Source organism: Chelmon rostratus, chromosome 19 (assembly GCF_017976325.1).
Source record: "Chelmon rostratus isolate fCheRos1 chromosome 19, fCheRos1.pri, whole genome shotgun sequence".
In the NCBI taxonomy this organism is placed as follows: Eukaryota; Metazoa; Chordata; class Actinopteri; order Chaetodontiformes; family Chaetodontidae; genus Chelmon; species Chelmon rostratus.
The window spans coordinates 13,000,782-13,251,756 of record NC_055676.1 but is presented as its reverse complement, the minus strand read 5'-3'; the positions used below and the strand labels follow the sequence as shown (position 1 = coordinate 13,251,756).

General features: G+C 43.8%; 3 protein-coding genes across 3 annotated transcripts; 1 reads left to right on the top strand and 2 right to left on the bottom strand.

Annotated features, from left to right (window-relative positions):
• Positions 1-53,918: 53,918 nt before the first annotated feature.
• On the top strand, positions 53,919-163,863 carry unc5c (unc-5 netrin receptor C). Its single transcript, XM_041959809.1, has 17 exons — positions 53,919-54,432; positions 115,764-115,994; positions 123,910-124,053; positions 129,035-129,138; positions 140,306-140,486; positions 142,031-142,198; positions 142,463-142,627; positions 146,416-146,472; positions 149,091-149,282; positions 150,876-151,238; positions 153,775-153,862; positions 154,005-154,176; positions 158,632-158,865; positions 159,488-159,637; positions 159,736-159,900; positions 160,552-160,730; positions 162,012-163,863. Exons 1-17 carry the CDS (start codon positions 54,315-54,317, stop codon positions 162,169-162,171), a joined length of 2,871 nt encoding a protein of 956 aa, XP_041815743.1. The 5' UTR covers positions 53,919-54,314; the 3' UTR covers positions 162,172-163,863.
• Positions 163,864-164,709: 846 nt separating this feature from the next.
• On the bottom strand, positions 164,710-179,114 carry bmpr1bb (bone morphogenetic protein receptor, type IBb). The gene is made up of 11 exons (XM_041959611.1): positions 179,027-179,114; positions 169,976-170,135; positions 168,972-169,074; positions 168,546-168,648; positions 166,977-167,073; positions 166,750-166,894; positions 166,400-166,592; positions 165,989-166,286; positions 165,708-165,883; positions 165,487-165,617; positions 164,710-165,111 (listed from the first exon to the last, which is right to left on the bottom strand). Exons 1-11 carry the CDS (start codon positions 179,112-179,114, stop codon positions 164,986-164,988), a joined length of 1,620 nt encoding a protein of 539 aa, XP_041815545.1. The 3' UTR covers positions 164,710-164,985.
• A 35,311-nt stretch (positions 179,115-214,425) lies between these two features.
• pdlim5b (PDZ and LIM domain 5b) lies at positions 214,426-250,760 on the bottom strand. Its single transcript, XM_041959883.1, has 13 exons — positions 250,630-250,760; positions 245,643-245,748; positions 235,489-235,640; positions 226,603-226,636; positions 225,732-226,255; positions 223,039-223,193; positions 222,208-222,235; positions 218,892-219,055; positions 216,717-216,897; positions 216,385-216,565; positions 215,951-216,071; positions 215,746-215,861; positions 214,426-215,624 (listed from the first exon to the last, which is right to left on the bottom strand). Exons 2-13 carry the CDS (start codon positions 245,739-245,741, stop codon positions 215,535-215,537), a joined length of 1,845 nt encoding a protein of 614 aa, XP_041815817.1. The 5' UTR covers positions 245,742-245,748; positions 250,630-250,760; the 3' UTR covers positions 214,426-215,534.
• Between the last annotated feature and the right edge of the window lie 215 nt (positions 250,761-250,975).

Below are 250,975 nucleotides of genomic sequence, written 5' to 3'. Positions count from 1 at the left end.
TCAATGACCAAGCATAAGGCATAACAATGACTCAACTTGATATAATGCTTGCAGAGTAGCGCTTTTATCTACATGTTGAACATTTATGCTCCAGACCTGGAACCTCTCATGTGGCCGTGGAAGAGTTGACCCTATTAATGATCAGATAACAGCCAAACATCTGAAGTAGCCATAGAATGTCAGTGCTACTCGCTATGTTTTTCTAGATTGTTGATGCATGACATGCTACCTGACACGACATTATCTGTCTCATTAGCGCCAGTAGTCTAAGACAAAGCCTGTCAAACATCCAGCATAGAACATTTAGACGAATTTCCCTGACTAGCGTACTGTCCAAAGTGCTGGAACAAATTCTTCTGGACAGGCTTCAAGAATATATAATAACTACTGACAATCAATTTGGCTTTTAAAATAAACATGGCACAGATTTGTGTACATGTGCACTGAGGGAAGTTGTTCAATTTTTGACCAAGCTAATCCTGGTAAATTGTTTTTTAAACTACAAGAGAGATGTCATATGAATGTATATATCATATCTGACAGGAATCTGGCACTTTTAGTGTTCGAACCATGCAAGCTGAGAGTGTATCTGCACCCCTGCTGCTGACCAGTGGGGCCTGACAAGGTGGAATACTCTCGTCTTTTCTCTTCAGTCTGTATATAAACAACCTTTCTAAACAGTTAAGAATGTAGGACTGGATATATGTTGGTGCATAGTCTTATTCACCATCTAATGCATGCTGATGACTTTGTCGTCCTCCTTATAGTGCTGGCTTACAGCAACAGCTCGGAGTCTGCTCAAGTTATGGCGTGCAGCGTGACATTAAATTTAACTCTAAAAAGAGTGCTGTCTAAAACCAAGGAGGATCAGAATGAAATCTTTCCTTCATTCTTTACAGCTTTATAGCTTTTCTTTATACATTCTTGACATTAAAACAGGTCTTTTCAGAGGCTCTGCTCTGTACAGCCCACTTGTTGTGCAGTTACAGCGAAGCAAAAATGAAAAGGCTCCTGTTGGCATTTCGCGATGCATTTAGACGCATGCTGAAGATGGACGAGTGCAAGTCACGTGTTTGTGTACAAATGTATCGATTAATTCATTCAAAAATGTAATCATAATGGCCTTAACTTCTCCCAAGAGATGTCTGTATGTGTGTTAATCACTGTGGACTTGTGAGCTTCATAATTTTTATATTGATGTGGACCTATGAGTCTGAAATAAAGTGAAATTGAATCAAGCTTATGATAAGTTTCAGTACTGTAGCTCCTCCTGTAGCCAATTTGCATCTTAGACTAATAGACAAAATTTTCAGGATGCATGACGCATTTCTTATTTGTGCTTGAGAGTGAAAATATGGATGAACTCATTTATTGTACTGCACTCGTTCGCTCTTGAATGCGCCTCATGCTTCACTATAACAGTTTTTGTATTTTGTCAAACAGTGAGCGAGCTTGACTACACTCATATGTGGCTCAGGGTGAATTTCTCCCACGACTGCAGTTATCAGTTAAGTGGTACAGCACATGCTCATGGGGTGTGTGTGAGTAGTTCGATAGCAGCGGTGCAGCTTCAGGAGGCCTGTTTGAATTTCTTGGTGCCAGCGTGGTGGTGAGGGCAGACAGGGCACGTAAGACAACCTAGAAGGTCCAGACATAAGAGGGTGTGTCATTAGACCCCTGCCTGTAGCCCCCTGGTCAGATCCTCCCAACATCCGTCTTCATTAAAAAGGTTGCTCTCTGAGCAGATGGTCATTAAGAGCACCCCCGACCCCCCTTCCTTTTAGTCCAGGCACCCTCTATGCACTAGGACACTACCTAGAGGACACCCATCGTCCCTCAGGAATCCAACAAAATCTCACCAAAGAAGAAGTGGTGCCTGACAAGGCCACCTGGTAATGATCACTCTGGGGTCTTCATAAATCTCTTTTTGAAATCTTTCAGACTAACAGCATGAAGTATGGAGATGGTCCATGTAGCAGTGTAATCAATATGTCATCCCTGTGGCACAAATAGAGGTGGTCAGAGTGACACAACTGATACAAATGGCTCCCAAAAAGTGAATAATATCATCAGTGCTTTCCTGCTCTGTTTCCTTTTCCAGTTAAGTGTTTTTGCCCCTGTGTCTTTTATGTGACTGGCATATCAATGTTGTTTGAGACTGCACTGTTGTTCAGACCAACGCCGGGGATATATGAGGACGTGGCCAGGTTTTTCAGGAAAATCTGGGGTTGATAAACACAGGATGTCAAAGTCATTTCGGTCCTGTTGCTTCACTGTGGCCATGGTGGAATCTATCCATGTATAATTGCTGAAGTACTGTACTTGAGTACAAATTTAAGGTACTTGTAGTTATTTTTTTCCATTTTATGTAATTTGAAGTATTGCACTTTTTACTCTATTTTGTCTGACAGCTTAAGTTACTTTGAATGCAGCACTTTTATTTCCAGTAAAGTATTTTCATGGTGTGGTATTGATGGTTTTACTAGGGTAAAACGGATCAAGACTTTATAAGGGAGGGGTCTGTCTAATGTGATGCTTTGTGAACCTGAACCAATCACATCTCAACCCAGTGTCTGCAAACACATCGCTCCTTTTGCTACATGCATAAAGATTCTTACACCGACACAAATTGTGTTGGGAGTGAAACTCCAGTAAAACCGAAAAAAAAGAGGTCACAGGTTGTCAGCGGTGATTTGTGAAGTTGTAACTCCTGGGTCCAATATGAGTAATGTCAATGTTATCTACATTTTAGTCAAGGCAGCCTCATCATCAGTATCTCCAGCGGCAGCCACCATGGATCCCAATTACCACAGTAATCACTCCCTAGCTGAGAGCACGGTTTCAGACAGGGTAAAGTATTATCCATCTTCATCATATTCATTATCAGGCAGCAGACGCAGGTGTCCTGGCCTCCCACTGCTCCACACCATTAGTGACTGATAGACAGTGGCAATATAGCGCCTTTGCTCTGCAGAACACGCCCACATACCATTTTTCGAAAAGAAAAAGTCTTAATTTAAACAAGTTGCTGAAATATGCAGAGGATTTTCTGACTGCGCCGTCTTCCTCTCACCTATACAGTAATTGTTGCGTGTCACAGGCATCATGTGGACAGGCTACCACGTCTACAGTAGGTGCGTGGTCAAAGGTCACACAGCGGGGGGTTCGCAGCACATCATTTGTTCTCTCCTGATTATCCCCTGCTGTCTCTCTAACAAGGAGGGTCAGTGTGACAGACATAGAGCATCTCTGCTTCAGACCGCGACGGGACAAAAAGGTGACATGGAACGGTGGCAGATAGCTGTGGCATGTTTGTCACCCATCCATCCACCTCATACTGACACAGACATGGGTGAAAAGGGCAGATTGCTCCCTGCTGGAGGCACCTGTATATGGGCGCCTTATGCAGACTGTGCCACACATGTGCAAGGCGTAGACTGCGGTGGGTGCTGTGCGGTATTCTCAGCGATACTCAAATAAATCACCTCATTAGCCTGTTCTCTAATGGGTTATTGTAGCACCAGGCTGACACCCTGTTCTAGTAAAAGCTCATGAGATTTCAAAATTCAGAAACGCTTTTGGGTGGGATCGTTTTCCTATCCTCTGGCACCTGGTCGAGGTCATTCTATTAGGTGGATTGATTTACATATAAATTGAACATGTGGTATTACGCACCTCCTTAAACTCATCTGTTTCACCACTGTATCCCATTATCTGCCTTGCATACTTCAACAAGCATTTAATTTCGTCTTTCATATTGTCTTATGTTTCATTATGTTTCAGTGTTATTTATTAAAATTCATTTAGCTAATAACGCCCACACGCACTGCCCCTTTTCCTGCAACACACCTATTCTAATGTGTTCTGAGCGACTGTGTGTCCTGAGGTAAAATGGGAAATGTTGAAAATTCACTGGAATATGAAAAGCAATCATATTTTCTGTATCAGTAAGCAGGTTTGCGGTAGCTGGGGGTCATTCTTGCTCTCTGCTGTTGCTTGGGGAGGCATTTTGTAAGAGCCCCCAAGGCTCACCTAGTTAATTAAGTTTTTCTGCTATTAGAACGATGTAACTTGTGATTTTACCGCTCCACAAAGCTAATTCTCTGCTACCGATCAAGGTTTGATAGACATTACTTCTCCTCTGCACGATGCCTTGTTTCACCAATGGAAATGTATTATGCCGTGACACGATGCACATCAATGATATTTTTGAAATGACTCACACTTAGTTGAAAATTATGAGATGATTTGCGAATACATGAAAAGTAACTGGTCCTTCTACCGGAAATTAGAATGTCAGTGAAGTAGAAAAAAAGGAAAAAGTGTCTTAAGATAGTGAAAATAAAGTTGATGAGCATGTGAACTATGCTGCGGAGTTGTCTTGGTGATGTGGAGTTTGAAAGCTATGAAGAGAAAAAAGATCCAGATATAGAAACGTGTGGGTGTATGTGACTTTAGCCGCTGCAAAGAAAAAAATTAAGCAATAACATTGGCTAGGTGAGGCACTTATAAAGAGTGAAAATACAAATTGATTCAAACCTTTATGGGAAAATGGAGCTGAATGGGTTTCTGCTGCAACAGTGCTAATACTGCACTATTTCTGCACTCCCTGTGCAGAATCATCTGGGATTTTTTTTTAACATTGCTCAATATTTAGACTCCACAAGGTGAAAAGCTCGACCTTGCAAAAGAAGTGTTTTCAAGGCATTTAGGACTCACAAATCAGCAGCTGCTTGTGCTTCTCTTAGGTGAAATGGATTAAATAGACAGAATGAGAACTAGAATTACATTCATTGTCATTTCATGAAAGAAGCCCTGCAAATTCACATGGAACTTTTTCTCTTTTAAACCCTTCTGGGGGGCGAATGCATGCATGTCTGTGAAAGGTGCATGCAACAGTGGGCTCTTAAAATAGAGATGGAAACAGTGGCTGGCATGGTGGGCCATCAGGGTAATTTCGTCTAAATTAAATTCAGCCCATGGAAATCATAAACAGAATAGCTGATAAGGCCTAACCTAGAATTCAGACACAGACAGAGCTCATTCCTTAAGCTCTTTACAGAGACCAAATCAATGCAACCATGGCCATACAGGTGACATAGTCATAAGCTCCCAAAATATATGCACCATACATTGGATGGGTAAACTGCCATAGACCCTAAAGTATTCCTACACAAGAAGAAATGCTTAAACATGCTTCAAAACTCAGACTTATGTGAACAAAGCGACACCGGTTTGGTGACTTTCACTCAGGACAACCCATTAAAAGAGAGACATCTTTGTAGCAGAGGTTGTTTTTGGGATATTCTTAGAGAAATCCATGGATTGCTCTCATCTGGCCCCTCACCTCAGAGCAAGGGTAGCCAACACGCTTCAAGAGCCACCAAACAAATGTTTTTTCTTCCAGAGTGGTTTGATGTGGATTTGGCTTCAGGCCTTTGTTGAGTGTGAAAGTGTGGCAGCTGCAATTTCAGATGCAAGTGTGTAATCAAAACATTATGTGACTCGCATTTTGTAATTAACCAATAATGCATGAGACCATCCAAATGAGTGTACAAGGTCTGAATCTGAATGCGGACTGTGTGTAACATGAACATTCTCTGCAATTTGGTCCTATATTTTTCCTGTCTAATAATTACATAACTTGCCATGAGATACATTAGGAAGCCATGCATAAAATGACAAGTGGCCTGTAAAGTGTATAATTGCACGCAGGAATGCCTGACTTACCTGGTTCACCCTCGCTGGCTCCATCCTTTTTCAGCTCCGTGCCTTCTTTTCTCTGCTGAAAATCACTGATGAAGCAGTTTCCACTTATACTGCAGAAGGCAGACGCTTGTCAAGGAGACTGAGATCGGTGTCTCTTGACCTCCGCAAGTTATACCCATGCCTTGTCAGCGTGCACCAACACACTTTGTAGCGCTGACTTAACGTCAGACAAACCGCCATAGAATGAAAATCTTGTAGTTGCCCCAGTCCTTTGAACAAATAATTATTTGGCCCATTTAGCCTTGAGTTCTACAAATGAATGCCCAGCACTCAGTAATGTCTCCCCTTGTTGAATTTCTGGCCCAATAACTGCACAACAAGTACATTTTTAACCAAATATTGGGAGTTGCAATATTCATTTAGTGTGGAATCTGCACCCAGGTTTACAAATGAGGCTGTGGGTCTACACTAGATTTCTTATCTTAAACAAAACAACTAAGGCCTACAGAGGACCTTCCACCACACAGGCAGCGCTTCAAGGAAGTGAGGCAGCTCCAAACTGATTTCCTTTTTTGGCTCAGAAAGGCTTTGGCAGTGACGCTGTACTAACAGTGGCTTGATGTTATTCATTGTAATTTTCTACTGTCCCAGTTCGGTTTGTCACATTAGCAGGAGCAAGTGCAGTTTTTCCTTCTTGCTGCTTAGTGTAGTGGGAAATGATATTCCCTCAATGCATGAATTGTGGGAATGTGACATGACACACACTGTATGTATTAGAAAATGAGCCTCAGAACAATGATCATTATGTCATTCTTAAAAGATTCAGAGCACATTTGCATTGAAAAGTCTGACAGCAGGCAGTTAAGTTTTTCTCATGTGTGTTATTAATGAGTCAAACATGGATTCTGGCCTATAATAAATACTTAACAGACCCCAGAGAGGGACCTCAGACCTCAAGTTTCAAAGGAAGCTACACATTATACATATACAATACAGTCTGCTACATAATATTGCCTCTTTGATCTTTGTGGCGCACACCAGATCCTGTGAACTGCGAACGTTAATGTAGGCTGTGTCATATGTCCAAGGTGTTGACATACTCCTCCACAGGAGGATGTCTCTCATCATCCCAGCTATCTCTAACAGAGGAAAGATCCACAAAGCTCTGTCAGCAGAATAATAGCAGGAGCCACAGCTACAAGGTAGTTTCCTCCCCCTGCAGCGAGGCGGATTTAAACACCTCCAGGAAGCGTCTCTAATGTCCGCCTTAAATGGAAGACGCAACCTGAAGCCTATGCGAAGTGTCTGAAAACAAACGTGATGACCGACAGACATCCAGTCCCACTATCATGTTTTTTTCTGCGAAAGCCAATAACGTGGAGCACTATCAGGCTTCACAGGGAGAAAACTCCCCTGTGCTTTATGAAACTCATATATCAGAGATAATAGATTGTGAAGCTTGCCTGGGTTAGCTTGTCCTTTGTTTACACAATGAAATTAATAAAACAGTAGGAAACACAAAAACCTGCCTTGATGTCCTTGGGAAATACGCAGGCCGATGGGGTTTCTGAGCATTAGTTAGACGCTTTGCTAATCTATAACCCACTTAATGGAGGGACAGACTTGCACCCACAGATATAGGTGCAACCGCACACACACATTTATAGTGTTAGAGAAGTGGCAGGTAGAGCTGTTGATCAGTAGCATGGATGAGAGTAATAGATCCGTTTAGCGTTAATCAATGTCGCTCACAGGCTCATTGAGCAGTGCACTCAGCATCCTGCTTTTGTGTCAGAGAGCCTTTTAATCTAATTGGACATTAAACTCCTGTCATTATTCCTCATGCAGTGAGACTTATTTATGGCTCTCCTGCTTGCTTGTCTTTACCTTTTCATTACAGCATGCCAGTCTACATCAGCAAACTCATTAAAGGAAATGAATCAAAGGAGAAAGCTGGTGTGCGGCTGAAAAGTGTAATTTAATAAATGTGTGTTAGGCTGCAGTGCTCAGCACATCATTCATGTTGTTTACGGGCTGTAATGTGTAAGCAGGTGAGGGCACTTTAATAATAAAGGCCTTTCACAAAGGCAAACATCAGCGCTGCATTTTAATACATGGACCTGTGGGCAGTGGCAGGACTGCCAATGCCGAATGCAGTCAGCAGGAATTTTGTGGTGAATGTGGCTCAGAATTAGCAAGTTCTTGCTCAGATTTCATGTTTCTGGCCAATCAAATGTCATCAAGTGTTTTATTTCAATGCGATATGTTAACGTGAAATTGTAAAAGTGTCATTGATGTTGTTTGTGTATTTTTTTTAATTAAAGTGAGACTAATTAACTTAATATTTTAGAAAGACAGCACAGGATATCAATCACTCAAAAGACATTTCAATACACTCAGAGCATTAGGACGACTCTTCTTTTCTCTCTTTGTGCTGCTACAGTATGTTTTAGCGTTAACCATGATCCCATGATTGCAAGACATCCTCACAGTTTGCCTAGGTTTATGGGCTAAAATACTTGGTTATCTTAAGAAAAAGATCATGGGTTAGTTAAAATAGGTCAACCTCGACCTCTGGTTTCACTTGGGACACAAACAGCCGTGTCCTGGGTGAAGGTCCTGTGTTTGTTTGTTCCTCCATTTGTGGACTTTCTTGCTGTTTATACTACACCATCTAACTTCCTCCTTTGCTCCAACCATAATAACAATGGCCACGAGAGGTGGTAAACAAACATTAAATGTAAATATGGGTCGTCGCAATAACCTGCTTGCACAGATGCCCATTTTTCTTCTGATGAACAGCTGTGTTATTGTCACTTGTGGCCCCAGTGGCTGCTGCTTAACTAGCCTACTTTATCTTGCTTTAAAGCTGCATTGCTTAATAGTCAAGGATAAACAATGGATCAGAATGACAGTAAAAGTGATATGAAAGGGCTTGCTTGTGTAAATATATTATTAGATAATAATTATCACATCATTTTGAGCTCTACGGGGCCTTTTAGGTTTTTCACTGCATTGTTTTGGTTGCATGGCCCGCACCTTTTCTGTGCTATGTTTACTCTTAGCACTCTTATCAGCATTGCTTTCACTAAAAAAGCTTTATAATCCCACTGTGTGCTTCCTGCACTGCAGACTAACAAAGCTAGTGAGTAGCTGGTAGTGCATAGTGGAGCATTTAGCAGCTAAAGAGCAACAGATTGTCTTCCTCAGGAACCAGTGGAGACCAAAACAGAGATAGAAGGAGAGTGAATATTGAACTTAAATTTGCCAGGTGACTAGACGCGCAACTTGAAAGCTAATGTTGCTCCGTGTCTGCTGGATGTGTAACTTTAACAATATAAGGTGATAATATGCCTGCGATGTGTTTACAGCCGCTGCCTTCAAGTGGAAAAAAAAAGAAACAATGCTGCTTTAGAGTGACTGTTTGCTTCATTTTAAGTGATTATAAAATCTTGTAAGTTATTCTGATGTAATCCTGGTGGATATCAGCACAGCCTCTGTTGCTTTCAGCCCATTTATTTCTGTGTCCTCAGGTAGTGGCTGCATTGGTGTGCACCAAATTGTTGTTGTAAATGTTCAAATTGTACACATATTAACTTTGAGGTGGCATCATTTCTAGGGGGCATCTGGCCCCTGGTTGTTGGTCTGTTACAGACCAAGTGCATTCTTTTAACACTGAGGCAGATGAGGCAATAAGATGAGGAAGAAAGTGACAATTGTGTGGCTTGAGGGTCTTAGGAGACTCCCCAGTCATTATTGTGCGCACAGCAGCCGGAGAACACCTCTTCATGGGTGTTTAAGCAAGCACTTTAAATGGAAATGTACTTGACACCTTAAGAGATGTAATCATTGGGTATTTGAATTCGACTCAGTTCTCCCCTAAATGTCTCTATGTAACTCCCTCTTTCCCACTTCTTGTCATTCTCGGATGCCTTCTCACCTTCTCCGTGCTGCTCTCCTGTTCACTTTATTTCCCTCTCTCTCTCACCACCCACTCATTCCCATTTTGAATTACTCGTGTTCCTCGCCGCATCCTTGCATTTTATGATCTGTTGGTGTTGTTCTTGATCTGTGTTCATTTCTGAGCTGCCGAATTGTCAGAGGATGATGTGAGGGTGGCGCCTCTTACAGTGTGAAGGATTGAGGTCAGTTATTGGAAATTACAAGACTGTAGCCCAGACATGCTAAATGTGGCTATTTTCCTCTTTCATGGGCAGAAATATGGAGTGTTTTTGTTTTCAAAGCAAGGCTATTTCTTGCTTTCATAAAATACCCAGAGCATGTTCAGAAATTGTAGATGAATAGAAAATAAAGAGAATTTGAGAATTTGAGAATCCCTGCATTTCAGTGTTATTTAAGTGATGCAAAATCCTATTAGCAGATAATGACACGACACTGTTATCTAATTGAGCTGAAAAATTACATTTAAGATATTTTCACCTCAGATCATAATTACCTTTCACGATGTTCGTCACTCTCTGCTTTCATCTCCACAGTCCTTGATTTCTGCTGCATCTCTCGCGTCCTTCCTCACAATCTGACCACTCATTACAACAATTACAGCCAGTGAACATTTCATTAACCTAATATGTCTTGGCTGAGACTTACAGTATTATTGTGCTGAGCCTACTGTTTTCACCACACTCTCATTGCGCTGACCCTTCCCTTCCTGCCAACCTCACCCCTTACTGTCAACTGAAAAGCAGCTAAATTAATTGTGTTTTTGTCCGCTGCTTGCTTCACAAATTAATTTATGAGAGTTTCCTAGCATGGCTATTAAAGATGGCATTGATTTAGATTTCTTCTGCATATTATCAGTGTTCAGTCTTTGCACTACTGTACACATTTTGTGTTTAACCAAAGCACATAAGGTTTCCTTGCGTATTAGCATTTCTTTTCTCATATTTTGGGCATTGTTGGGCTGCTGTCTTTTATGCAGTTAAATTTGCAAGAAAATAAGCACTGAAACAGGAGGACACAGTTATAGGACAAGTGTTTTGTAATCAAAATGTGGGTGGGAGACAAAGCTATGCAAAGAGTCTTGAATACAGAAATCAGCATGGGACAAGCTTCCTGTCTGCATTAGAAATCCGCTTCTGAAGCTGGACACACACTTCCTTTTACTCCCTGCCTTCATAAAACAGAGCCTTGCAGCGAAGAATGGCGTTCTTGTGAAAGCTCCTCCTTTGTTCTTTTCCTCTGATGGCCTATCATTTGGACATGGCTTGCCAGGAACAGTCTGTTCCACATTAACTGCTTGAGAGGTCAAAACCAGCTTGATCATTAGCCTTCACAAGGAGCTCAGTCTCCCTCCCACATCTTTTACATTTATTTTAAAGGGTTTTTCATATTTCTGCGCCTTTTCCCCCAACTTATCCCTCCGTTTTGGTTTCTTTTTCATTTTTCTCCTCCCAAAGTTCATAGCTGTGGTACTGTGTTGTGTTCCCTGTTATAAAATACTGTCTGATTGCTGACTATGGTTGTTAATTAATCGCCCAAAAATGTGCATTTTGTTGACAAGAAAAATCCTTCCATTCCATTCAAATTGCAGAATTTTTTCGTCATGCACTAGTAAAGCAATTACATGCAACATGCATTACATACAGTGTAATTTCAATTATTAACCATCTTCAATAATACTATTATCATTATTTTTTGTCATGAATCCATAAATCTAACAATATGGCGAACAGCCTGATATTTTCTCAGCCTCTATGGAACTGGAGCCTGCTCCCTCTGCTCCCTGTGCATGGTCAATCATATACACTTTGCATGGGAAATTAATTCCATTATTAAACATGCTGCACTTCAGAAATTTCAATTACCGACGGCGGCATGAGGAGAAAAAAGAAAGTAATGCAAGCCTACTCTAATGCATGAATATTGTATTAGGCCAAGAGAGTAATCACGGCCGATAGCTACAGAAGTCAAGTGTCTAGAGGTCCATTTATATACATGACTTCTGGCCAGATGGCCACTGCAGACAACAGGTTCATTTATGAAGTCTACTTATGCAGCCATCAGGAATTGAAATATATTAAAGTGGTCAAGAGTGTGACAACTGAGAGCTCCAAAAACAAAATGGCCACTCTACTTAATGGGGTTAAGAGGTATAATGGCAAATGCTGCACGAGTGGGCAGCTCCGTTGCACCTGAATTAACACTGCTGACCTGTCTGCTTGTTATAGCAAGAATTTGCGATACAGAGCAACATTTTGTTTTCACAATCGCACCGTCTGTTATCATAAGCAAATTCAATTTTCTTTTGGAGCACAAAGTGTTGAAATAAATGCTCAAGGTTTTTTAGATGTCTTTTGGGAAATTGGCAAAGCATGAACACAGGGGAACAAAGTGGTGTGTTTTGACCCCGTAGAGGACAAACACTTACCACCGTTAATTTCCTCGCTTGCCATTTCCTCATGTTTTGCGGACTTGAGCACTCTTTCCAGTTGGGTAAAATGTCCCTCGTTGCCGTCGAGCCATGAGTCTGGTAGGGAAAAAGGTCAAAGCAATTTATATGTGACACATAGAGTTTGATCGCTTTGTCATCGCCTCGGGGGCCAAACCTGCCGCTCTCAAAAGTACGCCCCATACACACACACACACACACACACACACACACACACACAGACACACACACACAGAGGCATGCACACACATTCTGACGTGCATGCACAACACACACACGCACAACTGCCATCTGCATGAGAATGTGACAAAACGATTTTGCTTTAGCCTGGTTGCACGCCTTTGGTGTGTCTTTGTGTTGTGTGTGAAATGAGGCAACAGCATCATGCTGCGGAGGTTAAATAAAAGACCGAGATCAGTTTTAAGGTTATGCAGCCTATAGATTTTTCTCCAGTGATCAATTTATTTTGTAAAATGCCTCATTGCTTCAGGCAGTTGTCGACAGTGAAATAAGCCAAATGTTTTTTGCTCGCAATGTCGAGTTTAACATCAGCATGCATTGCCAGAAATGCATCATCCCCCTGGGTTTTGTCAAAGTCAAACCAGTAGTGTAGCAGCAGCACTTGAAAATTGTAATATTTCAACCTTTATTTACTCAGTTGGATCCCGTAACACCAATTAGTCCGTTAATTCACTTTAAAGAAATACTCCTTGTACACGCATTAAAATGAGGTTTGGTTGGGCTTGATGTAAAATTTCCAATGTTGAATTTTAGTGTTTCCATCAGGTCCATCAACACAGTCTTTAAGATCCAGGGACACCAAACTGTCAGTCCTCTAATATCTAATGACTCCCCAGAGATAACCGAAGGAAGAAATTTGACAGACAGACAACTAGAAAACTAATGACATCAGTTCTAAATTATTACATCATACTACTATATATAAGAATTAAGCATGTGAGATCATTTTATGAATTAAATGAAATTGAACGGCATTGTGTTTATGGTATGAAAAATTGTTTAGATTTGGGCAGAGGCTAATTTAAGAGGTTTTAATATTATTGTAATGTTTAAGTGAGCATCAAACTATTTAGCTTTTGGTCACTTTTAATAGACTTAAAACACTAGAAAATCTGCTATCTCTTGGTGTTAAATGTAAATGTCTAGATGCTGGAAGGCAGAAAAAAAAATGAAGACCTCAGGTGGGATGATGGTGATGGTGTGTCTGCTGCAAGCGCGCTGTAATAGATGAAATTGTGCAGATGTGTCATTATTTATTGTACACATCTGCTTGGGTTACAGGCAACAAGGAGAAGATGGGTGAGGGAAAGTCCGGGAGGCAGTAGCTGCCTCCATGAATACGCATCATGCCAATTCCACAGTGATTTATGGAGAGTCTTGCCAAAGCAGGGGGACAAATGACCTTCACACATAGCTATCAGAGGAAGATATCAGCGGACAGGGATTTCCGTATCACAACCCTATTCGCCTCCAGGACCTCCGTCCAGGCTGTGTGTTTGTCTGTGTGCAGGTGTGTGTGTGTGTGTGTGTGTTTGTGTGTGTTGCTGAGTAAAACTGACACTGAGCTGGTCCTCGGGGCAGAGGAGCACTGCTGGTTGCATTCCATGTGTGTGAGTCTGTCTTTGTGAGAGTGCCAGACCAAGTGTTTATGTTGTGTCAAATGCAGACAAGAGTCTCTGCATGGCCAGCACGTTGTGGAGGTCTGACCTGCCTTTGCAAAATAGTTGTGATGTCCCCTGCACTGAAAAATAATAATAAATCACCATCAGATGGTCTGTTCTCTATCAGAGTGTTAAAATGAAATTACTGCGGGGTGTCTGGACACAGAGCTAAGGTTTGACATAGTTTGCAATACTACTAAAGCACAAAAAGTGCTTTAATGCCGTCGCACAGTCACCCATTTATTAAAGGATCAGTTCACCCAAATCACATTTTCTCACTGCAGCCTGGTGGTTTCTAGCCATGCAGACAGTTTTATCTGCTAAAATTTTAAGATAGCTGGAGATTTTTGTTGCCATCCAAACACAATGGAGGTGAATGGAATGCTATGTGGTGCTGAAAGCATTAAAAAAAATACACAGAAAAATGCGTGTTTTTCCAGAAATGTCCCCTCTATGGAGGTCTGTGAAGCTGGTACCATTTATTGAGGTACCGTATATACTATACTATACTTTGTGTTTGTCTCAAACTCCTAATGGAAGTAGCAAAAATGAGATTCGAATGACTTCTGTAAGTTTTTGTCATAACTTCTATGTGTGATTGAACTGACCTTTTATTGTGCTGCCAGCTGTGTGTGACGGGCTGCAGGTGCAGGCTGCTGGTGTCTTCTTGGGCAGCCGCTCTGGTTTGTGTGTCAGTCTGTTGCTTAGTGATCCTGCTGGTTCTGGGCGTTGGAGTGCATGCTGTTTCCCTCATGACTCCAGATGTTGTGTGTCATCATGCCTTTGATTGTTCTCCTGCTGGCCACTCCAGACACTCTGACTTTTTCAAACGTGTTTTCATTCCCTTTCTTCTCTGAGAATGCCAGAGCACTTTCATTCAAACCAAGACATGCAGTGAATTTTTTTTTTCTCAAAGGTGGGCACTAGTCAAGGCTAAGATGGTGACATTGTATAAATATAATCTATAGCCTGCCCAAAGGTCAGCCTGTGATTAAACATTGTGAACATTTTATGCATTCTCAGCAAGAGCTAACACTCTGTTTCTCTCATTGTAGAGTCAGTTTGGACAATTTTACAGATGATCACATATGCTATTTAAACAAAACACATGTAATTTGACCCAAAATAATAAAAAACAGTGCATTTTTCTCACTGTATCAAATCACATTTCAAAGGATGTAAAGTCAATTCTGGGTACCCCACTTTTACCTGCATAAACATCATTGGGTGAAATTTTATGCAGATGACATCACTTTATCTACCTTTAAGTCCTCAGTAGAACAATCTGTAAACTAATGCATTATCTGCAACAGTCTTATGGCAAGCATGCAAATATAAGCATGACAAGCCTCTCACAGGCTATGCAATCAATGAACCTGACTGAGGCAGTTCATCAGCTCTTCTCTTCAGCACTTACATCAAAGTAAGTATTTTCTGGAATAATAATAATGAAGTTTTTCTAAAATATTGCAGAGTTTTAGCCTTTCGGGCCCCTAAAGCTGGCAAGCCTGCAAATAAACATGCACGACTAAACATCAGCTACTAACTTTTTCACAGGCTATGCAATCAATGAAACTATAGAAACTATAGGAGAGATTGGAATGTTTAAATATACCTAAATTACTTGTTTACATTCAGGGAAAATCACCAAAATCCATTGTACTGTATGTAGCTTTTGAAAAACATTCAGTAAACATTCCTTGCATCCATGTTTACTTGCTACTAGTCTTCTTCTTCTCTGGCTTTGATGGTGCATTGCTGCATTTCTTTGCACATCACTGCCACTCAGTGGAATAGTGTGAAACCATTGGCAGGAACGTTAATCACATCACATTGTGTGCATGCATTGCCCCATAGCGCTACACTAGTGGTCAAAAAAACCCACACGGGACCTTTAAATTAGATTGAAACTCAAAACGCAGAACTACTTCACTACAGAATATATTGTAAAAAGTCAATAAAGTATTCAAGTGTACGTACTTTAAAAGTAAAAGATGAGCTGAGGAGCTGAAAACGTGTCTTGTTATGCATGCCCGCTGGCTACAAACCTGCACTTCGCTCACAGCTAAACAGAACGGAGCCAGCAATATGACTGTGCATGGCTTGTTGAGGAGATCAAGCTGTATCACTGCAAACCATCATTGCAGTGCTGGTCTCTCACCAAGATCTCTAGCTGCTTGTTGTATGTAGCTAATCGGAATACAAACACTTGGACAGTGTATGAAAGTGCCCATGTGTTCATACTGAATGAAAGGCACCATATGTTCACAGAAAAGGCATAATGGTTGTGTTTCGCTTAGAAATTCCTACAAGGATTATTGGCACCACAACATCCATACTTGCTTTATGTTAAGCAGCCAACCAAATTTGAAACATATGGACTGACTATGTTAATTAGAATATGTAGCAAAGATTTACAGTAATTATATTTTCCTGGTCCACAGTTCTTTAGCATGAACCAGAGTATTCCAGGTAAGGCCTGCCTGGTCTTCCCCAGTCAGGTGACACAAAGCCTGGCACTACCTCCACCTCTGTCTACAGACATCTCCAGTATTTTTTTCAATCTTTATAACTGCATTAAACGGTGCTGGAAATCTGTGTGTCCCATTTGTCTGGCCTTTTTACTGGAGGCTCCTGACACTCCAGTCCACAGATCACGAACCCAATTAAAGCAGGCAATTTGTGTTAAATTTATTATGCCAAGGCTGCACTGCCATTGGCTCAGAGCTCATCAGGCCCCACCTTTATCACCCTTACAAGTGCAGCCTGGTGCTTGAGAGGTCTGTGGTCATTTTTGTTATTGTTCCTTTGATTTATTTCCCTCATAGCACAGAAACTGGCCAGAGACTGCCTCCACTGCCCACAGAGAGTAAAATAAACTACTGTTCCATTATGAGCTATCTTATCCTCTGATGACAGTATTATGAAGGAGGAAGATATACTGACTCATTCAACTGTAGAAACTTGCTTTATGCTCATCTGATAGCCAAATTTATCATTTAAAAAAGCCAGTGGAAGAGGAAACATGATACACTGTAAATTTTTACCTGTTTCTATAAAGTATAAGATACTGTCATTAATATCTGTGCCATTAAATATTTATTCCATCTTAACTTTACCATGTATTTTCACAAAGTACACATTAATCACACTGCATGTGTCTGTATTTATTTTACTCATAACTTCACATGTAATGGGCCAGTGTTCTGCCCTGATGTGGACACTTTAACTGCAATTTTTCACACTCCCTTTGATTGTCATAGGATAGCTTTAGAGGCAGTGCATGGAAGCAATCTCATGAATACAAGAGTTATTTAACAAACACTAAGCCAGTCTGCAGCCCAGGAGGGGAGGAGACTATGGTATTGTTCCATTTCAAGCCTGTCAGTCTGACTGATGACTTCTGGGCCTCACATCGTTTCTCTTTCTTTTCATTGTATTTATGATTTGAAGTAGAGGAATTACAACACAGACAGTCTGCAGAGTCTCCTGCATTTATTTTAAATCCTCCTTTGACTGTCAGCTGTAGGTAGTTCCTTGTTTCTCTGAAGGACATATGCATTCAAGAAATATGAAAACAGATAAAGGAACGACGCGAGTACTGGTGTGTTTTAATCAATTTTTGCATTTATGTATGCTTTCTACAACTTCCAAACATTTTCCAAAGCGCACCACATTGTTTGAGTTCTGTTCCTTGCCCTTCAGGCAGCTGTTCACGCTTTTAATGCATTTCAGTAAAGGTACTGGATGAAAATCAAAGACTCGAAACTGGCTTGAGATCACTAAATCCATCACAATTAACTTAATTTTTGGTTTTGTTTTCCTCAAAGCTCCATTATCTTGGCGTAACACGCGCTGATTTAAAAAGTTTGCAAGTCCGGTGAACTCACATTTTTGCAAGTTCGGATATATCAGAACTGGCTGCTGAACAGCATTGTAGTATGCTGAGAATGACAAAACTAATGGCTTTGGTGTCTTCAAAGAGGATTTTAAAGGTATGATAAAGATGGTATGATAGTGAATAAACAGTAATGATGACGCATTGTGGTGACAGACCTGTCAAACCAATATTTCATCTGCATTTCCCTCTTTATATAAACAGAGAAAGTACATTGTCCACTACGATGGATTACCAAAGCAAGTTTCAGCAAGTCAGTTTTCTTACTTTAAAGAAATTAATTGCTGATAAGGGCTGCCTCAAATGTTGGAATTGGAGATTGCATATGTAATTCATTATAAATGTGCTTAAACACGGGTCGTTCTTATCCTTAGAATAACATGCTGAAAATAATTTTATTCATTTAGTCATTGCCTTTTATCAGCACTTATCATCAGTCACACCTACTCTCTCCCCAAAGTCAGTCTGTCCCATGACAGGAACATGGCACATTTTGCTGTTCTCTTTAATTCATCCCCAGACAGCATTAATGGGATGTGATGGTCCATCAGGTTCTTGTCCTTCTAGTTGTCACCTCTCTGGTCCCTCCTTCTTCGAGCCAAACTGTAATTTATTGTTTTGAGGGGGAAGCCTGGAGGAATCCATTCAAGAAGTGATTAATTGGTCTCAGGTAAAGAACTTTGTCTGCTGCACTAATGCAAATTCACAGCATAACGAAAATAAGCCACCAAATAGATAAAACTCTGCAGGCCGCAGTGCTGATGATTTTCATATTTTTCTCTCATACAAGAGTAAGTTTGCAGCCACAGAAATGTATTCACCAAACAAAAACAGAACAATCCCCAAAGTCACAAGGGAGGCATGTATTCTACACAGAGCTGTCAAATGAATGATCACACATGAGCACACGCATTTACTTTTTTATTGGCAAAATAAATAGAGGATGTTAAGTCATTTTTACATACGCAAACACACACGCATGTACGCGCATTCGCACCAACATGTGTGTGCACCCAGCCGTTCACACACACGCACAAGTAGACTGAGGCATTGCATTAAGGGAGAGTCCCATCTGGTTGCTTGGGCAAGTGTAGCACTCAGCGGACCCTGATTTCATTATCTCAGCGTGTTCTCCGTGACCCGGAGAAAAGTGACATCTGATTTACCTCAAGATCAATTTGTATGTAAATCAGTGAGAAACTGGAGGGCAATAGAGGGGTGGCATAACAAAAGCTGTTTTTGAGTCTGTGAGCAGGTTTGTGAGTTTGGTCGATGCAGCGGTCCCCACAGAGACACTAATAGAGCTCATTTAAGTAATAGGACCCTTTGGTCCACAGGGCAGAGTCTCTGAAGGGAACCCTGCACAAACCATACTGTCACATTGCATTGCAGACCAGCATGTTAGTTTAAATTCATGTTATTTGCCGTTTAATGCTCATGTAATGGACCCCTTGCAAGGACTCTGCATGTCACTACATTACTAAAAGCCACGGCGGCACATCTCAAAGTGCAATGTTATGACGTTCTTATAAAAAAGGCATCCAAGAGAGGTCACATGCTAATCGCTCCACTGTCCTGACAACCGGTCGTTGCGGCAGCGCTACTGTGAATTAGACTTAGTCGACACTAAAGCCCCCCCTCGTGTGGTGCTGTAAAATATAACAGCCATATTGAGAGAGCACATTTTTATCTACAGATGATGAATGCCTCTGCCTCACAGATATTTTGGTCACTTTCGTCCTCCTTGATTTGAGACCCAAGCAGGCTCCTCCTGAACCTTAATGGATCACATAGAGGTGTCGGTCACCGCCTGGAGCCTTTTCCTCTTCTGCAGATGGAGCTGCATTAAGTTTGTATTTTCATTACTGGTTTATGCTGATGCGATGCTGTCGAGTAAAAGCATCTTTCTACGACATTTCAATACTCTGGCATGAAATCTATGACAGATTTAACTCTCTTGACGGAGTGAATGCTTGGATGTTTGTTTCCCCTTATTCTCCATTACTGCTAAGACCAGAAAGAACTCATAATGTTATATTCTCTGAAATCTGTTACTTTACGCTGGTTGAAGTTGTGTTTAGGTAATGTTTGTCTTTCGTGGATGATCATGCTGGGATGTGAGTCTTAGAACGGTCAGTGTCCTGCACTAATTTGTGCAGGTGAGCGATGGTTAACTTTAAGTGACACAATAGGAGAACAACAAGGGGAATTATTTTGACTGTGTATGACTCCCACTCTAGTGTGAAAATATCATTATTATTGGTGTTCAGAGAGGTCATATGAGGTTCAACCTGCTCAGTTTCTTACAGATCAAACAGACTTTCAAAAAATCGTACAAATTACGACTGGTTTAAAATCTAATTTCTGTGTTTATTGGGCTTTTATACATTGACACGTGCACACGCGTGCACACACACACATCCACCTTCAAATTGTCATATCAAATATGAGCTCAGGACTGTCCCACAAAATTGCATCTATAAATTATGTTGAAGGTAGTTTCATTTTATCTGCAAAGCGAAATGGTCTTGCAAGCCAATCAAAGCCTGCCAATCCCAGGGACACAGTCATATAAAAGCTCTTTCTATTATTAAATGGGTATATCATCCCTGCATGACACTGACAGTTTAGATGACAATGGCTGCATTACTCACAAAACACTGTTAATTTCTAAGCGAAGAAGAGTTGACTTGCTGATGCAGAATGGGCCTCGGCTGGCTTTAGTAACCGAGTCGCTCGTGGTTTTAAGTAATAGTAATCGTAAATGAGCTTTATTCTCTGACTTAGTCTGAGCATCAGTTATATCTATCATTCAACAAATAATCAAACTGTTTCATGCTGTGGAATGGAGCCAACATACAGCACAGCAGCTGTGAGCGAGGAGAATGTAACAGAGGATAAAGAGCCTGTTTAGTGAATGAAGTTTAGGTTGGGTGATTTTTTCCAACATCTCCTTTTTTCATCTCAAAGCTTTCTGATGCACAGCTGCCTTATTTGAATATCTACTATATTCTATATGTATAAATGTATATTTATATACGCTGTACGCCTCCACTGTCAGCATATGACTATAGCTGCACTACACACATTTTCAGGCCATAAATGAAGCACAGCCTTTCCCCTTCCACTATAATAGGCTGTTCTGTAGAGCTTTACAGAATACAGGCATGGTGGACCGTGTCCTCCTCAGGCCATTTAACTCCTCAGGTACCACTCACTCTCTGCGGCCCAGGGGATGTACCGGCGCTCCATGGCTGCCCTCAGCCGTAAGGAGTGCCGCAGCACACACACATATACACACACGCACTAACAATGAAAGGGCTAAAAGCTGATGATGACCTATTTTACTTTATATCTTCCATAAATTACTCCATTAACATCTCCATAACAGCACCAGGAGAGGCAGAGGATTCGATGTCTGCTTCCCAGGACTGACGGAGCGCACAGGTTTTGGCCCATCACACAAGAGCGAGCGGGTCTACCTGGCGTAGGCTCTCTCTCCAGTTTATTATCTGCTCCCCGGCTGAGAGAATGGACTCTGCGCGGTGGCTGTGTGTGTGATGAACTGAAGTTGCTTCAGAGAGAAATGAAATGATTCTCCATCTGAAATGGATGGGCATTATTAACACAAACCAAATAGAAGCTAGTTCAGAAGAGAGGGGTTTTGTCTGGTTTGTGCCATAAAAGTCACACGCTGTACTTATGTAAAAGTAATTTACTGAGAGACAGGTTCATAGTGAGATGAAATAGGTTTAGAAGTGAAGCGAAATGTGATGATCAATATCAATATACAAGACAAAGGTTGCTGTGTAGGGGAAATATTTGAAAATCCAATTATGGGATTTGTTTGACTCCCAAAGATTGACAAAAAAACATAAACATACTTTCAGAAATCATTTTAAATGAGGCACAGAGGGGAAAATGAGCATTTCCAGAGCTCTGCATCTCGATGTTCACAGAGAGGGAGTTCAGTCTTGAGTTTTATTCATTATTTTGTCAATCATAACCCGAAGATATGTACCATGCATTCACTCTGTGAGAACATGGAGAGCTTTGCTGTAAAAAAATGCTTTGTGTGTTTCATTTTAGTGGAAAACTGTAGAACAAAGAACAAAGGAAAGAAACAAAAGTAGAGCCCAGCCATACATTTTTCTTCTCGACACTCCAAAGAATTAATCTCTCAAACTGTTTTGACAAGTGACCCTGTGGGGGACTGCTAATGTTATGGCAAGGGACCCTTTTTAAGCATAGCCCACATCTCCGCTTTTTTTTTCCCTCTCCAAAGTGAGTGATCTAATTATTGCATGTTAAATGGGCATCTGGTAAATGGTGCATATAATGATGCGCTTCCACAGAATTAAGTGCCTGCCTGCCCTGCTGCTGGGGCTAACACACAAATTGGCCTTCTTCTGTTCTCTCCTCCTTTTTTCCTCCTCCTATCCCTCATGTGAGTTCTGGGGGTAACCTCTCGCAGAGACATGCCTCAGGTTCTCCCTGGATTGATGACGGCAGACTGAGGTGAGTTTTGGTCTTCAGTCTCCTGTCACTAAGACTCGGGCAGAGGGGGAAAAAGTGTACGCGAGAGATGAGCGAATTAAATCCAGTATAAAGGTAAATTTATCAATATTAACAATTAGGTCATTATGTAAGCCAGATGAAGCAGGATTTCATATTGTAAGATCTCTTGGATCACCTTCGTTGACATAGGAGGAGGCTATTTTGTTTGTTTCTGCTTTCAAAGTCCATTGCTGGACAAGAATTACCGTGACAGCCGATTTTGTCAGCAGGCCATGTCTTCCCCCATCCTTCAGATTTGGCTCTGCTGTGTAAATATCAGCAGCGAGCATCATGTCTGCTCTGTTTCAGTAAAGCCTCAGCTACGTTGCTGACATTTATCTATATCTGCTGCCGGAGAATAACCTTTCTGAGTTATGAGAGGCTGTCCAGGCCTGCCTGTTTAAATGTCGTGACACATAAGTTCATTATCAGAACTCTGGGGACGAGGCTTAAGGGCCCGGTCTCTGATTCAAACGTAAATAAAAGGCACAGCGCTGGAATCTACTATCGCTGCCAAACAGATTGGACAGCAACAATATTTATGTTGTTAAAGGATCCATTCAGCAAAATCACAAAGAATATGTTTTCACACTTACCCCTAGTGGTAATTTTGGCACCAGATAAATGGGCACACAGCTGTTTGAGCTCATAATACTCAGCGAGTGGGTGTGCTGTGGCTTTGTGTGGAGACATGCTTTGTCTTTTTGATGTGGATCCATAATTCATCTTTGTGCCTTCAGGAGGTGCTGTTCCACACATGGTACTGGGCACAACAGCACATCTATGGCTTTACTCCTCTCCACATACAAGCAAGAAGCGGCTGATAGTCAGACACAACGTTCAGATGTCTATTAATAAATGTATATTAAGTTCCTTCCTAAGAGAAAGCTCCACTCTTTCTCTCCTCGCTGGATTACTGTGCTGTGAAATTGCAGTGCTTCCTCTCGCCTGCACGTCCTGTCTCTCAGTTTATTACAAGGAAACCAAATCACATGACCTTGGTCTTTGTGATTGATGACAGACTCTGAGGGATATTGCGTATGCTTATTGTCTCATTAATGGACACGGCCATTTGTCGTAAGTCACACGCTCAAATTAGACATCATTAGCTCTGACAAGATTAGAGGATAAAGAGGTTTTTGTGAGAGCATTTATTAACATGCCTAAAACACATACAGTACGTGTTTTCTGCAAAGATTATACGAGGTGCATAGATGACAGCTGCATGCATATTTTTGAAAGTTACTGTATTTGATCTTCAGGACAATTAAATACAAAAGAGGAGCAATTAATTTACATTTCAATAAGAGTTTCACACATATCAGTAAATTCAAGCACTTACAACTGTGCCCACGGCAGATGGGCAATAAAACCTCCCATAAAACACTATGCATACTATAAATGTTACACAGTTGTGTTTCTTAACCCCCGGTATGTGTGGTTAGCATAGCTTGGTGGTCTCAGTTCCACGGTAAGTTCCAAACTTCATTGAGTATTTTTTTTAGTTTGACCCAGCAGCCTAAAACCAACTCCTCAATCATTTATTTCACCACAAAACCATTAAAATACCAATTAATAGATTTATTTTGAAGCAAAAGCAAGAACAGATCTAGTTTTTGAACAAAAGCAAGAGCCGGGTGACCAAGCCTGTGTCGTGCGGTGCTCGTCCACTGTCCTGTGCCATGTCTAGGCCGGTTGGCGGGCCCGGGAGCGACTGGGAAACGGGTGAGGCCGAGGAGCAGCAGACTGGAGCTGTACACTCGAGTGCTTCTGCATGCTGAGGACAGCTGACACACGCTGATATTAAGACAGACACATCAACGGTCCAAAGTTACAGAGAGGTGAGGCTGCTCCAAAAACCTGCCCGTCCCCTCTACACGTCTCACCTGTCCCCCCGTGCGCGCAGCCAAGTCTCCTGGCAGCATGCGGTGTACGAACATGCATTGGTGCACAAAGACAAAAGGCGAGACAGCCAGAAAAAAAAACATGCGAGGACACAATATTGCTACAGACAAGCAGGCGGGGAGGCAGACAAACACAGGCACACGCTTCAAGAAAAAGAGAGCCTATCACACACTCTGTTAGTCATGGTCCAATAGAACTGTTGTCCTGACCACATGTTCTGACCACATGTATTGACCATATCTGTTGACCTGAAGTGCTGCTTGCATGGGGTTCACCGACTGTGCTGCCACACTGGAATGGATTAGCAGACAGCAGGCCTAACAGCTTGGTTGGTGCTATCCTGCATGGCTGCCATCCTGCCTTGAGCGCTGCAGATGCCACCTCACTAGTGGGCACTAGGAATGTGTTGTGAAAGGTGATGATACTTCACTGCAAGCCCGCCCCAGCTTTAAAAATAAAATTTAACTGTTCACAATAGCCTTTTATGTTGACTGTAAAGTTTTTTTTTTTATCATATCAGTCTGATACTGGACAGTTAAGGTTAAAAAGGAGCAGAAATCTTTTACACAGCACAAAGTGGACAACACAAAGGTTCTGTGATGCCTGTCACAGTTCAAGTATGTCTCATGCAAAAAGCCAGTGAACAATGTTTTTACTGGTCCAATAGATATTGCAGAGGCATTATGGCCCACCGGGGAATGTCTTATGGAGGAATTTGCAGCTCAAGGTCGCTCAGGTTTACAGCATACACAACAATAACCCACAACAAACAAACAAGTCTGACATGGAAACCAATGCTCCACTCCCTCCTTTGATAGTTCCTCATGGGAGTCAGTATATTTGCACGCACGGCCGGTAAAGATGCCTTAGCTGTGAAGGTCACCTTCAGTGGCTTCCCCAGGTTTTTACCTGCACTCCACTAGCGAACATGAAATCCATCACCTGGCACCACCATGGTAATAGACTCATTTTTTTCTGGCGGCTGGTTGTCGGGGAGATTCACGAGGGACACAGGTGTAGTTCCCGTGCAGTGAATAATTGACCCTATGCCAAGGGGGGAACGTGGAGGTCATCGCTGCCAATGACAAAGAGGACGCCCCTGAGCCTGGACCCACAACGTCTTTGTGAATGGGAGAGACAAGAGGGCACGGGGCAATGAGACTGAAGGAGACAGATGGATCATTAAAGTTAGTGAGGAGGGAGACAGAGAGGTGGAGGAGCTGCCCAGCGAAAGCGATGCTTATTTGGAGAAAAACAGGAAAGGGAATGGGCAGATTTCATCAAACAGGCCGAGTAGGAGAGAAGAGAAAAGAGGCAGGAATGCTCTGGCAGGTTATTATGGTCACCATGATTTTTTATTTGACTGCTATTACAGTCAACTGACTGAGAAGTCCCAGGTCTGTTGAATTTGTGGTTATTTTGGGTAGTTACACTTGCCAGCGTGTTTAAAGACAGAAGGTAGAATCAGTTGCCAAGCAGTGTTAATTTATAGCTGCCAAAAAAACAAATAAAAAAAAAAAACCTCATCCATCATTTCGTTTATTTAGCACATTATACAAAATTGAGAGAATTATGTCTTTGGTTAGAGTCTGCAACATGAAAACCTTTATCAGTTCAATTTAGCCAACCAGTGATTAACCATCAAGATTATGAAATCTAATTTTGTGGCGCGATTTTTTTTAAACAAGCTTCTAACAGGACAAAGCACAAAAATTCATACGGTAAAGAGGAGGGAAAAAAGTGCAAATTCACTGCCAGTTGGAAAGTGAAGGGTTCACAGTTGAGCGGATATTACTGGATGTGTTGTGGATATTAACGTGCAGTCTGGTCATACAGCGCATTTACCCACAGGGCACAGGGTCCTTGCATCTACACATGTGATGTTTGCGCTCCAGGGCCAGGCAAAAATCTGTGCATGGCAGGAAAGCTGGCACACCATCTGAAAATGATGTCAGAGCCATGGTGCTGTCCTGCTGTTCACATACCATGCAGCCATACCTGCTCTCTGCTCTTCTTCCCTTTCTGTCTTTCTTTCATTGTTTCCCTCTCTCGAAAAACAGGGCCCCCATTTTCCTCTAGAAGGTCGTGTGACTTTCATGCAGAAAAAAACTGGTCATGTTGGAGAAAACGCAAATGCTAAACTAATAACTCATGATGTACACAAAACACCTGTGACGGTATGACTTTGCAGAGGCAAAGGTCATCAGAGAGCAAAGTGTAATGACGAGAACATTCTGTAGTTATTTTCATTGTCTTTGAGGATATTTGTTAAAGCATCTCCTTATCTAAGTCAGCAGGCACCTTCTGCCCTTTCCTTGAATGCAGCACCTGAGCTGCTTTAACCTGCACTCCAGCTACTATAAGTATGTAACTGTTCTCTACAAAAGGGCTTTGGGGAAAAATAGGAACTGTTCAAAAATAATGATAGCAATATTCTAAAAATTACTTGAGCCCAGAATTGCCCCTCTTGATTTAAGACCCACAATAAAACCTGTGATTAACTGCGCTCCTAAACCAGTCCAGATTTTAAGTATTCTGCGACTATTAATCAGTCTAAGAGCCAAATAAAGAGCTTCTCTTCTATGTTGATCTACACCTTCTGCTGCTCTTCCCAGAGGTGTTATAAACTAATTTGTTTTCCTGGGTCCTGTTTTTTTTTGTAATACGCTGCTGCTGGAGGGAAGTTTTTTTGTTATCAGAAGTTCTGTCTTAAATTAAAATATCAGGTACATCCCTGCAGTGGCTTATTCTCTCACAGCCTTATATAACATGTTGCCCTGTGTGACTGAACCATCCCAGGTACATAATTGCCTTTGATAAGAAAATTGTCTCGTCAGGGCAGGTGTTGGACGTGATAATGAAGAGTTGTTAGAGAATCACTCCTGAGGCTCAGAGGGAGATCATGCTGCTCATGTTGATGTGCAGGAAAAGCCTGGTTAATCCTGCATCCGAAGTCTTTTGTTGCAGACGGTGAGTCAGCCATAGTTTGGACATTTTCTTATCAAAGCAGTGTTTTTCTATAGCTGAGACCAAGGTCTTTCAGTGCAGAGGCTTCGTAATGTAATGTTCGAGGTGTGCGGCTGTGCTAGGACTGCTCGTCTCTGTCTAATTTGAAGGTCAGAACTTGAGACTTGAACTCATGCCGTATTTGCTCTGACAGATGCATCCGGTGCCCTGGTACCGGATGCATCTGTCAGAGCCGGTGGGTTTGATACGAAACAACCAAGATGGCTGCAAGAGGGAGGTCAGGCATCAGCGAGGCAGCGGGGAAGAACACTGTGTAGAGCCAGAATACTGTCACATCTGACTCTGTGAATTTGGGATTTATTCCAACCAAACCAGAGTTGGTGATCATTGGAACAATGGAAAGACGAGCCAAGTTGGTTTTGGTGAGTTTTCTTTTGCTTTTGTTGAGTTTGAAAGAAGTGTGTTTTACAATGATCTGAGAGTTAAAAATTTTGTCAATGGAGTCTGGTGGCTTTGAGGTGAGCGATGTAATGGCTTTCTGCAGTTCAATAAAATGGATTTTACCCTTTAACAAAAAGGTCTCTCTTTAGGGATCCTTTCCATGTGTCAGGAAGGTGGGGACTTAGGGGGATCTATGAGGGGAAACTAAAGGTTGAACCCAGGTGCAGACAAACAAAGGGGACGTAGACTATGGTAAAGACAAGACTAGATAACATGAAACGTGGCAAGGACATGAACAGAGACAAGACTAGGAAAACCACTCACGACATGAACACAGACAAACCAAGGGATGCACTAGATTTAAATTAATAAATTTATTAATCACAACTAAAGACACAACTACGGGAACGATAATTACACACTCTAAGGGCTAAACACACAACAAAGGCAACACAGGGAAACATTGAATACACACAGATCACGCAAACTTTGGAGCAGGAGAAAGACTAAGACAACATAAGCAACTGGCTAACACATAACGGGACAGAACTGAAGCCAAAAACAAGACTATGAACAAATTGTCAATGAGTAGAATAATAAACAGAGAACGCTCCCGTAGGAGGAAGAAACTAAGCACTTGGACTTAACAAAAGGCAGAAACAAAATTCACTCCTGAAAACGAGGAGGAAAATAACACTACTATTAAATAAAACACAACCAAGGAACAAACATAGAACTGAAAATCGGCTATATCTAGCGAAAAACAACAACAAAACTAGACCACAGATATAACAACTAAACGAACACTAACCGGGAACAATGCACAGACAATCTAAAGGAAAAGCACAGACATGAACTGAGGCACAGACATGGACAAGGAGGACACAACGAAACACTCTATGAAAACTATGGCTTTGACTATGGGAAGGGAAATGCAAACATCTAGGTGACGCAATCACAAAAGACGGAGGATCACTTACATTAAGCAGGGCATGGACATGAACAAAGACAAGAACAAGACAAGAAACAAACTTACAGGAACTGTGGCAATGAAAGACAAAGACATACCAAGAAGACAATTACCTGAAGCACGACACTGACAAGACAAAGAAATCACACGACAAACACTTACTATGGACTATGGCTAGAATTGTAACAAGAACACGGACTATGACTTAGACTAAGGTTTCTCAGACAACGAACCGACAAGGACAAAGGGAAGACACGGACTTAAATACACTAGGGAGGAACACTAATGAGACACAGGTGGAAACAATCTGACAATCACACGGGAGGGAAAACACAGGAAGTAAAGCAACCCAAAGACACATGACATGAACCTTCAAAATAAAACAGGAAGTAACCAAAACCAGGCAAAGACAAGACACAATGGGAAGCTTAACAAAATACAAACAAGACATGGCAAGGATAGAGACTAATACAAAACATGGCATGACCGAGACAAAAGTAACTAAATGAGGCAATGGCAAGAATCAACAAGAGAAACTAAACAAAACCGCCGTGCATGGCACGGGTCATGACACCATGATGCTGTAGCCACTGGAGACAGTTTTACAGCTGCCAGCTGAGGTGATCTACTGGATCTCAGAAGTTCTAATTAGCATTGCATCTCCTGGAACTCTGACATTCCACAGATCTGCTCATAAAATGTGTTACAGGCACAGTGCTGAGAATACAGACCAACTGAATGGCAGGAAATCTTCTCAGCAACCTATAAGCTGAGAAGAAAGACGTCAGTCGGCAGTAAAGTTGCAAAAAATATGATTTATTCGGATAGAGAAAGGTCTTTTCCATAAAGTCAATACCAACCATGTAAAATCGAAGATGGTGCAGGAACTATCCCTGACTCACTGACTCATGAGAGAAAGCTCAGTGCAAATAAATGCATCAGTATTCTTTAGATTTTTATGCACACGAAAGTAAATTCTAGCTGCCACTTAACTTTATAGTTTCCTGGTGCTTTTAGATTGATTATCAAAGCAAAAATAATGGTTCAAAGCATGCCGAGCAGTTTTATACGAATGTTTATTAGATACAATACACCACCTCATGTCCTCAGCTGTCTGTGTGCTGATCAGCCACCATCTGCACACATGTGTTGTAACAGGCACATTTGGCTCTTCTTCTGTGCAGAGCTGCTGGAGGGACCCCACACCGAGCCAGCGTACGAAGAGCAGCGTCTTAGCTCGTCGCTTCCACTGAGCCGCCAGCTGTAGAAATGACTGAGGCAGGCTCTTCACAATGGGGTTATTCCACAAGATTCTGCCAATGCCGGCCTGATAGCACTGAAAGCTTTTTTTTTTTTTTTTTTTTAAAGAGGAGGATGCTGAGCTGCTGCTCTGTGGATATGCAGCTCACACGGGACGGACAGAACTGGCGCACTGTAAATTGGCCTGATCCTGGCTGCGGCTTTATCACATTTGGCCACAAAAGCCGATTAGTGGATTTCGCCCCAGTCTGGTAGAGCAGGGACGGCGTGGCTGTCTTAGCCCCACTTCCCCAAAGAACTTCCCAAAGGGGCCCAGAGACCCAGCACTCTGAAGGAATGGGAACATGCGTAGTATCAGGGAGAAACGATGAGTGAGGGAAATGAATCATTCCAGCCAAACGGATGAGTCCTTTAAAGAGTTCGCACTGAACTGCCACAGCTGACGGCTGACAAAGAATCCGGTTTTAATAAAACTTAAAGGATGTTGACAAAGGAGATGAATGTCTATGTGTCTCTATCCTCAGTAACATGTTTGCTACATTCACTACAGATCAAAGCTTGAAATATTGTTAATTTTTAAGCATTCCTCTCCAGAATTATTTTTATTGTCATAATTATAATGAGTTGCATTGCCATGTAATTCTAACAACAGCAAACAGGGCTACTGTGTGTACGATATTCCCCGAGATGCATTCCCTGAACAAGTTTCATGTATCTAGAGGCTGTTTTTAAATTTCTATTGTAAACCAATGGTAAATAATGTAAACTATAGTTGCCTGCAGGGGAGAAAATACTACAGCGTCTGTGGAAAATGGCCAACAATAATGTGAAGCATGTAAAGTACTATATGCATTCATATTAAATGAGCTGCATCATGCAAAAACACCACCATAGTCCTTTAAGGTGCTGAGCCATTTCCTCATCATTAGCACATAGACCACACACGCACTTGCTTCCCACTGGTGCCTCAACACTTGTTTAAAACCATACTTAATGGAAAAGGAAATTATATAATTCATTCGTAAACTCTGTGAAATAGAGGTCAGGAAACACTGTCATTAAATCACGATTGATTTGCATCTTGTGTGATAACAGCTTGTGTCCATTTGTAACCTGTCTCCAAATACACAGGCCTTTATGGCTCCTCCCTGGCTCCAAACTGTTAAATAATGCTGCGTCTGCATGCAGTTTCTGCCCATGCATTGTAATTACACCTTATAATGAAATTGTGTGTTGTGTGTTACTGATTATCTGCGGGCTTAAATGGTCTTTTCCTTGTTCTAAATTTTAATGGGGCAAGCGGGCAGCCTGAATAGCCTTTGAGCCATCCCTCAGTAATGGAGCAGCCTTATCTTGGGTGTGACTCAGACTAGCATGGCGCGTCTCTCTGCATGAACACGATAGTCAAAACAACTGAAAAGACACCACTAATCAGCTGCTGAAATGCATACCCGGAGAGAAAATTGTGCTCTTTCAGAGAAAGGACAGATAGATAGATACACAGCTCTCTCATCCATATTGTGTATATTCTGAGAAACAATGAAAATGACACAGTGATTAGACTTAGTTTTGGGTGGTCTTATGGGCTGTGTACATCACAAGACTTGTGTCTGCCCTGCAGATTTTAATAGTAATTAAAAAGATAATTTTCTCCCTTTATACAGCTGTATTCCCATCTGCTTGTGCTCCCCAAAGAGGGGCTTTAATTGATAAATGCAATGAACATATTGGCTCTTCAGACAGCAACAGCCCAGCTCATCTGCATAAAAAAGCAATGGGGATGTACTTTATTTACCTTTTTGTTACTTTGTTTGTTTTTTAATTTGATTGATTTTTCAAATGTCCGGACGAATGTCAAAATCACATAAACGTCACATCCTTAGTAGCCAATCACATCAATGAGGAAAGATCGCTTTCATTGACTGTCCTACACAAATTCCCCAGACTGACACTGTTCTTTGTGATATTACAGGAGCTTCTATTCTTTACTTTATAAGCTTCTTGCATATTATTGCCAAGGCTTAAGTGCATGACAGAGCAGCTGCTGTATTCAAAATCCCTTGAGCAGTGGCGTGCACAGTGGGGGGGCAGGGGGGGCACGCGTTTTGGTGCCCTCTTGGACACCAAAACGCGTGCTAAAGTGCCCCCTGGGAGCCAAAACGCATGCTAAAGTGCCCCCTGGGAGCCAAAACGTGCATTAAAGTGCCCTCTTGGGGCCAAAATGTGCATTAAAGTGCCCTCTTGGACGCCAAAACGCGTGCTAAAGTGCCCTTTTAGACACCAAAACGCGTGCTAAAGTGCCCCCTGGGAGCCAAAACGCGTGCTAAAGTGCCCCCTGGGAGCCAAAATGCGCATTAAAGTGCCCCCTTGGTGCCAAAACGCGTGCTAAAGTGCCCTCTTGGACGCAACGCATCCTAAAGTGCCCTCTTGGACGCCAAAAACGCATGCTAAAGTGCCCTCTTGGACGCCAAAAGTCCTTTTCGCCCCTGCCCTTGAAAAAGTCTGTGCACGCCACTGCCCTTGAGGATAACTTCTCAATATCTCACCAGCTTCTAAATGGATGAGCATATCCAACATACCGACCTTTTGCAAAATAAGTTGTTCATACCGCTTGCTGTTATAGCAAGAAACACATCCAGCCCAAGCTTAAAGTGTGTGTAATGTGCTGAGTGTGTTTGGATGCAGAAGGAGCACATAATTTTTACAACTGAAGAAATATACACCGTGCTTTATCGTCAATTTATCTTCCATAAAGTTACAAACAGGCCTGTAGCTTTTAAAGCTTTTATCTGTTAATGAATCATTTGTGTTCAGTAAATAAACAGAGCTATGGACTTTTCATACAATCGCATGTGAATGTGTGTGTGGTTGGCAGGTGCTCCCTAATTTGTATTTGTTTTAGTATTGATTTTCCCCCACTTTTTCATCTATTAAAGAGATTTACTGAGCAGTAAATGCTTTTATAGACCGTCGGTGGGCAGCACATAACAATGCATCATATGACGGGCATTCAGCATTTTGTCATTAACTGGAAGTAAACAGTTGCACTTTTTTTAAATTCACATACAGTTAGGCGAGTGAAATATTCCCAATGCTAATGCAGAGAGAATCACAGAGGTGACTGAGCGTGGTTTGTCTTATCATTCTACCAGTTTCTCAGCGCCAAAGTTAAACCTGTTGAGGTTTTCCAGATCACAGAGCAGGCCGAGCGATAGGACATTTTTGCCATGATGACATCTTATGGGACTTTGTTTTTAAAACATCTGTTTTATTTGAAATGAGAAAAGGTTCTTAACGTAACAAGATATGTTTTAGCATGAAAAGCTTCTTAATACAAAATGAGTTGGTTGGTTGGTTCATCATCATCCATCTGTTGTGTTTTTTACTCTCATTTTATATAATGTTAGTTAACGATTATAATAGAAACATCATCACTACATCCTCAATGGCTTATGAGTCCAATGTCACACTGCTGCCAGTTTCTGCCGTGTCACCTTCACTGAATCCTTTCATCACTGCAGAATTAGCTTTTCGTGCTGAGTACAGCTACTTGTTGTGCACTGTGGCAGTGTGTGTGTGTTACAGGCGCACGTGCACATGTTAAAGATTCTTTACATTGATTGGACAGGAGATAAAACTCCATCTGATCGACTTTATTTTTGCTCCACTGACAATTTCCAGAGAAAATCCCAATCCCTCCTGTCCACGTCTGCTCCATCCCTGCCGCCATTCAAATGCATGGGCCACTAATTGATTCTCTCTTGCTTGCTGGTTCCCATATCAGGCTGACAGTCAGCATGGGAGATGGGAAGCATTGAGATGTACACTGCTGCTTCAGCAGATCTGATGGATAGCACAAATTGCATCATCTTCTCCCACGCAGACGTGTAGGGGAGGAGAGTGTCTCTGTCAAGGAACTTTTTTTCTCACACTTTGCAATATTGTGTTACTCACTGAATGGTTCATTGGATCTACTATTTCAGTCTACGCCGTCCTGCGTTCGTGTTGTCCCATATGTACTGTAGCCTGCAGTTGATGCCATCTCGGTATGTTGACACAGACGCACACAATGTTTACTGTGGAGAGGAAAGAGCAGCATTGCAATATTAATCACACAGATCTGTAGGCTATTTATGTGGCTGCGTGACTTTTCTGACCATATTACTGTGCAGAAAAAGAAATCATTAAAGCAATTTCTAGCTTTAGTTTAGGCTGATTTCTAGTTTTATTTTCAAGTTCAGTTCAATTGTTTTCTCCTTTAGTTTTGTTTGAATTTTAACTGGGATCAATACATCTTCCAACATCTAATAAAATAAGTGAGGTTTGTATGTTACCGAGCATTTTGAATGGTTAGGCATCATTGACATGCACTGAAAATTTGCCTCTGTGTTATATCCATAAAGCATTTAAATCATCTATTTGATGTGCGCTTTTTTGCCATGCTTATTAAATGGAGTTTTGCAGATGCATTTATGTTTTGTTTATATGTTTAGGCAGCTGATTTGACTCATTTAATTATATTAAGACACGTCAACATGGAAAAACAACTGCCATAACTCTGAAACTGCGTTCTGCCTCCATCTCAGTAATAACTTCTGAATTTCAAGGATTTGGGGTCCATAAGCATGTATGATTAATGAGTGAGTAATGAGCAGGAAGGAAAGCTGCTGCAGAACACTAACAGACAGTCAGTTAGGCATCGCTTTCTCCACCCTGAAGTTATTGCAGTATCACCTCCAACATTTCGTATCTCCTTAAATTTTTGTGAACAGGTTATCCACAGAAACTCAGGCTAGTGCCAGCTCCTCCTTGTCACACACTTTCCGAAGCTTCACACTGTAGCTGATGCACTGCAGACTTCATCAGAGTCTGCAGATATAAAACTACAGCAAGAAACAATACAGTAAAGTTTCTACGCAGTGAGCCAAATGTATTCTCATCCTTTCTGTGAGCTATAGAGCAATAAGCATCTTCAGAAGGCTTTACTGTACAGCCCTGTTGGCAGTACATAAATTAGCAGGAGAACGCAGTGTTCACTTTAGGATATTATGCAGAGAAGGCGTCATGGGCTGTCTCTACCGCCACTGCAGCAACATTACTGTGATTAATGCCGCGTTTCACCCATCCCGAAGAAGAAAAGTCCTGAAACTGCCTCTTGTCCTTCTGCTAATGCACCAGCTAGTTTGACCTAATTGTGGCTCGTCTCATGCTAGAAAGCAGCTCACTGAGACAGTTATTAACTATCCCATTCCCCTGTCATGAAATCGCAATTGCATCAGAGCATTTAATGTTTAATACTTCTATAAATTTGCCAGCATGTGTCCTATTCGGTTGGAGGCAGAGGCGCTGATGCTTTTCCACTGTCTCTAACTGTGACATACAACCAGCCCTCTCCCATCAGCCCTCACTGTGTCTGGTACAGACGAGGCTGCAGTACATCCATAGTGCATGATGCAGGGGGTTCTCTCTGCCTTCTTAGGGTCAGAACCATAATGAGCAAAGTCACTGAGTTATTAAAGTTGGGAATATACACTGACCCTTCCAGAGGCTGTAGCATTTAAAGGTTCCTCTATAGTTTACCCTTATTTTTATCCACCTAAATCTAGTGTTTACTATCAAACTGTACTCCGAATATGGGCAAATGTAATGTCGAACAAATGTGTTGAAATGCATTCTATTATGTCACAAATCAAAATGATTTGGCACACAAGGTGAACCTTTGTCTGTTTTCTAGGCGTCTCCTCCATCTTCTGATGTCTTACACTTCATCATATGTGACAAAATAAATTTAAATACACCTGTAAACCTCAAGGTGGCAGCCCAGCCACTGCCTTACTTCCCACTGAGCACATCTCATAAACAGTCAAATCTCTATTTGCCAACACATGCTGAATCACTGCTCTTAACTTGACAGTTTGGTCGAGTACATGTGTACGTCCTGACCAAGTCTGTTTGGCTTTCCGGTTTGGAACAACACCGTGTCCATAAGCATCAATTAGATGAGCTGCTGCATGATGCAGTCTCCAGCGCTCTTCACTGGGAATCGGTGGTCAAGTTAAGTGGCAAGTGTTTTATTTTTGGACGCTTCCCTCTCCGCATCCGAGTTCTCTTCAGCGCCACACTCCCGGCCAAACACATGGCCGGTCCCCGTCTGTGGCCAAATGCGATCCAGCTGCCTGTTGTCTCCTGCGCTGTTCTGAGAGGTTAATGAAAGGGTCCAGAGCTCATGATGAAAAGATGCAACCTGAGCTGAAAATCTGCATTTAACATAGTTTAAGAAAAACCTTAATTAGGGTTCCAGGCTGAGTGATTGTCGTGGTCCATGTGTTCCAACAGAGGAACCGGAAATGGTCTCTTTAAGCACAAAATCATTTTTATTGTTTGACTGATGCTTGTGTACACACTGAACAAAAAGTGAATCTCATAACGACCTGCAGGTCAGCGAATCATGTTTAGATAGACATAAAGCAGAATTACACATAAAGAGAATCCTTTGAATGTGCTTACGTAACCATCAAATTACCTCTTACAAGTGAGTGTCTGAATGATGTCATTGTTTCTTACTGACAACACCAGAATCACAGCTTCATGATAACATCACGATGTCTGCTGCACATCCAGTCCAATACAGAAGCCGACAGATAGGCAATGCACTCACTCCAAGAAATTTCACACTTTTTTTTTTTTTTTTCTCTCCAGAAAATCCAAGCTGGTCTCTCATCTCAATATTCAGTAGGGTCAGACTGCCAAAAAAAGAAGAACACACAATGCGCCATCTGGTAAATCATAGTCCTCTCATCAACTCTGTCCAATCTGGAGTCTCTCAAAAAATGACATCAATGAGCTACTTTGACCAGAGGGGAAGATCTTAAAGTGATATCGAACAGACTGTGAAATAAATAAATAAACAGAACAGAGGAATGGTACAATATTTTTTAAAATTATTAATTAATTGCAAGCTTTTTGTTTTGTTGTCATTTGTGAAAATACAAGGAAAACACTCTATTAAATACTCTCTCAGGAAAAAAAAACCCTGAATATTTGAAATTAGCGACAGAACACGGAGGCAGTGTTCATGCAGGAGACATGGCGTTTGCCGATGTGTGAAAAGGGCCGATCGGAGCCATGCTTGGCTTCACTCCAACGCTCAGATATCCAAACAGGGCCTGTGTCTGTCAATCTGTCTGCATTAGCTGGCCACCATCCTGGATTCCTCGTTCTTGTTTCGTTTGGGAAATTTAAACATAACCCGTAATTGAATGCAAAGGGTGCAGGAACTCAAGCCAGTCCCTGATGACTGAGCAGGAAGACTGGACAAACGAGGGGAGGGGGGTCCCCTCAGTTCACCGCCATGCACAAGATGGAAAATGTGGGAGTGCGGCGGATTCAGCTGATTTACATTTAGAGCTGTTAATTGCCTACTTTTGAGTCCTATTACTGGAGTTTTGTACCTGTTTATGTTGCCAGCCCCGTATGTTCCTCTAGGATTTGAAATTCATGTACCGTCTCAATCGTCAATCATACTGACAGCTCGAGAGAGGGCTCCAGCTGCCATCGAGGCCAAATGCTTTTCATCATAACTCTAAATATTGCTTAAATTATAATTAATGGTAAGGTTATAAAGATGAGTTAATGGCCAATGCAAAAAACAGAAAATAAACAGAGGAAGAAGAAAAAATACTGAATTTTGTGCAATTATTTCAGTTGTATTCACAGCATCAGGACAGGATAGGATTTCCTAAACAAGATCAAACATAAATAAAATATGCTCACCTGATCCCAGACCTGTGTAGCTGTGCCACTAAGTGTTTATTGTCACTCCTTGATGGCCCCAGATTTACCTTAAATCTCAACTGGTGGTCTGAACTTGATCTAGCATGAAATTTGTATTCAGGGCTCATGATTAAAAAAACACCCCACTCACATCCACATGCCTCTTCAGCACAGAAGAACAGTCGCTTTCTGCATTTTTTCTTCTTTCTTACCGAGATTCACCAGAGCGAGGTGCGCTGTGTTTAGCTTCAACAGGTGATGTTCCGTATCTGTCGCCGTTTCATGTTAAACGCTCAATCTGTGATAAAAGCAAAAGACAATAATAGACTGTGGGGCACTTACTAAATGATCCTGTGAACGTTTCAATGCTTTTGATCAAAGACCTAACTATACAACATTAATATAATATTCAAAACAACACCCTTTAATGCAGAATGCCTTCATCTAATTTTGTCCAGGAAGCCAATAAGATCCCACTGCAGCTATATTCTTAAGCCATTAAATATACTTCATTAAATTTGTTACTATGAATTTCCATAACCAGGCTGCTGAGCTGCCTGGTGGTTCCTCTGAGGATTTTTGGCTCAGAAACACTGGGTGTGTCATGGCCTCAAGTGACATCACTTGAGGCAGCTTGTAGCACCAGTGTAAGCCTCAGCGTCGGTTGGGGTTGAAGACTGCATGTTTAAAAATGAAAAACATCTGTTGGCGTGGAGTCAGAGAAGGGATCTTGCCAGACCTCTGCAGCCTGCTCGTCATCACTGCTCGAGGCTAGCAACTCGAGGACGCATTAGCCACTACTAGGATAACACATCTGAAGCTCGCTGTGAACCGTTGGTGGTGGAGTTGCATTGTAGGCGATCTGGGCACAAGGTTTTAAGAAAGAAGAAGAATCAGAATGAGCGCCTATCCGCGACATACCCAAAGCAAATTGAAAGCTGCTGTTCTGGAACCGTTTGGAGTACATGCATGGTTTTGGTCTCTTTTGAAATGTAATACTCTGAAGTTGTATCCCCAGCAGTCAGAATCACTGCAAGTACTACTGGCACTGAGTAATGGAAGTTTGAACACACTGAAGAATAAGGTTTTTATTTCCGCATGCAAACTTTTTTTTACTTTTTTTGCAAATAGATGCCTGCAGATGTCTGTATCTGGGCCTTATTAGCTGGAAACACAATGGGACCACAGCCTGAAGGCCTGCCCTAGTCCAAGTTCAATATGAATTGATAGCAATGCCACAGAAAATGAATATTTTACGTGTGTTTTTCTAACGGTATGTCTAGGTGTTAGGTGTGGATGGCATATATGGTATAGAAAGCACACTGGTGAATTTTATAGACTTCATAGTTCCCTGATGACCACAGTGGAGAACAGATAGCTCAAGGCTTGAATGAAGGTCTGGAATCATGGGGACTTAAAGAAGTGTTAGTTCAGTATAGTTTTGAGGTACTTGTACTTTGCTTAAGTATAATCATTTTATGCTACTTTACACTTCTACGGCACTACATTCCAGAGGAAAATATTGTACTTTTTACTCCACTAAATGTGTCTGACAGTTTTATTTGCTTTGCAGATTGAAATTGTTAAGACAAAGTATAAATCAGCCAATAAATGATGATGGGTTAAGATCAATTAAACTACCCAGCAGTATATTAAGTAATTAAAATGAGCTTCAGCATTAAAGTGATGATGAACACATTAGTGCATTCATAATTAGAATCCTATAATATGTTTTGTTCTGAAATGGGCCATTCTGCATAATGAGTGCTTTACTTTTCGTACTTTATACATTGATGATAACATGCACACTGAGAGGCTGCAAAGAGAAGTTATTTTGGACTATGCAAAACAACCACGCCAATTCCTGCAGTTCTGTAAGTGAAGAAGAGTTACTTTGAACTCATTTCGCATTTTGAGAGTTTCATTGTGTTTGAGCTGGATGGGGGAAAGAAAGCTCCTCTGCTGCTGTACCTGAAGTCAGTTTCTATTTTCACTTTGTGCAGCTTGATTTTAATGTAATTCATGAGAAAGTGTTTTCCAGAGATGGAAGTTACTTGAGAAAAAGTTTTGTATTTCTTAATTATTTATTATTGCAGTTTTGCACAATAAATGTTCTTAAAATGCACATGTAGTCTGTGAAATATGTCCTCATAAAACAGCTAAGATTGGACTTATAAGATGTTAAGAAAAACAAGTATGCCGTTACCATTCGTGTTTCAAATTATTCCTTATGAATTTTAGGCCAATCTGCTCAGACCTACTAGGCGTTCTCCAAAATTGGCCATTTACAATATAACTAAATATTAATATCATTTTTAGGAAATTTATGTTTGGGCTATTTATATTCGTGTTTTGGGTATCTATACTATATATCTTTATAATGAGGCCATTTACTATATTTATCATTTCAAACCCTGGGTGATATCCCTCTTTGCACAGTATTCTTTGATTTGGCTGTAAATTACCCACTGAAGCAGAATATCTGTATTTTCAGAATTTCATTGGCTGTACAAAACGCCAGTCTTCTGCACAATCGGTTGCAACTGGCCTGATATTTACACGTAAGGAGAGAACAAGGCCCTTCCCTTCAACAAGGACTCTTGTTGGCCAGATGACACAGAAGCTCCTAACTGGTCAAGCAAAGTGTCAGTCAAAAAGTCTGAGTGCAGCTGTCATCCTGAGACCAACATGTCGGCTATGGGTGCATGCTTACTGGGGTTATAGCGAACCGTGAATTACTTTGAGATTTTATAGGTGAGTTGCCTCAATTTTATAAATGGCTGTTTGTTTTACTCTGTCGTGTGCTCCAGTTCTGCTTTCTGTATGTCAGCGGTGTGACTACCAGTGACATTCACACACACAATTCCTGTGTTTCAGTAAAGCTCCTTGTGCTTTCTGACCCAAAACAAAACAGGGAAAAAAATCCCCCCCAACCTTTTTCACCAAGTCGAGGTCAAACTTATGGGCTGCTCTTACAACATCGCTGATGTCTCTGGCATCAGGCAGCGAGCAGCATGAAGGGCTTGGTGACTTTGGAGGTGGCTGTACACGTTGAATGACATACAGCAGATGAAGGGAAAATGTGACTGAACAGCGTTTCCCCCAGGACTTAACATCAAAGCCTCACCAACAGGAAACATAGTTAATCTCCCTCGTCTTCCTCCCCAGTGGGGTACTCGCAGCACAATGAGGAAAAATGGGCCAAGTGCACGAGCCCTACAGAAGGATAAACACACGTGCACAAACAAAAGTGCACACTCGTGAATCCGAGCGCTCACACACAGACCAAAACACAGTAGTCCTTAAATACATGGATTGTGTTTACAGTGACGACAGCTGCGGACCGAGCCTTTCATATCGCTGCCTACTTTTTCTTTTGAAATTTCGACTTCAAAAATGCTCGTCCCAATCCTTCGGGATTGTGGATCTCAGCTTGTGGAGTGTTTACTGGCACGCCGAGGAGGGAGAATAAATTTCACCTTTCCATATATCAGAGCTCTATCCAGCCATGACACAGTGCTCTACACTGCACAGAGAAAAGAGAATGAAGGGCCCAACCCAGCTTAATGGCCTTCCTCCCCTGAAAGGAAGCTATAATTAAAGTTAAGTGAGCAGATGCTGAAAGAAAAGCTTTTTTTGTGATAATAAATGTGGTTTTGAATTTAACACCTCAGGGTAGAGGAACCCTATCTAAATGACCCTGAGGCCCCTGCCACTTCTACAGTACGCCATAATGCTGTAAAGTGCGGTGACAACACCCTCCTCCACTTCCACTCAGCACTCCTCCCCTCCCAGCCCGCTGGCTAAGGTTGAAACCCTTCTGTTTCAGAAGGGATTAGGTTACTGCACTTAAGTGTAGCAACATTGTCGATGAAATTGAGACCAGTGGTGTTTGCATTGTACCTACAAGACGGCTAACCCCAACAGTAGAAAGAGGTGTGGGAAGAAAAACGAGGGATAAAAACTGCAACGTGGTCACTGGAGCTTTGTCGCAATCATTTCTTTGCAGACAACTCTGCAAGTGCCAGGCTGTCAGAATGCAAATTGTTTACTTGGAATACTTGCAAGCAAGCATATATTTGCATTTTTTTGCCAAGAAATGGCACATTTTCTGAATTTGTGCTTTCAAATGGAAATAACAAATCTCTAAAAGAAAGTGATGGAGAAAGAGTGGTTGTGAGATTATGTCCACGGTTATTGTTACAGTACGACAACTGCCATCGAAGCGCAGGAATTTTGTAGAAAGATGGATAAATAGATTTAATTCTCTTATCAGCGGATTCGGCAGGATTCATGTAGTGCACAATTTGGATGATTTGGATCCAGATTTTCAAACAGCTCCTTTCTCTCAGTTCATCTTCGCCGTTTGTCTGGTTGATGAGATGAAGAACCTTTTTTTTTTTAAATTGAGGTTCATCCACAGGGTGAGGAGACCCTTCAGGGACTGGCGGGGAGGACCCCCCGCTATAGCTGCCGTAACCCGGAGCAGAAACAGAGCAGGGGTCCTGGGATATCACCCGCCCCCTGCCCAAAAGGGACCCCACCAGATCCTGTCTCCCCTGCTTTCTGAGCCTGAAGTCTGCCTGAAAGCCGGGGCTCTCCCGCCACAGCCCATCTCAGCAGGGGTCCGGTGGAAACCTCTCTGGGCTCCAATCTGGTGCAGAGAAACAGCAAGAAAAATGGAATTACAGCCCTCTTTTATTTTTCCATCAACACCCCCTCAGTGTCTGCTGTATACTACTAAGGCACTCGGATCAATAACATGATCCTCTGTAGTAGCTCTTCATTTTTATACCACTGGTTTCTGCTCAATAGACACAGCAGCGACGGTCCAGGAGCAGCATTTTTAAACATGCTGTTCCAAAACGTTCTGCCTAATTGTTTTAGGCGAATGGGATTTAGGAACATTTCCTTTTTCCTTTTTATGGTGTTTTTTGATTTGTTAATTCCCCCAGTGAACATAAGCGTAGTGTTCACTCATTGCTGTGTATTAAAGCTTAGTACTAAAACAGATTTGTGGAACAATATACTGTATGTACAAGGTAGGAAAATAAATCCCTGCCTTGTACACAAAATCTTCCATTAGCGGTTACTTAGTTTTACATGAATGGAGCTGCACAAACAGCTTATATGCCAAAGAAATATGATTAAGTGAGTCTTGTCTCTCTGTTTGTGGCACACGTTTATTTACAAATTAAAATCCTTACCTATCAGGGCTGTAAGTGCTTTATGGGCTGAATAATTGAATGCACTGTGATGGTGTGTGTGTGTGTTGCTGTGTGTTATGTCAGTGAGTGTGTGTGACCATGGAAGGGGGCGGCAGAGAAAATATTTTGATTTACATTTTCCCTGCTTGGTTTGCATATTGTTCCCCTCCGGCAACAAGCTATTAATGAGACAAGCAGGTCATTCCCAGAAAAGGATGCTTACCATGCGACTACACATGAAGAGACACATGCTTTTCGCACTCTTTTGTATTGAGTGCACCCACACACACACACACACACGTGCGCGCACTCGCACACAACTGGACGAAGAGACACACGTTTACCACATATGCAGAGACACACCTAAACTTTCTCTCCTTGCGTCTCTTAGCTCGTTCACGACCCCTAGAGAGTCCAGAGTAAATCAGCTGCACTTCGATTGATCTGACCTTGTGCTGACGGCTTGCTTCGATGCCTACGCCCCAGCAGTCAGGTGCAGTAATGGCTTGCACTTCATGCAACAACCATGTCGAACCCAGCTCTCCATGTCCACCCCCTTCTCCCTGAGTTTCATGGTCTTTGTGTTTACACGCCCGCCCCCTCCCCTCCTGCTCTGCAGCTGTGCAGATCCGACGGCTGATGCATTAATTGGGACCTGTGCTGAGTAATGGGGCTGGATTGGAGTTTGACACACTGACCCCACCCATCAGTGCTGCTCGCCACCAGGAACCCCACAGGATGCTCTCTGGGAAATGTCTCTGCTGCTTATTGGAATTTCTTTGATGAGCCCGAGTTTCGGGTTACAAGAGAACATGATCCCGGTCGTCCAGCAGTCTGTCGTGTCGGTCTGAGCATCACGAGAGTTGACGCAGATTTCAAATTTTCCTCCAGCATCATTGTCTTGATCATCCAGATAATTGAGCCGTGTTGGCCCTTTGTTCCCCCCGGAATGAGACGGTTTCTCATGCAATATCATAAGAGTGGAATGTGAAAAGGTGTAATGGATTCCTGTGTGAGCCTTCATTAGGTGTGTTTACAGTAGCTTTATCAGTCTGACTGCATTACCGCAACCCGGCGTTGCCCCCCCCCCCCCTCGAGCGTTCATAAATCATTGTTAACAGACAGACCTGTCATCCCGCTCATACATCACCACGCGGGCCTTTACTCCTCAGTAATCCAAGCGCTGGATGTACAAACATCTCTGGCTGTGTCATGTCAGTTCAAAACAGAGCTGAAACTCACACCTTAACAAAGGACAACAGGCCCGACTTCCAGACGAGCGAGATGAAAGCAGCTCACAGAAAGTGGAGAGCCTTTATGCCTCAGAATATCATGCTGCCCTGTCTTCTCTCATCTACTAGGAATTTAGATTTTTTGCGTGATCCTGCCAAACTATGGATCTGCCAAATGAGAGCGATTCAGACTGCTATGAAACAGTCAATTAGATGGTGGTTAAATAGGAAGAGGCAACGAAAAAGAATGCTCACAAAAAAAGAACCCAAAATTTCTCTTTGTGGAAATGGTGAAAACCATTTCTTTAATTATTCATGTAGCACTTAATACTGTAATTCTATACAATCATACAAGTCTGTGCTCCTGTGCCTTACTTCTAAAATGACTTTTGTTCTGCGTAAACATTAGAGGCATTTGAAAAGCCGGAAACATAAAATGTTGAAAATGTTTGACAGCTTTGTGGAGCTTTAGGTTATTAAAGACATGAAAGATAAATTTAAGTATGAAATCTGCTCTTCCCCTCCTTCCCAGTTCCACCCAAACACTGTTTGGCAGCCATCTGGCTGACTGGAATCGGAGGGTTGCTCCTGCTTTGCCAAGACTCCAGTTGTTGCCCAACTGTCACTTTCCTGAAAGCAAAGGACCTTTAATGCTGCTTATTTCCACAGTGATTTCATGGCAAAACAAATACTGCGATATGTGATATTAATGGCATGTTATACTCATTTCTGACGAGGTCTATATATAGCAACACAAGTGAAGTGCGTTATGAGGCTGGATCATTTGAATCAGTTTGAAATGTGTCCAACAGCACTTGTACTGAGGACATTTGGGCTCTTCCAGAGTTTCCATCAATACAGTTGATTATTGACCACCATACTGCCATCATGACGCAAACAGACGGAGAAGTCTCCTCATTGATCACTTACTAGCTGCTTTTAAACCATCAATACGTTTTAAAGCACCACTTAACATGAGGAACTTCTGTCTCCCTGCTGTCTGACTGAGTGCTACGGCCGTGACAAGCTGAAGAAAAGCAGCGGCCGCAATGGCTATAAGACATGCTACAGACTGAAAATTCACAAAACGTAACAAACGATGCATGATGTTAATGACATTTAAAGCATAGGCTCGAGTTTCTGTCTTAAAACAACACTCAAAATACTGCTTTTGGTGAGATCATTTCTTAATGCTATTCTCATGTAGGAGACTGCAGTGCTCCTCCAGCCCAAAAACATATTCTAGAGAGTAACTGAAGCTACTGCGAGGCTTTGGCGGTCAGGGCTGGAAAATGAAGTGGGCACCCTCCAAAGTTACAGTCTTTTTACCATGAAATTCCCTGTTTGTGTTACTGTACTTCCACCGCAGCTCAGTGAGGAAACACACCAACATGCACGAAGAAGGAATTTCACACTATAATTTCAGCAACTATAATTTGGGAAGACGCCATCATTATTTGTCTATCCAGACTACTGAAGCAATGTAAGATGTGCTGTGACCAAAGACTGTTACAATGTACGTATACGTGTATGTTGATGCACTTGTAAAAATGAGAGTTCCAGGTGATTCTGACCCTCATTGATGGCATGATCAGAAAAAAAAGCATCCGCCATGTGTGCCAGTGGGCTTCAGACAACAGTGTACTTATGTGACTTCAGATCGATCGTAGTCGCCAATCAATCATGATGTTGAGATATTTTGCTAGTGGTGCAGCAGGAAACATCAGGGGATCATCATGGTCAGTAGGATTGATCCACTGGTGACCATGACTGTCTGTAAAAAAAGAAGTCAACCCTTCCACTAGCTGTTGAGATATTTCAGTCTGGACCAAACTGGATGACCGACTGACCAACATTGTCTCCACGAAGGCTAAACCTGGGCTGCGTAAAGGGAAATCTTTATTTCAGAAAAGTGGGATAAAATAATGTCTCATTTCTAAATGTTTATTAGTCTTTGGGAGATGAGACCATTTGTTCAGCAAGAGAGTTAAACTAATTTACTAAGAAGCACTCTAGCCATAATTTGAAGATAATTTAAAAAGAATTTAAAAAAAACATTGTTTTGCGTAATTCTATCAGGATTTATGAAGCAGTGCTTATTTTTAATTATTCAAATGGCCTTCTCTATAAACACAGGCAACATCAATGATGGTAAGAAATGGAAAGAAAGGAAATTGCTGTGGTATTTTTGCACCATGGTACTTCTCGCTGAAAAATCAGCCACTCTCATCTGTAGCATGACATGTTTTTCTCTGGACTGTTGATTAAGCTTGGATTTCTGTTGACAAAAGCCTTTTCTTTGCCATTAAAAATGCCACTCTAGACCTCCGTGGATAATTCCCACAAAGCCATCTTTGGACTGGATAATACTGGGTTGCACACGGCACATCTTGGTTGACAAACACTGCGGATTCTAATTAAATAGCAGATGATCAGGATGAATGACACTGGTCTGTGGTCATTTAGATGCAGCTTTATGCCTCCATGCATCATAAAACACATCATGAGTGTACTAGAACTAATTAGCTGAGATCGCTAATGTCATTGATATCTGGTCGGTGTCAGAATATACTTGACTTTGTTAACCCAAACCCGTATTTTCCAATGGAGAGAGGATGACATGCATGAAATGCAATACGTTTGAGTACGGTGTACAAATGAAAACACAAATGTTGTGAGCAATAACATATTGTTTTTTTTGCTCATAAAAAGTATGTATAGTATAAAAAGTCTTTAAAGTAAAAAAAAAGTTAATCTAAATTAGCAGTGAACAATATCCTCAGTTTTTCACCCATTTGAAATATCACATTTTACATTATTCATCAAGAACTATGAAGACACACTTTTAACATGGTCAGTCGAGAAGAACAAGTAATTATGATTCAAATTGTACTTGCCATTCATGGTTCATAAACTGTGTTAGATTGTGTTTGTATCTGTCTCAGAGCTACCGATGAGCACAGCACATCAACAACTAAGGACTCCTAAATATGCGTCCTCATTTTCTTAAATGGAGGCGCATGAGGGGTTGCATTGTTTTCAAGCTATAGCCATAAACATTTTGCTAAAAGTCAATTTTATGGTAAATATCAGAGTTTTGAAATGTCAGAGAATACAAAATAATACCGCATCCCCTTCTTAATTTTGGAGGCAGCAGTGAAAGTAAACAGTGGATCTTTTTCTGACATTTACCAGCGAGAGTGTGTGATTTTTTTTCTCTCTCTCTCTCATATTCATGACAGATCACTCATTAATTTATGCTTATCCACATGTGTGAACTCTTTGTATTCTTGTGAAAAAGGGGGAAAAAAGAGAAGCCGAAGATGAAACAAAGAATTTGCTGTCAGCCCGCTGCTCTAGTTTACAGCCATGTATTTCACCCAGAGCCAAAGTCCCACCTCCGCCTCTCACTGTCCTTGACACACTTACCCAAGGTGGACACGCTGACCCCATCAGCTGGTGCTGTACGCTTCCCATAGGGGGCCATAACACCCGGCACCCCTACAGCATCTATCTCCTGGTCCCATGCGCCTCTGTGTGGCCCCCTTCAAATGCCTTGGGCTGTCCCCCCGACAATTCTCTCTCAAGGAGTGATTAATGCCTGTTTACTTCAGAAAGGCCAAACCATTTCCCCGGATGGGAGGTGGGGACCGTAGAGAAGGAAAAAGAACAAGGAGGGAAGAGGAAACGGAGGGGGATGAAACAGATGTATGGACGGCCGACTGTGAGACGCTGCAGCGCTGTGCGAGCCGAGATGAGCAGGAGATAATCAGAAACTATTATACAGTTAGCAAAGGCCATGCAGGAACCTCTGCGGACCTGAGTCAGAGCATGCCGTGGAAAGAGAGTAAATACTTTTCTTCGAGGATGTACTCAGTGTTTATTAAACAATGAATCACAGGCGTCCCGTGACTGCCTTGTGGATATTGTTGTGCTGTTGAAATGCCGCCGGTCCAGGCTGTTATCTAAGTGTTGACGTCTTTTGAGTGAAAGAAATTGCAGGAACTTAATGAGCTTCAGTTTCTTGGCAAAACTCACAATATGATCAGAAAAATGAACGCATCCTACTGTATCTGACACTTAGTTGCAAGAAAAAGGGAGGAAACAGCGGACAAACAACTAATTTATTTTTATTTCTCCGGGGATGAACTTTGCACCAGCATTTTTTCCTAGCATGCTATCTAGAATCAGTAAATTGGCAGTGCATATGGATGAGCAGTTGGCTTGTGTGTGACCCGCTTGTGTTTGGCACTGCGTCTTGCGTTGCTTTTGATGTTTATGTGATAAAGAACTGTGCCTGAAAGGGATTAATGAACTACCACTACTACTTCTGCAACAACTGGGCTTACTGCTAACAGTAGCTGTGAATCTTTGGTCATATTTCTGCTCAGATTGTGATGTCTACTTGGCTCAGATCTGATCTAGGACGGTTTGGACAGATACTAAACAGAGTGGAGCTTAAAGCTTTGATCCAGAGGCACACGGCACAGCCAGGCCTGGGCAGTGGAGAAGATATAAGATGTGTTGTTGGGGAGATATCTGGTCTGTGGCGCAGCGGGTTTCTCACCTTCCTCCAGGCTGAGTGTTCAGATGAGAAGTCTGAACTATCAGTGGCTGGTGCACAGGGTCAAAGTCTGGCTTGCTTCAGCAGTCACACTGGAGCAGCCCTGGTGGTCTGCAGCGCACCAATATAATCAAAGCCAGCGCTGTCTATGCGGTAAGTACAAGCAACATTAACAAACCTTTTCAGGCTAGGAGCTCAGCAGAAATTTAATTTCTGTTCAACATTCAGGTGTATTGGTGTATTGTATTTCATTTCCATTTTCTGCCTAGAGCCATTCTCTCAGTAGCACATGCCCCATGTAAAATATTGAAAACCCTGTGCCTCACTCTGCTGAAACACTATCTGAAACAAGAAAATAATGATTAAATGAAACATTCCCCATGTTGACATGCTCACCGGTTGTGTAAAGTTCATTAATTTTATAAGGCCAACAAATTACTTCAGAAAGATTCTTTTAAACCAAGAAATGATTTTGAGCCTGCATGACACAAAAATTAAGAAGAATTAATTCCACGCGCACACACACACCACCAAAAAAAACAAAAACAAGCTTGTGCAGCAATTGTGTAACTGTCATGTTGAAGCACACTCCTGGTGGCAGCAGCGTCTTTGGCGGTGTGTGTTTTACAGGGTGACTCACAGTCGTGACGGACAGGCAAATCGATATTTTGACTTTGGCCACTGGTTTCTCTCTTACGGGAGGAGCAACGGTAATGGAAGAGGACTGTAAATAAGTGGAAGGTTCTTGACAAATGAATCCATTAACATTTGCCTGTGTCGCCTGGTGAGCAGATTTGCTGTTTTATGGAGCAGGAAAAAAGAGCTAGTAAATCTGAGGGCGCTGTAAGGGTGAGGAGCTGAGAGCAGGCTGGGGAACACATCTCCCATGATGCAGCACTTTATCTCTCTCCCAAATGGCATCTTTATCTGCCTAAATTAAGTTTTGATTCCTTGCCACATACGGAGCTGCAAATCACTTTTAATACTGATATCAAGAGCAGCAGTAAAGTGTGCCCAAAGCGATGGAAAGCAGCTTTATTGTGTGGCACACACTGCCGACACCACCATTCACTGTGTCTCTGTGGCTCACAGTAAAAAAGAAAAAAAAAATCCCAGCCCCAAACCAATGCTTTGTGTGCAAATCATATTATTCCATTTGTCATCATTCACATTCCTCTCTATCCCACAGCTCTGCACACACAGTAACTTGAGCTATCTACCTGTAACTCTGCGGATGAGGAAGAAGGATACCCCTAAAGGTGACTTAATTTATAGCTGTGATTAATTTCCAATTCCATTTTCACACAGCGATGTTTATCTTTAAAATTAGAAAGAAGCTGAGGCCTATTTGTGTGTGTGTGTGTGTGTGTGTGTGTGTGTGTGTGTGTGTGTGTGTGTGTGTGTGTGCGGTGGTTGGAAGGGGGATGGGTTGAGGAGTGAGCACGACATACAAACTGCATTAAATTGCTTCTGCATTATCATCAGTCTGCCCACATATCTCTCTGTTTGTTTGTCTGCCTGTCAATCTGTCCGACTGTCTGTCGCTCGCTCTAATTGATCAACGGCCTGGCGGGAGAGACGGCGGTCTTGTGAGCGCTCGGCAGGAATACAGGATGTCTGACATGTGCAGTGCTGAGAAACGTATCTCTCAACAGAGGATGAAGAGTGCACGCAGCAACGAGACTGAGAGTCTACAGCCTGAGTGAGGCTGCACTTAGGCACAGCGGTGCATTGAGCTACATGCTAACTCCGGCATGCTAACAAGCTCACAATAACAAAAGCAAATTTTGTGGCAGGTATAATATTGAGGGTTGCAATCTTAGTTGACCATGCTGGCATACTTACACTTGCTAATTAGATACAAAGTACAACTGAGGCTGATGGGAATGTCAATTTACAATTGACAATTTAGGATTAAGACCTTTTTCATTCAGTTTCATGGGTTGTTCTCAAGGTGGTCGAGACATTTCAAAAATGAGAAATGTCAACCTCTGTGAGATAATTCACAGGTTAAGTGACTGTTAGTGGCCTGAGATGAAAACTACAGGAACACCAAAGCCTCTTTCCCATTCAAACTAACAGCCACTGGTAACATATAATCCACACTTCTACACTGTTCCCAAAAAGGCGCTGAATCTGACACTTCACACATGATATAATTCAAATTGGGTATGCTTCTCCCTTTTTGGAGGCAATAAAGAGGAAAAACATAGACTCGGTATCCATCTTCTTCCAGTGCAAGCAAACAGCTGAGTGACTCAGACTGTGAGTCACGTGTAAATAAAGCATAACGCATGCAGATGAAGGTCAGGGGTTCGGTCGCTCTTGAACTGAAAGCTAAAGTGGACAAGATGTTTGATTCAAGTGACTTTTAGCCTGCTGGGGTTGTTCGCTCCAGACGCTCCACTTTCCAGCGTCTCAGACACGGCTGCCCTCCTGGGGTTGTCCTGCACTACAGTGTCAAGTTTCCTGCGAGACTAAAACATCCATCTAGCGGCAAGCCTGTGGGCAAAAATGCTTCTGTATTTGCTGAGAGGGGCATGTTAACAATCTGGGGGGCATTTACGCCTCAGTATTTCCGTGATATCCAGGCTTTTCACTCCTCGCACACACGCCATATCCTCTCTCAAAAGCTTACACAGGTCAGCAGTGAGTGTTTTTAGGTTACATGAATGTTTGAAAGACATCGCCTCTCTTTCTCTTATTCATTCTGTGCAGAAAACATAGCTATCACTCCTTCTGACTAGATACAGTCATTTTCAAATATGATGCCGCTCAGCTGCACAGAGAGACAGTTAATAAGAAATGTAAACACAGTTTTAAACCTTGACTCGGCCACTTTGGACCCAAACAAAAGACAACATAGAATATGTGACTGTTTTGCTAAATAAAGCATTTTGATTGGGTTCTGCGAGGTAAATTTGTCAGGTTTTGAAATTACATATTGCAATTTAGCTCTTTTTATGTTTCATATCAGTGAGAGGTAAAATGAATTTAAAGAGCGCATCATAACTAACCTGAAATTAGTTCGAATTCACACCCTTTAAAGATGATTCCACAGTGTTTATGCTTTGTTGAACTGCTCACAACAGAAGGAGACGGAAACAATGGAGGGGATGTGATAACTTAAGCAGGCTGAGAGCTCAGGGTGTCACTGCTTTCAGAACCGGCACCACGGACAAGTCAGAGGAGAATGGCAAAACTTGTTCAAGTTAACAAGCCACGAATAAATGACAGCTCAGTGCAACAGCAGTGTGCAGAAGGACATTTCAGAAAGCACACATCATTTAACCTTGAATTGGATGGGCTGCAGCAGCAGAGGGTTACGCCACTTTCCACTCCAGTCAGCAAAGAACAAGAAAATGAGGCTACATGAGCCGTCGGCAGAACTGCAAGCCTGAAGAGGAGAAAATAAAGCGTGATCTGACTAATCCTGGTGCGCAGCGTGACATGCTGGTGTCAGTGTCAGGATGTGGCCTTCGTAGCCCCGGTGCTCTATTCAAATGGATACATGCAGGAAGATAAGATGTCACTTCACATGCTGCAAGATTGTTTTAGGAACATGACAGTGACCTCAGTTTTCCTCCCATAGCTTGTGCACTCTTCATATCTCTACCAAACAGAGCACCTTTGGGATGATGTGGAATGTGTTGATAGCAGAATGAAAGCATCACTGTGGAGTCAGCATGGACCGAACCTCCCCGAGGAGCGTTTACAGCACCTTGTTGAATCCATGCTTCAATGAAATGGCAAAAGGAGCTCCTCATTTAACTCATACTGTTCGTTATGTAGCCATACAATGTGCAGTATATTTTTGGGGACCAAAAAGCACAGCTATCTCTTCCATCCCAGTCAAGAATAAAAGCAATTTCCTTGCATATCCTGCCTAAAATTGAAATGCCAGCAAGATGACAGCTGCCCATTGACATGACCATACATTAAAAAAATGGTGGTGAGGGGAGGAGAATACCAGGCTTCTTAAATTAGATTCATATTTTAAAAGTTATCATGTTTCATTTTGTGGCAGAGATAGTGTCAAGCTCATATTTCACATTAATCATAAAGTATCGGGGGCATTGCCGAGACATCTGTCATGCATATGTAATTACTCATCAGCCTTTTATCAGAATCACTGGAACAAGTTTCCCCCAGCAAAGCAAAAGTGTGTGCGTGTGTGTGTGTGTGTGTGTGTTCAAGAGTATGCCTGTAAGGCTGAGATCATTATTGATCAGGCTTTGTGACATGCTATTACTACTGCTAAATAACAATTAGAGTGGCAGAAACAAGGGCGAGTGCAGGGCCCAGTCAGATAAATTATTGCTTCCTGTTGCAGTGCCTGCGCTAAATTAATGAGGATTTATGTTCTCAAAATACACAGAGAGGCCAGAAAACGGAAGCACCTGTTTGCAATACACACGGGTGGAATGCAGGTACATTTACTCCAGTACTGTACGTATAATCACGAGTATTTCCATTTTCTGCTGCTTCTACTGCGCTACATTACTCATTACTGATTACTTTGTCTTGAGGCTCCTTATAAGCACAACCTAGTTTGGGCCCCATGAGTTCAAAGCAGTTTCACCAAAGAGACATTTCTAAACTTCTCAAATTGTTTCACTTGAATATTCGAGAGAGATCAAGTGATCCCATATTTCATAGTGTACCCATTGGAGGGAACAAAACCCCTTGGTTGGAAACCACTGGGCTAAACAAGCCAGTGAAAACAGCAAATCAACCAGCTAAAATAATACGGTTTAACTGAATAAAATGAATGCATCAGTATGCATAATGTAATAACGTTATACCTAATAATATATCAGTCACAGTGCAGAAGGAGTCCATATTTTTACATTGTAGTATTAGTAGGATCCTTCCTTCATCACTTGCAATGCAGTAGCCCTGCAATAAATACTACATTACTTAAAATATTATTTTATGTTTATTGTTAATTTATTCTATTTTTTCAGGCTGTGGCTCATGAATGGTTTCAGAAATGCTCTTCAGTTAAGGTAGAATAGAGGAACCAAATGCAATAAAATGCGAAATTATTATTTTTTCTTTAAGCCACAGAGGACAGAGAGAAAAGCTGCTTTATGGCTTCAATGATTGGCATGTACGCTCAACCCAAGGCATTCCATCAATCACGGATTTAATAGCCGGCATCCATTCCCCGCCGCTGTCCGGGCCAGGTTTTGGTACAGCGCCGCCACTCGCCGGAGCACTTGGATTGGCTGAAGGAGCAAGGTAGCCCGCAGAGACTGCTCCTTCCCCCGGCTCAGTCCCGTCAGTGGAGCGCGAGGCGCGGCGCGCACACACACGGCTTCACACACACCGCATGCACGCGTGAAAGGTGCGACAGGGAGACGCTCACCGGACGACTTTTGGTTTTGGTGTGGGACTAAGCGGAGCATGAATCTGCCGTCAAGACATCGATCCGCATCTGTAGACAAACCAAGCGAACGTTTGAGGGGGGGAGCAAACGGAGACAGATTTTAATGCAACATCCTTCCTGGCGGAGGGCGATGCACACGCCTCTAGTTCCGTGAACTGTCACAGTTTTGTATGACCGCAAAAAACACAGCGCTGGATCTATTTCCCGCAGAGCCTTTCCTTTTGCGCTCGGGGCTGTGAGGGGTGAGATCTCGACCGCGGCGCGCAACGACGAGCGACGACAGCGCGTGTTTGAGCGCATTTTCTCAGTGACTCGGACTTGCCTCAGAGCGGAGTTTGACTCCTCATCATGGGGTACGGTGCGCAAACTGACAGAGAAGGAGGAAGAGTGCCGAGATCCTCTCCGGAGATGCTGACCGTGTCCTGGCTTTTGCTTTTTCTCCTGGTGGATGTCGGCGTGGCGCAAGGTAAAGTTAAAAGCCTATTTCTGACCCGTGAACTTTGCTTTGCTCTCGGTAAAAGTTCTTTATACTCCTAAAGGCTGCAGCACGGGTGTAGAGAGCAGGAGGATCCACCTGAATCGAGTTTACTCACACTTTCAAAGTGAATAACCACAGTTCATCCACCTTCTGGCGTTATTTGTAAGATTAAAGCACAGATCCAGCTTGTATCCAAGCAAGCAGGCCTGCAGCCATCCACTCCATTTAATGTGGGCTAAATATGAAGACATGGCAAACCACCAGCGCTTCTCTGGATAAACATGGTGAAAAAGCAGCACACTTTCACTCAGGAGACTGAATCATGCTTATTTCAGTAGTGGCAACCACAGCTGGCATTTCTAAATAGAATCAGTCGCACTATCGCATCTGTTTCTCCAAGAAAAGAAAACGAGAAGTGCTGATGTGCTCCCAGCAGAGCTTCCATTGAGATGCCATCAAAAATGAAATGGAGCTCGCATTCAGGCTGCTGTTCTGCATCTCCCCAAACTGATCCTTAAAGATTGTCATACACAAAATTAAAAACGGTCTTGCACATGAAAAACATGAGAAAAATTGGATTTAACCCAGTCTGAATCATAGTTAAAGTGGAACATGCAGACCATTCTTTACTGTAATTATTATGAACCAAACTGGATTTAAATTCTGCCCAGTTTTGCCTGGACATCGCTCGCACTGTGAAAACCTTTGAGATGAGAGTGCTCGTTCTGTTTCCAGAGCTGTTTGATTTCCAGGTTTAAAGAGTAATTTGAAAGAAATATGAAATATTGGGTAATCTTGTTCTGGCACGAATAGTTTCCTTCCAAAATAAGATGTCCTGTCTTTAAAAAAAGGCAGACTCTAATGATGATCGGTCTAAAGCAGCTACTAAAAGCTATTAAATTGTGTTGACCTTTGCTATTGAATAATCTGTATGTTTGAAATACAGAGTGGTGTGATTTGGGGAGGCAAATTTTCATTTTCAACAGAACACCTCACATATAATGACTATATTTAACTTTAACCAGTGAGCACATTTTAAACCTTCAGCGTGTCGTCAGCCTTTTTCCTTCGAGTCGAGTCTGCTGAGAGATGTTTTCTGCAAACCGTAGTAGCTGTCACTTACGGAGAGCATTGAGTGAGCGCCACAAACACCTGAAGCCACTTACTTGATCTGCTCTCTCCTGAGTGGGATTGTCTGTCAAACAAAGCGGGCCATAGGAGGAGTGTCCGCGTGTGTGTGAATGTTCAGTATGTGTTTGTGCATGTGTGTCAGATGCCGTGAAGCGTGCGCGCCTCTGGAATTAAGGTAGGTGGTCTGCCTGCTCTTTCTGGAATGAACCGTGGCTGAATACTGTCACGAAACGGGAGGGGGAGCGAGCAGACAGACCTCCGCGAGGGAAGACCTGCAGTAGCACATTTAGCAGACGTTTATTTTTTGGTTGTTTTTTTTCCAAAAGTTAAGGCTTTGCTGCTCGCGCGAGAGCAACACAAGCCCAAATCGGAGGTCCAAGCAACATACAGTAGACGGGGAGGAGGGTCTGTGAGCAACCTTATCTAGCTGCTCCAGACCTTCATCTCACTGCTACATAGTTAATGAGCGAAGGAGCGAGAGGAAGAATGAAAAACAGCTCAGGTCCGGTTTCTGAAGGGCAGGGTGAGATGACATAATACCCATTCCAAACCCCCGGAGGGCCTTGTGTCATTGACTAAATGGGAATACGAACAAGGTCCTTCTCTGTCCATTAAGAAGTCGATACACCAGGAGAACATTGTTTGAGACTAATTAATGGGCCCCGCTATTTTTGGGCACTGATGAGCTCTACACGTTTCCAAATCGCTGGAGAGTCACTTCTTCAGCGCAAAACTACTGGTGATTAAAGTGGCTCACTTACCCGGGCACTCCTCGTAACGCCACCCCCTCTCCTGCGGGTTTTGTTTTGAACACATCCCAAATAGTTGTGTACTTAGGTGCATTTCGTCTGACTGTTGCAGTTTATTTTTACTTCCCGACTTTGCCTTTTGAGAGGGCTCGCTCTCATCCCATCCTACAGGCAGGAGTGAGCTCTGGGAAATGAGAGTGCTCATTAACCTGCTGAACTCTTGACAAAGGAGACAGGTTGAGACAGATATAAGCTGGGAGCTGCCAGAAAGGTAGCCGAGAGCTGTGTGACAGTAGCTTGATTGGAAACCCTTGGTGCAAGAACAGATGTACTTCTGGTATTTCCAGCACGGCGCGGCACTCTGTGTGCAGGGTCCGTATCTGTGTGCGTGCTGTTTTAAAAAAAGTTGATGGAGGATGTCAAGTTGTTGTGGGAATACAGGGAAAACTTCCTCGTGATAATGTGAGGAGGAAGAAAAAACTGTTTAAAACAGTTCTTCCTCTTCGGGGGAAGTGGATTTAAACGTTTGGTGCTAATGGGTGAATCTGAAATGTTAGAATTTTTTTATCCATGAAACAGACCAATTAATTAAATAGAGAGCTACATTTGCTTTATTGATCCCACGTATTACATTTGCACACATGTTGGAGCTTCTCTTCAGGATTGAAAAAATATTCCAAAGCTTTGTATGTCAAATGTAAGATGAGAGTTTTCTTTATTGGTTTCTTTTTTTTATTTCTAAGGCTGGCCCACAGTATACCTCCACACTGACATTTATATAGTGTGTCTCTGTTGGGCAGTGGACAGTTTGGATATAAAGTCCAGCCCAGGGTGCTGGCCTTCCTGGGATTACTTCAGTTTTTCCACAATGCTGCTCTTATGTCTCTCTCTTCCTCTTTTACTCTCCCTCCATGTTCCTGTCTCTGCCGTTTCTCCACTTTCCGATGATGTGCCCTCTGAGGATTGTACCCGGAGTGAAAAGTTAAAGGATCCTTATTATATATGGTTACAGAAATATCATGACTCGCTGCACAGTAGGACGTTTTTCTCCTACTTTTCGCGTAGCGCAGTCCCTTTCAGACCGACCTGAGCGCCGCTTTAAGAATGCAGGTATAAGCGAATGTTATTTCTATCATTATTATGCTAACAAGCTTCCCTGTGGCCTGACAGCTGGCTCCTCGGGGGCCACTAACACTACAGCCATTGCGGTCATTCTATAAACAGGGCCTGTATGCACAATGAGCACATTGTGCGCAAGGAGCAGAACTTACACATTACCTCCTATCATAGCTCCTCGCCGGCGCCCATGAGCTGGCAATATGACACAGTTGCACTCGGCAATTTTATGTAATTGAAAGGAATTAAGATTCAGAAACACGCTCCCCTCGGCGCAGGTGAAGGAAGAGGGCAAAGTAAACAGTGTGTACAGTATGGTCTGACAGTGCTGAGAGGGGTCAGAGGTGTGTGCTGGTCGCTCGCTGAGCCACAGAGGGAGCGTGGTAGTGAGTGATAATTACTGTGAAAAGTGGCTGCTGAGCTCGCTTCCCAGCTCCACTTGATGTCATATACTATTGTTGGGAGGGCAAAAAATATACATGGGACTATTTTGGGGCCGGGAACGGTTCTGCGGTCATCTGGCGGATGACATCTTTTGTTGTGCCAGTGCAGGCGAGTCCTGTTACTGTCACTGTAGCCATGCAGGATTTCAGAAATACTGAGGTCACAGGTTCAAATTCCCCTTCGGTGCAACTGAGTTCACATCAGAAATGTTTGACTAGCCACCAAACACGCCTTTGAAATGTTTGGATTATTTCAGATTTTAACTTTGCTAATTTATTCAACTAATTCATCTCCTTTAGTAATGGTTTGAATGCCATTTCAGAAAGCCCCCCCACACTGTGTGGCTATAACACTGATGGAGAAATTCTCAAATCTTTTATTGTGTTTGAGTCTCATTTAGCCGAAAACCAGTCAAATTTGAAGATAATCAAGCCTAATCAGCTTTGAAAACCCACAATGTTTAATTTGTGTACAGTAACAAAATGTGAACAGCTCCCCAGGTTGTTAAAACCAACCAAATTCCTGGGAACAATACAGAGAACATAACCTCAGTATCAACAATGCTCCTGATGTTTAGGTGCCTTGCTGCCAAGCATGCACCAGATGTGAGTGGTTCGTCCAAACAATTTTAGTGTTTATTCAGCGTATTTATGCTCTCTGACCAGCCTTGTGGAAGGATGCCTCTTCCAGGAAATAGTTTGGCTCACCAGATGCAGTCTGTGGGTATAAGCCTGCCATTGGTCGCCTCTTTCAGGCAGCCAATGGCAGGCCATTTTTAAAATCCTTGTCGCTACAAGCTAGCAATCTACAGGCTGAAAATGGCAAGTTACCCCAACTCTAAATACGAATGTAAAGAAGCCAGCAACCTTTTGTTTTGCACAAATGTTCCACCAAAATAAGCCCCCCCCCACGACACTATTTTGCCAGGGCGCCATCGCTGCATCCTGGTTTGCACTGCCGAGACAGTTTTAATTGGTCTGAATGGCAAACCAGATAGATGTGGCTGTGCAGGACTACCAGTAAAGTAAACCTAAAAGCTTTTCTTTTCCTAATGAGGTTTCTATTGGAGGTTTCCTTTCCATTTTTATTTGTTGCTCTCATATTAGAGGTATTGCAAATCCATTTCAAACTAGAGCTTTGCAAAATAAACTTGCCTGTTGGGGAGCGTACAGTAACATTGACTTCAGATTCCTGTGTCATCTCCATCGTCTCCCTTCCTTCCAGAGATGCAGACAGGTAAAGAGGTGCAGTGGTAAGACTGAGAAAGGGGGTGATCGCAAGGACACAAAGGAGGCGAGCGGGACAGAAAGATTAGTGGTGAGGAGTGGAGATGAGAGGGAGCTGGAGGCAGAAGTGGAGAGAGAGACGGGTGAAAGCGAGATATGGAGCGAGGACAGGGACGGACAGGGGAGGAGAGGAGTGTGTCATTAATCACCCTGTGTGACACTCTCAACTACAGGGGAGCTTCACAGTGCAACATTCACTTCTATTAGCAGTCCATTAGCAGAGCTCGGCACAAGTAGCAGCACTTGACAGGCAGGCCTGTGCCAGAAAGTCTGACCTGTGTCTCGACACACTGTGTTCCGCGCCACCTAGACGGTGCACGCGTGTGAGAGGTTTTGTGAGAGCAGGGTGAGTCAAAGTGCACCACAGGGCGTACGGTTCTCTGACACATTGCAGCAAGTTTTGCTTTTTAGGGCTGTGGACAGCAAATGAAAATAATTGTGTAAAAGGTTCCACTTTCAATTACGCTCCCGGATGAGACAGGGCGTAATGATTGTAAAGATGAGGATGATGGTTGTGGTGGTGACCTGATTTTTCCACCTGTGATATCCCCTCTGCCAGAAAATGGCTCTTCAAAGTTGAGATGGCTGATGCATTAGAGGTACAGTCATTTCTCATTCAAAGGCTTGTTGGCCTCTTACTAGCCAAGAGCCCTGTGATTACAGGATCTCAGCCAAGGGGGGAAGGGGGTGTGGACCACTGTCCCTGCTCTTGATCTACAGTTCATTTATGATTCGGGATCAGAGCCGACAGTCAGAGAATCAGGGGTTGAGGTGGGGGAGGACAGAGCCAAAGGGGGAGAGAGAAGTGATTACGAGTTAAGTGGCCCTTCTCATGCCATTATAAGCAGCAGGGCTGACAGAGCACATCATGAGTGAGTGTAAGTACACACTCCACTCCTGCCCTTTAATTTGGCACCATGCCCCCCCCCCAGTGCTCAACCACTAATGTCCTTCTGCATTTTTGTGTTCATAACAGGAAATAAGTCAAGGACATGTCATTACAAACGCAGGTAAATGGGAGTCGCTAAAAAAATAGTAGATGGAAGGAACTTTAATCCTGATAGTCCTCACTGTGTTTTTGTTCTATAGTTATGATCTTTTACATTTCCTCATCCTGATCATTTAGTAAGATCCTATCCATATGTTACATGGCGTGATAATTGTCAGCATTTCAGAATAATTTAGCTGATGTAATCATCTGTGCACACAGCAAAAACTAAATATCCTGTACTGTTGCCATACATGCTATTCTACCTAGCAAAGAGGATTAAGGCACAAAATAGATGGAGTTAGGGGGGATTTGGGAGAGGAATGCCGGTACTCTTATGTATGCACACACACTATAAAACGCTCAAAGTGCTGATGAGCAGTAAAAGGCAGAGTCGGTGGGAGTGCTGTTATTTCCCCAATGTCCTTTACAGTGTTCCCTGCAGTCTTGGTTCCCCGGCCCAGCGTGGTGCAGGGAACAGCCTTGGTGACTGCACAGCGAGCGCAGTCCTAACACGGCACGGCGAGATGAGAGGCGCTCCGACGGTAGGCCGAGAATTTAGGCCAAGCATGCCCTGCATGCAGGTGGGAGATAATCCTATCGTAGCTCAGTTGTTGCATGTCCATGGGGCCGAGAAGCAGCACTGCTCAAAGTCAGGGAAGTAAATGTTCCTCCAAAAATTGAGGGCTGGTCTTAAAGGAGAAGTTCAACATTTCGGGAGAAGCGCTTATTTGCTCTCTTCCTGAGAGCTAGATGAGACAGTTGATACCACTCTCGAACATGAAGCTTCAGCAAGCAGTAGTTGGCAAAATATGCCTCATCAGTGAGGCGTTGGAGGGTGGATTTAGTGCTTCTAGGGGGTTTTGCCAGAATTTCATATGTAATTGTGAAAGCAATGGTGAAGAAAACGTTTTGAGGAAAGTGTAACATGTTTCCGTACCTTCAACCAAAGCTACTGTTGATCCCATAGACATCCAGTAATTGAGTGAAGCTCAGCTAATCTCACCTACCTCCCTGCATATTTACGGTACGTAAGTATAGTTCATTCGTTAAATAGCAGAAATTCCAATGAAATGAACAATTACTTTAAATGGTTTTAAAGGAATCACATTGTCGCTTCAACAGCTAATGGGATAATTCAAAAAACAGCATTCTTAAAACCGTCTGCGGTGCGGATATCGTCATCGCAAGGTGCTCTCAGTCCTCTGCTCTGTCGCCGGCGGGACACCTTTGATATTAAAGCCAGGCTATATGTTCAGGTCTGATGAGAACGGCCAATGTACCACTGAGGCGGTAATGAGTGAGATGATATCAGTGGTGACTCATAACACCTGAGTCATACACGCAGTGTGGAGGCTTTGGCAATCACCTGAATTTCTCTATGGAAATCCAGCCCACTCTCCAGAATGGAAATACAGCTGCTACCCCCCCGGTTCCGACTCTGATTGACAAAGCTAAACCCTTAATCCTGGCTTTGCCCTGTCTTGTGCTCAGAGCCGGAGCCTCACGAGTGGAACGGGACTAAAGCAAATATATAAAAGCCCTCCTGAAGAATGGGAACAGTATTTATCTGTAATAAGTCATTTTGTAAGCCGGCGTATATGTTGTGAAGTGGAGACATCCACATTCGCGTTTTATGTACCTGCAGGCTGAAACGTTTGCTTCATTTTTGCTGTTGTCACATCTCTGCATTGTGAAGAGGGGTGGTGGTTTCCAGACGCTGCACTAATGTCTGGTTGGGGAGGGTTGTGGTCTATGTATGTCAGCAGAACAGAGAGAGGGGTGAGGAGGGGAAGGGGGGCAGGTATGGGACCACTGAAACATGAGAGCAGGAGACCCACGCTCCCCATTTCCTGTCTCCACTTTATCAGCATCTTGCTCTCTGTTTTTTTTTGGCGCTCTTAAAGCATCCGATGAAAGCCTTGCCACAGATAAATGTTTGTGCCTCCTTGTTTTTTATGGGCCTCAAATGAGGGACTTCATCCGCCCGCCCCGCCCCCACCCCCCCCACCCTCGGCTCCTTCATTCCCTCTTTTGCTCCATTCCTGTGTCTGCTTTGAGATGCCACAAGAGAAGTTACAGCCTCTGGTTTACATTACGGTTCCTTAGAGATGGGCTAAAAGGACAATGCTTGTGCTTGTTCTTCTAGAGGAATACATTTTTACAAGACATTAGGGAGAGGGCGCAAGAGGCGGTGGATTATTCCACCATGTTGCATTTGTTTTCACTTTGTAAGAAATAATTATGTCCCTGTATAGATGAATTCAGTTAGATCTGGGGAATGTGAGGCGATTTTGAAAAGAAAACTCATAGCTGTGTCCTCAACAGTCTGCACTCTTTCACCTCTTATCACCTCGTGCAATGTTTTTCTTCTGACTCACAGAATTCGCCGGGCTTCTGTTTTCTTAGCTTTAGTGTTGTGTATGTGTGCGTCCTTGTGTTTGTCTGCATATGGTGGCAGAGCGTGCTTATGCGCGCGCGTGTTTATTCAATAATAACAGAGTCCGAGAAAGTCTGTTTCAGATAAATCTGTGTGAATACCAGACCATTCATCCCCAGGAAATCAATCTTTCTCATAATTCCCCTCATTTTTCTTCCATCTGTTATCTACAGAGCTGCCAAACAGACTTTTAAACAGAGCAGACCATTACCAGAGGGCAGAATTAAATGTGTGTCAGAATGCCAGCCTGTAAAGTTGTTGTTTTTACTGAGTTAAATGAGGTGCTAAATTAAAGCTTCACAATTGGTATGCGCTGTGTGATTAATCCCTCTCCTCCACCCTCCGTGCACTCCTGTCGACAAGAGCGGAGAAGAGTCAAAATTTGTGTTAAGAGTCAGGGATGTTTGAAAAAAAATTACGCCGCTGAAATCACCCTCGACTGTCGAAGGCGCGTGATGAATGGGTGTTTTTGTCTGTTTTTGTGTAATTACTCCGCGCAAGTCCCAGCAAACACCGTGGAATTCATCGGCAGCATCTTGAAAAACATTTTGTTTCCACAGTCAAAGCAAAAGAAGAGTTAACCGCCCAGCCCCACCATTATCACTCCTACCAACCCAACACCCTACTGCGTGACCTCTTTTCTTCATTTTGGGCTTTGTTACTGTGAGTCCAGTAATGGCTTGCAACTCGAGATTGCTGTCGGGTGTCAGCACTTTCCTGTGTTTGTACAGCGTGTGTTTGTGAGCCTCTGTGTGTGTGTGTGTGTGTGTGTGTGTGTGTGCCATATCTCCATGATCAGTCCCCGGTGACCTAAGTAATAGCAGACAGTGTTTAACTGGGGCAAGCTCAATGGGTCTCATTTAAATGGGGCCCAGACAGAAGCCCCACAGTGAAGGGTTACTTTATGACTCCGAACATGTAAAGCACGCTGTCCTAGCCGCTACAATTTGTGTGCTTGCTAGAGAAGGCGAACTGTACTGGTTTCTTCTTCTCCAGGAATCTGTCAGGAAACCAAAAAGCACTGCTAACATTCAAAAATCTGCCAAATTAGAGGGTTCCACATGGAGAATAAGTGGCTGTGTTGTCTTTGATTTGTAAGCATTCTTCAGTTAATGAGTACTATGGAGATGAGGTTGATTATGACAGAAAGCAGTCTGCGCAACTCCGAAAGTTCACCGCTGTAAATGTCAGAATTATTAATGAGCTCCAAGTGTCAGTCCCTGCGTGTCCTACATGATGTCCTAACATGAAAGGATTGAACACAGTCAAGTGTAGCCGCCCTCCAATTCACAATATTCCTGCAGTGCAGTGCATGCATGTCATCATCAGCTGAAAGAGCGCTTGCTTTAATTCACTCGGAATTATGTATTGCACAATAAAAGCACGTCTTCGAGTTGTGTAAGGGATTGGCAGGAGAGGAGCGCTTCCAGCTGTGCATTTGCCCCTTTTCAAGGAGCTAACCAAACAGTAGGCAGAAGGTGAATAATGGATGTTGTTGTGATGATTGCTCTGAAATGCAGAGAGAGCGAGAGAAAGGGAAAAAAAAATGCAGGTTTTCCTAAACCAGGTCAAATGTCTGAATTGGCCCTACTTTGTACACAGATGAGCATCTTCGCTCAAGAATTCCCGCTGTAAACACAGGTCCTGTTGGCTGTTTAACATCCGCAAGCCCCCAATCTGTTCAGGCGTGGAACCCAAAACACTGGGACAGACATTTACTGTGGTGTGTGCTGCCATCGGACCTCCCTGAGCCGCATGCAGTTCTGCCGCGACATGGAGGATCAGTTCCTGCATTTACAAATACCTGGTGCACGGCGAGTATTACTCCTACTATCATTAATAGGGATCAGAATGAATGATTCGTATTTGCGCATAAATATTTTTATTGGTAGTGTCAGGAGTTTACTGGGGTTGTGCCGACCTACCCGTGAGTCTGATGGGGAGTGTTGCTCACTGGAAGGTTTTAGCAGAACTGCTCTCCCTTAAGTCAAGTTGATGGAGAAATGAGACCTCCATTTGGAAAAAATGACCGAGCCTAAGATGACAGGCTTGTTTCTCTAATTCCAGACCTCTATAAACTATGACCCCATACAGTACACCAGCTGCACTGGAGTCAGCACACCAACTGTAAACTGATACACCATAATGGCTTGCTGCAGATATGCTGGAGCATGTGCAGCGGAAACCGATAATTCAGCGGTGACACACCACGCATAGGGGTTCCCATGGTTTTTAGGCTGACGTGAGGTAAGCTGATCTGTCAGGTAAAAGCAGGAGGGGTGGGGGTTACATCGGAGAGACATGGAGGGGGAGGGCAACGCAGAGTGACCTCTGTTGTGTAAAGGAAGGAGCAGTGCGCCGGTAAATCATGGCTCCCGATGAGTTTCCTTCAGTAGCTGCTTGTTTAAATTCTGCCGTACGCGTTCTGCACGTCTCACATTGAGAAAGCTGCACATTACTAAAACATGGTATTTTACTTCTTACAAGTCTGCAATGTCTTACTGCCGTTCTGCAAACCGCTTTTTTTCTTTTTTTTGTTATCACTGTTTCTCCATGCCAAATGTTTTATTTAGCAGCCTGCTCCAGCACAAGACCCCGCCAACCAAAGCAGTGATACCGGCCAAAGGAAGAGGAGGTGGAGACAGGGAGCGGAATGACACAGAGATAGTACAGCCGCTCTTAAGCTGCGTGGCTTTCACCCGCAGGATGAACAGCCCGGGAGCATCCAGGATTCAGGCACATTAACCCGCGGCTATTCTGGGCTGCTTTGTGTGGCTTTTTGTTTATGGAAAAGAGGCAAAAAATCTGGTAAACAAATGCAGCGGTGTTGAACAAACAAACGTGCTGTAAGGATTGGGCAGCTTTGAGAATTACCAACTCAGATATACGCATATTTCCACCCCCCCTTGCAATTTCTTGGGAAATTTGACCGGGTAATCTGAACCTTATTGTGTTGCTTTTCTGTGAAACACCAGATACCGGCACAACCTGGTTTCGGTTTTGACTGCCATTTTTTCTCGTTGGCAGCCGTTTCCACCTTGATTGAATTTGAGGGCGAAGGCATGAGAAACTCAAGCTGGAATATTTACACTGTAGCTTCCATTTTGGTTCGTTTGCCGTTGTTTGTTTTAATAAGAACTTGACAGAATGCAGCAGACTGTCGGAGGAATTTCGACGGGGCATGTCAAATCCAAGGAGTGTCGGCGGTCACTCCGTCGACACGCTCGCCGCCTGGAGTCAGCGGTCATGGAGTCAAATGGATTGGTCAAAGTGGTTCTGACGCGCACAGGCGCGTAACGCGGGCCGGACGAGTGGGAGGACAAAAGTGATCAGGGCTTTGATGGATGTGTCACAATGAGGGGATGTAGCTGTCTAACATCTATCAGTGGTTAAAGATTTTCCCTGCTCGGCCTGTCACATCCAACTCCACTCTTCATTTCTATTCTTCTCTCCCTTTGGCTCTCTTCTCTTACTCTATTAGAAGAAGCTGGGTGTCAAATGGAAAAGAAAAAAAAACTATCAGAGCCTACAAAGAGAGTTTTTGTAAAGTCGTGCAAAATTATTTGTGACTATGTGCCCCCCTCTCCCATTACATGCAGACAGTGTGTATCCTTTGTATCCGGGTGGTCTCTTTGGAGTGAAGCAGACTTTATAATTCAATAAGCTGCAAACAGAAATAGAGCCCCCCCCCCCTCTTAAAACTCACTCATCTCACTTCAGTGATACAATTACCAGCCAGGCTGCACTGGCCATCTTGTTGTGATTTTATGTGTTTACATGGGAGGGAGGTGTTTACTGTGGAAACTGTGCCCCCCTCCTGCTGCCCATTTAGCTACTGGAGAAAAAGAGCTGCTGTGAGATTTAATTTATTTAGTGTCTCTGGGAGAGAGTTATAATGATTCTCTAACTAGCATTACGACTGTGTCTTCCTGAGTCCTGTTCCCTTGGGACGAGTGGCTCCAGCTTCGGTGAAAAACAGCCATAATGTCTCTACATGGGCACAAGGACACATGGATGAACGTGTTTGTACGTGAGGGGGATATATAGCATGTTCTCTCCAGTAATAACTGAAACACGGTGCGTGAAATACTTGAAATATAGGCCATATGCAGATTTGTGTTTGAGCCACAGTATGTTGAAAATTTCAAACTTACCACAGCTTTCTTATTCTTCAAAATGCTTTAAAATATATGTGATCGTGAATTATTTATCTACTTTTATATAATACGCGCTATTACCACGGTGAAGTTTAGCAACAGACATAAAGTCTGATCTCTATAAGAGGTTCTGAATTCATGAAAGGAAAAGATTTAAAAATATGACCAAAGTAAAGTACTTTAAAAATACATACTGTAACATCATCGAGTATCAATAAATTATATGGACTTATTTGTAAAATTTCCTTTTTTATGTAGCACCATGCAGTCCATAAAGAGAAAAGGGGGGTAAGTATTTTCTGAGTGATTGCATCCACCATCAGTCTCTTCAATTGACTTTTCAAAAGAGCAAAATCCAATCATTTGTTTTCCATTTCATATTTTTGAGTACTCCTCCACCGCCGGCCTTGTGTCATCTCGTTGCGGCGGCATCCTTGTGATAACATTGCCCGACTAATCTCGCTGATGGTCACATTGTCTTTTCAGGCCCCAGCACTCTGTTTTATTGGTGTAGCATTATGCACAGTGTTTTGACCATTGTTTACTCCACAACATGCCACTTGTTATCTCCTGCAGCAAACGGCCGTGTCTTTACCAATCTCATCTGGCTTTTGTCTACTTCCCGTTTTTCCACTGGATGTGCAGCCATTTAGTGCAAGGGTCAGGGTTGTAATTGACAGCCACCACTAAACAAATCTGCCCGGCTCGGCGGTAGACCAGCCCCACCTCCCGTCCCCTCCCGCTACTCTAATCTAACTAATGCACCCATGTGTGTGCTGGAAAGTGAATTAAGCATAGAAAACTCAATACCTGATCCATATGACAGAGCTGCCTGCGTGCACATTAGCAGTTTCTCTGCAGCCTCTGTAATTGTATTACACAAGTTGGCCGCTCTAACGATCAGGCCTTACACACACTTACACACTTACACACACTCTCCCTGTTGTCGTTAATCGCTGCCTTCGCTGGCCCCGGAGGCGTGCAGCGGGCCAAGAACAGAGCGATCGAGAAGGGGGATGATGAGGCGAGTAGTTCAGCCCTCCCTCAAGGCTGACATGAAATGAAATCATAGTCTGTGTCTCTCTCTGCGTGTGTGTGCATGTGTGCTCTGAAGTTGTTATATTGTGCTGCATCTTTTGTTTTTGTCAGACTCTCTGTGCATGCCTCTTTGCCTTCTAATCAGTGCCTTTCTGCCCCCCCCCTCCCGCTGTGGGCCCTGTCTGTGTTTCTGCCTTTCGCGTATCCCCACCGCCTGCTTTCTGTGTACTGTCAGCAGTCCAGCCTCTTGCCAGAGACCACAGGGTGATAAGATGAATTTACACTCTGCTCTCCTCCCTACTAATCTCCCTTGACCTATAGAGACCTATGCAAGGTTACAGAAATATATCTGAGCGAAGTACAATTTGTGCAGCAGATAAGGGGTGGAGTAGATGTAATAAGCAATATATATGATCACATGATGCAGTAAACACATACCTGGGATGATCTTCCTCCTTAAAGACTTTTTTTTTTATTGGACTTTATCACTGAGAGCCCAGAGAGAGGAGGAAGATAGTGAGGAGAACAAAAGGACAGAGAGGGTGATTGAAGGGGTTGTTGTGTTGATTTGCTATGTGTTGCCATGCAGGCAACCATTTGCTCTGGCCTCACTAATGGAGACTTCAGTTTGAATCCAGGGAGAAGCTCTTTAAAATTTTATTCCTTCTAACAGGCTGATTTATAATGATGAGCCCCAGACTCTTTCCACCGCAGCAGGACATCACAAAGAACCCTGGGAAGCGAGGGAACTATATATAGCGAGACCATGAAGGGACTTGCTACAGGCATGGGAGAATGCAGCAGATAGATGGTGAAAGATGACCTCCCCGCACAGCCCAGCTCAAGGCTGACAATGTATAGATGCACTGTGTTGTCCAAGAGACCTCTATATAGCCACTAAGGTCAGCCCCCCATATTCCCAGCACCCGGGGTCCATTGATACCCTACCTGCCAGATGACACCCCATGATCCTGCGCCTGAGAAGAGGACAAGTTTGTGTGCATGTGTGTGTGTGTGTGCATGTCTGAAAATCCCTCGGGGAGGACTTGTCAGAGAGCAGGTCATCAGATATGCCCGTGCGTGTGCTCACCTCCTTGTGCGTGCGCACTCACGTTTGGTTGTGTGTGTGTGTGTGTGTGTGTCTGCGCACATAACAGGGGAGGAAAGGGGGTAAAGAGCCGGGACGGGCAGCTTTATCATGCTTATCTGAAAGGTCACTCCGTCATTGTCGGACTGCACTTTACAGATCCTCCCTGTGGCCACCGCACGGCAAACTGATCCTGGGGAGACAGTAGTAGGAAAGGGTCGAAGGAGATCAGGTCAGCTTTGAAATCTTGCACCAGTCTGAAGGAAATTTTCACAAGTTGGCAGAGGAAAATGCAAATGAAAGCGCGTTTCCAGCAGCTTTGATTTGCAACAAGGTTACGTAGCACTTGTAACTCATCTGTGCCTCGCCGCTGACTCTTATTTCATGATATTCCAGGATTTCTTTCCCTCCTAATAAGGCATTTTATGCACAACCTCTATACATGTATATATGGGTGGTAGGAATATACCGCTCCCTTCCCACTCATCTATATGTATGCAAACATTTAACGAGAAACAGAAGCAGAAGCATGTAGTTGGTTTTTAATATTTTTTTAGATTTAGTTTTTATGTTCACATTTCATGCAAAGACAGCAGAAAACCCACCTGTTCTGTGAAACTGAGGAAAAAAGATGGAGCAACATCAAAAAAAAATAAGTGTGAGCCCATGAAGGGTTTAATTAGGTTTGGAAGCACAATTATCACTGGAGTGAAAAAGGTGTGGAGGTAGGGATTGGCCCTCCTGTGTCTACTGTGCACAAGCCAAATCTCTGAGCGACACTAATCCTACTGGTTCTGCTGGTTATCCCTCCTCCTCCCGTCATCCCTCGGCAGGTATCCCTCCCCTGCCAAAGGTCTTTCTCTGACATCCATCCCCTGTTTTTCCCATTCATCCCACCTCATCCCCTCCTCGCCCGCCTCTCCTCTGGCACTGTTTGTTTTTACTGTTGTGTCTCAGTGACATTAGCCGCAGTAATCCAATTGAAAGCTCCTCAGACCCGGAGCCGGGTTCTGTGGGGTTGTGGCGTTTCCATGGGGATCGCATGGATTCCTAATTAAGCTCATTAAAGCTTGTTATTAAAGCTCGTTAAATCTCATCCTGACACTGTGGCGCAGCTCCTGGTGTCTAACTTTACTAATTCATACACTAATGCCCCCGTGCACACATACGCACACTTCCAGGCGTGCACGCTCACACACAGAAGTCACCAATATAATGCACTTTGGTGGGTGTAATTAAAGCGCTCAATAAGCCCTGGGGTTTTCCCTACTCCTTATTTGAACGGAAGGTGACGCATAAGGTTTTTTGTGATCGACCAAACTCCAGTGTTTGTACTCACACAGAGTTGATGCGAGCGAATAAAAACGTAGAACACTTCCACGGCATCAGCAGAGACAACATGAATGAGGTCAGGGGAATAAGGAATACCTCACTTTGCTTTTCGCTCTCACACACACACACTCAAGCGTGTTACCGTGCGCCCCTTGACCTCACTCCGAGTTTGCACGTCAATTCCAAATATTGTTCTTTGGCTGTGAGGGGAAACAGTGAACCATGATGTTTTTGGGGTCTTCAGGGGGCTGAGCGGAACAGTGTGTGAGTGTGTGTGGAGAGAGGGAGAGTGAAGGGGGGGTGTGAGAGAGACGCCTTTCACAACCTGAATCATGCCTTTGATGCTGACTGGCCTTGACATCAACAATGTGGCCTTTCACAGCCCTCACCCACCTCTGAGGAGCTTACCAAGAACACACACACATGCAGTCTTTCTCTCTTTGTCACTCTCTCTTTAGTTTTCTGTGTTTATTTATTTTTTTTGTAGCTGTTTGTGCCCGTTCACAGAGACACAGCACTTTACCCGGAAATTGAAGTGAAAAAAAAATCTAAAAGGAAGAGGAGGAAGTTGTTACAAGGAAGGAGCGAAAAATAGCGCCAGATTCTACGAGAGATGATCGTTCTGCATTTTCTCAGCGGAACCAATGAGGCTCAAAGATCTTGTTAAGTCCTTTGTAGAAATTACACTCGAAACACCAGAGAAATGAAAAGATATTGGGATGAACATAGTGGAGAGTGGAGTCGGTCAGAGCCGGAGGGACGTACGAGACAGTGGATTTCTGAAGTGCCCCCTCACAATGCTTTGTTTTTAATTCCAGTCAAGTCGCTCTACCGCTCTTGTCATTCCTTTGACATGAAAAGGACTTCAACCCTCGGAGTCTTTTAAATGTATCCTGTGTCACAATGACTGCGGTTAAACAGTCGGCCTGTAAATGAAGTCCATACCAGATGGATGCTGAAACGCCCGGGTCCTCTGAAGGGAGGCTCTGAAGTATGGCTTACAGAGGGACATCCATCATTGACATCATTGCTAATTTTGGTGACACATTCAGCAAAACATGCCCAGCTGTGTGTGAAAGAAATACATGAAGTCAGTGTTTCCGTGCAATTTTTTTCTCTCTCCATGCTTTTCAACAGCTTACAAAAGCGGACGCTTATATCAAACATGTGTTTCTTGAACGCTCGCTGTGTGAAAAGAATCAACTCTGATTACGCTGACAAACGATGTTTCCAGATGTACGTCAGGCCGGGGGAACACCAATTCTCCGGACTTAATCTTTGCTTACTCTGGGCACGCTTTGATGGACCTGTTCGCATTAATTAGCATTAGCACGCCAATAATGTGCACACATTATGGCGCGTGGTGCAGAGAGACATTTACGGAGGTCGACACAACTTGACAGAGGTGAAGATCTGTCCCCAGGGCTGTGGCCTTGTGCGCGCTGTAATGAGATAATATGAGAGTGCAAAGATGACACTGACCTGGGGATTGTGCTTCCCAATCACACAGCAGTCCAGTAAGTGGAGATACTTATAAAGATGCATGCTGTAAAAAAAAAAAAAAAAAAAAAAAAAGAGAGAGAGAGAGACTCTTTCCAGTTTTTTTGTTTCCACTGACTTCTCTGCAAAACCAACAAGAGGCTAGCGGTTAGGACATTAGCTCTGTCTCCTCTGACGCTCTCAAGTTAAACACTCCTCACAGAGCATGCTATTTCCTGAAGATGAATAGTACTCTGTGATGAGGGGAGCTAAATGCATCCAGTCATTTCCCCTGGAGCACGAGTCTGTGTTTAGGTGATGGGTCGAGCTAAGGATGTGGGCAGTCGCAGTACGGCCGCTTTGGTGCCTTGCTGCCTGCTTCCTCGGCCTCTTCGCCACGTGGACGCTGGGCCATTAAAGAAGTTGTTTGTCCCCCCCTCAGTGAATGACTTGTGTGGTCAAGCCCCAGCCAAATGACTAACCTGAAGAGTGACTGGAGCCAGATGAAGAGTTGCGCCTATTGAGCTGGAGTTTAGAGAGGAAGCTCCTCTCCTGATGCATCAGCTCTTTTACTTTTTTAATAACCCTGCTGCGCCACCCTACCTGCCTTTTGTGAGATCCAGCTCTTGCCAATCATCCTGATTTTGTTTTGTTAAGCAGATTGAAACTTGAGTGTTTTTTTTTTTTTTTTTTAACCAGGATAGGAAGCGAGTCAGAGATAGATTCTGCCTGTATCACTTCCTTGATATGGTAAGAGGCTCCACACACATTTTGTAACTCTTGGGACCATTTTACAATACGTTCAACACGTAGGGGAGTGAGTCTGAGCAGGTTTGCACAAAACAAAAACAAAACAGAATGTCCTTAAATTCTGTTCTTTCTACTGTTGCAGATTCATAAAATATGTATCACATTTATAAAAGATATGTGGCCAAAATACAGAGAAAGAAAACATTTTTTTCTTTTACAGAATTTGTAGAAAAATTCCCAATGTATAATCAATTAGTGCCAGGGTGATTATTAAGCTAGTTACCGCTTTAAGTATAGTGATTACAGTAATGGCTGCCCACGGATGATGTAGGGAATCTTGTTTTCTCAGCCTGTGAAGCGCTAGGTCAAATCAGCCGCTGTCAGGGAGCCTTTGAGCTCTGCCCAGCTGCTGACTGCCTGCCTGCCTGCCTACCTGCACCCACAGTGGTCAGAGGCTCATATTCCAGTCTTTCTGACCGGGGTGGTTTGCTTTGATAGTCAGGCCTGTTTACCGCTCCATGTCCTGGGGGCCAACTGGGCTCAGATCACCCTCAAATGAACTGAGGAGTGAGGGAAATATTCAACACAGCTGTGCTTACTCTGAGGGCCGGGGCCAGGAGAGACATGCTGCTACGCTTTCAGGTACAGGGCAGGTCTCTGCCTCTGAAGCCGTCTTCAGAGGGCCTGTTTGCATTTATAAAAATGTTTGCTCGGATACGAAAATAAAGATCTCCCCAATGGTGAGGGGTGGGAACGTAAAGAGAGAGAGTGAGCTGGATGGAGATAAAAGATTTTTTTAACAGGTAGGAAAGCAGCAAACCCAGCGGCTGCTGGGGAATATAGCAGCACCACCACAGCAAATCAAAGGTAGTGGTAGTCTGAAGACTTTGGCAGGCAAACCATCCTTGAGTAAATCTAACCAGTCTCTCCCTAGAAGCTTAGATTAAGAAAAATGGTGTTGTGAATGTCGATACTGTACTTTTTTCTTTTTTTTTGCCTCAGCCATATGTCTTTTGCAGGCTTGATGCACAGTCCCAGTTGAATAACATTGCCTCTTCCTGGATGTCTTCCTCTTTCACTTCAGGATTCATGTGCGACGGGGAAACATTCAGCTTCTGCTCTTTTCTCCCTCTGTCGAGATTTTTCTCAGCCAGCTTTGTTGCTTTGACCAATTTACCATCTCTGTGTGTCTGCACAACAGACCCAAGGCTGGCAGCGGCTATGTGAGTGGCACAGGGAGACTGCTGTGTAATGAATAGAGGGCATGGCTAGCTATTTGGCAGGGGTGGATAGGAGGGGATCACGTATGCTGTTAGCATGGGCAGGGTCAAGAATTATGACAGGTAGTATGGAAACGACTTTGGTCTGCCAATGATCAACGCTCATCATGTTTCCTGAGTAGTTCTGGTTTAGTATTAAGCTGCCAGCTGTGGAGCAGTTGTCACTCACACGTGTTTGTTGACCATGTGTTGGCTGCTCTAATTATCAACCTATTCTGAATTCATGAGCGTGGCCTTGCAGATTAATGCATATGCGTGCATGCCCAATGTTTGTTTGCCCAATTAAGGATTCATAATGTGGCTTCATAGCGTGCCTCCTCTCCTCTTGCCCTCTTTTCCCCGGTTCTGTCTTACACGCACATGCACAAACCTAAACTTGTCACACCAAATGCAAAAATATAATATACTCTCTGTAATTTATGCACCTACAGTACTATGTGAGAGGCTTATATCAGCTTTTGGTGTACAGCATGCTCCTTAGTTGCCACCATGACACATTTACAAGATTTACATTTTGTCTAATTAATGCAAAGCACATTGTACAAATGCAAATTGTCTGAATTGGATTTCCTCCATTTTTTTCGGAGCTTTCCAAATGCTACCAAGCCAACGCACCGCCTAGCAGAATATGGAACAACTGTTGTCAAGAGAAGTGGAAAGTCATGAGCAAGCAGTGAGCAAAAACATGTTGTGAGTGTATCCATGCTGCCCACTGTGTTGCTGGCGCCCGGTCTGGCCCCCTGTTTGCGTGTGCATCCTGTACCCCTCTGCTTCACCGGCCCTCCCCACGTTTCTCCATATTTCCACTAGTTCTTTCTGTCCAAGCTTTGCCTAGTGTGAGTTCTGGCATGCCGGCACTGCCCTGCCCCTCTCCGCTCTGTTCCACTTCCTCCCCCTGGCTTGGTGGCCTGGCTGCCCGGCGGGGGCAGCCTGCTCACCTCCGGGGCAGCTGGCATGCCTGATGGCCCCATTCATCAGACCTGAGGGTGGGAGTTGGGGGCCCACAGTGGAAAAGGGGGCTTGCATCGTGGGCCTTGTTGTTGACTTTATTGGGATAGTTATTAAATAAGCCATGATGACAGGGGAGGCAGAGGAATGCTTTCAACTCCCTCTGCAGGAGATGTCCTACACAAACCCCGGGACTGGATGGATGTCGGCAAGGACGGAAGGAGGGAGTGACAGAGGAAGGCAAACAGTAATTTTGTGAGCCTGAGACACAGAAGGGTGGGGGGTGGGGGGACTAGGCAGAAAGATATATTTAACAAGACAGTGACTTTCCGAAAATGAAGCAGGGACTTGAAGAAAAATGGTGCATTAAGGAAATAAGCAGAGCTTTTAGGGCGGAGGGAGGGATCGCTGTTTGTCTTTAAAAGACAGATGACTCGCCCTGGGCGCAGGGCTGGCGGCCCGCAATGTTGAGGCTGGTGGCTGAATGGCTGATGACTGAATGACAGAACCCCTCCTGAGATTGGCCATTAACACACACACACACACACACACACACACACACACACACGCACACAGAGTCCATTGAGTGTCCCAGCAGGGGAGAGGACACAGCCTCTGGGCCAAGGGCCAGGGGCCAGGGGAGGGATCCAAAGGGCAGTGGAGGTCTCCCCACAGTTTCAAATACAGCCAGCAGTTAACTATTGGCATGGGAAAATCCAGCCCTGCGCCTCCACACCCTCAGCTGCATTCAAGCCTAACAGTAGCACATCGCTCCGTGTGTGTGTGTGTGTGTGTGTGTGTGTGTGTGTGTGTGTGTGTGTGTGTGTGAGTGAGATTCCCTTGACCCTAACCCTGCTCCACAGCTGTTCAACAAGGGAGGAAGAAAGCCGTAGCACCAGAAAGAAAGAGAGACACAGAGAGAGAATGGACACCAGAGATGAGAAAGCTTGAATGTAGTCCCAGGGGGCACAATGAATGACTCACTGACATCCTCTTGGCTAGGCTCTGAAGTCTGGTTGTTCCGAACAATGCTTGAAAAAAAGTTTCATTCCGCCGCATTTATTGCCACATTTATCATTCAGTTCTTTGTACCAGACTTTTATGCTAATTCTCCGAGGACCCTCTTGTGTACAACATTACCTGAGCTTTACAGTAATATCTCAGGGTATTTTTAAGGACCACCGAGTATGTGTTATGCATAAGATAAACACCACTTATCTTTGAAATGCAGAACAGGGCCTCCGACTCTTTTTTTTAAAGGCTGCACCAACCATAAAAATCATGTTAGAATTTCTGAAATGAGGTTGACTAAAGAGAGAATCTCAATCTCAAGTGTTGCCATGGAAAAATATTCAATTAAGCTCACACTCCCATCACCATCCCTGTTATTTACTTGTCGCCTGTCAGCCAATCGCTGGGCCTGTGACTGCCAGTCGGCGTAAAGTAAATCACAGCAATTAAACCGCAAGTCATGGAAGTGACGCTACCTGTCAGGTGCCAAAAATGTTGAGGAATCAAAGAAAGAAGGATGCACAAGCTCTAATTAAAGTTTATCTAATATTATAGTGCTGAAGGAGACAAATACAGTGTGTTTGAAACTGCATAATTTGATCATTTTACAGGCTTCTTTCTTATGGCATTGGCACTGTGCACAAACTAGCAACTTGACATTTGTTTCTGGTCTTGTCATCTGATTATGTTCTCACAATGTTTTTTGCGAAACGATTTGGCTAGCCGGGCCGCCGTGTTAGAGACTGCTGGCGTGTTTGTTGGGGAAATGTAGCCTGGTTGGAGCCAAGTTTCCTCATGAAAAAAAATTACCCATGTAGTTGCTCATTACCAATAAACAAACACAGCTGCCAGCATAATGAATTGCACTTTAAAACATGTTCAAGAGCTCGTCTACCCTTGCACTTACAGGCATGCATGCGCCCCCGACTGTCGGTTTTCTTCCTGCCTGAGTTTCGCGATCCTCTTCTCAATTAACCTGCAGGTGGAAGGAAAAATGGCGCACTCGTCTCCCTCGCCACTCGCACTGATGCCCCCCCCCCCCCCCCCGTTTGCCTCTGGTCTCAAATCAATGCACAGTTGAGTGAGGAGAGAAGGAGACCGATGTTGTATGTTTTGAAAATCAGCAGGTATTTAAATTTGACTTTGCTGATAATGCCAAGGTTGCTCTTCCCCACCGAGCTGTCTGCTTCTCTTTGATTCTTTCATGATGTGCTGTTGCTCTTTTTGCTTGATGTGAAACCTCAGATTTTCCACATCTTAGCAGAAAAGAAAGAGTTTTAAGCAAATAGTTCCTTTTTGTGAGCTTTTTTCTTCAATGTTCGTTTTATTTCATTTCTAAAATACTGGATATGTCCCCTCGCTGGTCGACCTTTTGCTCATCTCATGTTTTACACCTTGATGAACCAAAATGCTTGTCTCATCCAATTCAGGGAATCAGCCAAATGAATATAGACTTTTCACCCTCATTTACTGTAAGTTATGTTTGCTTTGTGCTAGATCTGCAGCAGTCCGTGTCACATCTGCATAGGCTCAGCAGTGTAGACTGAGTAAATGAGTCCGTCTGTGCGTCATTGTATTCGGGGGGAAGAGGGACAGTATGCAGTCACATCTGAGCAAGCAAACCGTGGCGATTGTTGGACCCGCGCAGGATCCGACTCTGTGTAGTTTTACTCTGCAGAATTCCTAACCTCAGCAACAATGACAACCTTCTTATTGAAAACCCAGAAAAAGTGTGACAAGAGATGAAAAACTGAACAGTCTTTTTCATTTTTAACAACACACGTGAAATGAAATGGCATACAGCATACAGGGAATTGGAAAAAAAAAAGAAGCTCGGATGGAGCTTTGAATGATGAATGCCACATTTTATGCACCTGCGTCCAAGACATCAAGAAATCTGGAATTTGGAAAATTTCCACATGTACCCCAAGGACATCCTGAATGCACCTAAAACTTGAATACAAACGTTTCAAGTGTGGCCGCATTTACTTTCTCTTGTAGTGCAGAACTCACAAACATGCTTTTTGAGATTTTCTTCAGAGCTCATCTTATATTTACTAACTGTTTCGAAAAGAAGTCTTTGAATTGAGCCACAAAAGTTCCTGTATGGTCAGCGGAGGCAGATAGTCGATAAGGGAAGATGGGCTTGGCAGCTTGCTTCTCCACCCCCCCCACCCTGCTAACTGACTCATTATTCTGTATCAACTCATTGGATCTCTGCTGTCAAAACATGTTTGTTTACAGACGAGCCACTGCTGACAGATGCGAGAGGCATTTAATAAGCAATCTAGTCGTCAAAGTTATTCCATCAAGGATCAAGCAAGGAGTACAATGAAATATTTAACATGTATTTATGGTTTTAAAATGACATAAACTGCAGGGTATGTTGTTGAACGGGTGAACTAATGCCAGTGTCTTGGTGTTGGTTACTTTGTTAGGATACTGAGCTGGTTAGGCCCAGGGACATAATTTCCGTTTAAAAACATAGAATAGATAAAAATAGATTTACATATGCATCTATTTTTTTCACCTCCTTGTATTGACACAGTGACTATGTTTACCTGCACAAAACATTACGACAAAAAAAGACAATATTCCTTCTGAGCCGTTTCCACAGATGATGAAAATCAATATTCCACTAATATTCTTGGTTACATTGACCCGTGCATACACGCATCATCAAAAACACAGCTTCCCTATTTCATTTGTACACACACTTACTTAAAAGGTCTGTTTTGCGATGTTTGCGCATATCCAAAAACCTGTGTATAACCAAGCCATTCGTGATGTTTAAAAGTGAGTGTGTTCCTCCATCTGACCAGAAATGTGGGCTTTTCTTTTGTGCAAGCCTTGCAAAATGCTGGCGAGCTGACGGTAAGCAGGCAAGAGGCTGTGTGTCGCAAACTGCCGTAAAAACCCCAACTGACACGTGCATTCTAAATTTGCTGTATGTATTTGGAGTAAGGCCTAGTGCAGAATATCCGAATGGAAACTGCTTTTTGCATGACCTGTATGAAATTCTGAATGTTGTCATGTTTGGAATAATAATGGAATATCACTGTGCATGTCAATGTAGTCACTAAGAGCAAGATATCAGAGTCAGATTTCGTGTTTTGCATGAACACACCTGCTCAATAAAGTTGATTCTGAGAGGGGATATGTCCCCCTCACTTTCCAAAACCCTACTTTTTATCATGGCATGAAAGCCAATCTCATCACAGTGTGTGTGTGTACATAATGCAGGAAATAGCTTTTATTTTTATGGAAGAACCGCTGACATCAGGGGCTCACCCCTCCATCTGAAACCGAACCTCTGCCGGTGATGCACAGAAGACGCTTCGTAATTGGCATTCTAACACTTCAGAGATGAAGTGCAGACGCCTTGCCCCTATGACCCGGCGTTTAAACACCCGACGTATACCTCACACTTCACTAAGCACAACCGCCGCTGGACATGTGTGCGTGTGCGGATGGAGACGGGGAGAAAAAGAAAGAAAAACAGAGCGAGAGATATGATCTGTCCATCAGCGGCGTTGTCGGTGCATCTGCCCTGCTGGTGTGTGTCTGCAGCTGTTCACTCGGACGAGCGCTCAATCACTGGGAATGGTTTGTGTGAATTTTTGTGTCTGACTTTGAGCAGGAGGAATAAGAGTGTGTCTGTCAATACGTGTGTTGCAGGGTTACCCAAGTGGAAGCTGATCAACACGGCGAGTGCATTAACACCAGCGCTGTGTGTGTGTGTGTGTTTGCAACGCGCGCCCCTTCCACGCTGCACTCTTTTCACAAATCCTCCAGGTCATGCCACTTGTGCTCGGAGTGAAGCTTTCGTGAGCTCGAGCTTTTAATTTTTCAGGAGCTCGTATGCCTGTTAACTTAACCTCCGAGCGACCTCGCTGATGTCAGTATTCCCGAGCCGCCGGGCCCCGCCCCTTATTTTCTTCCTCTTCCTCTCAACCAGCCCACAAAATGTCTCAGTGATGAATTCAGTGATAGGAATGGGACTTAATTAGAGAAGCAACATGAAAGCTTTCAGTCTTTGCATAGCACGAGAGTCCCGGCAGGGCGGATTAATGTGATAGGGATGGTTTGGATAATGCACTGGATTGTGCTGCGTATGCTATCTTGGTCTCTAAGGACACCTTTTAGCATGTTAACAAGCTTGTAAATATTTTTTAATTTCAAACAATATTCTTCCTATAATGAACAGTTATTAGGCTGCGGTTTGTTGAAATTAATGGTAACATTTGAAGGTCTGCAGCACATCCCACCGCTATCCTCCCTCTCTTCTTTTTTTGGTCCCTTTTGTTGGATATTGCAAATGCATAGATGGATGGAGAGCGACAGGGAAGGAGAGAGGAGGAACAGCAGGAGCCGCTAATGTAAATGCAGATGAAAAGGGCTGTGTATTCGTCTAAACAGAGAACACACGCTGGTGCTGTGGCGTCTGGATCTCATCTCTGTGGACAGCCAGCTACAGCATCGCCCTGAACTCCTCATGTCATACCGGATCAGAGCAAAAAGGAGAGGAAGGGAGAGGGAAGGAGGAGTGGAGGGATTGCATTTGACATTCAGTCCCCCTCTTCTCCCCTCCCAGTCATCCATTTAACCCTGCCACCGCGGCTGGTGCAATATTAATGCCCTTAAACGCAGATGAGGTGAAAATGTGTCTGAAGGAGCGAATCCCTGTAGGGAGGGCAGCTGGATGCATGCATGGGGTTATGAACACGCGCACATACACACACACCCACACACACACACACACACACTCAGATACTGCACACGTGGGACGCTGGATATTCCAACACACTGTCCACATGCACAAGCAATACTAATTCATTTAAAGACATTTACATTCAGATGGCCTTTTCAGCCAGATGTATGGAAGTGTAGAGTCTCTATACTATACATGATCTATTCAGCAGCTTGCCTACCTAAGTGTTTGAGCAGGCTCTTTTTCTGCTGTTTGAAACTGAAACAGGCTTAGCTGAGATTTAGGGATCAAGGTGTGTTTATGTGAAATCCTAAACCAGCTCAAACGTGGGCTATTCCGCCAAATAGCCCCGAATGCTCACTTGTGCGGCCGGGCCCTTTGCACTCGGTGGGGAATGTTGATCTGAGAGGAAGAGGAGGCAGGTGAGAGGTGAGGGGTGAGGGCAGGAAATCGATTTTGTCCCATGTTACCTGAATAATGAATAAGGGGCTCTGTCCGGAGATTGGAGGGCTGTAGCTGGACGGTGCAGATGGAGACATGGTTGGAGAGATGAGTGTTTCGGGTCGACTGTGCCATTGAGTTTTTGTCGTTTTGTGTCTTTTCAGTTTGTGGATTAAAAAAACCCTGAGTCGTGTTGGTGAGGCTGCACTAAGGCACAGTGGTGCTTTGAGCTAAAGGCTAACATCAGCATGCTATAATGCTTATAGTCAGAATGCTAACATGCTAACATGTTCTCCATCTTAGTTTAGCATGCTAGCATGCTAACTTTTGCTAAATAATACAAACACAAAGTGCAGTTGAGGTTTATCGAAATGGCATTAATTTTGTAACTTAAGTATATTAAATGTTGTAAGTTATCTGATGTGGGCCTACTGTACTGCCACTCTCCTTCCACTCTCTCTTCTAGTGCTATAATTCGGAGCACGTTCTGCTGCAATGTCACAGTCTATTACGGAGATTTTTGTGTTTCAAATCTAGAACAATAAAGTCTAAATCTTGAGTAATTTTGACAGATGCATTTACAAATTCAACAGTGAAATGCCATGATCAGAGTCACAACTGCTCTTATTAATTGTGCAATTTTGTGACATCCTTGTGAATGTGTTCACATACAGCTGTTGATGGAAACACACTTATTCTTAATTTAAGTTTCTGATATTTGCTTAATTGCCTAGCAACAGTTAAATGGAAGCAGAACTGTAATAAGTATGACATGACCTCTCTAGCGCCGTACTTCAGGGAGCAGCATAACACTGTGCTTCTGCCGAAGTGGGCCACACCTTTCAGTGCCAGCCCTTAACATTTACCTCATCCCACCCTGAGCAAGAGCACAAGTCCCACATTGCTTTTGAACCTGGACAAAGTGGTCGCAAAACTGCCCTCCGGATGAGCTCTCTGTGTTTACCAAACCCACTTCGGCTGCTCCAGTAACAGAGAGCGCTCCCAGTGATTTAATATTCAGTTTTATTCTGTGAAAAAGTGTTCGAGGCGTCTCGGGGATTGATGGAAGTGGTTGTGGTGGTGGTGAGGGGGGGAGAGGGGAAGTGCCAAACAAGAGAGGAGGGCTTTGGGGAGGGTGAGCTTGAGACAACTCCGCAACGCTCTGCAACCTTAGCTGTCGCTGCAGAAAGAGCAAGAAGTTATTCTGTACCCCAGTTACTTACCATTAAGATCCTACTGAACCTCTGGGAGCATGGCTCTGTGGCCGCCGCCCTCGGCTGGCTTTTAGGGGGTGTTTTGCTTGGATGTTTTATTGACATGTGGGTTAAAAAAAAAAAAAAAAAAAGTAGCAGGTTCAAATGTGTGAACTGAAAAGTAACAGATTTGAACTTGTGACACTTCTGCAGTGTGAAGGGAGAGTATGGAAAGACTTTCAGATGGGTGGGGTCACCAGATTTGGTCATGCCACTGCACTGGATGAGGTCAGCCTCTTAGGCTTGGTGCTGCCCACGCTGCCTCTCCCACGCTGAGAGCTGAAACCACGCAGTGCAAATATTCACTTTCAAAACTCTTTTTCAACGCCGGCTTAAAGAAAAACCGGCAAAATGAGGGAGTGCCTTTTTCGGGCCGTGCCCCGCGAGTGACCTCTTCCTCTTCACGGCTACTGTACCCACATGCGCCGCTGTCACAATTACTTTCACACCGCAAGGCACACAAAAACACATGCATGCACACACACACACATGTGCTCTCCTGAGGATGTTTCCCGCACCGGCGACGGTGATGGGGTGACAAAGACAGGGCTAATATTGGCTCTTAATATTTGATGTGCTGAGAGGAGCTTAGTGTGTGTATTTCATCAGGATGTTCCTCACTGTCTCTCTTTCGCCGCCTGGCTCGCTGTGTCTCAGGTCAGAGACTGCAAAGAGACTTTAGATTGCTTAAAGAAATAGACGGTGCCGCGTAATCCACTTATATCATTGATTCATCTTTTTATCCAATTGCGTTTCCTTTTGTAACCTTACTCCAGGCTATATCTCTTCATCCAAAGAAAAAGCAGCCTCTTAAATGTTTATCGACAGAGTCTCTGCATATTCAATTAACAGTCAGCGGGTATCGTGAGACAGGTATCACAAGGAATTTCTTTGCTTGCTACGTTTGAATTTGCAGCTAGCTCCCCCCCCTTCATGGAAAGTTGTCAAAAATCCACAGATTTTTTTTCTTTCTTTCAAAGATCCCGGAAGACACAGTATTTGATGTCACTGTTTGTTGCAGGAAGGAAAGCGGCGTGTGCTGTAGCCCAAATAATTGGTGGAGGATTCTCAGCAGGGGGAAGGTAAACTGAAAGTGACACCAGGGTGGAAAGCTCGGCATGATGCCGTCTTCCTTTCAGCACTTCAGCTGAAACTACAGACCCTCTGCAGTTACACAGGAGCGCAAGTGAGAGCTCCCTGACTGGAGGAGCCTTTGGCTGACCCGAATGCTGACCCCCCCCCCCTCCTTCTTCCCATTAATCTTTTATATCCAGGGCTAAATATGAGCCGAGTTGATGTGACGCTGCGTCTGTGTCGGGGGCAGACTGAGTATAGGGGGCAGGCCTGTTGAGGTTAAGTGCTCTGGTGTCTGCGACTCAGGGGACGTGGGGAGAAGAAAGAAGGAGGTGTGTGTGTGTGTGCTCTGGGAGAAATTGAGGGCGGGAGAAGAGGACAAGTGAAAGATCATCCCACGAGGGGAGACCTTAAAGCCGGGGTAAGGTTTCATGAGATTGGCCTCAGTGCCACACGTGTGCATGCTCACGCAGATACATGCGCAGGCACATGCTGTACAGTTGGTGAGCCTCAAACAAAAGCTCTCCTAATCCAGACAGCTCTCACGTTTCTGACTGTAAAGATCCCCGGGCTCCTCTCAGATAGGGGTGCAGGAGTAATATTCTATCATAATCCGAGGGAAGTTTGCATGTTTTTTAAAATTCTCGCAGCAGAGGCTTTGAATTTTAGTGTTGCTGCACATCTTGGCGGGGCGCTTCTACAGCGCTGCAGCCTTTTCAAAACCCCTCAATGATTCTGCTGCGGGTGGAATTCGAAGGCAGTGCCGGGGATCCACTGGAGTGTACAGTAATTCTCGCTGTCTCTTACTTTGTCTCCGGCTCTGCACCTCTGCACACAAAAGTCCCTGCTGCGATGCTAGATTATGTGTTACCAGATGCAAAATTGAAGCCCTGTGTGTGTGTGTCTGTGTGTGCGTGGGGGTGGGCGCACATAAAACAGAACACAACGGCAGCACAACGCACGCGCACCCTGATCATCATATCAAAATAATAATGAGAAGGAAAGTCAACATTGTTCTCCGCCACGCTCCATTAACGACGGCAGAATCCAGAATCGCAGTCATTTTCAAGCAGCTTTATTTAATAAAGCAGAGTAGGCCTGGTACCTCCATTACCATAATGCTACTTAACATTAATCTCGGTCATTAAAGAAGACTGACACAATCCCCAGGCATCCGAGTCGCAGGAATTAGGGACGAACAAAGGGAAGAGAAGTGCTTATGACTGTACTAATGTGCTCGCCCCTGTTTTTTTAAATGGGGACTTGCTGCAAAAACCTGACGATTCTTAATGTATCTGGAACTATCGATGCTGCCAGCCGTGACTTGGAGGTGAGGTTTTGATCCGCTGCCACGGATGTAAACAACTCATTAGGAAGAGATCAGGGTGCGTGCTGACTGGCAGGGACAGCAGGGGTCCCAAGGATGGCTGGGAACATGTTAACTATCTCACTATCACTAACTCTCTCGCTTGCTCCTCCACTCCGCTTTCATCCGCTCATCAGCCACCAGAGGCTTACTTAGGAGATGTGTGGGTATAACTGTGTCTTGCTCACAATACCCACTTGTTCCATCCCTCTCCTCTTTACCTGCTGATTGAGTCTGAACCTGCTTTCAACTCCCCTTGTTGCACTTCCTCTCACCGTTTTAGTCATCCTTTTCATCCCACCTTCTTACCTCTACCTTTTTCCTCCCTTGCTGGGCTGCCTCCTCTCACACATTCTTGCTCTCTTAATCAATAACCCCCCCCCCACAGCTCCTTCTCAGCATTCTGCATTTCCTCCCGCTCTCCGTGTCTCACTTCTCCTTTGAAGAGGATGTCAGACGGTGTTTCCTCACACGCAGCCATTTTCATTCGGCTCCATCACTCTGGAGACGTGACCCCTCCACGTATCTCTTTTTCTCCTCTCCATCTACGGTATCTCTTCATCGCTCTCGTGCCTCCAGTTCCCAATTGAGTCACACCTCCTTCTTACGAGCTTAATAACAAAGAAATTGCGTGGTCATCCAGTTCGCTCGGATCACCCAGAGATCAGTAAACACGCTGTTGTTTGAGGACTTTGATTACTGTGACATCTTTAACTAGAAAGGTTATGAATTTTTTGAGTTGTGGTTTAGTGGGTGCTGTATCTAACATCTGAGGCAGTCCTAGAGAAAATGAATTTAAGCTTACGCCAGAGGAACGTGGTCTATTTATGATTAATTCCTGCAGTTCTCACATTTGTGCCCACTCAAAGCAGAGTTTTGAGTAACACGGAGCTTCGGCCGAGGAGCAGAAAAATCCAGCAAATCCATATTAATTTTCACTGTGATCAATAATTAGGCAAGGCAAGGCAGCTTCTTTTATGTAATTCATTTCAAACACAGGGCAATTCAAAGCGCTTCGTATGGGCAAAAAAAAAAAAAAAAGAGACTAGAATGACATTCAGGAATGATAAGCAATAAAAAAGCAAAATAAAGTCGGTTGAGATAGAATAAAATGAGATTTAAAATAGATGAAATCAAATAAAGTACATCAAATGAAATAAAATAAACATAATACACATGATAATAAATGAGCAGAAATACAGAATGGTACAGTTGCAGAGCAGTTATAACTTGGAGTTTTTCAGTTAGATTTGAAAGGATTGGCCACTTTTGGACTTCTTCAGCCTGTGAAGCTCTCAGGGCCCTTCTGGCTTTAGATTCTATTAGGAGATCAGAAATGTTTTTGGGCCCCAGATTGCTGAGTGATTCATAAATCACTGTAGCAGCTGCACTTAAAAATCTATCTATTCGTAACTGGAAGCCAGTTTAAAGATTTAAGAACAAGAGTGATGTACTGAGTTCTCTTGGTTCTCATTAGAACTTGTCCAAATGTTGCCTAACAGTCTTTTTTTTTAACAAGATAAAGGCATGAATGAATTTCTCTAAATTGTCTTGCCATGAGACCTCTGATTCGTGCTCTTTGTTTGAAATGATAAAATCCTCATTTGGTTATTGCCTTGATATGGCTGCTGTAGCTCAGATCTGGGTCTATTAAAACACACAGGTTTCTAAGTCAGGTTTTGTCTTTATGGCTCTGGAATCAAGCTAAGGAGTAACTTGCACTCTTTCCTCTTTGTTGCCAAATATAATACAATTTCCCTCTTGTCTTTATTTAATTGCAGGAAATTGAATTACATCCAGTTGCTCACTTGTTTTGCATTGATAGAGTCTGGGACCATAGTCACTTTGTGAGAGACTTAAGTAAATCTTAGTGTTTTCTGCGTAGCTGTCATAAATAACATTATGGCCGTGTATGATTTGACCCAGAGGGAACATGTACAAGTTGAATAATAGTGCTGAGTAATCGAAATCTGGGGGTCTCCACGTTGTCGTTGACACTGATGGAACTGATGTTTTACCTGAATCAGTAGTCAGACATGTCATTGAACTCCTTTATCAGTGCAGCGTCAGTGCTGTGATGTTTGAAATCTGTCCAAAAGGCCATTTACAGTTAAAAATTTGCTGAGTTGAGTGAAAACGGCTTTCTAAATAGCTTTTCCAATAAAGGGAAAATTAGAGATGGGCCTGTAATTATTTAATAGTGAAGGATACAGGTTGCTCTTCTTCAGAAGGGGTTTAACAGCTGCAGTTTTCAGTGATTTGGGGAAAGTGCCTGATAGTTAGTGCTCTCACCAAGCAGCAAGAGTTGCCATTGGTGATATATTGATTGGAAGTAATAGTTCATGCATACTGATGAGCGCTCTGATCCATAAAAGAGGAGCTTTAAAATGCAAGTTTTACAATGATGTCAATACTGATATCTGAGCTGCCCGAGGAAAACCCGATCAATGGATTTTAAGCTTACTTTTTGTGTTTTTCAGGAAGGGTGTATCATAACGTGTGTCATTCATCTTTGCTAATCTTAGCTTTGAAGTGTTAATTAGACTGGAGTTAACGCTGACTTTCACTGTGCTTTTTCATTCTAATTTTTTTTTTCACTTTGATGTATCTTTTTTTTTTCAGCCCTCTAGATCCTCTTTTCATTCATCAGTATGTTTCGTCAAGTTGTCGCCTGTCCCCACTACTTCCAGCCAGTCAGTTAAACTGGGATTAGTGTCTCTTTGTCCCCCTGACTGGCAGTGCAGAGTCTGTGACAGACCTGAGAGGCACCGGAGTCCCATCAGATCAACCGCACTAATTAACTTTGTTTAAACAAGCTGGGAGCGAGAGTCAGGAGAAAAGCTTTCAGGCCCCTTCAAAAAGCCATTAAAAAGGAACAGGGAGGGGGATCTAAGTGACACAAGAGGGCTGGCGTGCAGTTTTATCGATGGCCTGGAACCTGAGTCTTTTGTCTATGTTCGCATGCATGTGTGTTTATGTGGCGGGGAGAGAAGATTGCGGGGCCACGCGTTGGCGGTGCAGGCCGGTCAGGAATGAGGAGCTTCCTGAAGCAGCGCAGGCGTGACCTTTGACCTCTGTGTGCTGAGCTCAATCAGAGACAGCAAACACAGATTCTAGAAAGAAAGAATAAAGAGAGCACGGGGAGGATCAGGCAGACAACTAAACATACCTAAGGGAAAGACCTGGACCACAGTTTGATGGGTGATTGACCTTCATTCTGCTCCCAGACCACTGAATGAATTTGCTTCTTGAGGCTGTGCACACAGTGATATAATATGATTGTCACATACCAATCTATTTGAAGTGCAGCCACTGGTTTTTAGTAGTGATTGGCTCTGCAAATGTGACTGAAGCGTCTACATCTACATTGTCCCAGCCTGCACTAATGATCCCAGCTCACCACGCCTACAGCAAACTCAAACATAGACCTCCACCAAGTTATCTGCATGATGTGTGCTACCTTTCCCTTCCTCATTCTTCTCTGTGCAGTGCATATGTGTGTGTGTGTGTGTGTATGATTGCTAGCATTGTAATTAGAGGAAAGGCCATTATCCAGTAAAGATGTTTTCCCTCACAGACCAGCGGAACTTGTGCCTTGAGGATTTTGCGGCGCTGAGAGTTAATAATAGAAACGTTCAGGTTGACTAGAGGCAGCATTTCCACAGGGCTTCGTTTGGTAATAAAAAGCCTCCGTCGGTGTGTAGTGGACGGTGACACACACACATACTGGCTCACACAGAGAGAACATTGCATGGCCTGTCAGAATACTGCAGATTCTGAGTCTTCTAGTCCCATCTACTCGTAAAGTCCTCCATCCTTATTTCTTTACAAAATTCCTCTGACACCAAATTATATTATACATCATATACTAGCCTTTAAATGACCATATGGTATTATTACTGCATAGCTAGTAGACATAGACATAAACAGATGCACAGACACTGAGCAGAGACAAAGCCGTGTTAGAGTCGCAGGGATGCAGTGTGAGTGTGATGTCGATCTTCACCCCCCCCCCACATCGCCCTCCTCGTGAGCCATCTCCTGCTCAGCATCAGCCATGAGACAGACAGAGGAAATGAACGCTGGGGAATTTATCTCCCATGCTGCCATTGTTTCTGCCTTGTGAGCTCTGAATTAACACATTTATTAAAGTGCTGGGTTGAGACCTCCACTTATTATTACAGGGCAGAACTGCTGAGCAGGGATTGCGTGTTATGTGTTTTGTTAAAGCACAAATTGAAATGAGAGCTGTAGATTAGCGAATTAAAAGATTGGGAAAATTAAAAGGAGGCTATCATCGCTCTTACGTATTTGCGCAGAGGGCCAGAGAGACCACTGAAATTCACCTAGGAATCTTACTTTTGGTGCGAATTTGTACAAATGTTTTGACTCATATTGATATCATTTGCATGTGATGCAACTCTCAACAACTCTCAACATGCAGATATGTGATTTGGAAAAACATTTGACCATTTCTCTATATTCTCTGTCTATTTGCAAAGTCACACAGGAAGTCACTGCTGTCAACATTTGTCACTTCAAAGAAAGTCGCACTAAAAGACACATGCTAGAGGGGGCAGGACAGGTCTTAGCACACAGGATTGTGTATGCACGGAGCACTTTGTGTCAGTTTCTGTCTTTTATGCACCAGCTTTTGTTTCCCAGCTACATGATGGTTTAGTCAAGCTCCATTTGAAACTGACACATCCTTGTAAATTTGAGCAGAATTTGGCACAAAGGGGGAATAATAAGTAGTCCAGTTTGCGCTGTTTGAATGCATTATATAATCCCATTGCTGGCTGGTGTGTATTTGTTAGATTTAAATCGTAACTCTTGCACAGAAAGTTTGCACAAAAGAAGGATGAACACGGCTGAACACATGGGCGCAGGTTTAAACCCTGGGGCACCCTGGCCAATCACAGCCACCCTCGCACCCAGGCAGCTAATTTAGGGCCCCTGACAGAACGCTAAGTAAGTGCTAACAGTCAACTTTATAAACATTCATTCTTTCGTTGGATTGGAGGATCCCTCGGTAGCTCCCGACCAAACAAATGTCAACATGCAGTCAAAGTTTAGAGAGGGAGCAGAGCAGGAAATATCCCTGATTAATGATTGGACCGGCTCATAAACTCAGACGGCAGATTTTGTCAGCAGTTGGATGCCAACTGCACTGATTCTTGATCAGACTCAGATGTGCAGACTGCGAAGCTGTGTCGGCCCGGTGGTATGAAACCCTTTCTTGGTCTCTCTCTCATTTCCTGTGGCGTTTCCTGCTCTTTTTCCTAGCGACTGCGCTGCTCCTGTCTTGAGGCTGGAAGGTAACGCAGCAGCTTTGATTTGATGCCTGAGCAGCGGTCTTCAACTTCACCCTCCAGCCCTTCCTTCTCCTCTGCCGTGGACTGATGTCTCAGGGGCACTTCATCTTCTGTCTCTCTCACTCCTTCACTCACCCTGCCTCCACCTCTACCCCTACGGCTGCTGTAGTCAGCCGGGCTAATGGAGCCACTTACTGCCCCTTTAAATCTTAACGGTGCTGGTTAACCCTTTATTGATGTTCCTAGACCCCTCAGCTGCCTGCAGGCTGACCAGACTGTAAATCTACTACCTGGGCTTGATCAGCTGCTCGCGGGGAGGCTTTGACTGAAGGCAGGCTTGGTCATTAGACAGAAAGAAAAAAAAAACGTAACTCTAACCATTTGTCAAAAACTGAACGGTGATGTGTTTTTTTTCTGCGAGCCCTTTGTTCTGCTTTGAGGCCGCAGCCTTCTGGTGCCTGCTGCCTGCCGGAGATGGGACATACTGAGCATTTTGTGGTTTGCCAATTTGCACAATGACACAAAAGTTCAAAGGAGTAAAAGCACGTGACTCCGCTGCTGTGCCCTTATATCTGTATCTAATTTGTTTTAGCCCGAGGCGCGTTTTTGTTTGTTTTTTTGCGAAGACACTTTCCAGGACAGGCTGGCAGTGATACGTTACAGCTGAATTCAGCCCGTGTGTCTCTACATCAAATGGATCAGCCTCAGCGGCAATGGGTAATCTGATCGCAAAACTACGATGTATACACATTAGCTGTAATCTTATGAGTCCCATTCAGTGCAATATGAGTGAGAGCTAAATGGGGAAAAATGAGAAAAAGAGGGAGAAAAGTGTGTAAGAGCGGCCATTGCGAGTGAACAATGACAGGCATCTAGATCACACTTCTTGGATCATTTCCTCTTCCATATTGGAGTTTATGGTTTGTAGATTCTACTGCAGTAAAGAACGCATTTTCAGAGGCAGATGTTAGCTTTTGATTGATTTCTTCTTCGCCATAGAATAGCTCACAGATGCTCACAGATGCTCACTCTGTGTTCCTTGACTGTTTGTAATACAGAGACAGACTTAAGCCTTAAAACCATCCGCAGATATCCCCCGAGGCACGTAGAGCTTTATGTAGTCTGGAGTGCTTGTCCAAATATCTAATAACCCATCTTTGGTCTTTAGGCTACATCCCGCCCTCATCCTACTCAGCTCTGCTTTCCCCCTGAGGCCTTCTGTGGCAGGAAATGTGTTTACCCAAAGGAAAATACGGTGGGTCACAAGCAATATTGCAGCTGACCACCTCCACTGGTATTCGCGTACCCCGCAAGTATATCCACACGACAGGTGGCCTCAACGGCAGCCCAGTAAACTCCACAAGACTGCTTCTCTTCCTTTTCTCTCCCGCTTCCAAGCCTCCGTTCCAAAAGCCAGCCGTATCCTTTTACCTCAGGCGAAGTTTGCCTGATGGGTCTGGGACATGTTAGCCAGCTGCCAAATGAAAGGGGATAAATCACGCAAATGAAAACAAATAGAACCAGGTCTGCTTAACTCTAATTAAAGCCGGTTCCCCTGCTCTGTAAACTCTGCTGTGTTCTACATACTTGATGGTGTACCCGGAAACATGTGTTCCTCCTGAATTACTCCGTCTCTGAAGCAGAGCCATGTGTGGCTGCACAGGGGGTGGGGGTATGACTTTCAGGGGCACTTTTATTTTTTATTTTTTTGTCCCTCATCAAATGTTCTGCTGTGTTCATGTTGTGTAGAAACATTCGCCCCAGTACACAATAAAGGTACCGGTGCAGTGTAGACTGAATACATACTGTAAAGTTTGAATGTGCTGCAGCCTATTTGTATGCAATTTTAAAAAAATTATACTAGTGCTAATTTATATCTCTTTCTCTCTTCACATTTTCCTGCACCTGGTGGCTCCACTGCGTATAGGTAAGCATATTCTTAAATCAGTATTCTTGCTACTTTATTCCATATCAGTGTAGTTAGAGTCATCTGTTACAAATCAAGTTCTCTGGTGTGAATTATACATGCATGCACCAAAAGGCATCGCTTTGGTGGTTGAACTTACATAACCGGAGAGACAGACTAATGAGCACTGGCTGGCTACTAACTTAATGAGATGTAGGGATCGGCCTACGACCTCGATTCCGAAAAAAGTTGGGCTGCTGTGCAAAACATGAATAAAACAGCATGTGATAATTTTTACTCAATTGAAAACAGTACAAAGACAATATATTTAGTGTTTCACCCCACCAACTTAATTGCTTTTTGTAAATATTTGCTTAATCTGAATATGATGCCAGCACCATGTTTCAAACAAGTTGGGAAAGTTGTGGAATGATCCAAAAACACCTGTTTGGAAAATCCCACAGGTAAACAGGTTGATTGGTAACAGGTGATAGTAGCATGATTGGGTATGAAAGAAGCATCCTGGAAAGGCTCAGTCCCTCACAAGCGAGGATGGAGCGAGGTTCACCTCTTTTTGAACACATGATTGTTCAGGAAGACCATTGTTAGTCGTCTTTTACACAGCGTCCCAACGTTTTTGGAATCAAGGTTGTACATTGACCTGTCCCTGCATGGCACGTCTCACTCTGCATCACTCTCATTTTCTCATTTATGTTATAATGTCTGTGGCGGGGACGAGTGAATGGGTCTATTCGGGGAAATGGGAATGTTTGCTGTGACTTGTTTATGTGTGTGTGTGCGTTTGGAGGAGGAATAGATCGAGGATTTTTTTCGATTTCCCTGTATTTGCCCTGTGTGAATGAGACATAAATGAAGCTATGTGGATCTAGGGATATATATATAGAGATATCTGCTCACCAGCACATCCTTATCGTATCCCACTGGTTAGCGGAAAGAAAATAACAAGTTGCCACTCATCCCTTTCCCAATCCTCCTCATCGCAGGGCTCAGAGGTTCTTCTCCAGTTTACTGTACAGCCTAAGAGTAGCTCAGTTGTCATACAGTGGGAGGCAGGAGTGCCCTCCAGCAATGACGATATCTTCTCTGCCAGAATGTATCTGTACACTTCTGCACAGGGAAAACAGGAAGGCTCACTGACCCATGGACTAGTTCAATTAGCATTCGCCAACGACACCTGCTCTCACCAGCAACACACAGTGCTACTGTGTGCATGCATGTGTGTGTATGTGTGTGTGTTTTGCCGGTGTTACTGCACATCTCCATTAAATATTAAAACATAAGGCTGGGAGTGCACTGGGGTAGACCTCCTGTTCCCCTCTCTCATCAAAAATAAAAGGACAGCAACTGTAAAGTATTTGGGAGAAGGAAAAAGGAGAGGGGAGGTAAGAGAAAGGATTTTACAATAGCTACAGGAAAGCAGCAGGGGGACTGTGGGCAAAACCCCAGCAAACCAATTGAATTATTAAAATAAAAGATTAAAGGAATTATTGAAGTGGAAAGATTGTAGAGAAATTCTGCAAAATCGGCTTTGTGCTGCATCTTCGCTTGTGTTTAAGCACAAGAGCGGCAGACTTTATAACACCTGCCGCCAAACCAGGTCAGTCTTAACTTGAAGTGTTGTGGAGAGAAGACAGATAGGGTGAAGTGAAGTGAGGGTCAAAGGTCAGAAAGTGGAGCCACCCAGCTCGTAATGGCTTTAACCTCTGACTCTCAGCCGTGTCCTGAGTCGTCTCTTAATGCAGCATGACTGACAGCCGGCCAGCGCTTCACATTCTTGCGTCCGTGTCTCTAGCAGAGAGGAGAAACACAGATTGATGTCAGTTTAAACTCCAGATTAAAACAGCGAAACACTGAGAATTGCTCCATAGGACGCTTGCATACTAACTTTGTGCCTTTTCCCATAATCTCATGATGCAAAATGCATTGTCACCATGATGCAAAATGCTGAAAGTTTATTTCCACGAAGCCCGCTACTGTAGTTTGGCATTTGTGCTTCCTTGGAGCCAACAGTCCCAGCTTTCTCTCTAATGGAGCAGAGGACTTCAAACGTGACTAATTGTTATCTGTTTGTTTGTTAATATGCCTCTTGTTTGGTGCTGTTGGGAACAGATGTGCCTGATGAGCTTTGTGAAGTGGCGGAGATATGCAGTGGGACGAGCCTAATCAGTAGCGCAATTATAAGTTGCCGAGTACATCATCTGCATGAGCTGAGGAGGAAAATAAAGTTGTTGTTGTTGTTTTTGATTTGCTGTACACGCTGCATCCTGAGCGTGCCTCCTTCGCAGCCAGGGACCTGCCAAGTTTTCAACAGGGGGAGATGAAGAGGAGACCGGGTTTCTCCAGAGGAAACATTAAGAATAACTGATGTGAGTGTGTGAAAGAACATCTGGCCTGCAGCCTGGCCAGCCTGTAAAAAAAAAAAAAAAAAAAAAAAACTGACAGGAGAGGAAGAGGGAGAGGTGTGTGCAGTTAGATGCAATTGAAATGAGGATGGATCTGTTGTTGAGGGGTGAAGGGAGGTGCACACTCCCTGACCTCATACCTGACCCTGCGTGGTGATGCCTGAAGACGTGTATGAAGGCAACGACCTCAGAACTCAACGTGATCGATGCCTCAGGCTTCACCAGGATGGTCTGTGAACTCTGGGTACTCATACTGGGTGTATGTAGTGCAGTGTGGGTGTTTCAATCATGCTTTTTCTTAAATTCCAAAATAAATGTGTTAGGGAGTAAGTAAGTAAGTAATTACACATGGATGCAAGCCTTTTCTTGCATTTGTCACCCTGTGTGACCTCACATTAGCCCCTTAGCAAATTGTATTGTCATGGTTCAACATGAATTCAGTTTCCGTTAAAAAGATGTTTTTCGTGTTTGCAGCAGATTGCAGACGTGATGGTGCTCAGGGGAAACGTGTGTGAGTTTAAACTCGGATCATGCTGATATTTTTCCTCTGCGTGCCGTGGCCTTTGGCAAACCGCGGTCTGGCAGCGGGTCCTGGATGGCACCCGAAAGGCGCAGGGTCTTGAGGTTATGTTGGAGTGGCACACAGCCTGGCAGTAGAGGACACAGGCTCCTCTGTCACTGCTGCAGCATACAAACAGATTCAACTGTGTGGTCTCAAACATCATGCTTCATCATCCCAATTAACACAATCAACAGTATTTGTTAAGTATATCTCCAAAGAAGCATTGTTGCACTGGAATATTTGGGTGGAGCTGCATTGGTAACATAATATGAGATGCATGTTCTTTGCTCAGCTCATTCCCCTGTGAACGCTTGCGTCTATTCCTGCAAAGAGTAAACTCACCATTTTGTACCTGAGTTGCTGTGTGGTTAAGTGAATGCTTATTTGCTTTTTCCGTCCTCTCCCCTTGCACATGTAATTCTAAACGGAAAAAAACAGCCAGGATTTATGTGGATTTGTTTGCCACTGTGTCCTGAGAATCCGTCTTTTGCCTTCCTCCTCCTCCACCTTCCCTCGCTTTAGCTTACGTTTTGTTACGTCAACCCTCCATTCTTACGTCCTCATCCCCTATTAACCTCGTGAAAGGGTGATTCACACTTTTGTGTTGAGGCATACCTTCACTGTAACTGTCTGCAATGCCTGCTTCCATTAAACTTTGCATTGTACAATAAGTTTTAATTGGTCTTCCAGGCCTTTATTATATTTCCTCACAATATAGAGAGGTCATCATTTTCCCCTTTCAGTTTTTCTAGCTAGATCCACTTGTGCTCTTCTATAAAAGTAATTTCCAGAGTAAACCTTACCACTCTGTCTCACAAAGTGAATATGAAAGAATGTAAATGCTATTACTTTGAGCTTTCTCAACAATTGAGCCCTTCAATTTATTTTTTTTTTACTTGGAATTTTGACAATAAAAGGATAAATGATACTCAGAACTATCAGTCATTTGCTCCTCTTTTTGCACCCACCACATCGCTATGGTGACACCTCTGCACAGGGGAGTAACTCAGCCTTAAAATGAGGCTTTCCATATGTAAGGAGACGGTGCATGCTCTTCCTCTCCCTTCTGTGATTAGAGCAATGGAAAACCCAAACTGAACCTCAACAGCGCCCAAGTCCAGATTCCCCCAGTGTGAAAGAAGCAGGCTGTCTGGAAAGACCACACGTCTAAATTGCAATTTTACCGCACGACACACCGGAGCTCAACACACTTCACACCACTTTTGTGCTCTGAATGCAGAAAGGACCCTCCGCGGTGGAGATTTCAATGCGTGTGTTCCTCTCACGTCCGTGCAGATGCGCGGCCAGCGTGTGCCTGCTTTTGTGTGCGTAGTGTGCAAAGCTCTCCTCGTGGAATGCAATATGCTGAGTGTGTCCCCAGCAGTGTGTAGGAGATAATGGCAGCAGACAGAGGCTAATGTACAGTCCTATAAACAGTAATGGATCCTGTGGGGATACAGAGCTGATATGAAACTTGTAGGCCACTCTCATGGTATATTGCCTTTAATATGGCACTGTTGACACACTGCACAGCACATGATAGGCAAGAATGTTTAGAAGAACAGCGGGAATATGACGTTACTATATTAAAAAGACATCAGGAAAATATGACCCGGGAGCTGGGAGAGGCTCAGTGCTGAGCTGCAGTCCCCTCGTGAGTGCGTGGAATATCATGTTTGGATTTTAATAGTTTTAGATTATTCCAGCGTGGAGGAGATAGGATGTGATGCTGATTTTATCACCAGAACTGCGTGCACATTCTTCTTTTCCCTCCTGTTATTAACAAAATGACAGACAAATAGACAAAATACAATGCTTCTAGTAGGAACATTAGTTTTCTGTGTTTCATGGAGGACACTAGTCTCAGTGATTATAGCAAAAAAATAAAAAGAAAGAAAGAAAAAGTTATGATAATATTTAGTGTAGTCAGGGACAGTGGTGCTCGCATGACCAGATACACCATTAATCATTCTGTCAAGAGTGGAGGGAGGCAGGGCTGGAGCGGGGGGATGGTTCGGAGGGGGAGTGGCATAGGGGCCAGTGACAGTTTGGCAAGGTGATGTGAGCTGAACTACTAGCCTGTGGCGAAGTCCTCCACCCCCCACCCCCCACCCCCCAACATATCACGCCATCTCCCCGGCTGTAGCTACCACTCTCTTTCTCTCTGTAACCTTCTTCTCTCATACCAGCCATGATTTCATCTCCTCTATTTAGGCGCTGTCTTTACCCCCTGGTATGTATTTCTGGGGCCTGGCTGTCACTCACACTGCTGAATATCAGACCGCACATGTCAAGTGGAGATAGGGTTATATTGAATTCTGAGATGTGTGTGTGTAACAATTCATATGTGGGTATAGTATACACACACGTTATATATAACTGTGGGAAGGGCAGTCATCCAAATGTATTGAATTACAGGCGTTTTTGATCTGTCACCTAAATGTACTCAGATAGCGACTTTAATAAATGTCTATACACTGTCCCTACAACCAATCAGTCAACAGCCCAGTGCCTCTGAATGGTCATACTGTACGAGTATAAAACATGACTCAGTGTGCAGCGGTGTCATGCAAGCCAAAATTCTTTAGAGTGGGGAGCTCTGGGGTCCTTTACCAGGAAAATAATGATGCAATTTTCTGCAATTTGACATATATATTCAAAACTCACTTATTCTTCTCTGCTAGCTTCTACACTGCTGCCACTTTTCTTTAAAAAAAAAAAAAAAAAGCTAAATCTTGTCTGCTTCACCCCAACCTTTTAAGGGGCATAAATTCAAATGAACAGACATATTGAAATTTGTACCTGCCAATAAAAAGCCCGGCCTCCCTGAAAAATCCATTGTCACTACTATCCCCAAATTTTCTAATTACTTTAGCTGGTATTAGCCAACTATGTTGCAGAATAAGCTATGCCTATATTTCTCAAATGCAATTAAGTCTGTATATCCAATTGCATTTCATTCTAGGAAAAGGGGATGTGTGACTTTCGCTGCTGTATGTGTTGTAAACAATGGCATCATTACAAGAATACATTCACTCATAATAGCGAATGATCACAGCAGCATATTATGAAATCAACAGTAATAAAATATGAATAAAAAATATATAAAATCCCCCAGCTTGAATGGGCATGATGCCAGAATCTACAGCTGGGGCTGCACTGAGGCACAGCTGTGCGTTAAGCTGAATGCTAACATCAGCATGCTAATGTGCTCACATTGGCAATGCTAACATGCTGATTTTCAGCAGGTAATTCTTAACCTTTTTGCAAATGAAGACTAAATTAGTTAGTTTTAGGCATTTCAGACAATTCCATCCTATTTGAGCCGCTTGAGTTGCTAAAAATTATTATTGTTATATCAATTTTTTGTGGTAAATTGTGATCTTGTTACTTATTTTAGGTCACATCATCCAGAATTATATATGTCTGTCCATGTATTTGTATGCAGACAGACTGCAGTAGGCAGACTTTGTGCTGTTTTTGTTACTACTGACTAATATGATCCGACAGTTAATGTCACTGTAGCAACTCTTCGTCGTCACTGTCGAGTGAAAACCTTTCATGTTTTAAATTCGGTTCAAGGATTACATGCTCTCTAATGGGATGAGAAAAACGTACACACCCTTGATTCATGAAGCCATGTCAAAACCGCTTAGATAAATGCAAAAACACATGGTCATCAAACTAAAAATGACTCAAAAGCAAGTGTAAAGTGCAACTCACGCCTTGCATGATAAGTAGTCATGTAATTACTTGCACCTTCTGACAGCTGAAAACAATAAAAGTGTATTTTTGAAAGGATTTCTTTCTTCGGTAAAGCTGCTTTCTCTGTCAACCGCGTGTAGCTCACATGAGCCTGGAAAAAAAAAACCCACTATGATCTGTGGAATCCTGATATGAACTGGAAACAGCAGTGGTCATTCCTTAACACAACCGCAGGGATAATTGGTTTTTAGGAAAACATCCTTTGGTAGATTTTCAAACGTTCTGAAAGGTTCATCCCTGTATGCGTCCTCTTTGATCTGTCAGCGTGATTTCCCTGTGAAGTTTCTTAGTGTATCTGTGTGTCTGCATTCATCTGAGCCATTGAATACAGGCTCCTGGATGGGCATGCCTGTGCGGTATGCATGTGTGTTTGCGTGTGCATTATTTCATGACTGAAGGCCATGTGTGTAGGAGTGTGTGAACAGTGACATCAAGGGCTCGCCATAGACAGGAACCCCATGGAGTTGCATCAGCATGACGGCTAGACACGCCATTATCTCATGTGGTTGTCATGTCTAATTTAACCTTTGAGCCTAGCCTGATTTATATAATTAAATGTATTAAATGCCCAGCATACAGTATGGAAGTCATATTTGAAAAATTACAAGCATTTTAAAACATTTCTTTTTTCATTTTTTTTCTCTTTCCATCACTCTCTCTCTGTCTTCCTCTTGCTCTGGTTTACTGGCGAGGCTTCTGTGTCGGTTGTGTTTTAAACACCTGCTTTGAGAACAGAGATCAGTCGTGTGGAAAAGCCCAACAGAAGCCTTCAAGGGCTACGGATCACATGCAAAGTCAAATATTTGGGTATGAAACGGCGGGGAGGTGTGGGGAAGAAATCTTTTCATCCCTCCTCCCCCAGATGAGGATTTCTGCAGCTGTCAGAATGCGTCTTAGGGTTTTGGGGAATGACTCCCAGCAGGTGACAGGGTGAGACATGTACACCAAAGAAGCTGATTACAATATCCCTCAGTTAGGCCAAGCAACTCACCGTTGTTGTCATACAGGGAAATATCACTGAATTTTAAGCTTCAGTGATGATATTCTTTCTGTATATCCCTCTGTAAGATCCTTTAGTTTGTATCTGCTTCTCTATACTTTGTTACCTTTAATTGTCTTCAGTGCAGACATTTTAAAAGCAGCACAGGTGGAAGATACAATACCTGAGCACCGAACGTGACACTGTAGAGGAATAACAAGAATATCTTCTGCTGAAGGCAGCACTTTTAACCGCACTTTAACCCACGTGCTGGTGCCTGAGGTAGGAGTCTTGAAGTCTTATTGATTGGTGAGAGTGAGAAACATTGTGAGATTGGTGCAGTGGCAGCAAAAATGAGGCAACCGTATCAGATTGTTGCGGCGAAGAGAGAGCTAAACTTTCAACCGGTCTTGAGCTGTAGGTAGTGGCTCAAAGTTGACCACAGATACAAGAAGCCAAGATGCTGCCTATGAGCTCTGCCTCATCAGATTTACGGAGGTCCTGACAACAGATTTGGCTTGAAAAAGGCTGGAAACAGAGAGGGCTTTTGTAACTAATGAAATTACATTGTGAAGGACTTCAGAACTAATCACCGGTTCCACTTCCAAATGTACAGCCAGGATTTACAAGATCACTCTGTCTCAGTTTTTTTTACCTCCCTGAACTTGACAAGACGGAGCTTTTGCCAAGAGAGCACTTTGAGGATCTTTCAGGAAGAGCCGCATAGATATGCTGGGAAAAGGACATCAGGGCGGCTTGAAAAATGGCGGATGGATGCATTTTACAGTAGCTCTCATTACCATAGTATATGTTAAATGCTGACAAATAGAAGGTATGAAAGAGAACAATCTGCATCACTCGCCCATGGAGGAATCTCATTTCAGCTGCTTGTATCTGCAGTGAGGTTCGGTGTGACACCAGGATAATTGGCTGAGTTTCTTTATGACTGTTGCCTGCTGTCATCTCTCTGCTTTAGTATTTTAGATATCTGCCACTGGGGAGTGTCAGAGAGATGAATGCGGTGGAGATGAGAAGGGGCAGCCTCCACTTTTTAGACTGCGGCGCTATCGCTATCTGTGGCTATTTATCTGCATTTCCCTGTGGGTGACAGGGAATGTGGCTGAGCTCGGCTCTGGCTGAGCTCCGTCCTTGGAAGTGGGTGAGCAGCGGACAGGCTGGGAGTCAGACAGATGCCCTCAGCTTACCACAGATCATTAATGCATGAGGAAGATGGAGATGGGCAGTATCCTGTTCCACTGGAGAAAAGGTCACAGCCAGTGGAGACTGCAGAGGAAAGACGACATGAGTTGAGAATGCAGGCAGATGCAAAGGATAGAAGTAAGAGGGACAGAAGAGAGGGAGGATAAAAAAAAGCAGATTATGAAGAAGAGTTTTGAACTTGATGCGATGCGTGGCACACTTTTGTGGGTGGATGTATACATGTGCATATGTGAACGTGAAGTTTTAGCATTTCACATAAGCAAAGGGGATAACAGAATATCTGATTTACCTTTTTAATCAATAACCAAGTTTTCATGGACTGCAGAAACCAACCTATTCTTTTCATTCTGAACAAGGCACGTTTTTAAATAAAGCTGTTTACATGGGTTGTTAATAGAACTGTGCCATTCATATGCCCATTCACATGCGATGGAACAGAGCCAAATCAAGGATGACAGATGGTCTCTCCATTTCAGTATTCATCCTCAAACCTTAAATTCCTATTGTGTTGCTGCTTTGGTTTATCCTTGTAGGCATCTTCATGCAAACCTGGAAAAAAAACCCTGATGCTTTGAGTACTTCTTTTTAAGGGTATGCTGTACATGAGAGTAGATTTTGATGGTGGAGCATCACAGGGGTGATTCCCCTGGGAAGAACACCAATGACACGCAGGGAGTTTCTCCTTAAGACTGCTCATAAACGAGGAAACGATGAAAGAGACAGAATGGCATGTCTTACCTGGAGATATTCTTTGGCATGCATCAGGATAAAGCATCTTGTCTTGTCTACATGGCTTGATAAGTGAAGTAGTTAGTGCAGCATTGCACTTCCATAAAGTTGCAAAAGACTGAAAAAGGATCAAAATGAATGCAACTTGTTCTGACTTTGCTTCAATATCACTGGAACCTACACTTCCCATAATGCAACTCAGTAGTGTATTTATTTAGACCCTCCCTGCCTGTGAATTTAGGCTCTAGCCTGCAAGTAGTAGTTGAGCTAGCTTGGTGATGTCACCTTTCTCTGGATAACCCTTTAATGTTGCAGCATTGCAGCACATTTCGCTAACCTCCTCCTCCATCTCCTGCTCCCTCGGTGAGTGACAGTGATGAACCATTTTGCGATTGCAAACAGTTCCACACAATACACACAATATCCATTATTAATTTTTTCCAATTTGTCCCCTTCTTGTTTAATTTTGCAGAGATGAGCATTTTCAGCCGCTGGTGCGAATTTGTCTTGTGAGGGTGCGCATTCCATACGAGACGCTGGAATCCGCTCTGCTCAAGCGTGGCTGTGTAAATGGCTGTTGTGGCTGGGAGGTCGGGATGTTGTGGCTGGTCTTGCCTGTCCCTCCACAGCCAGCCTCTGCATGTCCGTGGGGGGGCCGTAGCTTGCTTTCTGTTGCCGGACGGTGGAGGTGGTGGGTGGGGGAGTGTGGAGGGAGAGGGCACGGGGAGGGGGGTGAGGGCACATACTTGCTCCTCATTGCCCCTGCATTATATGTGGTTGACCTATTTCAGCAGTGAGCGGCAGAGGAGAGGAGAGAGCTGGGAGGGGCACAGGGCAAAATCACAGGCTGACAGAAGCCCCCTGGTGAGCTGAGCTGGGTGTGTGATTCCCTAATGCAGTCACCCCCCCTCCTCACACACACACACACACACACACACACACACACACACACACACACACACACACACACAAAACAAACACACACACACTAACTGCTCTCCATCCCTCCAAGTGTTTTTGCCTCTTAACACATCCATTAACAGGTGTGAGGTTTGTGCGTGCTTCATTCGTGCTTTATTCATGTGTGTTTGCATGTATGCGCATGTGAAACGTATGTCAGAGAGTTTGTGTGTGTGTGTGTCTGTTTGGGCAACGGATCAACATTGCAATACTGTTTCTACACAGCAAGTTCTTCCAAAAGGGACCATTCGGTGTTTTTAATGTCCAAAACCTCCCATGGGTGTTGAACCGAAAGCCTTTGCAAATGAACAACATTTTCACATTCATCAAACACTCCAGTGAGCTCTTGTATGGAAATCATTTGCGTTTTCCGCACATTTGTTCAGGTTTTTCCTTTGGCACTTATTTGTATGTGTGACTGTGTTTGAGCGTGTGGGTCTGCGACCCTGGGCACACGGAGACATCTGCAAAGCACGAACGCGAGCGCGCCCAAAACTGCAATGAGAACATGTCAGATGCGATGTGATCACTCAGGCCTAATTCTGACGTGGTTTGCGGACGCACGGGACCACATGTAAAGAACGGCCTCATTGTTGCTGTATTTGGCAAGACAAAGCTCCCAAACACAACAACAAAAGCCTTCACCAGAGGCAACTTTCCATCTTCTTTCTTGTTTCTCCCTCTCTCTGATTTATAACAGCATACTGCACTTAAGTTTTTCAACTTTTTCTTGTGGTTTTGGGTGCTTTTTTTTTGGGGGGGGGGGGGGGGGGGGGGGGTATAACCAGTACTGTAACCAGTATACAGATTTTCACTCCACAGAAGAAAATTAAAATGTGAGCCGGGCAGCAGAATCTTATCCAAAGTGGTCACTCACTCAAGAAATATTTGACTCAGGGTCCAGGTGTAAACTGCCTTCTATCTCAGCCGGATATATAAAAAAAAAAAAGTCCGGATATATCTGATGCACTGATACCACGTTTGAACAGCGTCACATTGACAATATCTTTGTTTATGTGTGTGTAGACATGGCTTTGTATGTCCACTTTTGCCAGTGTTTATTATACCATAAAGAAGCAGCACAATTACTGTACATTTATCCATACGGCTCTTTTTTGGAATAAGCCCCCCTCCCATCCACATAACCACGCACGGAAGCCACGGGCAGGCAGGCAGGGCAGTGACACCAGTGAGAAGCGGCCATTTGGCTTAGCAAGGCTGCAATCGATCATCCAAGATGGGTATGCTGTAGTGCACTGTATAAGAGCCAATGTGAATATGATACCCTATCCAAAGTGTAATAGCGGCTATGTTGTCATTCCTCTGCAAGCCAATATTACAAGGGATAGGAACCATGTGAAATGGGCTGAGACAACAGCTTTTTTCTTGTTCCCACTGAAGCCGGTATAACAAGCCTGACATGTTGGTTCGCCAAATCCAGCACACGTACAGTATTTGAGGTGCAGGATTTGCGGTTTTGTTGAGGAGTCTCTACTCTATGAAATGAAAAAGGGCTTTGCACATAAGGGAGGCCCCCAAATTAATCAAGTGCGTGCAAGCTCCCTCGTCAAGTCCCGAGTTAGCAGCCACTACCCTGCTGGAATCGTACATGTACCTACTGTGGCCTGTGTGCAGCAAACAGCATGTTGCAATTCCCCTGAATGCTTACAAAGCCCTTTTCATTTTAGGCACAAGCCCATTAAGCATTCTGGTACCGTTGAATAAACATGCAGGATGAAACAGAAGCGGTATGGAAATACAAGGGGAAAATTCCGCACCACAAAAACTATTGTGAAGCAGCCAAACATGTTGCAATTCCTGCTAAATTCCAGCCTTGCTCATTTCAGTGAGCTCAGCAAATGCGCCACATGTACAGTGTCGAGAGACGAGAGTATCCTCATACAAGGGAGAAATTCTTTAGTGCACGTCGAAGAACAAGTATGTCACAATTACAAGGATGCAAGGCCAAAGAAACTTTTTTTTTTTTTTTAGTTCTGAATGCGAGCTGACTATGAAGTGTTCTCAGGATTGCAGATTCAGTATGAGGAGCTGCATTAATGATTGTTTTAATTCATGGGAAAATATGTCTGCAGCTGAACCAGTTTAGCCTACTGCATGTGTGCAAGTGTGATGACTCCTGCTCCTCACTGAGACGAAGGCATGATAATATGTTGGGCGCACCAAAATCCATGAGAATCCAGAGAAAGAATTATAATGAAGCAACCTGTTGGAAAAAAAGAATAAAGGAAGTCTATTATGTAGATCAGCTACACTTAAGGACAATAACAGTGCTGCACTGACTCTGGCCATGCCTCCTCCATCCTTTTATGACAAACAAGATGTTCATCTTTTACAGTCACAGAATGAACAATCATGTTTAGAACCAACAGTGAGGTCTGTAGAGCACAATAAAAAACCCAAACGCTGCATTAGTGGAGTATTTACAGTAAAAGACCATCTGAGTTGATAGGAACAGCTGTCAGAGTTTCCCGAGCAGTCTGCTGAGAAAATCTGACTGCTGATCTGCTGATCGGGGGGTTTTGATAGCGAGACTTGTTAGAACTCACGCTAACATTAGCCAGCTTCATCTGCGTCTTTGCTGCACCATTCTCAACAGAAACACCATCATGTTTTTTTTTTTCCAGAGCTCCGTCCAACACAGTAAGCAAAGAGCTGTTGTAAAGCGGCGAGCTTGTGTAACAGTATTAAGATTTTAACAGCATTACAGCCATATCTAACACTTAAGCTGTTGGGCTCAAAGCAGCATAATAAATTGCTGGTAAAGGGGATAGAGTTTGTGTTTTGTGTGCATTTGTGTGTCTGCGGTGCCATGTGCATGTGTGTTTATACATATATATATATATATGTGTGTGTGTGTGTGTGTGTGTGTGTGTGTGTGTGTGTGTGTGTGCGCGCGCATGTGTGTGCATGTATTTACCCTCAGGGCCAGATATAGAGTCATGTCTATTAGCTGGCTATTGCGGCTGGGGTCTTGTTTTTATTATCAGCATCATAATGGTGGTGTGTGTGTGTGTGCGTGTGTGTGTGTGTGTGTGTGTGTGTGTGTGTGTGTGCCCTTTAATATATCACCTCCTGCTCTCCCTCTGCTGATCCCGGGGCTAAGATTTATGATTCTGCATTACATCTGCCTTGTCACATTAATTCATCCATCACACACAGACACATGTACACGCACGCAACCCCCCACTCCACTCCAGCACACCACCCCAACCTGCGCATACACACACACACACACACACACACACACACACACACACACACACACAGTTACACCATCAAAGCCTGCATTAGGGCATACACCCATGTTTGGTGTATTACAGCATACAGTAAATCCTGATCTTTCCATTTCCCATCCCATCTGAGGTCTTTAGTAGATGGCTGCAGGTACCTTTATTCAGCTCAGCAGCAGGGCTGGGGACACAGGAGAGGATGCAGTTCCACAGAGAGAGCATTTGAAGAAAAAAGAGAACTTCTCAAACACACCTTTTCCAGGTTTCTCACCTTGCGATTTGATTGACGAGATGGACGAGAATGCGATGGAAGAGGTTGATGTGTTATGGGGGGTGTGTATGTACGTGAGTGTGTGTGTGTGTCACATGGGAATAAGCAGGCAACCAGATTCAGCGACAGACTGCGCTCTGGGGACTAAGTCTCACACATTCTGACACACTTCCAGTCTGTAGTGTCCTTCAGATAAAGTGTTGCCAGGGATCTTTTGTGTGAGGAGGGTTGGATATTTGAGTGCTTCAGGATATGTGTGAGGTGTGTGTGCGTATGTGGGGGGTGGGACACACTCTTCTGCATCGTTTCATTCTTGCATTGTGAACACATGTTAAAGAATGACTGATGACTATCTTTTGTCGCTGTCGTTTGGACTGAGTGTTATTATTGTCATTATGCGTTCACGTTTGCGCGTTAATGTCTCTTCTAACCTTGTCTTGGTGTTTAAAATTGGTAATTCAAACACACGGATGTCTGCCTCTGCTGGCGTCACTGCTTTGTGCATCAAGAAAAAGAAATCTCTTAAAAATATGTCCATATAAACTTTAACATCAGTATCAGTATTGTAGAATAATGGTGCATTAAATTTTAAAGTCCTTTGAGTAAAGAACGATGACTACTGTAAAGGATAGGTTCACATTTTTTCAAGTCTAGCTTAAAACAACACAGAAAGACGCATCTAAATGACCAATTTATGTGGCAAGGGAAGGCTAGAGGAGACATAAATATAAAGATCATTAAAAATGTGATCCTATCCTTTAACTTTTCAACTGCTGTTTAATTTTACATGAGCATTCATATGTTTTGCACGCTATTAATTTGCCGCAAACCTATTTTGCAACCTAGTTAGTCAGCCATTACAGTAACGTTGTTGAGTGTAAGGAATAATATATAGAGTTGGTTATACACAATAGAACACTTAACACTTAAGGAAAGCACTCTCAACTTGTACTGTACACGTCTGCAACTTTGTCTAAGTAAGACTGATGAGCAGGTTGCCAGGTTGTCTTTTCAGGGTTGTAATTCGACTCAGAAAATGAATAATTTACTGTTCATTTTCTTGGATATCTTAGTTAGCAAAGTGCTCGCAATGGTGGTGAATGGCATAGTGACTGCTGAGAGATTTTTTTCCTGCTGTCTCTTTGAATCTATTTCTTTGTCTCCTTCAGCGTTGCTTCCAATCAGACGCTGTAATATAAAACATTTTCCAATGTAGCTCTCGTATTAGGCTGGATGTGCCGGTACACTGTGGCACTGGAACAGTGACTTTAAATTGTGGCACTAAAAATAAAAATCTGTCACTGAAAAACCTGAAACATGAACAAAAAAATCTGAAGATTGTCAATATGTCTCAGTTCAGGTTATATTTTTGAAGTCACTATCGTAGCTCTATGGTAAATCATGTTGATTTTTTCTTTTCCCCCTTTTTGATGTGATGTTGTTGTAGATGTGAGATGTTGAATTTGTGGGAACTTTTCTCAGGCAGTGTCTTTATTGGGATGTTACAAGTTCGTAGTTATTATGCAGACACTTCTTTACATCCACAATGACTTTTCTAGGGTTTATTCTGTTGCTAAAAGAGTGATGTAGCCTATTGTGATATTATTTTGTGATGATACTGTCCTCTTCTGCTTGTATGTTTTGCATTCTGATCCTTTGGCCTTTCACTGGTGGCAGCCCGCTGCTCTGGGCCAATTAGCCGAAGTAGAGGCATCACATCAAGCTATTGGGCACAGTGAGGGGTCAGAGAGTGCGACACGTCTCCTCTGACAAGAACCGCCTCACTCCACAGCCCACCGGTCGGTATGGGGTAGGGTGATGGCCCTGTCTGGCTTTGGGCACCCAGGGGTGTGACATGTGACAAGCGAATGGGCATGCCAGTTTGTGCTAAAAGGACCAGTCGTTATGACTGCAAGTGAAGTGAAGCAAGAGGCTCTTGTATGCATTGGCTTCTTTAAAACTGTATTTAAGTGTTTGTGCATCAGTGAGTGTGCACGTTTGGCAGGCAGTGGGTGGGCGGGGAAGCACAGGAGCATAACACATATTCATATTGACACCTGTCATTGAGGCCTTCAAGCATAAAGACAGCGAACACAAAACCTGCATGAAGTTAATTGGGGTTTTCTTTTGGGACCGTGTGTATGAAGCCTTGTACTACCTCTTTGGAAGGTGTTAGGTTGGACCCCTCCCATCTCCCTCCTCACACCCCTTTACCTCTCTTGTCTCTCCCGTGGACTCCGCTCAGAGAGCGATGTCTGCTCCGTACCGCACCGCGCCGTAAATTAGTCCCGGGTGGTGACATGGTGCTTGCTGGGTAATTTGGACAATGGGGCGTTTGACAGCTCACCCATCACGGCTACAGCGCCCCAGGGAGCCACTACTCCTCCTGAGCTTTTCTCTCTCTCCTTGCGCTCTCCTCTCCTCCCTCGGTGCTGATGGAGTGACTCTCTAAGTAGCAGCATCATTCTCCAATCAACCACCAAAATGGCTTTTCATCCAGGAGGGAGCAAATGGGGGCGAAGGGAGGGAAGTGGAGAAGGTGGGAATATATACGTACAGTGCAGAGAGGATGATGATAAACCATAACATCTGGAGAGTTGAGCAGAAAAAACTCTTAGAAAGGCAGTAGAGAAATTGAGATGGTGAGATTGTGATGCATGTGAGTAAGAGCGATGAAATAACCCCAAAATGAGAATAAATAGATAAAAAGATTTGACTCAGTCATGCATTAAAAAGCTTTAATAGCCACTTTAAGGATATACAAATAACCAGCGTACAATCACACTCTCAGTATAAAAGATTAAATTAAAGGAAAACGGCTCATGCTTTGTAATTGGCAATGATAATTACTTGTTTGTTCGTCAAAGCAATGTGACCTTTGCCCGTCTGAAATAAAAAGGCCTGCATTGTTCTTCACACTTGTAATTTGAACGTCTTGCTCTTGGAACATTTTAACCAGTCGAACAGGGTTGATTTCAATCCCGCTTTGGTGCTATTTGTGCTTTTTACAGATCACTCATCCTTCTCATATTCATCTCAGCCTCTCTCAGGAATTACTTCATCTCTGTTAGTCATGGATTGAAAAAGTTTGCTCGCATTATCCCATTATACAAAATCTGGTGAAAAAACAGATTTTAAAAATGCTGTATCCACTGCAAAAATTCAGCTTTTCATGTATAGATTTCTCACTTAAATGGAATTTGGCTCATTTCCATTTGCTCCCCGTGTTTATCTTCCATCTAATGGATGTAACGTCCGTCCAGTCTTTGTTTACAAGAGGATCTTTATTACTGGGGGAAACAGTGCATTCACAAAACATTAAGATATGCAGTAACATAAAAGCTGGGTGACAATCAGTGTAAACTTCTATTGCATAATTAGGATAGTAATATTTAGGGGGTTAAAATTCGCAAGAAAAAAAAGGATGAAAATGATGAGCCTTAATTGTCATGATGCTTTGACCTTGCCTTTCCTGGCGCTGTGATGTGACTGGACAGACAGTGGCCAAGGCCTAGCATGACCCTGGCAACCACCAGCTGCCTCCTGCCAGAGTGCAGCCAGAGAGGACCCAGTGAAGGTCAGGGATAAGCACCAGAGAGAACATGTAAACACCCCCAATGAGAAAGATACAACCGGCCGTGCAACGGCGGGAAGAGAGAAATGGTACGCTGCTCTGAAATTGATTACACAACTTAATGACTGCTCTCACCATATGTTATTTTTATATGAGATTCTCCGCTTTTCTGTCCACTTAATCACTTAAGGTCACCGTGGGAGAGGGATGAAAGAGGGAAGTGGTGCTAGTAGATTTTAAATACTCCTCCTCAGGCCCACTCCCCAACACTACGACTGCTTTCTTCTCAGCTGTGTGTTTACACTTTACTGCACTGGGATGGATCAATTTGTGCAGATTCATTTTTCCAATTACATCACATACTCTGGTGGAGATAAGACCCATGAATTGGACCACTCCATAATGCCCTGATTGAATTATTCATTTGGTTTATTTGGCGGCTTTAGAGTACGTGGGCTCTCCCTAGTTCATTTAGATTCCGGCCCGCGACGGGGCGGCCGTGACCTGTGAGCCGATTTGGGAGGTTTAAGTCGGACCCACCTGACTTTTAACTTTAGGGAATGTCCCCTTGTTTGTCTCGACTTCTCCTCCCCCGTTAGGCTGTGTGATAGCAGGATTCCCTAGAGATGAAATATGAGTGTGCTTAGCACGCCCCAGCAGAGAGGCTCGGATAGGACGGGGGGAAGGAGGGGTCACTGGGCCCCTAACAGTAATCAATAAATACCTGCTGCAGCCAAGCGTTAGATGGGGCCCTGCGGACAATGTGTGTAGACACATTAGTGTATATAAAGCACTTGGCTGGAAAGAGACATTAGAGTGGAAGGAAGCCTGCGATCAGTTTGCCTGTTTCTCATTGAGCTTCTAAGAGAATTTGCTTTTAAACAACAGCCATACATATTGATTTAAAGCACTGGGATGTATGGGGCCAATACTAACAAGTATTGACTAAAGAAAGTCGTTACCATTGATTAATGTTCACTCAATATAATGGGTAGGTGTGCTCAAAGCACATTTATAGGCAGATCTGATTGACAGTCTATTTATCCTGCTTCGATAGACATGACAGCTGAGTGGTTTATTATTCTGCTTGACCACTCAGCTGCAAACCACCTCTTGTCCTCCCCCATTGTGGCATAGCAAAACATTGCCTAGTAAAACTCCCTGCCGTCTACGTATGTGGACGACCACTTACCAATCTTTTTCACTGTCTGTAGCGGGAATGTGCATGTGAGGGATGAGAGGGATGAGCAGAGAGAAAGGCAAGAGGAAAAGAGAGGTAGGGTTAGGAGGACAAATAGGAATAAAACAGGAATGAAGAGGGAGAAGATTTATGCCAGCGTTCATCCTTGTTCAGCTTGACTCTCTCCTGATTGAAGGGAAACATTGGCCCCTCTGATACAGTGCTTTCCTTGGGACAATAAATCTGCGTGAGCACAGATAGAAGAGAGAGAGCTTATCTTGCGCCGCCGTGTCAGAGCCAAGCATTCAAAAGCTGTTATCACAGACACTCACGGACAAAATATATGATATAAGAAATACAATCTTACAAATATTCAGCATATGCGTACAGTGCAGGGAGACAGGTGCTAGACCCACTGTCGTGCTGCATATATAGTACATACAGTAGAATAGTATATGGTATAATCTGTGTGTATTTGTGGCATGATGGTGACAATGTTAAAGTATTACACTCTTGGTTTTTGCATAATAAGAAATAATTGAGTAGTGTTTTGCTATCAAATATTTGCATGTTAAGTATGTAAATGCTCCTCTTTATGCATCAGCCAATGCAAAATGTTCCTACAGAAATGATCTGTAAAACATTCACTGACAATAAAACATCTGTTCATGGCAAATAAACCATGATCAACTTTCTTTATGGTTATAAGACAAGGTTGCACATACAGTAGGTTCCCTCTAGACGTCTCTTACTACACCTGCGGTGGTCAAACTCCAACACCAATATCAGTAAACTGCAAAAAACTTAGTGTATTCCAGGTTTTTGATGTGAAAAGTTGCAGGAAAAGCTTTATTGGCAACGCTGTGCTTTTTATTTGGATAGATTTCAATGATCCCCCCCCGTGATTTGGATGGGAGACCTTATCTCCAGTGTAACAACACAGATGGAGTCCCATTGTTGGTGACTCAGTACATAATAATCTTGTGTGTGCTCTGCCTTGAAACGCTGCTTCTGCTCACTCCTGAGAAGTCTGCAGAAATCCTTCTTGAGCTGGCAAATTTCCAGAGCATCTTTCATGGAAAATCGACTTTGGCTCCTGTTTACACATGATGTCAACATGTAAAATTACCGGAGCTATTATGGTCTAAAGTGCATTTGTGAGAAGGCGATAGAGGAGCAGCTGAAGCCCAGGACGAAGCCATCGCAGCCTGGACACTAACTCGATGTCTAATGTGTTGTAGCTGTTCTGTCATCAGTTTTCACTGCCCTCAGCACAATAGACCTCATTAATGTAACATATTGGTCCAGTAATCGCACTATGCTGATTGCACAGGTGAGGAGTAACATTTACAGTAAGTAATATCTTTCAGGAGCTCATTTCAGGGTATGCTTGAACTGCATTTGCTGGATGATTCTTCATATAGCCATCCAGTGCTCGTTTCTAATAGAAACCACTGATGTAAGCTGGTCTTAGGCCCCTGTTGTGTCTAAGATTCAGTGAGATGATGGTCACTCAGACAACGTCAAAGGAAAATACAGTCAATACAAACTTATAGAAGAAATGTGAAGTATAGGAAAGTTGGCTCATTGTACGGGTCACTCAGGTCTTGGCGAACTACCACATACTGAATAGAGCAAACTGCTACAGGCCGCACACTCTAACCTCGTACATTTCGTGTGAATTTCAGTTTGTTTGTGTCTGGTGTGGGTGTCTTGCTCTTCTCTGCGTAACGGTTTAAGGATTTATGTAACACGGATGCTCTTTTTTTAGCTCAAGATGTGCCTCTTTGTGTGCACATTTCTTTCAGAACTTGTTTTGTGTCTTATCTCTGAGACGGGCGCTTTAATATGTGGCTGTGCCGGTGTTATGGTTTGACTTGGATTTGCTAATGTCCAAAATGTAATCATCTCTTAATGTTGCTCCACTCCCACAGCTATTGGAATTGACTCAAGCCACAGAGGGGCTGACTGCCAAGACCCTCTCATACCTCTCTTCACTCCCACTTGCTATGCTTGGATTAATTTGATTCATTCTTATCCTTTTTTTTTTTTTTTAATTGTATTTCCAGAGCATTTTGCCCTCCACCTGATGAATTCATTGACAATGCAGGAAGGCAAATTTTATTCATTCTTTAGCTTTATTTTCAGGGCAATGTGCAGTTAATTTATCTTCCAAAACTTTTTGTAGTTGGGACGTGGAACTGATATAAAATTCAACTAATATTCAATTTGAGTCTTAAAATATTCACTAATAAGACTTACAATGTGAATTAGGAAAACTCGCCCAATTACAGAGCAAAATACAATTTGAATAAAAGTGCTGCGAGGACATATTTCATTAAATTTTAACTACTCAATATGGAGGCAATTTCTGATTAAAATCAAGCCGCAGAATTACAACTGCTTGGAAAAATCCATATTGCATATCAAACAGTGGAGTCATGCTGTATTAATGTTCCTATTAAAGGGATATGACGCTAAAAACGAGAGGGGGAAGTATTTCATAATGCATAGAAGTATGGTAATAACTTCTGCAGTTGTCGAGTGTTCGGTTTGCGATTATACACAGCGTGGCTGTGTATATGCACAGAGGTTGCATCATCTTGAACACGGCGATGCCCCTAAACTGTTTTATCATGAACTCTGCTCATTGCATATGAATGGAAGCAGAGGGAGGGGGAGCCAGAAAGAAGCAATGTTTCTGTTTGAGCTTGTTGTTGCTCCCTGTGTTCTGTTCACCAGGGAGGGAGGAGGGAGGTGCTGGGATGCTGGGTGTTGGGTTTTGCGGAGGTGGGTGCGCGGGGGGAGCAGTATGATTGGTAAGAGTCAGGCTCTTTCATTTTGTCATGTGGTGTCTTTTTTCATTTCTCGGCTGATTTTTCACTGGAGGGCTAGTTCCATTCACTCGAATTTATTTTTTTCCTCGCGCCGAGGAAGTTGATGAATTCGAATAACTGTGAGCAAGCTTGTGTGTGTGCGCGCACGTTGACGCTCGCGAGGGGTGCGCATGTGCGCGAGGCGAGCGCCTCTCTGTGTGTGCAAGGGAGCGACGCTTTCATGGCTGTCTCAGATCTCTCCACCTCGACAGAGCGACGGAGCCAGGAGGGAGGGAGAGAGATGGAGAGATAATGGGAATGGAGGGTGAAAGAAGGCTAACACAATCTTTAATGAGTTTCCTTGGCTTTCTTTGCCTGTTTCTGGGTCAGGGTCCCCTGGCTGAGGATGTGGGTGGACTGAGGACTATGGAGCAGAACAGAGCAGAGTAAGCCAAGGTCTGCTGAAATATACTTCTACATTAAAGAGTCATCACCTACATAAAGACATAGAGGATGAAAAGCTCAGCCGTGTTTCTCTCGTTGAGACACCAGAGGCTGAAAGATAATAAAAAAAAAGCTAATGAACTTGTTCCAGCTCTTCATTACAGTCACACAAACACTGGTGGCTGCTCTTAAATGTCAGAGGTCACCTGAGGCTTTATCGCCTTTACTCAATTAGCAGCAGAGTAAGGAGCCAAATAAGAAGTGAAGCCAGTTGGAACTATTTTCTGATGAAAGTCAAACGCTAAACATGCTAAAACGGCATAACCCAGCGTCACACGCGCACCCACGCGCCGCACACAAACACTTTCATAACAGTATACACAGACAACCCCCCCCTCCTCCCTCCCCTCCCCCCGCGGTGAGGATAGCTTTGGTCATTTTCTGATTGGCTCCCCCCCTGCCCTTTCATTTCCTAGCAATCAACTTCAATCTGTGGCAGGTATGGAGGGAGAGATAACATTAGAGAGACATCGTGGGGAGATATCTGCTCAGCCGAGACGTTATTTAGTGCTCCCGAAGCATCCAGGAGGCAACCTCTGTCAGACAACAAGGCTCCAGCGAGTCCGCACAGGACAGGGAGGCGGGTGGATAGAAGGACATGGAAGAATTACTGATGGGCTGATAAACTCTTTTGTTATCCGAACGGTCTGCCTTCCTGTTTCTGTCCTCCTGTGCTATGTTTCTGTCTGTCTGCCCAACTCCGTTTCGATGTCTCAATCTATGTCTGTCTGGCTGACTTACTCTCACCGTCTCTCTCTGGCCTCCCTCCCTCTCTCTCTCGCTCACCTTCTGTTTCCCACTGTATCTCTGTCTCTATTACTCTGCCTCCTTTCTTTCACACTTGTGAATAATTGATGTCTACCGGTTCGATGGTAAGAATAGAACAGTTCTGGAGGTGACAAATGGGGTGGCGAATAGGCTTCATCCTCCACTCTTCAAAGAGTTAGAAAGTTAGCCGCGCTCGCTCGTGGGTGTGCGCGCCCGTACGTTCGTGCGCTTGCGATGTTTTGCGAGCATTTGTTCGTGTTTGTGTGCGAGCGAGCGAGCGCACGCGTACACATGCAGTTGTGTGTATGTGATTTAAGACAGGGAGATGAAAGGGAGCTGTAATTACAGGGAAGCGTATCTGTCTACTGCAGAAGTATCCGAGGAATGGCACAAACTGGGCCAAAAGCCTGAGGTCATTAGATCTGCTGCATGTGTGTGTGCATGCGTGCGTGTGTCTGTAAGCCTGTGTGTGTGTGTGTGTGTGTGTGTGTTTGAGAGAGCGAGAGACAAAAGCGAAGAGAAATACAGAGAGAGAGAGAGAGAGCAAGAGAGAAAATGGGAGACAGAGAGAGATCAGCTTATAACTTCAGTTCCTCAGAGTCAACCTCTGAACTCCGCTTCTCATTATTGGCTCTGCCTCGCTTTCGTTTCTCAGCAGTAGCTGGCTGTGGTTAGGCCAAGCAAGGCCCGGTTTCTGTAAATCCTTGCAGCCTTATTGCCTGAGAGGAATCCCAGAATTTCCTGCGCTCTAAAATACACTTGTGTAAACATTCCAAAATATCAAATGATAGGGATTTCACTGTGTGCTGTGCGAATGGATAATCCCATGCAAAGACTGCGGTTATAATACACTGTCCCACTGTCTCTTGTCTGCTTTCCTTTCTCTCCCAATCCATCCATTCTCCCTTTCTGGGGCTTTCTGCCTCTCTTGTCAACCGATCCCTCCCTTTATCTTTCCTTTTCATCTCTCTGTCCCTCCCTTCCTCCATCTTATAACCATCTCTCTCTTCACAGTTGACGATGACTTTATTGGCCTCGGCGATCTGCCGGAAACCTTCCCCTCGGACCCCCCTGAGCCGCTGCCCGTCTTTTTGATGGAACCAGAGGAGGCCTACATAGTCAAGAACAAGCCGGTCAACCTGTACTGCAAGGCCACTCCGGCCACCCAGATCTACTTCAAGTGCAACAGCGAGTGGGTTCACCAGAAGGAGCACACTGTGGAGGAGCGGGTTGACGAGAACTCCGGTCAGTAAACAGATCCACTATACATATATAACAAATATGCATTCGCAAATGTGTTTTAGGAGACATGATGCGGCACAGATATCTGGGGTTTAGTAGTCTAAACCTAATATTAGTTGAATGTAGGATGTAAAATCCTGTGGTTTACATGCCCAAACATTCACTCCAGCGTGACTTCTGAGCATGTGAAGAAGATCACACCTCCTGGACTGGCAAAAGTGTTCGCAGATATAATTCAGGTGGCAAATTAGTAGCATAATCTTGTTTTGTAGGAGGTAGGGTTGATGAAAACATACATACAAATACCTAAAAATGTGTGCACAAACAAATCCAGATCAACCTTGCAGGCCAGTTTATTTGATCAGCTAGTGGCATCAACCTTACCTGCAGAAAAGACTTGACTTTCGTTTGACGCACCGCCTCTGCGGTGTGTGAGCACGCCTTTGTGTGTGTTTATGTACATGCTTGTAAGCATGGAGAGGAAGTAAACCTAGTGAAGCTCCAGCAGGGTTGTTTTCCACAGAATCCAGGCCCCAAAGGCACCAGAGCCATTACACACAACAGCCCAGCACTGATTGGCCGCATTCAGCTGCTGTATTGGAAATTGAGTTCTTTCTGTCGCCCACAGGTACCAATCACATCGCATTTACCCTTTTCATCCCGCTGTTTTGCCACACACATGCCTGCACGCTCGCAAACAGACACGCTGACAGACACGTTGCTCCTTCACTCGAATGTGAATGTTTAGGCACGCACTTACATACACTTCAAGGACCGGCGTTCTATTGCTTTATGTATCTGAGGAACTTGATGCAAACGCCTCCCAAGTGCTCTTTCCCCGAGCTGTTTGAAAAATGCAGCATTGTTGCAGCACAGGTACAAGATACAGTAGCAGTAGTGTATAAAAGGAGTACTGGAAAAAACAACCTGAATCCCAACCTGAAATCCTTTCATTTTGACCTAGTGTACTTTAGGAAGAATACACAGATCTGAGGATGTGTTTCATGGTTTTGATTATGACAAAGAAGAGGTTGAAGGCAGCAGTGGCTCTTAGCCTTTTGTGTCAGAAGGTTTTGTGCTAAAAGCATCAACATGGAAAACAACCCACACATCATACATGCACCCACTCTCCACAGCCATATCCACGGGCTATTTACTGCACAGATATTCATTCATTTATGCTCTTGCACCCCACACACACTCACACACATGCAGCACCACAAGAGCCCAGTGGATGTGGGTAGCCTCTCTCAGCCCACTCCATTGCTCTCTGATTTCCCAAGATTGACAGAAAAGGCGCACCGATAGAAACTAGCCAGCCTGGTCAATACCACCGATAGAGTAGCCTGAAGAAATTGGATCTCTCTCTCCTTACCCTCCTCTCCCCCTACCCCTGTGTTTTTCCTTTTTTCTTTTCCACTCTAGTCCTGTCTCTGTGTCTTAATTTCATGTAGGTGAGAACTTGTGATCTTATGAAAATACGACCAAATGAGAGATAATGAGATTAAGAGAGTGCAGGAGACTTGAGAGAGAGTGAGGGCCGAGACTGCAAATGGTGATGTTTGGCTACAAGCTGCATCTGCTGCATCTTCATCCAGATGTTTGACGCACCCGTAGGACAAGTGAGGTGCCGACCCATCATATGGTTTGTGTCCATTACATGTTGGAACTTGAAACAGAGTAGGGGTCTTGAAAACAACAGGAGGTCGGGCAATGGATTCATCCATTTTTGTCCAGTGTAAATCACGAAAATAAGTGCCTTTACACGGTATTTTCTTCTCATCAAGGGTGAAATATAGCGGCAATAAAAAGCAGTCAGCTCCCCCATTGGAAGTTATCATGTTTTATTGTCTTGCAACATTGAATCAAAGTAGATTTAATGTGGCTTCTCCAACTGAAAAAGACCCTTTAATGTCAAAGTGAAAACAGATCTCTACAAAGTGATACACTTGTATCTGGAACAACTTTTAGTGAGTTAGTATTGTGGAAAAACACAGTGTCCAAATGTGCAAAGCATCTACTAAATACTGACTTGAAGGGAGTGAGTACTTATCCCAGCAAGTATTTTGTATTTTATATTTATAATGAATTGAAACCACTGTTCCCTTTTTCCGTTGTTCAGTGTCAGAAAAGCCACGTTGAGCCTACTTTGATTTAGTGCTGTAGCACAATAAAACACTGACATTTTCAAAGCTTTTTATAGGCACTACATGACGCAAATAACAGCAATTTTTTTCTATGTTTGCGTCATGGAAACAGCTACCTGCTAAAGGTATAATTTGTACGTCACTAGTTCCTGTGCAATTTGACAATATGAGGCTTGGTTCACTGATGACCTTTTCCTGCACAGTGTTTTTCACAGCATGGAAGAACAGACCTGCAGCTCTTGCAGGGCCACATATACAGTACATACAGTAGGTATATGTTCTGTCCACAGGCTTTTTAATTCAATGGATGTGAGACACAGTGAGCCATGTGGAGCCCATGTGGCACACAAGCACCTGGCACACCAAAGTACAATACATGCAGTAAATAATACTGATTGCTATCTCAAGTGGTGTATTTGGATGTTATTGTCTTCGAAGCAGCAGGTGATTGCATGTAGAAAATAGATGAATAAATGAAAGAGCAGCAGCCAGTTAACACAACAAAACAGCAGAGAAAATATGTGCTTGACAAAAAAAAGTTCTATTTACACAACTGGCAGGACGGGCTGTCGATGCACGTGTGCAAAAGAGTTGTAGTTTTGCTGTTCAAGTCCAGGTGAGGAGCAGTAAAGGCGAGTTTTATGCACATGAACATGTGATGAACCTCTCTGATATGAACTGAGGCCCGTTTTCCATTAGAAATAATGGGGATTCGCACAAAAAGATGCCGTAGATTTAGAGCACATGCACACAGCTTTGCCGAGCAGGAGGCAACAATGGAAAAATGGCGTGATGGAGCAAAGAGTGATGGCAGTTTTTATAAATGGCCTTCTCCGCAGGGATGCCATGGCCTGATCACAATAGCACTTACCGTTTAGCATTTACCTCCCGGTGTTGAGGGCAGGTTACAGTCTGCTGCGGGCATTGATCGGAGCAAATGAGCAGCAAATTCATTATAAGTAGACACAGCTAGTGTGATATTCACTGGAGACAGCTTGTCACTCTCTCTGAGGTACGAGTTAGAAGATCAAACAGGAGGTGCTCTTCATCTGGCCAGATAATCAGAGCACTTACCTGCTCCTTCCTCCTTCAGTTCTCCTACAGTGACCAATGCCTCCTCTTCTGCCTGACTGGTCTGATCAATAATGTTAGCCAGTGCTAATAATAAGGAGCTAGGCTAGCTCACTTTAATGACGACATTAATAATGAATCATCTCCAATGAGGCGCCCTGCTTCAGCCAGCTATTAATGGGACCCATTGCAGAATCATTTCTACCGCTAATGGTCACATTGACGGGTGTGAAGTAGCCCCTCGCTGCCGATCCTGACGGGGGCCACACGTGCTTTGCCCCTCTTGATTGCAAACCGAGTGGAAGGCGGTGTCTGTTGTGTTTCGCTGTTGCCGTTGTAATGCAATACAGTGTGAAAGTGCTGCTAGCTGAGCAAACACATGAAGTCACTGGGTGAGGTCAGCAGGCTCAGTTCAGAGCCCTGCTCTTCTGCTACACTGACCCTTCTGATGTGTTTCAAGTGCAACACGTCAGGAAGAGTTTAATCCCGCTCTAGTAATAGCTATGAAGTCATGAATGACTCTTAAAATAGTCTTGCAGTGAGTCGTCGTCGTCACTTTAGGCTATCTTACGGTGCAGAAAGCTTATTCTAACAGCGTTAGGCAGATAATTCACTGCTATAGAACCTTCTTCAGAAAGAGTCTGGAGCGCAGACAGAAAAAAATTAACCGATTCTGGCGCGTGTTCCGCGCCCTCAGAGAATTCATATCTACTTATTGTTTCCACTATTGATTTTGCCTCTGCTACTGAGTGTGTGATGTTCTCACATCCATCACATCCATCCTTGACATTCCCAATCTAACAACGCGCAGCCTCTCAGACAAACACATTGGCATACAACACAGACGACCGCAGCATGCACGCCCCTGGACCCGCACGCGCACTCGCAAGCATAACGCGCACACACAGCAGACGTAGCCGCTCGTCTGCCCGTCGGCACGCTGTGTAAATTTTACATGAGAGCTAAGCTGGTGTGTGGGATGTCACTGTGCTTGGTGTGTGTGCCAGAACAAGGAGGCTGTGTGAATGCGCTGAACCTGAAGTAAACTGGCATGTTCATTTTTTCACCATCCAGCCTCTTTGCATTTTTCATTCAGCCAGATATTCTAACACCTACTATATAAACCTACTCAAACTGCAGGATGGATCCTGAACCTTTGTGCAAATTGCAGCTATCCAGAGGACGAGTATAAAGATAACAGTCATTAACCTACACATAAGCAGAGTGAGACGAATTTATTGAGTACTAAGATACCGTCAGTCTCATGTTATAGCAATAATTATTCACTAAGATTTCTATTCCACTCTAACAGCAGTTATAATCACGTTTTATGCTTTGTGATGCAGACTCAGTGTCTTCATCACTGTGATATACATGAAAAGGAAGGCTGGATACATGCAACATACAATGTTTTGCAAATTTAAAGGAACATAGGAGTGACAGGACCAAAGGAGTCTTCGTAACTGCAAGCGAGCTGACACACTTTTTTATTTGTTATCTTTTTAATTTCGATATGAAGATTCACAGTGTGTCTCGGGCCCATTTTCCCTCTAGTTCAGCAGCCAGTGAATCACCCTGTAGTGGATTAGATTTTAGGCAAAGATTAGGTTACTGATTGAATGATGAGTCAATGATCTGTGACACATGATAAATGATGTCACGTCAACAACACATGGTACCTCTTAGGTAAGCTCAGCTAAAAAGAAATAAATAACACAAAGGGGAATTATAGAGTACGCAGCTGGAACAGGAGTTTAATTTGCTTGTCAAGGGAGCATTTTCACAGAAGCAGTTATGTAGTCAGCATAAAAACACAGTTGCAGCTGAAAAAAAGCAATAACGAGGCCTTGGATTCCGGTAAGTTTAACACTAAAGCACAGTCTCTCCCGCGCTTGTCTTGTACAGCGCCTGGTAATATAGTGTCGCACATCCGACGAATCACATCCACCGAAGAGAAAGAGAGTTATGTCTCCTGTTATTAGCAGCTGAAAGTTTCTGATGTATTTCTGATGTAATGAAAATATTTCACCATGGCAACCTTTGACATCATGTTAGATTGCTAGTGATTATTTGCTTTTCTGGTGTCAACGGTTGTCTAAAGCATCCTCCGACACCCAGTTGTCGACCCAGCTTGAACACAGGTGGCTTGACTAGTTGATTGGCTAACTATCAATACCCTAAGGGCACCTACCTTTGGACATGCTCCACCTTAGTACTAGCACTTTGAACTTCTTTCTGGCCTTTTGACAACATGGCCGCGACCTTAACACCACAACTGGCTCCAGTTCTAGTTGGCATGCTCTCTGTGCAGCCCTTTCCATTTGCGTCTCATCAAGAGACGCTGGCCTCACCTTCCTTTTCGAATCAGCCAGAAATGATGTGTGGCAAGTACAGAGCGTTGGAGAAAATTGCCTATGAAAACAATTTGATAAACTTCAGCCATTAGAGTGTACAAAAATACATAGAGTTTAACATCTGCAGCAGTAATGAGACACACATCTAGTGCGCCACGTTGCTGTGACTCAAAGCTCCTTGACGTACAGACAGTAGCAGTCTTGTGGGTGGAAATGTCAAAATTGCAACATTTGGTCAATATTGTTGGCAGGCTATATAACCATGCACATAACTGCTCAGTACACGAATAGTGTGCACAACTCATTAAACTTTAAATTGGATGTACTGCATCTGCAACATAAGACTCCCAGTTTCTGTCATTCTGTCAGCTCACAATGAAAAACCGCTACAGAGCAAGTCACCCCCAAAACTGGGTAACTAAAGAGTGGGGAGAAAAAGCTGCCAGGTCTGACAAATAGTGGTTTGTATGCTGATGACAGGATCTGAATTTAGTAGAGAAGCAACATAAATCTGTGGACGCCGCTTTCCTGGTGGTAATGGTACAGGCTGGTGATGGCGGTAGGGAACGTTTTCTAGGCACACAAAAGGCTCCTTAGCAGCAACTGGGCATAACTGGAATGTCACAGTCCACTTTCACGTTACCGCTGACCAGGTACATGAGCGTGACAGTTCCAGGAAAATGACAGTGGGCTGCACCACCCCCCGTATTTAAACCTAATAGAGCAGAACTTTGGGAATGAGGTGGCACGGGATATCCACAGCAGGGAATGTTCTGCAGGACTGTTGCATCGCCGTTGAGTCAGTGGAAAGTGCTTCCAGGGTGAATCCATGCGTATTGAAACTTAGGTTGTTGTGGAGGCCAGCAGCATCCACCTGCAACAATAGGGACTATCTTAACGCAAATACAATAATTTGGCTTAAGGGATCAGCGGAAGTGTTATTCATTCTAAAATGGATAACAAGATGGGATAAGGTATGATATTGCATTAGAAGCATCTGCAACTCCAATGAATGCTTTTGTGCTGCATAATCCGCACATATAGAAATTCACTCAATTCATACGCTCTCACGCATACACATATACGGACGTATATGTGTCCACGCGCTGTAGGAGCAGCATAATCTGCTCTAGAGGGGCAGCTGTGGGTAGAGGCATTTGTTTTGGGGATGAGTTGTTTGTTTGGGTCCTGGCACCCAGATGAGCAGTAATCAGAGGAGTTAGCAAACAGGATTGTGTTAGCCATGACGCAGAGAATCCACCCCCACAGGGCCCGGACCCAAACAGCTCAACGCTTTGGCTCTAGAAGCGGTGCCAGGCTGACACACACACACACACACACAAATGCCCAGTTTGAAAACATGTGATGTGACTGATGTAAGTTGTTCTGGTTTGTTTGATTGGATCAAGCACTGACATTAGCGTTGCTCTCTCCCAGGTGAGAGAATACATTATTACGAAGTGTGGATAGTGTGAAGGTAATATGATGTCAACTGACTGGTCTTGACTTGTTGCCCGCCAAGAAGGACAAGTCCAGTTTGTTGTTTTGTTTGTCAATCTGTCTGCAGGATTACGGAAAAACTACTCACCCGATTGTCATGAATCTTGGTGGAAGGGTGTAGCATGGCCCAAGTTAGAACCCTTTAAATTTTGGACCAGATATGAATTACAGGGCACATGCACGAAATATTTTTCTTTTTCGTTAACTTTGCGACATAGAGCATTTGGCCTTGGCGGAATAGATGCCATACATGTAAAAATTCAGACAATGGTAGAAGATGATGAATATGAGTAGAGGCAAAGCAGCCAATTGTAGGAATACAATGACTCCGTATCACAATCCATAATCTTGGGGACCAGTTATCCTCTGGTAGTCTACACATATAGTTACTCAGACTTGGACTTGTGGAGACATTTGTTGCAGCACCTTTTCCTCAAGCTGAGGTGTAGCCATGGAAATGTAAATACACACATACCATGCAACTAATTATACTCCCACTCACATCCACACGTGAATTGTCTGCAATTAACTCTGCCGGAGATATTAAGGAAAAATGTTTGAACTTTACGCTTCACGGGAAAAAGCAATAATATTGACTGTGAAGTTTGCTCTTGCAGATTTGCATATCACAGAAGAATAGACTGTTGGCTTTGGCAGAGGTCTGCGCTCTCTGAGCGCCCTTCCAGTTCTCCGTGTTCTCTGTTGATATGTACTAAAGCTTTCTCCCTCGTTTCCTTTCCCTCTTTCCCCCCTCTTTCTTTCTTTTTTTTAATCCCATCCTTGTCCTCTCCTCATCCGTGCTTCCTCCGCACCCTCCCTTTCAATCCTTTCTGTCTGTCCTCACAGGCCTGGTGGTGAGAGAGGCCAGCATAGAGATCACTCGGCAGCAGGTGGAGGAGCTGTTTGGGCCGGAGGACTTCTGGTGCCAATGTGTGGCCTGGAGCTCCGCAGGGACCACCAAGAGCCGCAAAGCCCATGTCCGCATCGCCTGTGAGTATTCTCATCCCGCTCTTCATCGCATTACTCAGTCTTTATCATCCCCTCATCTTTGAATTCCTCTCCAGACAAAATCTCTCGGCTGCCAAGGAAATGCATCTCACAGACTGACTTATGTATCATGACAGATTTATAGATTCTGGAGGCAGTGAAAAAAGGGTTTTACTGACATGGGACTCAAGTGTCCCTTTTAACTTGAGTTGGTAAAGAGCCAGCAGAATCAGAATCAGTTTCTTTGTCTACAGTACAAACGTGGAGAAACGGCACAGAGGAAGGGAGGGAGCTGCAGCAGTATGCACGCAGCAGAGAGGCTACGGCACATGTTTATGCCAGCGTTCCCTCTCTTTCCTGTAGGTGGTCCTCATTTGTTCTCTGCCTGTGTTATTTGTCCTCCTACTGAAAAGCAGAACAATTGTCTCCAAGTAATGAGAAACATTCTGTTGCCTCTAAAGTTTCGGCTCATTTTGAACTGTTCCCCAGTGGATCTGCCAATCAAAATGTGGAAAATGTGACGAAACCCCAGAGGACACGGTGGGGAAAGCAGAGTTGTAACAGTATAACTGTGACATCAAGGCAGCGTTCCTGCAACACAACACGTGTTACATAACGCGACTGCTTACACATTGTTGTCACAGCTCCACCTGAAGGGGCTTCTTTTGTAGTATCAGCTAGATCATCACTTTCAACTCCCTTCAAAGTCATTTCAAGTGATCGTGACTGACACGCCCCGCCCAGCTTTCCTGTTTCTGTTTTGACTTGTGGCGAACAGACAAAAAAAAAAGAAAAAAAATGCAACACCCACTTGCAGTGTGTTTTGTAGTCTGCATCAAATATATTGCCATCGCTGCCGGATGGGGGTATCACTTGAGCTTAATGTTCGGCTGGCAGCTCAGTGCCACTGTCAGAATGATTTCATCTTCACTTTACAGTACAGCAGAGTAGCACAGCACGGAGTCACTATCCGTGGTTTTCACCTGATCTACTCCATTTAGAGGCACTTAGCAATCATATACCTCTCCCTCTCAATTTTTATCTCACTGAATTCTCATTTTCTTTCTCTGCATCTTCATATCACTCGCCTCTGTAACACTCCCTCTTACCCGCTCCCCCTGTTTTCTCTACACTTTCTCTTTGAATTCAGTGTATGCCCTCTTTTTTCAAACAGCAGTCGCTCTTCTCATTACTGCCTCTGTGAATCAGAATCATGCTTCTCAGTCTCCCACCGAGCCCACTCCCGCTGCTCCACCTCCTATAATCACCCATGATGAGCAGCCTTCCAGCACTAACCTATCCCTCAAATCACAATGGACCCCTCTTCCCCTCCCATTAGCTTCTGTTGAATGGATTAGCTCCTCTGCTGGGCTCTCTCTTCAGGCAGGCTCCTTGTCAGAGCCAGACTCGATCCCGTTAGGCTAATGGAAACTGGGCTTGTTTTCCTCTCCTCTCCCATCATCTAAACATATACAGTTTAATCAGACGGTGAGTCAGAGCCAGTGCTGGCGAGTTAAGAGGTTGTTGTGTTGAAGAACTGGCTTTCAGACTTGCAAAAAGGATGGTCGGGATAAAAGTATTGTCAGAGTTCCTGCATAAATTCCCTGTGATTGCCTTTTTTTTTTTTTTTTTTTTTTTAATGTGACCTCAAAAAAAAGAAGCATTTTTTATGATTGGCCTCCACATTTTGGGAGCAGTGGTGGGTTGCCAAAGAGAGGCAATAAGTAGGCGCACAGAAGAAAATTAAATAAATGAATCTGAAACTGAAATGCCTTTCAAAACATTGTTGGAGGGTAGTGTTTACTGAGAAAGCTGGAAATTGATTTTCCTGTTTGTTTGTGGCCTTGTAATTTTTACGAGTACAACTTAATAAGTAAAACCTCAACATCATTGCAAGCGACTTTACCAGCGATTAAAACTCAAACTTAGTGAGTCATTCCTAATCTAGATTTGCACCAATACCTAATGATTTACCAAGCGAGGGAGAAACTGGTTCTGAAGTGTGAGGCGTGTGTAATTTAGCATTACAAGTAGCCAAACATATCCACTTAAGGTAATGATAGTCATATGTGTATCCCTCTGAGGGCAAGCAAGGCTGGAAGTGTTTGTCTGCCCGAGGAGGGAATTGTGTGACTCCCACAGGAATGTCAACTCAGCCGGTCCCACACCCTTCAGCATCCCGCAGTCCCGCTCAGGGTTACGACGAGAGAGGAAAGGAGAGACTCCGGAGGGGGAGCATAATTTAAACCCAATAAAATATTCAGTGCAAAATAATCACATGCCTGCCACTTACTGTGTTTCATCAAGAGTAATGCCAAAAGTTTGCAAATCACGCTGAAAAAATAAAAAATAATACAAGCGCCGGGTGTTTAATTTTAGTTTAACAAGCTGTTGATCCGCTACAAGAAACATGAGTAATAAAAGCACGAATAAAATCCAAGCAAAAAATTCTGTATCACAGTGCGGCCGCTCGGTGGTAGTTGTGGCAGTAACAGGCTCCGGTTTGGCACTAAAGCAATAAAGAAAAACGCTGTGTGGGTTTTATGGCGACAGAAACAGAAATGCAACACATTTATTATTTAGCATTGTGTGACCCTCTGCAGGTTTGCATTGCTCGGGTTTAAGGAGGTTATGTGGCTCTAAAGTCGGAGTTTTGACTTCTTCTCGTGATGAACTGACCGTCTTGCATCGTCAAACATGCTTTTGCCAAACCAGACCCTGCACTTACCATGGACACTACCACCAGTAAGTGGCTGCTGGGCATTGAGGTCCGTTCTTAACCACCAAACAGCATGCTGAAGCACTGCACGCTGCGTCCTCTCCAGCAGCTTTATATGGAGGAATCATGTTTGTCGGATTTGATTTTGTAGTGCACGTGTAGTACTGTATATCATCAAGTGTGTCACAGTGTAGGAGAAGGTGTGCCTGACTCTCACATCACCTGTCACACTGTGACTACATCTTCTTTTATCTTCTGGAGGCATTTTGAACTCTGATCCATCTCTACATTGCAGTTCAGACATCAGAGCAGCAGCAGAATGATTCTTACAACTTCAAACGTCAGTGCCCCTCTGAGACGGAGTTTTGCCGCCTTCCTTTTCCTTTCCTTTCCATCATAAGAAAACCTGTTTGTCCTTGGATCAAATATCATAAAGCTTTGTCCCAGAATATGCCCCTCCAGTCATTCCCTCTTTTAATTTCATACCAGACTTTTACCGAAATTGCTTTCACTTCAACGCTCACCCTTTCAGCTTTTATAATACATAGGAATTTGTGGAGTTATGGCATATTCCCCGGAAGACAGGCACGCTCTCGGGTTGAATTGGTACGAGGGCTCTCGCTGAATTTGTTATTTTAAGGTTCATTTTATCAAATAAAAAAATGAACCTTAAAATGACTATAGGTATTCTTTAGGGCTTGCGGGTGTAGCCTGTTCATGTATTCTGTAATAAGAACATGATCTAGTCTCTCCTGGAGGGGATGCGGAACAGTTAGCTGAACAGTGAAATGTCTCTGTTTCAGCATAATGTCTCCTCATGTAATAGCTACTGAACGGAAAGAAACAAGTGATGAAATTGGTAAATTGAACCTCTGCCTTGATCCGGTTTTGGGGATATGTGTTTTTATTACAGGTGCTGACGTACACCGGAAACCACATTGAGAATACACTGTCCTTGTGTGTTTGTTCTCACACATACTTTAATCTTCACCGAGGAACATCAGTGTGTTGATAGATGCAGTCTGTTGCTGCACGTCTGCCTGTACTTTCTAAAACTTCACTTCAAAGCCAAATGCTCTTTAATGTTGGCGCACCATGTCATTAGCAGTTCATATATTAAGAGCATTCTAAGAATAGCCACAGCCTTTTCACAGACTGAATTGCTGAACTGGGGTTTGTTTCCATGGACACAGTTAGGTGTAGCTACTGCTGCAACCTGTTTGTGGTTTTCTTAAAGCTGACTCATTAGAAATAATAGTGCTTAATCTCACACAGTCGTCCGACATAACTTAAAGACCTGAGCTCCACCTCAAGGTTCGCTATAACCCCTCTTGTAGCTACAGCACCAACGTGGTCTGCCTCCCTCCTCAGCCGTTCTCAACTCTCCACACAGGGCTGGCTCGGTTTAACGGCGGCATAGTTGCAGAGTTCAGCTCAGGTTGTCTATTCTCTTCTTGCAGATTACAGGCTGGAGGAGAGGCTGTGTTTGTGCATGTGTCCCTGAAAAAGCTAAACTCAAACGTATGTAGGATTGTTGTATAGGAAAAACATGTTATTTCAGAGCATGCTGTGGTGGATGCGGTTGCGCATTCAGATCAGTAAAAAAAAAAGAAGCTAAAGAGCGTGTTTGCCAGGAATATTGCGAAGGCTGTGGAAATGGTATCAGTGGAGTTTGTTGGAGGTTTTATTGTAGATTTAATGCTTCAGTAACTCCAAAGTTCCCAAGTGGTACCATAACTCCCAATTAAGTCCTCTCCTCTCCTCTCCTCTCCTCTCCTCTCCTCTCCTCTGTGTTGTGTATGACGCCTGTCGCTCCTGTCTGTGCGGCAGGCGGTGATATATGTCTAATGGGCTTCAGGTTCCGGTGTAGCATGACACCCTCAGTAATCCTGCCCTGTCAGCTCCACCATCCCTGCCCTGCGCTACTCTATCAGGGCTCTCACACCACAAAAATATTAGCTTTTCATCGGAGGCCGACTGATCCCCTCCTCCCTATCTTCCTTCCATCTACTTCAGGCAAGTTTATCTGTGTGCTGGAGGCGAGGGGGAGATAAAAAGAAGGCATAAATCTCAGTCTAACGTTTAAACACATATTATTGATGAGCTACGCTGCCTTTTCTTTTGATGATTTATTGTTCGTATATCAATTCCATTATTGATTGGCTCAGCATTTAATATGAAACGTAGCTCTCGAAACAGCCCTCGCTACCTGTCAATGAGATATGGCTAAGTGATGCACAATGCGCTTCTCTCTGTTCACCGTAGACTTGAGGAAGACATTTGACCAGGAGCCTCTTGGGAAGGAAGTGTCACTCGAACAGGAAGTGTTGCTGCAATGTCGCCCGCCCGAAGGCATCCCAGCTGCTGAGGTAAGGTTCAAAAGGCATTTCACTGAGCCAGTGCACTGTGCTTATTAGGATAATTAGATTATTTGCTCGGAAAATATATGTTCTAACATGTTTCTCGCAGCAATGCAGGCAGTTGTTAATATCCATACTAAGCTCAGCCTAAAGTTCTCATCTCAAATCCAATAAGCTGACTGCTATGAAAAGAGGTTAATGTGAAGATCTTCACTGACTGTTCGGGGTCGGTTTTTGCTGTAATATTGGCATTGTTTGTCTGTAATGGGTAGCTAAAATGTCAAACTCCTACATAATTGCAATAGTCATCGGCAGCAGCACGAAAGAGCTAAAGCAGACGGACAGAATCATGCTTTAAAAAGACAGCAGCGAGATGATAGGCTCGCGATGAAGGTGTGCCACTGTGCTATTGGACAGATGTGACCAGCTGATGAGAACAGTGGATATCTCAATTAACAGCCCCAGACGATGACAGCAAGGAAATAATGAGCGAGCATGTGCGAGGGGTGAGTGCGGGATAGTGTGAGGAATAAGCTGCAGGCCGAAGCGTGACTGAACCTTCGCCGTAGCTTCATTTGTCACTGGTTCTGTGCTTTTATGCTACATAAAAAGGTTAAAAAACTGTGTTGATTGCAGAAATGTGCCTCTGTTTTGAACTCATTTTCACAAGTTGTAATGAAATAACTGAATAAATCTGACACAGTCCAGCACACAGATAAGGACATTTTTCCACCACTGCCCGGGCTATTTAAGCTGTTTGGGTGTTTCCTGAACATCGGCCAGTCGCTGCGATTTGGTCAGAGGAGAGAAAATTGCAATTATCTGCTGAAGGGGAAAAGAATAAAACCAGTTGTGTCCCTGCGTTACCTCAGCTCGGCCAGTATCTCCTCCCTGCTCTACTTCCTCCCTGCCCTACAGTAGAAAACTGTTATAGCTGCATTTGAAAAGGCTCAGTTGAGATTGCGGGAACATAAATAGAGGATGAAAGGGTGGTTTGATAGGTGGGGGGGCTTTGGTGGTGTTTTTTTTTCTTTTTTTGAGTTTGGGGGGGGGGTGTAGAGACTGAACTCTGTAAAGGCTTGTGATTGACCTGGAAAAGCCGAGTTAAGTGAGTGGAACTGCACAGCATTTATCCCCGCTGAAAGTGCTGACAGGCTAAATGGACTAAAGTTTGGGACTGGCACTCTGCAGACTCTCCTTATACAATCCGGCCTTCAGTCTGATGGTGTTGCTGTAACAGCCGTATAGTATTGGTGATTCTGTCTGCCTGTCTGAGGTCTCCCTGTCAATCCTGGAGTGGCTCAGCACTGCGATTAAAGACTCGGCTGGGGTCCAATCATGACACATCTATGCTTTCTGACATATGGAGTTGCTGTGGCAACCCAGATATACAGTGAAGGGTAAATAGGGGACTTGTCCACATAAAAAGCACTTTCAGTCCGGGCGAAGTTATGCATTTGTGCGTGGTCAAGTCGAATCAGAGCTTTTTCAGTATAGTTTAGCCGTCACCGAGCGAGCCACTTGACAAATGAGAGGAGAGATACGTTTGAAAGGTAAAAATTGCATTTGTAGCAGCTCATTTCTTCCAGGGGAAAAAGCATGAAAAGATAGTTTGCAGTTCTCCCTGCCTGCATCATTTTCTGTGATTTTGGATTTTGTGTGTGCACAGAGGCACTTTTTCAGCGTCTTTAATTACTCGCACTTACCTCATGGCTACAAAAAAAAAAAAAAGACAACAGTTCCATTCCACAAGTTGTTTTTTCCTGTCTTGTTTTTTTTCCTGAACTCAAACACAGCTGCCTCAGTGGGAAAAAGGACAAAACCGAGTGCTGCTTTTTCATCTGTGTTTGTCAGGCCTTTTCTCACACAAAGCCCGCCAGAGAAAAAAACCTCGGAAAAAGCAGATGGGATAAGTCTGTGGTTACATATGAATCTGCAGAAATACGTAGCAGCCATTGTGAAGGAAATATCTGTCAGCCACTCTGAGACCAAAAAAAAAAAAAAAACAGAGAGAGAGAGAGGATGAGAGAGGCTGAAGGCAGAGAGAGAAGAGCTGTTGAGGTTTGCCGGGGTTGGATCCAGTGGGTTGTTGTCAGGCCTCCAGTGGGCTGTCAGTCCGTTCTGTGGTTCCTTTACAGGCCTTTGCCGAGCGAGGGAGAGGCTGGCAGGCTGGCAGGCTGTGGCTGAGCCATAAAACCCATGCTCTTACAGCACTTTTGTTAAATCATGTGGATTGCATGTGATGGACACTGGGCCGTGTTGCAGGGTTCCAAAGCTGTTCTTTCATGTACAGAACGAAGCAGGACACACATGCTGCGCGGACTGATTGATAGGTGTCACATGTCGGGAGCACCAGCGAGGACGTTGACGCGTCTGCCTGGGCAGCACACAAGACAACATGCTGCCAGAGACTCAGCTGTGCACGGAAAGCCTGTTCATCTATAGACTGAGCCTTGTGATTGTGGCTGACCAGCTGGCAGAGAAAGATGCACAGCTAATGATCTGGAAGACTTCGTGCCACCTCTTTTCAAACTAGCATAAAAGTGTTTTAGGAGGGAAATCTGCCATTTATGTTCATCACAGCGATCATTATCTTCTGTTGTCAAAAGGTCTGTCTTAAGGAAGTTGTGTTATTGAGGTCAGCTGTAGAGGTCAGCTGTAGAGGTGATTTTTTAGCAGCTGCTAGAGGGAGTTACTCACACACACACACACTCACACATATACGGTGTCAGAGCTGCGAAACCCACGTTCTGGACAATCAAAGTAAGTCAATCACAATTAGTTCTGATCTCGGATTACAAAGTGGAATTGCGCTTTTTGATGTTATCCAGCGCAAGCCTTGTGTTCCCCCTTTGTCTTCCCAGTTTTCAGATGATTTACATTATAGGTTTTCACGATGGTTTACCACAGTAATGACATTCTGTGATTCTACTTAAGTGGTTTTGAGTCTTTGCTGGCTTTCTGCGGGGGCCGTCGCCCTCAAAAACGAAACATTATGCTGAATAATCAGGACTGCTCCTGTGATGATGCAGCGGCTTTTTTCATAGCAGAACATACGAAGCAGGAGTTTTCACATGTGGAGATGAGTAGCTCTTGTTTTTGACAGGTTATTCACACTTGATACATTGATTTTCTGGTGTGCAGAGAGACCGGGAGTTGTGGAAGGCATGCATACACACACACACACACACACACACACACACACACACACACACAGACGCAAAGAAAACAAGCAGCAGGCATTTATTTTGGCTCTCGTTGCGACCATTACCAATGGAACTTTGGCCTTGGAGGACTGAAATACTGCGAGTGAGGTTTCTGAAATAGCACAAGGATTCAGTCATCTGAGCGTCTTGTACGGTCTGAATACATTAGACACTCGCCAAGCTCCCTAAAACTCATTGTTACACGTTTCCATAGCCATGAATATTTGATACATACTTAATCAAGAGCAGAAGGAAAATGTAACTGTTGGGGCTATTCTAGGAAGGAAGGGAGAGGGAGTGATTTGGCAGGAAAGGCTTTAGTTTCTGTGTTACATGGGCTTACTTGCTGAGTTCTGCCCATAGAGCAATTAAGGTAAAGACGCGGATGGAGACTTTCCATAAGCTCAACACAGATGAATACCTCCATGATGCTCTTTCATCAACATCTAAAGAGCATCTACAGACATAACAGTGGGCCTCTTTTCATATTGATGAATATGTGGCAGGCTCATAAAATGGACTTAAATCTCCTTTGTGAAAGAATGCAGCTGTATTGTTCCTTTCTCTTTCCTCCCGCCGTGCCCTCCATCTCCAGCTCCACTTCAGAGCACTTGTCACAGCCCTGAGAGAAAGACGAGAGTTCAGAGGTGATGCAGCGCCGTGAGCTGCTGAGCCTGTTTCCATGGAAGCGGGATTTTATTTCAGGCATCTCCTCAGTCAGCCGGGGTCCTGCCGTGTTATCATGGGTAACGAGTCATTGATGCTCTGCAGGGAAGAGGCCCTGCTGCCGTGATTAAGTCCGTTGGCTTTGCTGAGAAGAAAGCCAGGAAACACAAAGATCCTTACTTCACACCCCCTCATCCAGAGAAGTGAGGCAAGCGGCTGAAGTTAGACAGCTGGGACAGCAGCCAGAGTCAGATTCAAGGGGTTCACATGTAGTTCTGTGAATCCATACGGGCAGTAGATTTTGTTATCCAGCTCAAATTATGTTTCCTCACTCTTTGTTGTCAACTAAATGTACCCATAATGACTCTCAGCATTGAGCTTTATGTCATGAAATCCAATTTAGCTCAAATATCTGGACTGTGGCCCTTTATGGAGATCCAGTATCTGCCTTTTCCACACGTCAAACCATGTAAATGTCAATGATGAATGTTGATTTTAGGCCCAGTTCCAGTTAATAGGCAAAGTGAAGGCGTAGCGCAAACGGCAGCTCGTCAGGTCACCTTGTCAAGAAATAGCTGAGTGCTTCCGCCCGGTCAAAATGGTGCGTAGTGTAGTTATGAGGGAAGGAAGAGGGGCACGGGGGGGGGGGGGTCAAGAGTAACAGCACTTCAGTGCCCAGTGAAACAGGAAGTGTGTTTTTATTAAGGTTACCCATGGGAGAGAAGGTGTCAGGAGGCCAAACCAAATCCCAGTGGCAACCAACTAAAGATTGCCCTTCAGGCACTCACCTGTCAATCAGGGTCCGTTCTCCAGTGAAAAGGCTGTGATTTACTCTAATGGCCCAACATCTGTGAGCTCTGCTGTCCTCTGTAAGTCACTGCCCTGTCTAGCGTTGCCGCCAATGGGTCAGGCCTTAGCAAACATTTGCATGTAAAATCTTATACCCGAGGGGTTTTCTGCACGTATATTCCAACAGACCACCTATGAGAGAGGAAAGCAAATATTATTCATTCTAGGACAGAGACAAAAAGGGCAGCTCGAGGCTCTAGAAGCATGCGAAGATTTAAACTGATACTAGAAAATAAAACCAACACATGTCCCGACAAGCCCTTTGCCGTTCTTCTTGAATCACTTGTTCATCTGCCAGCTTCTTTGTTTACGCTTTCAAACAGACATGCGATGCTAAATAATGACATTTCTCCACGCAACCTGGAATCAGAGGGAAGGTGAATTGTTGGGTGCCAGGTGGTATTTTCATTTAACATGGCAATGGGAATTAGAGTTCTCATTTTGGGGACTGTTTCTTTATCACTTCAAAATGATTTTTTAGCTGTTTGTACTGAAGTTGTGAATCGATTCCAGCATTTTTATCCTCGCTCCTGAAGGTAGTATTATATACCGAGAGAGTTCTGACCTCTATCAGTGCACAAAAACCCTCTCTCTGGCTGGTGTTATCATATAAGCTTTTCTAAAAGGCCAGAGGAGACTCCGGGAGACCAAGGACTGCATGCACAGAGTGTATCACACAGTTCTCCAGCTCGCAAAGCCGCAGCCTTAGCAGTAGTTTATATTCGTTGATTATTTATTAATTCACATAAAATAGCGTGTGCCTCTCCGCAGCCAACTTGTCCACCCACACGTGAATGTATCAAAAAAAATTTTGGCTCGAAAACAAAATGTACAATGCCATGGTAGAAATCCCATACTCACATCACTGCCATATAATCAACAATTTTTTGGATACCTCCCTATAAAACAGACAAGAAGAGAGTGGTGAAAACTGCCCCCAACTTTCAGTTGGTTTGACCGTAGGCGGTGAGTGAGTCTAGGAGTCATATTTTAAGAGGCATATGAACGGTGCAAGGGAAAACAGAGAGTCGTGTTGCAACAGTGAAGTGCCTGGCTGTTCTCGGAGCGAGTTTAAGAAATGGCTGTTCTCCTTCAAAAGGCTGTGGAGAGCTTTAGGCCGGACTGAGCTGGAGGAGGTCATTACTCCCGGCTCAAGCCTCGGTGATCCGTCTTCTCCACGGAAACCTGCAGCAGCACCGACTCACCTCACTCTCCCTCCTCCGCTCAACCCCACCCCAGTTCAGCTCCTTCACACACACACGCACATACACACACACACACACACCCTCACAAACATACATACAGATATAGATACAATCAGGTAATACAGGCACACACACACTTACAAACTTTTTTTTTTCACATCACATCTCAAGACATCACACCTTAGTGTATTTCAGCTTGTTAATATTTATACAGCTCGCATTTCCATACTTGTCATACAGGCAGATGCAGAGCATATGGCTTGTTGTCTCGTAGTGAATGATTGAATAATCAGTTTGTAACCTTTTGTGGCTCATTCTCCAGGTGTGTCATTCAAGCCTGCAGCGGATATACGCTGCGAGAAAAGGGAAATGAATAAATTACCTCCGATAGATAGTTCGACTTCACGTGGAGTAGCAGGAGAGCTCATAATGACTTCTCTGTAGAGGAGTCTCGCACATTTCTGTGGAACATTTTTTTTTCCCTCCCCGTTCTTCCTTTTCACACCCCTCTCCACCCCCACACTCTGCTGTACGTTCTATTTCTGACACAACAGCAATGAGTAATGAATGGTTTTGCCTTGCACTGGTTCTTAACAAGTAAGTGGATTGTATACAGTGTGTTCTGTATATTGGGCTAATTAGTGTTGTGCTGGCACACCCTGGCAGAGCACAGAAGCATCCCACTCCGTGCTTACTCCTACGTTGCTGCTGCAGCCAGGTCTGCAGCCAGTCATGCGTGCTAGCAGGAGCGCTAGTGGAAAGACGCTGAAGCTGCGTCCCTCGCAGGAACGAAAGGCCAGAAGCGTGCCTTTGTTTTCCAAGTTCATCACAAGTCAGTTGTCTTGACACCTGTTTACAGTTCAAGGCATAAAGTTAGACATAAACTGCAGACACATGCAGGACAAATGTCAAACTGTGTATAAGGTTAAGGAGGCTGTCAGCAGTCTGTTTTGGTTCACTCTCATCAGTCGCAGCATCGTTTGCAGCCGCAGTAAGCAGCTGTTTCCAGAAAAAAATGTTTTTTTAAAAAAAACCCACTGTACGCTACCTGCCCAGCATCAAACTGCTGACAGACAAAGTTAGTTGGTGAACACAGGGGAGCATTTAGCAGCTAAGGAGCCAGATTTGTCCCAGGAGTTGTTGAAGACCAAAAACAGAGCTGAAATGAAAGTGAGTATTGGACTTCGAATGTTGGCGAGACACAAACATGAATTTAAATGAGCACTAATGTTGCTCTGTATCAGCTGCGTGTGTACGTAAGGAACCGTTTGCTAATAAGTTTGCCATGTCAGCTTTTTAAGTTGATAATATGTCACTCATGTGTTCGCAGCTCGAACATGATGAAGATCTGCTGAAATCCATTAAAAACAGGCGAGTGCACAAGTCTTTCTGATGGAAAATTGTACAGTTATTTCATATTTGGTCAAGAAATGCAAACTTCAGAGGTTCCAGCCTCTGAAGTTTCAGTCTGTGTAAAAGGAGGCACCACAAACAAGTCACTGCAGCACAAGATGCTGACAGGCAAATTCTGGCCTCCTCCACTTGAGTGAATCAGGGAATGTCTTTGTACCGTATGTATGCGCGCTTTTACAGCACCCATACGCATACACGTCACTGATTCATCACTTTAAACATCACTGATTTCCCTCCTCCACTCTGTACAGATCCCCCTTTTGACGTCTCCCTTTTCTAAACTGTCTGTATTATTTTCCTCGATACCATCCCATATATCCCGCTCTGTGAATTTTCCAGAGCTCAGGGGATGAAAAAGCTGTCTCCTCTGAGTCGGATCTCTTTCTTCTTTGTTTACCTCTTGCTTCGGTCTATCCCTTTCCCTTCTCATCCATTCAGTCTTCACCTCTGCATGACTAAATCACCTCTTTGTAACCTCTTTCCTCCATCCCCCATCTTTATTCTGCCTGGTCCATCTTTGCTTCTCAGCCATGATGCATCATTGGTGACTGTCCTCCTGCACCTACTCTCCTTCTTATTCATCTTACCTTCCCTTCTCCACGTCTTCCACCTACCTTCCTCTTTCTTTTTCTCTCTCCTCGTCTTCCTCTCAAGGTTCAGGTTTCCATCTGTCTCTCTCTCTCTGTCACTTCCTCCGACCAGACAGGAAGACTCCCTCTCTTTATGACAGCTGACATGTGGCAATTTCCCTTCGTTAATGACAAGAAATGTGCCAATTACCTCTCCGGATGTTTCGCTGCCAATCAGACACTAACGAGCTGCGAGTGCGTGGCTGTGTTTGCATGTGTGTGTGTGTGTGTGTGTGTGCATGTTTGAGTCTTTTGGCATGAGACAAAGTTGGACAAGTGCTATATGAGATGTAGTCTGCTGCTGAATTTTAATCATTTGAAATCTTTTCACAAGAGTGGTGTAGAGATTGGCTTACCTTTTCATCTCTGGTTTTATTAATGAGTCCCAATTATAGTCCGCACAGAATAAATGATGGGTGAACTGTTGCTCACTTTTGCTCTCTCTCTCTCACACACACACACACACATTCCCACTTCTGACATGAGTTTCTACCACTTTCTGTCCCTCGTCACTCCGTCTCCCTCCCACCTCTCCATCTGCTCTGAAAAGCTCTTTTGTTCAATTTTTAATTACCTTCTCATATAAAAGTGCTCTTGACATCTGAATGCAGCACGTTTGGAGAGGCTGCCTCTGTGATTGGTGCAAAATTGGTTAACCACCTCTTTGTATGTCAGTGTCAGTCTCCATTCGAAGAACAGACCTTTTACTTCCCATAATGCCCCGTGCTCTGCACACACTGACGCAAGCACTGAGAGACAAAATATTTGTCATGTCAACAAAAACCATCGTTTCTCTTGTTTGCATCATCTTTATTTGTTTTATTGGACTTGTGTTCCTTCCCTTTTCATCATGACATATGGAACAAAGGACGCGCAAAATGGCAATCAGATTACTGTCTGATCTTTGTTCTCTCAACACGAGGGTCCTTCTCTATGGCCGTGTTTGTCATGTTTATTAGTTTCATTCAGTATTAGAGATTGATGGCGATGGCGCAACACAAAAACAACACACAAAAATCTACGTAGCCCTTATTCAATAAATACACTGATGCATTCACTCTAATCACTGTAGCCGTCTTGTAATCTATAATGATGGAGTGGTAATAGTGCATCATGCATCATGCACAGGAGTTATTTACTTTTGTTTGTGCGTAGATGATAAGAGGAACTTAAAAAGATGTTTTAAATGTTGAAATCTATCACCAGAAGCTACATTTTGAATGAGTTATCGTCAAATTCTTCTGGTGCTCCAATTCTGAAAGTCGTGACAGATGTCTAACGGCCACCTCAGCAGATGTCACAACAGATTAGTCGTAATAACATTAAAGCTGAAGCCAATTCGATAGCACAATACTGAAATGTCTAATTATATACACCTATTATATATGCACATGCTCTGCTATAAATTGCTGGAGTTGGATCCTGTTCTTAACCAGGGGTTCAAGTATTATTCTTACTGAATGTGCTTTTACCTATGCAGGTTTAAGTTCACAGAAATAAGATTTGCCTCACTGCCTAAATGGCATTAAGGCAGTAATTCTAACATCTGCTGTTGATTAGATTTGACTTTCTGTTTCTTTTGTCTTCATCCTGCAGCACTCACTTATTATGTAACAAAAAAGCTGCTTTCATTACGCGTCAGGTCATAAATTAAACAAAATATGACAACACGCTTTTCTCTTTGTGTGGCGAGGGATACTCGCAATGCTGCAGCGTCATGTCGAGGAGCGAGGATGATGAACTTACGTCACGCTGCGCTTTATTGCATTACGCTGTTGTGAGAGCTAGGCTTAATTTCAGCTAGTAGACGCCTTGTGAGGGGAATCCTATCCTTCCTGGCTCCGTGAGATTGATTCAGCTGACACACGTTTATGGAGAAAAACGCTCATAAGCGCCAAATCAGCAGAGAATACGCATCACGCTTACAGAGGTTCACTGTAAAGCTCTGCTGATATTAAGTTTGCATCCAGAGTTTGTTCAGACGTGAGCTGTCACAGGGATGAGTGTCTTTATGAGCAGCGCGATGAAAGTCTTGCGTGCATTGATTCGAAGGAGGGTGGGATAAGAAGAGGTTAAGTGTGAAGTAATTGCGCAGTGAAGCGTCGAAAATGTTTTCTTCCAAGTCTCTCCAAAGCGTTCCCGCCGGGTGAGGGAGCTGACAGCCTTGCTGAGGTGTGACGCTGATGGCATCTTTGATATCCGTCATCTGGAGCTAACAGACACAAGTGAAGCTGGCGTAACCCAGCGCAGGTCACAATCAGCCCATCTTTTCTTCTAACAATGCTGGTCTGACAACAATGGCCAATGTGTTGTACACCTAAACACCACTACATGCTGTTTCTGTGTTCTTTCTTCACAAATCCATCAACAACAGTGAGCCCACACACTGTTTTGTCTTGGCAGGACTTATATCAGGTTATTGCCCCGCTTTTTTTGAGATACTTAATCTCTCATGAGAAAGACCCTTTATAAACATTGCGCTTATCTTCGCCTGTACTGCTCCTCAGTGTCTCATCTCTTATCACGCCCTGCTCCTCGTGGGATATCACAATACACAGGAAGTCAGTTATTTTCCAGGCCTGCTCGTCACTGGACAGCTTCTTTGAAGAAAACCAGAGAGCCGGGGAATATTTTGAGAGTGGCTCCAGAGGGTGAGGGTGAGGCGACACGTGTTGTTCTCTTCCAAACCTTTGCGCTCCTCGCAGAGAAAAAGGATCTTGGTGATTTACAGCCAAATAAAGGCTCTAAATGGTCCCCTGTTCTGTGATAGTGCTGGGAGTTCAATATCAGCATCATTTAGAGAAATGAAACTCATAAGGAAAGGTCAGAGAGTCTCTCAGCTTCAGGAATTGTGGAGGGTTTTCTTTCTGCCTGTTGTCTGGCAATGCCGCTGTTACTGTAGTACTTTGTTCTAGGGGGAGAATAAAAAGCGCATGATAGATATTGACTTTTTGTAGCAGAACCTCAGAGACGTAAACAATTGTGCCTCTAATCCTGCCACTCGCTGCTATTTGAGAGGTTAGCCGAAGACAAGAAAAACGATAGCTGTTTAAACACTTTGCTGTGATTTCTCTACAGTTTAATGAGGTCAACCTGTCTCATGCCTTCACTCACGGCATCTGTTTGAAATACTTTTCTGTTGTCTCTGAGCTGTCTGACTTTTCTCTTTTTTCACCTTGTATTTTCTTCTTCTTCTTCTTTTTCTCAGGTGGAGTGGTTAAAGAACGAGGAGGTTATTGATCCTGCAGATGACAGGAACTTCTACATCACCATCGACCACAACCTGATCATCAAACAGGCCCGCCTCTCCGACACGGCCAACTACACCTGTGTGGCTAAGAACATCGTGGCCAAGAGGCGCAGCACCACCGCCACAGTTATCGTCTATGGTAAACTACTATCTGAATGCTGAGCGACACCATTAAAGAGATCCGACACTGGTCTCACTGACCTGCAAACAGTCGTCCTCCTTACTGGCCGTATGAGAGATCAGTGAAGTCAGACAGTAGTAGAGGAAAGGTGCTGAATTCAAAATAAGTCAAAATAAAGCAAATTTGAAATTCACTCTGCATAAAGCAAATCCCTCTCTCTCCCGCGGCGTGTAACGCTCACTCATTTGGTTCCTGCCGGAAGGTGTGCAAAGACTGGAAGATTTGTGATTTTCTGAACTGCGAGCAAGGTGCTGAGCCATACTTAAAGAGACTCCCGCTGTGGTTTCACACAGATTCACCCACCGTCTCCCTAACATCAACTAACGTGACTGTTATTGCACAGTAATGCTGCAAAGTCGAACTTCAACGCCTGCTGGAGGCCATTCACATTCAGACTTAATGAAGAGGTGCTGCGTGCGTGTGGGTGATTCACACAAAACAAAAGTGAACAGATGCTCGAAACTGATACTTTCAACAGGGTTGAGTTTCAAACCTGCTGGAGGTGCAGGGTTGTGAGCATCCTTTTTGTTGTGTTTATCCGTAGTAACGTGAACATTAAAGGACAATGTTGCTGGTGGGGATCAACGTAAGGGTGACGCCGAAACACAAAATGGTAAATCCATGAGAGGAAGAGATTTTAGGTACGAGGGTCGCTGTTTAAGTGTCGAATAAACTGCTTTGATGTCAGCTCATCCTTGAGGGAAAGCACAACAAACCACTCCATTGGTTTGTGCCGTCCTTGCCTCTTGGGTCACTCGCACATTCATTCAAAGTTGCACTTTGTGCGTACCCTATAAACCACTATGAGAGACCCAAAGGGTAAGAGAGAGAGTTGTGTCGAATACTAGTGATGAAAAAGTGAGAAGGACAGGCAGCGGTTTCCAGCCCAACACGCTACAAGGACACTGGAAACAGCAGCACAAGCTGGCAAAAGAGAAAAAGGGGCGAGAGACAGAGAAAACAAGGAAGAGAGGAGATAGATCCATGATCCATGGCGGAAACAAGGCAGACAGTGAAGAAATGTGGGGCTTTGGCAGTCTTCCCCCAGAGTCCAGTATTTTGGGCTTCACCCATAAGCATGTCACATTTGAAAGTCGGAGGCTCCAAGGGGCCCAGTTCCACCATCTCAAATGCCACAGACTTGTTCTCAGCCACAAGCCCTGGTGTCACTCTGCACTGGATTTAGCCGCTGACAGAGATGGATGAGAGAGGGAAGAGGGGCATTAGGAGGAATCAGTGAATGGAAAATGCAGCAATCTGACCAGAAGAGATTTCAGGGTCAAAACACAAAAACTCTATATATACATTTCACAGTGGCAAACGGCTGTGAATCCAGATGTCCAAGACTGCAGCGATCCCAGTTAATGATGTGCTGACAAACTTTATCAAAACCAAATTTAATTCTGTGCTTTTACTGCATTTCTAAATGTCATTAGTTAAATTGTGTTTTTACGTCACCTCGATTCTTGTAAGAAAACACTTTCTATTGCCATGTGTTTCAGTGAACGGTGGATGGTCGACATGGACAGAGTGGTCAGTGTGTAACAGCCGCTGTGGCCGTGGTTACCAGAAACGCACACGCAGCTGCACCAACCCTGCCCCGCTCAACGGCGGCGCCATCTGCGAAGGGCAGGGCATCCAGAAGCTGGCGTGTAATCCCCTCTGCCCAGGTATGGCTTAAAATTGCAATAAGCTCACTTAGACGTGGGTGGAAGGGGTATAGGTGCACAAAAACAAAATACACAAAATATGATACAACTCTGTGTTTGCATATTTCGCTCTGTTTGTGCCTCCACCCTTACGTGTGTGCCTCTCTCCCACATATCTCCCGCTGTCTCGAATCCGCTCACCCACTCGTGCGCTCGTTTGTCTTCATCTCCTCATTTGCCATCTCATTCAATCTACCCCCGTCCGTCCTGTCTGTTGTGTGGTAGTGGATGGCCTGTGGACAGAGTGGAGTAAGTGGTCCACCTGTGGGACAGAGTGCACCCACTGGAGGAGGAGAGAATGCAGCGCTCCGGCACCCAAAAACGGGGGAAAGGACTGTGAGGGCATGGTGCTCCAGTCCAAGAACTGCACCGATGGGCTGTGCATGCAGAGTGAGTACCCGACTAATCCTCTGCTACTCTCTCTGACCTGCCAACCAAAGACATGTCTTCGCCCTTTGACCATGAGTTTCACTCTGCTCTTTCATCGCCACGCTGTGTTTCACATCGCCACATAACACACTCACCCTGTCGCTCACTCACTCTTCGCTCATACATAAACAATAAGACGTGTTAAAACGCCTTTCTGTCTGTCCTCGGCACTCACTCTCATTATTTGCACATACAGAAAACACAAAAGCTGCTGGATAAAAGTGACACAAAAGCAGAAACCGCTGCACATCTTTTCCCGTGTCAGCTCTGCTGCAGATATAAGTATATGTTAAAAAAAAGACTTGGCCACACGGGGAAGCACTCTAAGTAATTATCCTTGTCACCCGCTAAGCATTTGGGAGCTATATTTAAAATAATAATAAGTGATTATATTGTAATTACATAAGGGGGGTCACAACTATCAGGCTGCTTTGATTACTACCTTAATTTAAAAACTCTGGATTCCTTGGGTCCAATGAGAGGAAACACAAGGCCACAAAGGGCTGACAATTACATGTGTTGGAAAGTGAACAAGTATTGTACATAATGCTCTACTCCTGCAATAATTTCAAAGCACACTAAAAGGCTACAGGATGCACCAGCATGTCTTTCTCATAAATCACAATTGCGCTGTTGGTTTTACTGTTTAGTTGCTAAATAAAAAAAGGCCAAAGCAGTTATGTGGTGCAGCCAGATCTTTTCCTGCAGGCAAACGGATTGTTTTCTGCTTCTCTTTTTCTTTCGAGCAAGTTAAAAACGGCCTTGCAGTTTATTGGGCCCAAAAATGCTGCACGAGTGTGCGCGCGTGTGTTACCTGCAGCATTAAGAAGCCACCGAATACAGAATTTGATACCTTGAACTTCATCTACTAAAACAGTCTCTGCCCTCTTTTCTGTGCCTATGATAACAAGAGAAAGAGGAGAAGGAGGAGGAGGAGGAGGTAGCTGTAAAGGCTGCACAGTAACTGAGTTAAACTCTGTGTCTGGTTTAATAAGAATCCTCTCCAATAAACATCTTTGAAGGTGTTAGACCCACACACTGTCACAGATGCCTCCATCGTGTGTATAACCTTCTACAGATGGTGATTGTGACACTAATAATATAACAGAGGCTGGGCTGCTGGATGCCTAGAATTTGGTACAGCTGGCCGTCACTGTGTGCAGCTGATCTGAGATTTTGCTGCACCATGGGGTTGTAAACTGCTACCTGCAGTATGGTGTCGACATGATGTACTGTAGGTTCTGGTTGACATCACACTGGCGGTCAATATGCATCTTTAGACGCGGCCGGCTGATGGATCTGCGTGTCTCCGTCTAAGGCAAGCACATGCTGCACTGCATGTCCATATGTACTGAGGATTGACGGGAAACTATGACTTCAGTGTTCAGTGATTTCATTTAAAACGTTAGCAGCAGAGGAATGCGCTTGCTGATTTTATAGCCAAGGTCATATGTCTGCAGTGTATAGAAACATCAGGGAGCAATCTTGCAGGAAGACCTGCTCTTATTTGTCTTATTCATCTTATTTTATTTCCCTCTGCGGCACAACATACGCTCACCCCACCCTTCCCCGCCCCACTGCACGCGACTCAGCCTATCTCCCAAGCATTAGTCGGTAGATTGATGGCCAGTTTGCAGAGAATATAAAGCCATAATGATATAGATTTAGGATCATTTCAGGGATTGATTTTTTTGGAAGCTAAGAGGGTGAAGCCACTTATGTCAATGCTAATGACCATTTCCATGAGCATTTAGGAGAACGGCCCATTATCTAAAAGCTCACATTATGGCAAATATGATTGGGAATGGAAGTTGTGTGCAATCTGAACTCACCTCGGACCGCTGATCTGCTCCCTCCAGTGCAGGGCTGGGATCTGAGCAAACACGTGTCTCTGGATTCCGTTGCAGCTTGATCTTATTTTCAGTTGTTTGAATTTATTTAAATCATTTCAGTTGCAATCCATCGCAGAAATCTGGGAGAGGAATATGATCCAGCCAGAGCCGGAAATAGAATGTGCGAGGCTCGGCGAGAGACGGTGCCCACTGTGAAAACACACCTGACCTGAGTCAAAAAGCAAAGAGTTTTGTTATAATTTACTTTGTAGCTTGTTTATCACATTTAGACTGTGCAGGAGTTTGGGGGGGGGGGGGGGGGGGGGGGGGGGGGGGGGGGGGATTTAACAAAGTTAAGCACCTGCAGATTGATCTAGACAGGCTGCACTCTGCCTGTTCTGATGGAACTTCTGAACTCCAACACAAGGGTGTAGTTTTCACAGTTCACTGAGGCCGACCTGACTGAATCTCGGTTTTCGCCCTCCCTCTGTGGTCTGTCTTCCATGATTCTGATGTTGTTTTCCAAGCCTCTGGTAACCCCGCTCTCAGACATGACATTTTCTTGACATACTGATGTAGAGAAAGGGGAGCGCCCACTCCTGCAAGGGCAAATGCTTTATTGCTATCAAACGGCAGAGACTGGAAAATCACGACTCCAAGGCTCACGTCAGCCTTCCAGGAACACGAGCTTATTTACACTCAGTGGTCGAAAAGTTTTGATTAAATGTAAATAAATACCTCTGGCATGTAATCAGCAGTTTCGGTTAACAGCGGCTCTCCACCGAGAAGCAGAAGTTGACCTTTGGCTACCCTGATGATGACATCAATTTTGACAGATGACAGTATCCTTCTATGAGTCGGGAAATGTGCCATATTCAAGGAAGTTAAGACTGAAACGCAGACAATGACCCCCCCTCCTCCTCCCCAGCTCTACGTTGTCAAGAAAGAATAATCTTTGTGTGTCTGGGGCTCTGAGGTTTCCTTTCGGAGCCCACCCACCGAAGCATGCTTTTTCTCCGGCTATACTGTAAATGCACGGATGAACAGAAACTCTACAGGATGGGTTCAAACGGGCCATCAGTTAGACTGACCCTGACAGTCACCCCCCCCTGCTCGCTGTTGCCTGATTACATGTACACACCAGCCCCATCTATCAAGCCATTGATTTTCCTGTCGGTCCACTTGTCCGCCTGTGGCTCTCTCCCTCTCCAATAAGGACTTCATTGTTTGTATAGTTGTTTATGGATGTCCCAGGGAGACTGAATATTATGTGTTCTAGTGCGCTATCCCTGGCTGCCATTCCGCGCCGCTTTCCGCTTCGGCGTGCAACCTGACCACAACAAAAGCACAACCAAAAAGCCCAGTTGGTGCCAGGAACCATCTACGTGGGCGATTTTTCTCCAAATCTCTGTCCTTCAACCCCCTTTTTTTTTTTCATTTCCTGCTTCCCTAACATAATCGTTCCTTTCATCCCGTGCACTGCGCTCTCCATCCACCTTCCAGTGACAGATGCAAGGCTGTTGGTTCTATTGACTGTGCTGGAGCCTGCACTTTATCAGCCCCTCCATTCCCCCTCACCTGCCAGCATCAGTCCTGCTGCTGCTGCTGAGGCACTAAGCCAAGTTGATGGATCACGCCAGTCCCTCACAGAACCTCCGTGCCCCCCGCCCTCCCCCCCAACTCCTCTCATCCATCTCTATACTCTATACACAGATCTGGAGAGGAGGGGCCAAATCAAGAAAGATCGCTTCCCCCATGTCATCACTCCTACTCATGAGTTTGTTGCTGTCTCATTTGTTGAGTTTGTTTTTCTGTTGGCTTAAATTTGATTTCCATCATCCCTCTGCTGTCCACCCCACCCCCCCTCCTTACCTCCCCTGCTCTCTCTCCCATCCACAATACCTTCATTTCTTCAAGGTTCCTTATATCAGAAGTCCTCCGAGGCAAAAGACAAGAGTGATTTTGGAAATTCATGTGAGTTATTGGTTTTTTTTTTAAATCATTCATTTATTTTTTACATTATTTCCACGTTCATGCTGGTGTCTGTCTTTGATCTTTATTGGCAGGTTACGCGCGAGGAATTTGCAGTCGCTCACAGTCACAGATAAATCATTAGAAAATATAACTTTTTTGCACTAAAAACATAAAAGACGATTGTTATTTCATGTCCATCTATGTTTCATTACTGCTCCTCTGTTGTTGTTTTTTAACAGATAACCATTTCAAGCCACTTCCTTGTTTGATTTCCTCTCTGTCCTTTCTCATACTGCGCTGACACCCTTTACCTTGTTGCTGCTGAACTTCAGCCCGAGGCCTCGCCGCGCCGTCAGCTCGGCCGCCAAGTCTGGCAAAGAATTTAACCCGCTGTCATTCTCTCTGTGTATCGTTAATATTTTCCTCTCTCCGTGTATCTCCTCCTGCCTCTGCAAATCTCTGCATCCTCTCAGAGAATGGAGTGTTCAATAATCCCTTTCATTTCCATTTGTTGTACTTTTCCCTCTCCGACAATGGCTCATGTTCAAAGGGATGTATTAATCTAAGTGATACATTTTAATGCGTACACTTAGCAGGTTGCTGCCTTTATCATCAAAGCTTGGATGGGAGATTGTTGGACTGAGGGGATATATGTTAAATAACTGCAGGGAAGCTTGGTAGAGGAAGCACAGTGAAATTACATTTTCAGACTTTCATCACTGCCTCCCTGCTCTGTTTTCTGTTCATGTCTGTGCTAGAGGAAGGATTAGAGGCCTAACAATATATGAGGATATATCTTGACACTCCCTCTTCAATGTGATGTCTCAGTTAAGGCTGGATAGAGAAGACCAGGCCACATATGTCCTTCCTGGGTTCTGAGGGAAATAAAGTCTTTGAAATAACTGCAGCATTTGATCATCTCGCCTGTTTGAATGTGGCCATTCAATACATCGAAAGAAGCAGACTACTTTTTCTTTTAATCACTGTGTTTATAGTGTGAGCAAAAGGAAATGGCCTGGTGAAGGTCATTCCCTATTTCCTTTCAATTTCAAACTGACTACATGGTGAATGTGCGTACTGTAATTAGATTCAAAAGCCTATTTATATTCCATATAGATATTAACATCAAATGACAGCCAGGGAAAAATAAGCCATGTACTTTAACTCTTGGAGACCAAGGATGTGATAAAAAAAAATAAATTAATACATACAACTTGTGGCTTTCAGTCGTCAGAAAAGCTCTCGGTTCTCTGGCCTTTCTCCCTCTTCTCCTTTCTCCTCCTTTGTGCCGGAGAACACAAGAGACACAGATTGAGTGCCATCTGTATCCCTGAAACACATGAGGCTAATTTACACAATTCCTCAGCCATCATGCATGCCCTGAAAGTGCTGCGTATGGCTCCGTGGCCGATGCTGCCATCTGCTGGTGCAGAGTCTGGCTCATTTGCATACTCAAATGATCTCAAAGGCAGGCGTTTCCCTCTGATCAAGACAACTTCATTCTCTCATAGATACGAAGGTGTTCATATGCTTTGGTCTCTTACTCTATTTCTAGGGCCCCCTGACATGTACAGTGCATATTCAAATGTTGCAACAATGCACACATGCAGGCCCGCACACGCCTTCTGGCATTTTGCTGCCTCAACAGAAGAGCTTCTCCCCATATGTCATTTTGGTGACAGTGAAGGACATTCTTTACCAAACACTACAGAGAGTTCAGACTGTCAGTAGGCATCCATTAAAAGGTCTGATCTGTAATGCGTGCCTGTCTGGGTCTGCGTTTCTAACAGCCACTATATCCATGCCAGGCCTACTAATCACAGAGGTTTCTCCAGCTGGAAAGTGGACAGAAAGACTCTGGGAGGGAGACAGAGATGAAAGACAATTTGAGAAAAGCAAGCGATGTCTAGATCTTATCTTCAGTGTGTAAGAACAAAGACAGAGACAGACTCTGAACTCCAACACAGAGCACGGTAATTTGAAGATGAAAACATGTATATCTCCGTCTTCAGAACTTTTGATCTCGCTTCTGAGCCTGCTTGTTAGGACAGTGTGTCATTGGGTTGCACTGGAGCAGCCGTCCTTATTAATTGCGCCCCTGTGCCTAGAGTTTATCATCATTATCTTCATTTTCTTAGTTTCTAATTATCTTTACGATGCACGCTATACAACCCCCCGTCAAACAATATGTCATCATAAAAGAATTATTAATCTGTGACTTTGTGAAGGACCCGGTGTTGTGCATTACTCTGTCTCCTCTGTCGTGCAGTACGTGCATCATTATCCCTTTTCGCTTTTGACAATTAAGAGTGTCCTGTATTATTTCATCAACACCCAGACTATTTGCTGCAGCGGACCAGCATTAAGCACAATAATAATAAAAAAAAGACAAGAGATATACTGTACGCATTTATTTCCCAGTAGATGGTTATTAATATCCGGCTCAATCTTAAACCAGGATATTAGTCTGCTGATAATGGCTTCATCACAACTCCTGCATATTGAGAATGAAAGCTTAACAGTATTGATGTGAACTTATGAGGTCTTAAAAGACTGTTTTTCTCTCTGTCTTTTGTCTCTCTTCCCCAACCTCCCTCCTCCTCCTCCTCTTCCCCCAGTGGCCCCCAGCACAGATGATGTAGCTCTGTATGTGGGTATTGTCATAGCGGTGATCATGTGCCTGGTCATATCCGTCGTCGTGGCGCTCTTCATCTACAGGAAGAACCACCGCGACTTCGACTCCGACATCATCGATACCTCCGCCCTTAACGGAGGCTTCCAGCCAGTCAGCATCAAGACGGCCCGCAAAGGTGGGGCACGGGATGTGTGTTTGTTGTGTGCGTGTTTTATGTCTTTCATGCATGATATCCTGTCTTTTGCATCGCCTGCAGATACCAAAGTGTGACTTTTATCATCATCTTTATACTTAAAGAAACAGGATCATGTTGTCTAAAAAGCCCTTTTGTTCATTTAACAAAGCCAAGTTTACTCAGGTTAAAGAAAGTTTTAAAAAGTCAAGCAGACACACAAGAAGTTTGCCTAAAAAATTGTGGCAAATGTCTAACTGATCGAACTAATTGTCTATACCCCTGCCCTACATGACACACCTGTGTTGTCAGGCATTGGGAAACGCTTGGAATCGCATTATCAACCCATAGCATTAACCTGGTGCGATACGTTTGACTCAGCTGCTCTCTCACATGTGTGTTTGTGACAATGTGAATGTAAATGTGCCATTTTGACTGCGAATGAGCAGGGAGCTCGTGAGAGAAATGCAGACAACGTGTTTGTGGGAGCGAGGTGATGAAGCTATTAAAATGCTTGTCGTCGTGACGGGAGGCCAAACTATGCCCCTTCATTAAGGCACGATAAGGCCAGGCTGCATGTCGCATATTAAGCTGTAATTAGATTTGGGCTGGTGACACAGGACTTAAAAGTAAGACCGCAGGGATGACTACAGGTGGCAGTGAGCTGGACAAAAAGTAAGCAGGGAAACCGGCAGATCAGAGTAATTGTGTTGTAAATAGTCAGTTGGAGGTTTTGGGAACAGGAAAGAGAAAAACTGGGGAAAAAAAATAGAAAACAATAGAAACAGACAGCACAGACAAGAAAATAAGATTTTAAATACGGTACAATTCAGAGGGATGGATGCCACAAATAATTGGTTGGGTTGCCCAGCTTGTATTTAGAGCTAAATGTGCTCTTTCTGTCAGTATCCTTGTCAACGGGAGACTCACTTGCAGCATAGATATCTGCTAATCCAGCTCCAGACCAGTGAAAAAAACACGTGCAAGAAACAGACACTTAGATATCAGAATGCACCCAATTTAACATACAAAAAAACATTTAAATTAATTTAATGTAATCTGCTAGTTTAGTTGAATCATAACACTGAAAGTCAGAACTTAAATGCATCTTACCACAACTACTCAGCACCTAGAGTGTTTAGACACAAGCTCAACTACAACTGTAGAATTACTACTCAACAAGTGTTTTTTCCAGCCATCAACTTTTGTGACTTTCCCTGACATTTCTATCATTTCTAAAGCTTGTGTTTGGAGGCAGCGAGCTCACACCGCCGTCGCATCACCCACTCAGCCCCACTTACTGGACATTCATCCTCGTACCTACCGGGTAAAGTGAGTGCTAGCGATGCCATCTGTTACTCATGAATCACAGCTGCGCCTTCAGCGCCTCTGACTGAGTAATGTTTCTTGGTGGTGAAGTGGACTTCTCTAATGAGTGAAAAACAAATGAATAAAGACGGGCTGCAGTCTTGATGGTTGCTGCCAGCGCTTCATTTCCTCGTGGTTATTTTGGTTCTCCACAGTCGCAGTTGGCGATGGCTGCAGTGCTTCTCTTAAGGCTCTGCCACGCTGATCTCACTTTCTTTTCTTTTCCAGCTGATCTCCTAACAGCACCCCCTGACCTGACCTCAGCGGCCGCCATGTACCGCGGCCCGGTCTATGCCCTCCATGACGTGGCTGACAAAATCCCCATGACCAACTCCCCTCTGCTGGACCCACTTCCCAACCTGAAGATTAAGGTGTACAACTCCTCTGGCTTAGTGACTCCACAGGATGACCTGGGAGGGGAATTTTCCTCTAAACTGTCACCTAAGCTGCCGCACTGCCTCCTGGACAACAGCGACAGCACGATGGGCCGGCGCACACAGACCCAGACGTTGCTCCGCACCAGGGATCCATCCTGCACCGCACTGGGCTCCTTCAGCTCCCAGGGGGGGCATCTCATCGTGCCCAACTCAGGTACTGTACCAAGCAATGAGAAGGAAGCGCTTTCGCATGTGCGTGTTTTGATCTGTGACTCGGTGCATATTGATATTTTTAACAGAGGCAAAATCTGTTGTGCATTTAAAAATATGCAGAGAGAAATGTAGTATCACAAAGGAATCATTAGCTCTGATTCATGAGAGAGGGCTCTGCTAATTCCAGCAAATTCTGTTATAGTTCATCTAAAAACACATTTGCCATCTTTTGTCTGTTTTGACTAGTGCTGCATGTTTTCATTTACCTGGTGACACTCCTTTCAGCTGCTTAGTGAGCTCTCCTTTGTGTGTATGTGACTGTGTGTGTGTGTGTGTTTGTGTGTGTGTGTGTGTGTGTGTAGTGAAGAGATAAACTCCCCCGACATGGAGAAGAGATCTCTCCTCTCACTCTTCATTCATTCATCATAGGCTGATGATGTTCTCAGCCCAAAATGTTACCCTTAAAGATCCCATGAAATAGGCACTTGAAACTCCAGACTGTTTCTTAGCAGGGCGGAGTAGCTTCCTGGCGTCTACGCTGGCCGCCTAGCAACCCTATGGTGATGACAAGCCTCCAGGAAGTCAAGGAAATCGTCCACCATGAAGCTGCAACTTCTCGTTTTATACAAACAAACATAACTTGTTAATTAATGAGCTTTAGCGGTGCTGGTAGACGCATTTTGTTATCTTGAGGCAGAGCCAGTCCCACTGTTTCAACCTGTTCTTTATGCTAAGCTAGGCTAACCAGCTGCTGGCCGTCGCTTCATGCTTAGTGGATGGACGTAAAAGTCGATCTTCTCATCAACTCTCATAAATAATCAAATAATCATATTGCCCCAGAAATGTCTGACTGTCACTTTAAGGTTGCTCGCTCACTGACCTCCTTCAATGGGAAACACAGCTCATTAAGGAAGCAATGGTGCCAGTGCATGGAGCTTTACACTGTAACTTAGAGCATTCATAAAGGGATTTATGTGCCTTTAGTGTCAGATTTTTGACCTGGAAAACAAATCACGCTGCTAAGATTAAGACAAATTACTGCTAATCTGTGACGCAGTTAAGAAAGTCACTTTATAGACGTCTCAATCAGTCAGTAAATAATGGAGATATGGGAATATTAGAGCTCACCGAACTACCCATTATACATGAAAGGAAATGCTGTGTAAATTGTGTTCTAGACGCATGAGATCTGAGCTGCCTCTGTCATACCTTCGCATCTTTACCAGGGTAACCTTCACACACACAGACGTGACTTTGAAATAATATGCTCAGCCATATGTAACCTGTCAGTGTACTGACTGCACACAGTGTGACGAGGCTTGATGGATAGCTAAGGTGCGCGAGAGGAACTGATGTGGAGGTGTACTGTTTCAGGCCGCTTACATTAGCCGCGCTGTCCTCACTTCAAACACATGTGGGCTGTTTGTAACATGCCACAGATGCATGTTGACAGGCTTAGGCAAACTAGCAGAGACATTAAAGGATACACCGACTTCTCAAGTTTCTTAAGTTTTTCTGTTTTTTTTTTTTCCCGTTTTGATTCCTGTAAAAATGTTCTCAGCTGCCGGTTGCGCTCAGCCACCTCATCATGTTACATAGGCAAAGGGAGAAAGAAAGAGCACATTTGATATTTGATCTGTTCGTGCGTCTGGGTAATGAAATAGTTTGTGGCGCTGTCAGTGTGGCTGTTTGGTATTTTGCATCTTAAAATGCATTTCCCGTCCCTTTGAAGCTTTGCTGTGAGGGAGAGTGGCAGCGTGCGAGACGTCCCCGTGGCAGAGTTGTGATTGCCTTCCCAGCTATCAAGAGAAGCTGTCTGTCACCTTTTGAAAAGTTCAGTACAAGGACATGGGAAATCAATGAGCTATCTGAGAAACCCCCTCCAGAGACAGAGTGTGTGTGTGTGTGTGTGTGTGTGAAAGCGTTTGCATGAGGGAATGCGGTGAGGGGGGGGGGGGGGGTGTCCTAAAAAACACATCGGACAGGACATCATTTCAAATCAATCTGAGATGGAAAAATGTAAATCATGCTGGCTGCAGCAATATGAGGATGTTATGAAGAGGAGGGAGATCATTGATTTTAGAAATGAAATGTCACATCATTTCCTGATGCCATAGTTTTTACACATAAGGCTGAGAGGAGGCGCGATTATTACTAGAAAAATGATTATCATGATTCACTGGGGGATTCGACTTCTCTTTACTTTGTAGTAATGGCAGTAATGCATTAAGATATATCCATTACAAATAAAATGGTTAATATTTAAATTTTATATGTAAAAGGTAGAGCATTACAGACCTTAATTTCCATTTATAATGTATGTCAGAGTGGGCTTGTAGCTGAGATTCATCATACACATATATAATTTAAATATTCAGAGTTTTGAGTTTTTATGCTGGTCTGAGGTCTGTTTCCACTCACTCACGGCAGCATTGGCAGCACAAATGCTTAGAAAGACTCCTCTGTTCTACCTGACAGCTCACAACTCTTACATATGCCGGTTGGTTTGTTTGTTTGTTTGTTTGTTTGCTCTCCAGGGGTGAGTCTGCTCATTCCAGCAGGGGCCATTCCTCAGGGCAGAGTGTACGAGATGTACGTGACGGTTCAGAGGAAGGACAACATGAGGTACGCAGCGCCGCCTGCCACATCCATGCCCCAGAGCTGTGTTTACCCCTGTCAGCTCCGCCGTGTCACCGGTACGCCGAGACTGCTGTCACATCGCCACTAAACAGCATGTGTGTGTGTGCTTTTCTCTGTGCGCCTCCAGGCCCTCGGTGGAAGACGGCCAAACAGTGCTGGGCCCCGTGGTGAGCTGCGGGCCCCCCGGGGCCTTGTTGACTCGGCCGGTCATCATCACCATGCACCACTGTGCCGTGTGTGACGGCCAACAGGACTGGCTGATCCAGCTCAAGAACCACTCGCAGCAGAACCAGTGGGAGGTGAGATGCGGGATGCGCGACAAATGACCCTAACGCCTGCTGCCGTGGTCAACTTTGAAAACATGCCTCTGAAAGCTACGCTTGCCACCTAGAATAAGACTCTCAGACGGGCTTTATCCATTAAATAATCCATCCTGCATTCGGTTGGCTGAGAATTCTACTCAGCAAAGATCAAAGGGGAGCGATATTGTGAAAAACAAAATGATGAAATGGCACGGGATGATAGATAGCAGGGAGGGGGTGAAGGGGATCAACTTCCTCTGCCTTGTTTGTGCGGCTCAGCACTAAGAGTGAGCCCCTGTTGCAACCAGGTGCTGAAATAGTAAACCTCTGATAGCAGGAAACAGGCTGCTTTTCCCCCGACTGTTTTCCCGCACCTTTATGAATGCCTATTTTTGTTTTTGCGTGCCATTGTGTGTGTGTGTGTGTGTGTGTGTGTGTGTGTGTGTGTCTGCACGCGAATGTGTGTGTCTGTGCAGTGGTTGTGATTCTGGAAGCGCCCGTGCCTGCAAGCTCCATCATTAACAGCGCTGATGATGATAAGTTGGGTTGCTGAGGGCAGCAGTGTGAATTCTACCTATCCCCCTCTCTCCTTCTACACCTCACTTCCTCTCTGTCTATCACGCGCACACACGCACACATACACAATCCAATCACCACAAAGAGATAATTTGTAGAGAAACAAAGCTTCCAACCTCCTCACAAAAACTGCTTTAAACTTTTAACTATAGAGATTTCTGGAGAGACGACAACTGGACCATTTCTATCAATAGCACACCTCAGATAATAATTTGACGGACCTTGTTGCAGGCATTTATCCGTGTTGTTTTCTTCACTGTCTGGAGAGCACTTCTGGGTAAATTCTCCCTCCATGTTTTTTTAATGAACTCTTACAGGCCTGAGTGCGCTGAGACCTCTTTAAAGGCGATGGTGCTCGAAATAACAAACAAAGCACAAGAATTTGCTTAGCAGCGGGGCCGACCATGGCCGGCAGAGTGAACAGCAGAGGGAATGGAGAACGAATGTTTCTTTGTCACCAGCATTTGGCTTTGTGTCTGTATTCGGGACAACAGTGAAGCACCAGTTGCGGTCTTGTAAGGCGTGCTGCACAGGCCGGTCACATATTGAACATCCACCTACTTAGCAACAGCCTATATCCAATATATGTCCCTGTGTCAGCTCGTCGTTGAGTAGCGGCTTGAATAATATCATTTTCTGGAAGCCTTTGTACAATCTCCACTGCCAATGTGATGATATGACTTATGGAGCAGACAGAAAGTGCCAGACTGGGCCCACATGCCTTTGTGACATTGATGAATTACTTGGGGGCAGCCAATAAAGCTCAGTGTAAACTGAGTATAACTATTGATCAAGGAAGAAATCTTCAGTCAGATGTTCTGGGGGACCAAGTGTGCGTGTGTGTGTGTGTGTGTGTGTTTTTTTGGGGGGGGCGATTACGTGCTTATTATTGATCACATCTCTGACCTGTCGGGAATGCAGATGGTAATATCCGTGGTAACGGCAGCTTCCTTTATATAAGCTTCATTTCCCACTGAGGCCAGCCACGCTCCATGTGTGAAATATTGCTTTATATGACACGGTCTGTCAAAATGTGTATTCATCACTGTGGTAGAAACAGGAGGGATGAGCTCCTCTGGAAGAAATATTTCCTGGATTTATATATATAGATATATCTATATAGATATATAGTCTACAGTTGCGATCCACAATGCTGCACCCCTCCCCCGTCAAAGCACACACACACACACACACACGCACGCACGCACACATGCACGCATGGTGTCACTGAGGAAACATGCTGCTGTGATGATGATGAAGACAGCAGGTCATATAATGAGGAACATGTGGGGCTTTCTGCTTCAGTAACTCTCCTACAAAGATTTATCCTCCCACGCCTCTGAAAAAAAAAAAAGAAAAACTCAAAGGGCTCTCAGGGAGCACCGACCTCCACCAAGGCCAACAGTCCACTCCTCTATGATATGCAAATGTGCAAGCGCAACCACAATAGCCTATATGTCTGGATACATTTCCAAAACTAGTAGAATTTCACATTTGGATGTTAGTCTGAGAAAAAAGCGTACCATCCAGTCATATCGGTGTTCCCATGAAACCACTGTCATTCAGTGCTTACTCTCATTCCGCTTATGGATTTTAAGATGTATAGCAAAAATAATTAGTATATCTGCCCCGTCATTCAAATCCTCTTCAAAAATTCAGTGGCTCCCTCCTTGGCCCATGCTATAACCTTCCACCAAGTTTCATGAAAAGTGCTGTTTCCATAATCCTGCTGACAGACAGACAACCAAACAAACAGAAAACCAGATAACCGTCTTGGTGGAGGTAAAAATTTCTGCTGATGGTGCGAAAAATTAGTGAATAAATGATGCTGTGTGAATATGTGTGTGTGTGTGTTTGCATTTTTGATTGTTTGTGCCTGCACACACATGTATGAAGCAAAAGCCTACTTCCCCACTGTGTGTTCTAATTATCCCCCAATAAGGATCCCCGGCGCCTTCCCCCAGGAGCCGTTAAAGAGTCTAATGATCAGCCATAATACTGCTGTTAAACGGCCTAGCTCACAATAAAATACTGTAATTCCTCTTCTGTCTCTCATAATAGGCTGAATTAATGCCAGTGTGCTGCTCACAGGAGTGTTTGGATTAGATGGAGGAAGACACAGAGAGAGAGAAAAGCAAGATCAAGAGAGATCAAGAGGGAGGGTGAAAGATGGAGAGAGAGAGAGAGAAAGGGCCACATAAGCGTCCTCAGACCAGACAGTCTTAATGAAAGAGAAATATGTCCTGTCATTAGTGCTATTACAGGGGTCAGCTTCAAATGGTCTGGAAACTCACTCTTCCATTACATCACACACATAATGGCAAGGTGTCAGACATTAGTAATGCACACTTGCTAAGTGTAATATCCAAAGGACACGGCTTATGTGATGACCCTTGATTGTACTTCCCCTCTTAAAAAGGCATTTAAATTCAGTTTGGGTCCAATTAAACAGATCTGAAATGTTCTGGAATAAAAATGAACAAATAAATTGAGGACAAAACTAGAACCGTTCAAAACGCTTTTGTCTCTTTTTTCTCTGCTCTTAATACATATACTTTAGCCTTATTTGCCAACAAATGATAAGATATAAGGAAACTGACAGTATGTGGGACAGAGCCAGAGTGACGGTATTAGAAATGTTAATCATGTCTTCTTTTGTTCTCTCCTTTCTTCTCGTGTTAATGGTATTTAATGGTGTGTGTGTGTGTGTGTGTGTTTTTTGGGGGGGGCGATTACGTGCTTATTATTGATCACATCTCTGACCTGTCGGGAATGCAGATGGTAATATCCGTGGTAACGGCAGCTTCCTTCCTCATTCCACAGGCAAGGTCCTCTGAATAATTTAATAATTACAAATGTGATAAATGACGTTAATGTATGCAAAGGCAACACATATTGGTCTACTCTGTATTATGTACAAAAATGCACAACCCCGATTGCAAAGAAGTTGGGACGCTGTGTAAAACACAAATAAAAACAGGATGCAGTCATTTGCAAATGAGCTGTGTTTGCTGAGCCCATGAAGTAACACCCTTCATACAATCATGTGTTCACAAAGTGGTGAACCTCGCTCCATCCTCGCTTGTGAACGACTGAGCCTTCCAGGATGCTCCTTTCATACCCAATCATGATTCTATCACCTGATACCAACCAACCTGTTTACCTGTGGAATGTTCCAAACAGGTGTTTTTGGAGCGTTCAACAACTTTCCCAGTCCGTTGTTGCTTCTGTCCCAACTTGTTTGAAACATGTTGCCGTTATCATATTCAGAAAAAGCAGATATTTACATAAATCAATGAAGCTGATGAGGTCAAACATGTTATATTGTTTTTGTATTGTTTTTGATTATATGCCAAAAAGGATGAGCAAATTATCACATTGTGTTTTATTTATGTTTCACACTGCGTCCCAACCTTTTCTGGAATCGGGGTTGTAGAAAATTATTCAAATGATTGTCTGACTGAGGAAAACTACAAATTGAGTTCAACTTGTTTGTAGATCTTCACTGAATACATAAAAAGAATATTTTGTAGTGCCTTAGATTGAAAAGTCCCATTTCTAGGAGCAAGAATTACTTAGATATAATTCAGTAGAAAATTAGAGTGATCATTCGTCTTGTCTCTTTTTTCTCTGCTCTTAATACATATACTTTAGCCTTATTTGCCAACAAATGATAAGATATAAGGAAACTGACAGTATGTGGGACAGAGCCAGAGTGACGGTATTAGAAATGTTAATCATGTCTTCTTTTGTTCTCTCCTTTCTTCTCGTGTTAATGGTATTTTTCCAACTGCCGACGCTTCCACGTTGTTTTTTTTTTAGCCTATTATCTCCCACACTTGTGTCACTTTTTCTGTCTCCCTGTCCGCCCTGTAGGACGTGGTGGTGGTAGGAGAAGAAAATTTCACCACGCCGTGCTATATCCAAATGGATGACGAGGCCTGCCACATCCTGACAGAGACGCTGGGCACCTACTGCCTCGTGGGCCAATCTCTCAGCGCCGCAACCACCAAGCGCCTCAAACTAGCCATTTTCGGCCCTGTCACCTGCCCCGCCATGGAGTATCACATCAGAGTCTACTGCCTGGACGACACGCAGGACGCGCTCAAGGTAAATCTAAGGCAGTGTGCTTGTGTGCGCCCATTCTTCTGCCTGCAATAGGTTACTATATGTGGCAGAAATGAAATGTGCTTGCAGGCATTAATGATGTTTGCGAGCGTGCCGTTTTGACTGAATTGTTGCCAGTTGCCAATGACCGTGTGTGTAGGCACAGCCAGCAGATGAGATGTGGGAGGCGGAATGAAAAATCTTTGTGTCTGTGTGTCGCTATAGTGTTGCTGCTCCTAAAAAGATGTAGCTGCTGCCCCAACACCAAATAAGCCACATTTATCCCCTGACTCTGCTGTTGTCTCCTTCTGTTTAATACCTCCATCTACCTACGTGGAGGAAAGATAAGGAGGGATTATTGTACCGAGCAGGGATATTAAACACGGTTATTAAGTTTGGGAATGCATAATGAGAAGTGATAGTGATCCTGCTGCAAGGACACTGAAGTTTCAGATGGCAGGTCCAGATCCAGGTTCATAAAGCCCCCAGTGTGATGAATATGCTATAAAAAAGCATGAAGCAAACATGATATAACAACAGTTTACAGCAGCACAAAAGTAGACAAACTTTTGAGGTCGGTAGGTGTGGTTTTACACACTAAACAAGTGTGTGTGTGTGTGTACAGGAAGTCCTCCAGATGGAGAAGCAAATGGGTGGGAAGCTGCTGGACGAACCAAAGACTCTCAACTTTAAAGACAGCACCCACAACCTGAGACTTTCCATCCACGACGTCCCCAACATGTTGTGGAAAAGCAAACTTCTAGCCAAGTACCAGGTAAGCTGCCTGTTCGGAGAGAGAGGGAGAGGGAGAGGGCTTAAACAATTTCACCTCACAGCTGAGTAAACCTGGCGCCCCTTTTCGTCTCTCTGCAGGAGCTGTCCTTCCAGCAGGTGTGGTGCGGTTCACAGCGGAACCTCCACTGCTGCTTTACTCTGGAGCGCTTCTCTGGCAGCACCGTGGACCTGGCCTGCAAGATATGCGTCCGCCAAGTGGAGGGAGAAGGGCAGATTTTCCAGCTGGACACCACGCTGTCAGAGGTACGGTCGACGCTTCCCCAGAACGCAGCCGAAACTCTTCCGTTTCATTCAGAACAGCTTAAAAGATCGTTAAAGATCAGTGAGGCTTTCGACCCCTCTTGTCGCCTGATTTGTGCGCGCAGAGATAATGCATTTCCTCCTTATCTCTCTGTTGCGAGGGAGCTCGAATGAGATTACCTTTTCTTTCACGATCTTCCGGCTTTTTGCAGACTGACAGGACGGAAGACAGGTAGTCTTGATCCCGTGGCCCTCGCATAGTCCTGCCTATGACAGGCCAGAGGGGGAATAATCACCCTCTAGTCGTGCTGCACTTGCTTCACAAAGGCCATCTGGCCTGGAGAATAGAGCTTGAGGGATGCAGGAGCACACAGGCTTTTGTGCTCAGTAATGAGATGAATTACAGTACATGCAGTGCAAAGCTGTGTCTCTGCCTGGCCTCGGCTCATTTGTCTCTAGGTTTAACTCTGATTTCTGCAGCCAGGCTTGCAGCACTTAATCCTCCAGATGCAATATGTTTTAAAATCACTCAGCATGCATCAGTGAATGGGTGGCAATAAAATGAAGAATTTCCACTTTTTGTACAACCCAGAAACATTTTCTGCTTATGTACAGTACGTGCAACCTGTAAACAGTTTGTGTCTCTTCCTGCAGGATTCCCAGAGTATCGACACGTCTCTGCTGGACCCCGCCAGTAACATCACCACGCTGGTGGGGCCCAATGCCTTCCGCATCCCCGTCTCCATCCGACAGAAGTTGTGTGGCAGTCTGGATGCGCCGCAGACCAGGGGAAATGACTGGAGGATGTTGGCCCACAAGCTTAACCTTGACAGGTGGGTGGAGGGACAGGGCTGTCTGAGAGAGACGGGGAGCGAGATGGTGACTCAGATTCAGGCCCTTAGTGGCGACAGTCTGCGGGAACAGGCTGTCATCAGGCTTTGCCCACTTTGTGCAGGGAAAATGAGAGAGATGAAGGAATAAGAGCGGCGTGTTTTAGAAATGAACAAAAAGTTGTTGATGTGCAGTTTTAGCTGCCATCTGTAGATAACGGCTCTGTTTTTGTCTGATTTTGATTGTTCTGCGGGAATGTGACTCACTTCGATAAGCATCTGTAGAATTGAGATTAATTGAGCCGAACTGAAGTGAGACAGACAGACAGAGAGACAAAGATAGAAGCAGCTGCTCTTTTCGAAACGTCACCCATGTGTCTTTGATAGTCTTGTGGGTGTGCGCGGTGGAGGTGTGTGTCCATTTATAAGGTCCCAGCTCAGCGGGGCGGCCTTATCACAGGCTGCAGCTGCAGATTGACGAGACCGCTGACAGAGTGTGGCGTGAAGGAGGGAGAGCGCAGGGGAGAGACCTGAACCCACCTCTCGTTCACAGCCCACAGTGATGACACATACAGAACAGTAGTGTATACATGGAGCTCATTGCTTTTAATTTCATATAAAAATCCAGGCATGTATGTGCGTTTATTTCAAACGCACATACATGCATGTATGTGGAGGATTGAATAAAAAAGAAACATCTGTGTGAGAAATAGGATTTTAAAAGAAGCACAAATGCTCTGAAAGTTAACCTTTTTTTTTTACTTTCTTAAAAGGGACTCCGGTGCGCAATCAGCAGCTCATTTGGATATTCTCCCCACCTTTTTCTGAATTTCCTACAAAGTACCTTTTTTTTCCTGTGCTGTGCTTGTCGCAAGAGCCGTTCACGTATTATAAACTACAAAAAAGTAGCCGCGTCCTGCAGCAGGAATCATGAAATCCAGATGGAAGGCAGTTTTAAACCGATTGGCTCCTTAAAGAAAAAAACCTGTTTCAAAGAAAGGAAAATGATCATTGCTTCTCAAATAGCAAACATATGCAGGCGCATCTATACATCAGCGCTCATGAACACATTAAGTTATATGCTTATGTAAACAAATGGAAAAAGACTGAAATGTTTGCTGCACAAACGGTGAAGCTAAAAACTGTTGAAATCATTTTTCAAACTGTGTCAGCACACCAGCCAAGACCTGTCTTCCATTTCAAGTGAACTCATTCATCTCTGTTAACAATCCACCTCCCTCTCCTGCCCCGTCCCCCTCTGTTTTGTCCCAAACATTCATGCAGGTATCTTAACTACTTTGCCACCAAATCCAGTCCCACGGGAGTGATCCTGGACTTGTGGGAGGCCCAGCATTTTCCTGATGGCAACCTCAGTCGCCTGGCCCAGGTGCTGGAGGAGATGGGACGCCATGACAGCCTTGTTCCTGCAGCGACTGAGCACTGACATCTGCCCACCGGGGAGTGCGACAATCCGGGGAGGAAGAAGACGTGAAAAAAAAAAAAAAAAAAAAAAAACAGATAAGAAAATAAGAGAGGCGGACGCCCCAGAAGCGGGAGAGTCATTCAGCGTCGCGGTGACAAATGCACGCACACACTCACTGATAACTGCGTGTGTGCGCGCACTCAGAAGCAAAGATGATAGAAACAGCGAGGTCTACTCAGCCATGACCCAGTTAAACATTGGCAGAGATTCTTGTTTACCCTCCAAGTTGTTACACCCTTTGTTGCCAGTCATTTCTCCCTGGCTGTTCCTCGCTCTCTCTCTCTCTCTCTCTCTCTCTGGTACAACGACTTGATATTTTTGGCTCTGGTTTCCTGGGAAACAGCTATCCGGTTATTTGGATGGACTGCGCGGGTATTGAGGACGGCCTCGCCACAGACGACGGTGCGAGCAGCGAGACACCATCAGAGGTCAAAGGCTCAACAGAGCAAGGCTTGGATCAGAGGAAGCATCTCTCGCTCTCCAAAATCAGTCTCCATAGCAACTCCATGGACGAGTATGTGTTCTGTGATAACATAGTGTTTAATAATATGCCTATTTATACATATCCTTTGTTTTTTTGGTTTTTTAGGTTGCCTGTTATGGAATACTTTGCAGTGTCCTCACATTTTTGTTTCTTCTTTCGTTATGTTTGACTGTATCAGAGCGCCTCCTGGTGGACACTCACTATAATGATCTGTCAGCCACATTTTCATGTACAGAAGGAAATCAATGATGTAATCATTTGGCAGTTTTAGATGTGCTGTCCTAACTACTACTACTTTTTATTCATGTTATGTACAATTATTGTTTTTCAATTATGTGCGCTTGTTTTACATGATTTTTTTAAGTCTTAAAAATATTTTTGATAAGTTGCATTGGGTGTAATTTTTTAACTCTTTATTTTTACCAGATCATTTGGTTAATTAAACCAGTCTGTTACCTCTAAATAGAGGTTGATCGAGACCATTTTTCCCAAACTGAATAAAGTTCATGACTGATGATGATTTGTATGTTGTTCAAGATATCAGAGAGGAAAAGTAGATAGAAAAGGGAATGAAATACGTATATTTTTATAGGACCAATGCAACCGAATAAAACTGCTTTTTACCAAATAATTGACATACAGTGTATGAGGTTAAATTTAATACAGGAGGTGATCATCCAGATATCCGATGCCATTTCAAAAAAGTGTCATTTCTTGTGTTCAGAGCTGAATGACTCATTCATCTGTGATTTTGGAGAAGGGAGATTTTCACTCAGACTTCTGTGTTTGTACATTAACGGCAGGCGCCATCAATGTTACGATGACACTGACTCAGTGCATTAAAACAAAAACAAAAAATAGTGATAGTTGTAAATGCAACATTCCTTTGATGCAGCAGCACTTGTGACTGTTCAAGTGTTCTTGGTTGGTTCTTGATTATTTTTTTGTTTTTGTATGGCAGTTGTCCCAGTTTTTCGTAAAGCCGTCTATGCAATCTTTGCATCTTTCTGAAACAATCTTTACATTCTCAGTGGGCTAGCCTTTGCATTCCCTCGTTGTTCTTCAGCTTCATGATTATTATTGTGTATAGTGAGAATGTAGCCTGTCTGTTTCTGGCACTCACGATGTTCCTCGCAACTGCTTGCATTTCATCTGTCAAGTTATTGTACAAAGTGTAAGAAAGAATTTTTAAGACTAATAATAAATTATATTTATATGCAACATTGAACACGGAGCACAAGGATCTTGTTTGTTTAAACCGTGGGATCAACAACATGAATCTTACAGCAGTGTTCGACATAAATAGACAAACCTTCGAGACACATACTTTTAATTGGGGAATGTTATCCAGATCCACTCATACACTCTTGTTAATCACTTATGTACAGATTAAATAAGGCACATGCCATAGTGGTAGAGTGGACGGGACTTATTCTGTACACAGATAAATCACCAAGAGCACATTTCAACATCCAGCCAGGCAATAATTATCAATAGGTTTCAGCTCAGCTATATACAAATGAAGAGAAAGAGGAGACAATGAGGGAGAGCAAGACCTCGCTTGCAGCTCGGAGGGCCTGAAGGACAAAACAAAACTGGTGTTTCACCCAGAGGTCATCTTTTAATATTGAAATAAAATGTACATAGAAATATTATATAGAAAAATCTGCTTCTGCTGGACATGTTTTTTTATTATTATCATTAATTTAGTCTTAATCGTTATTTTTCTGCTATAATAATAATAATAATAACAATAATAATAGTCATTGACAGTGAGGTCAGTGAGCATGAATTAAACATTTCTTTGGATGGAGTTGGCAGTCAAAAAAAAAAAAAACACGAATGCAGCTGCGACAGTACAAAAGACTGCACGCAGAACACTGCTCTATGGCTTTAGAAGGGCAGAGCAGGAGCTGCCTCTGTCCACAGCTGATCAGAGGGATTTCAGTCCTCCTCTCCTGCAAGGGTCCCTCTCCGCCTGCCCACCTGGACAGTCAGGACCCGACGGCCGCACAGCTTTCACAGAAAGCACACCCTGCACACCGAGGCAGGGGGTGGCTGGGACAATGGGAGGGCGGATCGCCTTCTGACATGATAAATCTTACAGCCTCTCATTATTCTGGCTCCCCGTCGACCATCATCTCCATCACTCATCCCCGCTGTCAGTTTCCTTTGTCCTATCATTCACAGTCTCTATTTCTTCCCTTTCGTCGGCTGGCCAGTGTAAGTGGCGCCATTGCCAGTGGCAGTGACAAGTGTCCGCTGACGAGAGCGTCTCTCTCAACTCTCCGTCACAGTTTGATGTCTTGGGACTCTAACATCTTCGCCAGGGTCTTCTTCACCCTCAGGGCTGTGAGGCGAGAGGCCGGGTTGTGGGCCCAGCACTCCGACATGAGTTTTCCCATCTGCCTTAGACACTGAAGACACACAAACATATATATATATGAGAATACAACAAAACCTTTTTCTTATTGGTGGATTTATTTATAATTAATAATTAGTTGTAAGCCATTTTTAAGAACAACTCTGCAACACTGAGGTTTGCAGGTTGTGAAAAATCCACCTGGCCGATATGAATCCTCAAGCATAACTGATCTTTAATTAACCAATTATTGCCATTTATGTCTATAACTGCACACCTGATAGCTTTTTATCATGTGAACAACCCATGACTCATTCATGACATCACACGCTAGCGGATTTTGTTCCAACCTGGCAACCCCAGGTGTTCTTTTCAGCAGCTTATTACTGCTCTATAAAAGGGAAAGCGGCGTCGAAAGAATGTAGAATACCTCATCGCTGCTCCAGCGATTTGCAAATGAGGGTCTTTGTTTCTTAATGCAGACGACTTCTCTCATGTCTTCATAGGAAGGATCAGTGGGCACGAGGTCGTGGTAGGGCAGCTGATACTCCTCCACGATGCCTTCGGGAAAAACAGATTCAGTGGTTTCGTTAAGGAAACATCAAAACATGTATAGCTCATGTTTGAATTTTAAAAAACTTTTTTCCTGACCTCCAGAGAGGCAGCGTCGGGCCATCTCCCAGACGATGAGGCCAAAACTATACATGTCGGCCATTATAAAGGACTGGAAGTAGCTCCTGTTCAGGGTCTCTTCCAGCACTTCAGGCGGCATGTAGCGCTTCGTACCGACTCGCAGGTTGGGAGGGATATCCACCTCATTGGTGTCACTGAGACAGGGAGGAGAAACAGAAAAGAACATTAAAGATATTTCAGGATTAGTCCAACATACTTCAAAACTGTATCATAATGAGCCTTCAGAATGTACGTGTTACCTGTTAAACTTGACAGCAAGTCCAAGGTCTGCTATACAGCAGGATCCGTTCTTTTTTACCAAGATGTTCTTGCTTTTTAGGTCTCTGTGTGCGATGGCTGGTTTGCCCTGCGTGCCATAGATCTCAGTGTGCAGATGGCAGAGGCCTGATATTGAGGAGTAGGCCAGTTTCAGCAGGGCCTTGACGTCTAGGGTGTTGGACTTTAGGTAGTCGTATAACGATCCGTTCTCATGGTAGTCTGTGATCAGGTAGAGCTGAGTCCACGAGCCGGTTCCTTTAATATCTGCTGCTATGAATCCTGGGCGATGGAAAGAAGGGATGACAGGAATGTGAATACATCAAGAAAATAACACGAACACAAATGATTTGGGTCACTTGGTTTTTTTCCACACTCCATTTAAATGACCTCACCCAGTATATTGTCATGTCTCATCAGGAAGGTCTGATAGATTTCGGTCTCTCTGAACCAGCTCTCCTCCTCCGTGGTGAAGAAGACCTTAACGGCCACTCTCTCGCCTCTCCACTTGCCCATCCAGACCTCTCCGTATCGCCCTTTTCCAATCTGCTTGACCATCTGAATCTGCTTGGCGATAGTGCGCTGCACCTGGAAACAGGTTATTGTACAAAATGTGTGATTTAGTGGGACATATTACTACATACTTATTAGAAGTAGAGATAATTGGAACAGCATCATTATAATCACTATTACTGTTCCATGAGGGCTTAGCTTGAGATGCTGATGTGCACTGATCTTCTCTTACCAGCAGAGGGAGTCCTGACCCAGAGCCAGACCCGATGCTGCGAGAATGCTCTATCAGGTCCTTCAGGGACTCCCCAGGGGGGATGTAGGTCTCTTCCTGCTCCAGATCGATACTGTAGCGGGGTCGTGACTCCTGGCGCTTATATCTGCCACAGACAGGTGAAAGCGATGTTTACTGACTGCATGTCTGGAAGTGTGAATTTGCACGTGAGACTTGAGGATTCTTACCTGAAGTAGCAGAATACGAGGATGAGACCGAGGATGATACTGCAGACTGTGATTGAAATGAAGAGCGCCATGTACTGGATGCTGCTGTCAACATAATCTAGAAAAAGTAGGAAGATGTATTAATGTCATTTTCAGGTCATTTTTATTATCTTACCACCACTTAATGACGGAAAGTCTGTAAAATTAGAACTGATTAATAACTGGTGCCAGTCATTTGTTCATTGTTATCTCCTTAGACATCTTTCTAATTTTCATTGGCAGGGACAAGCTCCGTTTCCCCTTTCCTCCCCCTCTAACCCTCCCCTGCACCCCCTTCTCCCAGCGTGTGATCGATCACATCCCCTTCCTGAATCCCACAGATCAGCTGTCACTCTGACATCGCTGCAGAAGCCCCAGAGGCCTGAAGCAGCTCTGGGGCTCTAGCCTTTCTGCTGTGCTGCTGCCACTCAAGACACACACAAACACAGGCGCATGAACACAGCGGATGCTTCATGGTGTGCACAGAGCCACACACACACACACACACACACACACACACACACACACTCACAGTTCCGAGTAGTGGACATGGAAAAAACTGCAGGAACAGCAAAGTGTCCAATGAACTCCCTGAGAGTTCAAGAGTTAAAGGATAGCTCCTGCTTTACTGAAGGCAAACAGTGAAATTATTACCAAAACTGTGTGTTGTAAACATCCTTGACTGTATACACACTGACTTCCTGGTTCAACATTGATTATAACTATACCAGTAAGTCTTAGTTGAGGATTATTTTCAACATTTCAGGTGCACTCACATTCATTTTTACCCCTAAATTAAGTTTTTTCGATGTTTTGGCGAAACCGCTGGCTTGTTTATAACCCATCTGATCGCCTGACAGCTTTTTTCTTGCCCCGTCTGACTTTGTTGCAGCAACGTCGCCACATTCTCAGATCTCAGTGATTACTTTGGCCGGCACAGTGTTATCGTAGCTGACAGAAATGACGGCCAAAGCGCTGAGAAAAAAAAAAACGAAAAACAGAATTATCCTATATTTCTTTCCAACTGACTTGACAAATCAGCTGGTCGCCGCTTGCTTGAAGGTCAAAGCGAAGTGTGTGAGGCTGTGCAAAAGCGTGAGCTTTGTGTGGCAGACGCGCAGAGTGAGAGAAAGAATGTGTGTGTGCTGTTGCAGAGTAACAGATGGACAGATATCTCGCATCCGTCCCGAGGCAAGAAACTCAAGCAGGCCCTGGGGAGAGGCTGTCCTTTTCATTAGAGGGTGAGAGAACAAGCCATGGCTGCAGGCTCTGTTTCACCTGCCTCTCTCTCTCCCCCTGACCCCCTCCCCTCGCCGGGAGCAGCAAGTGCCACTTCACTCCAGCACCACGCTGTGGTTTGTAACAGTTTAAACTGTCAGTACCCATCACCGCCCGGTGTGGCCTGAATTAGCCCGTTTTAAAAGCCACTCACACTTTAAAGCAGGGCAGGATTTCAGTGGGTGAAAAGCGGTGTGAACAAGCATGTGTGTGTGTGAGTGTGTGTGTGTGTGTGTGTGTGTGTGTGTGCGCGTGTGCGGCTGTGTGTCTCACCTGACGTCATGAGTGGAGGGAGAGTAGGATGCAAGTCTCTGTTGCAATAGTCCTGATCTGTGCAACACTCCAGAGCTCTCCTCGAACGTGCGTTCCACGTGTCCTATCCAACACACACACACAGATAAGTCACTTGCATTTCCACATAAAAATAATGAAGACACGGGAGTAACGAATATTTATAGCCACACTTATTCCTAATGAGAGCATTTTACAATATACTAAAGGGTTTTTTTTCCACTGTGTGTAAAGATAGCGGGGCAGGACAAGTCTGATTTAAATAGGTCTCATAAAGAGCTGCAGTGAGTCGAGGAAAGCTCGTAAAGACTTAACAACGGCTCATGAGGGAGGACACACAGACACAGACGGGCGAGTGCAGGTACTCATCCGGGCAGACGTACGAGCACACCTACACAGCAGACTTACTCTGCACTGGAACTCAGAGCCGGCGAGACCCAAACAACCTGCGGTGAGCACTGCCAGACCCCCCTCCTCCTCCTCCACCATGGTGAAGCAGTAGCCGTCAGTCCTAGAACACACACACAGCATCATATGAGTCAACACTGCATCGCTGTCCTCATCATCACAGGTGCTGAGGATACGTTTCATTTTATTGAAGTATTGAAACTGCTTATTGGGACCTTTTGAAATCCTTTTCAAATTGATTTGTCTATCAGCTCTTATAATAAAAATTCTAAGTTATATATTAGGCCGATCTTGAAAGAGTACTTTACTGATTTAGCTTTGCACTCCTAGAGTAAAACACTGGCGGACTCACACTCCTTGACGAAACCTGGTGCCTAGATCTCCCAAAATGCAACTCGGCTTGATTTGTCCCCCTGTATAGATTCAGGTGTGTTATGCTAGCAGCGGCTAATATACCCACGAGCCGCCAGTCTCGAGAGCAGCCAACAGAGGTTTCATAGGGTCACCTCTTTCTAACGCCACACGTCTAGATTTTCTTTCATTTTCAAACTTGCAGTCTTTAGACCCATCCAACTCTGACCCAAGTGACATCACTGGAGGCAGGTTATCAGGTTTTGCACAGCTCCCTCCCTTGCACAGCTTCATACAGGTCAAAACTCTCAAACACATAATATTTATATTAATTAATAATTATTACAGGTACCCACATATGGAATATGCCACATGCTTGAGTATTAATCTCTGATTCGAGTGGGTTGGCTAATGAAAGTGTTAATAAGCTGCGTCTCAAGAGGCTCAGGGAATCTCATTAAAGAATGAAGCTAAAGTAAACATTTGTGCACCAGACAAACACAAATCAGGTAATTAGAGGTGGCTCAGATAATTACTCTGGATAATTATTTGTGTTGTCTTTTAATAGCCTCGATACAGAGTTATTTTTATAGTCTGTGTGTGTGTGTGTGTGTGAGTGAGTGTGTGTGTGAGCTGTGTGTGCTTCACCGTACATGCAAGTGTTGTTGACGGAGTCTTCGGGGCAGTGGTGGTAGCAGTGACACCAGAGCATGTTCTGAGCCGAAACCGTGGCCGCGCTGCTGCTCTCCTCCGTCCTACGCTCTGATCCACCCTTCCATCCGTTCTTCAGCAGCATGGTGTCCAACATGTTGGCTGTACAAACACCCACACGCACACACACACACACACACACACACACACACACACACACACACACACACACACACACACACACAGAAAATGGACTCAGAACCACGGCAGACCAAAACATCTGGCTTTGCTGGAGCCGGAGGCGTAAAACTTAAGTACACATACCTCAGGAAAATTAAAGATGGAATAAATCACAGGATCCAAACACCATTTCTGCTCATTTCAAATGAGTCTTTTGAATTATAAATATATATTTAAAGGAAAACAAAAAAAAAATCATCAGAGTTCTGCCTGCCTTGGCACTGTTACCATGGCAATGCAATCCACAGAAAGTGTGAATATGTGCTGCTGAAAGCGACCCTGCTGTTCTGGACTGGACTCAATGTACCTGCATGAAGTCTGGAACCAGAATAACACTACTCACCAGAAAGAAGTCTTTGTGCTGTGCTCTGCTGTGTGTGCGTATGTGTGCGTATGTGTGTGTGTGTGTGTGTGTGTGTGTGTGTGTGTGTGTGTTTGTGTGTGTGTGTGTGTCTGCCTGCCCACAAGTGCCTCTGTAATTATTGTGAGTATGTGACTTATGCGCAAAGTGCTTTTCAAGTGTGTGTGAGTGTGCGTTCATTACAGCCATAGTCAATATTCATTTCTAACATCATTAATGGTATTCTTCATGTTAATCACTTTCTACATTCAAATGAAATCATCCAAACCAACAGTAGAACTTACTGTCCACATAGCTGATCTAACTGGAATTACCGTCTCACGGTTGCATGCCTCCACCCACTAGTAGCCACCAGTTGAAGTCACGGTGACCTTGACCATTGATCTTTGACCACCATAAATTTAGCAGGTCAGCCTTGAGCCTGAGTGGACGTTTGTGCCAGATTTGAAGCAATTCCTTCAAGGAATTTACGAGAATGGGATGGACGCCGGACGCCAGTGTGGTTGCAAAATAACCTTGCTGAATGATGAATGAGCCTGTGATGATACTGCAGATTGAGTTCACTCCTTGAAACATACACCAACAATAATGATCACTTATCATCCCTTGTATACCACAATAGCAATCAATTCCATCCCAGAATCAATCATTTCATCAATCAATATCCACTATTTTGCAGTCAAAACAACTAAAAAAGTGAGTGCATAGGTAGCTGCTGGATACATGGGATGATTTAGTGTTCATCTCTTGAAAGGAGGACTACCATTTCCAGCTGGCAGCAGTCACAATGACCGACAGTACCAAACATACACAAATGAGTCAAGCCAAGTGCAGTAATACAGCACAGGTGTATTCACATAAACCAGCAGCAGGATAAATATTATCGCTCTGGATTTGCTCATCCCCTAAAGTTTGAACTTTCGCAGCTGCCACTGAACATCAAATCAATCCCAGGTGTACTTTGAACAAAAAGGGAATTCCAGCTTTAGTTTTTTAGTCACGTAAATGATAAGTAATGGCGACTATCAGCTGGAACTGTACTGAACAGCACATATATGCACATATACGTACTTAGAATTATTCATTTCACCCCACTATCAAGTAGCTGAAGGTGCATGCGGTCATCGGTGGAGAATAAAACCGGCTCAGACAGCAGCTCGTCCCTGAGGGCCTCTGCGGTCAGAGAGGTGAGCAGTGTTGTGCCACACTAGATCGACGTCTTCCTCTTGTCCTCCCTCCCCCTCTCTCTTTATTGTAATATTTATATCAGAAAATTGTTGCTGCTCTACGTGACAGTCACCCATCCATAAAATACAAGAAAAGCTTTAGAGTGGTTTTATTCTACAAGTGTTGGTGGATCTAAGCAGTGCAACAGCCTGGAAGCCATCCAGCGATCGGGAAACGGGACATGAGGGACAACCTTTCCAACCTAATCTGTGCTGCTGTATCTGTCAGAGAAAGCCTGCAGAGGTGTTCTAATCTTCCTTCACAGTGGTTTTCTATCACATCTGCTTTACAGGGCAGGAGCGATTTGGGAGCATTTGTCAAGCTTACATTTTTACCATACCAGCTCTTCTTTAATCAAACATTGCAAGCAGCGAAAGACGGGGGCAGGTCGCCGCAGAGAGAAATGTTAGAGGAAAGCTGACATCAGAGACAGAGTAAAAAAGTGAATGCAGAGTGTAAACCTGCAGCCTTGAAGAGATGACACACTAAAACTTTGATGATCAAGAGCTGACCTGTAAGACAAGGTAAAATCAGACTACTGCCACAGCAGGGAGTAGTGTTACCTCGTCATCATCCTGTCTCAAGTAGATTGTTCAGTATGCAAAGAGGCAGCACGTGTCTGGTTGCACAACATGCCGTACAATAACTTTGTGTTCACCTCCTACACATAATGAGCATTTTATTGCTGCCCTCACATCCACTACATTCTTGAAAATGTCCCACAGCTGTGGTCTAACCTGCGGCTTGAGACCACACTCTGCTAGCAGAAAGTTTTTCTTCCTTAAATAAAATACCACATTGATTAAGAAAAAAGTACTAAAGTGGCCTATTTTATTAGCTTCTCATACAGAGAAGATGCTGCTGCAAGCAAATAGACTCAAAACATAACTTAAGAGATTTGGGTATATAAAATAAAAGATCAATCTATTATTACTATTGCTGTTATCATTAATACACCAAATTTGTCCATTGTTTGCCACATGTTAGCACATAACTGCACCCATTTTCTCTTTGTCTCTTTGTCACACACACACACACACACACACAAACACACATGCACGCACACAACAAACAGACTTGCTGTGTCAGCTACGGGGCACACTCAAGGTCACCCCGAAATCTGATCTGCATCCCCCGCACATTCCACAGGCTGTTCCTCATACTACACAAACACAGTCACACAGACACACACACACGCACACACACACACAGCGAATGAGAGGCAGTGTAATACAAACACACACACACTTCTAATTAGAAGTTGCACATAGTAAATAACTCCAGCTGGAGAACCTTCAGACGCAGCTCATCACAACCGGCGGCCCTGCATCTTTGGCTGCTTCCTCTCTGGCTTTAGATTTTCTGAATGTGTCTGCATTAGTGATGACGGCTCATCTGTCACCTTCATCGCCGCGTTTGTCGTCTCTTCTCATTCCTGACGGCTGTGGCCAAACACTATCAGCGCGGTCTGTGACATTTCCTCCCTGCTCACTTCCAGTCAAGTTTTCCATGGTGACAGAGGCGGAATGTGGACTATGTGTCATTCTGATATGTGAGTTAAGGACAAACAAACTGACTAGTTATACAAGACCGGAGAGATCAGAAATATCCTTTGCACATAAAGGTGATACATCTGGAATACAGCCACCCATCCTGTACAAATCCACACTACACATGTACAACCAAGAGTCAGCCATGAGTCAGGAGGCATTTCAGAGAATGGGCTGTGCGAGCTTGACATTTCTGAAATCCAAAACTAAAGTCAATTTGTTTCCATTCATTTGTAACTCAATAGCTGCGTGTGTACTATTCTGCACTGTGGAAGCATTTATCTGAATTGCGTCCCATGAAAACAATAATTAATTTAGCTCCTGATGAACAGTCACAGAGCCCACGTCTACTCTGGATTTGTTCTCTGCAATAGAGACAGAAATTTACGTGATGCAAGCCAACTAGAGTTGTAATCAAGACTGGCAATCAATAAATATACTGTTATAATATTGGGTTTTGCTTTTCCATTAAGGCGTAACTGGAAAGCAATTCAAAAGGGAATTACTGCTATTACAAGTGATAGGTTAGGAGAGAAATGTTGACAGGGGAATTTCATTTAGAGGAAAACGGGGGGAAAAATCCCAGCATAAAGCGCTCCAATTAACACGGTTGTTTCACAAGAGCCGACTTCACAGCACTACAGCCATTTAATCTGGAGCTGAGACCTGCACACACACTGTTCGTCACAGGCAGAGAGGAGAACATGAGGGGGAAAGGGAGATAAGTTACTCCAGGTGGTCGTGATAAATCACCTCCTCAAAGCAGACATCTTCCCCGGTGTCTCCAGAGTGCACTCTGACCCCGAGGGGGTTGCAGCCAACCTGCAAAGGGGCCATACATCCTCCTCTACCCTGCCACCATCCCTCTTAACCCCCTACAGGCTTCAAAGGCCTCTGCCACACGAGGCACTCACACACACACACACACACACAGACACACACGAGAACGTGTCCGAGGAGCACATTCCGCACTTTCTTCTCCTTCTCCGCTGCTACGCCCACCTCAGGTCATCTATTTCCGCCGTGCAGATTCCTGCAACCTGTTCCGTGTTTACCAGCCGTGACCGGGCCTTTGTGGAGGAATGCGATGGACACTTTGAGGATCTCACCACCCGCAGCAGTAACGCCACAACAGATTTATTGAGGGGGACCCTGTCTGCCGTTGACCCCACTCCACATCATACTCCCCCGACCCCACCTTCAGAAACGCAAGCTCGACTGTTGGGGATTCACACCGTGCGTGCAGAGAAAACTTTCCACAGGGGTGTGAATACGGCAGAGAGCCGCTATATCCACAGCAAATTACTCAAACACAGAGAGGCAGCAGACATGGAGACAGAGACAGACACACACCGGCACCACAAAAGAAAAAAGCGACTGATGAATCACAGAAAATCTTGCATATGGAAGGGTAAGAAAGCACTGATGGAGCAGGATGATTCTCTGAACCACATTATGAAGAACATACAGACACATGCTTTTCCTTAAAAACAGCATGCATTAATCAAGAGGAATTCATTTCTGTAATTAGAATAGATCATATCTGTATAAAAGGGTGTTTTAGCCAGCATGACATGTCACCATTTCCCTTTCTTGTATATTTATATAGAACATTTTTATGAATCTCAGCGTGATACTTTCCCTGTTTCCAAATAACGCAGCACTTGAAGCCACCAATGAAACATTAACAGTCACATTATGTTAAATATAATATAACACACATGCTTTGCTACACAGCAGCCACAGAGAACGCATGCAGAGCTGGACGATTCGCAGCACCTTTAATTTATAGACAAACACACACATGCACACGCTGACTCTGTCACAAACGGACTGATGGACACAGAACAGGTGGAGATGCTGGCATGTTCTGACACCAAGCCTTTGTACTGAGCACAGTGTGTGTGTGTGTGTGTGTGTGTGTGTGTGTGTGTGGCGCTTCATCCCAACACACTCATGTCAGTCTCGTTCTCTCGTATTCATTCCCACTCCTCTTAAGATTCAGGATATTTCTTTTTTGAACACTGTGTACCCACGATGCCCGTCAATTCATCTCACTGCTCGTCGATCCATCCGTGCGGTCTGGACTTACTGGAAAAAGCCACAAGCCACTGACTAATGCTGGGCTCCATTACAGACGCACTGAGAGACTACAGCCATAGCGCCACCACAATATGTCACTTTACCCAACAATATTACCAATACCAATATTATTAAAAAAGTGGGTAGAAGCTTCTGTTTTTACTCAAGGTTGCTCAAGGGCTCTATAAACCTTAAAACCTGATATGCTTAAAAAGAATGAACCAATTCCACCTGACCAAAGGGCTGAATTGTTTCACTGCTGATATTATCTTGAATTTCCAACATTATGTTATTTTCTTGTTAACTAATACTACACAACTGTAATAAGAGATTCATTATTCAGAAGCTGCAGTCTTTATAGCTTAGAACTGGAGGACGTTTGCGCTCAAGAGGGCCCTAAAACACTCCCAAAAAGTAGTCCCATTCATCCAGATCTCACAAGGCAGATATGCTCATGAACAGCTATTACACAAACACACACTATCTGCTCCCATGGCTGACCGCTGGAGCAGCACATCTGCCTGGGGATCAAATTCTGTGTGGGGGAACCGTATCCACATCCTGACAGGAAGCAGCGCGCAGAGGGCTGGAGGAGCCCGGTCCTGCCGAGGACCAACTGCTGCTGTTTTGTACTTGTGGACCACCGCACCACACTACACCCTGATCTTATCCCACAGCACTCTGGAGACCGAATCTTTGCAAACTGTTGAGGGAACTCTTTGTTTTTCTGTATATATGGTTCAGTCTGACTTTCTTGTCAACAGTTTTAGTCACATAAAATTATTCTTTGAGGCCCTTTGAAGCTCCATATCCTTACACTCCAATGATATTCCTGTAATTGTAATAAGTTCCCAATGAAATCGCTAATTTCTTCTACTTAAAGTTCTATTTAAACTTGTGTTACCAAAGCAGAGCTACAGAAAAGTTGTTGATCAAGACCAAACCAACACCCCCTCTGAATCCTCCAAGACAGACACACACTCCCACAGAGACACACTGACATTCAGAGATCGCTGTGAATGAAAACACAACACATTGCACTTGGAAAACGGCTCCTCCGAGAGTCCTGCTGATTATACATGGCTGTCCAAGAGACCAGAGGTCGGCTTGAGTGGTCCAGAGTGAACTTGTTGTCGGCCTTTTGGAAGGTTTTGAATATCTGAAGTGGATATCGGCGTTAAAAGTTGTGGAGCGCTGTGGGTGAGAGCTTCTCCTTGACTAGTAGAGGTCGTATTAGCAGCTATGGCCCAGACACATTGGGTTTTCATGGCTAGATTTTGTGTTACAAACATGGTATAAAGCGAGACTAAAATGTGGATGGAGGAAGTGAGCCACAGCTAATATAACTTTAAAACATTTATCCGGCAGAAAAAGGCATTATCGTCACATAACCGCACTGAATCTTTCATATTTCTACCCCGGTGCCACCGGAAGAATGAAACTGGGGCCCATCGACTCTCTGTGAACCCTACCAGCCTATAGAAACAGGTGGCAAATTGACCGTGCCGCTTAGATTTATGGGCAACCTCCCACATGTTTTCCTCATTTGGGAGACCTTTAAAAGATCAGGTCACAGAGGAAGGAGAAAAAGCAACTGGTGGCTCAAGTATTGGTGAAAGAGTGTGGACAGAGAGAGTTAAAGCAGAGGAAGCCCGGCACTGCAGAGCGAGCTTCAGAACAAAATCTTTCCAAGAGGGCTCACAGCTCCATTTCACCTACTGTTGGTCAGTCTGCAGAGACAGGAACAAGCAGAAACTCTGCCTCCTGTCAGTTTGTAGTCAGGCTGTTGGGAGAATGAGAATCAATGCTACTCTTCAGAGATGACGCTGTCTGAATTTCACCCCGTCTTCACACATCCTTCATATCCATCTACTGACCCTCAAACTCGCTGGACCAATATTTGATGAGACACACTTTGCTCAGTCTGCACAAATAACGAAAAAAGGAAATTCTCTGAAGAAACGTTCATCGGCAGCTGAGGTATTTCGTGACCGGCTGCAAAAGTTACAGCTAGCTCTGAACCACAGGGCTTTTACAGCTGCTCTTTATTTGTGACACACTTTCAGTGAAGCATCTCTTTGTACCAGGACTCAAATCAAAACCTGCTTGTTTTCCAATGTGAAGTTGATTCCATTTGTATATTTACCTGACTTTTTCATAATCACATCACATGTATTATTCAAGCTGTTCCAGCTTTCCAGTTTATTAAGAATTCTAGATAAATTGTATAAATACACGGTTACAGCTTTGGCCTGAGCTGCTTGATTTTTACTGCATGAGGGAAAAAACCCTAACACCCTGACAAATCTATGTCGAATGAGTACTACAAACATACACATGTAGACACACAGATGTATCACACACTATGAGCTACATGGCAGCATCAGCAGCATATGAATAAGTCACTAAATGAGAGAACTAGACACACCATCTGACATTTCAAGAAAATTCAGTTGCAGCAAGGAGTCAAATGGTGACATTTTCCAGACCATCTCTTAATGGCAATATTTACAAGGAGAGTGCTTGTGTGTGTGTGTGTGTGTGTGTGTGTGTGTGTGGGTGGGTGGGTGCCTGTGTGTACCCAGATGCTGCCTTTACAGCCTGACACCCAACTGTGTCCTTAGTAAGTATTTGACAACTGAGTGTTTCTGCAAATGTTAAGCTTGTCCAAATAAACTACTAAATGTAGGGCTGCAAAAAATGATTATCTTCATTACTGATCAATCTGTGGATTCATGTTCTATTGATCAGGTAATGGTTTGGTGTATAAAATTTCATAAAATTGTCATGTCCAGTATAGTTTTTCTAAAGCCGAAGTCTTTTCAAATGGCCTGTTTTATCTAACCAACAGTCAAATACCCGGAAATAATCAGTTTACTGTCATATAATACTAAGAAATTACTTAAATCATCATCATGAAATATGTTGCAGTTACAACTTCCCAACTCAATCAGTTGATCGTTTCAGCTTTAAACCTGGCTGGGAAGCATTATAAAAGCAAATCATTTATGTGTCAACTTGGACTATTGTAATATCTGTACATAAAAACAATGATATCCAAAACCATACTAATGCTCCCACTGGCCAAAAATGTCTCTGTCCTGTCTGTGAGGAGAAACAGAACAAATGCGTGTCATCTTGAGGCTGGGAGCTTGTCGACCCTCCCCGCCTGTCACAACCTTACGGGGCACCGTGACACTGTTGGCATTCATCGTAAAAGACAACTGGCTGTCCATCTTCAAACAATTCAAAACATGAAGGGGGGGAGGGAGAGGACGCGGCAGATAAATGCACACCCGTTTCTCATGGTAGCCCCTGTGGAGATCATAATAGCTTTTGCTCATCATAAATACCACAGGGTAGAAAATAGACGGATAACCTCACGGCTAGTACCACCAGCATGCAACCTAACAATACTTAGAATAAAATGTGTGAAAACATGCATCTGACCAGAAAATAGCCCTAAACCACAAATATAAATATCTAAAAAGAAAACATGCCCAAATTCTTTCATTTGCTTCTTGCATCTCTATTTTACAGTTGAGCCTATGAGAGCGAAACTAAAAGCAATCACATGCAGGCCTCTCACTCACCATGAGACCCACGGCTCAGCAATGCCACTCCGGTCACCAGGAGAACAGCCTGCCAGGCCCACTCCTGAGGCGGCCACACCACCACCATCATGCCAGCACAGACCCCAGTCGCCCGCCTCCTTCAAACCCCTGAGGCGCTGCCACAACGAACGCGCCCGTGCAAAGAGGCGGAGGTGCGAGACCGCGTCCTATATCCTTCTGTGAACGAGCGCCAGTCCGGTCTCTCTGTACAAGTGTCTCTCTGTGAGCGGCTGCCACTCTGCCTCTGTGCGCTCTCAGCAACGTCCCGCAGCACACAGCCGCCCCGCAGCCTCCAGCGCTACTCCACACTGACAGCCTGGGAGACACACACACACAGGGAGAAGAGGGGGAGAAAAGGGGGGAGGAGGGTGTTACTTAGTTGCTCTCTCACTGTGCTATTTGTCCAGCCCTTTCTATGACCGCTTCACTACAGAGGGAACAGCTGAGTATATCTGAATCTGTGTGCAGCCTCTCTCTCTCTCTCTCTCTCTAGCTCTCTCTCTCTCTTTCACACACATACACATTGCAGATCCTCACAGCGAGGAGAGCAGAATAGAGGGGGGCGACGGGGTGTGAACCAGGGCAGTGGTTGTGACAGGGCTGAATGAGGTGTGAAAGGCAGCAGTGAAAGCAGTATGACTTACTGCCACAGGCACACAAACACACAGCATGCCAAGAGGGCTGCAGAAACAGCAGTCAGAACTGAGGTGTGTAAACTTACAGAGGACATGTACATATACTCCGGTAAAACCGCCTGGTATCAAATCCTGCAAGTCAGAGCTCAGAACTGTTTGAACCCAGAACAAAACTTGCATTCGGTGGTTGGTGTGAACAGGTCAATGTGGGTTATCCAACCCTGGCTGAGCAACACTATTTCTCAAGGTGTGAAAGGCTGTGCACAAGAAGCTATAGAGTTGCTACAGCACATTCTGCCAGATATGCATTATGTTCCCCCCAACTGCTGTGTTTGAAAATTCATTTTGAGAAAAAGTTCATTTTAAAGCAATTCTGTTACTGAAAATAGTATGTTACAAGTTACTCTCTGCAAAATGTTCAGCAATGGAACTCCACATTTAAAGAGTTTAAATCTGCATTTACCAGAAGGCTGAAAGTGATGCTGCAATGAACAGCCACCTTAAAAAGTCCAAAAAGACTTTTAAAAAGTCCTTGAATTAACCCAAACCCTTCATCTGTCTGACAGCCAAAAAAAAGCAATGTGTATGGAACTACAGCTGCAGACACAGGTGCTGTGTGAATGGCAGCGGCCGGGCATTAATCTGTAACCAAGAGTCTGGTATTAAAGTTCAGACGTGGGCCGAATCGCGTTCGAGTTCCTCATGTGAGTCTGTGTGCGAAAGGGGTGAAAACACAAACACTTGCAGAGCTGCAGGGATCAGGCCATCACACGTCAGGTGATTAGAGGTGATTAGAGCTCACACCTCCAGGCACCGCCACAACTTTGCAACTTCACCCTAATCCAGCGCACACAGACACATATGCAAACATGCAATAGCACTGGGGGGGGGGGGGCGATAACAATAGGGACACATTCCACTGGTGAAAGATTAATGCAGGTTACAAGTTAAGAGGATTAAGCGAGCTATTAGACAGATTACATCAAGTCCACCACAGCACCTACACATATCATAAACATGTCAGAGATGACCGGGCTGCCACAATCGTACACGTAGCTGTGGTCTTGAACAGACAGATGTTTATCCATCCCAAATGGTTGGAGGGAGGCACACAAAAACACACACAGTGGTGTTAAAGTAGTGATGGAGGAGGGCAAAACAACATCAACAGCCAAATGGACTTCTCCACCCCACACCTGTCCACTTTTAAGCCTCTGATGCCCAATATACTCAAATGCTTTTAAATGCCACAACTGATAATATCAAATTACAGTGTTACTGGTCTGTCATGACCAGTACTGATTAAAAACCCCTCTAGACTTAACAGTATCAAGATCCAGACAGTCATAATCAAGTGTGTTTTTCTCCCTGATCCTTAAACGGGTCTGCACTCAGAGCGCCGACAAACACTGCCTGTTGGTTGGACTGGGTGGAAACAGCAGCTCCCAGAAGCCACTTCTCCCCTCCAGTGCTCCACCGGCCCTATAGCTGTCACTCCTGATTTGTGCATTGCTGTGCGTTACATGTGATAAGTCAGCCTATTCTGGAGCACGAGTACATGGGGAGCAATGTGAAGGGGTCAGTGCACCTCGCACACCCTTCCGCGCTCCATCAAACGCTCAGCGTGGAGCCTCCCTGTATTCTCAGACAGCCCACTCAGCCCAGAGGGATCGGGGGGTCCGGGGCAGTGAGCGGCTCTGCAGGTGGGGGGTCACTCCGCCACATAAAGGGGTTGAAAGTGGGGCAGACTGGTTGGAAGGCTTGCTCTCAGTGAAATTAACTCTTCACTTCCCCTCCTCTTTCTTCCCCTCCCCGCTCTTAGTTAGGATTTTAACTGCAGAACCCATCTGTCATCGCACACATAGCTACAGCGTGATTAATATTGCCGGAGAAATAGTTCTTTCAGCACCTCGATCCCTCTGTAAAACCACAATGTTTGTTGCAGCTGGAATGAGAAAAAGTCGCATTAGACATGCAAGCACCAGAAGACAATTCAAAAGGCTGCATTAAAGGGACACTCCACCGATTTCACACATTAAGGTTCAGTTGTATTCATCATGAGGAGCAGCACTTAATTTCTTTTATGGCTCTGGCCTGATGAAGTAATCTGGGTTAACTTGTTTGACAGAAAACCTGCATTTCAAAACATGCAATTTAACGTTGAAGGGCGTTTTCCAGTCTAACAAAAGATGCTATTGGGTGTATTATGGGTCATGTATGAAAGTGCTTCTTTGCTATTGAGAGACAGCCTGGAAGTCCACCACAGATCTCGTCTTGTGAGCCAACTTATTCAGGCAAAGTCTGCAGGAACAGCATCAAGCTGTGAGGCGATTTTAGTATGTGGCTTCAGTCGGAATTGCAGGTCCAAATATAATTTCTTATGCACAATAATTACCACATAAACCGCTGTGTCACAGTGAATTCATTTTTCCCCGGTGTCACAAACACTTTAAAATGAGCTGGTTAGACAGCTAAGCCACAGAAGGACCTGAATGAGCATGCAAGCAAAGTTTGTATGTGTCAAGAAAGCAACTTTTATTGGAGTGAATGGAGGGCCACTGTGGATCATCCATAGGTTCAGCTCCCTAACCTTCCTCACCAGACCGAAGAACTCCACGTCAGTGCTCCTGACAACAGCCAAGCAGCAGGTCACTGTTTGAGCTGTGTTTTTTGAGACAAAACTGGGTTGTCAGGACATTTTTCAGCTGTATTTACAAAAAAAAAACAAAAAAAACAACAGGTATTTTAAGTTTCCTAACTCTAACCATGTGGTTTTAGTGCCTAAACCTAACCAGACCTTAACTACATGTTGTCACAACATAAAATTGAGAATTTAAACATAAATAAATATAAAGTTTGAACATTAAGACACCAGAGGTTTGAATGGAAAGAAATGAAAAGTGTCAACATAGTCGTGGTTTGCGGATACAACATATTTATTCTGCCGATTGAGTTTAGCAAAAAAAAAGGCAGATGCTCAAACTTCAAAAGTCAGTGACCTTCCAACCTGTGTTTCAGAGCATTTATTTCCAACTTTGCCGTGCTGTATTGATAGATATCACAGAAACTCCTCAACCTTTTCGCAGAGCGCTGCTACAAAAACAGAAACCATCCTCTGAGGAGCTGCGTGCTGGCCACGCAGAGGCCGTCTGCTCTGCAAACAGTGAGACAAGACCGTCTTCCCTTTGAATGAAATTTGCATTTAATATATTTTTCTCCATAAAAAAACAGTCAGAAGTTACTGCACGCCAGGCACTTCGATAAATCAAGCACAGCAGGTCATCACCTATCATGGTGGCGCATGTAAAGATGACCTTTCTGCTGGCACTGTACCTCCAGCCGCGACGCTCCACTTCTGGCTTTGACCTCGTCGCACAGTGGGCGTCGAGTTTTGATTTGGGAGCGACTGAGAGGGAGGCGTGGGGAGCAGTTTAGCCGGGAGATTACTTTCAATTTGCTCTGCAGAGTCTGTATTCCCCACATTCTGCCCTCCAGCAGTCAGAGATCAATTAATGCTGCTTGGTTGTTTGTAATAATCTGTCTCCATTTCATGAGGCAAACATTTTCTTTTGAAACAGAGACCTTACAATAATACAAGCAGTAGCGTTACAATGCACCATGAAAATGAGCAACGTTTTTTATTTCAGAAAAGGACTTTAAGGGCGCAAACGCACCTTTCATCGCGCAGCGAGAGGAGCGGGATGGATGACTGTGAAAAATCACCGCTAACCTGTGAAACAAAAAGCCATGGCAGAACACAGATGATGAAATTACTCTGGGCAGAGATGGAATGCGTATCATGAGCGATGTTCCAGCCGCGGCCAAACTGACCCTCAGCTCTGTGAAATTAGGAGGATTTTCAGCAGCTCAGAGTTAAAACTGCTGTCACAGAATCCTGGAAAGCACTTTATTACCGTGGCAACACAGCTGTCTGCCCCATATGGTCCAACTGGGGTTCAAGGGTGGAGAAAGCGTGACACCGTCTTCATCATCCAGCTAGACAAAGATCCGTTTCCTCTCCTTGTTAAGTTGGAGGAATATTTTGGACCATGGGGCAGAACTAGTGGTGCAACTTTTCTTGGGTGGCTTGTCAGATGTCAGAAAACAGTGAAAACAATTTTCAAAAAACCTGAGGTGAGAGCTTCAGATTGCTTGTTTCTGCCAAAACTGTAGTCTAAAACCCAAAGATATTCAATTTACAGTGATATATACACATATGAGAAAGTGCAGGAAGCAAATGTTTTGCACTATAGTCTAAAAAATGACTTGAATGATTAATCAATGATCAGAATTGATCAAATATAAAAAGGAACACAAAAGGAAAAGCAGTCCAGAAGGACGGAGCTATGCATGAGACTTAACCTACTGGACAGTATGCATCCATCTAAATCCAGACACCCATGATCACACAAGACATCAGACAACATCTATATCCACCACTGTTCCATATAATGGCGATATATTGTGAGATCCCTGCGGAGTCTGAGCCCTCGAGGCAAAGAAAGACCCTGATGAATATTCAAGATTCGCACAATAGCAGCGCCAAATCACTCGGCTGAGATTGACGCTTTGAAGTCCCAAAGAATGCTGTGGGGGAAGAAGAACGTCATTCATAAGGAGTGAAAAGGCTGTCACAGCAAGACTGGCCCTCCGTCCCCTCCCTCTGTCTGTCACGCTGTCTCATTCTCTCACTGTCCCTTTATTTCATGATGTGACGACGTAGTGAGAGATTGAAAAACACCGAAACATGATCACTTCTGTCGAATCACTTTTTTTTTCTGAGATTATTAATGTTGTTGGGCCAGTATGTGCGTATGGGGGGAAAAACATGAAAACCAGAAGTCCAATCAGTGCTGGAGAATAATGTTATGATCGCACGTCATAAGGTTATGTCACATATCGCTGTTGTGTGTGATTCATAACTGTGTTCCAGGGAACAAAGAGGGAACACGATGTATCCAGACGTGCATGTAGATGCACGGCGTGCAGGTAATAATTAAGCTTCTTGCGACGATGCAGTTTCTGTGAGGCGATTGTCTGCGTCAGGTTGTAAATGTCAAAACTTTTCTCATACTCATAAACATTTCACTTAACACTGCTTCTAGCCAGTCAAACAACCTAAACCGGGAGATGGCCTGTGAAGCAGCAATCTGTCCTGCGGGATTAAGAAACATGAAATTACGAGACCATGAATCTCTTTTTGGTGGCAGTGAATTAAACACCTGAGAAATCAGGGTAGTTCATCACACTGATGCAAAAATCCTGCAAATCCAACAATGCCTTGAAGTAATCCAGCTATTTGATTTGTAGGACTGCTCCAACCTGAAACATTAAAAGGGATTAACAAATCTCTGCAAGTAGACAAATCTCTCTCATCTCACAGATAATATATCTTCCAGCCTGCACTGCAAAAGATTCAATGCAAACTCCCTTTGCTGCCTTACGAAGCCCACGACAACCCACCTTCTCCACTGCCACTGCATCTTAACGCACACAACTTCAGTTCTCTGCCTGAACTGACGCACTCATTGCACACCAACACAAGCACGTCTGAATCAGTTGAACCTGTACAATTAAGTGCCTTCCCCTACGCATTTTTCTGTTTTTTTTCTCGGACACCTGCACATCTCACAAGCCGCCACTAGTCTTAAAACTAGTCATACCAGGTTCTCTGGGTAATTTTGGTTAAATAAACTTGTCGTGAACATCAACAATATCTTCTAGTATCTTTTATTCGCTGTGGAAATTCAGGATGTAATACTTAACGATCTGTTCATTCCAGCTGATACACACTCCAACACGTGAATCAGTGACACTTTTTTCCCCCACTTCACTGGTACAGTTTGAAGCTCGGAGCTATTTGAGGGGAACTTTCTGGGCAAGGCTGTAGGTCCGCTCTCAACAGGCTCACAGTGTAAATGGTAATACTGTGAGCCAGGAAAGCCTGCTTGTGAAAGCTGTCAAAGAAGCTTTGGAGTGGCTCAGACTGATAATTATAACATTTCTGAGAGCTTTTAACTACAAAGGCTTTGTTTCCTTTAACTTGATCACAATAATGTCTCTGTGGTTATTTATGGTTATTTTTCAGAAGACCACACATTGTCTCACAAATCACTAAGAAAATGTGGTGCAGCAGCTGGACAGACTGTTTTGAAAGACAGCTGGAGTTTGTCATTTATTTTTATTTGTTCCATTTGTAGCAATGTACTTCTAACAATTGTGCAAATGAAACGTTACACATTTTTTACATCGTCACCTTCTGTTGTTACAAGATTGGTGAAACAACCCTGAAGTGATTCTTTAATGCTGCTGGGGATTGTATTGAACAACTACAGCTGTGGTAAATGATAACAAAGTGGAAGCTAAAATATCAGGTCAGCTGCCAAGAACCTGATCAGATTTCCTCATAAAATATCCTCCTTTTTATCCGCTGATGTAGCTTCTTCATGAGAACCTTATCAAATCACTTGTGAGGACAATATTCTAATCTCTTTATTTCTAACAACTAACACTGAAGCCAACTGAAAGGCTGCGATTACAACAATGCACAAGGCCCTTTCTGTGGGCCGACTGGTGACTGCACCTGAAACACACACACACCTGTGGCTCAGGTTTCACCCGTGGGCACGGTGGTTACAAAACAGCCACACAGCCTCACAGATGGGTTCCATGTAAAGAAGTGTCTGTCTGGTTCTGAAGGTGCCGTTAAAAAAGCGCTCTGTGATTTTCCATGGCCGGGGCAACCACGCTCACCGGCCAAGAACAGCAGAATGAAATCCTTCCCCTCTCCCCCTCTCTGTCGCTCTCAGTCTCTCGACCACTGAAGGTCACTGGGCCAGGTCTTGCTGGATCTCGACTGAGTAAGCCTCCTTGTTTTTGTCAGCAGGCCTGGCTGCCAGTGAGCTGTACTTAAGTTAATTCCCTCGCAGCTCTGTTCCCATTCATTTTCTGGCCACTTGATCACTCTACTCTGGCATCTTACATAATAGTAATGTACTCACGTTGCACACAAACACCAACCAAAGGCAACATTTTGCTGAAATAACACTGAGCAAACCAACAATTAATCATTCTGAACAAAAAACTATGAAGGAGAAGAAGCATGTAAGCAATGTTAGACAGAGCATATCTGACATAGGCTTATGTGCAGAATGTTAACAAGTGCATGTACAATTCATTAGCCTGCATGAATCTGTTTACACCTACTGTATGTTCCAGTTCAGCGGCACGCTTTTGCATTAGAACAGCTTTTCCTGCAGACGCAGTTGTACACTTGTACACTTGACACAAGTGTCCAGTCATAAAGGAAAAAAGGTGATGATGAAACAGTTCAAACCATCTATAGCAACTTGGTGAATATTCTGCTAAATAAGGACTACACATTGTTTCTCAGTAATGGAAAAAAAAGGACTAGGTGCTCACAATTCAAAGTGAAAAATTAGAGGAGATTTCCTTAGCATGGCCTTTGTGCAGCAGGAATTGGGAAACCGAGGCTCTTCTTGCCAAGTCAACCAGGAGCATTTAATGAAGGGATTGTTGCCGAGTGTCTGCTGGGCTGCGTCGGGCAGACACTGCAAACCAAAGGGTCTAATTAAAGGGTTCCTCTGACGGTCAGACAAAGCAGACAGCAGGGGTCAAGACGCTGGCCCACAAACTGGCTGTGACCCTCACACCTGCCTGGTTGCATTACACCGCAACATGTCTGCGCTCAGTGGACAGGCTCACACCGACACATCATTACTGAACTGCCATACCACACACACTGACACAGACGTAGGCAAAGAGGCAGCGAGAGACGACTGGACCTATAAGTGATGTATGTGACCCATTTGAAGAAATGCAGTAAATTGCAATTCTGAGCCATGTGTCAGTGCAGGGCAGTGTCATATGTTGAAATCTGAATGAACACACACAGAGGGAAAAAAAAGCGGATTAAATGACATGTAGACTGCCTTTTCTGCATTAAATAAGCATGGATTTCTTCTTATTTCCAAAGCATATTCATGGACAGAGGTGTTTTGACTTAGTAACTGGTGTTACATGGAGAACCTTGACATTAAGCACAATAAGTGAAGCCTGGCAGGCTGCTAAGGGGCCCCATATGTGAGTGTGTCAAAAGTTCATGCTCTCCTTCCAGTGTTCACGCTGCAAAAACAAAAAGATCGCCTAGTGTGAGCTGTAGCCCTGCCACTAACAAGACTGATTGCTGCAGAGTGGCTCCACCTGTCTCTTGCTCCAATTAGTCCTGCTAGCCACTGAAGTGCTAAATAACCAGCAGAGAGGAGAGCGACGGGACAGCAAAGGGGTCAAAGAAATGGGAAAAATGCAAGAAAAGCATGGAATGCATGTGTGTGTGTGGAGAATGCAGGATGAGCAATATAACTAATAACTTTGCCTTTCTTTAAGTTTCACTTTAAGAGAGTATATTTGAAAAAAAGAGGAGGAAGCATTACATTTAGAGGGAAGTGTAAGAAGTCCAAGACATGAAGCGAGTCACCCACAGCACTTGCTTCCTCTAAGGTTCACAGGAGGCCGTAATTATGGGAAAATGGTGGTGTATTTACCATATCACATGCTCTTTAACGAGCGCTAATTGTGTGTGTGTGCACTGAGCGTGTGTAGGAATGTCGTACCAAAAGCTGCAGGAAATGTTTAATGAAGAGAGCGGCTCGGACGACATGGTTTGTGTCAAATCTGTCAAAACCGATATAAACTGGAAGGCGTGAACCTGAGGTGACGGGGACAGGGGTGTAGCCACACAACATGCTGCACAGGGTGGTCACTGAATGGTCAACTTCTTAATTCATGTTTTTGTTACAAAAGCCATGAAAAGCATTAGAAAGGTCATAGTAGGTATGCAGATTATTTTAGTTTTGAAGTTATTCTAGCAAATTTTGACAGTTTTAAGTAAAATACAGACTTAAAATGTTTTCACTCAGGACACTGTTCACTCTATCATCTTGTAGCTGTCTTGTGGTGAGGACAGAACAGAATGCTTGTGGCAAAATAAAGACAGAAATAAGAAAATGAGAAAACAAGATGCTCAATAGCAAAAAACGACAAACAAGAACTCATCATCATTTTCATCTGACTAAACACAACCAATAAATTCCCACATTTGTATGCAGCTAAAATCACTGAACTTTCAGCCTCTGGACATCATCTGCACAAGACAACAAAAAATCCCACAATATAAAGACAAAGTGATTCCAACACAGGTGCGAACACAAAGCGACTGACCAATCACAGCTCCAGCAATGTGATTGTTAACAAGGCGCAATCAGGTGAAGATTTTCAAAAAAGCAGTCATCCAGGAGCATACAACAAAAGTAATCCTCAAGATCACATTGGAATAATCCCAGCACTTATGGTTGGAGCGTTTTAGGAGTAAATACTGTCACATAATGCTGTTTCAACACTCCAATGCCACAAAAGTAAAGCACCATCATCACACTTCATAAATGCAGCTATAGTTATTTCCATTTGATGAATGTTTGATGATTATCTCAAATCCACATATAAGACAAAGTGCACAAGAGACAATCAGGGCATTTGGCTGCATGTGCCGACAGCACTCCTGGAGGAATAAAAGGCCTCTACGTTCATTCATCAGGGCTTTTTCCACACTGGATTCTTTTTAAAGAGCCCTGTCCATGGCTGTAGTAATGCATGAAGGAATGGCTACAACCCAACCCTTGGAAAAGCTACTGGACCACATTTACCCACCTCTCTACGGACTAGTTGACACAGACAGGTTGGGTTTGAATGGCAAATTAACTGCCCGTAGATGCCCCCAGAAAGAATCTGTTCATTAAAATAGACGCTCCCAGCCATTGTGATTAATGGTGTTTGGATAAATGTAGTTTTACTGCTTTATAATTCAGCGGGAATTAATAGAAGGGGCCGGTCCACTGCCGCTGATCAACTACCTGCTCTGTGCTGTTGGAGTGTGATTGAGAGGGAGTGTGTGGCGAGAGCAGGAGGGGGGAGAGTCTTCGGTGCATATTTTCCATGTGCACCCACACCCCTCCCGGTGCTGTAGTGCTGAAAGCTCTTTTGTGTGTTTGTGAGTGGTGTGAGGGCTGCAGTGATACAGCATACACCTCAGTTCTTTGACTGCATGGCCCCGAGCAGCATTTTCATACAGCAAAATGATGCGTAACTTGGCAGCTCCTTTGTCTGTCTGAAGGAGGATCCCTGAAGGGGCATTAAAAACTGCGATGAAACCTAATATCTATTTGTCATTTCAGAAAAACACCAGCATTAGAAAGCAGATCCTTCAAATATTTCCTGCATATACCCACTTTGTCCTTAGCTTTTCTGAAAATGAAAACCAGAAAATGCAAACATGTGTGACTCTGGACCGACCTTCCATCCATTCAAACCTTTCAGTCTTGTTATCAGCCGCAAAAGTGCATGATGATAAAGATCAGCCTCAGTTAAAGTGACGATGCGCTGGGAGGCTATAAGCACCCACTCAGAAAGCTATTGAAGACAATGGAGCAAGGAGAGAGAGATAAAAAGACACAATTACCATAATTGCAACCTTTGCACGTGAAGTAAGTGCCTAAGTGAGTAAATGAAATGAGTTTTCTCTACAGACAAAGACACACAGTCGTCGTAATGCGTTAAATCTCACAGCTGTTGATACTTATTTCCATGGTAATATTTCTGTGTTGGAGTAAATAAGGCACGGTGACCTTTTGCTGAAGTGGATTGTTTTCCATCTGTGACAGCTAATGCCACATCGAGGTGGAAGCAGAGGTACAAACTGGGTGTCGCACTGCAATTTTGGAATTTTGACATACATTTAGAACTACAGCGTGCTTACCCGGGCAAGGACATGCAGAAAACCATTTTCTGTTACTTACTGCTCATTATTTTTGTGGTGAAAAACCAATTCCAGTAAAAAAAAAAAAAAAAAGAGCTGCATTAACAGGCGATTCTTATCTGTCAGCCAAAGCAGCTTTTATGATGTATGAGAGGTTTCCGCAGCATTTGAGGGATGTGCTGCACAGTTTCAAGCCACTGCAAAATCGCAAATTGACCTGTTCCAAGGTGAATACCTCGGTTAAATCCTGTGCAACCAGTGTGACGAGAAAATGTACTTGACGTTTTCTGCAAGGTTACACATAACAGAGATGTAATGCCTCTTAGTGTAAATCATAAGGAGTGCGATGACACGGATGGTTACACGCTGGATGCGTCTAACACAAAGAGTTTCCGGACACTTTCAATCTTAACTTTGGATCCTCATCCAAAAACGCCGGCATCAACATGCTACAAGCATGCCGCACCTTCTTATTAGAGATACGACTCTTTCACAGAAGACATTCTGACTGTCATAGTGGGAAAAGCAGAGCTGTGATACCAGCACCCTGAAAATGAAGCAGCTAAATGGAATTCAGCCATCATTGATTTTACCATTTACACCCATGCTTTTCTACTGCGACGTGTCAAAAGTCCCAAAAAAGCACTCAAGGAAGTAATATTTTAAATGTCCTGCACAGCCACACAGGTGTTAATGAAATGCTAAAAATAAGTGCCAAATAAATTTCCATTGACTAACTAATCCATTAATCGACTAATTGCTGCAGCTCTAAAACAGATCTGACCACCCAGCTGTGACATTTGGTGTTGTCAGAGGTCTTTTTGCCTTTCCACCTGTAGTGACCAGCGCAGCCCCGTTTGTCCTGCTGTTGACCTTTTAACCCTCCTCTGTCAACGTATGAACGCTCCACAGCAGAAAAATGGTTTGCAGACAGTTGTGAGTTACGAGTCGATGGTACGGCTAATGAATTTTTCTATGCCACTTTTCTTAAAAGGTGTAAGTTGGGAAGAAGTCATCGGTCAGAATAAGTGAAAAAACCTTGAATCTTTCTGAGCTTTCATATTGCAATAAAGCTCTTTACTGTGTATTGTGCAACAAGGGAATACTGCATGCAGACATGTGGAGAAGAGTTTAGAGCAAAAGAACAGCTGCAGATAGAAAAACTGAACCGAACTCCACCGAAGCAGATGACAGACATCAGGTGAAGATAAATATAAAGTCCAGTCATTACTGTTACAGAGCCTGAAGAGACAGACACCCTGCTGACTGGACCAAATCTCACACTTCATCATTCATGTCATCTCCATCCACTCTGCCCACATTTTCTCCTTCTTCTTCTTCTTCTTCTTCTTCTTCTTCTTCTTCTTCTTCTTCATGACCTTACATCCTGTACTGCTAATCCGCTCTGTCAGACAAATGATGAATACAGGTGGCTTAAACCTAAACTGATGTATCTGTTGATACATCAGTCAACAAAAATATACAGCAGATTCACACACACATCCATCACAACGCTGTAACCAAGCTTTTTACGGATTTCCCAGCTCAGGGTGAATCCTGTCCAGGAGAGGTCGACTTGCAGAAGTCAGCAACGATGTCCACATCCAGCTGTTATTCAGCTTGTCACACCAGTGAGGATAAGCAGCATACTCATTTTTCTGTTGTTCGTCCCCCTAAAAAGCTAGAAAAGCAAAAGCTGATGTGGATGTTTGGATGTTTTGCACTGTCACCGACATGAAGGAACAACATGAAACAGACAGACACCATTATAAACCAGGAAAAGCTCATTCAATGCTGCAATAATGGGCCACTGCTCACAGTCTACAAGTCAGTAATCTGGAGTTAAAAATGAAGCCAAGCAAAGGTCGAGTCTGAACTGTAACTCGAGTGCAAAATCAAATCTCCATCACATGCACTTAGTCTACAAGCTCAGAAATTATACGCTGACCGCGTGAGGAAGCCAATCAATAACAAGAAATTAGCAAACAGCAAATCCCATCTACTATTTTTTGCACAGTAATCCAACTTGTTGCTTGCTCTCAAGGGGGTGTCCCCGTTAATCCGGCAGCTCTGACAAAGGCAGATGAGACGTCCCAGTTTTCCTCCATGCGAGTTTGAGCGGGTGTTAAACCATCTGCACTCCTGGCAGGGAAACCCTGCCTCCGGTTTGCTGGTTGACCCAGAGCTCATTCGTCAATCAGGCACCTTTTCCCCTAATTAGGAGAAACAGTTCAACGGCTTGGGTCGGGCCTCCGCAGAAACATGTAACTCAGTGGGAAAAGCACGTCGGTTTACAATTCCCTGCCTCTCTGTCTGTATTCCCTCTCATTCATCAAGCCGCCCACAACACACACTTCTGGAAAAATTCACACCTGCTTTTTGGCGTCGTAATGAAATTGTTTTCGCAGCTTTGAAACAAATGTTTCACAAAAATTACACCGAGCGCTTTGATTTCGTATTACATATCTCAGTCCTGTTCCGCAGATGAAAATAAATGCGTCTGTGGCGGAATATTTATTATTTTAGGCCCCGCAAAAAAAATCCTTTAATATGAGTGTCATGTAATTTGAAATATTCACATCCTCAGTGTGGGAATAACAAAAGACATTTTTGATGTTTGTGATGGACTGTCTGTGAGGGAGTGCCACATGTAATGCATAATAGTTTGTCTTAATAGTTCACATCTGTGCGAAATTATAGAGCCCTTTGGACATAATTCATGTGCAGTGGTGTGGAAATTAGCAGAAGAATCACGGAGTCTGTGCACATGTTCCTCAGACAAGTGGAGACGTCGCACAGCAGCCTCTCCTCTTGTTAGCTTCAGCCAATCATTTAATCTGTTTAATGCTAACAAATTATCTCATTTTTCGCCGGAAACGCAGAAAAAAGACAAATACAGACGCAATATGGTTCATTTATTTGGATCCACATGCACAAATGTGAGTGTGTGTGAGGTGCACGCATCACACACACACACACACACACACACACACCTAGAAGTGCTGGATGTGACAAAGCTAGAAACTTGTCAGGACTAAAGGAACAATTCGTAATCCAAATGCAAACATAAAGGTTGTCTCACCTCCAAAATGTATAACAGGCCTTAAGACTGGAGCCAGCAATCACTCCCGGATTGACTAAATCAATAAGCAGATTTAGTATTTGCTGAGTAGAACCCAGAGCAGCTATTTTTACTTCCTGGGCCTCCTGGTTTTACTCTGTGATGTTAGCAGGGCCCCTAATATACACATTCAGCAGAAATGCTTGTTTTTCGTCTAAAAGTCAAACTGTTGCGATTTGATACGATCAGAAATTGCAGGTTTGGCTTTAACATTGGCTGCAGCGCTCCTCGAGATGAAATATGGAATCTATAATTGGAAAGACCCCGGGCTTACGCTTGAAATTGGATTTCGTTTAATACCAGTGAGGACCACCGTGAGACAATTGTGAGCCGATATCTGGGGCAGTGAGCCGTGTGTGTTGTGCAACATAATTGCGCTGTGAGAAAGTTTATTCTCGGTATCGCTGCCCCCGTTCCATCACTAACAGCTTATACAGTGGCATCAGGGCATTCTAGTGCAAGTAAATCTCCCTCCCTGGAGATCCGAGCGCATTAGACGCGGAGCTATCGGCAGCCTTTCCCCCTGACGTTGTTGTTTGCTCTCTTCCAATGAGAGCACAATGAAAACACAGGAAGCAGCTCGGACGGCAACGGGCCCGCGATCGATGCCGCCGCGTCCGACGATGAGCTCGGTGATGTCTCAACGTCCGCCCTCCTCACTCCTCAGCCCCCTGCTTTCTCTCCGACGGGCCGTCAAGTCTCCCTCTACCGCTAATGTATCTGGATGCAGTGTCATCCAGGGCCGCCTCGCAGCAGTCGATAAGTACTGGAAATGCTATCCATCTCTGAAACATCACTCCTTCACTTACTGTAAGCGCGCATCACTGAGGGCACCATCGCCACACTGCTGACGGGGAGGAAGACAACACCAGGCGGCCGCAGCCAGGAGCGAGCAGCCACAGATGTGAGCAGACTGCATGTTTAAACCTGGCTCTCATTTGTAAAACATGAGGCGGTGTTTCAAACCATTTCAGGAGGAGGGAATAACCTAAACAGCAGTTCTTATGGATGAAGCGTGATAACGTAGTTTTCTCCTCACGGCCCCTGAATGCAACATCAAAACGTATTCTATTTGAACAGAGTCTGGAGTCTAGTTAGCTGTAACTCTTTGACCTCTTATCCATTTCAATGAGAAGAAAATTCAAGTAGAATATAACATAGACTTTCTCATTCAATAAAAACTCTCAGACATCTGTCACGGATGGGTGTTAATTGACTGATCTGAAACGGAGGCATAGAAGGAAATACAGAGCCCCAGGCCTTTCCGGCAGAGCTCGACCGATGCATCAGCCTCGCCGATTTATCCCTGTGGATGAGCTAATTGCAGATATATTAGTGTAAGTGTGTATGCTTCCCAGTAATTAAATGTATTTAAGGTCATGTACAAGCATGCAGCCTAAAGAATCGAGCATCGGTCTGGCTTCAAACTTAACAGTGTAAGGATTAAACAGCTAATTAACACCCAGTTAAACAGCTAATTTTCTGCTTTTTAACTAGAGCCTCCTATAAAAATAGTGTTCAAAACAACAGGAGCCAAATTAGAACGCAGCAACGTCATGTAAACCTCAGTGTTTTCGTCCTTAATGTATGTTGTGACCAACAACCCTACAGTCTTACAGTTTGGGATTCATTGCTTTGAGCCTTTACTTAGACTGTGATATATACTGTGACAAACTTCTCAGTCTGTGAGGTCCTGATTCACCAGTTCAGTAGGTGACATGTCAATTTCTGCACCCGATTAACAAGAACCAACCACCTCGATCTCGCATCTAAATCCTCAAACCCATCGAAAACCCTCTTCCTTTTATCTGGGCAGATCTGGCCCAGAAGTTGACTCACAGGAAGAGAATGCCTGTCGTCAGCACGCGCTAGTAAAATCCACCCTGTCTCGATGGAAAAGTGTTGATTTTCACTCTGTGATTGTATTCGGTTGTCTTCTGCTCTCCTGACTGGGGCTGTTGGCTGCGAGGCCTGGAAACTTGTTGGCAGAGGTATCTCATTAGGCCGTTTCCACCTTCGGACCCTCTGCTCGCTCCATACTTTTCACAAGGTTATGAGACATCTGTACACTTTTGGAATGAACGACAGAAATTACAAGTCTCGGTTGTTGTGCTGATTGTGAAAGCCAGGCTTGGGCTGCAGCGCGGGAAACTATTGTGCACATAAAGGTGCATTAACAAAAGTCAAGCCAGCCACGTCGGAGCTGCATAGAGGATGCATACACCCTACTACAAAACTACACCCTCTGTGTTTGAATCGGGTGTAAATGTCAGAGCTCTGATAACATATCTCGTCCTAAAAACTGAGAGTCTGAGGGCATTTCTTTAGCCTGTTTAATCCTAGAAATGCGGGGGGGATGACATAAGTGGTAGGCACCTGCTCAAACTCCAAATTTCACTTTTGCCTGTAAAATCCTGTAAAACCACAGCCCACTGCCCAGTGGCTACACACAGGCTGATTAATAATGCAGTACAGTTAAGGCTGGCTGTTCGTACGCTTAATCATAACTGTTTCTTTTGCACAACTTCATGGCAATAACTCAGGCAGCCCGGTGCCTAAATTCTCATTAGCGCTTTCAGTTTTTCCTTTCTGTCACCATAAAACAAGCTCTTGTTGTTCCACCTTCGCCAGGTGACTTCTTAGTATTTCTTATTTCTTAAATATTCCAACAAGTATTTAACATTTATTATGCTTGTCAGTTTACGTGATTTCCACCTGATTCTTATCTGATCTGGCTTCCACTGACAAGCACAATAAATTCTACAAGCACAAATAAACTGGTGCATTTTACAGCGATATTTAGAGTTCACTGCAGCCTCCATGGTCAGCGTAATTAATGGCGCCATGGGTCCTGCGAGAGTGGGACCAGCTGCGTGTTATGTCTTGTCACCAGTCCCACTCTGTTCGACACCTTCGGCCGCGTCCCTCTCTTCCGATGCCAAGAATACTGGCGGAGCAGTGCTCGGTCTGAGGACTCTTTGTGCCCACCCTCAGAGAACAAACACTATTAAGACTCAACAACGTGCCCCTCTGCCCATCCCCAGAGTGCAGGCAGTGCCAGCGTCTGTAACTGGAGAGCGGAGAGCAAAACAGCTGCTCCCAGTCTATCCTGCATCTGCCACAACTGTGATCTCATGGAACAAAGCGAGAATGCAACCACACGTTTCGACTGGCTGCTCAGTCACACTCCGGCCATTGTCCCCTCGCTGCCTCTCCACCTTTTCTTCCTCTGTCTCTCTGTCACACTAATATACACCCAGTCATTGCTCTGATTGACTTTGTTGTCCACACACTTTCTTTTACATATTTAACTTCCCTAAAATCCTCTATGCCTCCCCCCGTCATACGTTTAGCTGTGAAGCAGAGATGCACCCCAGTTGGTCACCAAGGCCGCTGGTTGAGTTCTTCCAACTGATTGATGGGGATTGTTGGGTCACTGCTGTCCCACAGACAGGTGCTTCAGACAAGCAGGCTGCATCTACCATTTAAACTGTGACCGCTTGTTAATTATTATGTTAATTATTATACTTTTACTGTTGCCAGACTTGTTAAAGGGCTACCCCATTCATTTAGTAACGCACATTTTTGAAGTTGGTGGACTTGCAATAAACAAATAATAAAAAAATGGTTCGACATCGATGCAGCAGAGGATGGCATATGTTGACTTTATGTGACTAGTGTGGGTCAGGCTCTAAAGATGCTGCATCTTTCACTTCCTACAATGCAACAAAAGATGCTATTTTAGCTGACATGTAAATAATAACAGTAAACCTTTCTGACAAAGATTTTTATTTTTATTCATTCTCTTCATGATGACTCGACAAACTTCACCCAGACTCGCTGAAAGCACACTTATTGTCTATACTGCTGTTGCAGTGCCGTTGCAATACCGTCTCTTAGACAGACATTGAGGTTGGTGACATAACGGCACCACATGCAGAACTTATCCTTGAATGAAGAGATCAAAATTTCTTGATGGATAGAATCACATTTTACCTAATTTTGTTGAACATCATGCTCAGCACTGTATCACTGTCTAGCAAGTGGTTAGTTTATATAATAATAATAATAATAATAATACATTTTATTTAGAATGCACTTTACATTAAAAGAAATCTCAAACAGTACAACAACACAAATCAAACAATGTGACATATAAAAAAAGGCTAGGGAAAAGCATTTGTAAAAAGGTAAATATGATGTATGATGAGCTGTGATACTTTTGACATAACTTTTATGTGCAGCAAATATCAAGACTGTGGTTGCATGACACCAATGTTTGGTTACAAGATTAGAAAGTAATTATAAAACTCCAGGGTTTAAGTCAGCTAATTACCAGATTACAAGGACAGCATGCAGTTCAAGGGCAACATTTAGAACCATGTACTCATCATTAGCAGCATTTCTTTGTCTTTAATTGACCCCCTGCCAAACGCAGTTTAATTCCTCTGATTCCATACGTCAAAGCTGATACAGCGTGGACGTGCGGGAAATTACAACCAAAGATTTGTAGCTCAGACTGACTCACTCTATTTCTCATTCACAGATCCTTCACTGCTCTCTGACTCTTCCTCAACGAGGCGTTGGCAGCAGCTTTTGACAGCACACCTGAACGCCGCTCCCTGCATGGCTGCATCTTTTTACTCTGCAAGTGGGTGGAAGGTGTTTGGGAAACCACTTCAGCACTCCGGCACACATCACAGTTGCAGCAATACTGACTGGGAATTTGGTTTGCAAACAAATGTGCATTTAAGATGCAATCATGTGTGTGCATTGCCCCCATCCCATTAGCCTAACCCTAATCCATGTTGCCAACTCCAGCACTGGTATCGGCAAGCTACTTCTGTGTATAAGAAGTACTGTAAATAGCAATGCACTACAATGGAGTGTTCATTAAAGCAATCCACTCAGATGCCTGTTCTATCTGCAATCCTCTCAGCCAATGAAAATGCACACACTTCCAGCATGCTCAAAGGTGTGCAATTAATGAGAAGCTTACACTTTTCTCATGAAAATATGTAACTGTCCCTATTCTTTCAACACTTATCTGTTGGACATGTTTTCTGTGTTAGAAACATTTGATTTTGTGTGGACTAGCGGGTGGACAACGACCACAGCAACACCGATAAAAGAAGACAAAACAAGAGTAAGCTCTGTGAGGCTGTGCAGGCACAGTCGTGCTTTGGGCTACATGCTAACGTCAGCATTCCAACACGCTTACAACGGTAATGCTAACATGCTGACGTTTAGCAGATATAATGTCAATCTTATTTTACCGTGTAAGCATGCTAACATTTGCTTTTTATTAGCACTGGACATAAAGCACATGTGAGGCTGATGGGAAGGTCATATGTTTTTTTCTTTAAAAAGCTCAGACGGGCAGTGGGTCGGGTCATTTCTTAGCTGCAGAATTAATAAAAAATATTACAGATGCCAGTTTCAGTGAATATTTACCTTGATTTAGTGCATCTGAGCCACTTACTTACCGACTAATGAGGACTGGCTTACAGGGGACTAGCACGTTTAATCATTTTTGCGTAATGAAACAAACCGCAAGACAAAATAGACATTTTAAAAAAGGGAGTTAAATTTCAGCTTTTTATAGAGACTCCTCCAAACTCTTGACTGGCTGCTTTTTCTAATGTAGCTGACTTCTCCCTCGAGCGCAGTTTAGCTTGATCAGGATAGATGGATGCAGCGCGTTACTCAGCAGAGGAACGTCCAAGACACACAGGCTCCGCATACGACAAGCTCATAACGCATGGGCTTCTGGGACTGACGTTTAAACTGGAAAACAAAATGGGCAATTCTGCCACTCTCGACCCAACATAACGACGCCACTATGAGCCATTAAATCTGCCACAAATTGGCCTCAGCTTGTATTTGCTTCTATAGTTAGATGTGGTGAGGCACGCAGCCAGCGTGGCTGTGCGCCTGTAGGTATGGCAGAGTGTCAGTCCACCAGACAGCCTGTCTAGGAAGGATCAATACAGGATTACCGACAAATCCCTCCCTTCAGACCTTGTTTTTAAGTGCGCATGATCCTAAAGTGTTAAAGGTTTTCCCTCATGAAGCCAGGTGATTTCAGAACTTTCCAGCTTGCCTGTCAGACAGGCAAACACACGAACCTTCCACCTCTACCCATCGCATTTTTTACATAAAACTACGAGGCAGAAACAAGACAGCCGAATTAGGTTTTGAAAGTCGGCGCTTCCTTCAGGACGCCTTAGTTTTGGCTGCACGTGTGTGTGTTTTTAGCTGATCCGGCGGCTGCCATCGCCAGGTGTGTCCATGCAGGGAGTGGAAAAATCAAACCGAGGAAGAGGGGAAAGCTGGCCCACGCTGCTAATTTGACGTCACAGTGGAAGAGGTTGACTTTGCAGGCTCCAGTGACTTTAAATAACCAAAATAGATGATTGACAGGATGACTGACACTTAACTGAGGTGAACTGGGAGAGCATGCTCTGCCCTGCCTGGGATGAAATCCATAAGGCCAATCCACAATAAGCTTTATGTTCATATTTTTTACTTGATATTGGCAGTGATCACTTACTTCTAGTAAGTGATCCTGAGCCTCACCGCCTTGGTGGTTTATAAATGGTCACAAAAACAAGCGTGTGCATTGTCCTTGGTTTCTGACTTTTGTTCTGAATCGCTGCTCTGCAGAGATAAAGCGGCTTTTAAAACACGCTGGTGCGACAGCTTATTAACGCGCCTCAGCCTTTGCAAGATCACACAGAAAATGCAAACCTGACATGCAATAATGAACAAAACATGTCATCTGTCTTCCAGAGCGGACGGTCAGCCCCCCCTCAAAACAAGGGGAAACAAAAATATGAGCAGACCCACACACACACTGCATATACACTTAGCAAAAACCCTGCTCAAAACGGCACTTCTCAACTGAAATCAGAGGCCTCTTAAACACAGAAACCTCTACACTTTACTCAGCTAATTCCGGAGCTTTTCAACTTTGAAAACAACACCGGCAAACTATCTCCAATATGGGAACACACATCTGCCTCATCTGTCAACACGTCATAACTGAGCCAATAACAAACTCTGAGCTCAGAGGGAGGTGGCAGAGAGGTCAGTCAACTGTTTTTGCATGAGTCTGAGCAGAAGGAGGGGAGAGAGAGAGAGAGAGGGGGGAGAGAACCAGTGTCTGTTCACAGCATGGATCTGCTCTCCAGGTCTACGCTCAGGCTCCCCTGACCCCCTGGGAACCGAAGCCACAGCGGGCAACCTGAAACCCATGATGTCATCCTCAGAGAGCACGGGCTACTGGCAGTCAGTGAGAAAGTGCACAAAACCCAAAGTCAACATCGCACAATTACTGAGGTTAATTGTATTTACAGTTGCACAGCTGTGGTGGATTAAGGGGTTCCCCAATAAAGAGCGGTACATGTACGGGGAGAGGCAACGAGCGTTCGCTAGGGAGTTTTGTGAGAGGAAAGATGCCTTGACAAGGACTCCACATTTGACTAAAAGTTCCGCAGCGGTGCTTCCGTTTACTGTTTCCGTTTTCAGTGATATGTTGGCCGCGCAGGGCCGAGAGCCTGCAGGTTTTAATTCCAACCTGCAATAAGACGTGTGTTGTGCTTGCACTGATAAACTCCCCTTCAACCACAATGCTTCAGTGTTTCAGTGGAATGAACCTGCACATTTTTTGGCTTCCTAGTGATTGCCTATCATAAGAAAACCCTGTTGTTCTTGAGGATGACTGTATCTATACCTTTTATGTTGATGTGGTGCCTCACTGGATGCAAAGGTAAAGTCTTTTTTAACACTGCCCGTTTCAAAAGGGAGATAAAAGGCCACAGAGGAGTGGACATGGAGGTGGTGGACACAGCTGGGATGCTGTATAAAACTGCAGATAAAAACAGAATGCAGTCATTTGCAAATGAACTGTGTTTATTAACAATGGTTTTACAAAGTGTTCCTGATTTCATGTGGTAACATCCTTTATCCAATCATGTGTTCACAAAGTGGTGAATCTCGCTCCATCCTTGCTTGTGAACGACTAAGCCTTTAAGGATGCTCCTTTCATACCCAATCATGATACTATCACCTGTTACCAATCAACCTGTTTACCTGTGGAATGATCCAAACATAGACCCTTGCAGAAGCATCATACACATCATACTGCAGAAATGTTTACACTTATTAGATGCTTTCTAAAACAAATCAGATGATCACATTGATTTCTATGAGTCTGTGTCCAGAAAAACCTCATTGTTTTATTTTTAATGCATTTGCAGAACTGCCCTCCATCTTTATTCCACTTTGATTCAGCAGTCAAAGCAGCTATTTGTAATAAAATAATTATGTAAATGAGTTATATTTAGTGTAACAGAGAATTTTTCTCCAGCTGAAAAAGCCAGTGTGAACTACTGGAAAAAGCAAATGGTGAGTTTTGGCTCTCCGTGCTGAGACATAGCGCTAAATGTCATGAAATGAGGAAACAATGTGATCTGAGGTGAAGCACTTTCAGCCAGACTACCAGCATTTTGTGTGCATGTCTCTCTCTCTGTGTGTGTGTGGAGAGAGAGAGGACACAGGGTCAGGCATGTCATCACATGCTATTCGTGATGGATGGCTATTTCCTCCCACTCTACAGGTTCTTATACAGGACCTCTGTTCCTGTTCAGCTTTATTTAAGTGCTGGTGTGCAGGGCTGATGCAAGGCTAAGAGGTCACCCTTCACCTGCAGGACCCACCCAACACAGAGGTGTGAACCCTGGATCCTTACAGCGGCTCAGACTCTTTTCCTATTAGTTCCACAGGTGGCGTCAGTTTACCACAATGGGAAATGATGTTCTGTGCCGTGCAAAAACTGGCTGCTTTGCAACTCTTTTCATGCAGCTACTTTCTTGCATTCCTGCTTTCATAGCTTTAACTTGTCAAAAGGTAAAATCAATAAAGTGATATTAAATGCCACAACAATTCATGATCATCTTATCTACGGTGAGGTTACTATGGCTTTGGTGTTGCTTACCTTGCTATTAGTTTACTACTGTTGCATCACTCTAAATTAATGCTACTATAGAGCAGCCAAAGCAGAGCAATCCTGACAGCATGACCCTGCATTCTCTCGCAACATATGTTCGCCATTAATGCGAGGATGCTGCTGGGGGAATGTTTCTGATGCTGACAACTTTCCAAACTGTTTTAGGCTCACTGAGAACTGGGTTAAGTGTCACCGAAATGTCAGGATGATCTTGCGCAGCACGTGTATCATCTTCTAGCGGGCGCTAATCAGCAGTTTTGACTTTCTTATGATCTGCTCAGCTTCTATCTGAAGGCTCTGTGTGAAAGAATGTAAACAGTCATGGCAAGCAATTAAAGTCTCATTATGTTTGTTTACGACAGTCATCTGCAGCCCTCGGCCTTCGAGATGAAGTCATAATTGTTAATTTGTTCTTTGTGTTTCACAGCAGGAAACTGTGTTCTTGGATTTTGACTGACAGTTGACCACTGGAGGCAATTTTACAGTTGCCTAACTGACAAAGCACATTCGCACTCCACTGTCTAGATGATAAATTTTGTGCATTTGCGTCACACATAACCCACTCTTTGGTTTAGGATGAGTGTGTCACGTTTTCCTCTTCACACAGCACATTGACCCTGCACCCATGGACAGCCCTGTGATCAAAGCCTGCCAAATTCTTTGGTGATGATTCCCCTTTTGGGTCCAATGTCAGGATCAGAGGCTGCAGCGGGGAGAAGGCATACTCAGTCAAACAAGCCACATAACATTAATTTGCCATGCCAGATCTATTGCAAAGGCACACATGCATCCTTGTGCACGCACACAGCGACCAAGACGACGGCACGGAGACAGCTGCCCCGTCACCCTGTGTCTAATACAGACAGACAGCGGGTGAAGAAACGATTGGACGCAGTGAGACATCCATTTAACTCACAGGGGGTTGAGAACATCGGGATGATGATGAACTCCGTTTGTACAGCGTCCACAGTATTAACTTGTGTCTGCGGACGAGAGAAATACAGCCTGCTTGGGTTTCTGCAGCAACATATCATCTGAAACAAAAGATCCAGAGCAGTTCATCTTCAAAGTCTTCCCAAAAGTCTAATTTATGTTTTCAAAGACAGACGGTGGTTGCATTTTCGTGCCCACCAGTAAGTTAAATTATAACATGATTTAAAAAATACTTAAACAGTGTGTATAATATGTGTATTCGCTTTGTTGCCAAGAGTGAGATGAGAAGATCAATACCACTTTCACGTCTGTACGCTAAGTATGAAACGACAGCCTGGAGACGATTAGCTTAGCTTAGCACAAAGACTGGTCGCAGGGGAAAACAGCTAGCCTAGCTCGTCCAGGCAACCATCAGAGAGAGTCCAGGAAGTCTTTGGACAGAGCCGGGCTAGCTGTACTCAGCAGGCTTCACATGTACGCTTGACTCAAACACACACACATGCGCACACACACACACATTGAGTGTGTCATTCCAGACATGTTTATACAGACCAAGTTAGATCTCAGAGTAGGAACCCTCAGGGCTTTGTCTTTGCCAGGGATCCCCCAACCCCCACCTTCTATCCCAACATCCCTCGATCCCTCCTTGTCCTTGTGAACCCTGGTGAAGGTTCAGTTTTAGGGACTAAAACTCCTGCTTGGCCCCTCAGGACCGGCTGTCTCCCTTTGCTCTGTTTTGCTTGGTTTAGGCCAATTTACTGCCTGCAGTTATACTGTTACCAGCAGACTGTCAAGCCACCATGAGAATGTTCCCACAGCACACTGGCATACATGGTTTTCATGATCCGCACCTTACACCGCCGCTGAAACCTAATAAAAAAACACTGAGTAGGACCTACATGAATGCCGCCAACGGGTCTTATTGACAAGGGATGATCATTAGCTCCACTCTTGTTGATTTGATGCGATGCCTCGTCAGTCACTTTTGAACACTTTGGACGATCCCCAACCAAACTGACTCAAGAAGCTGGAGGCAGGTCTGAGAAGGCAGCCGCCACCGGCCCATCCACACACAAAGAGCGGCCAAAAAACGCCGCCTCTTCTCTGTCTGAGCCTGTCAGCGAGACTGAGAGCCTCCTGTCTGTGATTGATGACCTGGGTTGTGCACATTTCTGAAGCTGACCCATGTTGGCTCTGTTGGCTGGGAGTCGTCCCTGCTCTATTTAGTTAACATTATTCTTATTATTTCTCTGACCAGCCCAGCTGCTGAGCGCATGTGTGTGCGCACGTGCACATGTGCGCACACGAGGAGGGGTTTTTCCATGCCCTCAGCTGTCCAGGTATGTGTAATGAAATCTTGAGTTCTGTTTTGAAAACCCTCGGAGTCCCAGCCATTTTCACATTTGAGGTTTTTTTTTCTCTCAGCTCCCTCCTTCTCCCCTTCCCTCTCACCCCCGCGTACTCCCGCGGAACAGTCCACCCAAGGTTACTTACGGCTTAATTTGCAGCACTTTCAAAAAGCAAAATAAACACAGGTTTTAAAAGGTGGGGAACACCCACCATCTTGACCACTTTGTGTCCAGAAGCAGAAAACAGAACTTAATTGTAGAAAAAGTTTGTGTGTTTGTGTGTGTGTGTGTGTGTGTGTGTGCTTAAATCAAGCACTTTCAGCTCACACTTGAACCAGGAAAACCAATAAACCCACAAGATGTTGGCACTTGAGACAAAAGTCGCTTATCTTCCAGTTTCCAGTCGTGTGCGCAATCATTAATTAAACTTGATCTTTTCGAAAAAGCACAACGGAGCCACTGTTGTTCAAAGCCACATTACACAGGTGGAGGAAAGGAGGAGCAGCTGTTCGGCTGACACAAATGCGAGCACTATCATAAAAACACACACACGCGCACCTCATAAAATTTTAGGGAGTGAGCACGAACTCCAAAACAGAGACGTGCTTGTGACAAAGGGCTGTTTGAAAAAAAAAAACAACCTCACTAACACAGCTGACTTGAGATGCAGAATAACTATTGTGGATATAATTCATGTGAATGTAACGTTGCTCACATGTGAATACAAAAGTACTGTTTCTAGGCTACTCGCTCAATTTAAAAGCTACTCGTTCAGCTTTTTTCCTCAAACTGAGATGACTGGCAGTGAATACTCATCACATTCTCTGCAGCATGCTGTGTCGGGATCGGATGATGTGATTGAGGTGTGTTGACAAGCAGAGGACGGAGCTGAGGCAGCTCTCAATCAGACGGACGGAGATGAGCTAAATGCTCTCTGATAATGTCTAATGATGATTAAGTCATGGATAGAAATCAGCACGCCCATCCATCTGCAATCTAATTTGCTTTGACTTTGGCATTTGTACAAGCCACCATATTCATGAATACGCTGTCAGTACTTCTGAGGAAATCCATAAATAACCTGCATGAATTGTGTTAAGATACTTCGAAGCTTCTTGGCACCTAATTTGAAGGCAAACATACAAAGCTGACCACCAATTGCAGCTATAAATGATACGCAAGACAATTTGTTAACAGAATTTGCACCAACTGGCATCGCTCTCACGTGCACACACACACACCTGCACATGCACAGTCATTTAAACATTTCCAGATGACACATTTTCAGTGCTCCGTGAACAGATGCGTTTGGCCTAAGCCTTCCTCAAACATCCATGTAGCAAAAAAAAAAAAAAAAAAAAGCAAATACAAGATTCGACCAGAACCCGCATCATCCTCTGAAACTATCTGATCCACGGATCCTAACCTGTGGACTCCGGCTTGCCAGCATGCACTTGTACGTGGCCACTCATGTGTGACTTCATCGCCACTTGCAGGGCTACGTAGAGGTGATTAACAGCTGCGCCTGCTCTTGAACACCTGCAATAACAACCAAGGCTGTAGCAGGTTAGCTTGCTGCTACTCTCTTTCTTTTTATTGTAATCTGATCCGGCCTCCCCCTCCGCGTAAAAGCTCTGAGAGCCACCGACGAGGCCGGTCTCTCCTCAGACTGGACACAACCGTGACTAAAGATGAAGGACCGATGAGTGATTGGCGTGGCTAACTCGCTTTAGCCCTTGAGAGTTGATTTGAAAAGCAGAAAAATGCTCAGCTCGTCTGTATCAAGTCTCTGAAAGCAGCAGCTTGAACTGTCATGTCGCAGATCTGTTTGCAGAGTGGCCAACAGGGCTGGCTGATATGGCTAAAATCAAATAGATGATGTGATTAACGATGTTTTTATGATTCTGTTATACATCACAACGTGACAAATGTATGCAAACTCATGTTTGAAATAACTCAGTCCTATGATACCGAACAAGTCTTCAAAAGCAGTCAGTCAAGCTGCTGGAAGTGGTCACTTCAGGCCAGACCCAACTAATTCATTCAAGCATGTCTGTAACTTTTCTTTCAGTGACGACTCCAGGCCTCTGTACCACAAACAAAGTGCATAATTGAAGGCTGAGTGCCAGTTACTGGAGGCCTATTTATAGCTATAAAAGAGGTTTAACCATCTGCACTTTGATATTTAGTAACACAAGTTACTTTGAAGTAACACAAGAAACCTAATAGAGCGTTTAACTAGACAGACTATCTGCAGGAGAACTGGTCAAAAACAAACAGGAAAAAAAAAAAAACATTCAAAGTGTCACTGGGGAAAATCTGGAAAATCATGACAGCTCGTGCCAAAACAAAAACTGCTTCAACAAAGAACAGCAGCTGTCACAAGCCGAAACGACCCACCAGGGATCTGACAGACGTATATACAGCAAATCAGGGTGGGAATAACTGCTGCAAACTGCCACGCTACCTACAGTAACATGACTCACCTTTTGTTTGCAGTAGCGATGTATCTAATCCAGCGTTTAAGTCCTTTTCATGAAGTGTTGACATGGGTTTGTCACCTGTCACCTGTTTTGGCTGGCTCTCTAATCCCACAACCGAAGCCAAAACCTGACGGGGGGATTGCAGTGCGATGTAGCGTAGTGCGTGAGAGCTTGTTTCCAGATAAAGCAGCGTGCCACTGGGAGCCAAACATTGCAGTAGAAGCTGAAAATACACGCACTCAAAAACATCTTATAGAAGAAGAGAAAGAAGAATTCCTTCATTAATCCCCCTTGTGGGGAATTCACCTTTGCACTCTAGCGACACACACACGCACAGGGAAACCTATACATGCAATTGATGCAGGGGTGACGCCACAGCACGCTGCCCAGAGCGGTCAGAGGTTAGGTGCATTGCCCAAAGACACCACAGCAGTGCCCTGGAGGTGAACGGCACCTCTCCAGCTACAAGACCACCTCCTTATTGACCAGCCAATGCTGCAGGAGAACTGGAGAGCTCCCCAGAGTCCTTACACACTGAGCTACAGCCGACTCATAGACTTATAGACAATATCTTGGCAAGAGTGGCAGCTGTTCCTGTTATTATTCGCTATCATTAGGTTTAGGGTAACACTGTTTTTAATACTCCGCACACAGACCACGCCATTCTATCCCTCTTGTTCCAGGATGTGACTGAGTCTTTAATTTACGGATTAGCGTTGCATTGATAAGAGATGTCACTCTGAGGGTGGACTCATTTGATACGATCTATGCAAACCCAGCTTCTTCTGTATCGTCACTGCAGCGCCCACCTGAATCCCCCGGTTCTAAAATGCAAAGCTCTGATGTCAGCACATTTCCCTGCAGACGGCCTCACAGGTATGACTCCAAAGGCCCTCTGCCCTCTACCCGATCTACAGGGTGAGGAGGGGAGGCACATATGAAACCCATTTCACAATCTGTCATCAGAAACACAGGGCTGGGCAACAGAGGAAGAACACGAACAAGGCAGAAATCGATTTCAGCTGTTTCTCCATCTCCTCTCACAGCCTGAGTGGCACTCGCTGTCACTTGCTATTTGGCGGACAAGCGTGAGGATCAATTGCAGAATCAGATATGTTGCGGAATGAGGCCTACAGTAGAGCAGGCATGTGAGAACTCAGAGCAGAGCTTCACTCAGTTTCGCCCGTTGAAACATCAAAATGTCGAGGGAGAACATGATGATATGTTCTAAATGTGGTGAAACGCAGAACCCCTTCTTCATACAGATATAAAGACTTACAAACTTTAACATCTCAGAAAAGAAAGCAATTATCGTGAAACATGCTCCAGCAACCTTGAGGCAAGATTATATCAGCAAAATAACATCCTGAGACGCAGCTGGGTACGGCGCTGGACTAACACAGAGTGTTGAATCTCGGACTTTCCCTTTCAGCTGAAACAGGTGAGTTATACTGGGATTCAGGGTGGTCTCGCTGACCTGCCTTTTCTTAATAAACTGCAAACACAGAGCATAATTATGGGCTGCCATCCTGCCTGCTACCTGCCTGACAGACATGAGAGTGAGAGAGACTGTGCACACTGCAATATTTGCTATGTCAACACCTATGCATCAAAAATGGCATTCAAATGCAGTAAAATATTTGCATAATTACTATATATTCAGCCGTTTTCTGTCCGTCTTCTATTTTTCCCACTCAGAGACGCACACGCACGCTAACATAAACACACAGCTCACAGCTGTCTTTTATTTGCCAGGATCCAGCCGCAGATGGTGATACAGTGTGAACTTTAACACACAGATTCTTGACATTCTTTAAGGGTGTGAGTTACTCTCCAACTCAAACTGGGCTTCGGCCCTCTTTGCTTTCCTGCCAGCAGGTCGCTGTCACAGGGGGAGTCCGAGCAAAGCCTCGCTCGTGTATACAGGCCACTATTGTCCTCTCCAGGTACAGTAACTCTATTTTTCACAGCCCTGCGTGGGTTCGGCTCCCGACCATACACCGAGCTGGAGACGTGTCAGCATATTCTGCTGTTTATGGTGGGTCCTGTAGTGGCAAGTTCACTGCTTAATGTAAAAGGAATGCTAATTAAACGATGCGGCACGCCTGCTCACTGTTGAAATCAAGGGGCAACAATATAAAGTGTATCCGTTAGCTCATCAAAGATTAAGAATGATTCTTTGTGATGCAGTGCATTTAATGCATGTGCTAATATTTCAAAATGTCTTTATATTAACAGTAAAGAGCTGAATCAACATTTCTATGCAGAAAAATGTCCAAATCTGCTACATAAATCTGTCAGGATTGTGATAAAATAAGATCATTTGTTGGACATTATTAGATAAAAATGTTCTTCTTTCGTACGCATGAGCAGACATTCACAATCCTTTCACTGCTGTGCTAAATTACTCAGGTGAAATTAAAGCTTCTGAGGGTTTCTAAAATTTACAACCCTCTATCAGATGTGGATCTCATTCACTTCCGGCACTCCAGTCAGTAGAAGGAGCCTGTGCCTCGCAGGATACTTTGGTGGAGAAAACAGGATTCTATTATAGTCGCTGTGGTTTAGTTTACATAGCCATCCACATGCTCAGCAGAAAGTCAATTAGCTTGCCACTTTGGAGGCAAATTGCTGCCGAGACGGCATTACAATCCCAAAACACACAAGCAAACACACACAGGAGCAGGCCTGCAGGAGAATCAACGATCGCTTGATCAATACAGCTTTTAGCTTTGGATTTCACTTTCGTCACAAAATGATCGGTTTGGAGCATCAAGTGAAACCACTCGAAATTACATGCAAGAGTTTACAATGAACATTTATCAATAAAAATGTTAAATATAACAGAAAGTGTTATAAAGTTGAGAAACAACAGATTCAGTGAAACAGATGCAGAGTGTCTAAGAGCTCGACTCACTGTCCGAACGTAGGACATCAGAAAGCATCCTGTCACTTTACCCAGCCGGAGCTCCAGCACTTGTCTTTCTCTGGAAGGAAAAAAAAGTACAGTTATTAGAAGGAGCTCGTATGTCTGCCATCTCCAACTGAAAGGACCGAGACTAAATTTCAAGCTCAGGTCATTTCCCCACTTTGACTTCCACACAGTCATGCAAAGTGCCCCTTATCCTCTTCTGTTCTTCGATCTTCAATCACCCCCCACTTATCCTGTGCCTCTTTCGCCTCCTTTTTTCTGCCCCTCTCTCTAATGACAGGATGTCTCTCGCACGCTTGCCGACCTTCCAGGCAAAGAGCGGAGCAGCCTGCAGCTTTTACGTGATTCCTGTGTTTGTCTCTCACCAGCAACTTTTGATGAAGCAGTGAGCAGGGCCTCTGCATGGTCCTCGTCAAAGATCCAATGGCCGACTTTCTAACCGATGGGAGCCAGAGGAGGTACGGCAAAATATTCCCAGTGATCATAATATTTATCTGAACATTGAAAATTCAGACTTGAGCTAAATTCAAGTGATCGTCCGGTCTATCTATCTATCCTCCGGAGAGGCTGTCTGCAAGCACAGGCCTGCATCACAGGCAGCATCTGCGTTGACAGCGTTGTTGTTACAAAAAATATATAGCTGTGACCGTATCGTTCCTTTGGCATGTATGTGTGTGCAAAGAACAGAGGCTTAGTGTGTGGGGCCACTGGCAGAAATCAGAGAGTGAATGACAGATGGAAAAGCCATACCTGTGGAGAGCCTTGATGTGAGATGCTCCTCTATCAGTGTGTGTGTGTGTGTGTGTGTGTGTGCATGGAGGAACTACAGGAAATCATGAAAAAACGTCCTGGCAGCTGGAAAAGACATTGATTAAAGTCTGTCTGGGACTGAATCTCTGACAGTTTGTCTCTTGATATACTGCAGCGCCTCCATTTGCTCTGTCTGACAGTCGCTGCGCTCCTGTTACATGATGAACTGCAGCGTGAGCTGATAAACTGGAAACTGCACTGGTGCTTTTCTCCTGCTTTCAAACAGAAACAGAGCCGCCCCCACCCCCTTTTACCACATACTTGGTCATTTACCTGTCTGGTCCTCAAATACTGCTCCCGTTGAGCTTGTTAATATGCACTCAACATCTCTGCTCTGATTGGCTGGACTCATTTCCTGTAATTACGAGGGAGGAAACTGGGGTGAGGGGGTCGCAGCTTGCTAAGTTTAGTCCTGTGGACAAACCCAGACTCGGGCTACGGAGATCAGGAGTGTTTGTGTGTTTATGTGCATCAGAGTGTTTGTGTGTGTGTGTTTGTGTGCAGGTATGCTCAAATGGGCAGCAGTTGCTATGAGGAGCTGGTGCTACACTGCAAAACAAACATTTCAAGATACTTGTGATGTTCCAGGTAAAATGAATGAATTCACCAAATCAGCTTAATAGACTTATACTCAGAGATGAAGATGGCATTCGCAGCTCCGATATACATTGTTTGCAGTATACAAAATCCTATAATACGATAAAATACACACTTATAAGTCTATTTTATTTCCTAGAAATGCACCCTATCCATAACCACTACTTGCCTTACCCTAAACTTAACCAGTGTCTTCACCCTAAAATTTAATGATTTACCTTATGGGAACTTTGGCATTTTGTCCCCATAAGGAAGGTGTGTCCCCACAGCGTGACTGTGTAAACTGACTTATGTCCCCACAACGTGAGTAATACATGTACACACACACACCCTGTGCTATAGCCATCAGCGCCAGAGAGTCCAACAAGCTGAAACACTTGATGCTTGAATCTGTGGTAGACCACAAAGCGCTGCCCCGCCATGCACCCTCACTTGACATGCCATCCCCATCATGTAAGCTTAATGACGGGCGTTACTCCTGCCAGGGGCAGAGCCAGGGCGAGGGCCGGGCGGTGGGTGGCGGTTTGGTCGCTCTCTGTGTGTTTAATATTACCCCAAAAACACTCACTCAGCTCTGCTTCAATAGGCTTCTCTGTCCTGTGGAGAGTCACAGGGTTGTTGCATTCAAAGACACGACCACAGGCGCGCGTGAGGTGCAGCAGCAGGTTTTGACCGGCTCTGTCTGGGCTCGGGGATGCTGATGTAAACATCAGGACCTCAGTGATGTCACAGACATCAGCTCCGGTCCGCTGACACTCAGTGATCAACTGCAGAGCACAGAAAGGTTTGTTTCATGCATTTAACCCTCAAATATTGCCATTGACGCCATGCCACTATACACCGACAGGCGATGGAGTCTTTAGCTTGCTGCCAGATGCTAACACACATACACACAGTGGGTCTAAAAAGGGTACATGCCACTAATCCTTTTTCCCTCCTGCAATGTATGCATTTAACTCCCTCTACACTGACAAGCATTATCTGAATTCAAATAAAGTGGGCATAAGAATCATCAACTCATATTATAAAGCTGAGGTTTAAAGTTCAATCTTGACCTTGGGAGCAGAAGTTCAGAGTCCCATTGAGGTCCATTTAGTGTGTCTGATCATATGAAATGACCTTTATCAGCAGTCTGAGTTTGTCTTGGAACTGGAAATTCAATATCTAAAATAACATGGATAAGATGCATTTTCAGTAATCAGAAAAAAATGGAAATAAGGAACATGAACATCTGCAATTTCATGATGAGTGAAGATGATCTGTTATGATCCAAAGCCCCAGAACAGCTACATCAGGAGGAGGAGGAAGTACTCTGATCTTTCACTTTAGTAACAGCAGAAGTAAGACTAAAGTGCAGAAATGTTTGGTTACAAGCAAAAGTCTTGCACTCAAAATTTTAAAAGTACAAGTATGAAAGCAGTGGCATCAAAATGTTCTTAACGCACCAAAGGTCCTCATCATGCAGGCTGGCCCACTTCAGAACGATCACATAATATCACTGAATTGTAATTATTGATGTATTAATGTGTTCATCACTTTCATAAAGGTGGGGCTAATTTTAATGACCTGATGCGCTGGTAGCTTTCTGAACTGTAGTGGAGCAGAAACACGAACTAGGAGAAAATGGAAATACTCAAAGGACAATACCTCAAAATTCTACTTAAGTACAGTACTTAAATAGATGTACTTCGTTACTTTCCACCACTGTAGTGTTTGTATGTGTAGTCATACAAAGTCAATCATTCCAAACGACTCCAAACTCGACTGCATCTGATCATATCGCCGCTTAAAGGCGACGCCCCCCCCCCCTCAGATCATACGTTAAGACACGCTGAGCGGCGATCACGGCACCAATTACCGATAAGCATCATCGTCACCATCATCATCACTACCACCACCACAGACTGCACCAATAACAGTGTCGGGGGTCCCGCTGCTCGCCCGCAGCTGCTGCCAGCATTAAACTCGGCGCAGGAAGCAGAATGCGCACCCGGGTTGGGTTGTACTGAACAGCGGACCACCGCTGCAGCTCAGACTGCGCTCCGACACACCAGACCAACACTCTCAGGCGAAGTGTCCTTACCGTCTCCTCCTCGCGTCAAAGGCGGCTCGGCAAGATCCCCGTTCGTCTTGGTCTGAACCCGGCTGTGGTCTCTTGTATTCGCACGCGTCCCTCTGTCTGTTGTGGCGGAGTTTTCCAAGTGTACCACGCGTTATGCGCTGAGGCTGGCGCAGTCTGGAGCCGTCCCGCGCACAGCTCCCACCTCCGACGTCTTGGAGTAGTGCACATCTGTGCGCACAGCTCATCCGTTTTCACTCCAATAACACCGCGTAATAACTCAAGACACTCAACATGGAGCATGTCTGCTGTCTGTCACCCCTCCTGTAAATAAAGTGACTGTACATAACCAGATTTTTATCATATAAGAAAGAAGGCATCAATGTGTGCCTGGTGCGTGTTGTCCCTCCTGCCCCTATGGAGATGCTTTTCCCTCCTGCTGCAGGTAAAGTTTGTAAGGCGGCTCATGCTGGTGCCTGTCTGCCCACCTGTCAAACTTCTCTGAATCTTACTATCACAGCTACACATATATTAGACAGGATGCATCAATTCTTTGATGCTTCCTGTGCATTGACAAACACACAAAAAAGGGCACAAAACATGAACACAGTATTTGCAGGAGGAGGAATTTAATGTTTCGGTCCAGTGTGAGCTTAAAAGAACAGGATATAGCGTTAAAAGACTGTGTGACACGCTCAAGAGCTTTGACTATTCAATGTTGAACCCTTTTTATTTGAAATAGAAGTAAGCAGAGAGGTGCTTATTTATGCACAGTGTCCAATGAAAAATCCACTGCACAAGTACATACAGGTTATTTTTTCTATTCAAACTGAAACATATATTAACATTGTTTTGTGTTAACTGAACAAATAATTCAAATTATGGAAGCATCCTTATAAGCTATTTTGCCCCTGAACTATATGCACTGCAAAATATACATAAACAAGCCAACATCACTACTCGATCTATTATGGAGTCTCCATAATCACCAGATGGGACTTAATCCTCTACCTAGTTTTTATGCATTAACAATCAAACTTGACCTATACAGTGTCTCATGTACACACTGCTGTACACATGACTTTTCTGTGCTTTCTGGTGGGAATGGTTACATACCACATTACTTTAAAACAATAAAAAAAATAACATTAAAATTTCCTATTTTCATTCTGAAGGCCAGTTAACCATAAGGCTTTTTGCTGAGCAATGCTTGCAAATAAATAATTTTCCCCCTTAACGTTAAATAATCATGATTTCTAAAGCTTTCACTCGCTGTACTGATAGCATATCTTTCCGCATCAATGTTTCTTTCCTAATACTGTGTGTGACCCCTGAGGGGCTCAGTAGGCCATTGCAGTAAACTACCCCAGTCTGCGTGAAACAAATATCCCCCACGAAGAGCTCGACACACGTCCAGCACAAATAAAAAGCTCAGCACAAACACGTGTGTATTGGTGATCCACTTGCACAGATACTGAACTGGCGGGGAGGGGGGCTAACAGTGTATTGAAATGTACTCCTACGCATTCGTCTATAAAACTGACAGGACATGGAAATATTAGAGCAAAACTAAAGCTTACAGTGGAACCTCTGACCCCAATGTTATTCTAACAGAAACAGATAAATCAGATCCATTTTAATTCTGCAAATATTTAACATCTGACTGACATATAAACTGGTGTAAACTGACACCGTTGCCCTGTATCATCCACATTCACGGGGGCAGGTCAGATGTTGACAGTGTGGGCATGTTTCTTGCACAGAGCCTTGTCTTTTTTGGAGAAGAATGGCTGACCTTCCAGATTGGTAGAGCAGACCTGTGGAGAGAGCCAAACAGATGCAGACCGCCGTTGTTATTCAAACAACATTCTCAGCATTTTCTTATTTTTACACCTGACCCTTGTTGTTGCTGTGTGTGACACTGTCTCCTGGACCTACCGCACACACAAAGCAGGTGTCATGCCAGGTGAACCCTAGAGCCTCCAGGAACTTGTCCCCCGCCTCGATGGGGAAGTCGCAGCCGTGGCAGTTGGTCCCAAACAGGTTGTAGTAGTCTGAGTGAATGGTACAATGACACATGTTATTTTGTTTGCATGATCTTCTTTACTTCATCTGATTTACTGGTGTGGGCTTCCTGCTGCACCTTGTTCACAGTATGGCTGTCCATCCTCCATGTGAAACATGTTGCCTCTGATTGGCTGTTGGCAGGCGGAGCAGGTGAAACAGGTCACATGCCAGGTCTGTTTCAGGGCATTCATGACCTCCTGCAGAGGAATAAATTAAATTAACATTAGATTAATATAGAGCATTTGTTCTGCTGTTACTGAAGAACAACTATAAACAACCAAATTATATATATATTCACCTAACTAACATATAAGGTCCCACAGATGATGCACATGGGTTGGATTTTATTTTAATGGTAAAATGTGAGCATCATTCACTTTTTGATCATATTCACTGCAAGCAGCCAGCCTCTGCTTTATTTCTTCAAAGTGAATGATGTTTATTGTGTTAGTAAAAAAAGAACTTTCGAACTAAGGCAGAGAACAATATCCCCTCAGTTTTAAAACGCACCCCCAGAATCTTCTGGTTGCAGCGGGCGCAGGTGGGAGCGAAGAACTGCTCGTAGCAATGTTCGCAGTACACCTGGCCCCTCTCCTCCACAAATCCATGGACAGCCAGGGAGGCGTGGCAGTGGGCACAGTTGAATTCCTCGGGGTGCCATGACTTGCCCATGGCCACGAGGAATGGGCCCCTGGTAAGAAGAGGCAAGGACAGAGGGTTCAAAAATATTCCTAGACCAAAAAGTTGTGTAGGATTTTACCCTGAATTCTGTAATCCATGAAAAAACAAGCTCATTCTTCTAGAATTCATAATGTGTGCACAGTTTTTCTGCTGCCGTTCACCTGATGACATTGTTGCACTTGCTGCACATTGGGGTGCGCGTGCCGGCTGGGATGTGCTCAGCCCGCTGCACCAGAGAGTTGAGGTCCTGTGGATGTGGCTGTGGGGTGGGGCGGTCTGGACCTCTGGGAGCAGGGTTGGCAACTTTGCCGAATGAAGGAGCTGCTCCACCCTTTGGAAAACCTAAACCAGCGGGGAAAATAATGGGTCAGTATTCAAATGGAAAAAAATAGCTGGCCCAGCACGCCTGTACTCGATAAAGTACTAGACAAAATGTACTTTCCAAAACTTGAAATTAATAAACACCTCACTACATGTGCACAGTTTTGGTATGTGTTGTCAGACAATGAATGGGACCGATTTGATGAGCTCTAACTTCCATGCCTGAAGCATGAGACAGCTGGGTTGGACAGAGCCTCCCCACCCAGCACAGACAAGGGATCGATTTTTCCCACTGAGGGAAACAACACATTCCCAGAGTCAGAGGAGACACCTGGAAAAATAATCCCCCTCCTCTCATCTCAAAACATATGGAGAGGATGCACAGTTTTTCCTCATTCTCTTTCACAGCGCACAGACACATCCAGGACAGGAGGTCAGCGTCGTCCGGCCTCAGAGGGAGCGCTCGAGGGCAAAGGCATCGGGGACAGAGACACCATTGAAAGAGAGCACCGTTATCAAAGACTTGGGAGGTCAAGGGACAAGTGCTCCCTAAATTTCCTCGGAACGGAGAGCAAACAAACTGAATAAACAGAGCGGGGCACTGGCAGGGGTGTGAGAGGACTGTGGGAGAGAGTTTCATAGTAAGAAAGATACTATGTGTGATGGAGAGAGGTACAGGCTCAGAGGTTTTATTAGCTGATAATTACTGCCTGAAATAATGTTTCTGTTATGGTTAATCTCAAGAATTTCTCTTGATATAAACACTATTGTGTTCATCGGAGGTCAAAAGAGAGAAAAACACAGGAGAGAAATGCAGATGTACAAAACATCTTTTAATGGTATCGTGATTTAGCAGATTCACATTGAACTGAAAGCGGTACTGATGCAGGGAATTACACTGGCATCAAAGTACTTTTTTCAGTGGCACAATGTGTGCAATGTGTTCAGTGGTACAGTGAGGCGGATGCTGACAAGCTGTCAGTCTGAACGAATCCTTTGGCGAGAGCAAAAGATTGAGGGCTTAGCATTAAATGGGACAGGAAGTCAAACAGGCATTTGTGAGTGTGCCACCGCTGTCTCGCTGTATATGGAAGATAAGGAGAAAAAAGGTCAGCATGAGTAGACATCCAAACTGAATCACAGCAGGACTGTAAAGTCTGTTTCGTCTGCTCTGTCTCTCTAAATTTAGAGACAGAGGGATGGAAAGCAATATATTCGTGTCACTCTTACAAAGCCCCAACAAAATAAATAATGTTTTTTATGTGATTATAGCGTCTTTTTGATAAATATGCACATCTTAAACAGTCTTGCTTTTGAGGGGGCTTGGAGTTAAAGTTATATCATTAATTCATGTAAATAAATCTAAAGGTCATGTAGCACATTCCACATGCACAGCCCAATTCTACACACCCACTATGAGATATATGCTTGTTTAGTTGAACTCAAGTATGTGTTAATCTGATAAATAACACAGGCAACAGAGACGGCACTGTGGCCTCTCCTGCTCTCACCCTGTGGCACCTTTCAGCAGCCGTTTCTTAAAGGCTCTTTAGGGAAATGTGTCGGGGCACATAGAGCATCTGTTCATGGAAAACTGCATACTTGTGTCTTAGTATTGCTAATAATGACCCCTGACTGATGCCTTTCAGGAAATATTTATCCTGACCAATCCGGGGTCTCGTGGCAGGGATTGCTGTATTTAAAGAGCGGCTTTCACACAAAATAAAATACATAACTCTCGATTTCAAAATCTGCTTAACTAAGGGGATCCTGGGAAAAGCCAATAATCTGAGCTCATTAACGGAATACCTCTGGTTTTTACAGAGCTCATAATCTTAAATGGCTGAGTGTCAGGTATTAAACCTGCAGTAAATGTTACAGCTGAGCAGCAGTGATTTCAAAGAATGGGGCTGCCCTCTGTAGGCTAAAAGAAGCAACTACACAAGATAAAAACCAGATTGGCAGAAGTGGCAGTGAACAGGAGCAGGGCAGGATTTCTGAATGTGTTCCTCTACCTGATGGACCTCCGGGCTGGTACGAGGGCTTGATCTGGGCTGCCGGGTTCTTGAACCCGGATGCGGGGATGACGTTGCCGTTCCTGGGCGCTGCTGCAGATTTGGAATATGTTTTTGCTGCAGGCGAGGTGTGCACAGTGGGAGTGGTTTTGTCAACTGCCTCACTAGGAAACAGATATACACATTTTGTATAAATCATAACTCACTGCACAAGCACATATATTTGCACATACATATACTGCATCTTCTCTTTAATGAAAACGCCCTCTTGTCTGATGATGACACATCTTCAACCAGAGCCGGCTGATGCCCGTCACTCTGTGTCTTTGAGGAAAAGCCCAACAGGGTCACAACTTTTCCCTACGATCTGGTAGTTTTGTGCCATGTTCCTACGACCTTACGAATTTAGGTAAAAACTGTGGCAAATCCCTAAATAAGAGTGGGATTATGCCACCAGCGGAATTCAACCTCAGTACAGACTAATGCTTAGTGTGATCTGGTCAGCTGCACATAATAACATCTACAATCAGTAGGTTGGAATCTCAGTGACATGTGCAAACAATCACGACAATTATGCGGCACTTTTAAGCAAACTGCTGCCCACTGTCCATATGGTTTTTCAATTACTGACATAAGGGAACAATTACAGGTGGCGATGCCATAGGATCTACTGTACATGTAGCTCACCCTCCAATAATTTCTGGAGATGATCAGTGGTATAATTTTAGTAGCACTTCTTGCTTTTAGTCTTCTGAAAAAGCAAAGATGGAAGTTTCTTTTCCCACGGCGGTGTGAAATGTTAAGATCTGCAATATATTTTAGTAAAGAATGAGACGTCCCCGCCCCTTGTAAAAAGTTCACAGCTCTCGTTGCAAGCTGAGAACCTGCTGTGGGGAGCAAAAGGTCCAAACTCAGTAAAGACTGGAAAAGTGTTGCATACATTTCTCAACTGGTGAAGACTGAATACTTAATCAGTTCACAGTAGTAAACAGTTTGGTGCATACAACCTGCTTCTCTTGTTGTACAAAATGTGATTGAATCTTAAAGACTTTTTCTGGGTCAGCCCTCTAAAAGCATCCTTAACGTTGCTGGAACAAAGCCGCCATCCGTTGGGAATATATGTTGTATGTCTACACAGACAAAGAGGTGATCACTCAGCAGCCGTCACGTAGGCACTGCTGCCGCTCTGATAGACCGGTTGAGCAATGGATTTGCACCAACAGGTGAACGATTTGTAGCCCTCAAGCTGTTTGCTCGTTCAGTGAAAGCACATTGCACGTTACTCACAACAGATCCTATTGTGCTGTCAGTCACAGATTTATGGTTTTGTGTTTTATCATATTTTAAATCCCATCTTGTTTTCTTTCCCTATCCTGCCTGTGAGGAGTTTCTGTTTGAAGGTGCAATTCAGTCAACCATTGGTTTTCAGCTGTGGTGTCTGTGTGTAATTTCAGTGCACCTCCTTTCTTCTTCATCTACCTCCTCTATCCTGTCCGTCTCTTTCCACCACTCATCCACGCTGAGCCCACAAAGTTCACAACAAAACGTGACATTTTCAAACAATTTGATTGGCACGGGAATGCTGATGTCATGACAGGTGTGTGTGTTTAGAACGTTTCCAAAGCAGCTTGGCCGATCACAATGAGGACTGAAACTATCCATTTTATATTATACTGTGCTTAAATTTAGCACATTAAGAATCAGTAACTTGCAGTGACAATACTAATAATTCTAATAACCACAATGGAAAGCAAGACACCAAATGGTTCTAAAGGTTAAAATGTTTGAACAGTAATTAGAGAACTATTGCGACTCCAAACAATGTTTTTGCTTATTGCACACATAAGTACACTACAGGCATTGTTAACTGTCCATTTTCCTTCATATCATAGACCCTCACCTGCTGGAAGTTTGCTTTTCTGTCTCACCAGATAAAAGGAAGGAATTGAAATGAAAAGATTCAGAAAGAAGCAACAACAGAAAAGAAAGAAAACACTTTATTGAGGTAAATTCATCAGAAGATGACAAATGAAACTACTTTGGATAGTGCAGAAAAAAGAGGGAAATGATACAGACATGCTCAGAAAAATAAAGTGTGAGATTACAGAAAGTGTGCAGAGGAAAGTGGAGGCTCAGACATAAACACTATGTATGTGCACAGCAATATATAGTATAATGCTGCATTCCCAAGCACACGTCCATATTGACTTGCATGCATGCATCTCATTTACATTTTGAAATATGACTACATATAGCAAAACAAAACATTTTACAACAGAGTTTGTTTGCTTGTGGATTTGAAAAAACAGCTTAAGTTATTTTAACTTTTGGGACATTAAACTGGGATCTGATGAGTGCCAAATGAAGGCTGTGACAATGCTGGTGTGCAAAAGGAGGCAACGGTTTAATAATGGTCAAAATCAAATATATAAAACGAGTCAAACAAATGAAACAAGACAGAACAACACCTTGCCTCCTACACATTTAGCACTCGTGCTGAAACGTCATGGTGCCAATCTCTCAGCTTCTTGTACTTGTGTCCTATAACTTCTGGGTCCAACTTGTTCGGCCTGATTTGCCCCATAAGACAGGATTAACAGAGAAGGAAGAGAAAAGGGGAAAGTTGGAAAGTTTAGGTCTGAGCAGAAAAGTGAAAGATAATACAAGAGGGAAAAATAGCAGCAAAGAATAGCACCGCTGGAATGTAAAACAAGAGACTTTCTCTGTGCAGATGTGCATTGAATTACAAGCCGAGGCAGATGTGTAATAATCTGCCCTCCTTTTTGGAAGTGGACACCAAACAAAATCTCACTAACAGAAGGGACAGCAGGAATCTCTCTTTGGCAGAGCTGCTGTTGCCCACAATACCACTTCATTACCCACAGTTTCCAGTGAGTGACACACTGATTGGTTGGGGATCTGGTACGGAGGCCAGACTGTGTTTACTGCGGATTAAATCGACCCATGACTGAGAACAGTGGTAGCAATCACAGCCTGCGCTGAGTCTATGGCTGTCTCCACTCAACCGTCCTCCTCTCGATGTGGTCTCTCCAAATTAAGCCTTAAATTAAGCATGATACTGTGGGACCTTAAGATCAGGAAATCAGGGCTTAACTCTGAATTACAGGCTCCTAGACATGCTTACATGAGTACTTTGAGGGCCAGTTCTCAATGTGAAACCCCTATGATCAAGAAATGACTGTAACAGTAAGAACATCATTGCTAAAACACGAGCATAATTGTATTTCCTGCAGAAGTACTAGCAGACACAGAGACAAGGCAGATTTGATTATATCAAAAAACAGCAACCACTTACTTCTTCCCACTGTTCTCTGGAGCTTGGTCTGCAACAGATAAGAGAACAAAATAGAGAAAAATTAAGTAAAATGTACAGTCAATGGTCACTGTGAGTCACAATGTTAAAAACAATGTCACAATGTTATCCTGTTATCAATCCTGTCATAGCAAGGACTAGGTGAATGAGTGAGTGCCATTCCTAGACACTAGCCCCTGATGGAACCTCATGGACAAGTCCCCCATTGGCTATTCATCAAATTAGAGTTAGTTAGAAGTTCATTACATTTTCCTGGCCTGGTGACATCATTTGAGAAAAAGAGAGAGGCAGAGATAGACAAATCTCTCTGTAGTTACTGTAAATGTCATTTTGCATCAGTTAAGCAGATCCACAAACACACAAGCCTTATGAATGGAGGGAGGCCCAAAGCCGCAGCCTGCTCGTGTAACCATCGATGTCATTTATAGTCAAAACAGTAACGTAGAAAATATATTTAATCATGTGGTGATGAAAGCTGCTATGACAAAAGCAAGTATGATATCACCATAATCTACAGAAGTAATTAAGTGTTTAAAAAGAAATACGACATAATTATGGTCATATTAGAGCTTCTAAAGAAAATATGGTGCAATGGATTACCCTAAAATTGGTACCCTTTGCATAAATCTGTCATGTGCTCCCATTTAAAGTGGTTTAATGGATCTAAAATGAAATGACAGCTGAGCCTTACAACACTCAGATGTTTCCTAAACTTAAATTCAGTCCGTTTCAGCACTTTAAAAAACACACAGTAACAAGTCAGAGTGTTTAATATGTCTGAGACCATATGAACACATTGAAGTTGGTACACACCATTTTCCGTGCCGGTGAGCTGGGCCAGGATACGGAAGGAGCGGGACTGGGAGGTGCCGCCCCGGGGGTGCCAGTCCTCTGTATCCTCAATCAGACGCTTCTTGCTGGCGTCGCTCAGCGGGGACGCGTGATTCTCGGGCTCCACCTCAGGTTTCCTGTACAGTCAACCAAGAAATGATGGTGTTAAAAAAAAACGTTGAAACAATTACTACATTGTTAAATACAAAATATTCAGTACAACAGAGCCTCTACCGCGGGATCCAGGATCCAGGTAATTCACACATGCAACTGATGTTCACAATAACAAAAAACACACACAGCACACATGTACTGCACTATGCACCAATGGGTGCTCCACATTCGATCGAGGGTGCAGCTTGTAGATACATATCTCACAGTATGAGCTAAGTGCTGCATGATTTCACAATTACCTCCTGGGTCTAGCTGGAGGTGGAGTTCTGCAAGCGGGCAATAAGAAGGTGGTGAGGAGAAATGCACCAAAGCAGAAACAATGAGAAATTCAAGTCGCATTAAATGCTAAGTATACAGTATGACACAGCACTGTTTGCATGGGAAAGTCAAGAAACTGTTCTGACCTATACTTACTTAAGACTTCTCTGAGGCTCACTATTAGAGAGGAAAACCACAGAGTAGAAGTCAGACAGATAATTAAACTACACATAATTACCTTACAAGGGTATTTTTATGTCTATAAATGGTATTGATTCAGTGAAAAGGTGATTTACTACACTAAAATGGTGAAATCAAACACAACAACTGCATATTAACAACAGTGAGCGTTTGAGAGATGAAAGTGACAGTGACCGTATCTCACCACAAGGTGGGAGTGATGTGCTTCAAAAATAAAGGATCAGCTTTTCTTCCTGAAGTAATTTGACGGCCCTCTAGACGGCAATAATATTTATGTTGAGTGTATGTTTACATGCAGAGTTTAGTCTGGGTGCTGTTCCACACTGTGAGTCAATTTAATGTCAAAAGTCCAAGGATGTGCAGTTTTTAGCCTGTGTGCGTTTGCTTCTGCGTGCGTGAGAGTCAGGTGAGTCAAGGCGAAGGATGATCAAAGACAGCACAAGTCAGGCTATTCTTAGCCAGAGCAGAATACGCTTGGCAGTGATTTGTCTACACTCTGAGTAAACATGCTGACAACGGTAGCAGATGGGAGCGAGACAGATGCAGAGCTGGGTCACTGCAGCAGCCCTGCGCGCTGACAGGCCTGCCTGCACTGGGTGTAAATACAGTATTGAGTAACACGCAGCCCGATGGAACGACCAGTATGAGCCGACCCCCACTGGGTGTCCCGCGGTGTCTCAGAGATGGATTATTTACGGGGGGGTTGCAGTTTGTTCGGACCTTAAAATGAGCATGTACTGTAAGCGGATGAGCACGAATGTGAGGTTTGTGAGGGTTAGCTCAAAGAGGTGCAAGCATGCCTTTGGTAATCATAAACCAGAGAGATGTGAAGCCTATAATCACATTCCACATGGTTAGAAAGCTACTGCAGCACATATATTATCATTCACAGCACTAACTTGGTGTCTGTCCCTTCTTCCTCCTGTGGGCAAAGAAGGGGTAAATGGAAAAGGACTGAAGCCAAGATGGAGCATGAATAGAAGAGTTTTAGAAATGGACCATAGTCCCAAATGCATGAAAGGCCCTTCTGAGAGAATGTGCGTAAAGAAAACCACAGAAACCACAAACAAAGCATGCAGGTTGGGACAAAAACAAACACATGCTGCAAGAAATACACTCCACCTCTGTAAGCGGACAGTCCAAGGTTTCAGGCAACGGAGAGATTGAAGAGATGACTCAGTTATGTTGTGCCTGACAATCACACTTACACTCTTCATTTTCTAAAACATTCCTAAACAGACTGTTCTCACTGCTGCTAACTTTGTAACGCACACACAGATAGCCATAGGTGTCCCAGATGCATTTAAGTGTGAGGCCACTTAAAAACAGATTTCATTGACCTATTTTTTCAGGTGACAGGGAACAAAGAATGAGTGGCAAATCACTTAAACCTAGCTCAGTCTACCGTAACCAGTGAGTCAAACCCTGCGGATGAAGCCCGGTCCAGCCAAACTCAGCTCTGTCTTGGTCGCTAGAAGCACAGAGCTGCCAGGATTCTGGCTAATTAGAAACAAGTGTTACACCAGCAGTGCCTGTTGGACAGACCGTGTGCTTGGCAGAGCTGCAAACCCCGCTGTCAATTATAGATAGTAAGGCAGTAGCATCGGTTAGCACGTTGTCTAGACTCCTTTCCAGTCGCCCTGTGGAAGATTTGAACAAGATGTGCAGCATGCCTCCGATTTTCCTTGTATGCAGCTGTGTGAAAACACAGGTGATGAGTGTTGGCTTTTCAAATGAGACACATACTCTGGGGTAAAACCGGGCATGAGGTAATATTAGAGGATATTTTCTGTAATATGTTTCTTCATAGCAAAAACGTCTGCTAATCTGTGGCCTCTGTGAACCACAACTCCTTCTGGACCTGCTGACTAAAGCACATAGTGTGCCTATATTACTAAATCATTCTATAACATTTTGCACTCACACCAACATAAATAGTGAGCTTGTTCCATATATGTATGACTTCAGTCTCACCCTTCAGATTAAAAAGGGGCAGCGTGAGAGAAAGGATGTGGTAACCGGGTTTGGTGAATGGTACGTACCCGTTGAAGTGCTCTGACAGCCCCTGGCTCTCCAGAAGACCTCGCCTCTGTCCCATAGCCACCTCACAGGCATTGGTGTTGGAGTAGAGGTTGATAGGTGTGTTATAGACAGAGGGCTGTGGGACATTAGGATGGGAGGAGGGGGTTGTCACTCTGGCTGGAGAGGAGGAGTTAGATGAGGAGGAAGAGGCATACGGGGAGGTGAAGGCGGTGCGGCCAGGGCTGGGCCTGGGAAGTGAGTTGGCCGGAGCCGAGTCTGGGGCAGCGGGGCTCGACTTCAGTGGAAACGGTGGCTGGGGTGGTTGAGAGGGGGCAGCTGGCGTGAAAGCGGACGACGCAGAGGGAATGGTGGCTACTTTGGGGGCGTCCGGGGAGGAAGAAGCTGTGACCAGGCCGCTGCCCCCCCCAAAAGGCCGGGCTGTCTTGTTGTACGCAGGACCGGGCTGACTCGACGGCTTGGTGTATGTGGTGCTCGGGGCGGGGTGGGTGATTGGAACAGGCTTAATGATTTCTTGAGGTTCGTCCTGGATGAAGGTGCAGACACACAGCATGCACATACAAAAAAAAAAAAAAAAAAAATCCACAATCAACTCATGCGTGTAAACCAGCATTCCCGACAGCACTGCACCACAATCACATCCAAATCAACGGTGTTTTCACACTGCTGGATGAATGAAAGTCATGCCTGTGCCATACAAGTTTAAGAGGTGCTAAAACACATGGCCTCTCAGGTCAGTTATGCATGCCAAGCCACTCTGTGTCCAGACATGATCTCAGAAGGGCACAATAAGTGTGCTCGCATTTAATAAACTGGAATAATATTAGTAACTAAAAGGAATTCAGCAATTTCTGTGAACATTTTACTTCATACCTTTGGCACTCCATTGTTAGGGGTACTGGAGGGTCTGTGAAGACAGAAAGAAAAAGCACACACAACATCTTTATAGCAGCCACTTATAATGTTGCAATAAAGTTTCATTTCTGTACATTAAAGGACTGGACACGCGAACTGCTGTGACACTCTAGTTTCTGGGGTTATTTTGTGTCCTCTGCTGTGCAGCCGGACGCAGGGCAACCTTTTTTAATGTGGTGATAATTTGTGGCATATGACCGGTCACCTGCAGTGTAAGGTAGCATTTCTCTTGGCCAAACACTGGCTTCTTTATTCTAAAAACGCTTTTTTATGACAAAGTTGATTTAATGTTTCTTTTATTGTTGGTCAGAGATGCATGATTGTCGTATCATCCTTAGAACATCCCAGAAAGGAGAATTTCCCAAACGAAACTGGCTTACGGTGTTATAATTACTTTTCAATTAATTAATCAATTCAGGGCGCCTAAATGCTTCTAGTGACAGACGGCGTATCTCAAGCAAGGTTCAGGTTCTGTAAACTGACTTTTATTGCTAACTGAAATAAATGGAAACAAATGGCAGCCTGGACAGTAGGAAATATTCTAAACTTTATGCTTTGGAAAACGGCTAACAATAATCATATGTGATTTTACGTTAAGGTTTACCACCGGTTTGCGTGAACACGCTGTACTTTGGGGTGTGTGTCCACATGTAGACTGGTGCTGAAGTTTGGCGTACGTCTGATTTATACTCATGGTTGAAGCAGCTGCCATAGGTTTATCACCTATGGGAGGGGTGGGTGGTCTGTTTGTCTCTTCTCTTGAGATGTCCTGGATAGAAACCGGCAAATATCCAACAAACCATTCATCCCCTCCTTTTGTTTCATTATTAATACTTGCACGTGTGTGTACCGCAATATCAAAATTTGAAAAACACACACTTTAGGATGTATTGTGTATTAATACATATCAGGAGAGCACCAAATACCCGCCTTCATGTGACACCAGGCGCATGTAATCCTTCTTATCAGCTTAAAATTAGTCGATTAATGAGACTTTAAAACTGAAATGTAGACAGATGCCTTTGTTAACAACGTGTCCTATATTTGGTCCGGACATACAGACAGTGTGTCCCTAATTCCTCATAAAAAAACAAAAAAACAGACGGTGAGTCAGTAAGGCTGGTTCCGGATCAGGAGCTACGGTATGTCCACTGACGTCCTTCCTTTCTGCCATATTAGGAAAACAGTCAACAAACAGTCATGTACTTCCTTTCTGACTGAGCAGAGGCGCAACAACCGAGCCTTGCAGCACGTTATTAAAGAGCCTCACCCTCCAACCAGATGTTGATGTCATCTGTGCCCATACTTGCATTTACAGTTTCCACTTAGCAGTTAATATAGAGTATGCTTATTTTCCAGTGTACTTGTATTATTGGACTTGCTTATGGAGAAACAGCACGATGTGCCAAGGAAAACGGTTGAGGGTCTAAAGATCAAACGGCACATTCCATTACAAATAGGACCCAGTCCACAATGAGGCACTGTGTATCTGCCATCGGTGGCCCAGAGTGAGGTGGTTGGGCGGATTCGGTCTCTATCTGTCTTTTCCCAGAGCAAACTGAACAAACACTTGCTGGGGTGGTCCTGCGAACATCTGTTCAGCTCAGCCCCTCTGTGCCGTCCTGCTCCCTGCCTCGCCGGACCTGCTTTTGTTCTGATATGACGAGAAAAGACAAACACTGGCTGAGTTTGTGGGTCACAAGCATATATTGACTTTTTGGTGGCCAAGTGCACATGTACTTGTTTAATCTCAGTGCAACGGAATAGTACAATTACACCGACTGGTCTGTCATTGTGATGGAAGGTGTCCTCTTGGTGCTATGTCAACTATCTGCTATCTGCTTTGGCTTCTGTTTCTCAAAAGGCTCTCACAAGGCCACTATCATTCAAAGGGCTTGATTCTCATTGAGACGCTGACTACAGAAGGACATAGGATGTGATTTTGGAAAACACACGAATGCCTACTCAAATCTACACTGAGTATCATTTAGATGAAACTATACTTATACATAGAAATTATACTTAGGAAAGTACATTATGTATTTTTCTGTATACATTTTTCTTTGTTATTACAGTATATTTATGTTACTGTGCTTTTTATGGATGTCAGTTTCTCTCGAACAAAGAACATGAAGAAAACAAGACATCATATTTTACACTGGATATGTATTCATCCCAGAATGTGATATTTTATGGCTTTTCTCTAATCCATAAATACAAAAGCTCTAATGCAGAGGCATTTCCAATCTATATTTGCAGTGCATCTGGTGTATCAGACAGCTTTCCCTGTGTGCCATAGTACCACAGTTTGTGCCACTGCATGTGTTCATAATACAGAGAAGCTCTGGCCCTGTCGAAGACGCAGTCATGGCTTTGCTCAGCCCAGAGCACACTTCAGTTGGTTCCTCTAAATTTAATTAGGATGCCTCGCTTTATTCGATTACAGATGCTGATGTCTACAAGATGTATTTATGGACCAAATTTATAGACTATATACTTAAAAAAGCTAATAAACGAGTGCAACATATAACTAAACAGATTATCTGGACAGCAAAATGTACAAAAACATTTGGCTATTGTCAACATGGACACACATGCAGACACAATATCCTGTTTCCATCACTTTTGGGGACATAACATATGGACTTACATTCATTTTCTTGAAGACCTTCCATAACCCCAAACCTAACCTAAACCTAAACCTACCATAACCGTAACCCAAGTCTTATCCCTACAAATTAATGATTTACATCCTGGAAACTTGTGTTTTGTCCCCTTTAGGAAAGCGAGTCCCAACGTCCCCCATTCCCGACGTGACTGTGTTAACAGATTTATGTCCCCACCATGTGAGTGATACATAATCACACACACACAAATGCTGACGTTGGTCACTTTTTGCAGACATTATATAGACTTAAATCTGTTTTCTGGAGAATTACCCTAACCTTCACCATAACAACGACCCTAACCTTAACCACTGACCCAAAAATCAGCTGTTTTCCAAGTGGGGACATGGTTTTTGTTCCCAATTGGACGAGCCGTCCCCAATTAACTGGTCTTTAGTCTGAAATTTGTCGCCGAAAATAGCTTATAGCAGAAACACACGCATACGCACACACGATTGTGTTTCCATCACTTCAGAGGACGTTACATTGACTTACACTGGTTTCCCGAAGATTGTCACGAACCATAACCACTACTTGCCTAGCCCTAACCCCTTCCATCGCACCTCTTTAGACCTAGCCTGAACCTAAACTCAGCCTTACACTATGTCCACACACACACACACACACACTCACACTCACACAGACAGCTCCAGAATAAGAGAATGAGGAGGTTAACCGGAGGGATAAGCCTGAGGGCAAAGCACACTGACGTATTTCCACCCTGCCCCTGTCTCTATGAGGGCCAAGAGAAACAGTCTGGCATATGGCATTTGACTGAATGATGGAGAGGCTAATAGACACAGCTTTCTCACCACACACACACACAACATGTCTTACCAGCTTATGGACTCACATATCCATCTTTTAACATGGAGGGAAAACTGCACAGCCGTTCATTTTCCATGCGTTGTTTTCACTTCACTTTCACACACAGTTTCTGAAGCAGGACACTGGAGGTTTTGAAAAAGCTCCATGTGAACATCTTTAATGATATTCTGTGATTGTTCTCTGACCCCACGCTTCTGTCACTGTCGTCGGCTTTAGTCTCTCGACGCAGTTTTGTTTACTCTCTTCGGATTGAAGCAGGCCTGGAGTGAGAACTTGGTACAGATATTATACGACGTGTGGGAGGATAGAGACCAGTAGATTTCACACATGCTCTGCGTGTCAGGCACAGGTTACATTATTCCAAGACCTTGTTGAACAAGATCTGCTCTCTTACATTTAACTTGTGTGATGAATGTTAAAACTCTGTGGGAGACCTGGCGAACACGATCTGTTTTCTCAGATTTACCGCTGCATGAAAATTTGAACCAAAGCATGGAAAAGAAGGAAAACAAGGGGGGAAAAGCAGAGGAAAGCAAAACAAAAACTCTAACGGAGGGATGTGGAATTAGCTGGTGTGGAAAATAGCGTTTCTCTCTGTGTTTCTGTTTTTCTGTGCAGCCAGCCTATCCGCTCAGTGGCAAAACTCACAGCTTGTGTCTGGCACATCCTGCCTCTCCATGTCGCCCCTCTTCCCACTGCTCCCTCATATTTCACCATGAATGAGCATCTTGGAAGAGGGAATTCTGCGCTGTCGAGCGGTGCTCACGAGTACAGTTCTTTAGAGGGAGTCAGAGCAGAAGGTTTTAAAGGGGACGGAGATTTAAAACTGTGACAGTGCTAACGGCGACAGAAACGTGACTGCTATTTCCAGAGCTAAAGCTTATTAACGTGTAACTGCACGGCCTGTTGCTGCTGTCAGTTGCCTGGACACTTCGCTAGCATGGTTATTGCCAGTGTCTGATGTGTCTGCACACGTGTCGAGTAGGAACACTGTGTACTTGTCCATATCAGCAGTCACATGCATTGTAGTGATGGAAGGCATTCATAACATTCGTTCCCACGTGCCCTGTAGTGCCCTCTCTGTGGCGCTTCGCTGTGCGAGCGACGACTCTCTGGTCATGTGTGCTTGTATTGGCAAGCAAATAGTGGAATGAGAGTCGACCACAGGACTAAACAAAAAGAATTCAGATCGCATTTAATTGCATTTGGTGATCCAACCCGCATCGAGACCAGATTGAAGAGCAGAGCAGGGGAACGGACGGGTTCTCCTTGAGGTCGGATCTCTGGACACAGCGACCACAACAAAACAAACTGCGACTCCAGTTAATGTATCTTTTTTAATGCGGGTCCAAGAGAGCCTCCATCCTTTCTGATTTTTCTTCTGACCGCCACACCACATCTGGCTGAGGCAGCCAGGAGTCAGTGGGGACTCTGGGTTGCATTGGATTGTCCTTTCCTTCACCCTGTTATAACCATTCCATAAGACTTGCTGGGTGTACATTGGCCATGTATGAGAATGTATGTAGATTTAACCCACAGCCGCCTTGCTGACTTGTGTCTAGATATAGTAAGTGGCCTGTGGTGAAGAAAAACCTTCTATATCATACACAGGAGGCCTGTGCAACATGTAAGGTTGCAGTTTTGGTCAATCAAATTTAAAGTTAGAATAAAGGAGGTTATGTAATCAAAAGAGGAAGAGGGTAGCCTGAGTGAGAGGATATCCTGGAGGTCTAGGTGTTTCCACTGTTCATCTGGAGAATGTTTTTGAGTTTGTGGAGAGTTCACTACCACTGTCCTATTCCCCCAGAAACAGGCACACAAATACACCAAACAAAGTGGGAAATCCCAAAAAATCTGACACAATCTTGTGCTGAGGGAGGCTGAAACGAATTCTTGCGTAAAGCACCAGACAACAGTTGGATCGCGGAGCTAGCAGTGCTGATCTGCATTATCTTTGAGGTTTTGAAACCAGGTGCAGCCAACCACGGCCTCTGGGGAGTGGCGTTTCATTGTGCTATGCTGCACGTTTCAATGACAATAAATAAACACTAATTATCATACTTTCCTACAGATACTTCCCACGGCCGCCTGCTAGCTGCCCGGCAACAACAGTCACATCATAGTGGAACAACAAGTAAGCGTGAAATTCACTGATTACTGCTCGTCATATCCACTGTATGCACAGATCCACAGGATGGAAGACAGGAAAAGAACCGTATTAGCCCGAGCCAGCGAGCGCTGTCGGACACTGTTTTGCCTTCTTTCCTGAAACCACAGTTTTGGAAGGCGAAACCTGGTTTCTCCCTCTGTCACAAAACACACAACAGCTCTTTGCTCACTCAGACTCATCTTGACAGTTCTGTAATGATTTACTGTATGGTGGAGCAACAGGATGAGGAGACTTCCAAACCCAGAGCCCATTTCCTCCCTGATGAAAACAAGCTTCCCCCATGGATGTATAACGAGACTTAACAGAATAAAGCACCTAGCAACAGGGAAATAAACACACTGGCATCAATGACGGCGAGTTCCTTTTTAGCTCGGCAATATACGGAAACATTGCAAGATATGCAATACTTCAATTGTGTTAATTGGATGATTTTTTGTGTGTTACTAAATTTCTAGCTATTGGAAACAGGACATGTGACAGTGTGTGACAATCATTTTATAACCGCTTCTATTTTATGCACACTTGTTAACGTACAGCCGTAGGCTTTACCTCTCTCAGACTTCAGTTTTTGTATTAAATGTTATTTAATGTGTGATTCCCGTTTGACTAAAGCACATACAGACTTTGTTATCAAACCCTGTGATAGCTTGGTGCACAAGTGTCTTTTTGAGGAAGTGCTCTGAGAATGTGAACCATGACAAAGTGACATAATGGTACTAAACTGTAGTCACATTAATCATCTCTTGGCACTCTTGGAATGTTATTATGACCCAGACAGTCTTATCTGTGTCATCAAAACCATAAATCAAATCTGACGATGGAGAAAGTGATGCATATCATAGAGAATTCTTGTAGTTAGACAGGGTTTTTCAAGAGCTACATAAAGTACATTACACTGAGTGTTAGGTACATCTGAGGACAATAGCATAAAGGTCAGTGAGACGTCTAAACCCACTTTCTTCAAGCTTCTTTGCACCGATTTCATATACTTATGGTAATTCTCAAGTCCCAAGTTGAAAGTTAACAGTTTCTTTCATTGATTTTAGCCATTCTCATACAAAATGAGTTATGTATAGGGCTGTACATGTCTATTGATTCTGCTTAAACCCAGTATTTCTGCACAGCTGCAAATAAGATCAGGCTACAATAATATTATTAGTATTATACTATTTATAGAATTTGATCCCAGTGGTGACTGCATGGGACTGTTTCCAACTTGCGTGATCATCATTGAGCGTTAAAAAACACCTACATGTATGTATGTTGTCAAAACTGATAAGTATGCTGATTTGAATTTCTAAAAAAGGACTAATTTAATCCCATGAATTGCTTTATTCAAATCGAGAATTTTGTTTGAGGATTTTCTTTTTTAGGGTGATGACTCCATAAAATATAATGACAGACATTTGACGCTTCATTCAAAATCCTCAATAATGGCTTCTAATGTAAAAAATAACATTCGCTACAGCTCTAGCAACGTATGCTATATATACCTATACAGTAAAGTGGCACTAAAATTCTTCTCTCTGTGACATGGAATATTGAACATGCAAGCCTTCCTCGAAAAATGAGAGTAAACAACAATCATGTATCATTTGTACCGAGGAAACCTTTGTTGTTTGGTGGGTGATTTTAGTTGTAGTTTACATGTACTGTGAGGCCCGATTGTTTGATGTTTCATTGTGCATCCATTACCCACAGTAGATTACATGCAGCTGTGGGCCAGGGCTATTTTAGGACTATTTTCCCACGATTAAAGCACAGAGGCTCTTTTCGGCTTTGAAGTGGTGATGGAATGACAGGACATGCAAACCAGGCTTTGAGTTTTTCTGTCAACATGTTTTACAGCTTGGGAAGTGTGCGTGCTTCGCTTCCATTTGTTTGCGTCTCACGCTGAAGCTACTCTTCTTCACACTTGACTGCAGAAAATGGACTGCGCTTGGCTAGACCTCTTGGCTGAAAGTCATCGGAGAGGATCTGTCTTCTTTTTTTATTCGTCTTCTTCAAGGTAAAATAAAACACTGTTCCATCTGAACCGGGTGAACTGATTTTAGACTTGAGCGATGCCTGTAAAAAACGCTGCTCTTTCTTTGTATTACAAAACAACTAAAGGCGTTCCTTTGAGCGATGCGTTGGCCTTCTCGCAGATGGACTATAAGCGTTGTTTTCTTGGTCGACCTCAGCTGAATCCCTGTTTACTTTTCTTTGAAGGAAGTATTAAGGAACAGAGGGATTCCATTTAAAGTGCTCCTAATGCTGCACTAGAATTTTAACACACTAAAGGGCCCCCAGAATACCAGGGTCTTCCTTTTGTCTAATGGGAGAAGCAGAGGATCAGTTGATGAACTTGGCATGCTCAAACCAAAACTAATCTGCAGACTTCTGCAGATTCTGTGCCATACACTACACAGCCAGGAAGGACATGTGTAAACCATTAATTGAGAGAATCTCTGTAACAACACATAATTCAAATGGTTCTTCAGTCCTTTATTGAAATATGGCACAGTCACTTTCTGATGAGGAATTTAAGCCTACATGTTTGAACAAGTCAAAGACCTGATTTCTGATCTCCTCACAATCTAACTGCGACTAAACCCTCAGTTCTATTGATTTGCATCAGACGTGTTTATTGTGGTCTAAAATGTGATGCTACGCGGTAAGCTAGACCATTCCTTCCTATTAAAATGCACTCCATAAAATTAAGGGAATCATTATAGATCCAATGTCACGCTAGCCACCCAGCGTCCTCTAATTATAATGCCACTGACAAGACATGCAAACCGATGCTATCGTGCAAGAAACATCATGCTTAATTCCATCTTTTTAATGTCCCTGAACTCCTCACAGGACCTCTGAGGCACAGCATCTGCTGTAACAGAAACACGGAACTGTTTTAAATCAGCAACAGGAGTTACAGCGCATAGGAACCAAATACAGCGATCAGGCTTTCTCTTGTCGATTAAAGATCTTTTTGTCTGCTCAGCACCCTGTGAAAAGCAGCCTCAGCTTCACATGGTGACACTCTACACGCTACACATTCTTCAAACAGGCTTAAATACACACTGGTGGGTAAAAAAAACCAAAGTATGCGTTCTGTTGCTGAGTTAGGAAATCCATAGATTATGTTTTCGCGCATGTGTGTGTGTGTGTGTGTGTCCATGTGCAGTGTGTGCATGTTACCTCTGCAGAGTGAGGCTGAGATCGCCTGTGCAGGCCTTAATCTTGTTCTGGGCCTCTAGGTGATTCATGCTGTCTGTGGAAATGCCATTAATGGACAGAATGATGTCTCCAACGCTCATCTTGGCCTTGGCTGCCTTGCCTCCATCAGTGAGCTGCAATGACAAGTAGAGAGTGTTGACAAAGCATTTAGTTCCATCAACTCTGACTCTATTTGACATCCCGCTGCATTGCCATTTGATCTTTAGGGTTTGCGTCTGCAGTTTAAAACAAAATGAACGAGAGAAAAGAGAAAATCTTGTGTATGTGTGCTGTGTTGATTTACTGCTTGTAATCACCAAGTATTGTGCTCTCCTTTCCGTTTCCTGTCTTATGTAACTGTTGTCAGATAAGATAGGCATCTTATTCTTTTCACAACATCGCGCAAACATCCATGGGACAGCCACCAAAACGGCCCGTTGAAAGAGCCAAAACATTCCCACAATGATGACATTTGAGTATCAATCGTGAAAACTATCCAGTTACTCACATACTTGTACTTCGAAAGAGCACCACTGCCAAAGAATACAGCATCAGGTGGTAATGGTTATGCCTCTCCCAGCTCTGCAAATCTGCATTTGGGAAACCTAAGACTCTTCAGCTCTCCCTTGTTGATCATCTCGAGCTCCGTCAGAACAAAGTGCAGACTGAATGCCTCTAAATTGTAATCTTCCGTTCTCCCCTCAGAATTTAAGGGTACGCCACGTCAGTTGCTTTTGTTGGGTTTCTTGAGGACATTCAGAGGCATGGATCCACTCCGGGGTTTTAGATGCTGTGTGCTTTGTTATTGTGGTGCTGAAAGGTGCACAGCTCATGTGGGTTTTCCTTCACTTAATGTATTTGGTTTGATCTCTTGTCTGTCTGATCACACTCCTTCACGTTCTAAGCCCTTATATATGAAGAAAATGCTGTATTTCAAACTCTATGTATAAATTAAACATTATATTGGAAAAGTGAGGAAAAGCTCATTAAATATTTATATAATATCAAAGCATTTACTTTATAGCTTCCATACATGGTAGCAAGGGCTTAAAAGCCTAAAGGTCTTCATCACATCTTCTATCCCTTTCACCACGCCGAGACTCACATTTAACCCGCAGTGAGTAACGTAATAAAACCATGACGATGAGATGACTCTCCCTCAGGTGTGGTGATCGAACGCTGATTACACAAGGCTGCGCACACCTCATCAATCACTCTGCGCACTCGCAGCACACCTGTGCAGCCATGCTGGCAGCGAACACGGGAGCGCAAAAAGAACACGCTGGCTTTGTCACGATCGTCTTCGTCTCGAGGCCTCAAACATTCGAGCGGAACAGGGACACGGGTAGCGCACACGTGCACGCAAAGTGGCCGCTTAAGTGAGGCCCATGAATGTGCTGAGAGGAAAATGAAGATGCATCTTCAGTCACGCGCATGCTTGAGAGCAGTTATTTGTATGAGCCAGCCCAAATTTAGACAGATAAACACAAAGTAAGACATCCTGTATTTCCACTGCAGAAGAATGCATTCACGTTAGCTCACTCCAAGTCGACTTTCCCGTCATTTTAAAAAAAGGAGCCAATGAGACATTGAGAATGTGCCACTGTGTTGACCCTCATAATGAAACCGCAAAGGGGTGGCAGGGAGGGAGGGAGGGAGTGAAAGAATGAGGAAGTGACAGTGACCGGCCCATTCTCTCTGGAGCAGCGGTCTCCTCGTGTCATTATCGAGCAGATCAGTAGCGGGACGTGTGGAGCGCATAGCTGAGGCTGATGTATGCATGCCGACGTCATGGAAACCCATGGTGCAGCCACATGCTAAGTGTTACTCACAAAAGGGGCAGGGTATTCGCCACTCACGCGTGAACAAAGCTTCAACTGACTCACTTGACTCAGTGTCCGGCAGGGACTCGCAGACACACCTGCCAGCATTTACCGAGTCTGCCCTGACTCATTCCCTTTCAATAAAACAACTCATCGCTCTTCGACGCACGGGCTAGTAAAGACAGCACTATTCAGAGATCACTGGCATGTGCTGGCTCCGCCGAGCTCTGCTAGACAGCTCCAGAGGTCAGTGGCAGAAAAAAAAAAAGCTGGGGGTTGTTGAATGAACTCATCCAGAAGATTTCTTTTCAATCTCCCTGTGTCTCCCTGTCTGCAAGCCTTTGTGTGAGTGTTTGTGTTTGTCAGAGAGGAAGTGAGGGAGTGAGAAAGAAATCTGACGTTATCTCCTTGTAGGGATGTGAAAATAGACAATAGTAGGCAGCTCTATATATGGTAATTCCTAAAAAACATGCACTATATCAAGACATGAAGAGAGGACTCTTGTAACATTCTTAGAAAAATATGTATTTTTTTAATACGTGGCTAACAATGTTTAATGCTTCGGTCCGCAGCGAACAGAGAGCGCTTTATCAAGCCAAGCCCCTTTCAGTCAAACACTGTCTTTCTCACATGGATACAAAACAAATACATGTTACAGTAAGAATCCCTGGCATCCGCAGTCTATAAATATAAATCAAGAGAGGTCTGAGGCACTCGTGACGGAGAGCAGATAAGTAATGAACTGGAACTTTGGCTGTGCTGCTCTCTCAAGAGAGCAGGATGTTTCAGCAACGCATCAACCACATCACCCTATTTGTGCACTTAATCAAAAATTTGCAAAGCACACATTACTATTTTAAACCTAGGTCAAATTTTAAAAAAAAGAGCGATCCAGGGCAGTTTCACACAGTATAATTTTGAAGTTTAATTCTGAGAGAGAGAGAAAAAAAGGCTGCTCGGTGGGACTTGTGTGACAGTGTTAGTTTGGCAGATTAGAAGGACATTTCCGAATGAATGAAGTGTCTTTCCAACTGCGTTTACATGAATGGGATTCCAGCCACATAATGGTGTGGCTGCTGTGCTGCTGTGGTCCTCTCCACGCTGCTGATTTTACTGCTGTGCAGTCACTGGTAATGACTGGTTGTTTCACACTACACTTGTAAGTGCCTCTGCTCCTACAAATGTAGCTTACAGATTACAGAATATTGCACAATACTTGGCAGATCCATCTTGAGGCTTCTATTTAAATCCTATAGCACACTGGAGATTATAACATTACAGCTAAAAAGCCCCTTAATTTATTGTTGCTACAAATGCCTTTGTGGAAGAACTCCGTCTTCGCTTTATTGTAAAGAGATGAAAAGAAATTCAGAGGGATTTTGTACCAGACGAACTATAAAAACACAAGAAGTGTAGCAGAAGCCTAGAAAAATTAACAGTCCATTGCCTCCATGTGTCTTCCATTTGTCACTCAGCCATAATCAAATACAGCCTCAAAAGCAAAAATGTAAAAAGATTTAGATGTTCACTCAGTCTTCAGCTAATCCACAATAAGGCAATAAACTAACAAATAAAAGATAAAGGATTCTATAAGATTCAACACAGAGATTTTGTTTAGCGTAAGAGCAGCTTTGTAAAGTAGTTCATGAGGCTAAATTCATGCGATGCACTGCCTCTCCAGAAAAACTCTCTGTTCAGTAGAGTGAGCTGCTGCCAAAACTCTGAACACACTGGAATTCTTTACTAAACAGATCAATGCTGTGTTTTTAAACAACTGATTCGCAGTTACGGCGTAACGGCAAACATTTTCAATTTCTCTCAGAACCTCTCTATGGGAGAATTTTGCTTCCATTTACAGTACTTCCATTGAATCTAGCCACATTTAAGTTAAGGTAACACACTTAAGATAACACTTCAGCACTTGTGGGATACTAATCGTCTTGCATGCTGGTGTAAGTACCCGCCTTCAGTGAAATTATGTAGTAGGGATGAAGGCTGTGGTCATTTCATATTTCAGAAGTCATGTTACAGGAAGCGCCTTGTGGTGAGGACTGGAAGCCTGCGAGATGCATGTCATGTCTGTGTATGGTAGACTAAGATAGAGGCCCTTATATGGAAAAGACTTGGGCCTAACATTATGCCATCACAAGCACACAAAGCTAAAGCAGTTTGACTTAGTCTTAACCAGAGGCGGTTCAGTAAACAGGCGGCACACTTACAGCCATTTGCTGTGCCTGTGTCACGTGGGTTTCGCCACTTCCCCGCCTCTGTAGGAGGCTGGAAGCGGGTCCTGAGTCGATTCACTTCAGTGGGAGAAGTGAATGCGAGCACAGATTATGGCATTTTGGACACATATCTAGTGCAATGTGTCCAAAATGGCCAAGCTTTGGAACAACTTGTCCGTCTTTTCTTTCAAAAGGCAGGTAGACAGGTAGGTAATAAATTAGCCACCAATATTGGCTGTCACATTTCATACCAGCTGCATAGGCTTCAATGAGCTAGCTGCTGTCGTTTGTTATGGAACATCTTTGCTTTTTAGCTGAGTGATGACTTCACAATGTTGTCTCTGACTTTTGAAGCTCATCACACAGTGTCCTGTTCCCCGTCCAGGAGGCAGGACTGTGGTTCCTGCACGCATTCAACCTGCTAAGCTCATCATGAAATAGATTACCCTGCTGGATCTCTGGGATGATTCTGTCACAGGACATGAGACAGGACAGCGCACAGTAACCTGCTGGGCTAGCACAAGCAGAAGCCATTAAGTACAGTTCATCGTCAAGAGACGTCTCCTCTTTTTTTACGCTTGCACACCTGCAATGCCTTGCTCACTTCAAACAGTAATGCGGCCGATATATGAGAAGGACAGCAATGCACCCTACAGCGGTTGGGAGGGGACTAAACAGCAAGTCCTCTTTTTTACCCCAAGCCAAACATGCGAGCCACTTGAGCAGAGGTAGCTCCGCGGTTGTCATGGTTTGACCCCAGTCTCTTACTACATCAATCAAGCTGCTGGAAAACACGAGATGCCAAGCAGACCTACATACGAGCTCTTAGTCAAATCGCCATGACGACGCAAACAAAACAACACAAAGCAGGACCAATCCGGCGCTGAATGCTGAATGCTCTTTAGTCAGGTCAGAAACAAACCCGGGCTGACGAGTACCGCTGAGGCAGATGATATGAAAAGGTTTTCAGAGATGGTGCGGTTTGAGCCAAGAGCGAGTGCTGGTTTCCACTTCCATCCACGATTCAGCCAACTCTCCTGCAGGGTTTGAAGTGGACCTGTTTCGATTCGGCCAAACGTTGTGACGATTGTAAAGTTTCGCCTACTGTTTGGATGGCAAAATGTTCTGGCTGTGTAATTTATTAACGAGCGGGCTGACACAAAAAGACGTTACCACAAGTTCACCTCCTATTAGCATAATACACAGTTTCTCTGCTTTCCAAAAGCTGCACCATGAACACATAGGTTCACGGAGGTTACAACAACAAAACTTACAGAGCCACTCGAATACCAACACATATTTTGCATGACTGCAAAGGTAATTTTTACTTTCGATGAGTGTGGTAACTGTTAAATGGACTGCATTTATATTGCACTTAAATCCAGACAGCTGTCCAAAGTACTGTACTTTACAATGCTGTTATGACTGTGACTATCAGCCGTGGTGAGGCCTTAAATCCTGCAGACCTTAAAAAAACAGCGATAATGATAGGTTGCAGTCCAAGCTGCAACCATAACAACAGATCATGTGTGGATCAATAGTGGCCTATTGCGTCTCTGAATTCATTGGATTGCTCCGTTCAATATCTTTTATCAAATAAAAAAAAAAGAGTGATCTAAATCACAATCAAGTGACAGCTTGGTTATTCTTTATAGCTCTGCCATATAAGATTAGGGAGATAGAAAGCAGATGTCCTGAATACAACTCTAGACAGACCGAAGGGAGATCATACTGGGATCAAACACATACTGCAGATAACAGTTTTTTACTAAACCCATATGTAACCTGAACACATCTTTAGCACCCTGCACGGAATCACAGATTATTAAATATACTTGTGAAGTGTGTATACACAAGGCTATAAAACACTGGATAAACATAACTGGTTTCTGTCAAATTCCAGTTCCCGTGTAAAAACGCTCAAGAGATTTTAACACAAGAGACAGATCAAGAAATACACACAAACTGTTTGGCAGCGCTGCAGCACAGTTCACAAGATATCGGTCTCAATGATTTTCTGAAATGCCACGGGGATTTTTTCACTGCTTGATTTTATTTTTTCTGGACCTGAGCTGAGCCAAAAGTTATGGCTCAATGTTCGACAGAGCGGGCCAGATTATACTTTATCCAATAAGCTCCACACATGATACAAGCTTCTTTCTGTATTAATTGTAAATCAACGCCAAATATACAATAAACCATATTCACACGGCTGGCAAATCACGCTCAGGGTGGGAAACTCAAATGCTGCTATCAAAAAGGATAGCGTCGTTCCACTGTGTTCCAAGATGCAAGTCGTATGAATGTTGTGAAAATGCAAACGGTTATCATTTCATTGCTTCCTGATTGATCAGCAACTGAAAGGACAATGGAGGGACATCGGTACATCAGTACGTGCATCTTCTGAATTGCTAATATTTTAGTCATGTCAGTCTAATTATTTAATCCTGAATTTAAAACATTATTATTTACCAAAAATAAACATTACTACTGTAAGGTTAATAATATTAACCTACTATTACTTAGTGTGTTGCAACTCAGTGTGGGGCTGCAAGGCTCTGCTGGATCCTCCTCTCTTAAAACGAATGCACAAAGAGCACCATTTACCCCTAGTGTTGATGTGGGTTGCCCAGATACGCTACATCATCGCATTCCTCCTCCGAGAGTGAAAGTAGCTTCACCATATTAACACATAATGCTGGTGCCTGAAGAAGAACTAATCTGGTGGCCCCTGAGCCGACTGCAAACACGGAGCTAAAATTAGCCTGTTCGGTGTTTACTTAAAGTATCACATGCCACTAAAACAACAATCAGATGGCAAGATAAGAGGGGGAAGTGAGGGGTCGGTGGGAAAAGAGAGGGAAATGTTACTGTGCTGACCCCCAACTGGCCTACAGCAACCAGACATTTAGGTTGCTGACAGTTATTAAGTTATCACTTTAGCTTTCGTCCTGATAAACTTTTCTTATGTAACAGTGTTTAGAATAATGTTAGTTGAATGAATTTATCAAGATAATGAAGATTAAAGACAGGGTTTACGCCAGTCTTATGTTTTTCACTGTTTCATGAGCAATGCAAAAAAAATTGAATTGAGTGTGAGTTTCCCATGTGGAAGCCTGTCAAGAAATGCCTAAAAAGGAGCTGGACGAAGCACAGATGACGGGGACGGGGGCAGAGTCCGGGGGGACAGGACCGGCCCACATAACATACAGAACCGGGCCTTTGCTCCATAAGTCATCCTTATGGTACTGGGTGGTCTCACTTCAAACAATCCAGCTGCAATGTTGAAGGTTTTGTCTTCGACTCAAACGCTGTTCTTCTCTCTAACCTTTTTACCACATAAAACACCTGCAGTGTCCGATACAGTGCAATCCAATTCAACGACCCCGCAATTAATAATGTAACTTTCAGACTCTGTCAGAACACTGCTAATTCATCTCTGTGGTTATTTCTAAGGTTAAACTGTGGTGTGTGCAGTATGATGACTTTTGAACGTTTATTTTGTCAGCATTGCTGCTCACAGTGTGAAACCCAACTCAATATCACACACAATATGACTTATGGTATGCACTCCACCACATATTTTGATTTTGTGTTATTGCTAAGCCAAAACCAACTATTCCTAAAAAAGGCATCAAGATTACAGGCTGTGGTTGTCTTGTAAGTAACCAGCCTTATATACGGTACTGTGCTGTGTGTAATCTTTGGATCAGTTACATATGGTAAGCATATGTAAAGTTATTACATCATTATTCCATGGTAATCTCATCCATCTAAGCTAAATAAATATAAGCTTTAATGTGATACCAACAGATGCATATTCTTTACTGCAAATTCGGTCTATTTAGCATTGTGGGTTGCTAATGAACCTTAAAATAGGCCAGTGGTCTACGCAATCTTCACTCATCTAATGAAGGAACGGAAGTAATGGTTAAACCGCTGGCAGATGTTTCCACGTATGTACCTTCCACTCACTTACTCCTCCCTTCATACAGTTACTCCTTTAACTTACACTTGGATACACTAGTCACTGCAGATTACTCAGATGGAGTGGTGATCTTACAACTATTATATTCAAGAAAACATATGCATCAAACTTTCCTGCTTTGCCACGAGAAAAAGATGTCCGCCAGGCTTTATTTTGGCTGTGTCTTCTGTGACATTAGGATTTGGAAGATGCACAGACAAAAGGGACACTTATTCCTGGCGTCTGGACAATGAGAGGAAATCTGAGCCATTCGTGGTGCCATTCGCTGGTCGTGCGCTGGGTTGAAAATATGTCACAGGAATGGTACTAACCAGTAATGTGATGGAATGAAAGGCCGTGAGAGTCATGTTGCCTGGCTCGGCCGTGCTGTGGCATGCTCCAGACCACTCATGACTCAGCAACACAGGACTGCTGGTGGACACAGGAGGTATTCAACACTTTTATGGCCCATGGAGCAGAAATGATGATAACCGTGCTATAACCATACTTTAAAACCATAGCTACCATATGACACGCACTTGTGATTTTAACGGGCTCAAGGCCTCTGCTGGGCTTTTTTGACACCTTACCCAACTCACCTGTCCCATTTCATTTTAAGCTCTCTTGTAAAAACATGACATGGCTCACATCACAATTATGTGTCAGGTGCACATCTGCTTTTTATTTGCTCTGTGTGTTTCACACAGTGTGCTTATTGCACAGTAACAAGTGAAGAATCATTCTTACCTCTCATGAAGTGAAACTGCTTTGAGCTGTTAAAATTTTGGACAGATGTTGTGTTTTATACATATATATATATATATATATATATATATATATATATATATATATATATATATATATATATATATATATATATATATATATATATATATATATATAAACCTAATCAGGTGACAAATATGCTTCTTTGATGTTCTGTAATGTTTTTTAGATACAATGTTAACATGTCTACTGACAGCTACATGCCTCTATGACAACATTATGTCCTGCGTTCCATTATTATCATAGTGGCAGGGGCATAAAAATAGTCTAAGCAGCCATGCTGGCCTTCCCTTCTCTTAGAGTAACAATGTCCTAATGCAGACAGTCATATTTTCTCTTGAGAAAAAAAAAGACACTTCTCCTCCCCCATTTGCAACTTTCAAAATTCTGTAACTGATCCAGCCAACAACAAATAAACAGTCACTGGCCTTAATCATGACACTGAGATTACAATTACATAACAGGAAGCAGCAGGATCTGAATAACAGAGCTCATTCTGCAGCAGCCAGAGTTGTTGTCAAAGCAAAGACTGCGCTGGTAGAGGACAAGCTCCCTACATTTAATCCTGTTAGACAAGAAGCTATGTTAGTATAATTGAGACACTTCAGATGCCCTTGGGTTGAAAAAGGCCGCTACTTGACAAACCAACAGTCCACTGCAAACTCCTTTTGATTTGTGCAGCTATCAAAATGTTTTGCACTGCAACATAAACATAAACAGTGTGACTATGCATAGGGTGAGGCTGAACCACTCTCATAAACAGACCTGATTTTCAAGCCCTCCAGCAGCCTTTCTACCAGCTGAGGCCACAACAGAACCTGGTCAGTCGCAGCCAAACCCCAGTTTGGGTTTATGTGGCCCAGAGTCCCAAATAGTTATTACAGAGCCACTGTGGCTTTCTCGAGTTTCAGTCTGATGGGCTGTTTAAGGACAGGTTCTTCTGCCTCCAGTGCAGATCCAGTACTCACAGTCTCCTGTGCCTCGCATCAGGACTAACACCAGGGAGAAAGACCAGGACACTTAGCGCTATCCCTCATCTGAACGACCAAAATGACAGCAGCCGTTAACAGCTATCGGCTTAATCCTCCAAATATATCCTGAAAGGCCACCAGAGAGATGCAACAGAGTTTTTTTTTTTAAATTGGCGGATGTTGTGGTTATGGTTCAGTTACGCAACATTATTATGACAATAGTCGTAGCCTTGACGGGAGACCGTCAGAGGCCGTGAACTGTTAGAGAAGGTGTCTCAGAGGTGACTGTCGTGGAGTGAAGGGTACATAAGTGGTGTGTGTGTGTGTGTGTGTGTGTGTGTGTGTGTGTGTGTGTTCCACTCACCCGTGAGATGGTGAGGGGCAGACAGAAGTCCTTCCCTCCTTGGAGTCTGAAGCCCCAGGGGGCAGGGCCAGCCAGGGAGACAGTGTAGCTGCTGCTCATGATTCACCTAGAGACAGAAGAACAGAGACTTTACACCCGATTGTGCCTGGATCCATAATAACAGGCACATAATCCAACAAGAGACTCCATACTGGCAGAACAAACATCACAGATACAAGAGAAGAATAAAGGGGAGAGTAAGGGAATAACAGGAAAAGGAGGATGTAAACAAACAGCATATCATGCACAGTAATATATACTTGTGCAGCCGACAACTGGCATTATGAAAAGATTACTATTTTCAAGGTAGAACACTGCAAACTGCAAATTAAGCTTAACCCAATCAGACACATTCATCTACTGAGTCTATACCAAAAGTCTGCCACTGCTTGTTTTCCATCATTGTGTGCAATGAAATTGTCAGCTAACATCTGAACTACTGTAAAGAAGATTCGCTCAACATCTTACCAGACCTGTTGGGGCTATTGTCAAGGTCTTATACCTTGCTAAAACTTCTAAACTCCTAAATCCAGTCTACTAACAGTTGTCTTCTGAAGCTGCTAGCTCTCTGCTGACAGCTTTATAGCAGGACCCAGGTCCTGGCCAATGCCATTTACAATGGAGTTAATGGTGAGTGTATAATATATCAGGTACAGTATATCCTCTGAAGTGCTATTTGACAGATACACTGAACTGGCAAACAAAGACATAAGACATCATCTATAATGAGGTGAGGATTGCAGGATTTATAATGCAACAGGAAGTGAAACTGAGTAAGAGATAAAGTCCTTTAACGCACACCTCAGAATGGACTAACCAGCTATACCATGGCCATTTGATAAAAATTCCCCTATTTTACCGAGCGTTTTAGACTTTAGAGCAGAGAAGCATTAAATGCAGCTGATACACATCATCCAGCGAATCGGAAATGGGGCTTGCACAAAGCCACGATAAACACTGACAATCATCTGTTTACCGTTAAAGAATCTCAGATCAGCAACTCTGGAGCTGCACTTTGGACATGTCATGTCAATGTCCCCACACTGAACCTACTGCCTGAGAAAAATATGTTCTGACGAAAGGTACCCAGACTGAGACGAAGTATGTTCTTCTAAAATAAGAAAACAACAGGTCATGTATGCCAGCCTACTGTAGATAGACAATGACACTTCTTTACACACAAGTAAAAAAAGGCCATATATCATTATATATACATGATATCCCAAGGAAGACACGGCCTATCTTGCCACTCTGGGTTTAGAAATGGTGATTAAGAGCTTGAAACCTTGCTAAAAAAAAATATCTTGCTTGCACTCACATCTTGCCCTGGGCAGATCTTCCATTTCCGTAATTTTCGAACATTTCAACCGCCATGTGCACCATCATCTACATTACCTCATGGATGGATACGAACGCAATATCCTAATCGCACATGTATGCATTCAAATTAAATGGACAGTTCCAAAAAGTGAGACACAGCTAAGACTATTTGGTGCAGTAAAATATTTCATGCACTATTGAGTTTCACCAGTTTAAGCCCTGCCTGCCATGCATTCCTTTTCCCCCTGAAAAACCGAGGCTGAAAGCTATTTATTGGAAGCGAGACTGAGGTTAAGTGCAGTCACATGTTAAAATTTAGTGCATTATTACATTTATTAGGTTGGTGATTGAGGAAATTGGTATACCATATTTGCAGAATGCACTTTACTTTCTGGTCTGGTATGAGCATTCAGCTAACGGGCTGTGGTTCAGAGAAAACCACACATCATGTGGAAATGTATCACCTTTGCCCTGCCCAACAGGAAGGGTGAGTGTTGACATGAAAACATGACATCAAAGGCTAGCTCACTAGCATTATATGGCATGTACAGTACATTGCAATTACATGGAAAAGGGGAAATACTGTATAAAAGCAAAGCAGTCTAACTTTGAACAGACGGGTGCATTGTTAGTGGTTATCAGAACTTACTGCGTAGTGCAACTGAGAACCAAAGAAAACTAAAGCTTACACTGATGTGATGGCCTAACAGTCTGGTGTTTCTGTTGAACAAATTGGGAAAGACAGTAAAGGAAACTGGGGGTGAACTGATGGATTTCATTTGGTGTAGAACTTTTTAAGTTTTAAAGGGTAATGCCGATGACAGATGTTTGAATATCGGCTCTTTTATTTCTGGCTTTGGGGAAGAGGATTTCAATTGTAAAGAACATAAACTACGGCTTGAAGAACATGTGCAAATGTGACTTCTTAAACGATGCAATTTCAATGCCTGCTTTGATAAAGAGCACAAGAAAAGCTGAAGAAATATTCACACATTTGTGCGCTGGGCAGTGCAGAGGAAACATACTTTTCTGGTGACTATTTCATGAATAATAATGCCCTGTCATTCCAGAGGCATGTCATTTTGAGGCTGTAAGTCATGCTGCCGTCACAGATTCCCTCAGGGACGCGGCAACACCTGCTGCAGCCTGTCACCTGGTCAGAGGCAAACACCAAATCAGAGGGCTGGCCTACATGCCGTCGCACCATCACGCCTGGAGGGGAACAGGCTCTTTAAAAAGAGAAGCCGCAAAAGGGTGCGGGGGGGCGGGGAGAAGAAATAAAATCACGTGTGAAAGTGATAGGGAGGAGGCGAACACCTGGAAAGCACAGAGAACATAGCTCTACTATTTATACAGCATACTTTCACAATCAAACTTACATACCCAAACACAAATACATGCACGTATGCATGCAGAATATGCAAGTCTATAATAAGGCAGCAACCAATTGAAGACAGCTGTCTCCCTCCTCAAGGTGACCTAGCGTTGAGGTGAGCCAAGACGCCCATTTTTAGGGAAAATTACAAGGCCTAAACCAGCATATGGCCCATAAATTGAAATAAAACGCATTCTATTCAACTTCCCATCATCATTATTTGAGAAGCGTCCTCGTACAGATAACTGCCTGAATAGTGATTAAGAACACGTGTTTAAGTACAAAAAACCTTAAGTTTATCATTCTTTACTACAATCCACCGCAGCTAAACCAACAGTCATGAAAGCAGCTGATGTCCTAACCTCAATATAAGGAACTCAATGACATCTTTCACACTTTTGCAGTCTTTGTTCAGCATTTCTTTTGAGTGGACGCCTCTGAGCTGACAATGGTGACAAGCCATTTGCTTTTTTACAAAGATCTCCGAGCCAAAATTCATAGCTTGAGGAACGGCCCTTGAGGGATACAAAGCATTGAATAGCTCTGTTACAACTATGTCACTTGTTCATAATGGATTCTTTAAGTATTAGATTTCACAGCCATATGGGTCTATCTCAGCAAAGGTACATAAAATACTGATGCTGAAACTTGGCTCACTCTCAAGTCACACTAGACCGTCCTATCAGTAGCGTTTCTTTTCCTAATATGGAGAGAACAAACATTACGCAGATCTCAAGTCTCTGCTTGTTTTGCAGTCTCTAATGATATCATGCATAGACATGAGCAGACACACCTTTTCTGTTACCAAACAGAGGAAAGCTGTTTAACTCTGCACACGCGTTTTATCAGCAGCGTTCACGTCGACCCTTCTCTCAGCTAGTTTGAGCATAATTCTGCTTATTTTCCACCTTATCTTTCAGGTTCCTGCCACAAGGGCACTTCATTGTGCGAAATATTTCAGCACTTTCACACCAAAAACAAGATTAAAGCACAGGCCTGTCAGCACAGCACAAATGGGGCCTGCTGGCCAAGTTATCTACAATCTCAGACATTTCTGCGTTCTTGTTGTAGGCGTTACGTTGGCTTGCTCAATCTAATCAGCAGGTAGATGCTGAGTTCAACGCCCCTTATTGCAGAAAAGCCTTCTTAATCGAGAATCAAACACAGGTCAACAGAATTGAGTACAAGGGTCATTTACTCCCCCGACCTCTATGCCCTTTCTGCTGCAAGTGTCAAGCTACAGCTGTGTCAGGTCATGCTTCCTGCAAGCAATCTTTAGTTATTGGGAAGAAAATGTCTCTAAGTTTTGGTGAACATGCTGTAGAGTGAATGATCTGCCTCTTCAGAGTTTCAGATGTCATGCTCATTTCTCAATGTTTCCTGGTGACATCATTCCAGGACATGTTGATTTCACAACGTGATGTAGCTCACTAGTCTGCATATTATTAGTCAATAGCAAAATTATATTTTATATGAATAAATATAAAACAAATGTTCAATTTTTGTTACACTACACCATCTTAAAAGCTAAAAAACAAACAAAACCTGTCTCACAGTAAAATGCATCGTTCAGTATCCTTGACTTGGCAGTTGCGAGTAGAACAACTTGTTCCAACCTGACTTTATGGGACACTTTTTATACGCAGGCTGATTACACATGTTTGGTGCGAAGCAACAGTTTAACCCCTGTGACACATTCTCACATCCAGTACATCTAAAACAAATTCTCCCCTTTTCAAATGCTTATCTATAATAAACTAAAGGGTCTTACCTCAGAGTGTCTAAGTCTAGACCACTAAACATAATCTAACTTCTAGGGGTGATACTCTGACAAGGTTTTACAGTGGTTTCTTTTTTAAGTCTCGGGACAAAGTGATAACTGGTTGTTACCACAGGTTGTCCTCACTCTTGTGTTTACTTTGAGGCCGTACAGTAGCGTCTGTACAATCCAGCACGCCGGCTTTTTTCTTCTCACGGAAACTCAACTTTAATTTGGTTGCCTCAGTGGGTGTGACACAAATCACATGTCTGACATTATAACTCCACTTTTCTGATGGATTTTTAGCCCACTTGTTACTGTTTAAAAGCCAAGTCGGTGAAACAGATGTGTAACTGCTCGGTGCGCTTGTGTTCTTCTAATTCCACCTTTGTAACAGGCAGATAAAGCAGTGAAATGATAACGGTAACGCGAGCAGTGGCTTTCCCCGTCTCAATATCTGAGAGATTTTGTCAGATGTACTGTGCGGTACTCACCTTGCCTTGTGAAGCCGGGTCTGCTGTTCAGAGAGAGAGAAGCGTGACTTTAGTCCGTTCAGTTCTCAGTTTCGAAGTCAACTGGACTGAGCGGAACTGAAACTTCCGCATATAAGCCAGCCCCATCTGGCTGCCGGTAGGAGGGTTCACAATAGTGTGTGTGAGGTTGTTGACTGGAGCCAGCACGGCAGCAGGCGTGGGCCTGCCGCACCGTGGGAGAGTACAGGTGAGTCCAACCAGAGCTAACACTCAAATGTCCTTCTGCTAGCTACAACTGCAGCAGTTTTAAGGCTAACGCAAAGCACAAAATGCAAGCTAGCCCTCCCAGGGGCGAATGATAAAACCC

Excerpts from the sequence above, each read along its gene's own strand:
- unc5c (XM_041959809.1), top strand. The coding sequence starts at position 54,315 with ATGGGGTACGGTGCGCAAACTGACAGAGAAGGAGGAAGAGTGCCGAGA. Across the intron at positions 129,139-140,305 it reads AAGGCATCCCAGCTGCTGAG|GTGGAGTGGTTAAAGAACGA; the intron begins GTAAGGTTCAAA and ends TCTTTTTCTCAG. Across the intron at positions 151,239-153,774 it reads TCTCATCGTGCCCAACTCAG|GGGTGAGTCTGCTCATTCCA; the intron begins GTACTGTACCAA and ends TTTGCTCTCCAG.
- bmpr1bb (XM_041959611.1), bottom strand. The coding sequence starts at position 179,114 with ATGGTGGTGGTGTGGCCGCCTCAGGAGTGGGCCTGGCAGGCTGTTCTC. Across the intron at positions 165,884-165,988 it reads CTTGCTGTCAAGTTTAACAG|TGACACCAATGAGGTGGATA; the intron begins GTAACACGTACA and ends TCCCTGTCTCAG. Across the intron at positions 165,618-165,707 it reads CCGACGCTGCCTCTCTGGAG|GCATCGTGGAGGAGTATCAG; the intron begins GTCAGGAAAAAA and ends TTTTTCCCGAAG.
- pdlim5b (XM_041959883.1), bottom strand. The coding sequence starts at position 245,741 with ATGAGCAGCAGCTACACTGTCTCCCTGGCTGGCCCTGCCCCCTGGGGC. Across the intron at positions 216,898-218,891 it reads CCAGCCCGGAGGTCCATCAG|GTTTTCCAAAGGGTGGAGCA; the intron begins GTAGAGGAACAC and ends CCGCTGGTTTAG. Across the intron at positions 215,862-215,950 it reads ACAGCCATACTGTGAACAAG|ACTACTACAACCTGTTTGGG; the intron begins GTGCAGCAGGAA and ends CCATTCACTCAG.